Source organism: Bos grunniens, chromosome 3 (genome assembly GCF_055505025.1).
Source record: "Bos grunniens cultivar Pamir isolate PY7600 chromosome 3, Bosgru_T2T1.0, whole genome shotgun sequence".
In the NCBI taxonomy this organism is placed as follows: Eukaryota; Metazoa; Chordata; class Mammalia; order Artiodactyla; family Bovidae; genus Bos; species Bos grunniens.
In genome coordinates, this window is record NC_141167.1 from 21,544,445 (window position 1) to 21,787,986 (window position 243,542).

A 243,542-nucleotide genomic window follows, 5' to 3' on the forward strand; every position below is an offset into this window, starting at 1 on the left:
ATGCTATGTGTATACCCCTTACTAGTGAGTACCTAGGTTGTGCTTGGCATTATATCGAGAAATTTGAGCACATTATCTAATTCTCAGAATTGCCAAAATAGTAACATAATACACAGTTTCGTTATGAAGTAATTGACGTTTTAAGAAACTGAGCCTACAGGAAGACTGCGTGTATAGGATTAGGTCTGACTCCAAAGCCACATTGCCGCCAGCACGGTTTTGCCTAGGAAAGGAAGGTAGCTTTCTTTGAGACACCCCAGATCTAAAAATCAAGTCCCCTGGGAGCTTTCACTGCCTAAGCCGACCACGTGGTAGGGAGTCCAGACGGAAAAACTGCCCCCACCCTCGGCGGCTGGGGATGGGGAAAAGGAGCGACATCTAACTCCAACCCCGACCTCCTCTCCAGCTCTGTCACATACTATGCCCCCTTTCCCAGCCTTCTGCACACAGGTGCAAGTCCTTCGCAGCCCCATCTAAAGTAAACCATCACTTCAGTTGCTTCCCAGGCAGCACAACAGGCCAGTGGACCCGAACGCAAGCCCTGCCCCCAAGCGCAAGCCCTGCCCCCAAGCACAAAAACCTTGCTGGCCCTCTTGCCCCGCCCACCTCGCCTAACCGCTCCCGCCACCGCGGACCCCGCCCTCCCCCCTAAGTCCCACCTCCTCGCTGATCCCCTTAGCCAACTCAGCTCTACTTCCCCGGCCTCTCCGCGACCGCAGGGCTAGGCCCGCCCCCATCCTTGGGGCGCGAGCGCCGAACGCATAGAACGCAGCCAATGGGTGGTGCGGTGGCTGCACCGCGGGAGGTTCGATTGACCGGGCCTGGCGGGTCCCGGGAGTCCTGGCGGCTGTTAACGCGCGCTTTGGGTAGAGGAAGGTTTAGCGGCAGTGCTTGGGATTCAGCTGTGCGGCTCTTTCCAGCCTTGCCTGGGATTCCCCTCCCAAACCCGGGTTTTCTACGTGTCCTGCCTGGACCCCTGCTCGGCCTCCCTCAGGCCCGCATCCGCACTCCGACCTGGGAAATCCCTTCTCCGGACTCGCCCTCCCCAGGCCTCAGATTTTCACCCTTCCTCCCCTCCCCCCACCCCGCTGCTACCCCCTGCCTTCAGGTCCATCTGGGGCCGTTATTCCGACTCCCCTCTGCCCAGTCTGGCAGTCTCTTCCCCTGCCTCTTCCCCCCATCCTAGACCTCTACCCATCTCTGATTGGGTACTTCCTTTTTGCCCTTCTCTCCCGCCTCGGCTACCTGGAGACCGACACTCTTCATACTTCGGGCCCAAAGCTCAGCCCCTGGCTGTATTCCCTCCATTCCTGCTCCTTTAATTAGCCCATGCTCTCAAAAGAGTAGCAGCCCGCTCTTTAGTAGGCTGGTTCTACATTCTCAGCTGCTGTGTGCCTTTGACCTTTGCCTAATGGGTACTTGACATTTTATGTTACTGGGTCCAGGATGGTAAGTATGGGCCTATGGGAGACTGTGGCTAGCACTATGGCTGGGTCTAATGGACTGTTTCCGTCCTCTTCTTACAGAGGAGGAGCTTAGCTCCCAGCCAGCTGGCCAAGAGAAAACCGGAAGACGGACCCTCTGATGATGAAGACTGGCAGCCTGGAGCAGTGGTGAGTACTCTGCCCTCAAGGGGATAGGGAACGTGGGGTTGCAGGGCTGTTTAGGCAGAGAGGAATCCTAGACTTGGTTTCTGGGGTTACATGAAATGTACCCTGTCACCTCCAGAAACCTTTCAGTGTTTACTATGTGTCAGGCATCGAACTGGATAAAAATCTTTGTCCTCAAGGTGCTCACTAAAAGCTAGTATGCCTCAGTTTTCCTGATAGGAAAATTTGCTGTTCCAAAGCAAAGAGCTGATTGGGTTGGACCCTTTGGTTCCCTTGGGAAAAAAGTGGGGAGGAGGCCCCAGCAGCAACTAGCAGCTCTTTTTCTCTTTGTCACCTGCCCGTGTCACAGAACAGTAGGGTGTACTGGGCCTGTGGTAGAATCTGAGCTTCCTTGGGCCTTGATTGGAGGGGTGGTGCTGCCCCTCCTGTCCCTGCAGATAATCAAGGGCACCACGTTTGACTTTGGACTGGGCCCTGCCTTGGAGGCTTTTTGGGACTAGCTGTGGGTAGGACCTATGTAACCTAAATCAGTAGGATGATGATGTAGCATGCACTTCAGAGAAAGCAATTCAGGAAGCAGTGGTTTGAAGAAGGGATTAGCTAAGAAATATCTAGAAGGCAATTTGGGGCGGTTGCAACATGTGAGTAAAAGCCCATAGAGAGAGTGGAAGGGGTCTGGTGTTTGTTTCAGGTGTGCCTTGTAGCTTCGGATACCTTGGCAAGCTGCTACAGGTGGATTCTTGCCTGATGGCTCAGTGGGGCTCGTTCTGTAGCTGCATTGCTGGTGTGCAGGCTGTCTTGGCTGCCCCTTGCCACTTACATGGGTCTCAGACTTGAACTTGGGGCAGCACTTGGTGTTGTCTGCTCCTGGTTGCTCCAGAAAATGCTTTCACCACAGACATGGTGGGGACTGGCGAGAGCGGCCTGGGAGTTGGGAGCAGCTCTACTCTTGCCCCGGAGAAGGCAATGGCACCCCACTCCAGTACTTTTGCCTGGAAAATCCATGGACAGAGGAGCCTGGTAGACTGCAGTCCATGGGGTTGCTAAGAGTCGGACATGACTGAGCGACTTTACTTTCACTTTTTACTTTCATGCGTTGGAGAAGGAAATGGCAACCCACTCCAGTGTTCTTGCCTGCAGAATCCCAGGGATGGGGAAGCCTGGTGGGCTGCCGTCTATGGGGTCGCTGGAGTCGGACACGACTGAAGTGACTAAGCAGCAGCAGCAGCAGCAGCTACTCTTGCCCTCCATTGGTAAACCCTGGGAGGAAAGCAAAGAGTCACTCAGTCATTCCTTGGGGCTTTTGGAGTGAAGATTTGTGGGCAGCTTGACTATGCTACTGATGGACTTGCCCGTCACAGGCTCACTTCATTCGCTTCTTCCATTGCCCCTTGGGGCTTCCCTGATAGCTCAGTTGGAAAGAATCTGCCTGCAGTGCTAGTTCTATTCTTGGGTCGGGAAGATCCCCTGGGGAAGGGAATGGCTACCCACTCCAGTATTCTGGCCTGGAGAATTCCATGGATTGTATAGTCCACGGGCAGGCAGAGTTGGACAGGACTGAGCGACTTTTACTTTTCACTGCTCCTCAAATTAGGCAAGTTCTTTAACTTCACTAAGCTCCAGTGTTCTCACCTGTTACATCAGGATGTAAACATGTATTCTAGGATTACTATGAAGATGATATATGATAACACATGTGAAGAGTTTAGCACGGTGCTTTACGCTTAATGAGATTTTAAATATTAGTTGTCATTGTGGCTAACTCTGTATCATCCAGACTTCACCTTCCCCAATTCTCTCTCCTAGACTTCTAAGAAACCTAAGAAATCCAGCTGTGAGACCCAGAGCCAGGAGTGTTTCCTGTCTCCTTTTCGGAAACCTTTGACTCAACTAACGAATCGACCACCCTGTCTGGACAGCAGTCAACATGTAAGCCTGAGCTATAACCTGTCGGTGTCTGTGTGTGCCCTCTTTTGTTTAGGGAGGCTCCCTGAATCCTCTCACAGTAGCCATCAGATGCTTTAGTGGGAGATTTGGGCCTGGCCACAGCTCCCAGGGCCTGGAAAAGGCCTGACCTCTTTTCTTAGAGATTTCCTTAGTGTACCTGACTTGGAATTCCCCTTGTTATAGCTACTTGGGCACCAACTCTCAGGTGGCTGGGACTGGCTGATGACAAGGTGCAGACAGTGAAGACCTTCCCATTTAGACAGGGTGTTGGAACCCAGCAGAGAACTGTCTGATTCTGCATAATGGCGTCTAAGAAGTACCAGAGCCCTATAGCTTTCACTGTATCCTTTAGTAAAATCAAAAGTAATCATCACCATGGCAGGTTATGTGCATTATCTCATGTAACTCATTTTTTTAAGATAAGGAAGATGAATCCTAGAGGGGTTAAATAATTTGCTTAAAGTTACAAAATTGTCAGATCTGCCTAGCTCCATCCAAAGCTTTTTCCTCTAAACCTTCTGAAGGACACCAAGACACAGCTCCAAAAACCTTTGGAATTTAAATGATAAGAGGGATCAAGATGTCTTCTGTTATTCCTAATGAACCCCTTTCAGCCACACCTGAGTTTGCTAATGAGATGACTTTGGAAAGCACTTAACTTTGGGACTGGTTGCCAGGGGAACCAACCCACCAATGGCCAATGTTTAATCAGTCCTACCTGTGTCAAAAGCCTCCTTAGAAACACAAAAGGTTTGGGAGGGTTTGGAGAACTTCCTGGTTAGTGAGCAGGAAGTCAGGAAGAGGCACACTCGAAGCTCCTCTGGGCCAGAAGCTCCAGTGTTCACCGCTCTTCCAGACCTCCTCCCTCTGTGTGTCTGTTCATCTGGCTATTCATTCATATCTTTTAATATCCTTTGTGATAAACCAGTAATCTAGTAAGTAAACTTTATCTGAGTTCTCTGAACCAGCTAGTGAATTAATCTAAGGAAGGGGTTGTGGTAACATTTGATTTGTAGCTTGGGGTCAGAGCCTTTCAAGACTGCCTGCAATGCAGGAAACTTGGGTTGGATCCCAGGGTTGGGAATATCCCCTGGAGAAGGAAATGGCAATCCCTCCCAGTATTGCCTGGAAAATCCCATGGACAGAGGAGCCTGGCAGGCTACAGTCCATGGGGTTGCAAAGAGCTGATTGAGCGACTTGCACTTTGTGGTTAGAAGCACCTAGACTTGAGATTTGCTTCTGATGCTTTCTCCTGGAAGATAGTGTTGGAATTAAGGTGTAGGGAACCCAAGTGGAACCGAAGATTTGCTTGACGTGTGGAAAACCCACGTCAGGTGTCAGAAATAGTGTAGTATTGAGAATAGAGGAGACGCAAGATTGTTTTTTTAATTAATTTTTATTGGAGTATAGTTGCTTTACAATGTTGTATTAATTTCTGCTGTGTAGCAAAGTGAATCAGCCATACGTGTGTGTGTGTGTGTGTGTATATATGTATATATATCTCCCCTCTTTTTGGATTTCCTTCCCATTTAGGTCACCACAGATCACTGAATAGAGTTCCCTGAGCTATACAGTTGATTCTCATTAGTTATTTATTTTATACATAGTATCAAGAGTGTATATATGTCAATCCCAATTCATCCCACCCTCTCCCTTCCCCTTTGGTGTCCATGCATTTGTTCTCTACTTCTGTGTCTCTCTTTCTGTTTTGCAGATAAGATCATCTATACCATTTTTCTAGATTCCACATATATACGTTAATGCATGATACTTGTTTTTCTCTTTCTGGCTTACTACACTCATTTATAAATAACAATCTCCAGGTCCATCCATGTGTCTACAAATGACCCAATTTCATTCCTTCTTATGGCTAATTCCATTGTGGACACACACACACACACTCTATTCTTTATCCATTCCTCTGTTGGTGAACATTTAGGTTACTTCCATGTTCTGGCTATGAACATTGGGATACATCAGTCTTTTTTTTTTTTTTATAAAATAAGCAACAAGGACATGCAACACAAGGAAGTATAGTCATTATTTTGTAATAACTTTATTTTTTTGCTTTAGAGAGTTGATATTTCATTTTTAAAATTTTTATTGGAGTATAGTTGATTTACAGTGTTGTGTGTTTCAGGTGTGAGCTTCCCAGGTGGCTCAGTGGTAAGCAGTCTGCCTACCAATGCAGGAGATGCGAGTTTGATCTCTGGGTCGGGAAGATCCCCTGGAGAAGGAAATGGCAACCCACTCCAGTATTCTTGGCTGGGAAATCCCATGGACACAGGAGCCTGGCAGGCTATGGTCCATGGGTTCACAAAGAGTCAGACACTGACCACTACATGTGTCTTTTTAAATTATGGTTTTCTCTGAGTATATGTCCAGTAGTGAGATTGCTGTTCATATGCTAGTTCTGAGTTTTTTTAAGAAACCTCCATACTGTTCTCCATAGTGTTTGTACCAGTTTATATTCCCAACAACAGTGCAAGAGGACTTCCTTGTCTTCACTCAGTCTCTAGCATTTATTGTTTGTAGATTTTATTAATGATGGCCATTTTGATGGGTGTGAGTTGATACCTCATTGTAGTTTTGATTTGCATTCCTCTAATAATTAGTTTCAGTCGTGTCCGACTCTGTGCGATCCTGTAGACAGCAGCCCACCAGGCTTCCCCGTCCCTGGGATTCTCCAGACAAGAACACTGGAGTGGGTTGCCATTTCCTTCTCCAATGCATGAAAGTGAAAAGTGAAAGTGAAGTCACTCAGTCGTGTCCGACTCTAGCGACCCCATGGACTGCAGCCCTACCAGGCTCCTCCGTCCATGGGATTTTCCAGGCAAAAGTACTGGAGTGGGGTGCCATTGCCTTCTCCCAATAATTAGTTATGTTGAGCATCTTTTCACGTGTTTGTTTGGCCTTCTGTACGGTTTCTTTGGAGAAATGTCTGTTTACGTCTTCTGTCCATTTTTTGATTTGATATTAAGCTGCATGAGCTGTTTGTATATTTTGGAGATTAATCCTTTTTCAGTTTGTTCATATGAAATATTTCCTCCTATTCTGAGGGTTGTCTTTTTGTTTAGTTTATGGTTTCCTTTACTGTGCAAAAGGTTTTACGTTTAATTAGGTCTCATTTGTTTATTTTTATTTTCATTAGGAGGTGCATGAAAAAGATCTGAGTGTTTTGCCTGTTTTCCTCTAAGAATTTTATTGTGTATAGCCTTACATTCAGGTGTTTAACCCATTTTGAGTTTATTTTTGTGTATGGTGTTAGGAAGTGTTCTAATTTCATTCTTCTACATGTAGCTGTCCAGTTTTCACAGCACCATTTACTGAAGTCTTTTCTCCATTGTATTTTCTTGCTTCTTTTGTCATAGATAAGATGACCATAGGTGCGTGGGTTTATCTCTGGATTGTCTGTCCTTTTCCATTGGTCTATATTTTGTTTTTGAGCCAGTGTCTTGATTACTGTTGCTTTGTAGTATAGTCTGAAGTCAGGGAGCCTGATTCTTCTAGCTTCATTTTTGTTTCTCCAGATTGCTTTGTTTATTCAAGGTCTTTTCTGCTTCCATATAAATTGTAAAATTTTCTTTTCTAGTTCTATGGAAAATACCATTGTTAATTTGATAGGAATTGCATTGAATCTATAGCTTGCTTTGGGTAGTATATTCATTTACATTTACACAATATTGATTCTTCCAATCCAAGAACATGGGATATCTCCATCTGTTTGTATCTTTGATTTCTTTCATCAGTATCTTATACTTTTCTGCATACAGGCCTTTTGCCTCTGTCAGTCAGTTCAGTTGCTCAGTCGTGTCCAACTCTTTGTGACCCCATGGACTGCAGCACTCCAGGCCTCCCTGTCCATCACCAACTCCCAGAGTTTACTCAGACTCATGTTCATCGAGTCGGTGATGCCATCCTGCCATCTCATCCTCTGTTGTCTCCTCCTGCCTTCAATCTTTCCCAGCATTAGGGTCTTTTCTAATGAGTTGCTTCTTTTTATCAGTTGGCCAAAGTATTAGAGCTTCAGCTTTAGCATCAGTCCTTCCAATGAGTATTCCGGACTGATTTCCTTAGAATTGATTGGTTTGATCTCCTTGCAGTCCCAGGGACTCTCAAGAGTCTTCTCCAACGCCACAGTTCAGAAGCATCAATTCTTTAGCACTCAGCTTTCTTTATAGTCTCAACTCTCACATCCATACATGACTACTGGAAAAACCATAGCTTTGACTAGATGGGCCTTTATTGGCAAAGTAATGCCTCTGCTTTTTAATATGCTGCCTAGGTTTGTCATAGCTTTTCTTCTAAGGAGCATGTGTCTTTTAGTTCATGGCTGCAATCACCATCTGCAGTGATTTTGGAGCCCAAGAAAATAAAGTCTGTCACCGTTTCCATTGTTTCCCCATCTATTTTTCATGAAGTGATGGGAGCTGCCATGATCTTAGTTTTCTGAATGTTGAGCTTTAAGCCAACTTTTTCACTCTCCTCTTTCACTTTCATCAAGAGGCTTTTTAGTTCCTCTTCACTTTCTGCCATAAGGGTGGTGTCATCTGCGTATCTGAGGTTATTGCTGTTTCTCCTGGCAATCTTGATTCCAGCTTGTGCTTCATCCAGCCGGGCATTTCGCATGATGTACTTTGCGTATAAGTTAAATAAGCAGGGCCTTAGGGCCTTTGCCTCTGTACGTAGGATTTTTTTTTTTTTTTTTTTTCGCCTGTGCTGGATCTTTGTTGCTGCCCACAGGCTTTCTCTAGTTGTGGTAAGCAGGTGCTGCTCTGTAGTTGCTATGAGTGGGCTTCTCATTGCAGTGGCTTCTCTTGTGGAGCATGGGCTCTAGGGCACAAGGGCTTCAGTAGTTGTGGCGCAGGCTACAAGTACTGATTCTTCAGCGTGTGGAATCTTCCCAGATCAGGGATCAAATCCATGTCCCCTGCATTGGCAGGTGGATTCTTAACCACTGGACCACCAAGGCTGTCCTGTAGCAAGGTTTATTCCTAGGTGTTTTATTGTTCTGTTGCAATGGTAGAGACACAGGATTGTGTTTTTCCTTTATAGGGACATTTTGAAGGAAAAATGGGAATATGATGATAGGAATGTGTAATGGAGGTTACACATGCACGGTTATTTATACATTCAGAAAACATTTTACGTACTATTTGATGAATACAGAAACATATGTATAATGTATATAAGATATAAACCAAAATAACTCCTGTGAACCCACCACCCAGGGCTAGAATATCATCAGTCATAATTCTTTTCCCATTCCCAGAGGTACCACCATCCTAACTATGTTCATCATCCCTTGCTTTTTGTGATAGTTTTACCATATGTATATAATTCACTAAAGTAATATTGTTTGTTTCTTGAGCTTAAAAAAGTAGTATTAGTCCTCTGAAACTGTTTTAATTCAGGATTTATCTTAGGAGATAAGTGTGAGGGTGGTGAGAGTTTGCAAACAGTAGGCCTAACAGTCTGGAGGCTGGTGGAGACTGGAATCTGAGGGACATGCTGATTAGGTCGGGTCCTGAAGACTGTGAGGAGTTTGCCAGGTGAAGAGAGTAGGAAATGTCCAGGTAAAGGGAACAGCCTGTGTGAAAGCTGTGGAGGAAGGATCCCCAAAGGAAAAAAATGCTTTAGGACTACAGAAGTCAGTGCAGCCCTGGGGACAGACTTTAGCCTTAGACACAATGAGTTTAAGTCCTGTAGGTTGTCTAGGTTGGCACATGTGGATGTGGTACCTAGGAGAGTGTTATGGACTGGAAATAGATTTGAGGTGATTGGCATAGAGTTTGATACCTCCAAAAAGTGTATTGGTGTGTCCATGTGAATGTATAGTCAGAAGAACTTAAGGTCAAACCCTGAGAAACACTGACTTTTAAAGGGATTGGGCAGAAGAAGAGGAACCCGTTAGGCGACTGAGTGTAAAGTCCCAGAAAGATAAAATAGTGGGAGAATGGTGTCATGGAAGTCAAAAGCAGAGACTATTTGAGAGGAAAAAGTGACCAGCTTTGTCTAGTAAGATAGGGTAGAAAAATATCTCTTGGAGTTAAGGTCTTATAGGCCATTGGTGACCTTGGGCAGAATCATTTCAGAAGATAGGAGGAGTGGGAGATAAGGGGGAAACAGACTACTTTTTCTAGAAGTTTGAAGGGGAGGAGATATGAGGTCAAAGGACATTTTGTTTTTAAGATAGGGGAGAGTTAAGCATGTCTTAAATCCTGGTGAGAAAGAGCTGGTAGAGGGAGAAGCTTGAGATAGAGAAAGATCAGGCAGGCCTGATACTGTCTGTGAAAGAGGGAAGCTTTGACCTTGGTAGGGAGGAGGAATGTTCTTCTCCCTCTTCTATCATCAGGAGCAAAGGGTGGTGTGGATTTTCAGTAACTAAATGAACTGAGTGAGAGCATGCTTTCTCTCCTGCCTCTGTCAGAGTCCAATGACTATTCCCAGACCAGATTCTTGGAAGCTGCATTGCAAGTCTTGCAGGCTGTGCCCTCAGATGGTTTTAGCCAGGGGTCCTCGCCTCCTTCCACAGTAGTTCCACAAGCCTGAACTTCTACCTGCAGCACTTGTGGCTCCTGGGTTTTACTGAAAGTCTTTTTAAATTTGGAGCATAAATTCTTGGCTACTTAGAGCTTTAATACTAGCCTCTTACATTGATAATCTTGAACATAATACCTCAGTTTTGGAATTATAAGCAAAATTGATGCCAAGTTAGGGAAAAAATTGAGTCCATCTTTGTCCTTTTCCTCTTCTTTGACTTAATGGTAGCTTTTAGCATCTTTCATGTTTAAGTTTCTCATTATCCTTTCTTTGATAATTAAAAATAATCAAAAATTTTTATTCAGCTGCAAAGAAATATGCAAATAAAGAATTGGAGCCTTTGTCCAACCCTGGCCTTGTGTTATTTAAGCATGGTGATGAAGTTCAGTTCTCCACGTTTCTTTTCTATCTTGCCATACATTGCCATATATATTCATTACATTCTTCTTCTTTAAAGTACATTGAGTTTCTAGAATTTAATTTATAATCTATACAGGTGGATCAGAATAAAAATATAAAAATTTCAGGGCAATTGTCCCTCCCCCCCCCATTAAACTGTGTTTTTGCTAGAAGGGAGTATTTTTCATTACTTTCCTACTAATGTATTCCATTAAGACTGCCTTCAACGTTTCTGCTCGTTTTCTCCTTGCTCTCTTGGCTAACTCTTATTTTGTTGAGGTTCACAGGCTATTGTAATTCCCTAGAGGGCTCAGGTGTATATACATGAGAACTTAGATGGGAGTTGTCAGTTAGCTCAGGAGCTGACACTGTGGACTTCTTCTGCCCCAGCCCAGTAGCCCAGTGCTGATTCCAGGCTGAAGTGATGGCACAGAGACTTCCTGTCATCCTTGTCCCTGGCTTTTTTTGGTGATTGGCTTGCCCTCTCTCTCATGTCTTCTTGGCTCATGTTTTCCCTTCTCTTGTACTGTTCCATGCAGGAAGCTGTTGACTCTGGGCTGATCCACATGCTATACTCAAACAGGTTGGGTTAGGGAGCCATATTGCCCATCTATTACAAATAAAGGCCCTGGAATCAGGAAGGTCCTACAGATGTCATGGTTGTGTGACTTGAAACCACTCAGCCTCAATTTGCTCATCTGTAAAATAGGGGTGCCAATATACAGACCTCAAAGAGCTATTAATGAGGATTGGTAACGTGAATGCAAGAACTTAGCACTGCATCTGACATACATTATTAGTCATCATTATTGCTGTCATTTTTGTTGTTATCAACATTATTTTACTTTACTGATACTACTGTTCCTTTTTCTCCTGTGACCACTACTCTTAGAAGGTCTGTTTAGTTCCCAAGGAGGCTGATGTAAAAATTGATATGGGAATTAGATGCAGTAAGCAGGATTGATCAGAGATTACAAAAGAAGTGTGAGCTATGGTTGGAAAGATGGAGCCCTGTAGGACAGTGGTTGAATCTAGACTTGAGAGTTACGTTAGTACTGGGATCAGGTCAGTTTGTGGTGCCTTCTTAAGGCACTGCAGCCTAGGGAATAGTTAGGTATGCTTGCTTGGCATGATCTTTCATGAGCTAAAGGTTCTGAGTCTTGTGGTTGACCAAGGCCAGCTACTTGCTTTGGCACTGTCCTGTCCCTGGAGATTTGTGGAACCTCGTGCAAAGCCTCAAAAATGAAAGCCATTGTACAAAACCTAATAATTTAATATGGAGCACATCTTCTGTTCTAGATGCATCTGAATGAGATGGAGTCAAACTACAGTGCTCTAAATATATTATGATACTTACGTGGGCATTTTTGACTGTGTTTATAAAAATATCCCATAACATCTCCAAGCAGTCCTGAATCCTTGTTTCTTCTCTTTTTAGGAAGCATTTATTCGAAGCATTTTGTCAAAGCCTTTCAAAATCCCCATTCCAAATTATCAAGGTAAAAGTGGAGACTCTTCTGTTTCTTAAATTAGTCATGTGTGAATATGCCCAAATAGATCAAAACACCTACTTTTGTAAGTACAAGCTTACCTTGGAATTAAAGATGCCAATCCAGTGATGACTATGTGTGGGATGACTCTCCCGGGGCCTGCATGAGGTCTGTGTTTGATAAGTTCAGCAAGGGCTACTAAGACTAAGTGCCCCTCATCTTGGTGGGGATGTGCCAGTGTGCAGGAGGTTTCTGGTGGGCCAGGGTGGCTGATGGACCCAGGTTCCGTTCAGTCCAAGTGAGTCCAGTAGCATTTCCTTTATAAGGTTGACTCTGTTGGAGGTCTAGGTTCTGCAGGTTTCCCCCTCTGTACAAAGAACAGAGCATTGTGCTAACTCGGGCTGCCGGGAGGAGGCAAACTCTTGAGCTTGCAGTCTTGAAAGGCCCCGTTAGGGTTTCAGACCTTTCCAGGATTGTTTTGATTTAAGATGAAAGAGACCTGGCCCCGCCAGAAGTTTGTAGTTGAGTGGGAGAAGTAATATCTGAGGCAGACTGGTTAATGGTTAGGCAGAGGTGCCCAAATTGCATCTGGAGAGGTACTGGGGAGAGGGGTCATGTGGAAGCTTAGGAAAGTTATGTGAAGGATAGGCATTTAATCTGGGCAGGCTGGAGCTCCTCAGCTTAGAGGCTTAAGTGACAAATTGTTGGTTTCTAGGTCCTCTGGGCTCTCGGGCATTGGGCCTCAAACGGGCTGGGGTCCGCCGAGCCCTCCATGACCCCCTGGAAGAAGGTGCCTTGGTTTTGTATGAGCCTCCCCCACTGAGCGCCCATGACCAGCTGAAGTTTGACAAGTACGTGCATTGGTGTTTCTGTGTCCTCTGTAAGTGCACAGAGCCTGGAGGGCAGAGAGCATTTTGGTGTGGTTTCACTCTGGGACCTGCATGTGTTTTCAGAGTGCTGTCATGACGATGGTACCATCCAGAGAGTGAGTAGCTGGGGAGGAGAGTGCCTGGGGAAGAGTGTGTAGATATGTCCAGTTGGTGGGTTTCCTCATCCTTTCCCACCAGGCTCACTCAGAGGAGCAGGGGATGTTGAGGTGATGACATAGGAAACCCATCCCCATCTCCTCGCTTTTTCACCCTGGAGAGGAATTTGCTATGGTTTGATTGCATGGGCCAGAGAGGTCCTCTCTTAGGCAACTGCCTCTGGAACAACAGGACAGAGCTTTCTGAGGGTGTGGCCTTGCCGTGTCTGAGCTCTGTTTTCTGTGTTGTGTTTTCTCAGGGAAAAACTTCCTGTCCATGTGGTTGTTGATCCTATTCTGAGTAAGGTCTTGAGGCCTCATCAGAGAGAGGTAAATGGGGGTGAGGGTGAGGTTTGGGCTGGGGCAGTGGCTGGGCCTGAGAGGCTGTCATCCCCAGGGCAGCAGCAGTGGGGTGCCAAAGGGGGCTGAGTGCTGTTACTATTCCACAGGGAGTAAAGTTCCTGTGGGAGTGCGTCACCAGTCGGCGCATCCCTGGGAGCCATGGCTGCATCATGGCTGATGAGATGGGCCTGGGCAAGACGCTACAGTGCATCACACTGATGTGGACGCTTCTGCGCCAGAGTCCAGACTGCAAGCCAGAGATCGACAAGGCAGTGGTGGTGTCGCCCTCCAGCCTAGTGAGGAACTGGTACAATGAAGTTGGGAAATGGCTTGGAGGGAGGATCCAACCTCTGGCCATCGATGGAGGCTCTAAGGACGAGATAGACCAAAAGCTGGGTAGGAGCCTTAACAAACATGACTGCACTCCTCCATACAACCTGCTCCTTTCTTAAGTGTATCCTCACTGTTAACCAGGGAAGGGAGTGGGTAGAAAATAAGAGAATTCGCATGAAAAAGAGTTGAGTTGTTTCCAGGCTAAATTACAGAATCATCAAACTGGTTTTTTCTTTAGCATATTCTCAGACTTGCTCTCCTGACACCTTTTCTGTCATAGAAGGATTTATGAACCAGCGTGGTGCCAGAGTGCCTTCTCCCATCCTCATCATTTCCTATGAGACTTTCCGCCTTCACGTTGGAGTCCTCCAGAAAGGGAGTGTTGGACTGGTCATATGTGATGAGGTACTTGACGTACTGCTGTTTGGGTGGTGGGAGAAAAGTCTGTCAGCGTCTTGTCACTGAAAAGTGCCGTCCAAGGGCTGTGCTAGTTACTGGGAGATGCTGAGGACAGAACATACGCCTCAGAGTCAGCAGATGAGAGGGAGAGCCCAGGGTACCAATCTGCCAAAAGAGGGGTTGAGTAGTGCTTGGGATGCCAAGGAGAGTGCGGTGCTGGGGCTCACCAGTTTTGTTCTACAGTTTTGTTCTCTACAGTTTTCCTAGACCGAAGGACTTTGAAGGCTGGGAGAGAGGTGGATGGGTGGAGAGACACGGCACAGGGTTTAGGGGAACAGGTTCTAGGGTCAGAGAGATCTTTATTCAAATCCTGGCTGTCTGCTGCATACCAGTAATATGACCTTGGACAAATTACTTAACTACCCAAGCCTCTCTGTGTCAGTAAAATGGGGTGATAATATCTGCCTCATGGGATTATTGTGAGGATTAAATGAAGGAAAGCTTTTATCACAGTGCCTGGTATGTCATAACACCTTGGTAAATGTCAGCTCTGATTTTTGTGTAGGCTGAGAGGGCTCCCGTGAACAGGTGCACAGCGATAGGGAAGTCCGATGCGGATAGTCCATACACATTGTGAGCCTGTGTTGACTCTCTGGGACTGAGGGAAATATAGCAGTTGTTGCTTTCTGGCCTTTTCCAGCACTGTGCATGAAGGGTGGTAGGGATGTTACTACTTAGAAAGGAGTGAGGGTGGCTGGGAGCTTCCTGGTATAAAGAATTTTCCAGGTCTTCAGGGGCTTGCCTGCCCTGAGCCTGCTGACCTTGTTTACATCTTGGGGAAAGTCAGAGCATTCCCTGGGGCTTTAGTGGAGGGGTGGCTGGAAGACTTGGCCCCATCTTTCAACTGATGGCAGGCTTGACTGCTTTAGGGACTACAGATTACCCTAGTATCTGAGGGTCTTTTGGGAGGGGATGAAGAAAAGCTTACTTAGGGTAACCATGCTTGCTAGCCCTGAGCTGTTTCCCAGTTGAACTTTTGTTCATATGAAGTCATTATCTGGCATGCCTGCCAACTTCTGATACCCTGATGGGCCATTCCTTGGTAGGAGTAAGGGATTTAGCAGATTGAGGTGGGGTGTGCACGTGACCACTGCACAGCGCCCTGGCATTTGCTTCATCATGGAAAGGGACTGTGCCAGTAGCCTGGTCTAGAGGCCAAGATGTTGGGGAGGGGAAGGGAAGGCAGGCTGATGGCATCTGAGCCCTTGAGGACTGAGGGCATCTAGATTTTCTTTTGCTCTATAGTGTTTCATTTTTTTCCTCATTCTCTCCTGTTTTCTGAGCTGACTGGCACCGGGTTCCAAGCTGCCTCTTTGTTCACTGCAGCATCCTGGCCTTCCCTTATACTCATCTACCTTTTTTTAAAAATTTTATTTATTTGGCTGTGCTGGGTCTTAGTTGCAGCACATGGGATCTTCATTGTGGCTCTTAGTTGGGGGATGTGAAATCTAGTTCCCTGACCAGGGATTCAATCTGGGCCTTCTGCATTGGGAGTGCAGAGTCTTAACCACTAGACCACCTTGGAAGCCCCTCATCTACCTTTTATTTATCAGAGTAAGAGAGTGAAAGTCATGTCCTACTCTTTGTGACCCCATGGACTGTAGCCCACTAGGCTCCTCTGTCCATGAAATTCTCCAAGCAAGAATACTGTAGTGTCTTGCTATTCCCTATTGTGTTGATTGTCAGAGACCTGAGGAAGCCAGCGTCCTGAAGAGGTGGTCAGCCTACTCTAGGAGGAGTTTGTCCTGTTCAGATCCTGGAAAGTCTTTTCCCCAAGCTTTCATGTTCCCAGCTTCCTCCCGGCTGATGCTTTTCTCTGAAACACACAGAAATAATAAAAGATAATAGCATGATAACTGTGTACAAAATCTTGATCCACATAGTAATCTGAGTTAGGCAGAGCAAGTGAGAACACTTGGGATCAGTGTTGGCTTCGCTGCTTATAAGCAGTCTGATGAGACTGCTCTCAGACTATAGAGTAGATGGTACATTGTCTACCTGAAAGGGACATGATCCAGATCAAGAAAGAGGGTATATGGAACCATTTTGTAAGGTGTTATAAATGGGAGGGACTGACATCATCTTCACCTCAGTTTTAGAGGTTAGGAAACTGAAGCTTAGGGGAGTGCTGGGACTGGAATCCAGGTCTGAGATTTTAAGGCCTGGCTCTTCTCCACTCCTGCCTCTTGGCTTGGCTATGGAAGGACTATCTGTCCCTGTACGCTTCACCCAGTTCCATGTACGTTTCTTTACAAGTTCTAGAACACAAAGCCAGTCAGATGCTGGGGAAATGTGTTAAATATAAGAATCTATTCATGGGGCTCATGAGAGAAAAGTGGTGGTATTTAATCTTGGTATCATTTTTTTGCTTTTAAAAGGGTAAGCTGAGAATTCTGCCAGAATAGAAATTCAGCCAGAACTTTGACAACTTTTTATCTAGCAGAATATTTGATTTGCTGAGATTCCGGGGTTTGGGTTTTAAATTTGTGGCCAGTGGTGTCAGGAGCTGGGTCTGGAGTCAGAGTGGCTCCATAGGAACTGGGGTTGGACTTCTCTTCCACAGAGACCCACAAAGGTAGTATATCAGCTCAGTTCATTAAATTGAGTTATTAAGTACCTGTTAGACGGAGTCAGGCCGTGGGGAATCCATGATTGCCTGCCCTCAGGGGGCTTCCGTTTAGAGGGTTCCAGTTGTTGATGTGCATTTCCCCAGGGCCTTTTGGGTAATTTCTTCACAGGTTTAAAGTTTCTTTTCCCTCTTCAGCTCAGAAGTCTCAGCCTTTTGTTTCAGGACTGGTGCTTGAGCTTTCAGTCACTTTAAAACTTAATTTTGTTTAGGATGTCTTTAAGTTTTTTTTGAGATACAATTGACATAAAATGTTTTTGTTTTAGGTATACAACATTCAGTCATTTTGTTAAATAAAATTCTGTGTCTAATTCTTCAATAACAATGTTGGTTATTCATTTCATTCTTCAGCAAACATTCATTGAGTAGAGAACTCTGTCTTGTGCATTAAGTTAAAAAGCAAATCTGACATGGTCTCTGCTTTAAAGTTTCTGCCTTGGTGAGATAAAGTCCCGGACGGGAGGGCTGGGGGTGGTGGCGGTGATATAGGGATTGAGAAGGGATGCAGAGAGAGGCTCTTTCTTTAGATCTGAACTGGATGGCTTCTCAGGAAAGAGGGGAGGAGGAACCTGGACTAAGTTTCCGTACCACTGACAGTCCAGACACAGCCAGGAGTCTAATACAGAAGGCATCTGACTCAGGAGGTTCTAGGATGGTTGGGCTGGTGGGGGAGGGAGAATTCCCTGAAAGCCTGGGTCTCTAACATGTCCAGATGATCCCTGAAGAGGATAGGCAGGCTGCTGTGACTTTGGAGATGGGGGCAGAGGAAGAAACAAGGAATCCTTGTTTTATGGATGTTGCATTGATCTAGAAGCTGAAGGTCTGTCCTTGGGCCTGGCCCGTTTCTCCCCAAGAGAGTAGATAAACTCTCACTCTTGGTGCCCCTGCCCAGTTCCCAAGGCCTCAGGACCTGTAATGCTTTTGATTCCTCTTTTCCTGTCTACACAAGACTTTGCTGCTGTTAGGGAGGCCACCTTGTGCCCAGGCCTCAGTGAGAATTAATTTCCTTGCAGGGACACAGGCTCAAGAACTCTGAGAATCAGACTTATCAGGCCCTGGACAGCTTGAACACCAGCCGACGGGTGCTCATCTCCGGGACCCCCATCCAGAATGATCTCCTTGAGTATTTCAGCTTGGTACACTTTGTCAACTCGGGAATCCTGGGTAAGAATTTGGCCTTTTCTGCTGCGCTGGAGAGGAGCCTTGATTTAACCTTGCGAGTCTAACACTAGCTGAGGAGAGAGGAGACCACGGTTAAATGTGAGTTACTAGACGCTTTTTTAGGAAGACTTCTCTTGTCAAGGACTACCAGAACCGTGGGGAGACCTTGGCTCTGCTGGGCATTTTAGCAGGCCCACCCTGGCCCTTTTTCCCACTGTAGAGGTGGCAGGGGCTGTGCAGGGCATGGTCTCCGTGAGCTAGAGATGGAACTACTACCCCCAGGCATTTTTTGCTCATCACATCCTAGCAGCCTCAGAAGAGCTCTTGCCTCAGAGAAGACTGTCTTGGGCGGTTTTGTTTTTAACCGTTATTTAGTGCACAACTTAGTGTCATTAAATATGTTCACATTGTTGTGCAACCATCACCACCATCTACCTCCAGAACTTTTTCATCTTGCAACACTGGAACTCTTCCCATTAAGCAGCAACTCCTCACTGCCCCCCAGCCCCTAAAAATCATAGGTTGGGCAGTTCTTATACATAGATATCTGTGGAAGGATTTGTTAGTGCCCATTTTTGAGCTTCATGTAAAAAGAATCATATAATATATTTTCCTTTGCATCTGGATTGTTTTGTTCAATATAATGTTTGAGAGTAATTCATGTTGTTGTCTATGGCAGTTTGTTTTTCATTTTAGTATACTATTCCATTTTTTAAAATATACCAGAATTGATCAGTTCTACTGTTGATAGACAATTGAGTTTCCATTTTTTATTATTTTGAATAATCATCCCATGAACATTCTTGTACCTTACCTGAGAATAGTATGCATTTCTCTGTCATAAAAATGGAATTGCTGGGTCATGTGTTATGTATGAGTTTAGCCCTAGTAAATAATCCAGTTTTCCAGAGTGATTGTACCAGCAGTATATGAGAATTTCAGTGTTTCTACATCAGGGGCCAGCAGCTTTTTTCTTAAAAGGCTAGATGGTAAGTATTGCAGGCTCGAAGGCCGTAATGTCTCTGTCACAGGTACTCAGCTCTGCTGCTGTACCGTGAAAGCATCCATAACATGTAAACGCACGAGCACAGACGCGTTCTAATAGAGCTTTACAGAAACAGGTGACTGGTCCATGGCTGTAGTTTGCTGACATCTGCTTTTTTTCACCAGTATTTATCTTTAGAAGACATTAAATTTTTTTTTTTTGTCATTCTGCTGGGTGCTTAGTGATATTTCTTTGCATTTATTTAATTTTGAGTAAAAGTGGAACCCCTTTTTATATACTCATTGGCCATTTGGAGATCCACTTTTGTGAGGTACCTGATCTTTTAAATTCCTGACTAAAACAAAATCCTATACTCATTAACGGTCACTCCCAACCCCACTTACCCCAGCCCCTATCAACTACCAGTCTATTTTCTGTCTCTGTGTACTTGCCTGTTCTGGATATTTCCTGTAAATGGAATCATATGAGACCTTTTGTGTTTGGCTTTTCATACTTAGCATAATGTTTTCGAGGTTCATCAGTATTGTAGCATATATCAATACAGATTTTCCGCAGCTTATGATGGGGTTCTGTGCCACTAAACCCATTAAAAGTTGAAAATGTCTTAAGTCAAAAATGCATTTAAGGGATGTCCTTGGTGGTCCAGTGGTTAAGACTGCATTTCCACTGCAGGGGATGTAGGTTCAACCCCTGGTTGGGGAGCTAAGATCATGCACGCCATGCAGTGCAGCCAAAAAAATAAATAAAAAATAAAATGGTATGCAGCATAAAAAATCATATACCTTAAAAAAATGCATTTAATGCCAACCATTAAAACTTAGCCTAGCCTACCTGCAATGTGCTCAGAACACTTAAGTTAGCCAACAATTAGGTAAAAGCAGTTCACACAGTCTATTTTATAATGAAGTATTGAGTATCTCATGTAATTCATCGAATACTCTACTGAAAGTGAAAACCAGAATGTATGGGCATAGAATGGTTATATCAGTTTTTAACTCTTGTGATCACTGCAGCTCACAGGGCTCTAGGGCATGGGCTCAGTAGTTAAGACCCACAGGCTTAATTGCCCTGCAGCTTGTGGAATCTTCCAGACCAGGGGTTGAACCTGTGTCCCCTGCATTGGGACTGTGGGGTCTTAACCACTGGATGACCAGGGAAGTCCCTGGTCCATTTACATTTAATGTAATTAGGCATGTATTTGAGTTTTGATCTATTTGCTATCTTAATATTTGGCTTTTCAAGTCTTTACTGCTTTGGTAGCTCTCTGATCTATTCAAACAGAAATTGCCTATAATTTGTTCAGCATTGTTGTTCTTGGCGGGAAAGTTGGTCTGTGATAACATAGTCTGCCATTCCTGGCAGTGGAAAAGTCATTACTTTCTGCATTCTTTAATGCCTTTTCTCCTGTGCTTAGGAACCGCCCAGGAGTTCAAGAAGCATTTTGAATTGCCAATTCTGAAGGGTCGAGATGCAGCTGCCAGTGAGGAAGATAGGCGTGTAGGAGAGGAGCGCCTGCGGGAGCTCACCAGCATTGTGAATAGGTAATGAGGGTGGGGGTGGCAGTAGCATCTCTTATGGGGTCCCCCCACTTTAGGTCATCAGAATCGCCTCCTTAGCCATCCAAGGCCAGTCCTTTGGGACCTTGGCCTTTGGGGGTGGGATTCTATGAAGAGAGTGGGATGGTGCCCTGATAATAATAGCCACTGAGTAAATGAAGGGGTCTGGCAGGCTGATTTCCTGCTTTCTTCCTGGCCTTGGCCCCTGTGGTCTGGTTTGGTGCCACTTAGCATCCTGCTGAGGAGGTTTTGGTATCCCTTGGAGCATTGTTAGTACTTTAGAAGCTTCCTTTGTCTGTCTCAGATCTAAAGCACCAAGCTTCTCTTCCTACATCCCATAGCTTTCTGTGACAGGTAGTAGTAGATCTGAAGGATGGGTGGTGGTGCCTCGCCAGCTGATGGGGCTTTTTCGATGGGGGCCACATTGCTCAAGGGGCAGGTATATTCTGCACTCCTCTGTTGTAGTTATATATACTTGATGATTTTTATATCCTGAAGAGTCTTGCTTTTGCCAACTGCCACCTCCCTCTCAGGTTAAGATAACAGGAAAGAGAGTCCATGTGCTCTTAGGAGCTGCTGCTCAGGTGCCTGATCTCTGTCCTTCCTGGTCTGCCAGGTCGTAGGGGCAGAATTTAATTGAACCTCGGGCCATTTGGCAGCAGGCGTTTGGGCAAATACAAGGAGAAACTCCCATGAAGACTCAATGGTTTACAGCTTCATTTCCGTCAGAGCACCAGGCTTAGTAGAAGACCTCTGCCTTCCTTTGAAGATAAGCTAACATTCTGAAGGAGTAGAGAAAGAGTTGTCCGTCAAGCTAGACCCTAAGAAAGCGTCTCTGTTCCCATGGCTGAGACCCTGATATAGACATCTTTGCCATAGAGCTGATTGAGTGTCTGACATTTGATACTACAAAGAGCCTTGGTCCTTCGGGTGTCAGCTTTTATTCCGGTAGTTAGTGTGGCAATTTTATCAGCCTCTTGCCTTTTTATCTTGTTCTTCCAGGTGCCTGATACGGAGGACATCTGATATCCTTTCTAAATATCTGCCTGTGAAGATCGAGCAGGTGGTTTGTTGTAGGTACTGAACAACTGAGGGGTGTGGAGTGAGTGGGTAAAAGCTCAGCCCCTGAGGTATTGTTGGGCTCTCAAGGTGTCCTCAGAAGGCAGAAGTGTGGTCCTGCAATTCCTGCTGACCCAGCTACCCTTCTTTTTGTTGTTTTTTAAAGGCTGACACCCCTTCAGATTGAATTATACAAGAGGTTTTTGAGACAGGCCAAGCCAGCAGAAGAGTTGCGTGAGGGCAAGATGAGTGTGTCTTCTCTTTCTTCCATCACCTCACTGAAGAAACTGTGTAATCGTGAGTTAGATCCATGCCCTGGGGTCCTCTGTCAAAGTGAGCAAGGAAGGTAGTTCAGCCACCTTTACTGAAACTTGTCTGTAGTCTTCACGGAGGCCACATGTGATTCTAACCCTTCCCAAGGCATAAGCTCATGCACTAGATCAGACCCTTTGTTTTGGAAAATTTAGCTTATCCTTGCTTGACCCGTGTTTGATACTTGGAGTATACAAGACTGTGCATGAGAGTGTGTGTGCACAAGTGTGCCTATAGAATGTTGGGTGGGGGAAAAATAACAAACTTTGCCCTCTCTGGTATAACTCCCCTCTTGTTGGGAAAACACAGAACACACTAGTGAGCAGAATTGTCTACTCATGATCCCAGGTGGCACTGCCCACACCCTGGGCTTTGGAAACAAGTCTGGTGCTGAGGAAGGTTAAGTTTCTAGAGGATGTTCTAATGAACACTGAAATGAAACTTCTAAACACAGTGTAGCTGGCATTTTGGAGGTTTTTTTTTTTTTTTTTTTTCTTTCAGATCCAGCTTTAATCTATGACAAGTGTGTGGAAGAGGAAGATGGCTTTGAAGGTACCTTGGACATATTTCCCCCCGGTTATAACTCCAAGGCTCTAGAGCCTCAGCTGTCAGGTGAGTCCTTTCCTGCCAGTCTTTGGGCCCCTCTGGGAAGAGAGACAGGAGGTTGTCTCTTTGTGCTCAATCTATTCCATCTCAAGAGTAAGAATCCTGGCCACTGGGATAGCGCATTGGGGGCTGATAGTTGTTGATCTCCTAGGTAAGATGCTGGTCCTTGATTACATTCTGGCGGTGACCCGAAGCCGCAGCAGTGACAAAGTAGTGCTGGTGTCCAATTACACTCAGACATTGGACCTCTTTGAGAAACTCTGCCGAGCCCGAAGGTAGGGAAGAGCTGTCATAGGGATACCTCACCTACTGTATTCATAGGAAAAACAGGTGTTTGGATTGGTGGATGTGGGCCAAAATGCAGGCACAGGAAGGACTTTCCAGATGTTTGTTCCTTTTTTGCTCCGTGTCCAAACAGAATAGCCCCTGTTCCTTCAGGTACTCCACAGGACGGTCCTCGCCCCTTAGCTCCTTGCCAATCCCTTTGGGAATTTAGGGTTTCAGGTTATATATGAACAACCTTCAAGAGTGGTTGGTTCTATCTCTTCAGTAGCTCTGGCTCCAAGGATACTGTACTTACTTCTTTTTTTTTAATTGGAGGATAACTGTTTTACAATGTCATGTTAGTTTCTGCTGAACAACAATGTGAATCAACCATAAGTATACATTCCCTCTTAAACCTCCCTCTCCCTCATCTCACCCCTTTAGGTCATCATAGCACCGGGCTGAGCTCCCTGTGCTATAGAACAGCTTCCCACTAGCTATGTGTATATATGTCAGTCAGTTTGTCCAACCCTCCCCTTCTCCCACTGTGTTCTGTTTACTTCTTGATTTGATCTTTGGATCCCCCTTTAGGTACTTATATGTTCGCTTAGATGGCACGATGTCCATTAAGAAGCGAGCCAAGGTTGTGGAGCGCTTCAACAACCCATCGGTAAATGCACGACCACTGTCCCCATGCTACCAGTGCAATAACATGAGAACTAAGGGTTGTTAATTTGTAAGGGGCCTCTGCTTTGGGGCCTCTGCTTTTGGGCCTCTCTTTTTTTTTTCTGGTGGATGTGGTAGGGTTAGGCTAATTGGTTTATGAAGGCTGTGCTGGGAACTGAGCTTGCGGGCTAATAAATTGGCTGGTAGGCAGGCAAACTGGCAGTCCACACGTGAGAGAACAGTTGGTTGGTCTGAGTAAGATTCTTAATTTGGGGTATAAGCAGTTCTTTTTCTTCTTTTTCCAGAGTCCTGACTTTGTCTTCATGCTAAGCAGCAAAGCTGGGGGCTGTGGCCTCAATCTCATCGGGGCTAACCGACTGGTCATGTTTGACCCTGACTGGAACCCAGCCAATGATGAACAAGCCATGGCCCGGGTCTGGCGTGATGGTCAAAAGAAGACCTGCTATATCTATCGCCTACTGTCTGTAAGGATAGTGGTAATGTTCAGAGTAGTGGTGGGTCATGGAATAAGACCTTCAGGATCACCTTGGGTGTTTCTCATTGCCTCTGTGGCCCCTCTGCCTGTAGTGGTGAGCAAGGTATGGACGTAGCCTGGAGCCCTTCATTCTTCTGCTCTCTCCCCCCTCTCTACCCTGTTCCTCAGATCCTTTTTGCTGTGCTCTGGATGCCTGTAGATAATAAACTCCCCTATGCCTTCATGATTTTCACAGGACACTTGCTTTCTTTTAAACCTGATTTCTTCTGTGCTGCTTGCCTTGTAGTCTTCTCACATTCCATCTTGTGGGTCTAAGTGGTGGTATTGGCATTCTCCAGGTTCTCAGTGATCACTCAGACCATCTATCCTATAGTACCTCTTTTGAAGCTCATGTTGCCTTAACTACCCTCTTTTCTTCCTTGCTACAGTTATCTACCTTCTGCTGTTTACCTAATTCGTTAATAAGTTTGGACACCAGCTCAGTCTTCATTACTTCAACTCCAGCTATCTTCCTGGTTGACTTCAGGGGCCATGCAGTTTGCCAGCACTCTAGCCTTCATGTTTCCTTGACCTCTACATCTGTTTCAACCTAATGTCCTTAGTTACTACCTGCCCCAGTTCCTCCCAATCAGGCTTGACTTGCCTTACTATTCAGCCCGATCCTCCCTGTGCATCCTTTCTGCCACTCTTCCCCTAATACCTAGTCTTGGATCATTACAGCTGTTTGCAGCTTCTGCACCAGATAAAACCTGGCATTTTTAGATTGGCACTACCATAAGTTCACATTCTCCATTTTGAACTGGATTGTATCTCATTTCCTTCAATAGCCACTTCAAGTTTTTCCCTCAAGTTTCGTCCTAATCCTGTCTTTCCTTCTTTCTGCAGAGACTTTGTCTTCTACCTCACAGAGAAAATGTAGGCTACCAAACTTAAATTCTCTTGCCTACCTTCCTCTGTTCTGTCCGTCTCACATCTTCTCTTTTTTTTCCATTCTCAAACGAGAATCATTTCCTTCCTTTCTACTTGGGACTTACCATTCCAGCTCTGCTCTAGACCCTTTCCCCATTCTTTCCTTTCTTAGTTGATCAGTTTCTCCTTTACTTCCCTGATGTCTATGAGCATGGTCAAGTAGCTCTCACCTTAAAAATGTTTCTCAACCCTCTCTTACATTGTAGTGACTACCTAGGGTTATTTTCCATTCATTCACTGTCAGATTTTCCCAAAGCCTAGAGATTTAATTCATCTCATCTCCTACTCACTAAACTCACCAGTTTTGCCACTGAATCTGCTTTCAGGGTACTGTTGACTTCCTAATTACTAAAACAAGAGACTCTTGATTTTTCTTCTTTGTGTGTCTGACACTGTTTACTGGCTGCAGATTTTAAAATTCTATCATCTACTATATATTTCTACTTGAATGTCTTGAGTATACCCTTCTGAATTTTGTCACTTAATGACTGTTATCCACCCAACCCAAATATGAGTATCATCCTGTGGACCATTCTCTGCTTCCTAACCAGATTCCAATTATCATTGATTTTACTTTCTCAAAATGTCCCCCCCCCTTTTTTTTTTGAAAGGGCATGCATTTTATTTTTAAAAAATTAATTTAATTGGAGGCTAATTACTTTACAATATTGTGGTGGTTTTGCCATACATTGGCATGAATCAATGGCAGTTGATTCCATTGCGTGTACATGTGTCCCACCATCCTGTCCTTACTCTAATCTTCCTCACCATCCCATGCTAAAGTCAGTCATCTCCCACTTGGATTTTGAAGCAGCATCCTAATTCTTTACCTTTGGCCTTATCATAATCCATTCTTCACAACTACTTCCAGAATGAGCCTTCCAAAAATTCTAGTTTTGCTTTGCACTTTCAGGACAAGGCCAAGCTCTTTAGCCTAGCATCCAAGTTTCTACAGTATGGGACTTTCTCAGTCCCAGCTCTTTCCCTGCTCCTACCATTCTCTAGACAGGCCTCCAGTAGGCCAGGCTTATTGATTTTGTTATTATGTCTGGAATGGCTTCTCTTCTTTCTTTGTAAACCATCTATTCATTTTTCAAGATTCAGCTTAAAGATAATTTTTACTTTCAAGCTCTTCAACATTATTTCATGCTACTGTCCCTCCTGTGGGTCGCTGGGTATCCTATAGAATTCTGTCATGTACCAGTTAGTTTATATGTCTGTCTCTCTGACTAGTCTATGAGTTGAAGGATAGGGATCATATTGATTCTTCTTTGTATCTGGTGTTAGCATAGGGCCTGGGATGTCATACCCAAATGATATTTACTTGAGTGAGTGAGACTTGGGCTTGGTGTGGAGGTCAGATAACGCTGCTGCAGATAAACCTCAGCTCATCCTAAAGAAATTTAGCCAGGCCCTGAAACCCTCCATCAGTACAGAAAATATCCTGGGTGGGCAGACATGTCCAAATTATATTCCTAAAAGATAGACTAGGAAAATGGGCTGAGCTGATCAGCCCATTTTGAGCCATATTGAGGCAAGACTCTTCTCATTCATCTCCCCTTCTGCGCAGCTACAGTTTCAACCCCTGGGTTTTCCTGCCCCCTATGTGTGGAGGTGACTTAGCCCTGGGCTCCACCTCTGCCCCCACCCCGCAGGCAGGAACCATCGAGGAGAAGATCTTTCAGCGTCAGAGCCATAAGAAAGCACTGAGCAGCTGTGTGGTGGATGAGGAGCAGGATGTGGAGCGACACTTTTCTCTCGGCGAATTGAAGGAGCTGTTTACCTTGGATGAGGCTAAGCTCAGTGACACACATGACAGGTGGGTGGGGTGCCTCTGCTGGCCATTATCTCTGAACACCCTGCACAGCATGGAGCTGGGACCCACAGTAACCACACTTCTGTCCTCTGCCCCCAGGTTGCGCTGCCGGCGCTGTGTCAACAACCACCAGGTCTGGCCACCCCCTGACGGTTCTGACTGCACCTCAGACCTGGCTCAGTGGAACCACAGCACTGATAAGCGGGGGCTCAAGGATGAGGTACTCCAGGCTGCTTGGGATGCTGCCTCCACTGCCATCACCTTTGTTTTCCACCAGCGTTCCCATGAGGAGCAGCGGGGCCTCCACCTTTAACCAGCTGGTCTGGTGTGTAGCTGTTAGAGGAAAGAGATGGGAAAAGGGGACTCCCTGCCCAATAGGGCACTGTTGGATTTTGTTCTCTGAGAGAAAAATCAAGAAGGGCTGCATGATGTTTGCCCAAAATTTATTTTATAAGAAAAATTTTGGTTAAAAAAAAGAAAGGAATAAAGGTATGAAAGGGACTGAGGCCTGGAAGCAGCATGGTAAGCCCAGCAGAGAGGAGAGGCCTGGTAATGGGCACTCCTATCCTTCACTAAAGCCTGGGTACCTGCTTGAGAAAGGAAAGCAGGAACCCTGGGGCAGGGAAGGGGACGGGGGCTGTCCTCAGTGATTGATGACCACTGAAACCTCCCGGCCCAGTACTGGGTAAGGAACCCAAAGGCTCCAAACCCAGGTGTGGGAATGCCTTTGCTGGGCCCCGTCAAGGCCTCCAGGACCTCAGTGCAAGGGAAAAAGGAAAAAAGAGAAAAAAGGTAGCAGAAAGAGAAAGACAGAATTGGTGCTGGGAGTTCTGGGCAGCCCATGCCTCAGCCCCTGCAAGCTGATGGTACTGAGCATGGGCCTGTGAGGCCTGGGCCCATCACATGGTGCTGACATAATCTGCGAAGGCTTGCGATGAGTCCCACGAGTCGCTAACCACATGGCAGGTGGCCCGGAGCCGCCGGATGGCTTCCCTGGCTGTGACTGCATCCTGGTCCAGCCAGTTCTGGAAGAGGCGCAGGTGACCAAAGGCCCCACGGCCCCAGCGCTCCAGCCGCTTGGCGAACTCCAGAAGCCCATCTGGCTTGATGCAGTTGGAACTGGTAGGGGTGAGGATCAGAAACCCAGGAATCAATCCCTGGTCTGTGTCCCTGCAGCTTTATCCCTTGTCATTCCCCACCCCCACGGGTACCTGATATCCAGCTGACAGAGAGAGGAGGATGAATCTTCCGAGAAAACATCTGCCAGGGCCAGTAGGCCAGCATTCCCTGGGGAGATGGGGAGAAATGCTCATGACCTTTACCCCAGAATAGGAAACAAAGGTATCCCAACCCAATTCTGGCTGGAGAGAAGCCCAGTCTCCTAAAGCCCCAGCACAACTGTATCCCAACCCCTGTCTTCCCAGTGGAGAGGTATGTGCCTTCACCCACTGAGTTTCTAGGTCAGAGGACTGGCTCCTTCCCCCTCTCCCTCCTCAGGGCCCTGTCCCCACCCAGGCGGTTCCCTGGCAGCCGGAGGCCCTTCAATGTGGAGTTGCCCTTCATAGCAGCAACCATCTCGGGCAGAAATTGGGCTGGGCGCTTCTCAAACAGACGGCAGAAGGAGAAGGTAATCTCTGTAAAGAAAAATTGGAACAAGTTCTGGTGGCAGCCTGAGAACTGGTGCTGTCCCACCTGTCCCCAGGGCCTTAAAAAGGGTTATAAGCATTTTATAGAGTCCCAGGAGAAAATAGTTTGTCCAAACCCTCAAGCAAGGTTGCAACTAAGTCAGGATTCAAACCAGAGACTGAGCCTATGTGGAGACTCTCTAGATGGACAGTTCTCCATTCACTTCCTTTTATGCAGGGGTGGACATTAGTGACAAGTCTATGAGGGGGGCCTGATAGCACATTTATCCCTTCCCACCACCATCACTTCTGTCAGCTAGTGGAAGGTAAGAATACTTTCAGGTGAGGTAATTTACAAGTGAATAATTTCCCATGTTTAGTATAGGAATGGTTAGGTTGGGGACTATCTAGAAGGAAGGTGATGCAGGTTCTATAATTTTAGTTATGAGGACGTAAGACTAAGAAAAGAACTATGGCTTGTTGATTCAGTGAGACCGTGGCAGTTCTGCAGTGAGGACCAATGAGTCCCTGGGTTCTAGATGAAGAACTTACCCTGAAGAGTCAGATTCTGTAGCAAAAAGAGCACCTCACTCTGACAGTCAGCCAGATTCATGTCGTGGAAGCTCAGCCTCTTTAGGGTTAGGTTATACTCTGGATTGGGAGAAAGTTCATGGACCTTAGCTTTCCCAAAGAACAAAGTCCCCTTCTATTCTCTTCCCTTTATCATTCTAGCTGGATCATACCTTTGAGTGTCTGCAACACAAGCCCAAAATCTTGGGGAGATGCAAAGGTGGCACTATCCAGGGACAATTGCTGCAGAGAACCTGAGGCCTTCAGTACAGAGCAGAGCAGTGGGGCTGGCTGGGCTCCCCGTGGAAATCCCATCTCCAGCTGTTCCAGGCAGTTTTCTGGATATGGTAGGAAGAGAAGATTCCAACTGGTTATATCTACTTCACTCCCATTGCAGGTCTCATCCTGTACTTAAGGGATTCACTGAAAAATCATTTATTCATCTACTTGTCCTTGAGTGCCTATATGTGCTGGCAGGATGCTAATACACAGTTTAGTCCTTGCCCTTAACGGTGCTTTTAATCCAAGAAGACTACTCAGACACAAGTATAGTAAAAGAGTATGCACAATGGTGGGCTCAAGTGACACCAGTGGTAGAGAACCTGCCTGCCAATACAGGAGACATAAGAGACGTGGGTTTGATCCCAGGATCGGGAAGATGCCCTGGAGAAGGAAATGGCTACCTACTCCAATATTTTTGCCTGGAGAATCCCATGGACACAGGAGCCTGGTGGGCTGCAGTCCATGGGAGTCACAAAGAATCAGACATGACTGAAGCAACTTAGCATATGCAGAATGGTGGGATATGAGACACGTAGGAACTAAGAGAACATATAACATTGGGACTCATCAGTTCGTTTCTTGGTTCAGACTCCTTTCTGGAGTGGATGTGCCAGTGACTCCCTACTAGGCTAGTGTTGGTCTGAGATCTATCCAGCCCATGGTTATCTTGAAAACTGAAGTTCACTCAGTTGTGTCCCAAGTCTTTGTGACCCCATGGACTCTACAGTCCATAGAATTCTCCAGGCCAGAACACTGGAGTGGGTAGCCTTCCCTTCTCCAAGGGATCTTCCCAACCCAGGGATCAAACCCAGGTCTCCCACATTGCAGGAGAATTCTTTACCATCTGAACCACCAGGTAAGCCCATCTTTAAGATTAGCAGGCTCTAAAGGGAACAAATTATAGATAGCCAGGAATGTGGTGGTTTAAGAGACCTGGATTAGAAATCTTTTGCCTGGCCCACACAAATACACCTGCACATTTGTGAGGAAATACACGCACACAATGCTTCACCTGGTATCTCCTCATCCCCAATTACGTTGCTAGGGGGCCCTGCATTCCCAGGCACAGCTGGGTTGTCCCTCTGGCTGGGGTGGTCCACACGGATAGAGAGGACCCGCAGCAGGGGCAGGGCTCGCACAATGGCACGTGTCAGCTCCAGGATGGGCAGTGGTGAGAACAGGTCACTGAGATGCAGGGCACGGAGGCGGCATCCAGCCTGGACTGACAGGGCCCGCAGGCTGTCCAGTAGACGGAAGATATTAGAGCCCAGGCCTATGGCAGGAAAGACATTAGGTCAATCGTGGGAGTTACATCAGGGATAACATTCAGAGACAACTTCAGATATTGATTAAACTACCAAATCTGAGCTCTGGATCAGATTATTTTCAATGATTCTCAATTATTCATCCATTGTCTTGCTTTTTCCTCAGGTAACCAGCCGACTGGTGTCTATTCTACTGGGTCATACCCTCAAGCATCAGTCAGGCCAGAGTCACAAAACATGATAGAATGTGGGGCAGCATGTGGTTGCTAGCTGTATGATGGACCTAAACAGTACAGACCTCTGGACTTTTCCTGTAGGTCATGGGTAACATCTAAAACTAAGCTGGAGAATGACAGTGATCCAACAGGGAATACTTTAAAAGGGTCATTGGGTGGGAATGGGGCAGAAAACCATATCCCACAGAAGGGAGTAGTAGAATCCAGAAAGGTTAGGGTAATTAATGCCACAAAGCAAATAATTCTGTGGAAGCTACACACCTTTATCTCTGGACTGAGCAGGCTCCTGTTGATTCATTTAAACCTTAACCAGCCCTAGTAAATAGTTTTTTTTTTTTCTTTTTTGCTAGATAAGTCATGGGCAGCAGATCTTGTTCCTACCTGATAACAAAAGCATGGGATGAGAACTGGGGAAATAAGAGTATTGTGAAAATAAAAGGATGGCTACTTAGCACCCAGGCTAGCTTACATCAGTAAAGACTTTGCAGGCAGGTCCTAAACAAGCTAAAAGGTGGAAGAAGAGTGGCTGGCAGAGTGAACTTTGCATATATCAAGACCTGAAGGAGAAAGTAGCAGGTTCCAAGAACTGAAAAATTCTCAATTTGGCTGGTGTGTGAAGTATAAGGGAGGGAAGTATTCAACTATAAAGGTGAGCAGGGATAAGAACATGAATGACCCTGTAAGTAAAACTTAAAAGTAGGTGACAAGAAGCCACTGAATTTTTAAATGAATGAGTTACAGATTTGCACTTTGAAATTACTTTGATTGTGGCATAAACAACTATGGTGAGTATGGACAAACTGCTGAAATGATGAATCCAGGTGAGAAGTAATGATAATCTGAATTAAGGATGTGGAGATAAGTGATTCTGAGAGATTGTAAAGATACAATTTGTATCTTTAATATATGTGGAATAAGAGAGATATCTTTAATGTATGTGGAGTAAGAATCCAGGTTTCTTTTGGGCAACTGAATCATCTGTGATGTCACTGAGAACAGAAGGAAGAAAATGAATTCAGCTTGGGGAATGCAGTTTATCAATACTGTGATTCCTAGTTGTCAGATGGAAAAACTGGTCTGGAGTTAAGATAATGTGCTAATGTCAAAATGGGGGTGTCTTGAGCATGGCTGGCCTTTGAAATCAAGGAAATGGACAAAATTGTCCAGGAAATGTAAAGTGGGAGAGCTTTGAGAAACTCTGAATATTAGGGCAAATAATGTCCAGAAAGGGAGAAAAAGTCAGAAATTTTTGAGGTTAGAAGTCAGACTATTACATGAAGAAAATGCAGAATAGTAGATGTCAAGAATATGAGGACTAAGAAGTATATACTGGACTTAGCAACACAGATAGCCTTGGTCACCTCTAGGTCCCCAATGCAGTAGAGGGAGTGTAAGCAAGGCTGAAGTGGCTGTGAGAAGAAGAAAGCACAGATAACTCTTAAGGTTGTCTATGAAGGGCAGGAGAGAATAGGACAGTAGTTCATAAGTAGAATATATGGAGGAGATATGGTGGTAGTTTTGGGTGGATACCTGATCCAGAGAAGAGAGGCAGCATTAAGTAGTTAGTGCTTTAAAAGCATGAGTTCTGGAGCCAGGTCACCTGGGTTTGAATTCTAGGTCTATAATCTATCGACTTATCCTGGGCAAGTCACTTGGCTTCACAATTTTAAGGATTAAACCAGTTTTAAGAATATTTAAAGTATGTCAGACACATAATAGGCAGTATATAAAAGTTCTTATTAAGGCATTTGAAAAACAAGTTTTCCTAGGGAGGTGAGTGTATGGATCCAGAGCACAAGCAGATGAGTTAGCCTTAGACAGGACAGCCATTTATCCCACTGTGATGAAAAGAGTGCAAATGCAGAAGTTTATAGGCTGGTTAACAAATTGAAGGGACTTCATGTGTGATGGCTTCTATTTTCTCTGTGAAGCAGGTGAGATTTACTAGGAAAGGAAAAGAAGAAAGGATTTGGAAGTAGTAGAGTTAGGAATGGACCTGACATTGCAAACAGGGTTCATATGAGATTGATGACCAGGAATGTATACAGTACACTAATCTGCAATTGTGTGACTTTAGCAGCATTCAGCAACATAGGTAGATTCCTGGGTTCAGTCAGAACTGAAGTTTGGCTAGTTGGGCACAACAAGGTGGGCAAGACCTAAGGACTGTTTGGCAGGTTGCTGGTCTGATCTTTTTTTTAAAACAAGTGTCCCACACCTTTTTGTACAGCTCCTTTGATATGATAGGTAAGAGACAACCTCAGCCCTCTCCTTGGGCCTATATACATTATACTCTCCCACCTGCCCTTGGTTAGCCTACCATATCCAAAGTAGACTCTTCAGATTCTCACTGCTCCTCAGGAACCCCTGCTTCCAACTAGATCAAGCCATAGACCATATATCCATCTTCTGTAGCACTGAGTCTGCCACTAAGTCTCTTCCCTGAGGTGGGTAGGGCCACATCTCTGGCTTCCTGATCATATCCCCTATTCCCCCTGACGGGCACAGCTGGTGCTGCTGGGAAACCAAATCTCAGCCCTCCAGGGCACTCACCATTATAGGAGAGTGTGAGGCTCTCCAGAGACACCCAGGAGCTCAGCAGGTGGCACAGTGTCAGAGCCGCCTCTGTGGAGAGTGGAACTGTGAAAAGCTCCAAGGTGGAAATGCTGCGGAATCTTTGGGAGGCTTCCAGTGCTGGAAGCCCCAGGCAGCTGGGATCTGATCCATCCAAAGCTCCACAAGCCACTTCTCCGATCTCCATCTCTTCCCCATCCTCTTTCTCACCCGCCACAATGAAAACAAAGTCATACAGGTCTTCAGATTCTGCGCCACACCCCTGACGGGTGCGAGCACCCTTCTTCCCTGCAGCTCGCTTAAAACGCTTTAGGGGCTTAGGCTGTGGGGCTGAGCTGGCTGGAGCCCGTTTAGATGAGGATGTGGAAGAGGAAGCAGAGGCAGAGGAGGTGGTGGCTGGAGCAGAAGGTGGGCGTTTGGTGCCAGGAGCCTCATGGGAGGTGGCTGGAGGGAGGGGCTCCCTCTTAGAGTCTGTGCCGCCTGCTGTCAGGCTCTCCTGTGTGCTCCGGCGTGTTACCCGAGTGGCAGGTGCAGCTCTGGCCGTCTGCTTGGCTTCACTCTTTCGCCGGGAGGCCATCAGAGCTGCAGCACATCGCTCAGCAGCATCTCTGCGAGGCCGGCGTGAGCCCAGCAAAAGGGACCCTTCATCTCGGGATGGGGCCCGGCCTCGGGAGGCCTCTCCACAGAGGCGACAGGGCGGACCACCAGGGCCTGGCTGCCAGAAGCCAGCACTCATGGTGAGAATAAGAATGAAAAGGGCTGACTCGGGCACAGGCCAGGAGTACAGCGACACCTGGCTGACAGCCCCATGGTGAATAAGCTGATGTAACAGCTGCCGAAGTGACTGCTGAGCAGCCACATCGGAGAACAGCAAGTGGCGGAACTTAAGGGTGTGCAGGGAACTGGCCAGGGTCTCCAGAACCCTGCGGTTGGGCTCGGCCACCAGCTCAGTTGCACCCTGCAGCATGTTGCAGATGGTGAGTTGCCGGACGTGGCGGGAGCTATGCAGGAGAGGTGAGAAGCGCTGGTCACAAAGACGCCTGTCAGAAGACACATCAATGGTCCCACGTAGAACATGGGAAAAAAAGGCCTCCATAAACTTGGCTCGCCAACAGGTCACGCTCTGAAAAGCAGAGAACATTCCAGACAGCTGTGATACTAAGTGCTACCCACGGGATAGTTTCCTTCCAATAGCTAGCTATTTACTAAGCCAGTAAATGTTCTAAATAACATGCAAGTTCATTTAATCCTCATATCTTTGAGGTATATATTACTATTAGATCCAATTTACAGGTAAGAAAAACAAGGCACAAATGTCATTGCCTGTGGTTACATAATTAAGTGGTAGGATTAAGATTTGAAACTCAAGAGGGAATTCCTTGGCAGTCCAGTGGTTAGGACTCTGAGCTTTCACTGCCTATGGCCCAGGTTCAATACCTGGTTGGGGAGTAAGAATTCCACAAGCTGTGTGGTACAGCAAAAAACAAAACCTGAACCCAGGAAATTTGGTTCCAGAGACAATTTTGCCAAAATGTCCCTCAAGTGAAATACTTGTTCTATCACGTTTGTTTTTAGAATCTGATCCTACCTTTTCATTCTTATTGCTGCCACCTTTGTTCAGCCCCTTATTACCTAACACCTGGTACTTCATTAGCTTCCTGACTGCTCTCCTTGTTTCCCTTCCCAAACTTTTACACAAGTCCACTGGGTTTAATCTTTGTATTCAAAAACAACTCTGATTACACTATTCTCCAATACCCCTATTGAGTCCCCACTGCCAAGGGGATCAGGGCAGCAGCACATTTAAAGTTCCTCAGCCTGGCAGGGAAAGCTGTCCACAATATGGGCTCTGCCTTCTGGAGAAGCTGTATCTCCCACTTGCTCAGGAAAGCTCTGCTTTGGCAAAACTGGTCACCTCAGGGACCCAAACCTGCCTTTGTCCCTTCCTACATCTGCCAGAAATGCTCTCCACTGCCCAGACTTCCTGAAAGGACCTATCAACATTTTGCTCTTTGAGGCTGTTCATTTCTCCCTAAAATTGTAGATCTCACTGACTGCCCCCCCCCCAACCTCCTCCTTTTGGAACTCATACTCGACTATTCATGTCTTTAGACAATGGTAAATATGTCTCATGGTATTGTCACTCTCCCTGTGTACATCATGTCTCATCCCAACCAGATAAATTCCTGGAGAGGAGGGACCAAGTCTTAGTTTTCTCCAAGGCCATACTTGGATATGAGGTTTCACCAGTCTACTCTGATACATTCAGGAGAACTCTAAACACAAGTGATTTTTAACCTTTGGAATACATCAAATTTACTGTGGACTTTTTCTCCAAAATTCATATGCCATGTACCCAGACTTGGTGATTACATCTGAGGTAAGATGCAAGCATCTTTATTTTCAAATCTACCCCCAAATGATTCTGATACATATATCAGAGATTAGGAACTACTGCTACCTACCTCAAAAGGACCTGCCTACCTCAAAAGGCAAATACTTCTCTAAATCCCCATTCTCTCCTAAGGTGCACGGAAAGTCTGATGACTGAAAAGTGCCAGCTCTGCGACATACTCAACCTCTTCATTTGTAAAATATGGATAATATCACCTTCACAGGTTTGTTGTAAAGATCGAACTGGAGACTGTAAATGTAAATTCAAGCACTTTATAAACTGTAAAATATAAAATGTAACTTTACTGTTAATGATAATTACCCTACATGGGAAATGGACTTAATGGAGGCAAAGCCTGTTAAGCAGGGTGCTTATTCAGCCTGAAGCAAAGGTAGTAGGGGCCTGAGGTTCCTCAAATCTAAAAATAAGATACTTCTTTTGGCTTCTACCCTACCTCCATGCATTCCTCCTATCAGACTGACCCTCAAAAGAGGTTCTTGTCAGGAGCTAGGCTCCTATTCTCGGGCAAAAGTGTCATTCCCTTTGCTTGAGCTGTTGTTCCCTGAGAACGCTGTAATAATCATGAATGACTTCATGTTTGAGCTAACTGGATGGCACCAATAAGAAAGACCCCTCCAGCAGCAATGTGGGGGCATGAGGGGAGCAGGAAAAAATACCTGGTAACCAAATCTCTACTTAGCCTTAATAGAAGTAAAGAAGGTATTCCTGAATCCTTCAATCCATCCTCACTCAACACATTTTTCACACATTGCTGGCCCACACAATCTTGAAAGATACTTGCAGGTAACCCCAGCAAGGCTTTAACTTCACAAGTGAAGTAGATGGTTACTATGAGATCTGGGGCTAAGATTACAGACAAATGTGAAAATTAAGGTGTAAGTTTCCAACTATAAGGCATGTGGAATATGAACTGTAGATAACTAAATACTTGGGTTTTTCAGACATTTTATTGGTTCATGAAGACAATGGGAGAGAATACTTGAAATTGGAACACCTCAGACCTGTGATAACCAATGAAAGCAACATGACAGTGATTAAGAGCATTTGCTCCAGGGCCAGGCTGCCACAACTGGGTAGGTCTGCCATTCACAAACTGAAACTTAGGCAAATCACTTTTACTCTTTCTGTGTGTTTCATCATATATAAACTGAGGAAGATAACTATATCTACATGACAGAATTATGAGAATCAAATGTGTAAAAAAATTAGCTGACAACTAATGCATAGATAGCAACTCACTGTCACTTTTATTAATGCATAGACAGACAGCAACTCACTGTCACTTTATTCCATCACCAGCTTGTACAAGATTCTGTGCTAAAATTTCAAAGCTGAAAAATAACCTGAGAGATCTAGTAGTCCAAGCCACTCATTTTGTGGACTTGTACACTATAGTTCAGACAATGCAAAGTAATTTGAATATTTTCTTTTGGGAAATGACACACCATCAAAGAGGTGAAGTGGCATTTGCTTACCAACACAACTAATCCTTGGCCCATCCACAATGGGCTGGTAGCTCAGGTACTGGTCAGGAAGAAATGTGTGTACAAACCAGGGAGAGCTAAATATTTTCTTATACTAAACTTTTAGAGCCATACTCAACTATATATTGTCCATTGTTTTTCTGATAACAGGAATAGTTTATGGAAGCAAATCAAAAATCGTGTAAAACTTTCTGGAGGGTATATGTGACAAGCCATAGGTATTTGTGTTTATAACACTGAGACAATTCTGAACAGTTTCAAATTCTGGGCTTAAAAAATAAAAAAGAGTATACCACCACATCATTAAACATTTTTACCACTATTTAAATTTTAGAAATATTTAAGTATTTCTAGAATGACTTTATTAATAATTTTGAAAATATGGATGTGCTATATTTAATAATTTCTATATTATTGAATACTTAAATTGTTTATAACTTTGCTATAATGAACATCTGGAAATAAATCTTCATGAGTATCTCAGTTTTTATATACCATAAAATATAATTTTAGTTGAAGAATTTGAGCATTTTTTAAAGAATCTTGACAGTTATCACCAGATTACCCACCAAGAAAGTTGCAGCATTTCTGCTCCTGCCAACAACATATTAAAATGCAAGTTCTGCCCACCCCTGGAAGTATCTTTTAAAGAGGTAGAATTTTACTTTCCCATTTTCTATTATTAGTGAAATTGAACATTTTAAAAATTTATTGGAAATTTTTGTATACTTTGTGACTTATCCAAATCTTTATTCATTTTACTGTTTGCTTTTTTGTCTTATTCTCTGTATCCTTTTATTTTGCAAATATTGGTGCAAACATTCATAATTTCCTAGTTTATGCACCTTTTAAATCGTGTTTGGGCTTCCCTGGTGGCTCAGACCAATAAAGAATCTGCCTGCAAAGACCTGGGTTCCATCCCCCTGGGTTGGGAAGATCCTCTGGAGAAAGAAATGGCAACCCACTCCAGTATTCTTGGCCTGGAAGAATCTTTCACTAAATTGTATTTATAGTGTTGGCATTTTATGTGGCCAAATGTGTCTGTATATTTTTTTCTTATTGTTCTACCCATTTACTAGTGCTCTCTACTCTGAGACTAGATAACCAGTCACCTTTATTTTTAAAATTGTTTTGTGCTTTTACTTTTTACAAAGTAATCTTTAGTATAAATTTATTTATTATAATTGGAGGCTAATTACAATATTGTATTGGTTTTGCATATAGAAACTGAATATACTGTAAAGTGAAGCTCTTTTTTTAAATTTTACATTTATCTTTTAATTGAAGAACAATTGCTTTACAGAATTGTGTTGGTTTCTGCGAAACAAGACTCTTAACTATTTTTTCCAAATGGTTAACCAATCACTAGAGAACCATTTATTGAATAATCCTTTATTTCCTCATTGCTTTGTTTCCAGAATATCTCTTTTATTCTACAGATCTCTTAATATACACATACATTAGTACTACATAGTTTGAAATATTACTGCTTTATAATAGGGCTATGTCTATCTTGCTCACCACTGTATACTTAGAACCTAGCATAGTGCCTGGAACTGTACAATCACTTAATAACTGTTTAATTATGAATGAAGTGAAGGTTACTATTACGCAAAAGTGGGAAGTGGAAGAAGATACCCTCTGAAATGGATATGTTCCAAGTTAAGACCTTTGTGTAGGTGACTGTGAGGCCATCAGGCCTGGGGCTTCCTAAATATTCTGAAATACTCTGAGACAAGGAAACAGCTAACAAACAGACATTTCTTTCCAGGAAGCTTGAGATAATGGTGGAAAAAGCTTTCTCAAAGAGAAAGATACTACAATCTCCATCACTTCCTAGTCAACCATACTACCTGGGAAACACTGTGACAAAGTGAATCATGTTTCTTTAAAGACTGCAGAAAGCTATTTCCACTTTCTAACATCCTTGTGTCCACTTCTCTTCCTCTTAAGGCCTAAATCCTGTACATAATGCCTGATGATTTCGTTGGGCCTCAGTGTCTGTGCTGAACGGCAGGGATTGCATCTAGATCTGGAAGTGGGAAGCTAAAGGAGCTGAATGTTACTGAACCTAGTGTATACTCACAAAATAAATCTGCAGTTCCTGATAAGAGCTTGTTATCTTGTCATCTGGCCTCATTCACCATGTAACACCCAATTCAAATGATTACTTCCTAGGAAAGACTTGTTCTCTTTTCTTTCAACCTCCTTGCTACACTCAGTCATACGACTTGCCCTGCCATACATGATGTATTTGTTTGCAGATTTCCCCAGTAAACTGATAGTTTTTCAAGACTAGGGATTATGGCTGTACTTAAAATATTTAGCATAATACATGGTATGTGGTAAGCTGGAGTAAATGTTTATTGAAATTAGTCTGTCCTGTCACCTGATTATGCAGCAGCAACAGAGATGAGAGCTCCATTGAGTTATAGCTGAACCAATGAATAATAGAATCTTAGGGCTAAGAGGAGTCCTAAAAGTCATCTTGTCCAACATCTCCAACAATGCTGAATTTCTTTTACAATACCCTTGTGTCAGGTGGTTATCTAGACTCTATAAACACTTAGTGATGGGAAGCTTATTACCTTTGGAATTAGCTTGTTTCATCACCAATAAGCACACAGTTTAAAAATTCTACATTCAGCTTAGCAAAAAGTTATCTTCCTTTAGCTTCCACTCAGAACAAACCTATTAATCCCTCTTTCAGATATTTCAAGACAGTTCATATTGCTCAAGTCTTCTTTTTTTCAGGACAAATATCTCCAGTCTTCCAAATGTGACTCACAAGATGTGGCTTTGACTTCTTTCTCCATACTCCAGGGATAGCCTGACCACTGCAGAGTCAAGCAGGTCTATCATCCCCCATGTCCTTCAGTCTACATTATAGTTACATTAGTTCACACAGTTCAGGATACAGTCATTATATGAGTGGTTTCAGCACACTGCAGACTAAACCCCCTTAATCTTTTTTATACTAGCTGCTGCTAAGCCAGACCCCTCCACCCACTACCCTGAGGTCATGAAATTGGAATTTTTTAGACTCAAGAGTTGGTTTATTCTGTTCAATTTCATCCTGTTAGGTGTGACCATTGTTCCAGCCCTATCAAGACCTGAATCCAGGTTCTGCCATCCAATATCACTATCTTTCCCTGTTTTATGTCACCTGCAAACATGGTGAACAAGTCAGTCAGTGACAAACAGGAAAGAACTTTGTGACAAGCCCTTGCAGCCGTCTTCTCAAATTCATCCCATGCCTGCCCCTGCACTTTACCAGTACCCAGCTTGTGTGTGTGTTCTATTCCTGCTTTCACCATGTAGTGAGGCCAGAGCTCTACCTGGTGCCTTAACTTACTTCCAAACTGGAAGGCCTTGTCTTCATCAGCTCATCCCATAGTCGGCGCCAAATGGCCTGAGTGGAGAGGCCTGTAGAGAGAAATAACACATTTACTTGGCTGCTCCTTGGTCTCCATGACTGAAGTACATCAGCCTTTTAATGTCCTTTTCTAGGTTCACAGGAGCAATATGGCAGACTGGTAAAGAGCACTGGCTCTAAAGACAGACTGTTTAGGTTTAAATACCAGAACAGTCTAGCTGTGTGACTTTGAGCAAGTTACTTAATTTTTCTGTACCTCAGTTTCATTATCTACAAAATGTAGTTAATAGTAGTAATTTTGCAAAATTGATGAAAATATTAAATAAGTTTCTCCAGATAGAGTGCCTAAGACAATGCTTGAGACAAGGATGAATGTTAGCTGTTAACATGTATTTAATGAGGAGCTTAGGAGGTAGTCTGATAAAACAGAAAAACTAAAATTTCAAAAGATCTGGGCTTGGGAACTCCTTGGCGGTGGAGTGGTTAGGACTAGGTGCTTTCACTGCCAGGGGCTGAGTTTAATCTCTTATTGGGAAACTAAGATCCTCAAGCCATGAGGCAAGACCAAAAATGCCCAAAACAAAAGATCTGTGTTCTACCTGGCTTTGCTCTTAATTGTGGTGTGCTTGTGGTTTCATTTTTATTAGTATAATGGGGATTAAATACTTGTTTTGTGTTTCACAGGACATTGAGAAATCAGATAAGAAAATAGGTGTGAGGGTACTTTTTGAAAAGCATGAAGTTCTATGCAGGTATCAAGTGTCATATTTACCTGAAGAACATCATGGTGCCTTGCTTACAATCACTGAGAAAGAGACAGAAAAACACTCACCTTTCTTGAGGGCAGTTTCCTCAATCCTCTCCAAGTAATATATATTGAGCAGAGGTAAGATGCTTTGAAGTATTGGGCCTGGGAGGGCTACAAAAACCAAACACAAAATTTACTTTTTTCTCCCAGGGTTACAAGCATTATTTATTCTACTGGAAAGGAAAACAGAAAGACTTCTCACTTGACAAGTAGAAATCTTTAGACGCTAACCTAAGTCTAATTCAAACTCTGGTCCACTTATCTTCAGACACTTAGTTTGCAGTGGGAATTTCAGAGGCATGCACATCTTCAAGGGTGAGATAATCCCACAAAGCAAGCAGATGGGCTCATTTAGGAGCTGGCAGCTCACTTCTGCCCAAGCATAATGAACCATTCTGCACTTAAAAGGTCCTATTGAATATGTGTGATTAAAAAAAGTCTTTTATAATCTGAGCCCTACTAACTTCTCCAGCTCCCTGCTTTGCCCCCTATACTTCAGTCATACTAAACTACCTTTTTTCATTTACCTACCTCCCTGCTTTCTGCCTCTGCCTTTGTTATGCTGTTCTCTCCATCAGGAATGCTCTTGCCATTTTCAGCATATCAACTACTCATCTTTCATGTATCACATGCCCTTTACTAAGCCTTCTCTGGATTCCCTTCTCACTCTTCCAGACTGGCCACTTCCATCCTTTGGGCTCCCACTGTACCCTGAACTAGTACTTTCCTATGAAGAATAGAAATAATTAGGTTCTATACTCTTAATTCAATATATCTTAAAAACAAAACTCGCTCTTGCTAACTTCCCTAGATCTGAGAGGCATTATAATATTGTGGCTAAATGGTATAGTCTCTAGAGTTGGGACAAAACTGGGTGAAATGCTGATTGTATCACTTAGTTAATTATGAATTCATGGACAAATTAATGTCTTTGAGCCTCAATTTCCTTAATTTTAAAATGGAGATAATAATAACTACCTCTTAAGATTGTTGTGAAAATTAAAGAAGACCATATTTGTAGACTTGAAGAGACCAGACTTGAAGACTGTTGCTGGCCATAATTTCACTAAACTTTAGCTATTATTATTCCTATTCTGTCAAAAGCTTCTCTGTTCTGCCAAGAACAAGTTTTAAGATCTTGATACCTAAGGAAATTCTTTTAAAACTTACATTCCAGGACCTTTTATCCTTACTTGTGCAGTAACTGAATCCTGATATCCAAGAGCTTAGTACAGTTCTTTGTACATAGTAGGTACTCAATGTATCCACTGAAGAAGAGCATTAATTCCGTTTGCTAATATACTAATGAAATCTCTTTACTGCATTCAAGATAAAGTCCAAGTTCCATATCCTGGCATTCAAGGTATAACATACCTGTTCTATTCCTCATTATATCCTTTCCTGCTGGCTCTACTCATTTTCCCCTTCTCTCTCCCTACACAAAGAAATGCTAGTGCACTACTTCCAGGAAGGCTTTCTTGGCTGTTAGCCCACACTGAGACCTTGCTCCAAAATAGCACTGCTAGCAGGCCTCTTACTTGGCCCTTCTAAGAGGCCTAACTTGATTCAGCTCTTTCTGTGTGACTGTCCACCTGGGCAAGGCCCATAGGAGCTCTTCCTCCTCTGTCCCTCCAATATGCTCCTCTCTGTAGAGCCATCCCCTTTCACAGACATTCTCATCCCCTATTATTCACAAACTCTTCTCTACCTTTCCTCAATCTTCTTAAGCCAGGCTCTTCCTCGCTTCTTTTCGTGTGTGTGTGTGTCAGTTGTGTCCAACCCTGCAACCCCATGGACTGTAGCCCGCCAGGGTCCTCTGTCCACGGAATTTTCCAGACAAGAATACTGGAGTCAGTTGCCATTTCCTCCTCCAGGCGATCTTCCTGACCCAGAGATCGAACCGGAGTCTCTTCTTTTTAGCTCATATCTTTAATGCTTTGCTTTCCCAACTTGGGAACTTCACCCTCAGTCCTAGTCCCTCTTAGTTAGGTTTAGCATTCTAGACGCTCCGGGCTGACAAAGCCAGATCCACTGTATCTTCTTCCAAATTCCCCAGGACTTTTCTGAGTCTCCTGCCCAGATTCACTGAGACTTTTCTCCCATTCCCTCTGGGTCAGCTTGACCCTATTCTTTTTAGTTGTTGGTCCAGGGCCTCCACAATCCCCTCCCCCTCACCAGGCCTGAGGACTGCTAACAGCCTTCCCTCACCAGACAAGACACTTGGGCCTCTTCAGGAAGGGTGCCCCACCCCCACTTCACCAAGGGCCTTCCTACATCCTTGGACCTCCTTAACCACTCCACAGCTTTGGGGCTTATTCCTGAAGGTCCAGCTCCCCACATTTCAGGGTCTTTTCTCCACATCGGCCTCCTCAGGGTGTAATCCAAATCCCCCATCCCAGGACCTTAAGCCCCGACTCCTGACCTTACGGGAGGCCTTCCTCAGGCCTTCCTCCAGGCAAAGACACCACCACACTCTCTGAGGCCTACACTAGACCCTCTTACCGCCAGGGCCTAGGGCCTCCTCTCCTGCCATCCGCTCCCCCGTCCCGGGGCCTCCGGCCTGGCCTGGCCTGGCCTGAGATCTCCTCACCCAACTTCAGCCCAGGCCTCCGGCCCCACCCCCTCGCTCCAGCAGTCTGTCAGGCCCAAGGCCTCCTAGGCCCAGGCAGGCAGGCCTACCCCCAGAGCTCTCACTTTCCTCTTTCACACTCACTATCGTGCCCAGGTCGTCCACTCGCGTTTTCCTCCTCAGCCGCCTGGCTGCCACCAGCAGTACCCAATCCATGGCCCGGCCTCCTCGCGCCCATCCGCCTGCAGGCCTCCCTCCGTTACTCCGCTTGCCCCGCCGCCGCTGTACTGCCAGGCCCCCCGACAGGCTAGTCGGCTCACCGTCCCAGGCCCTCATCCCAGTGCCCCCGGCCACCCGCCTTTGCTACTCAGCCTGGGCGCCCTCAACCCAGGCCGGGCCTGGCGGTCCCGGCCGCTTTCAGGCCCCGGGCCTTCTTTCACTCCACCCGGACCCAGTCCTCCAAGCGGCGCCGCGCCCCCTCCCAGTTCGGGTTCCCCAGGCCCTCGCCGCGCCTGGGGCCTCCGTGGCCCTTCCCGCCTGTCCGTCATTCGCGCCTCAGTCGATTGACCCGCTCCGGGCCTCCCTTCACCCGCTCTCTGGCCCTTCCTCGCCGCTCCGGCCAATCCGAGCGGCCTCCGGCGCTCCGAGTCCTGCCCGTCAGTCAGTCGCTCACTCAGTTTGGTACCCGAGGCCCTGGCCGTCAGTCAGTCAGCTCCCTCCAGCCCCGGGCCGTCAGAAAGGCCTCGGCGCCCCGAGCCTTTCGGCCTCTCCCGCAGCCCCATCCCTTCACTCTCCAGTCCACTGGCTGCCCTCGCCCAGCGGCTTGGCCTCCACAGCCCCCACGGTCTGTCAGGCAGACAGCGGAGGCCGCGCGCCGTCAGTCTGGTTACGTTGCCCTGGGCCTGGCCTCCTGGCCTTAGGCCGGGCCTCCAGGCCTCGGCCCCCGCCCCCAAGTAGCAGTGCCATCCCTGCCCGTCCGTTCGACATCCGAGGTTCTGCAGCCCGACCCAGTCCGAGTGTCACTTCGGTGACCAAGGCCCGGCTAGTCACTCCTGCCTCTTGTCGCCCGGGCTCTGCCCGCTTCACCCCAGACTGGGCCTCCTGGCCTCGCCCCCCGAGCCCCCCAGCCAGGCCGCGGTGCGGGTCCACCTGCCAGTTTGGTCTCCGTCTTTACTGTGCACAGTCCTGCCAGTCACAGAATTCTTGCTCCGTCCCGAAGGTCTGACTTCCAGTGCCCAGAGCTGGGCCTTGCCCCAGGCCTCCTGGCCTCGCCCCCCGCGCCCCCCGGCCGCTGGGCCGCCTCCGTTCGTTGCCAGTGGTAGCCCCTCATCCCGCGACTTACCCCACACCCCGCTTTCCAGAACCCCCATATGGGCGCTCACCGCCCGCCCGCACAGCTCGAACAGGGCGGGGGGAGCGCTGGGGCCCGAGGCCGAGCTCTTCGCTGGCGCCGCCTCCCGGGACGTGGCCTCCATGGTCGTTGCTGCCGCTACCTCACAGAACCAGCAACTCCGGGCGCGCCAGGCCTCGGGCGCCGCCATCTTGGGGAGGTGCGCGAGTCCGCGAGTAGCAGTCTCGGGCCGCCATCTTGAAAAGGTCAGCAGTTAGGACGGTTCCATCGACGATGTGGGGAAGACTGGGAACTGCGCTAAAAGAATATCAAGTATTTCTGCATACTTCCCAAGTTTCTTAGAAAGCAATAATTCAAATAACCTCCCAAGTCAACATATTTGGGCCTGGTGTGGCTAAGGGGATATTCCTTAGCAAATCCTTCTCTGGTGCAAATACCAGCTATCCCTGTCCCCTGCCTCTGGACGGTAGTACATGCCAATCGGAGCGTGTGTTCGCCACTACGACTAGTCTGCCGCACTTCCGGCCAGATCGCCGGATATCCGCTGAGTGACCCTTACAAGTCCTTTTTGATCCTGAATTGGAATAGGTGCCGCTGTTGCTGCTTGTGTTGAGTCCAGAGCCGCAGCCGGACATGGGGCTAGAGGACGAGCAAAGGATGCTGACCGGGTCCGGAGATCCCAAGGAGGTAAGAATCTCCGGCGGCTCGACCTCCTTTCACAGCCCTGAGGCTCAGGACCTGACCCAAAGCACTGGACCCTCTGGGCCCCCCTTTCCCACTAGAGTTTGCAGGGTCGGGAGAGCTGGTTCCCCATACTCTTCCCCAGAGTTCGTCGGGTGACCTTGGTCAAGTAGGTGACTAGGCTTTCTCTGGGCTTCGGCTTTCCCAGTCTGTGAATGTGATTAAGGTTTAACGAGAGGGAAAATGCTTTGTGGACTAAATTTTTGTAAAAATGAGGCCTGCTTATGTTTTTAGTCAATTAGCTGTTCAGAGCCTCTAGTTTGACTAATTTGGGGAGCAAGCTGCCTCAGCTAGGGTCAGGGATCCTGGTATATCTTCTGTGGAGATTCCGGGCATCAGGCCTTAGGCTAGTTTCTGGGAAAACGTGATTTAGTTTTCCTTGGGTGGAGGAAAGGGAAAAGTGTCTTTGGGGACAGTGTGGGATGTGCGGTATAATTCTGTGATGAGAGAGGGAGCTCCTTTCCAGACTTAGAATGCCAATTTAATAATAATCATTTATTGGCTGCTTTCGATTCCAAGTGCTTTATATGTACTAATTCATTTAAGCCACACAATAGTCCTGTGAGGTATTAGGTAGTCATAGTATTGCCATTTTACAGATGAGGAAACAAGCATAGAGAGGTTAAATGCCTAATCTGAGGACACACAGCTAATAAATCATGGAGACAGGAATTGAACTCAGGCAGCATGGTTCCAGAGGAGGCTTAGCCACAGTGTTACATGGTTTTACAGAAGCCAGCTAGTTTTTGTTTCCCATCACATTTCCTATCTTTCGTTCTCTGGTCACTTCCCTGCAGTTGTTCTGGGCTTATGGGTTAAGAATAATTGGGAACTAGTTAATCCCATAATTTTTTCTAGTCTTATTTTCAGAAGAAGGACAAGAAAGAAATGGAGCCAGTCTCAGCATGTTCAACTGGAAGTATACCAGAAAGTTCAGTAGGGCTCATCACAGCAGTAGATGAGAAAACAGAAAGTAAACAAGTAGTCTGTTTTAAAATGAAGAAATCTGAGGTTTGTTATGAAGAACCTGTACATCTTGGAGATTGAATCTTTTTATTTAGTATGACCTTGGTTTTTATCATTGATATGAAGTTTACCTGAAATAGTCCATATTCAGATTTGTATTTGGATTTGTTTTCTCAAAATATGCCATGATACTTTTGACACAAAATTATCAAAATGATCAATAAAATAATCAGTGTAGTAACACTGCTAATAGGGAAAGGATATAAAGGTCTTGCTTCTAGGATACTAATTTCTGGTTTCTAACTCAGGCAGAATGGGATTTCAGTTTTTTTGAATAACTGTTTTCAGGATGAATTTTGTTTTCCTAAGAGCAAGGTTAAGAAATCTTGTTTAATGGAAAACTAGAATTGTACATTCTAAGTAATAACTTCACATTTAGAAGACACCTTTGTTAATTTGAGAATAAATAGCCTGGATTACAGTGGAACCTGCCCTGTCCCTCACTCCAGTTTTCATAAGCTTTGGTCCCTTCCTTGAAGATCATACAATGGGGCAGATTGTATGGAGTTTTGAAAACACAGTGAGGGATTGTTGAACTAGTTTTTTTTTTCCTCTCTATATCACCTTTTCCTTCCCTTCCTGCAAACGTGGACATGTACATGCACTGGCGGGTAGATGCTTTACTTTTGACAGGTTGAGTTACTGATCAGGCTCTACTGTGCCACAGTTTTAAGACTCTGCTTTTTCTCCCAAAGAGATTTGTTTCCCCACACCCCTTGGAAGAAAAGAAACTGAGGTTGAAGTAATAGGTCGGAGAAGGCAATGGCACCCCACTCCAGTACTCTTGCCTGGAAAATCCCATGGATGGAGGATCCTGGTAGGCTGCAATCCATGGGGTCACTTAGAGTCGGACACAACTGAGCAACTTCAATTTCACTTTTCATTTTCATGCATTGGAGAAGGAAATGGCAAAGAACTCCAGTGTTCTTGCCTGGAGAATCCCAGGGACGAGGGAGCCTGGTGGGCTGCCGTCTATGGGGTCGCACAGAGTCGGACACGACTGAAGCGACTTAGCAGTAGCAGCAAGTAATAGGTAGGGCCTGATGTTTTTTAAGCTTGTGAGTGGAGTTGTGTAGAGCTTTGGTGCACTTATATTGACAGTGTACTTAGAGTCTTGAAAGTTCAGCAAGCCAAAAGCAGTGACTGAAATTATCTTTAATTCTGGCTAAAGGAGAATTTAGGTTTGGCTATTTTCATATACCCAATTCAAATTCAGAACATAGGAAAAAATGTTAGCTTTCTACCTAATTTGGTTTGGGATGTAAGGATTAAATTTAGCTATTTCTGGCACTACTGGTATGTCTCAGAATTTAGAAGAAAATATATTTAAGTTGGGGACTTTCCTGTAGCTCAGATAGTAAAGAATCTGCCTGCAATGCAAGTGACCCAGGTTCGATCCTTGGGTCAGGAAGATCCCCTGGAAAAGGAAATGGCAACCCACTCCACTATTCTTGGCTGGAGAATTCCCTGGACAGAGGAGCCAGGCAGGCTATAGTCCATGGGATCGCAAAGAGTTGGACACAACTAAGCAGCTAACACACACACACACACACACACACACACACACACACACGTTGATCCCATATGAACAGTTGACAACTTGAATGACTGATTAATTTGGTTGCACTGGGACACACACACACACACACCCCCACATCCCCCACCCCCACACACACACCCCCCATATGAACAGTTGACAACTTGAATGACTGATTAATTTGGTTGCACTGGGTCTTATTTGCCGCACGCTGGGATATTCATTGCATGTGGGTTCCAGAGCACGAAGGTGCAGTAGTTTCAACAGGTGAACAGGTGGGTTTAGTTGACCTTGAGCCACGTGGGATCTTATTTCCTCAATCAGGAGTTGAACCTGGATCCCCTGCATTGCAAGATGTATTCTTAACCACTGGACCACCAGGGAAGTCCCTGAATCTTTTTTTTTTCCCCCCATAATTAAAACATTTAATGAGCATAAATATATGACAGATATTATAGATACGGTTAGGTATTACATATAGTATGGTATTTGCAAAATCTATACATTAAAATTGATACGGCAATTTTACTGTGACAGCTTGAATCTATATCAGAAAATGTTTGATTAGTGCTTGTTATTACTAAACTGGGAGCCCCTTAAGGGTCTATTGTAATTAGTCAAATCATTACAGATATAAAGTGCATAAACTTTTAGAGTGTTGTACACACTTAAGTTTGTTGCTAATGAACATGAGATTGTGTGTCCTTGTTTAAACATACTCAGGACTTGTTTTAATCAGGTAAGGTAAGGTAAGGTTACAAGCATGGAGACAACTTTTTTTAATTTAAACTACTTTATAATTTATTTTAAAATTATTTAAATTGTATAACCTGTAAAGTTGTTTATATCAGTGACCCTGTCTAGTATGATATCAATTACCCTTCTTCAAAGCATAATCAAGATAAGACAACTGTTTTTGAATGAAGTTTATTACTATAGTTTCTGACTATATATATAGCGACTGAGCTGACTGACTATAGTTCCCAAGAGAAGAGGGCAGGCCATACCACCAGGGCCACATGGGGAGGTGCCAAGGCCCTATCAGGAGCAGAAGAAGGACTAGGTGAGGCAGGATAGCCATGTTCTGGCAAGTTTTGTTGTCGTTCAGTCACTCAGTTGTGTCCGACTCTTTACAACCCCATGGACTGCAGCATGCCAGGCTTCCTTGTTCTTCACTGTCTTCCTGAGCTTGTTCAAACTCATGTCCATTGAGTTGGTGATGCCATCTTGTCCTCTGTTGTCCCCTTCTCCTGCCTTCGATCTTTGCCAGTATCAGGGTCTTTTCCAATGGGTCTCTTCTTCCCATCAGATGCGCAAAGTATTGGAACGTCAGCTTCAGCAACGGACCTTCCAATGAATATTCAGGCTTGATTTCCTTTAGGATTGACTGGTTTGATCTTCTTGTAGTCCATTTCCTTGCAGTCCAAGGGACTCTAAAGAGTTTCTCCAACACCACAGTTCAAAAGCAACAATTCTTTGGCTCTCAGCCTTCTTTATGGTCTGACTCTCACATCCATACATGACTATTGGAAAAACTATAGCTTTGACTATATGGACTTAAGTCGGCAAAGTAAGGTCTCTGCTTTTAAATGCGCTGTCTGGGTTTGCCATAGCTTTTCTGCCAAAGACCAAGCGTCTTTTAATTTCATGGCTGCTGTCACCATGTTCAGTGATTTTGGAGCCCAGGAAAATAAAATCTGTCACTGGTTGCATTGTTTCCCCATCTATTTGCCATGAAGTGATGGGACTGGATGCCATGATCTTCCATTTTTGAATGTTGAGTTTTAAGCCAGCTTTCTCACTCTCTTCTTTCACCTTCATCAAGAGGCTTTTTAGTTCCTCTTCACTTTCTGCCATAAGGGTGATGTTATCTGCATATCTGAGATTATTGATATTAATCCTGGTAGTCTTGATTCCAGCTTGTGCTTCATCTAGCCTGGCATTTTGCATGGTGTACTCTGAATATAAGTTAAATAAGCAGGGTGACAATATCCAGCCTGGACATACTGGCAAGTTTAAGACTGGATAATTTAATAGGCTGTTGACTTTGGGCTGGTCCCTTTTTGTTTGGTACTTAGCCCTGATGTGATTAGTACAGGGGCAATAATTGGTTTAGTGTAGGAAAGTTAGATAAAGGTAGATGGTAAGAAGGGTTTTGGATTGGTTTCTTTGAAATTTGTGCCCCCTGGCAAGTTGTTTGCCAACTCTAGAAATTAGGCAGCCCTGGGAGGGGCTGTCTCCAGGATTAACAAGGCCCCTAAAGTGTCAAAACACCATAAAATATAGAAAAATTTAAAACATGATTAATACCGTCTATGCTCAGTAATTACAACATCACTATGATTGTGAATATATATGTCATAAAATTGCTGCTGACATTATTTTTGTTCTTATTTTGTAGGAGGAAGAGGAGGAGGAGGAATTAGTGGTAAGAGCTATCTCAGGTTTGGAACCATCTCAGTAAAAGAAAGTTTTGAGTTTCATGAAACTCTTAAGAGCATTTTAAGGATACTCAACACCTTGGAGAGAATGGGAATGGAAAAATCCTTTAATACTCCTGTTCAGTTTTTCTGGCATGTGGGCCTGGGAGGCTGACACTTTTCTGGGTTTGGGGCTTCTACAATCATGGTATCAGAGAGCAGAGTAGCATCTTGAAGGCCTGGTACTCAACCATGTGCTCTTTGTGGTCTAATAAGGAATTCTAGAAGGAATCTTAAATGATCCTTCTCCATGTTAACATTGCCTTTGTAGGTGGTCAGCTGGGGTGCATAGGCCAGTTGTCTATTGAGGGGAATTAAAATTCACAGACATTATATATCCCCAAATGATGTGATAATAAACAAGGCAGGCCTCCTCTAGATGTCCTTCAAGTTTGGCCAGGTTTCCTTTATCACCTTGTTTTTCAGATAGGACTGAGGCTTTCAGTGCATACTGGCAACTCTGGAAGGCAGGAATGTGAAACTTTCCCCTTCTACTTAGCATCAGAATTAAATGGGAGACCCCATTCTGCTCTTTCTGGCGGCAGTGTGGCTCTGCCAGGTGGCCTTCTGCACGGTAATTCAGAGACAGCACCTTGGTTTGGTGGTTGTATTAAAGCATGTGGTTTGTGGGTCTCCTAAAATCCCCATTTTGTTTTTGTGTGGGTGTGTGTTTCTCTCTTAGGATCCCCTAACAACAGTGAGAGAGCAATGCGAGCAGCTGGAGAAATGTGTAAAGGCTCGGGAGCGGCTCGAGCTCTGTGATGAGCGTGTATCCTCCAGGTCACAGACAGAGGAGGACTGCACAGAGGAGCTCTTGGATTTCTTGCATGCAAGGGACCATTGTGTAAGTCAGCCTAAAGTCCAGAAGGGGAAAGCTTACAGTGGCCAGGGAAGACTTGGTGATGACCACCTTTCTTTCCATCCTAGGGGCAGGACAGTGCTGAGCGTTTTACATACATAATCTTACGTAATCCTCTGATTCACTGAAGATAACTATTCCCATTTTACAGATAAAAAACTGAGGCTCAGAAAAGAGATGTGATGTTCCAGTTTAAACTGCTAAGCAGTAGGGAAACTGGATTCTGTATGTTAAGTACAAAAGGCTATTCTTCAGTATATATCCTCCAGTGTGTCTTGTACATAATAGTTGGTACAAAAATTTTTTTTTTAAACTTGTTTTTGACTCCCTTACATATGTAACAGTAAGGTATTTTAATAAAGTACAGGGTAGGCAAAGTTTGATTTGATTGTTTATGTTAAAACTGATTGGGTGGCTAATAAGCATATGAAAAGATGCCTAACACCATTAGTTCTCAGGGAAATGCAAATCAAAATCACAGTGAGATACCCCTTCACACCTCAAGATGGCTATAATAAAAAAATATGGGGAGAAATGGGTGAAGGGGTCGATAAATAACTCCCCACAAAATAGTTAATGACCTCCACTATCATAATTTATGCTTCAACAATCCCAACTTAGGTTTTTAAATTCTATAACATACAGTGCAAACACAGAAATGCATATGCACACACATTCGTACACAGCTCCTATAAACACATTCTAACAGTTAAAAGAAAATTTGTTTGGCCATGCTGTGTTGCACATTTTGTAGGGTTTCCTGACCAAGGATCGATCCTGTGTGTGCTGTATGGAATTCTAAACAACCATTGGACCCACTGCCAAGGAATTGCCTGGAATTTTTTTTTATATATATAAGAACAAAAATCCAACTGAAGTCATACTATCTAGAGATAAACATGTTTTCTTATATAAACTAACATTTTTAAACAAAATGAAATTATAACAACACATTTACATATAAAATATGAAGGAGCATTATATTCCTTTCCATTGATGTATATTCATATTTTATCCATCCTCTAGTTTATAATTATTCATATAGCTTTTTTCCCATGATTTTAGTGGAAAGAGGGAAAGTTTATAAACAAAACACTTATATATTGCTTTTTATATCTTAAGAAATAAGTGTTGGTGATGTGGAAAAACTAGAAACCTCATACACACTGCCTATGGGAATGTATGTTGGTATAGCCTTATTGAAAGGTCTGGCAGTTCTTCAAAAGGTTAAACTTAGAGTTAACATATGACCCAGCAGTTCTCCTAGGTGTACACCCAAGACAAATGAAAACATCTCTATACAAATTTGTACACAAATATTCATAGAAGCATTATTCATAACAGGCACAGTTGGAAACAATATAAATGTCCATCAGCTGATAAATAAAACTTCATGTATCCACATAAAGGAATATTATTTGGCAAAAAAAAGAAATAAGTACTTTACTCAAAAAACATGTCTGTTGGTGGAGTGGATAAACAAAATGTATGTACATACAATGGAATATTATTGAGCCTTAAAATGGAAGGAAACTGACACATACTACAGCATAGGTGAACCTTGAAAACATGCTAAGTGAAATCAATCAAAAACAAAAGAACAAATATTCCACTTACATGAGGAACCTAGAGTAGTCCGATTTATTGAGGTAGAAAATTGAATGGTAGTTGCCTTTATTTAATGGGTATAGAGTTTTAGTTGGGGAAAATGAAAAAGTTCTGGAGGTTGATGGTTGTAGAACGTGAGTTACTTCAGTTCAGTCACTCAGTCGTGTCCGACTCTTTGCGACCCCATGAATTGCAGCACGCCAGGCCTCCTTGTCCATCACGAACTCCCGGAGTTTACTCAAACTCATGTCCATCGAGTCGGTAATGCCATCCAGTCATCTCATCCTCTGTCGTCCCCTTCTCCTCCTGCCCCCAATCCCTCCCAGTATCAGGGTCTTTTCCAGTGAGTCAACTCTTTGCATGAGGTGGCCAAAGTATTGGAGTTTCAGCTTCAGTATCAGTCCTTCCAATGAACACCCAGGACTGATCTCCTTTACAATGGACTGGTTGGATCTCCTTGCAGTCCAAGGGACCCTCAAGAGTCTTCTCCAACACCATAATTACTTAAGGCTACACAAATGAATTGCTTAAAATTATTAAAATGGTGAATGTTATTTAAATACTTTGAGTCAAAACTGGCTTAAGATTGGGGAATGAGATGGGCGTGGTCCCCTTCACTGAATTATAAGCCAGCACAGGAGACAGAAGTAGAATGGTTAGTAAACTGGTAAATCTCCTGGGTATAACTTCAGGATGCCCTTTACTGAACCTTCTATTTAAAGTTGCTGTTCCTTCCCCCCACCATTTTATTTTTCTCAGCATTTATCACTACCAGAAGTTATATGTATATTTCTCTCATTGTTCTCTTAAGTTCTATAGGACACAGATATTGTCTTGTTTACTGTAGTGACTCAGCATCTAGAACGGTATCTGGCACATAGTAGATGTTTTATAAATATTTGTTGAATTAGTAAGCACTGTGATTGGGAGTCCTAAGTTTCTTTGGGAAAGACAGGAAGGACAGGAGCTTGTTAAAACCTAAATATGTAATGTTAGGTTTTAAAGGAAAATTAAAAGATGAAAAAGTGGGAAAAAGATTCCCAGTTAAGAAGATAGTATTCCGGTAATTGAGGGGAGTTCACTAGGGCTCAAGAAGAGTGTGAGAAGGTGAGTGCTAAGGGAAGAGGCAGTGCTGCTCCAGGTTACGAAAAGCATTGTAATTCATGACATTAAACATGCCAGTTGATGACATTCTTTTCTTTCCCCCATCTAGGTGGCCCACAAACTGTTTAACAGCTTGAAATAAGTGTGCATATTTGTTCACCCCAGCCTTCATCACCTGGGCATTGGGATATTTCCTCAGTTTTGAACATGATGTTTATTTGTGTAACTAAGTTCATGTGAATCTCAAGGATTTTGGCTTAGGCAAGTAATTTCTGTGTAATTATCAGTGATTTCATCTTAATAAAGTCTAGTGATCAGCAGTCTTGCCTTCTGTCTTTTTTTTTTTAATTTAAGAATTTTAAGCATGAGGATAGATAGAAGAATAATCAACTCCCATGTACTTATTACCTAGCAATAATAAGGACTTTTAAAATTTTTACTTTGATGGCATTTGTAACACTAATTGCTTAACATCATTAAATACTCAGTTCATATCAAAGTTTTTTTAATCTCAAAAGTGTCTTGGGAATTCCCTTGGCAGTCCAGTGGTTAGGGCTCTGAGTTTCCCCTGCAGTTGGGCACAGGTTCAGTGTCTGGTCAGGGAACTAAGATCCTGCAAGCCATGCAGCACAGCCAAAAAAATAACAGCAAACAGTTTTTGGTCTCAGTGTCCAACAAGATTGCTTTTCTTTAAAAATACTGTTTTTAAGGGAGAGTGGAGAGGGGTAGTGGAGTCTAAACAGGGTGAGGAAAGAGGATCTGGCCAGGCAGTGCTGGCAATGGGAGATTGGGTACATAGATACAGGGGGAATTGATCCAGTAAGTAGATATATTAAAGATACTGAGATCTAGCAGAGAATGGAGTTACAAATATAGAAGAGGAAAAAACCAGAATGAAGCCTGCAGTGTTCTTATTGGTATGAACTAAATAAACACAAATTTCAATGTAAGTAAATACAGATGCCAATGTGTATATGTAGGGAATATATACATTCTTCACCTTGACCCATAAAGAGGGCTTTATTATCCAGTCAAAGGATCCAGGGCTTCTTGGAGAAATGGGTGATTCCAAGCCTGGGGTGGGGAAAGTATAAGATAAACCTGAACATTTGATTCAGAGAGAAGGAAGTGCTCAAAGAATGATAGGGACATATCAAGAGTACATAAAAACCGCTAGCCAAATCTGGGACAACTTGAGCATCAAAAACATGAAAAGTACTGGATTATAACACTGAATAAAGCAGAAATCCATGAATCATACTAATTATATAAAGCGAATCAACTGAAAGCTTGATGAGAAGGGGATATATAATAATTATTTTATTAGAGAAAGTACACTGGAGAAGTCTAGCAGACGGATGAAAGCTGACATCACCAATAATGGGACAGATAAACGGACCTCTTACAGGCAGCAATGAGAAGAACACAGCATCACAGATTCCTGTAAGATACAGGTAAGATAAATCCAACCAGGTAAATTGAGGAACATTCTATAAAATAGTACATTGTACAAAATAATCCTTACTTGTGTCAAGGGTGTGATAGTCAAGATGGCTGAACCATTTCACACAGGAGACTAGAGAGACAACACATGCAACAAGTGACTCTAACCTGGATCCTTTTGTTAAGGGTATTACTGGGACAGTTGGTAAAACTTAAATGGAGTCTGAATTAGATGTCAGTGACTTAATCAATGTTAAAGCTTAGAATTATTAAAAACAAAAACATTGTAGTAAGTTCCAAGCATGTGGAATAGAGGCCAACTTGTAGTCCTGTGAACCATCCATAAGCCTATGTCTAGAGTTAGAACTTGGCACATTTCCCCATAAAAACAGTAAATTGTGATAAGGCTCCACAGTTACCACTAATAAGCTATGTAGCCTAAGGGATAGGCAAAAATGTTCCCTGTTCCAATTGGGGAGACAGGCTAGGTCAGCACTGTTCAATAGAGCAGTGTGCAGTGACGACAAAGTTCTCTTCTGTATTGTCCAATATGCTAATGTGGCTAATGTGACTGAGGTACTGAGTTTTAAATTTTATTTAATTATAATTAACTTTGAAAAGATCATGTCATCTGGTCCCATCACTTCATGGGAAATAGATGGGGAAACAGTGGAAACAGTGTCAGACTTAATTTTTTGGGCTCCAAAATCACTGCAGATGGTGATTGCAGCCATGAAATTAAAAGACGCTTACTCCTTGGAAGGAAAGTTATGACCAACCTAGATAGCATATTGAAAAGCAGAGACATTACTTTGCCAACAAAGGTCCGTCTAGTCAAGGCTATGGTTTTTCCAGTAGTCATGTATGGATGTGAGAGTTGGACTGTGAAGAAAGCTGAGCACCGAAGAATTGATGCTTTTGAACTGTGGTGTTGGAGAAGACTTGAGAGTCCCTTGGACTGCAAGGAGATCCAACCAGTCCATTCTAAAGGGGATCAGTCCTGGGTGTTCTTTGGAAGGAATGATGCTAAAGCTGAAACTCCAGTACTTTGGCCACCTCATGAGAAGAGCTGACTCATTGGAAAAGACTCTGATCCTGGGAGGGATTGGGGGCAGGAGGAGAAGGGGACGACAGAGGATGAGATGGCTGGATGGCATCACCGACTCAATGGATGTGAGTTTGAGTGAACTCCAGGAGATGGTGATAGACAGGGAGGCCTGGCGTGCTGCGATTCATGGGGTCACAAAGAGTTGGACACGACTGAGTGACTGAACTGAACTGAACTTTGAATTAATTTATATTCAATAGTCGTGTGTGGTTACTATGTTAGACAGCAGAGGACTAGAAGTTGCATCTGAGTGATAAATGAGGGAAACAGGCCCTCCAGGCCCTGGAAAATTGCCTTTATACTGCAGTCAACTGTTGCTTTGTAGAAAGGCACAAGCAGTGTTGCCAGATCACTTGTTTTATGTGAAATCTCTCTGTTGTTAAATGTGAACAACTAACTTTTCAAAGCATTAGGCTAAATAAAACACACCTATGGGCTGGGGCTTTAGCTCACTTGTTTGCAACCTTTAGTTTGCACATGAGAAAGACCTATATAGTAGTAAATAGTCATACACAGAAAGTGAGCCATGCCAGAAATCAGTGCTTTGTGCTTCAGAAATAATCAGCAGACTGATATTCAATATAGCCTGCAAGACTCAGGCTTCACAGGCATACATGGTAATGGAGCTTCTGAGAATCTGAAGGATTGTGTTTGGAAATATGGGGCAAAGGGCTACTTTAATCTAGAAGCTCTTTGAGCCTATTATCCTAGCTACAGGGATGGCCAGCATCTTCCAGCCACTTCTGACTTAGAACCCACTTTAACAGTTATGTATAATCCTCCCAAATACCCATATATAATAAGTTCCGTACATATGAACCTTCAAGTTTTGAACTTTCAAAGATGTAAACATGTGTTTGTATGTAAGTTCACATGTCTGGCACACATTGTCACATGCATGCATCCTCTACAAGTGGTGGTGTTTCTGTGTACTGTATAGTACTGTATAGAGCACAGCAGTACAGAATCTATTTCAAGCACAGGATGTCCAGAAGCAAGTATAAAAGCAGCAGTGATGTAGCTGGTACTGCTAAGAAGCACCAAACAATAACAATGGAAACAAAAGTGAAAATAATTGAGAGTGGGGTGAGATGAAAAGATGGTAGATGTCACTTGTTCTTATAACATGAATTGCACTATTCTAAAGAAAACTGCTACTGCTACTGCTACTGCTAAGTCGCTTCAGTCATGTCTGACTCTGTGCGACCCCATAGACGGCAGCCTACCAGGCTCCCCCGTCCCTGGGATTCTCCAGGCAAGAACACTGGAGTGGGTTGCCATTTCCTTCTCCAATGTATAAAAGTGAAAGTGAAGTCACTCAGTCGTGTCCAACTCTTAGCGACCCCATGGACTGCGGCCCACCAGGATCCTCCGTCCATGGGATTTTCCAGGCAAGAGTACTGGGGTGGGGTGCCATTGCCTTCCCTTCTAAAGAACACAGAACTGTACAAAAAAGATCTTCATGACCAAGATAATCACGATGGTGTGATCACTCATCTAGAGCCAGACATCCTGGAATGTGAAGTCACGTGGGCCTTAGAAAGCATCACTACGAACAAAGTAGTGGAGGTGATGGAATCCCAGTTGAGCTATTTCAAATCCTGAAAGATAATGCTGTGAAAGTGCTGCACTCAATATGCCAGGAAATGTGGAAAACTCAGCAGTGGCCACAGGACTGGAAAAGGTCAGTTTTCATTCCAGTCCCAAAGAAAGGCAATGCCAAAGAATGCTCAAACTACCACACAGTTGCACTCATCTCACACGCTAGTAAAGTAATGCTCAAAATTCTCCAAGCCAGGCTTCAGCAATAAGTGAACCATGAACTTCCAGATGTTCAAGCTGGTTTTAGAAAAGGCAGAGGAACCAGAGATCAAATTGCCAACATCTGCTGGATCATCGAAAAAGCAAGAGAGTTCCAGAAAAACATCTATTTCTGCTTTATTGACTATGCCAAAGCCTTTGACTGTGTGGATCACAATAAACTGTGGAAAATTCTGAAAGAGATGGGAATACCAGACCATCTGATCTGCCTCTTGAGAAATCTGTATGCAGGTCAGGAAGCAACAGTTAGAACTGGACATGGAACAACAGACTGGTTCCAAATAGGAAAAGAAGTACGTCAATGCTGTATATTGTCACCCTGCTTATTTAACTTATGCAGAGTACATCATGAGAAACGCTGGGCTGGAAGAAGCACAAGATGGAATCAAGATTGCTGGGAGAAATATCAATAACCTCCGATATGCAGATGGCACCAGCCTTATGGCAGAAAGTGAAGAGGAACTAAAAAGCCTCTTGATGAAAGTGAAAGAGGAGAGTGGGAAAGTTGACGTAAAGCTCAACATTCAGAAAACTAAGATCATGGCATCCAGTCCCATTACTTCATGGGAAATAGATGGGGAAACAGTGGAAACAGTGTCAGACTTAATTTTTTGGGCTCCAAAATCACTGCAGATGGTGACTGCAGCCATGAAATTAAAAGACGCTTACTCCTTGGAAGGAAAGTTATGTCCAACCTAGATAGCATATTGAAAAGCAGAGACATTACTTTGCCAACAAAGGTTTGTCTAGTCAAAGCTATGGTTTTTCCAGTGGTCATGTATGGATGTGAGTTGGGCTGTGAAGTAGGCTGAGGGCCAAAGAATTGATGCTTTTGAACTGTGGTGTTGGAGAAGACTCTTGAGAGTCCCTTGGACTGCAAGGAGATCCAACCAGTCCATTCTGAAGGAGATCAGTCCTGGGTGTTCTTTGGAAGGACTGATGTTGAAGCTGAAACTCCAATACTTTGGCCCCCTCATGTGAAGAGTTGACTCATTGGAAAAGACTCTGATGCTGGGAGGGATTGGGGGCAGGAGGAGAAGGGGACGACAGAGGATGAGATGGCTGGATGGCATCACTGACTCAATGGACATGAATTTGGGCTAACTCCAGGAGTTGGTGATGGACAAGGAGGCCTGGCGTGCTGCAATTCATGGGGTTGCAAAGAGCTGGACACAACTGAACGACTGAACTGAACTGAAAGAACAAGATCGTGGAACATGTGAAGTCTGCTGTGCTGCTGCTGCTAAGTCGCTTCAGTCGTGTCCGACTCTGTGTGACACCATAGATGGCAGCCCACCAGACTCCCCTGTCCCTGGGATTCTCCAGGCAAGAACACTGGAGTGGGTTGCCATTTCCTTCTCTAATGCATGAAAGTGAAAAGTGAAAGTGAAGTCACTCAGTCGTGTCCGACTCTAGCGACCCCATGGACTGCAGCCCACCAGGCTCCTCCATCCATGGGATTCTCCAGGCAAGAGTACTGGAGTGGGGTGCCATTGCCTTCTCCCTGCTGTTTTAATGATGCCAACAATAATATCAAATAAATGTAGAAAAGTGATACAGAAACTTTTCGGTGTGTGGATGCAGGATCAACAACACTGTCAAGTTCTGCTTAGCTTAATGCTGATTCAAGAGAAAGCTAAAAGCCTTTATAAAGACTTGAAGAAGAAACACAGCGAAGAATCAGAAGGCACATCTTTTAATACTATATGTGGCAGGTTTCATCGGTCCAAGGCTAGAACCAGTCTTTACAATGTAAACGTACGTGGTGAGGCAGCAAGTGCAGATATGGTAGCTGCCTGGGAATTTACTGAAATGCTTCAAGAAATTACTGGTGAAGTCACTTATTTACCTGAGGAGGTTTTTAATGTGGATGAGACAGGACTGTACTGGAAGAGGATTCCAGATCAAAGTTACATCAGTAAGGAGGAAAAGTTGATGCCAGGCTATAAAGCAGCAAAGGACAGGCTAACTCCATTGTTTAGTGGCAATGTTTCCAGTGATTTGAAGCTGAAGCTTCTCGTTTATCATTCAGAGAACCCAAAAGCCCTTAAAAACATGGCCAAAGACTCTCCTTGTGTGAAACAGTAACTCCAAAGCCTGGGTTTCACAGACCATTTTTCAGAACCGATTTTTCCACCACTTTATCCCAGAGGTAGAGAAATCTTGCTTGGAAGGTATGTCCCATTCAATAGTCTTCTGCTGCTTGACAATACCCTGGGTCACCCCATTCATGGATGGCTCTCATCCCAACGTCAAAGCAGTGCACCTGCCACCAAATACTACGTTGCTCATCCAACCCATGGACAAGGGAGTTAGAGTGACTTTCCATCACATTTTTCATCAGATATAAAGGTGAATGATGAATCAGGAACAACCTTGTGTTAATTTTTAAAGGACTATAACATCTACAAGGACGTTAAAAAAAAAAAAAAAACTGACTTGGCTTGGCATGAAGTTACTGCTGTCACCATGAATGGGGTTTGGAAGAACCTTTGCCCACAGTTTGTTCATGATTTTCATGGATTTGAGAAGGTGGATGAAGAGTCCAAAGAGGTCTTCAGCAACTCAGTGACCCTGAGTGAGAAGCTGGAGCTAGATCTGTAAGGGGATGATTTCATTAAGCTCTTGTGCAACACAAGAAGGAAATCTGATAGAATTGGAGGCCCAGAGAAAGGACAAAGACAGGAAAGAGTTAAAAGAACTAAGTGAAGAACTGAAGAGAATTATGACACAGGAAATGGTGGGGGGGGATTTTCTTTGAGGCACTGTTAGTTTTTGAGGTGAATTTTTGACCCAAACATAGAACAGTACATGAAGCCTACAACAGCTGTTCAGAATGCAGTCTAGTGCCACGGTGTCATCTATGATAAGAAAAAAGAGCTACTACCCAGACATTACCGGATCATTTTTTCAAGACGGCAGATAGAATTGAATCCAGCAAAGAACCAGAACTTGTGCCATCAACATCATGCGTGAGTGAAATTGCAGCTTGCCCTCCATTTCCTCCTGTTGCTGATGGTCCTTCAGCTCTGCTATCTCCTCTCCCTCGTCCAGTCAGTAACTTTTTGTCTGTTCACTTGATGCCAGCCCATGTATGCCCCTGTATATATGTACTGTACTACTATACTTTTCAAGGTACTATACTGTAAGATTAAAACTGTTTTATTTTTTGTTTTTTAATATATTATCTGTATATAAACTATTCTAACCCTATTAGTATAGTACTATATAGCCAATTGTGTTAGTTGGTTGCCTAGGCTAACTTTGTTGAACTTACAAATTGGACTTTTGCATGTGCTCATGGAACAGAACTTGTTCATATGTAGGGGACTTACTGTACATGGTAGTACTATATTTTTTGTATGTAATCCAATCATTTTCAAACATTTATTAAGTTTTCAAACAAACAACAAAGCTGAAATTTTACAGTGAACAGCCCTAAACTCATTACTCAGATTTTAGTGAATATTTAGCAGTGTTACTATACTTGTTTTATCATAAAAAGGAAGGAGTTAACCAGAGAGAGAGAGCTCTGAATTCAGCTTCAGATCAGATCAGTCGCTCAGTTGTGTCCGACTCTTTTCGACCCCATGAATCGCAGCACGCCAGGCCTCCCTGTCCATCACCAACTCCCGGAGTTCACTCAGACTCATGTCCATCGAGTCAGTGATGCCATCCAGCCATCTCATCCTCTGTCGTCCCCTTCTCCTCTTGCCCCCAATCCCTCCCAGCATCAGAGTCTTTTCCAATGAGTCAACTCTTTGCATGAGGTGGTCAAAGTACTGGAGTTTCAGCTTTAGCATCATTCCTTCCAAAGAAATCCCAGGGCTGATCTCCTTTAGAATGGACTGGTTAGATCTCCTTGCAGTCCAAGGGACTCTCAAGAGTCTTCTCCAACACCACAGTTCAAAAGCATCAATTCTTTGGCGCTCAGCCTTCTTCACAGTCCAACTCTCACATCCATACATGACCACTGGAAAAACCATAGCCTTGACTAGACAAACCTTTGTTGGCAAAGTAATGTCTCTGCTTTTCAATATGCTATCTAGGTTGGTCATAACTTTCCTTCCAAGGAGTAAGCGTCTTTTAATTTCATGGCTGCAGTCACCATCTGCAGTGATCTTGGAGCCCAGAAAAATAAAGTCTGACACTGTTTCCACTGTTTCCCCATCTATTTCCCATGAAGTAATGGGACTGGATGCCATGATCTTTGTTTTCTGAATGTTGAGCTTTAAGCCAACTTTTTCACTCTCCTCTTTCACCTTCATCAAGAGGCTTTTTAGTTCCTCTTCACTTTCTGCCATAAGGGTGGTGTCATCTGCATATCTGAGGTTATTGATATTTCTCCCAGCAATCTTGATTCCAGCTTGTGTTTCTTCCAGTCCAGCGTTTCTCATGATGTACTCTGCATATAAGTTAAATAAACAGGGTGACAATATACAGCCTTGACATACTCCTTTTCCTATTTGGAACCAGTCTGTTGTTCCATGTCCAGTTCTAACTGTTGCTTCCTGACCTGCATATAGGTTTCTCAAGAGGCAGATCAGGTGGTCTGGTATTCCCATCTCTTTCAGAATTTTCCACAGTTTATTGTGATCCACACAGTCAAAGGCTTTGGCATAGTCAATAAAGCAGAAATAGATGTTTTTCTGGAACTCTCTTGCTTTTTCCATGATCCAGCGGATGTTGGCGATTTGATCTCTGGTTCCTCTGCCTCTGAGGATGCTTAAGTGTGTTGCTGAATACTAAGCTGCAAAAGAGTAGAATGAAACTTCACATACCCAGACAAAGAACTACTGGGTAACTGTAAACTAAGTAATTCCCAAAGCTGTATGCAGAGGGCTAGGAGATGTTTGAGTTTTGACCAGCTATTGTGGAGAATTCCCATTCAACTTGAACTCCAGAAAGGGATACCTCTCCAGGGCTAAAACTAGCCATAGAGAGAAGCTACACAAGATAGGCTATAACAAATCTTTAAAAAAGGAACCTTGAAAGGATCAAGCTGATTCACAAACACACAAAAACCCTGGGTGCCTGCCAGAACAAATTCTAAGACATTTTAAAGAAGACAGCTAAATCCAGCATTCAGCAATGTAAATTTCACAATACCAAGTGCTCAGTAAAAAAAATTAAAAACTGCCAGACAGACATACAAAGAAGCAGGTAAATGTGACCAGGAGAAAAATAGTAAACAGATTCTTGGGCATGTATCTGGAGAAAACTATAATTCAAAAAGATACATATACCTCGATGCCCATTGCAGCACTATTTTCAATACCCAGAACATGGGAGCAACCTAAATGTCCATCTACAGATAAATGGATAAAGATGTGGTATGTATACACAACACAATATTACTCAGCCACAAAACAAAGAATGAAATAATGCCATTTGCAGCAACATCAAGATTGCCGGGAGAAATATCAATAACCTCAGATATGCAGATGACAACACCCTTATGGCAGAAAGTGAAGAAGAACTAAAAACCCTCTTGATGAAAGTGAAAGAGGAGAGTGGGAAAGTTGGCGTAAAGCTCAACATTCAGAACACTAAGATCATGGCATCTGTTCCCATCACTTCATGGGAAATAGATGGGGAAACAGTGGAAACAGTGTCAGACTTTATTTTTTGTGCTCCAAGATCACTGCAGATGGTGATTGCAGCCATGAAATTAAAAGATGCTTACTCCTTGGAAGGAAAGTTATGACCAACCTAGATAGCATATTGAAAAGCAGAGATATTACTTTGCCAACAAAGGTCTGTCTAGTCAAGGCTATGGTTTTTCCAGTGGTCATGTATGGATGTGAGTTGGACTGTGAAGAATGCTGAGCACTGAAGAATTGATGCTTTTGAACTGTGGTGTTGGAGAAGACTCTTGAGAGTCCCTTGGACTGCAAGGAGATCCAACCAGTCCATCTTAAAGGAGATCAGTCTTGGGTGTTCATTGGAAGGACTGATGTTGAAGCTGAAACTCCAATACTTTGGCTACTTGATGCGAAGTGCTGGCTCATTGGAAAAGACCCTGATGCTGGGAAAGATTGAGGGCAGGAGGAGAAGGGGATGACAGAGGATGAGATGGTTGGATGGCATCACCTACCTGGACATGGGTTTGGGTGAACTCTGGGAGTTGGTGATGGACAGGGAGGCGTGGTGTGCTGTGGTTCATGGGGTCACAAAGAGTAAGACACGACTGAGCGACTGAACTGAACTAAACAAATTTTAATGTAACAGACTATGAAAAGTTCGTTGATATGGTTTCAGATTTCACATTGCTACTGACCTTAAAGGAAACTACCACTTGTCAAATTTTGGTATAGTATCAAAGAATATTCATAGTTATCTTGAAAGGCTATAAAAATGTACCTCTCTTTTCTAACTACATATTTGTGTGAGACTGGATTTTTTAATGTATACTTCAACTAAAACAACATATTACAACACACCAAGGAAGAATTTTGGCCACCTGATGTGAAGAGCTGACTCATTTGAAAAGACCCTGATGCTGGGAAAGACTGAAGGTGGGAGAAGAAGGGGACGACAGAGGATGAGATGGTTGGATGGCATCACTGACTCAGTGGGCAGTGAGTTTGAATAAACTCCGGGAGTTGGTGATGGACAGGGAAGCCTGGTATGCTGCAGTCCATGGGGTTGCAGAGAGTCGGACATGACTGAGTGACTGAACTGAACTGAACTGAGGAAGAATATCTAAGAATCCAGCTTTACTAAGCCAGACATTAATTTGCAAGAGATTTGTTTTTTAATATATTTAAAAAATTTATTTGGCTGCACTGGGTCTTAGTTGTAGCATGTGGGATCTAGTTTCCTGACCAAGGATCAAACCTGGGCCCCCTGGACTGCAAATGCAGAGTTTTAGCCACTGGACCACCAGAGAAGTCCCTTTGCAAGAGATTTTTAAAACAATGCCAATATTTTGACTAAATTTCTTTTAGGAAAATATAGTTATTTTTCATATAAATATTTATGTTAGCATGTAATGGGCTTATTATTTTTTTAATGAATAAATATTTTCAAAAATTTGTTTTAATTTCTAAGCTGGCAAATATTGATAGACAAAGTAAACAAAATCTCAATAATGCTCAATACTCATTAACATTTTAAAGGGGTCCCGAGACCAAAATGTTTGAGAATCACTGATCTAGTCCAACCCTCTCCCCTTGTTCCCCCAGTTTCTAGATGGGAAGGAAGACCCTCCCCCAGTTTGGAGTGGGAAGGGTCCCTTCCCAGGGAGATTGTGGCTGTGGTCCTGACACTCCATATTTGGTTTAAGGTATATAGCAAAGTGATTCAGTTACAGATATACATATATCCATTATTTTGCAGATTCTTTTCCCATATAGGGTATTACTATGAGCTTTTTAAAAAAAGGTCTTTCTCTATACACATACCTCCCTCTACTTTATGATTGCTAGGCCCCTGTAACAGACTTCTTGGGGAAATTGTTTACTCTCACATCCCTGTTTCTCATTTTTCACTCACTCATTCAATAAATATTTGAGAGCTAACTATGTACCATATACAGTACTGGGGGCTGATAATTCAACAATGAATTAAACAAAATCCTTGCTTTTAAAAATATACATCCTATTGATGGGAGACATCCATAAAAATTGTCCAGAGCTTGTAAATGGGCTTGCAAATCCCAGAAGAAGATTACTGGGTGATATTTTATTGTAGTGCTGTGGTTTACCTTTGATTAAGGGACTTTCGAGGCGGCGCTAGTGGAAAAGAGCCCACCTGCCAATGCAGGAGACATAAGAGATGTGGGTTCAACCCCTGGCTTGAGATCTGGAGAAGGGCATGGCAAACCACTCCAATATTCTTGCCTGGAGAATCCCACGGACAGAGGAACCTGGCAGGCTACAGGTCCATAGGATCGCAAAGAGTTGGACACAACTGAAGCAACTTAGCATGCATGCATACCTTGATTGATTTCACATTACTAAGTAATCTTACAACTTTGTACTAATAGAGGTTAACTTGTAAAAAACTGATGGCAATGCAAATCTTGTCTGCAAGCAATGCAAATAATTCCTATATGTAGAAATGGAAATGAATTTTTGTCCAGTAGAGATGGAATTTAATTCCCTCTGGTAAAAGAGATAATCTCTAACATTATAGTTTATTGCTTAATAGGAATATTAGTGTTTCTGCAACTATTAGCAAATTCATTTCAGTATTCCTCTGGCTGATAATCCAAATCTCTGAAACTCAAATTCTCATTTGAACAAGTCTTACCATCTCACTGGTTCCCTCATTATTTAAGATAATAATGGTTGAGCAGTTTATGATGATGAATAAAATCTTTGGCATGTGTTCATTTTATATTTTTATAAGTTATGTTTTTAACCTTTTGAAAATTATTTAGCAGACTATAAGAAAATAAATATATATCAGATGACAAGTCATAAGAATAAAACCAGGGTAAGAGGAAGGCTATTAACTGGTGGTGTCATCTGTACTATTTTAGATACGGCCAATCAGTCAATAAGTTCTGTACTTCTCTCTCCACTGTAAGTGGAATTCATCCTCTTCTCTCTATCTTCATAGCCACCACACAATCCAGACCATGGTCTTCTCTCATCTTATCTCTCTACCTTCCTCCCATCTACTCTGAACATTGGCTATCAGATAATCATTTTTAAAAGCAATTATCTGATCATGTCCCTCCTTTTCACTGGTTCCTATGGTGGAGTCAAGTTCTGTGGGGTCTCAGTTCAGTGGCTCAGTCATGTCGGACTCTTTGCGACCCCATGGACTGCAGCATGCCAGGCTTCCCTGTCCATCACCAACTCCCAGAGCTTGCTCAAACTTATGTCCATCAAATTGGTGATGCCATCCAACCATCTCATCCTCTGTTGTCCCCTTCTCCTCCTGCCTTCCATCTTTCCCAGCATCAGGGTCTTTTCCAAGGAGTCAGTTCTTTGCATCAGGTGGCCAAAGTATTGAAGTTTTAGCTTCAGCATCAGCCCTTCCAATGAATATTCAGGACTGATTTCTTTTAGGATGGATTGGTTGGATCTCCTTGCAGTCCAAGGGACTCTCAGAGTCTTCTCCAGCACCACAGTTCAAAAGCATCAATTTTTAGGCGCTCAGCTTTCTTTATAGTCCAACTCTCACATCCATACATGACTACTGGAAAAACCATAGCCTTGACTAGACGGACCTTTGTTGGAAAAGTAATGTGGCCTGAAGCTTACAAAATTCGGGAGACCATCTTTTAAAAAAATACAAAAATTAGGTACGCGCCTTGAATGGGGGAGTACAAATGACATGTCCTGAAGCTTCAGCTTCATTGCAAAACCTCAGTAGCCTCGTTTTTCACTACCTCTGGATCTCTCTCCATACAAGTTCTTCCTAGAAGGCTCTTCTTGCTTCATTTTGCCTACCTAACTCTTTCTGTACTCAACAATCAGTTCGTAGTCCTCCTTTATCCCTCAACTGGGTTAGGGGAATTTACAGAGTCTCTCCTAAAGCTACAAGCATTCAGACGGAGCCACCATTCTCCACAAATGATTGCTCTTTTTTCAGACCCTCAAAAGATCCCTGGAGAAGGAAATGGCAACCAACTCCAGTATTTTGGCCTGGAGATTCCTGTGGACTGAGGTGCCTGGTGAGCTACAGTTTCAGTACAGTAGCTCAGTCATGTACGACTCTTTGTGACCCCATGAATTGCAGCACGCCAGGCCTCCCTGTCCATCACCAACTCCCAGAGTTCACCCAAACCCATGTCCATCGAGTCAGTGATGCCATCCAGCCATCTCATCCTCTGTCGTCCCCTTCTCCTCCTGCCCCCAATCCCTCCCAGCATCAGGGTCTTTTCCAATGAGTCAACTCTTTCCATGAGGTGGCCAAAGTATTGGAGTTTCAGCTTCAGTATCAGTCCTTCCAATGAACACCCAGGACTGATCTCCTTTAGAATGGACTGGTTGGAATCTCCTTGCAGTCCAAGGGACTCTCAAGAGTCTTCTCCAACACCACAGTTCAAAAGCATCAATTCTTCGGTGCTCAGCTTTCTTCACAGTCCAACTCTCACATCCATACATGACCACAGGAAAAACCATAGCCTTGACTAGACAGACCTTTGTTGGCAAAGTAATGTCTCTGCTTTTGAATATGCTATCTAGGTTGGTCATAACTTTCCTTCCAAGAAGTAAGCGTCTTTTAATGTCATGGCTGCAATCACCATCTGCAGTGATTTTGGAGCCCAAAAAATTAAGTCTGACACTGTTTCCACTGTTTCCCCATCTATTTCCCATGAAGTGATGGGAACAGATGCCATGATCTTAGTTTTCAGAATGCTGAGCTTTACGTCAACTTCCCCACTCTCCTCTTTCACTTTCATCAAGAGGCTTTTTAGTTCCTCTTCACTTTCTGCCATAAGGGTGGTGTCATCTGCATATCTGAGGTTATTGATATTTCTCCTGGCAATCTTGATTCCAGCTTGTGCTTCTTCCAGCCCATCTGGAAGATGTACTCTGCATATAAGTTAAATAAGCAGGGTGACAATATACAGCCTTGTAGCTCTATATAGTCAGCAAAAACAAGACCAGGAGCTGACTGTGGCTCAGATCCTGAACTCCTTATTGCCAAATTCAGACTTAAATTGATGAAAGTAGGGAAAAGCACTAGACCATTCAGATATGACCTAAATCAACTCCCTTATGATTATACAGTGGAAGTGAAAAATAGATTTAAGGGACTAGATCTGATAGAGAGAGTGCCTGATGAACTATGGACAGAGGTTCGTGACATTGTACAGGAGACAGGGATCAAGACCATCCCCATGGAAAAGAAATGCAAAAAAGCAAAATGGCTGTCTGAGGAGGCCTTACAAATGGCTGTGAAAAGAAGAGAAGCGAAAAGCAAAGGAAAGATATAAGCATCTGAATGCAGAGTTCCTAAGAATAGCAAGGAGAGATAAGAAAGCCTTCCTCAGCAATCAGTGCAAAGAAATAGAGGAAAACAACAGAATGGGAAAGACTAGGGATCTCTTCAAGAAAAGTAGAGATACCAAGGGAACATTTCATGCAAAGATGGGCTCGATAAAGGACAGAAATGGTAGGGACCTAACAGAAGCAGAAGATATTAAGAAGAGGTGGCAAGAATACACAGAAGAACTGTACAAAAGAGAGCTTCATGACCCAGCTAATCACGATGGTGTGATCACTGACCTAGAGCCAGACATCCTGGAATGTGAAGTCACGTGGGCCTTAGGAAGCATCACTACGAACAAAACTAGTGGAGGTGATGGAATTCCAGTTGAGCTATTTCAAATCCTGAAAGATGATGCTGTGAAAGTGCTGCACTAAATATGCCAGCAAATTTGGAAAACTCAGCAGTGGCCACAGGACTGGAAAAGGTCAGTTTTCATTCCAGTTCCAAAGAAAGGCAATGCCAAAGAATGCTCAAACAAACTACTTAGCACTTAGCACTTAGCACTACTGCCGCTACTGCTGATAAGTTGTGTCAGTCGTTTCCGACTCTGTGCGACCCCATAGATGGCAGCCCACCAGGCTCCTCCATCCCTGGGATTCTCCAGGCAAGAATACTGGAGTGGGTTGCCATTTCCTTCTCCAGTGCATGAAAGTGAAAAGTGAAAGTGAAGTTGCTCAGTTGCATTTGACTCTTCGGGATCCCAGGGACTGTAGCCTACCAGGCACCTCCGTCCGTGGGATATTCCAGGCACGAGTACTGGAGTGGGTTGCCATTGCCTTCTCCCATTCACAAGCTAAGGACGCTCAAGCTACCAGAAGTTAGGAGGGGGCACAGAACAGGTTTTCCCTCAGAGCTGTCAGATGGAACCAACCTTGATTAAGGGTTTCTAGACTCCCCATATGTGAGACTGTAAACTTCTGTTGTTTAAGCCACTAAGTTTATGGAACTTTGTTATGGAAGCCCAAGGGAACTCATACATATGCCAAAGTAAAGACTGTGGCTTTTCCACAGGGAAAAGGAAGTCACTGGAGAGTTTTTTGTGGGAGTTCATATGGCCATTCTCCAATTTAGAAAACAGTTTCATAGTCATACGTGTATATATGGATCAGAGCAGGAAATGCTAGAGGGAGGACTCAAATTTTATGATAAATGGTGGGGGATCTATCTAGTTTGGACTCAATCCAAGGATGCTTTCCGATACACATGCAGGCAGGCTTTAAATGGGGGACACTCAGATGAATTATGGCAGGCTAGATATTTCGGTTAAGGTAATTAATTAAAAATTTATAATTGATTTCAATATCTCTACCTTTGTTCTCTGCATCTCAGGGTTTGAGCAGTCTCTTTTAAGTATACATTGTTTCATTTTTTTTTTCTTTTTTGGCCATGCAGAGACATTACTTTGCCAACAAAGGTCCGTCTAGTCAAGGCTATGGGTGTTCCTGTGGTCATGTATGGATGTGAGAGTTCGACTGTGAAGAAGGCTGAGCACCGAAGAATCGATGCTTTTGAACTGTGGTGTTGGAAAAGACTCTTGAGAGTCCCTTGGACTGCAAGGAGATCCAACCAGTCCATTCTAAAGGAGATCAGCCCTGGGTGTTCTTTGGAAGGAATGATGCTAAAGCTGAAACTCCAGTACTTTGGCCACGTCATGCGAAGAGTTGACTCATTGGAAAAGAATGATGCTGGGAGGGATTGGGGGCAGGAGGGGAAGGGGACGATAGAGTATGAGATGGCTGGATGGTATCACTGACTCGATGGACGTGAGTCTGAGTGAACTCCGGGAGTTGGTGATGGACAGGGAGGCCTGGCGTGCTGCGATTCATGGGGTCGCAAAGAGTTGGACACGACTGAGCAACTGAACTGAACTGAGTGCAGCATGTTGGGAATGTTAGTTCCGAAACCAGGCATCAAACACATATCCCCTGCATTGGCAGCTCGGAGTCTTAATTGTACTCATCTCACACGCTAGTAGAGTAACGCTCAAAATTCTCAAGCCAGGCTTCAGCAATACGTGAACCGTGAACTTCCAGATGTTCAAGCTGGTTTTAGAAAAGGCAGAGGAACCAGAGATCAAATTGCCAACATCTGCTGGATTATGGAAAAAGCAAGAGAGTTCCAGAAAAACATCTATTTCTGCTTTATTGACTATGCCAAAGCCTTTTACTGTGTGGATCACAATAAACTGTGGAAAATTCTGAAAGAGATGGGCATGCCAGACCACCTGACCTGCCTCTTGAGAAACCTGTATACAGGTCAGGAAGCAACAGTTAGAACTGGACATGGAACAACAGACTGGTTCAAATAGGAAAAGGAGTACGTCAAGGGCTACAGTTTAGAGGGTCGCAAAGAGTCGGACATGACTGAGCGACTAAAAACAACAACAGCAAGAACAACAAAAGATCCCTAGCTGGGCGGGGTTTGCACTCGCGTCGTATCGGAGGGCGGAGCCCCAAGAGAGTCAGCCGTAACGCTCTCCCCTTTTCGTCCACAGTGGGGCACACCACCTCTCCGGAACCTGAGCGTCTGCTTTTGAGGTTCCGGTCGGAATTACAAAGCGGCGCACGACGACATGGCTGCGCTGGTAGTGAGAGGTGTTCGGGACATGCTGAAGCGTGCGGACTTCGCGACAGTCCCGCGGAGACAACGACATAAGAAGAAATGGGTAAGGTCCAGTGACGGCAGCCTTTTACCGCCGCCCCTCGGGAAACTTATCCAGCCCTGTCACATCTCGCACCCTCAGTTCGTTCGCTACTCCAGCGCCGCTGGAACGCTTTGGGTCACCTTTCCCCCACCCTTCAGGCGGCGTGACTAGGTGCCTTCTCACCTCTGTAGTCTTCGCCTCTCGCCGCCTTTTTATTTCGTCACAAGTCTTCGGCTGCCCCTCTAGTTAGGTCTGCGGACTCCAGACTCCGCCCCTCTAAGTTACGTCATCACCTCCGCCCTCATTTTTTCAGTTCTGTCACGCCTCTTGTTTCCGGCACTTGGTTACCTTCCCCTGGACCCCCACTAACCTTTCCACCTCCCTTCCTCCCTTTCCCCCTCCCTCCCCTTTTTTCCCACCCTACCTCCCCTTCCCCGTCCCCCCATGACCTCTTCTCTTCCTTTCCTCCTAGACCTTCCTGCCCCGCCGTCCTCTCCGCTAGGAAAGTGACGTAGCGACTTACCCTTCCCTCCCGGGTCTCTGCTGCCCTCCGGGAGAGGATTCAACCCCATTCCTCACCCTCGAGCTGCCTCTGGCTCCCAGGAAAGGTTATAGCGACCACCTCCAGACCTTTCCCCCAAACCAGGCAAAAGGTTCAGCGACTCCTCCCACCTTATGGGCTCTCCCCACTTGTCCAGAGCCCCTTTCTCTGGCCTCACTTGTAGCCCTGAAATTTCTTCCCTAACCGGCCAGCCCTCCTCCCTACCCCGACCGATTCTTTGCCGGCCGCCACCGCCCTCCTCCCCAACCCCGCAGGCTCTTCCGCGCCCAGGGGGATGTTTTGAACCCAGTTCTCCACACCTAGGAAGGCCCTCCTGCCGGGAGCCTATCCTGTCGGGTTCGTCCCCTCCAAGTCCTTGTGTTGAGCGGTTCCGCCTTGTGGGGTCACCTCCTGCCCGTCAGCGGAGCCCTCACTGCAGCTGGATCAGCCCTCCGAGAACACCACGTCCCTGTCCCCGAGGCCCTTACATAGACCAGCACAGTTACCTCTGTTACTATGGTGGATACCCTCCAGCCCTGGTAACCAACCCGGTGACCTCCCCACCCCTTACTCATGTGCCTTTGGAAACTGGCCCCGTGATTTCACCGCCTCTTACTCACAGGTCCTTGGGAACTGGGCTTGTAATTTCACCTCCCCTTGCCCATCGGCACATGGAAACTAGACCTATAATTTCTTCACCTCCTCAGAGGATTTTGGATACTGGGCCCATGACCTCTACTCTGCTTTCTTCCTGGTCCTCAGGGAGAAGTTACAATGATCCTCCTCTTTCCTCAGCATCTTCCCCACCCACTGACAACTTTTACCATGGCCATGTTAAGCGTCCAGACTCTCATGAACCTAAACCACAGCTTGACCCGACTTTTGGGAAAAATTATTGTGGCTCCCCACTTTCCTCTCAACCAGGCACATCTAGTTGTCCCAGCTCACCTCAGGAGGGCTCTTATCACTATTCCCATCTTCTCCCAGAGGCCCACATACCTGCCCCTGGGAACCCTTACTATGCCATCCACCTATCCCCTGGGAGTACTGGCAACCCCCAGTTACAGGATTCCAGTAAGTCTTGCTTTGAGTCCATTTATTCCTGGGAGACTGGTGGGAGCTCTTATCTCCGAATAACCCCAGGTGCTATGATTTCTGGTCCCACCTGTCCCCAGGAACCACCTCTTCCCCTGTCCTCCCACTGTCCTTGTTCTGCCTTCTTCCCTTCACCTCCAGGCAACCAGTTTATGAATCCACCCCAGTCACCCCCCTGCAGAAGCTGTAAGGAATCCCCTCTCCCTGTGCCCATTTGTCCCCAAGCAAAGTCTCCCAAATCCTCAGAGGTAAAACAACCACATTCTCCCCACAGATGTCACTCCCTGGTCACCGAGCACACTCCTGACCAGCCCAGCGCCCCCAAGCCCAGCTCCTCTCCTCCACCTCCCTCCCGCCCTTCTGGCGTCTCTGGTCCTTCTTGTATGGTGACAACCATCACAACTTGCTCAAATTCCTGCCCCAAAGAACTTCCCCAAGGGACTACTGCACCTGCTGTGGTTCCTAGAACCCTCAAAACAGTTATCCCTGCTTCCCTTCCCCTTCGCCTTCCTTGTGATCCTATCTTACCCAGTAGTTATGCTCAGACCAGCCCCCGAGGACCCCCCTGTAGTACCCATGTATATTCCATGGTTCCCCCCACCCTCGATCCTGGCCTACTCTCTGGTCCCCTCAATCAATGCACAGGTCCCCTTCAGTGTCATAACCAGCCTGTGGTGCCCCCTGGTGGCACTTACGGCACTCCCCGGGGCCCACTCCAACCTCATCGCCAGCCTGTGGTGCCTCCTTGTTCTACCCACATCTATTCTTTTATCCCTTTGAGAACACCCTTTGACCCCCAAAATTTACCCATTGCCCCCAGAGCCCGGGGTCACCTTGATGCTATGCCATGTGGCCTCCACGTCTACTCCATGGCTTCTCGAGACTCCCACAAGGAGTCCTCCCAGATTCCCTACAGCTGTCCTGTGCCTTCAACCAAGAGTTCCAGCTGCAGCACTAGTGCCAGCTGTAGTTCACTTTTGGTTATTAGTGAATGCCAAAGTAGTGACAGCAAGAACATCCACCAAAGCGCAAGTGGGAGCCAGAGTGAGAGTGCCCATTGCCCTAGCACAACTTGGACTCAAAGAAAGACTTTCCATCTTAGCAGAAGTCGGAGTGGGAGCAATAGTACCCAAGAAAGCACAAATAAAAACCGGAGAGAGAGTCCTCTACGTTTTGAAGATCAGTGCCAGAGTGAAAGTACCAGACCTAGCAAAAGTCAGGGCCCAATCAAGAGTGCCCTTCGTAACAGAAGTCGGAGCCCAAGCAAGAGTCCTCACCGTAGCAGAAGGCAGGGCCAGAGCAGGAGCCGGAGCAAGACTCGTCCCCACTGTGGCAAAAGTCCGGGGCGGAGCAAGAGTCCCCACCGTAGCAGAGGTCAGGGTCGCAGCAAGAGCCCCCGCCGTAACAAGAAATGAGGGCAGAGAAGGAGTTCCAAGCAACCCAAAAATCTAAGCCAACACAAAACTCATAGACGGTAACAGGGCTCCCGGCCATAGTAAGTATATTCCAGCTGTGGCATCCAGGGCCAACTTGTGGACTCCTCAGCTGAGATCTTTTTCCTCTTTCGACCTATTTCTGTACTCTTCAAGCCTGACTCACGCCCCTCTCTGCGGCCCCCGTAGCAGTCGTTCTGTAAGTCCCCACTTTGATTCACACTTCAAGGTTTCTGTGAGCTCTTCTCATCCCACCTTCCTGGAATCTGGGAACTTTCCCCAGATGACCCTCAGCCCTGTGATACTGAACATTGTGGTGTCAGTCACTGCATGACCTTTAGGTAAGTTACCCTCACCTCTCCACCAAATGTAGAAGGTTGATATTTTTTGTATCCCACTGCACTGTCTCTTGTGGTGCTCATCTAATCTAGGAGATGTGAAAGTGCTTTAGAAAATGGAAGGACTGTTCAGAAAGAAAAAAAATGTCTCCCATCTTTAAATCTGTTCTTTGCCCAGGGCCTCTATAGTTGCTACCAACCTTCTATAGACTCTACTCAAGAGTCCTCTCCTAGGTCTCAAGGAATGCCCTCATTTTTGGTGAACCCCACATGCTATTGTGAGAGCTAAAGTTTACTTTCACAACATGGAGTTAGAAAGGCCGGTTTCCCACTACTTTTCTCATACGCTTTTGCTCTGGCAGGCAGAGGCACGATGCAAAGGCAGGAGTGGGCACTTAGCTGGACCCATGTTTGCCCCAGCACTCTAAGGTGGTGGTGGGCTCAGGCAGTAATGGGATAGTGAGGCCTAGAAGACTTACAGGCCTGTTCTCTTTCTTCCAGGCTTCCACAGAGCCCAAATTTCCTGCTACTCGACTGGCTCTGCAGAATTTTGACATGACCTACAGTGTGCAATTTGGAGATCTCTGGCCATCAATCCGGGTCAGTCTCCTCTCAGAGCAGAAGTATGGTGCACTGGTGAATAACTTCGCTGCTGGGGATCGTGTGAGTGCTGAGCTGGAGCAGCTGAAGGCCAGGGACTTTGTGAATGAAGCTGTCTTCCACAGGGAACCAGAGCCTGAGAATAGCCAAACTGCTGCTCCATCCCCTGCGTCCTGGGCTTGCAGTCCAAATCTTCGTTGTTTTACTTTCACCAGAGGGGATGTCAGCCGTTTCCCTCCTGCCAGGTAGGATCTGGATCGAGGCTGGGGCTGTGCTGAGTGTCTGCCAGAAGTATACAGGAAGAGATGCAGCTCTTGTCCTGTTTAATAGGAATCCTAATATTGCTAATATTTACTAAGTGCTTATACATGTTGGGCCTTACCTCCTTTTGTTCTGTCAGCAGTCCTCTGAGGTGGGTAATATTACTGTTTTTCTTTCATCTTTGAGGAAACTGAGGTGCAGAGAAGTTAAGGTTCTTACTTCTGTAGGTCCTTTAGGTAGTAAGTGGTATAGCTAGTATTTAGACCAAGGCAGTCTGACCCCTGCACTTTGAGGGGTCAAAGTACCTTCACTTTGAGCCTGGTCTGTGCTACTGCCTAAGAAAGGAAAAAAACTTACACTTCTTATATGAGCACTTACTGCACCCTCTCTAGTTAAAATGTGTTATTTACAATTGCTTTCTTATTTTGCCCCCATCAGAGAGAGTAGGACAGGTAACCTCATGATACCAAAGAAGTGGGCCTTGTCTAGGAAATAGGGCTTGCTTAGGAACACAAAGTTAGTCCTAGACTGGGGAAAAGAAAGGAGACCTTCCAGACATCTTATCCAATGCTCAGATGTATATGAATTTGAATGAAAAAAGATTCTGTAATAAAATGCTAAATTGTGTTTTAGAAATTGAGAAAAGGAGAGCTCAGTGGTAGTTGTAGGATGTGGGAGTTGATATTTGAAGGAGTGTTTCTTTCATTCAGCAAATATTGTCTACCAAATGCCAGGCACGCTAAATTGCACAAGTCACCATGGAACTTGCAGTGTAGTGAGGGAGATAACTGTTGACTATTTATGGTTGTGATAAGTGCTACAGAAGAAAAGTACAAGATGCCATGAAGTCTTTTTTTTTTCCCATGAAGTCTTATAGTTAGAAGATCTAGTGCTGAGGAAGTGAAATTTAAGCTAAGACCTGAAAATGAATAGGAATTAATAGGTGGCATGGGGTTGGGGATGGGAGTGTGAGGCTACAGAAGAAGTCTGTGCTCTGCTTAGTCGTTCAGTCATGTCCGGCTCTTTGCGACCCCATTGACTGTAGGTTGCCAGGTTCCTCTATCCATGGGGAGTCTCCAAGCAAGAATACTGGAGTGGGATCTTGCCAACCCAGGGATCAAAGCCAGGTCTCCCACCTTGCAGGCAGGTTCTTTACCATCTGAACCAAATAAGGAAGGTTTTACAGGCTATATGGGATTATGGACTTTTTCTCTAAAAGGAAGAGAGAGGCATGAAAGGGTTTTTTGTTTGTTTGTTTTGTTGTTGTTTTTATTTGGCATCTGGGATCTTAGTTCCTTGACCAGAGATTGAACTCGTGCCCCCTGCAGTGGAAGTACAGAGTCTTAACCACTGGCCACCAGGGAAGTCCCAGCCATAAAGGTTTTAAGCTGGAGAATGATGTAATCAGCTTTGAATTTTAAAAATATCATTCTGGCTGCTGTGTGGAAAATAGGTTGGAGAGAGGCAAGGCAGAAATGGGATTGTAAATTAGGAGTCTTTGCAGTAGTCTTAGCGGCTGGTTTGAAGGAAGGCTGTATGCTTAAGAGAAGTAAGAGATGAGGCTGGAAAAGTACATGGGAAGCCATGTATGGGAATCTTGAATTCCAGGAGCTTGCAGGCTGGGGAAAGGGGAGTTTCTTGGTGGTTGCTTATAAATGACTGGTTGCTTATAAATGGTTGCTTATAAATGACCCAGCTACCAGAGCTGGGTAGCTTTATACCATGTGCCTTTTATTATTTATTGCTGTAAATGGCCAATATGTGTTCTAGAGAACCACTGAAGAGGGGTTCAGAGCAGAGGAAAGGAATAACATAGAGTGATTATAAGCATGGGCTTTGGAGTTAAGAAAACCTAGGTTTGAATCCTGTCTTCACCACTTACTGATATTAGATATACAGGGCTTCGCTGTTGGTCCAATTGTTAAGGCTCCAAGCTTGCATTGCAGGGGCCACCATGTTGATCCTTGGATCCCTGGTTGGAGAAGTTTCTCATGCCACGAAGTGCAACCAAAAAAAAAAAATAAGACATGTGGCATTGGATACCTGAGCCTTGGTTTCCTTATCAGGAAGATAACTTGGAAAGTAATGATAGTAATAGCTGACAAGTATAGCTCACTATGTGCCAGATACTGTAATAAGCATTTGACTTCTGTTAATTATTTCATCCTCACACTAATCCTATCTGGTACATACTCATTACAGATGAGGAAACTGAGGTACAGAGAAGTTGACTGATTTGTTGAAGGTCACACAACTGATGAGCAGGTGGGCTGCATTTGAGATCCAGGTAGTCTGGCTCTAGAATCTGAGTTCTCCTGCCTCATAGGGTTGTGGTAAGAATTAAATCAAATGATGTGTATTAAAAACCAAGTATAGTCCCTGCAATATAACACTTATACATAGTATCTCTTACTATTGATGTTATTGCCATCAAAGTTGTGTTTCAGGAAATTGTTTTAGTCACAGTGAGGAGGGCATAGATTGGAGCAGGGTTAGAGGCCGATTTGAAGGCCCTGGCTTTAGGCAGATCCATGGAGTAAGACCATGTTGTTTTCTAAGTTGCCTGAGGACACTCTGAGAACAGGGGGAAAGCAGATCTCTGTATTTGAATTTTTTCCTTCTTGTCTTGATGGATTCCCTGTAAATCAAGGGGATCTTAACTTCTGGGAAGTTCAAAAATGTATTCATGGAGTCCAGGAACCTCCTGAAATTGAAAAGTTGTTTTGCTTTTCTTTTTAAAATTTTAATTGCAGGATAATCGCTTTACGATGTTGTGTTGGTTGCTGTCATACAACAATGTGAATCAGCCATAAGTATACTGTGCCTTTTTTTTGAAAACAGATATTGTAGCTTTTAACCGATTCTTAAAACTATGAACCACCCCCCCCCCCAAAAAAAAAGGTTGAGTAATGCTTCTTAAAGAAAGGAATTAAAATAAATTAATAAAAGGAAGGAACTTGATAAGAATGGGTTTTGTGAGCCAGTACAGCTATGATAGCAATTCTATATTTTTCTCTGATTTCTTGTCTTTCTCCTTTGTGAGGTACAAGACACACAGTTTCACAGACAATTCAAGTGTGAAAGGATTGTAGCTCTTGTAGCTGATCCTTAGTGGTACTGTCTCGTGTCTTGTCACATCTTTCTCCCAGAGCTTTCCTGTCAGGGCAGCAAGGACCAAGTTTTCTGTCTCCTTGAGACTGTCCCCAAAGGCTGTCCATGCTGAACTGTGTCTCAGGCTGAATGACTGCACCGCAGTTGCCCTTATGACAACTGTGGGTGAGGAGTCCTTCTGTGACTATCATGTTGTTGTCATCCCCTCTACCCTAATGATTGCTGCCTCTATCTGTGTGTCATTAGCTCTCACTTGGACTCTCCTAACAGCCTTCTCACTGGTGTCTCTGTTTCTAATTTGTTCTTTCTAGCCTACCTAGCTTTCTAAAACTCTCACTAGCCGATCGTGTGATTTTCTTTAAAAAACTTTGGTAACTGCCTACAGGTTATAGTCCAAACTTAATATCTGTTACAACCTTGGCCTCTATTTGCTTTCCAACTTCAGTCTCATGTACCTTGTATTTCTCAGTTCAGTTCAGTCGCTCAGTCGTGTCCAACTCTTTGCGACCCCGTGAACCGCAGCACGCCAGGCCTCCCTGTCCATCACCAACTCCCGGAGTTTACCCAAATTCATGTCCATTGAGTTGGTGATGCCATCTAACCATCTCGTCCTCTTCTCCTCCTGCCCTCAATCTTTCCCAGCATCAGGGTCTTTTCCAGTGAGTCAGCTCTTCGCATCAGGTGGCCAAAGTATTGGAGTTTCAGCTTCAACCCCAGTCCTTCCAATGAACACCCAGGACTGATCTCCTTTAGGATGGACTGGTTGGATCTCCTTGCAGTCCAAGGGACTCTCAAGAGTCTTCTCCAACACCACAGTTCAAAAGCATCAGTTCTTCAGCACTCAGCTTTCTTCACAGTCCAACTCTCACATCCATACATGACCACAGGAAAAACCATAGCCTTGACTAGACAGACCTTTGTTGGCAGAGTAATGCCTCTGCTTTTGAATATGCTATCTAGGTTGGTCATAACTTTCCTTCCAAGGAGTAAGCGTCTTTTAATTTCATGGCTGCAGTCATCATCTGCAGTGATTTTGGAGCCCCCAAAAATAAAGTCTGACACTGTTTCCCCAACTATTAGGGGCTGCTATTTTCAGATAGAGTGGTTAGGGCATACCAGTGCTTTTTTGGTGAGGTAACTTTCGCGGAGGACCTGAAAGAAGTGAGGAAGCAAATGAGGTATGTTTGGAGGAAATATGCTGCGTGCAGAAAGCAGAACAACTACAAAACAGGAGTATGCGTAGCTTAATTAAGGAATAGCAAGATGAGTAGTGTGGCTGGAATTGGGTGAGTTGATTTCTGTTTTAAAAGGCTGGCTGCTATGTAGATGAATGAGTGAGTGAGTACACAACTGAGGGTGGGTTGGAGAAATGAGTTTTTGCTGCATAGAGCTCAGTAATCCCTGAGGGTATGGACTTGAGACCTTGACTTCCAGTGGGTCTCCTGACTTGGCCTTTCACTCTAAGGTGGTCTCTTCTCTTCTAGGCTTGGCAGCCTGGGTCTCATGGACTACTACCTGATGGATGCTGCATCCTTGCTGCCTGTCCTAGCCCTTGGCCTGCAGCCTGGTGACACCGTGCTTGACCTGTGTGCAGCCCCTGGGGGGAAGACACTAGCATTGCTTCAGACTGGCTGTTGCCGTAAGTTAGAGGGCTGTGTCTTGAGCAGGGAGGGCTCCCCTCCCCTCCCTCCCCCAGTCAGGGGCTCATTGAATATGATGAGCTCTCTGGTCCAGGTCAGAGGTAGGGGAGTACTTGCTAAGCTGGTTTGTTTTTTCTGTTTGCAGTGACTTCCTCTCTTTCTCTGTCAGGTGGCCAAGGAAGACTGCCAAGCAGAGCAAGGTCTTTGAAAGCAGATTAAAGCAAAGCCCTGATTAATCTACCACATGACACTTTTCACCCCTCTGCATCTTTTCCCTTTGTCTATAAGTTCCATTTTCTTAGCCTGACAACTAAAATGATAAGATCTGGCCACAGCAGTCCTTTAGAGCTTTAATATGTCATTATTCCCCAGGCTTTATGTGCTTCAGCCATATCCTGCTACTCTTTGTTGCCTGAATAAGGCTCTACCTTTGCTCATGTTACAGATTCTCTCTGGAATAGCCCCATCCTATCACCCTCTTAACTCTCAAGCCTCAGCTCAAGTGTGCCACCTCCAGGAAGTCTTCTCTCATGATCTCTGCTGGCCAGCTGCGAAGTGTGTCCTCTGTCTCCTGCGCTCTCACACTCTGGGCATCACCCTTGAAACAGTACATTAGCCTTGCATCAGAGGATAATGGGTATACATGTTCTTTCTCCCCAAGATAAGGAGTTCCTTGAGGACAGGTCTAAGACTTACTCAGTAGTATAGCTCAGCCTGGGCCTTGTTCATTGTAAATGTTCATTTCAGCCATCCATTTGCTGACATCCTGCCTTAATATAAACAGTATTTTTATCTTGAGAAAGATTCACAAGGAGGCTGTGATTTTTATTTATTCATTCATTCATTTCTTGGCTGTGCTGGGTCTTTGTTGCTGTGCATGGACTTTTTCCAGTTGTGGCAGTTGGGGTCTACTGTCTAGCTGCTGTGCTCAAGATTTTCGTTGCCGTGACTTTTCTGGTCACAGAGCATAGGCTCTTGGGTTCATGGGCTCAGTAGTTATGGTACACGGGCATAGTTGCCCCGTGGCATTGGAATCTTCACCCCATGACCCCTGCGTTGGCAGGCACATTCTTAACCACTGGACCACCAGGGAAGCCAGAAGGGAGGGGATGGCTGTGACACTGATCCTGGAGCTCAGCCAGGCTTCTCTTGCCATAGCCTTTTTTATTGGGCCTGGACCCTTCTTTTCCAGTTCTTATCAGCCAACTTGCACAGTTTGAATTAGCTTCCAGCCTCAAGGTAGGCCCTACAGGTGATTCAGAGAGGTACTACATTTGATTTCCACATTCTGGAAGTCCAGAGGGAATGAAGAAATGTTGATATGGCTTAATGGGTCCAATCACCCTAGGCTGGGCTATGCTGATCTGACTGACTGCTGTGAAAATTCATCAGAAGGGGGAATGGATAAGGTGGAGTTTCTTGGATGAGGAGGAACTAGAACTCAGAAGAGGAAGAAGGGCCAAAGAAGTAATTTAGAGTTGTTTTTCTAAAGGAGTTAGAGATAGGCCCAGAACTGGAACCCAGATTTTCTCTTCTCAATTGATATCCTGCTGCAAATTCTTCTTGAGCAGAGAATCCAATTTTGACTTCTTTGAGTGCCCTCAAAAATTAGGACATATTTCTTTGTGGGGAGACTAAAGTGGTTCACTCACTAGATAAAAGTATGTACTCTCTAGTTCTTTACCACAGTACCCACTGCTCTCTTTCATTCCTTGACTCCGAGGCCAGGTATCAATTGCCATTTATTATTAAGCTCACAGTAATATTTTTCTTAGAGCCAAGAGTGAAGTGAAATATTTCTCAAACTCGTGTCTATCACAAAAGGGAAAGTGAAAGGTAGATGGTGAATCATTCAGGTTTAGGCTTGGTTGTATACAATAGAAAACTCAACTAACTGACTTAAAGAAGAAATGTTTATTCTTCTCTTACGTATGAGAGCTGGAATATAGGCAGTCCAGGACTGGCATGGAGGCTCCACAGTTATCAGGGTTTCTTCTTTCTTTTTGCAACCTATTTTATTGCTGTCTTCCATCCTCAGGATTGCCTCATGCCTCCAACATGACTGCTTGACTACTGGAATTCCAATCATTACATTCAAATTCCAGGCAGGAAGAAAAGTCTGGACAAAAGGGGCACATCTCCTGATTGTGTCAGCTTCTTTTTATTTATTTATTTTTAATTTTTTAAATTTAATTTTGACTGTACTGGGTCTTTGTTGCTTGGTGGGTTTTCTCTCATTGCCGCAAGCAGGGGGCTACTCCCTAGTTGTGGTGCACGGGCTTCTTACTGCAGTGGCTTCTCTCGTTGAGCACAGGCTCTGGGGCGTATGAGCTTCGGTAATTGTGGCACATGGGCTTAGTTGCCCCTTGGCATGTGGAATCCTCTCAGATGAGGGATCAAACCCGTGTCCCCTGCATTGGCGGGTAGAATCCTAACTACTGGATCACCAGGAAAGTCCCTGTATCAGCTTGTGTTTTTTATATATAATTTTTATTTATTTTTGGCTGTGCTGGGTCTTTGTTGCTGCGTGGGCTTTTCTCTAATTGCAACGAGCGGGGGCTACTGTCCAGTTGTGGTACGTGGGCTTCTCATTGCGGTGGCTTCTCCTGTTGCACAGCACGGGCTCTAGGGCACACAAGCGTCAGTAGGTGCAACCTGTGGTATTAGTAGTTGCGGCTTCTGGACTCTAGAGCATAGGTTCAGTAGTTGTGGAGCTGGGGCTTAGCTTCTCCATGGCATGTGGGATCTTCCTGGACCAGGGATTAAACCCATGTCTCCTGCATGGCAGGTGGATTCTTTACCACTGAGCCACAAGGGAAGCCCTGTATCAGCTTCTTTTAAACATCTTACCAGAAGTCCCACACAGTAATTCTGCCTACAACTCACTGACCAGAACTTAGTCTTATAGTTTTACTTAGTTGTAAAAGGAGGCTGGGAAATGTAGTCTTTTGGGGGATATTGCTCCCCTCTCTCTCAAATAAAATTGGAGTTCTGAAACTAAGGAATTGTTGTTTAGTTGCTCAGTCATGTCTGACTCTTTTTTTCCTCATGGACTATAGCCCTTCAGGCTCCTCTGTCCATGGAATTTTCGAGGCCAGAATACTGAAGTAGGTTGCCATTTTTTTCTCCAAGGGATCTTCCTGACCCAAGGATTGAACCCATGTCTCTACGTGTCCTGGATTGCAGGTGGATTCTTTACAGCTGAGCCGCTGGGGAAGCCCATACTAAGGAATAAGAGTAGAATTTAAATTGGGGGTAAATAATATGTAGTATCTACCAAAGATGAAGAGAAATGTATATTTCAAGAAAGGTGAGAGAGCATATTTTTTAAAGAAATAAATGTTTTAGCCTAGTCTACTTTGTTTATTTATATAACCTTTCTGGACTAAGTTGGTGTTTGCCTTTGCAGCCCCCACTCCAGAGTGTCTAGTACTGTGCTTTGCATATAATAAATGTTTCTCCTCCACTTGCCCCTGCCTTGGGGGTCTGCGTTGATTGGCTGTGCCTGAGAATTTGTCTGACTCTCCATCGGCACCGTTGCTGGTGGGATGCTTTGTTGTGCAATGGCCTCTGAAGTTTCTTTATACCTGCAGGCATAAGATGTTCCTACTACCCAGAATGTTTATAGATGCAGTGCAATTCCTGTTAAGAGTCCAAGGGCGTTTTTTTACAGAGGTAGAAAAAAACAATCCTAAAATTTATACTCCCACAGGCAATCTCGCTGCCAATGATCTCTCCACGTCACGAACGAGCAGGCTACAGAGGGTCCTTCACAGCTATGTGCCTCAAGATGTCAGGGATAAGAATCGAGTTCGAGTCACATCATGGGATGGCAGGAAATGGGGAGAATTGGAGGGGGACACCTATGACCGGGTGAGTGATTCCTGACCTGGGACATCCAGCTAGCCAAACCTGGCATTCCCTCCTGGTGCTAGGCCCTGATTGGGTAGGATCTAGCCATATGTATTGGAAGATGTAGGGCTGATTGTGGACCTGGCCAACTCTCTCCTTAGGTGATGTGATGAAAACAGCCATCTGCAGAACTGTCAGTTCAGCTTAGATGACTGCCTGCTATCTTGATTAGAGGGAACAAAAAGAGTTTGAACCTGTCTGGCTGGAAAAAAATTAATTAGGCTTATTTTATTTCACTACTCACTTGGCTGCACAGTAACCCTCATTAAAGTAAGTATGATTAAGCTCATTTTATTTAGTTTTGAATATTTATACAGTACATGATGTAAAATGCAGAAGGCTCAATATGGTATCTGGAGAAAACTGTGTTTTCTTCTTAATCCTGTCTCACAGCTGTCTATTTCCTCTCCCTACATATTGTCTGTATTTTCTTCTGTATCCCCTTAAAATATTTTCTTTGTGTATATACAAATATAAATGTGTATATAAAAAATAATAGGAATGGTAGTGTATTATGCTTACTATTCTGAACTTTGTATTTTTTTTTTAGTTAATAATATGCCCTGAAGTCAAACTTTTGGTTTTGTTTTTGGAGTATGATTGCTGGATAACAGTTTATATGTACTTAGGATATTGACAGAGGTTACTGAATCACTCCCTGTGAAGGCTAAATCAGTTTCACTTCTACTGGTAATGAATAAGGGCACTATTTCCTCATATCCTGCCACCCTTGGAGTTATCCAACTTTTTGGTTTTTGCGGAAAGTCATTTTACATCTTTAAGTTATTTATATTTTCTTTTATTTATTATTTTTTAAATTCTTATTTTTATTAGAGTATAGTTGCTTTACAGTGTTGTGTTAGCTTCTGCTTTATAGCATGGTGAATCAATTATAGCATGGTGAATCAGTTATATGTATCCCCTCTTTTTTTAGATTTCCTTCCCATTTAGGTCACCACATACCATTAAGTAGAGTTTCATGTGCTCTACAGCAGGTTCTTATTAGTTATGTGTTTTATACATAGTAGTATATATATGTCAATCCCAGTCTCCCAGTTTATCCCACCCCCTCTTCCCTCCTGGGCCTCCCTGATAGTCAGTTGGTAAAGAATCTGCCTGCAATGCAGGAGACCCCAGTTCGAATCCTGAGTCGGGAAGATCCACTGGAGAAAGGATAGGCTACCCACTTCAGTATTCTTGGGCATCCCTTGTGGCTCAGCTGGTAAAGAGTCTGCCTGCAATGCGGGAGACCTCAGTTCTTTTCTTGGGTTGGGAAGATCTCCTGGAGAAGGGAAAGGCTACCCACTCCAGTATTCTAGCCTAGAGAATTCCATGGACTGTATATGGGGTTGCAAAGAGTCAGACATGACTGAGCAACTTTCCCTTTCCCTTTCCCTTCCCTCCTTGGTATCCGTAAGTTTATTCTCTGCACCTGTGTCTCTCTGCTTTGCAGGTAAGTTCATCCATATAATTTTTCTAGATTCCACATGTAAGTGACATTTTATTTGTTTTTCTCTTTCTGACTTACTACACTCTATATGACAGTCTCTAGGTCTATCCTTGCCTCTGCAAATGGCACAGTTTTGTTCCTTTTTATGGCTGAATGATGTTCCATTGTATGAATATATATATGGGAAGATTCCCCTGGAGAAGGGCATGGCAACCCACTCTAGTTTTCTTGTAGGCTTCCCAGGTGGCTCAGTAGTAAAGAATCTGCCTGCCACTGCAGGAGAGGAGGGTTTGATCCCTGGGTAGGGAAGATCCCCTGGAGAAGGAAATGGCAACCCACTCCAGTAGTGTTGTCTGGGAAATCCCATGGACAGAGGAGCCTGGCAGGCCATAGTCCATGGGGTTGCAAGAGAATCTGACATGACTTAGCAATTAAACAACAATAACAGTATATATGTACAACATCTTTATTCCTTCGTTGATAGACATTTAGGTTGCTTCAGTGTCTTGCCTATTGTAAATAGTGCTAAATGAATATTGGGATGCATGTGTCTTTTGAATTATGGTTTTCTCTGGTTATATGCCCAGGAATGGGATTGCTGGGTCATATGGTAGTTCTGCTTCCCAGGTGGCTCAGTGGTAAATAATCTGCCTGCCAGTGTCGGAGATACAGGAGAGGTGGGTTCAATCCCTGGGTCGGGAAGTTCCCCTGGAGAAGGAAATGGCAACCCACTCCAGTATTCTTGCCTGGAAAATCTCATGGATAGTGGAGCCTGGCAGGCTACAATCCATGGGGTCACAAAGAGTCGGATGCGACTGAGTACACATACACACACACAGAGTAGTTCTGTTTTTAGTTTTTTGATGAACCTCCATACTATCCTCCATAGTGGCTGCACCAATTTACATTCCCACTAACAGTGGAGGAGAGTTCCCTGTATTTTCTAATCGGCACATTCTAAAATTATTTATTTAAAATATATACTTCTAAAAATATAAAATATATGTATACAGCTATTGCCTCTGTGTTGTCATCTGACGCATTTTTCCCTTCTGTTCAGTTCTTATCATCTTGCCTCAGCCACTCTAAGACATGGAAAGAAAGACCAAGGCTTATAGAATCTTGGATAGCTTGAGAGACCTGCTTCCCATCTGTGTAGGAATCCCCTATTCAACCTTTTTGGCATACAGGCAGCAGAGTAGAGGGAGCATGACCTCTGCTGTCGACCTAACTTGTTTTTGTATCACAGAGGTGCCACTTATTGACTTTGAGACAGCTGCTTGATCTCCGTGAACTTCAGCCTCTTTGTTTGTAAAATAGAAAATGATTATTATGAGGATTAATAATGAGCATATCCAGGGAAAGTGCTCAGTACATCAACTGGCTATGAAGATTAAACAGGTAGTAGCCATCATCATTATTCAGCTTGTGTTTGCATACTTTTGGTGACAGGGGCTCACTCAGGTTTTGTGTTGAACACCTCTGCTATTAGAAAAATTCTTTCTCTTACTGAATTAAAATCTCTAGATTTTATGGTATATGGCTGAGTTCAAGGATTCTAGAGTCAGACTGCTTGGTTTGGAATCCTGGCTCCATCACTTACCAGCCAGAGAAGTTAACCTTTCAGTTTAAACTTCAGTTTCTTCCTCTGTAAAGTAAGGATAATATTAATGCCTATCCCATAGGTGGAGATTAAATAGAATGCATGTAGAATGCTCCTGGCATATAGAAAGCATTTAATAATATTGTCATCATCACAGTCCCTTTTATTTTTATTTCCATTCATTAATTCTAGCTATGCCTTCTGTAACAATGCGCTGCCTCCCATTTCATGTGAAATGGAACATTTCAGACAAACATTTCAGATGTTTGTCTGAAGCATTTCAGATGTTTGAAAACAGCTTTAATGTCCTGAAGATGTCTTTGTTAATTTATTCATTGAACAAATAGTTGTGTACCACATACTGTGTTAGGCAAGTGTTAAGCACTTCAGATTCAAAGAAGAATACTATCTCAGGACTCCATACACTCTTGGTAATTTCGTTTCTACCCCAGCTCTACCTGGCCATCAGCTGGAGTGCCAGAGCTCCTTATTTTCATGGCAAGATAGACCTACCTGTCTTCCCACTTAACAGCTTCCCTTTTATATATGCCGCATTTATACCTTTTCCAATCTCTTTATATTTAGCCTTATTAAATAACTACCCTTTAGATATGTCTCTCATATACTCCCTAGAATTGGGTTTTGCTTTTTGAACCAATCTGAAAATTTTTCTCTTTTAAAACAATTAATGTCCCTGATATATTTGGTTTTGGCTCTGTCAAAGTATTTACTGAGTTTGTTTTACTTACTGTTTCTTTCACTGTGTAATCTCTTAAATTTTTTTTTTTATTTAGGAAGGTTTATATTTTAATTCTACATTCAGTTCAGTTCAGTTCAGTTCAGTTGCTCAGTCGTGTCCGACTCTTTGTGACCCCATGAATCGCAGCACGCCAGGCTTCCCTGTCCATCACCAACTCCTGGAGTTCACTCAGACTCACATCCATTGAGTCAGTGATGCCATCCAGCCATCTCATCCTCTGTCGTCCCCTTCTCCTCCTGCCCCCAATCCCTCCCAGCATCAGAGTCTTTTCCAATGAGTCAGCTCTTCGCATGAGGTGGCCAAAGTACTGGAGTTTCAGCTTTAGCATCATTCCTTCCAAAGAAATCCCAGGGCTGATCTCCTTCAGAAGGGACTGGTTGGATCTCCTTGCAGTCCAAGGGACTCTCAAGAGTCTTCTCCAACAGCACACTTCAAAAACATCGATTCATCGGTGCTCAGTCTTCTTCACAGTCCAACTCTCACATCCATACATGACCACAGGAAAAACCATAGCCTTGACTAGACAGACCTTTGTTGGCAAAGTAATGTCTCTGCTTTTGAATATGCTATCTAGGTTGGTCATAACTTTCCTTCCAAGGAGTAAGCGTCTTTTAATTTCATGGCTGCAGTCACCATCTGCAGTGATTTTGGAGCCCAAAAAATTAAGTCTGACACTGTTTCTACTGTTTCCCCATCTATTTCCCATGAAGTGATAGGACCGGATGCCATGATCTTCGTTTTCTGAATGTTGAGCTTTAAGCCAACTTTTTTACTCTCCACTTTCACTTTCATCAAGAGGCTTTTTAGTTCCTTTTCACTTTCTGCCATAAGGGTGGTGTCATCTGCATATCTGAGGTTATTGATATTTCTCCCGGCAATCTTGATTCCAGCTTGTGCTTCATCCAGTCCAGCGTTTCTCATGATGTACGCTGCATATAAGTTAAATTAGCAGGGTGACAATATACAGCCTTGACGTACTCCTTTTCCTATTTGGAACCAGTCTGTTGTTCCCTGTCCAGTTCTAACTGTTGCTTCCTGACCTGCATACAGATTTCTCAAGAGGCAGGTCAGGTGGTCTGGTATTCCCATCTCTTTCAGAATTTCCCACAGTTTATTATGATCCACACAGTCTTTTTAATCCTGCCAACGGGCATGTGAAAAAATGCTCAACATTGCTAATTTTTAGAAAATGCAAATCAAAAATACAGTGTGACTTCACACTGGTCAGAATGGCCATTATCAAAAAGTCTACAAATAATTGAGACTTTCCTGGTGGTCCAGTGGTTAAGACTCCATGCTGCCAATGCACGGAGTGCAGATTTGATCCCTGATCAGGGAACTAAGATCCCACATGCTGTGTGGCATGGCCAAAAAGATTAAAAAAAAAAATTGTCTACAAATAATAAATGCTGGAGAGGTTGTGGAGAAGAGAACCTTCTTACATGGTTGGTGGGAATATAAATTGGTGCAGCCATTATAGAAAACAGTATGGAGGTTCCTTAAAAAACTAAAAGTAGAGTTGCCATGGGATCCAGCTATCCCACTCCTGGACATATGTCCAGACAAAACTATAATTAGCAGCATTATTTACAAGAGCCAAGACTTGGAAGCAACCTAAATGTCCATTGACAGATGAGTGGATAAAGATGATGTGATACATATATTAAATGGAATATGCCTCAGCCATAAAAAAGAATGAAATAGTGCCATTTGCAGCAACATGGATGAATCTAGAGATTATCATACTAAGTGAAGTAACTCAGACAGAGAAAGACAAATCACTTATAAGTAGAATCTTAAAAAAAAGATACAAATGAGCTTATTTACAAGATGGAAACAGATTCACAGGAATAGAAAACAAAGTTATGGTTACCAAAGGAGAAAGAGGGATGGGATAAGTTAGGGGTTTTGGATTAGTGGATGCAAACTACTGTATGTGGAATAGATAAACAGGGTCCTGGGAGTTCCCTGGTGGCCTAACGGTTAGAATTCCGGGCTTTCACTGCTGTGGCCTGGGTTGAATCCCTGGTCAGGGAACTGAGTGCCCACAAGCCACACAGCACAGCCAAAAGAAAAAAGGAACAAGGTCCTACTGCATAGCACAGGGAACTATATTCAATATCTTATAATAGAAAAGAATCTGAAAAATAATATATATGTGTTTGTTTGGTTTTTTTACTGAATCTCTTTGCTGTATACCAGAAACTAACACAACGTCATAGGTCAACTATACTTCAAATTGGAAAAAAAAAAAAAAGAAGCCATCAGCTTCAGCTCTGGAATGCCTCCTTGGATTTGTACTCCTGGTTTTTCTTTGGCTTCTACGGATTTCTCTAATTTTCTTTGAGCTATGCATTTAAAAATATTGACTTTTTAAAATTATTTTATCTATCCTTTTTAGGTATTTTGTATTACAAGGGTTTCAGGAAACAGAGGGTATTGTCATGTGGTTTCTAAACATCCCAGTGACCCTTCTCTGAGCTTTCCTATCCCTTCTCTGAGCATTCTTATTTAATTAACGTCTCTTTTTCTGAACGCTAGTCCCATCACATTTCTTGAGATATGACCTGACCAGAGTACAAGGTAATCATTTATCTTACTCTGTGTGTGCTATATCAATTCATGTAGCCAAAGAATGCATCAGAATATTGAACTCTGGGTCATTACTAATTTACATGGAATTTCTGCTTAACTGAAAATTTACAGATCTTTTCCATAGATGATTTTTACTTTTTTGAAATGTAAATATAGGACTAGTTTTTGGGGGGAGGTCAGGGGCTCTTTTTGTTTTGTTTTGCTGCCCATCAGAGTAGGCTTTTAATAAATAAATGCATGACTTTGTTTATTTTTGGCTGTGCTGTGTGACTTGTGGGGTCTTGGTTCCCTGACTGGGGATCAAACCCAGGCCCTGAGCAGAGAAAGTGGGGAGTCCTAACCACTGGACCGCTGGAGAATTCCCCAATAAGTGAATGACTTTGCATCTCTCACTTTAAAACTTTTCCATGTTGAATATGACATTGTTTTAGAATAAGATAATTTTGAATCCTGATCCTGTTACTCAGTGTATTAGGTACCCTTTGGGCATTATATCATCTGTAAGTTGGATGTTTTTATTCAAATAGCTAGGGACAGAGTTAAGGACAGAGCTCTGAAACATGGAAGACTTCTTTTTAGGTTGATATCAATTATTTAATTACAATTATTTATATGTTGGTTTTGGTTTTTTGACCAGCCATAAGTATACCTAGATGTACTATTTCCCCACTCTTTATTTCAGAGTTGTCCACCAGGTTAAAGTGAGAAGCTTTGTCAGATACTCTGCAGTTGGGGGATGGGCCAGGGGAGCACTCTGCTGAATCCTCCAGGTCAAGGGACTAAACTAGCCCTGACCTAAGGAAGAGGAGCCTGTAAGGAGCTCTAATTGTCGCCCTTTTACACTCCTGGGCAGGTGCTAGTGGATGTGCCCTGTACCACAGACCGCCACTCCCTTCATGAGGAGGAAAACAGCATCTTCCAGCGTTCGAGGAAGAAGGAGCGGCAGATGTTGCCTGTGTTGCAGGTGCAGCTTCTTGCGTGAGTAACAGATTTACAAAAACCCGGAGCTTTGGGAAAGAGTGATCTGGGAGTCTGGGGTGCTGGAAGCTGTTGCCAAGACCATCACCCATAGAAGGGTTTTCTGTTTGGGAATCTGCCTGAAGGAGACAAACATCACAGGATGGTCTTCCTCTGGGACATAAAAACCCTATGTGGTAGAAATACATAGCAGGATGGACTGCACAGATTGACTTTTACCTCCAGGCTAACCCCTAACCCCATGTCAATGATTAACACAATTTTGAAATATGTACTGAGGTCAAGGCTCTGTACAGCTGGGATAAGAACTTGGTTCATAGCCAGTATCAGAGTTTGGTCTATAACTGGAGTCAAAGATCAGGTGACTGTTTGAAGACAGCTTTTGGAGGAGAGCCCATGGAGTAAGGTTAGGTTACTCTCTGCTTTGAGAACAGCTTTTCAGATAATGTCATTGTGGAAGGCACACAGAGGCTAACACAGTCACCCATCCCACAGCTGGCTCCCCATCCTTCCATCTTCCGTTGCCCTTCTGCTTCTGGAAAGCTCATTAGTCACTGCCACTCTCTCTCTCTTTTTTTACAGGGCTGGACTCCTTGCCACCAAACCAGGAGGCCACATTGTCTATTCTACCTGCTCACTTTCACATTTACAGAATGAGTATGTGGTGCAAGGCGCCATCGAGCTCCTGGACAATCAATACAGCATCAAGGTTCAGGTGGAAGACTTGACTCACTTCCGAAAGCTTTTCATGAACACGTTTTCTTTCTTCCCATCCTGCCAGGTTGGGGAGCTGGTAATCCCAAACCTCATGGCCAATTTTGGGCCTATGTACTTTTGCAAAATGTGTAGAATGACTTAGCATCGCCCTGTTCCTGAAGTCCTGGTGTAGGAAGACTGGGTGTACTCTTGTGGAGACCAGTGGTAAATCTCCATCCCATTCAAGTCTTTCTATAGATGGTTTTCAGCAGTAGGAAGTAGGAGTTTTTCTGTCCTGCTGTCCAATTGTGGAGCATCAGCAGGTTTCTAACTCATTTATTACAACCCACTTCCAATCCCTACGCCCCATCTTTGAGCCTGTACTAAAGGTTCCTGCCCCATTAGGGGTTTAGGAGGAGGAACCAGTATGTTGTAAACTTGGGAAGAAGCATTTAGCCAATAAAATTGTTGAAGCTCCATCGAGCTGGGGCTAAAGTTGGGGGAGTCTCATGTCAGTCCAAGTTTTGTTAGTACCTCTTGTACCAGGTGCTGCTACTGAGCACTAGCTCTCAGGTACCCAGAGTCCAGGACCTCAGCCTGGTTATAGGCCTCTGGTTACAGAACCCCTCTCACACTTGAGATGAGTTTTGCATGATAAGTCTTGAGCAGTTGAAGTACCTACACAAGCCTGCCAAGTTTCTCCATATGGCCCATGATCTGATTTCAGGAACAAGTAACTGAAAATGTTAAGCCAGTGCATTATAATCTGCTTACTTAACATCAAGAAGGCTCTCCAGAGCCGAATAATTCAGGCATCCTCCTACTATCAACAGCACTGTTGCCCAAATCTGGCTGGGAAGCTGCTTCTGCCTCAGGCTGTGATACTCTCTTGTGTGTTTCTTTCCTTGTTCACTCCTCTAGTAAGTATTCCTTGAGCTCCTGTATGACAGGTGGCCAGGGAACTGCTGGGGATGTATGCTTGGGACTGTGGGAGAAAATGAGGCCCCTTCATTCTTCAGAATGGCAGCTCTCTGAGCACCTAGGGATTGCCTAATGTCTTATTTTGTTATCTTCAGGTTTTTTTTGCTGTTGTTGTTCCTGGTCCACGACTGAGCTCTGGTGCTAGTTCTCTGGCTAACCCCAAATCCCTCAGAGCTATTCTCCCAGCATCACAGGCTCTCACCTCACACAGTGTGTGTTTGGAGCAATATTACATCATGTAATGCCTGACTGTTAGTTGTGTTGTTTTTGTAACTTTAGCAAAAGAAGGCAGTTCTTTAAAGGTAGGGATATTAAAAATTGCTTATGGTCACTTGCAGATACTACTTTTTTTATTAAATTTTTTTTCTGAAAAACTGATTCTTGCATGGAAGAGGATTCTTCCTACTTTCCTTAACCCTTCTCTTCCTCTTTCTGTCTCTCCTTTTGTTCTTTAAGCCTTTCCTGCTAATCCTTGTTTGGGTATTAGAGGTGTCAGCTGAGAAGGATTTTAGATGAGGTTAAGCCTTCTCCCTTCTTGGAATTTGCATCGTAACCGAGGGCCCTGAAAGATCTTTCAGACTCCGAATCAAGTAAAGCTAGGAAGATGGAGCTCCAGGAAGTAGGACTCTAATTAGCTTCCATGTGTGCTGTTTGGTTCCTGCCTGCTGTTTACTCAACATTCAGTACTTGCTGAGGCTTGGAGGCCTTAGGTGCCTGGGTTTCTTCCCTTGGCCTCCTGGGTAGCCAGTCTGGTGCTAATTAAATGCTAAGCAGTGATAATTCAAGGGGATAGCATCTCCTGCACTTGGGGTCGAAGTCTATTTGGGGACAGAGAGACGCAGATAAGAAAAGCAGAGATCTGCTTTGGAAAATAGTTTATCTCCTATAATTGAATGTTTACCTACAACTCACTTATTCCAATATTAGGGATAAATCCAAGAGAAACTCTTAAATGTACATCAGGAGATACATACAAGAATGTTTTCATAGCAGCCCTGGTTACAAAAGCAAACCCAAATACCATGAGCAAGAGAGTGGACAAATAAACTGGAATGTTCACACAGTGGAATATTATACTGGTTTCGAAACAAGTGAACTACAGTGACACATAACAATATGAATGATTCTTAGCAATAAAATATTAAATGTTTAGTCCCAAAGATTAAATGTAGCATGATACTTAAAAAAAAATTTCTTTTTTGTTATTATTTACACAGAGTATAATTTATCAGTACTAAATGTACCATTTAAATGTGTTTGATAATTCCTTATAATAGTATAACCATCATCACCATAAAAATATAGAAAACAATTCCATCTCCTAAAATGTTTTCTTGTGCTCCTTTGCACTTAATTCCTTTCCCTAATCCCTGGTTCCAGGTAATCACTGATCTGCTTTTTGTCACTGTAGTTTTGCCTATTTTAGAATTTCACATTATGGAAAAGAGTTGATTTACAGCTGGATTGGAAAAGCTCTGTCTATCTATCTGGATGTCTGGTTTTTCACTGTTGGCCCAGATAAAGGCATTGGTATTTCTGTTGTGCTATTTAAATCTGAACTTCCCCTGGTGACTCCTAGGGTTATTTTATTTACTGACTGTTTACAACTGGTATAACTGGTTATATACATGTGACTTGACTACATGACTGGAACTTGACTACAAAACCCTGCTAAGAACTGATTTGAGCTCTCTCACAGCCGAGATTCTTCACATAGATCATGGTGATTCAATCCAAATACAGAGTACTTTGCTTCACAGCCTTGCTAATACTTGGTATTTTAAGTTTTAAATGTCACATACTATCCCAATGCAATATGACTTTGCCATTTCCTTCCCTAAGACACAGTCTGTTTCCTCACCCCTTTAATCTGGGCTAACTGTATGATTTGCTTGGACCAGTTAAGCTTGGTGGAATGAATGCTGTGTAAGTTCTAAGTTTAGGCCTCACGAGACCTTGCAGCTTTCACTGTTACCTTGGCTCTTTTTTACTGCTATGTGAAGAAGCCCAGGCCAGCGGCAGGTGACACGTGATGGACACTAAGCTAAGACCTTCTAACCTCAGCTAAGTGGTTAAATAACCCAAACCGCATGAGTGAACCCAGTCAAGACCAATATAACTTGCTGATGCTTAGAATCATTAGCAAACAAAATGGTTGTTTGTAAACCACTGAGTTTGGGGATGATTTGTTACACAGCAGCAAAGATTGACACGTGGAAAACCCAGATCTGTCGTTTACTTACCTGCTTCTAATTCTTTGTTCTTTCTGCATTGCCTGCAGGGGCAAGTTCAAACTCTGCCCTGGCCCCTGGTTGTTGATGGTGTTTCACCTCCCTATCCCCCAGTGCACCCTTCTCTCACTAGTCATTTGTGTATCCCAAGTGTAACCTATCCCCTATGACCTCTGTGTCATGATACATTGTCTTTTCTGTCTAAATGCCCTTTTCTCTGTTCTTGCTAGCCCAGATTTCCATCTCCTCCAGGAAGCCTTCTCTGATTCCTTTAAAGAAGACTAAGTTGTTCTTTTTCTGTGCTTCCCCTGCCCTTTGTATATGTTATGAATATAACGCTTCCCTTGTGTGGTTTCTCTCCTCACCACAACCCTGAACTGAGAGTTATTCAGGGCAGGAAGCGCGTATTCATTTTTGTATCTCTAATTGCCCAACACCAATATGTTTGGTACATATAAGGTATAAGTACAGACTATCATGTGGTAGACCTAATCCTAGATACTAGAGAGAGGGGTGAACAGAACAGACAAGTCGTTTTTCTCAAGGGATGTACAACCTAGTGGGCAAGATGGAAAAGAAATTGCAAGTGAATTACAAGTAAATTACAAGGGAGCAAAGTATTGAGAGAAGTGTAGAGTGCTTATTACCTGGGAGACCTAATGTAGTGTGGTGGAGTGCGTGCGTGCTCAGTCGTATCCAACTCTGTGACCCCGTGGATTGTAGCCCACCAGGCTTCTCTGTCCATAGAATTTTCCAGGCAAGAATACTGGAGCGGGTTGCCATTTGCTACTCCAGGGGATCTTCCCGACCCAGGGATCAAACGCACGTCTCCTGTGTCTCCCTCACAGGAGGGAGGGTGGCAGATGGATTCTTTTACCACTGAGCCACCTGGGTGGCCGGGAGGAAGATGTGTTCAGACAGACCTGGGGGTGAGGAGGACAGGGATGTGTGTATATGAGAGGTACCTTCCAGCAGAGATAAGGGGCCATGTGACTGAAGCTTCTGAAACAGGAGACTACATTCTGGAACCTGAAAGGTCTAGTGTGTTGCAACATGGAGAGAAGGGGATGCTTGTGAAATATGAGGTTAGAGAACAGGCAGAAGCCAGTGGGCTCTGAAGCAGTGAATACTTGGAGTAATTGAAAGCCATTGTAGGAGTTTTAAGCTGGGAAGTGACCTGATCAGATTTCCAAGGGCCTCCCACTGGGAATATAATTATCAATAGTAGTTGCTGAATGAGGAAGTTAAATAATGACAGAAAATGTTTCTGAAGGTCAGTCCAGTACTTAAGCTTCCTTAGCCCTCCCCTCTGTGAGTAAACAGAGCTGTGGAACTCCCTGCTGCTCGTACTGAAGTTTGAGGTGCCACACCAGGAGGCACGCTGGCAAAGTCAGATGTACCCAGAAGGGTGACCAGGACGGAGAGGCAACTGAAGGTGTCATCCTGGAAAGAACAACTGGAGCATTAAGCCAGGAGATGGCTGTTCTCTTGCTCTTTGTACCTCCCCTGCTTGACCCGTACCTGCTTCACTTGCACCCTACTCACCTGACCTTCCTACATACTTGCCCCAGGCCATATTCTAACTTTAGACCCTGTGACAGCTTATCAAAGGGGTGCTGAGGAGCCTGCCCTTCTGCTAAGTTTCCCTGTAATCAGTGAGCCAGACTCACTTCGATTCTCCTTGAAATGGCAACCCACTCTAGTATTCTTGCCTGGAAAATCCCATGGACAGAGGAGCCTGGCTCCATGCGGTCGCAAAGAGTGAGACATGACTGAGCGGCTGAGCACACACCCCTGGCAGCAAAGACTGCAGTCAAGTCCTGGACGACCGTGGTGGAGTATTGCTCCAGGATCTTGCTTGAGGCGTGTAAACTCCCTCTATCCGTTGAGTCAAGGATGTCTCTGCCACTGGGGGGAAGAAAGTGAAAGTTAAGTAAAATTGCTCAGTCCTTCCCGACTCTGTGACCCCATGGGGTGTAGCCCCCCCCCCCCCCCGGCTCCTCTGTCCATGGAATTTTTCAGGCAAGAATACTGGAGTGGGTTGCCATTTCCTTCTCCAGGGGATCTTCCTGACCCAGGGATCGAACCTGGGTCTCCTGCATTGCAAGCAGATGCTTTACCAGCTGAGCCACCAGTCTCCCTTTAAGCTAGTGCTTTCTGAACTGTGGTTCACAACCATGATTTATTTGTGGTCTTGGAGTTAATTTTGTGGGTATGGGAGGCACGAGGACTTTTCATAAATAGTTACTCCTCTTCCTGAAGGAAAGGTTACTCCTCTTCCTCAGAAGGGTTGCCTCTCCTCTACCTCTGTGGTTAGCTATGTGACTTGGTTTATGAAATATTAGTGGAAGCATTGTCTTCTATATTTCTGGATGGAAGCGTTGGGAGTGAACCTTGGGTTTGCCTTGTCATTCCCACCACAGTGATCATGGAAACATATGTTACGATGGAACCTACATCAACTTGAGTACTTAAGTGACTGTTGAGCAGAACCCCCTGTGGACCTGCATTAGACATGTAGTGAGAGTGAGAAATGCTGTGTTCAGCCTCTGAGAGTTTGTGTGGTTACTGAAGTATAACTTGGTCTCCTTTTTTCTTCTTCTGGCTGTGTAGCTTGCAAGATCTTAGTTCCCTGACTTAGGATTGAACCTGGGCCTTTAACAGTGAAAGCATGGAGTCCTAACCACTGGACCACCAGGGAAGCCCCTAACGTGGTCTTTTTTCACTGATAGAGCAGGCATGGACCAGCTCCTTATTTTCTCACTGATATTTTAAAAATCGAAGTATAGTTGATTTACGATATCATGTTAGATTCAGGTGTGCAGCAAAAAATGATTCAGAAACATATATACACATATATATGATACTTGAAAAAATTATTTTCCATTATAGGTTATTACAAGATACTGAAATATTGAATATAGTTTCCTATAGTATACAGTAAATCTTTGTTACTTATCTATTTTATGTATATTTTTAACAAAAGAATAGAAAATATCAGACACAAGCCAATCTATAGTGACGACAGACAGTGGTTGCCTGGAGAAAGCTAGATTACACAGGATCATGAGGAAACTTGGGGGTGATGGCTATCTTTATAGTGTAAAGATACCAGTTATGGCTCAGAATTTTATTTGGTAAACAAAAGATAGTACACCTCCAAGGCATGAATGCTGGCTAACTCTGAAGGAGTGGCCAGTAGTAATGTATACAAGTCTATACATATGTAAAAAAGTCATAAAACTGTATACTTTAAATATGTGCAGTTTATTGTACACCAATTATATCTCAGTAAAGCTATTAAATATATGCACCCAAAACAAAATTTTAAAAGATCATATACAAACAAAAAATAGGCATTAAATTATAAGAGTTGCTTTATGGGTGGAGGGAAGATAAGATTGGGGAACAAAAAGAGTAAATAGATAAGATATAAGAGGGACTTGGATGCATCAATGATGATATTGTCCTGTGAACAGAAATGAACTCAGCCCTCTGCACCTGATGAGATGAATGGATGAATGAACTATTAGGAAAGTGACTGGTTGTATGCCTTTCTTCCTGAGTTGTGTCATTCTTACCTCCCAGGAGGCTTTTTCCCTGACCCAGAGGGCTGACTGATCAGGAGAGGGAATGTGACCAAGAAGTGGGCAGGTTGACTGAGACTCCTACAAAATCACTGTCCCTTTCCCTTTTTCCCCTGCTTTGTCTGTTCTAGGGGACAGAGTCACTTAGTTCCTCTTTGTTTTGTTCCTCACAAGCCCTGATGCCCTTAGTGGCTGCTCTTCTCAGACAGGGGCACTTCGTTTAGAGAGTATTTCTTCAGACTTGAACCTGGATTGTTTATTTATTGAAGGGGGCAGGGAACATCCCCAAAGTCACAGCAGTCCCAAACAGTACTCTGTATATTCCAAGACTGTCCTCATGGTCCGTTCCTGCTTGGACCTTCCCCAGGTCTTTCTTGGGGGGATGACCCTGGCTCCCTCTGGTGTCTTAGACTGTTTCCTTTTCCTTCAGTTTGATATCACCCGCTTGCTTTCTATCTTTTAAAAATTTTACTTCTTTTTGTTTGCTTACCAGTAATACTTCTGTTATTATTTTAAAAATATGCTTTTCTGTTATTTTAATGAAGAAGGTAAATGCATGTACTTCATCTGCCATCTGGAACCTAAAGGCCCCTAAATTGGGTCTTAAAGAATGAATAGAAGTTTGCCAGGCAGTGTGTGCTGCAGGATGGGGGTGAAAATTATGGGGGAACATCGGTCATTAGAGATCAAAGGAAGGGTGTTCAAAGGAGAAAAACACTGGGGCCTAAAGTGTTTGAGGAAGGCTGAGAAATGAGTACAGTTCTTTGTACCTGTTACCATCCTGACAGCCTGCCAGTCATTGGATACCGAGTTTTAACTCTACCAGTATGTTTACCCAACTCACAGAAGCAGATGAGGGCACCAGCTGGAACTGTGGGCTCTGTCTCTCTTAGGGGACCCCATTTGTGACGGAAGTTGTAAGCAGGTTGTTGCCAGCTTGAGCAGAAGCCAAAGAGCTTGGTAGCTGAATATCCAGACTTTCAGTACAGTGACATCAGAGTCACTGAGGACAACAGCCCCACACCTTCTGGTTTCAAAGGGATTCACCTTGGTAGAGCCAGGAATTGCAAAGATTCCAGCCCAAGAGAACCAAGGGCAAGAGCCCTCTTTGGGTTGTACCAGGGTTTAGTAACAGGCAGCCCTAGAGAGAAAGACCGGAGTCACTTGGGGGAACCTTGGGTGCGCAGGTTTGTTTTAGGCAAAAATTCTGAATGTCCCTCAAAGGTATACTGATTTTATAAAAAGCCATCCTCACTTTGTAGAATGATTCCCCAGGTAAGTTCTTTAAGATAGATTTATGTGTTAAGATTTGATTTATATACAACCTATCAAGAATAAGCCCTCTGTGAAATATGAGGTAAATATATTATGTCCTACTGATGCTTCTCAAGAAGGGAGGCATGTGCTTTTCTCCATGTCTGGTTTTCAAAAATTGGTTTGCCACCCATAAGATGTTTTCTTCCACACTGTCTTGGATACAAACTTAGGGCATACAAGCTGACTCAATACTCATACTGATGTCCCCAGAGCCAAGTGAAAAATATGTAGCTCTCAGGATCAAAATAAAACATTTCTCTAATAAAATTGCTATTGCTATAGCTCATGTTTAGTCACATTATTTTACTCTATTTTATTTTTTAGCCCTTGCTATACTTTGGGCACTGTTCTAAACACTTTACTAAAATGAACTCATTTAATTCTCAATAACCAATGAGGTAGTACAGTACCTCCATTTTACAGATGAAGAAACTCAGGGGCAGAATGGCAAAGAAACTTACCTCCCAGTTTCAAATAAATTTAGGAGGGAGAAAGCATTTTGTGTATATTTGAAGGATGGCATGGGTTAAAACAGGTTGAGGAAAACAGATGAAGGGTAAGACATGGTTGGTGTGTTTCTAGGTTAACGACTAGGAACTTTTGATAACAGATTTTTGTTTTTGTTTTGGCTGCATCGGCTCTTCATTGAAGTTCGTAGGTTTCTCTAGTTGTGGCACATGGGCTTAGTTGCCTGTGGCATGTGGGATCTTAGTTCCCTGACCAGGGATTGAACTCTTGTCCCCTGCACTGAAAGGTGTTTTCTTAACCACTGGACTACCAGGGAAGTCTGATAACAGTTTTGGAGTCTAGGTGTCTGTATCCCTATTACAGAGGCAGCAGTGAGTCTCAAAGATCCAGTTTTGACTTTTCAGTGGGCTCCCACTTACTATGGAGTATTGAGCAAGTCCCTGCTTGTCTGTGGGGCTCAGTTACTCATCTGGGCAATGGAGATTGGAAGGTAGATTAGTTAGCTATTGCTTTGTAATAAACTAATCCCCAAACTGGCAAGTTAAGCAACTATTTATGATTCTGAGTCTGTTGGTTGGCTAGGCTCACTTACATATCTGCATTCAAGTGGCTGGCTGTTTTTATGCTTGGAACCTGTGTAAGGGCCTGAGCAGGAACACTGGGCTGAGCAAGCTCTATGCTACATGGCTTTATCTTCTGGAAGGCAAGCTTGGGCTGCTGCTTATGGCAGTGGTAGGGTTCCAGGAGAGAGAAAGGTAACAGTTCTCTTGCAGCGGCTGGCCTGAAAAATAGCACAATGGGAGATTTTTGTGAGCTAAGTTTTCTTTGGGGCAAAATGAAGATTATAGCCCAGGAAACAGCATTTCAGATAGCTCTGAAAAACTGCTCCAAAGAGGCAGAGGGGGAAGGTCAGTATATATGTGATTTTAGTGAAGGGGGAGTATATGCAATCAGGTACATATTATTTTTGCATAAAGTTTCTGCTAGTCACAGGGAGCAGTCACCGTGAAGAATTTTAGTGCTTTTCTAGATATGAGAAGAAACTGAAGAGGAACTAAAGAGCTTTTTGATGAAGGTGAAAGAGGAGAGTGAAAAAGCTGGCTTGGAACAACATTAAAGAATCTAAGATCATGGCATCTGGTCCCATCACTTCTTGGCAAATAGAAGGGGGAAAAGTGGAAGCAGTGACATCTTTTGTTTTCTTGTGCTCCAAAATCACTGCAGACAGTGACTGCAGCCATGAAATTAGAAGACGCTTGCTCCTTGGAAGGAAAGCTATGACAAACCTAGACAGCATATCAGAAAACAGAGATATCACTTTGCCAACAAAGGTCCATATGGTCACAGCTATGGTTTTTCTAGTAGTCATGTACAGATTTGAAAGTTGGATCATAAAGACAACTGAGTGCCAAAGGATTGATACTTTTGAGGTGATGGAGAAGACTCTTGAGAGTCCCTTGGACAGCAAGGAGATCAAACCAGTCAATCATAAAGGAAATCAGGCCTGAATGTTCATTGGAAGGACTGATGCTGAAACTAGCTCCAATACTTTGGCCACCTGATGCGGAGAGTCAACTCACTGGAAAAGACTCTGATGCTGGGAAAAATTGAGGGCAGGAGATGAAGGGAGTGACAGAGGTTGAGACGGTTGGATGACATCATCGACTCAAGCTTGGCATGCTGTTAATCCATGGGGTCGCAAAGAGTTGGACATGACTTAGTGATTGAAAAAGAACAGATGTGAGGAAATACAAGAATTGGGCTCATAAAGTTGGCTCCTGAAAATAACTATCTGAAGACCTGTTCTGCCAGTTTTCCCCGGAGCACCTCAGTTCTGCTCTCCTCTCTGAATTCCTTTCAAGGGGTGTTGAAAGTCTGCAGCTGCAGTGGCTCACAATTTAATCTTTGTAGAGACAGATGGCAAGTGCCAAAGGCAAGTGCCAATTTGTAGCTGACATAGCCTAGGCTCAGAACTAGCACAACATCCTGTGCACTGCATTCTGTTTGTTAAAACAAGTCACAAAGTTCAGCTCAGATTTGCAGGGGTGGGGAAATAGCTCCCTTCTGAAGGGACGGAGGAGCCCTTTGCACAGAGCAGAGATACAGAAAGGTGTGGGATTGAAGGAATTTACCAGAGAAGACAAACTCTCCCCTACCTCTGAGGAGAGTATAATAGTATAATAGAACCACCTCTGAGGTGGTGAGGGGCTCAGGCAACTGAGGCCAAAGACCTGGCCGTGCTTTAAAAATTATAAAATGCTCCACAGGTAGTGCTTCTGAGTGTGGTAATCTTGTGTCACCTGTGGGCCTGTGAGCTCCTGAGAGCAAGCCGTGCCCTACTCCTGTCTGCCCCTTCTGTATTGAGGAAAGGCTCACAGAAATGAAGGGAAACAAAGCGGAGCAGTTGCTGAGAACCAGACCACACTCCCTCTTCTCACCCTAGAACAAAGACAGGCTTCAAACCCTCTGGAATCTGAGAAGCTTCCTTGCCTTCAGCAAGCTCTCCCCCTCATCCTTTCTGCCCTGCCCCCACCTCGAACTGCACTTGGCAGGATACTCACCTGTCTTCCCACTCAACAACTGAGGATACAGAAGGATGACTTGCTCAAGGTCACCAGTTAGTGGGTGAAGACCCAGATCCTGCTCAGGAAACCCATCAGGGCCTGCTTGAGTGACTGCAAATATGAACACACATCTGAGTGCAGGGACATGCTGTTTTGGCTCCTGGAATGGTGTGGTGTTGAGTTACAGATGCTTTTCTAATAATACAGGTGGAGCCCTGGAAACCTTTCCCTGCTGTGTTCTCAAGTCTCCCCGCTCTCCCATTCCACATCTCTGCCTCCAGCTTGCCTCTCCCAGTCCTCCTCCATATTGCCTTTCCAAAACACTTGCATCATGACTCTGCTTAAAATAACAATGAATCAACATTTATTGAGCCCTTACAACGGGCCAGGTAGTGTTCTAAGCTCTTCTCTTGAATTAACTCATTTAATCTTCACAATTCTATGAAGGAGTCACTATTATTAGCTCCCATTTTGCAGATAAGGAAACTGAGGCACAAGAGGTTAGAGTGACTTACTGAAAGTTCCACAGTGTCAAAGTTAGGATTTAAACTCAGATAGTCTGGTTCCTGAACTTGGGCTTCTCAGGCCAGAAAAACCCTCTCTGTAGGTCTCTGTTTGTTGTTGTTCATTTGCTAAGTAGTGTCCAACTCTTTGCAGGCCCCATGGACTCCAGTGCACTGGGCTCTATTCTAATAATAACAACAACAGTAATAATTAATATGCATGGATTGCTTACTGTAGGCTAGGCCTTGTTCTGGCTGCATTTCAAGTATTAGCTCATTTGAGTCTTACAATAGTACTAGAGAATTGGCCAGTGGAGGGAGTACTATTATCCTCATTTTACAGGTAAGGAAACGGGGATAGTCATGCAACAAGGATGGGTTACCAGACACTCCAGCTCCAGAGGCAAACTTTAAATCACTGTGCTATCTGGCTTTCCCAAAGACTATTCAGTCCAAGGGCCCAGCATTTACTGCTGTTTGGATTCATGTCACATGATTTCTGCATTTCCACTAAAGCATGGCTTTTGTTGTTTCTATGCATGTTTTTTTTCCTTCTCAACCAGATCTTGAGCTCCCTGAGGCCGGACTGAAGATCTGGTACGTCCTCAAGTTCCCCAGTTCACAGCCAGGATCTCACAGACTCCTCCTAACAATCTTACATTATAGGCATTCCTCCTTTTCAAGGAAAAAGCATGGATTCAGAGGTAAAGATAGAACTGGATGAACAGCAGTGTTTTGGCAGACAGCGTTTTCTAGCCACAAAGCACTCTTCCCCACATCCCATTTGATTCCACACATCCTCACTTCCAGGGGCAGTCATGGTAGTACAGCTTGATGGTTAAGAGCAATGGTTTAGGATTAGACCTGAGTTTGAATCTCCACTCAGTCACCTGCATGACCCACAGAGGGGGTAATTTAATCCCTCTTGTCCTCAGTTACCTTATTGGTAAACGAGGATGATAAAAATGCTTTCCTCATCTCTCTGTTGGGAGGACAAATGAAATTGAGCACATAAAGACCTGTGAGAGAGGCCTAGATTGGAGAAGTATTGTGTGTATATAGATAATCCGCTCCCCTCCCCCCACCTCCCTAAAGACACCGGGTCCCAGGACTAGGGAGGGGAGCGGGCAGCAGGTGGGCTCCCTGAGAAACATCCTGTACCCCTCCTTCTCCTGCTGGCACCCCTAAGCCCCACGCAGGGGAGAGGTGAGTGCCCTGCGGTACACAGCCTAAGACAAGCTTCTCCAGGAATGATACTGGTAAACTCTTTGCAGGGTTTATCAGGTCCGCGAGCACAGTCTGTCGCTGCTCTCCATCCTCTTTCCTGAAGTGGCTCGGGCTGGACAGCATCTTCCGTGAGTTGAGGGTCTTGGGTGCACCGGGCTGAGGCCAGGCCAGACGGGGGCGCCGAACGGCTGCTAGGCTCGAGCTTCCGAGGGCACCCACGGGAAGCGGGTGCTCCTCCCTCTCCGCACCGCCCAGAGCCTTAGAACTTGGGGAGCCGTCCCAGCGGAACCGCGGCTCTTCGCCTTGACCGTTGCGCTCCACCTGTCTTCAGCCGGCTGCCAGGCAACAACGCTTGGCCGAGCGGCTCTACCGCCCCTGCCTCCACTCCGGCGCAGGCGGGCGCTGGATCCCGGGCTGATCCAGGCCGGGTTTTGCGGCGGAGTCCGAGATCGCTGATTTCCTCCTTCATCGGTTGCCCGTGGCAGCGGTCGGCGGCGGGAGATCATGGTGCTGGACGAACCATGGGCCGCGCTCTCCGGCGTCTCCGGGGCCGCCCTGGCCTGCTGCTTCGTGGCGGCGGCCTTGGCCCTGCGCTGGTCCAGTCGCCGGACAGCGCGGGCCTCGGCGGTCCGGGCGCGACGGAGGCAGAAAGCGGCCCTGGACACCATGGACAAGGCGGCGCAGCGCTTCCGGCTCCAGGTGACAGCCGGGGTTGGAATCGGTGTGGAAGGGGAGGGTTCGGGGTGGCAGCAGCGCTTTGAGCCGCCTGGGCGCTCGGAGGGATGGGCGGCCGGCAGCTCAGGTGTGTGGGAGGGACGGGCGGCCCGCAGCTCAGGTGTGTGGGCAGCGCAGGTTTTGTAACTTTCTGACACCCCTCTCGCCATCATGCATTCTGTACTCTTTTCTGAACCAAGTGGGACCTAGGGGAGGAATGGAAACGAAAGGGACAGGACAGGTCGTCGAAGGCTGTCGCCTCACTGGGTCAAAGAGGAGCTTTGCTGTGTGCCAGATAATCTCAAGATCATGGACTTACTAGGACGCTTAAACTGCAAGATGAGAACCAATAGGATGCTTGGGTTTAGGACTTTGGAATCATAAAGTGATGGTCAAGGGCCTTCTGAGAGCTTATAGTTCAAATTCATTGAGGATGCTCAGAGGAAGCTGGGGAGGGACTTGAGCAAGTCCACAGGGAGTTACCGGCTGAGGTGGACTCTTGCCACCTGGCTGTGGAGTCAGATGGGTTATAAGTTCCTTTCATGGATAGGTTTAGTTCCAGCCCTTCCCTGGGTGACCTGTCAACAAGCTTCTTTCCCTCTGGATCAGCTCAGTGTGTGTATGGAGGTGAGGGAAGCGGCCTGGAAGAGGAGGCTTTCCTCTAGGTGTATGCCACACTGGACTCAGTTCCAAGTCGAAATACCAAGCTCAGTTCCTATGTGCTGTGAGACAGAAGACTTGCCCCAAGGGGTGTTGGATGGAATTTGGATATGACAGGTAGGAAGGCATTCCAGATGATGGGACAAGATGAGGCAGGAGCTAGAACTAGAACCTAGATGCCTGGTGGAACCATCCAGCCTCATTCCAATGGAGAGGAGCAAGGAAGAAAGATCAGGAAGGGAGACCCAGGCCTTGGATGCCAGGCCCTGGGTATGGCCTTGATTGCTTTGCGGTTTTTGCTGGATGTACTAGTATGAATTTACACCATACCATTCCTGAACCAGGAAAATGTCTTATTTGTTTGTTTAGTGAAATAATAACATATCTGGTTCTAGCCCTCACTCACTGACATGGCACACAATCAGCGAAAGTACACAATCAGTTCATTTTTAGGTATTCAATCCAAATTGGCCACTTTCCCTACCTAGTTGAGCAAAGCTTCATCACTGTCTGATCCTTCTTCTCTGGCAGAGCTCCCTGGTGCCCTGCTCAGGGATCCTTGCAGTGATGCCAGGCCCAGCCTAGAGACCCTCGGCTGCTCCGGAGACTCCAAGTCCTGTGCAGCTAGCTAGCTGAGTTCTCCTGGCTCCAAGGAATGTGTGGGGGCAGCTGCAGGAATCTGCCCACAGTTTCTGCCTACATAACTCTCCTCCTGGTTGCAAGGAACCCACCAGCTGGCAGGGGTGTGGGGTAGTAGAAGGGTGGGTTTTCCCTCACTTCAGCTCCAAGCATCAGCATCTGGATCCAAGCATCCAGTTTCCTTCTGGAGCAACAGCCTTTCCTTATTTTTAAGAACCAGAAAAAAAAAAACAAAACAACAAAATGGCTGTCTGAGGAGGCCTTACAAATAGCTGTGAAAAGAAGGGAAGCGAAAAGCAAAGGAGAAAAGGAAAGATATAAGCATCTGAATGCAAAGTTCCAAAGAATAGCAAGGAGAGATAAGAAAGCCTTCCTCAGCAATCAGTGCAAAGAAATAGAGGAAAACAACAGAATGGGAAAGACTAGAGATCTCTTCAAGAAAAGTAGAGATATCAAGGGAATATTTCATGCAAAGATGGGCTCCATAAAGGACAGAAATGGTAGGGACCTAACAGAAGCAGAAGATATTAAGAAGAGGTGGCAAGAATACACAGAAGAACTGTACAAAAAAGATCTTCATGACCCAGCTAATCACGATGGTGTGATCACTGACCTAGAGCCAGACATCCTGGAATGTGAAGTCAAGTGGGCCTTAGAAAGCATCACTACGAACAAAACTAGTGGAGGTGATGGAATTCCAGTTGAGCTATTTCAAATCCTGAAAGATGATGCTGTGAAAGTGCTGCACTCAATATGCCAGCAAATTTGGAAAACCCAGCAGTGACCACAGGACTGAAAAGGTCAGTTTTCATTCCAATCCCAAAGAAAGGCAATGCCAAAGAATGCTCAAACTACTGCACAATTGCACTCATCTCATACGCTAGTAAAGTAATGCTCAAAATTCTCCAAGCCAGGCTTCAGCAATACGTGAACCATGAACTTCCAGATGTTCAAGCTGGTTTTAGAAAAGGCAGAGGAACCAGAGATCAAATTGCCAACATCTGCTGGATCACGGAAAAAGCAAGAGAGTTCCAGAAAAACATCTATTTCTGCTTTATTGACTATGCCAAAGCCTTTGACTGTGTGGATCACAATAAACTGTGGAAAATTCTGAAAGAGATGGGCATGCCAGACCACCTGACCTGCCTCTTGAGAAACCTGTATGCAGGTCAGGAAGCAACAGTTAGAACTGGACAGGGAACAACAGACTGGTTCCAAATGGGGAAAGGAGTACTTCAAGGCTGTATATTGTCACCCTGCTTATTTAACTTCTATGCAGAGTACATCATGAGAAACGCTGGGCTGGACGAAGCACAAGCTGGAATCAAGATTGCTGGGAGAAATATCAATAACCTCAGATATGCAGATGACACCACCCTTATGGCAGAAAGTGAAGAAGAACTAAAGAGCCTCTTGATGAAAGTGAAAGAAGAGAGTGAAAAAGTTGGTGTAAAACTCAACATTCAGAAAACTAAGATCATGGCATCTGGTCCTATCACTTCATGGGAAATAGATGGGGAAACAGTGCAAACAGTGGCTGACTTTCTTTTTCTGGGCTTCAAAATCACTGCAGATGGTGAGTGCAGCCATGAAATTAAAAGATGCTTGCTCCTTGGAAGGAAAGTTATGACCAACCTAGGCAGCATATTGAAAAGCAGAGACATTACTTTGCCAACAAAGGTCTGTCTAGTCAAGGCTATGGTTTTTCCAGTGGTCATGTATGGATGTGAGAGTTGGACTGTGAAGAAGGCTGAGCGCCAAAGAATTGATGCTTTTGAAGTGTGGTGTTGGAGAAGACTCTTGAGAGTCCCTTGAACTGCAAGGAGACCCAACCAGTCCATCCTAAAGGAGATCAGTCCTGGGTGTTCACTGGAAGGACTGATGTTGAAGCTGAAACTCCAATACTTTGGCCACCTGATGAGAAGAGCTAACCCATCTGAAAAGACCCTGATGCTGGGAAATATTGAGGGCAGGAGGAGAAGGGGACGACAGAGGATGAGATGGCTGGATGGCATCACTGACTCTATGGACATGGGTTTGGGTGGACTCCAGGAGTTGGTGATGGACAGGGAGGCCTGGCGTGCTGTGGTTCATGGGATTGCAAAGAGTCAGACACGACTAAGCGACTGAACTGAACTGAACTGAACTTCCATGGTAGATTTCCTAAAAGAAATCAACCCTGAATGTTCATTGGAAGGACTGATGCTGAAGCTGAAGCTCCAGGACTTTGGCCACCTAATGCAAAGAGCTGACTCATTGGAAAAGACCTTGATGCTGGGAAAGATTGAAGGCAAAAGGAGAATGGGGTGGGGATCAGAGGATGAGATGGTTAGACAGCATCATGGACTCAATGGATATGAATTTAAGCAAACTCCAGGAGATAGTGAAGGACACAGGAACCTGGCGTGCTGCAGTCTATGAGGTTGCAAGGAGCAGGACATGACTTAGTGATGGAACAACAATACAACAATAACTTCCAGTGCAGGTTTTGGCCTTGAAATACCAAAAAGTGTTTAAACACCCTCTGTGGGTCAGAGCCTGGCCTCAGAACACCAAAACTTGGCTCTTCCAGATGAGTAAGTAGGGAAATTCCCTTTTGGTTTTCCGGTGACTGGCAGAAGAAAGGGATAACTAGTTCAGCAGTCTTGTTTTGAGCAGTCAGCACAGGGGTTGAGGTCTTGAAGACAGTAGCTCTGGGATCAGTAAGAGGTGGGCAGTTTGTGTGCTTAGTTGCTCAGTCGTGTCCAACTCTTTTTTGGCCCATGGTCTGTATACCCACCAGAATCCCCTCTCCGTGGATTCTTCAGGCAAGAACACTGGAGTGGGTCACCATTTCCTCCTCCAGGGCATCTTCCCAACCCAGGGATCGAACCCTGCGTCTCCTGCACTGCAGGCAGATTCTTAACCCACTGAGCCGTTGGGGAAGGTGGGCAGTTTAGCTGAGCTCACACATAACCTTAGGGAGAAGCCCCTCCTCTATCCCACCCCTAAGGCTCTTTCTGCTTGGTGCTGGAGCTGCTGGGGGTTTTGAGGCTGTTTCAATAGTCTTTCTTCTGGGTCTTTCTCAGCCCAGCCCCACACTGAGAAGGGGGCCTTGAGGTCAGGGGGCCCCTGGGTGAATACAGCAGCCTATGGTACAGCTCCTGCCTGATAGATTGCAGAGAAGTGAGTTGGGACCCAGCTACGTCCTGTGTCCCAAGGTGCTGCTGGAGGAGGGGAGGTCCCAAGCGCCTCCTGAACATCACAAAATGGTTTATCTCTTTTGGGACTCTCAAGCAACTTTAGAGTGAGGCATGCTTTTCATACACTCTGTTGACCATGTGAGGCTTAATTTGAAATATGCGTTTGCCCATTTGCTTCCACCTTACTGCCTGAATGAGTTGTTTTATTTTTGACTGTGCTGGGTTGTCGTTGCTGTGCGGGCTTTTCTTTAGTTGTGTGAGCTGGGGCTACTCTCTCCTTTCGGCATGCGGGCTTCTCATTGCTGTGCCTCCTCTTGTTGACGAACATAAGCTCTAGGGTGCGTGGACTTCTATAGTTATGGTTCCTGGGCTCTAGAGCACAGGCTCAGTAGTTGTGGCACATGGGCTTAGTTGCTCCATGGCGTGTGGGATCTTCCCGGATCAGGGATTGAACTTATCTCCTGCACTGGCAGGTGGATTCTTTACCACTGAGCCACCTGGGAAGCCCCCTAAGTAAGTTTTAATATCCTTTCTAGACTGAAGTGAGGGACTGCCATTGATAGACTATGACGACTCGGAGAGCCATCCCACTTGCCCACACCTCGGTGCCTCTGCACCTCTGGTTTTAACCAGAATGCCCTTCCCGCACAGACCTTCCAAGCCCCTTTGTCAAAATCCCACTGGATTACAAATGCCTCTCCCTTCAACTGGATCTGACCTGTAGTTCCATCTCCTGGCATCTCCAAGACCAACTTGAAGCTGATTTTAAAACAAGTCAGTAAATGAATGGGAGAACAGTATGGTTTTTGTTTCAGTCAATGTCCATGGTCACATGATAGAATGGAATGTATATCTTGAAATAGAACAGATGTGATTAAAAAAATAACAACAATAAACCATGAATAAAATTAAAAAAAAAAAAAAACAACTTGGAGGACCATCTAGGGTATCTGAAATTAGGACAGTAGGTGGTTCAGGAGAAAAACAGGTTAAGGAGGGGCAGTGATTCAATGACAGCTGTAATATCCTATGCTTGGAAAAAAAGGCATACAGATGGGCACATGCTTGGTGAGATCTTATTTGTATACTTCCCTGCATTCTCCATATAAATTTTAATTTCCTCCATGTTCTTAGATTGGCCTCCTGGACATGCAGACTTACTCTGGTGTCTTGTGAAAGAGAAAATGTCTCAGCTGCCTGATAACTAGTTGAAGACTTAAAAATAGCTGTTAACAACAGTGTCATCAACTGTCAACACAGAAGAGCAGAGGAAAGAATGAACATTTGTGCTGAGAATTGAGAGGAGCTCACTGACAGCTTCTAGCTGAGATGCACAGGGCCTCTGTGGACACCCTGGGTGAGGTGGGGAATGGTGGTGATCAGGCTCCTGCTGGTCATTACCCCAGTGTGGTGGGCTCTCTGGTGATATTTACTTTCTTCCACAAACTGGTAGGCACTTTTTCGTTTTTTACAATGAGCACATATGTATATAATTGGAAAAAAATCTTGCTATTTTCATTGTGAGGGGAGAAACGCAAGGCATAGAACTGTGTGTATACTATGATCCCTCTGTCCAAAAATAGAATATATATAAACAACTATATACATTGTGGATTCTTCACAAACATTTTTTTTTTCTCCTATGAGGTTTCATCAGAAACTGTAAACTATGGTTTCCTTTTCAGAAGAGGAATTTGTCAAGGGGGTCCTAGAGGTGGGGGGAGTGTTTCCTTTCCATTTCGCATATCTTAAAAAAAAAAAAAAGTCATCAGGGGTTGTCTGGGCTTCCCTGATGGCTCAGATTATAAAGAATCTGCCTGCAGTGCAGATACCTGGATTCAATCCCTGGGTCGGGAAGATCCCCTAGAGAAGGGCATGACTACCCAGTCCAGTATTCTTGCCTGGAGAATCCCAAGGACAGAGGAGCCTGGCGGGCTACAGTCCATGGGGTCACAGTCAGACACGACTGAAGCAATTTAGCACACAGGGGTTATCTAGTATGTTGGGGGTAGATCATGGATCCATTTTTTCTCCTTGTAGCTCCTTGTGTCATTAAAAAAAGAAAAAAGAAAAGAAAAAAATCCCAAGTAAATGTTGTATCCCTTTAACAAATTTGGGGAAGAATATTCCTGATATTGAGGCTGGATTTCAAAGGCTGTGTGGTGGGTGTGTGCGATGGGTGTTCAGCTTTGGGTGTGAGGTGGGAGTGAGTGGGCTGTGTCACATTGAGGGGGCAGAGGGGGCTCTGACAGGACCTCAGCCTAGAAACATCTCCTGGACCTTGTGGTGGGAGGCAACCTGAAGGGGACAGGCAAGGTGAGGTCGTTGTTGTGCTGTGTGGTCTGGTGACAAAGCTTTGGCAGAGAAGCCAGCTAGGTGGCCTCTGTGTGACCCAGTAGAGAAAGGGTCGGCAGTGGCAAGTGTCTCAGTAGAGGAGACAGAGAGGTGGCCATTTTCCAGAGCTACTTAGGGGCGTGGTGACCGATTAGATGTGGGTGGAAGAAGGGGGAGCTGAGGACAGATGGCAGCGTCCTTCCTTGCGTGAAGAGGAGCCGGTGGAAAGGAGATAGGAGGCAGTGAGCTCAGGGGAAGGACACAGGAACAGAGGGAACAAAAGGAATAGCCCAGCGAGCGGGTCTGAGCTCAGTTGGGTCAGGCGAAGGATGATTTGGAGGCGGAAGGACCATCTAGAGGCCATGTGATAGGTGTAGGGCCTGGAGGGAAGCCAAGAGGCGGCATGACTTCTAGCATCAGAGAGGGAAGAGCAGGTGCCCAGAGGAACCTCCGGGAGCCTTTGACTCTTCCTATGTCTGGCTCCTTTTTGTGCTTCAGGTCATAGCTGAAACAATGTCTCCACCTGCCCAGTGCATCTGAGTCAATCCCCTGTTCTTTCTGTCACAGATTCTGTTTACTTCCTTTCTCACACTTATCGTGATCTGCCATCATTTATTAACTTTCTTTCTTTTTTTTAATTTAAAAATTTATTTTATTTTAAAAAACTTTGGCTGTGCTGGGTCTCTGTTGCGGCACGCCAGCTTTCTCTAGTTGCTTTGTGTGGGCTTATCTTGTTGTGGAGCACAGGTTCTAGAGGAGGGGTCCCCAGCCCCTACCAGCCGGTAGCAGTCCATGGCGGGTTGGGAACCAGCTGCACAGCAGGAGGTGAGCTCTGGGGCAGGTGACTGAAACTTCATGTGCCACTCCCCATTGCTCGAATTATTGATGAACATCCCCCCACCCCCATACCTCCTTCCCACCCCTCCTTCCTGTGGAAAAATTGTCTTCCTTGAAACCAGTCCCTGGTGCCAAATAGGCTGGGGACTGCTACTGCAGAGCCTGGAGGCTCAGTAGTTGCCCTGCCGCATGTGGGATCTTAGTTCCCCAACTAGGGATCGAACCTCCATCTCCTGCACTGGAAGGCAGATTCTTAACCACTGGACCAGGGATGTCCCTTGTGTTATTAAAATTTCTTTTCTTCTTTTTCAAATTCTTTTTCTCAATTACTTTGTTTTCTTGAAGGTAAGCTCTAAGATCAGGGACTTGTCTGTCTCGGCTAACTCTAAATTCATAGCCCTAACATAGTGCTCGACACAGAGTAGGTGCTCAGAACATGTGTGTTGACTGGCTGAACGAGTGGATGACAGTAGCAGCGTAGAGGAGGGAGGGAACCCCGGGAAAGGGGTATGCCTGTGCCCAGGAGGAGTCTGAAGTCAGCCCTGTGAACGCCTCCATGAGACTTGGAGCAGAATGAAGAGTTGAGTGTTTGTTGTGTTGGGCAACGAGGAAGTCCCTGGTGAGTTTGGCAAGAGCAGAGGAGGGTAGAGATGAGATGTGGTGGCTGAACTCAGATGCTCTCCTAATTAGCCCAAAGCCCTTGAGGGGGAAGCCAGTGAGGTATGCAGGCAGGGGCTGATCCCAGAGACTCTGGAGGCCTCTGAGACCTGGCAGTGAGTGTCTGACCAACATCCCTCCTCCGTCGGAGAGCTCTTCCCTGACCACCCTCTACCTGTGTGCTGCCCACTCAATACATCCATGTTATTTTCTTTATTTCTGGCTATCTAAAATTCTTATTTGTTTACTTATAAATGATCTCTGTGTGTTAGTTGCTCAGTTGTGTCCAACTCTTTGTAACTCTATGGACTGTAGCCCCCCAGGCTCTGTCCATGGGATTCTCCAAGCAAGAGTACTGTAGTGGGTTGCCATTTCCTTCTCCAGGGGATCTTCCTGACCCAGGGATTAAACTCGGGTCTCCTGCATCGCAGGCAGATTCTTTATCACCGAGCCACCAAATTATCTCCTCACTCCCAACTCTACACCTTGTTGAAGCTCCCCCAAAGCCTGGAGGTGACTTTCTTGTTCACTGCTGTATCCCCATGTCTAGCATGGTCCTTGGTACAGAGTAGATGCCTAATATATGTATTTATGGAATGAATGGAAAAAACCTCTCTCTTTGATGTGGCTCTAGCTTCAACCCCAGCCACCTTAGACAGGGTTTTCTTCTTTCTGCCCTCCCCTGCCAAAGGGTTGAGTAGTTAAGTGCAGGTGGATAGCCAGTGGGCAGCTTGTGCTGAATGGGCAGAGAACTATAGTTTATCTGTAAGTCCTAATCAAAGCACTTTCCCTCTGTGAACGTCAGTTTCTTTAAGCTGTGCAATGGGAATGGTGGTAACATTTAATCCAAACACAGAGCATATCAACAAGGTGTGTGGCCACACTCAGCAACCACTGTGCTAAGCTGCTTCAGTCTTGTCCAACTCTCTGCAATGCTATGGACTGTAGCCCGCCAGGCTCCTCTGTCCATGGGATTCCCCAGACAAGAATACTGAAGTGGGTTGCCATACCCTTCTCCAGAGACTCTTCCCCACCCAGGGGCTGAACCCTTGTCTCCTACGTCTCCTGCATTGGCAGGTGGGTTCTTTACCACTAGCGCCACCTGGCAAGTTTTTTCATAATGGTCTAATACTCAGCCTGGGCGTGGCCTCTCCCTGGGCCCCCCTCAAGTGAGCTTCTGGAAGAGATAGATCTGTACTGTCCACAGGTGGCAAGGGCCTGCCCAGCTGGAGCACATTTGTGATGTCAGAGACGCGGGTGGGCATGTCTGTTATGGCCTGGCATGTGACAGTGAGCACATGCTTGGTAGATGTTGGGATGTGGGGGCATGGGCCATAGGTGTCTGCTGCAGGCACCTGGGGCCTGGGGGGAGTAGGGGACTGATCCGAGGTGTCTCCCCAGAACCCTGACCTGGACTCAGAGGCGCTGCTGGCCCTGCCCCTGCCTCAACTGGTACAGAAGTTACACAGTGGGGACCTGTATCCCGAGGCTGTGCTCTTCACCTACATAGGAAAGGTAAGGCCAGGGAGTGACCCCACTCCTTCCTCCCCTCTCTGTACAAGGCTGTGGGAAAACCTGGCTGGAGGGCCATGGTGGGACCACAGTGCCAAGGGCTGCCAGGGAGAGAGGGAGGGAGCCAGAGCTGTGTGTGTGTATGAGAGAGAGAGAGAGAAGGCTCTGTGTGTGTGCATGTGCTGGGGACACTGAGCATGTTGTCCTACCTAGAAACCTGGCTTTTAGCCCAGACTTCCCACCCCATTCCGCCCCCACGCCATCAGTCACTGAGTCTGGTCTGTTCCCTTTTAGAGCTCCCCCTAGACCATCCCCTTGTCTCCCCCGCTACCCTGGTCTTCCACCAGTCTCTGTCCAGGACCAAGCACCAGTCTCCTGGCCAGCTGCCCGCTCAGCATTCCAGCATCCTCTCTGGTCAAGGATTCCGGGGCTTGGGGCATCGGCAGCTCAGCTGCTGGCAGTTACCTGGCCCCCATAGCCTGCTGTGCTCTGGGGTTGCCTTTACCTGCAAGGCTCTTCTCCCTCCTCTTGCCCTGCTCAGTGCAACAGGCTCTCCTGAGTCTTCAGGGCCCAGAGAGGAGTCACGTCTTCCAGGAAGCCTCCCATAACCCTCCTCCCCTCCCAGTCTGGGTTAGGGTTTCCTCTTCAGTGGTCACTTACTAACAGCACATTTCTCATCACATTTTGGGGCTTGTCTTGTCTTTCTCTTTCCCAAGGCACATGGGTGGGCTTTTGGTGGACAGAGTCTTATTTGTCTTTGTACCTTAGGGCCTACCACGATGTCCTTTATATGTTGATAGTGAGTGCTCAAGAAATGTGTTTGAAACGAAATGAAGGAAGAAATTGTGCTTTATGAAAATGACTTGTATGTGATATGATCTCTCGGAAGAGAGTACGTGGCAGTGACTGTGACCCCTAAGCAGGTGGACATGAGTGCCAGGCATGTGAGAGTGGTGTGAGTGACTGCAGCTGAGAAGGGACAGAGAGGGACTGTGGAGAAAGGACTGGACACCCCTGGGTCGGGCGCATTGAAAGGACACAGTCTGAACAGATGGGGTTGCTTCTTTCAAATCCATGTCCCTGAAAAAGCTCCAGCCCTTCAGAGGGAGCATCCACAGAGAGCATTCTGGCTACAGATTGGCCTCCTCTTTTCCTGCCCTGGTCAGCAGACAGATTTCACATACCTGAGTTGGCAATAGGGCCACAGTCATGTTCTTAACAGCTGGTATCAGTCAGCCATTCCTCAGATTCAGGTGTTCCTTTCACCTGGGCAGGTGTGGGCCGGGCCTGGGGCAGAGGAGCGTGCTGCATGCCAGGAAGCAGAAGCCTGGGTCTAGCCCTGCTCTGCACTGACTCCTGGTGCGACTCAACATGGGGATCTAGCCTCACTGGGCACCGGTGTGGCTTGAAGGAGGAGGTGAGTGGGGTGGCCAAGGGTCACCCTCCCCTTAGGTCGGCCTCTGGAGGGCATCTGAGGTCAGTCAGTATCTTGTTCCTTTGAGTGTCATGGTCCTCGGAGCACACACATACTCTCTATTCATCTCTGGAGGACACCTGAGGTCAGTATCTTGTTCCTTTGAGTGTCCTGGTCCTCAGAGCACTCCCTCTGTCTGTCTTGGAGTTGAAGGTCAGAGACAGCCTGGGTAAGGCTGGGCCGCATGTCCGCAATGAGGCCAGTGCTGGGCCTGCTTACCCTCTGTGCTCCTGGCCCTGGGTCAGGTTAATGGTTACCCTGTCACTGGGTGGTATATTTGAAAAGGCCAATCTTACGCTATGTTGATTTTGCCACAGTCGAAAAAACAAAAGAAACCAGCCTCACCGCACTCTGTCGTATGTCCATTTCTCCCTACCCCAGGCCTGGGAAGTCAACAAAGGGACTAACTGTGTGACCACCTACCTGGCAGACTGTGAGACTCAGCTGTGCAAGGTCCCAAGACAGGGCCTGCTCTATGGTGTCCCCGTGAGCCTCAAGGAGTGCTTCAGCTATAAGGTGCGCCCTGCCCCAGTCCCTGCCAGCCAGCTCTGGGTCCTGGGTCACCCTGGGCCCTCAGAGGAAGTCCTAGGGCCAAAGGCCTTGAGAGGGCACTGCAGGTGTGTCCTGCCTTGGCCTGTGGGGCGGTGGTGGGAGCAGACCCTGTGTGTTGAAGCCCCCCTGGCTCATCAACCATGTCCCTCTCACCCATCCGTCCTTCTAGGGCCAGGACTCGACACTGGGCTTGAGCCTGAACCAGGGGGTGCCAGCGGAGGGTGACTGTGTGGTGGTGCAGGTGCTGAAGTTGCAGGGCGCTTTGCCCTTCGTGCACACCAATGTCCCCCAGTCCATGTTCAGGTTGGGTCCCAGGGGTGCAGGGTGGGGGGCAGGGGCACCGGTACCAACATGACAGGGGCTGACCCCTTCCCACTTCCTCCAGCTTTGACTGCAGTAACCCCCTCTTTGGCCCGACCATGAACCCATGGAATTCTTCCAAGAGCCCAGGTGGCTCCTCAGGGGGCGAGGGGGCCCTCATTGCCGCTGGGGGCTCCCCACTGGGCTTAGGCACCGACATTGGAGGCAGCATCCGCTTTCCCTCAGCCTTCTGTGGCATCTGCGGCCTCAAACCCACAGGGAACCGCCTCAGGTAGGATGTAGGTGGTGGGTGGAGGGAGCCCCTGAGTCCTGCTGTGTGACCTTGGCCTAGCTTCCCACCTCTCCGGGCTCCAGGCAGGGATTCCCTGACTGGGGTTTTGCTAGGAGGTAATGTCACAGTACCACCAGCCCCTGGTTCCTTGTTTCCAAAGTGGTGAGAGAGTTGGGGGCTGCTGACTGGATGTGGGGCCGGGCAGCGGGTGGCCATTTCCCATTTCCAACATCTTGTGTTTCTTATCCAGCAAGAGTGGTCTGAAGGGCTGTGTCTATGGACAGGTAGCAGGTGAGGTCTGTGGTTCCCTCTGTGCCCTGGAGGAGGGGGGTCTGCCCCTTTGCCCCTGCCTCTCCTCGGGGCAGTGTTGGGCCCCAAGGCCACTCTAGGTCTGCCTTTCTACCTCCTATCTGCTCACACTCCAGGGCTCCAGCCCAACCCTTGTTTGGACCCAGCCCCGGAACCCCCCGGGGCTGGGTGATCTCTCTCTCCTCCCCTCCCTGCCCCACAGTACAGCTCGCGGTTGGCCCCATGGCCCGGGACGTGGAGAGCCTGGCACTGTGCATGCGAGCGCTGCTGTGTGAGGACATGTTCCGCTTGGACCCCACCGTGCCCCCCTTGCCCTTCAGGGAGGAGGTGAGCAGTGGTGGGGGTGGGCATGGGGATGGATTCGGGGCTCACTGGTGCTCCTGAGCCCTTGCAGGCAGGCCTGGGAGGCCCTGTCTCTTGAAAACCAGCCCCCGGGGGTCTAGGGCCAGCACTAGCACCTCTGCTGGTGGTGGCACAGTGGTAAAGAAACCGCCGGCCAATGCAGGAGATACAGGAGGCATGGGTTCAATCCCTGGGTCGGGAAGATTCCCTGGAGAAGGAAATGGCAACCCACTCCAGTATCCTTGCCAGGATAATCCCATGGACAGAGGAGTCTAGCGGGCTACAGTCCATGGGGTTGCAAAGAGTCAAACGTGACTGAGTGACTGAGCACAGCAGCACCTCTGCAAACAGCCACCAGATGGTGCCCTTTCCTGCATTTGGAAATCCCAAGTCTTTCAAATTGGCTGGCTGGGAGCCAGAGCCTTGGAGCTGTCGCTGTGGAACAGGAGGGACTTGAGGCTAAGAACAGCTTGAGGGAGAACTCCTGAACCTCTTCTGTGTTTGACAAGCCAGTAAACAGGAGCCTTTCTTACAGCATTCATTTCTCTATCCCCAGCCTCCGGCAGAATGCTTGGCACGGAGGCTGAGTGAGTTAAGAACAGTTAAAAGCGGAGCGTTCTCTCTCCCAGAGAAAGCTGGGATTTGTGGGCAGGGATCTATCAGATACTGGCTTCCTCCAAGTATCACCAGCCTGTAGATCAGATAAGGCTGGGTGTATTAACTGTCTGTGGTGAGGGAGGGCGCTGCCCACACAGAGCCTTAGTAGCATGGGGGAGGAGCACAAAGTTAGAATATTGACGTTAGTTTGTCGGTGGATATGTCAATGATAGCTCATTTGGTAAAGAATCCGCCCGCAATGTGGGAGACTTGGGTTCGATCCCTGTGTTGGGACGATCCCCTGGAGAAGGGAAAAGCTACCCACTCCAGTATTCTGGCCTGGAGAATTCCATGGAGTGTATAGTCTATGGGGTCGCAAAGAGTCATTTCATGTCAGTGTAGGGGGTTGGTTAGGATTGAGTCATACTGTAATTAGTTAGGACTGGTGGGTACAGCGAGGTGAGGATTCTGAGGAGAGCAATTCAAGAAGTCTTGGAGGATAAACTGTCATTTGGTGATCCTATTGAAGAGCTGATGGGTCTTTTAAGAATGACTAATAAAGTTATCTGTACTTTACGAGCAACAGATTTCAGGAGTACTCAAGTTAGAGATGTGAGCAGTGCTATAGTGTGTGCTTAGTCACTCAATCGTGTCCGACTCTGCAACCCCATTGATTGTAGCCCTTGGGGCTCCTCCGTCCATGGGAATTCTCCAGGCAAGAATACTGGAGTGAGTTGCCATGCCCTCCTCCAGGAGGTATAGTAAAGCTATGTTTATGTAGACTGTGTAAGCTGTGTGGTGTAAGTGCCGTTTCTCAGCGATCTGGCATTACTCCCTACAGACCTCTTGCCTGGGAAGGGGTGAGGGCCCCTGGGCAGCATGAGATCTGGGCTGGGGTGAGGGAGGGCAAGCTCCCACTCCTCAGCTGAGGAGATGTTCTAACTCTACCCAAGGGCCCCCTTCCCCAGAGGGAGGAGAGGCAATGAGGTCCCTGTCCCAGGGTCTGGAACAATCTATTATGGGAGCCAGGACTTACATCCTTGAAACAGGCTGTGGACGCCTGGGTTTCTGCCCTGATGTTGCTACTCTACCCTGACGAGTGGCCTGGGGCAAGTCCCGGCCCTGCTCAGGGCCTGTCTCCCTGTCTAGACCTGAAGCCTGTGGAATCCTCCTTCTTGCTCTGTCCACCTGCAGAGTCACTGGGAAGGTGTTTTGTGAAGGGGTCAGATACAACAGGGGCTGGCCTCCCTGGAGGTCAGTTTTTGGGGATCTAGGCAGCAGCCTCAAAGCTGTGTCTGGGGCTGAGTAATGGCTCTGAGCTCTGGGAGCCCTGCTTCGGGCCACCGTCTCCTGACCTGACTCTGACTCGTGCATGCTGCCCCCAGATCTACAGGAGCTCTCAGCCCCTGCGTGTAGGGTATTATGAGACTGACAACTATACCATGCCCACGCCGGCCATGAAGCGGGCCCTGCTGGAGACCAAGCAGAGACTCGAGGTTGCTGGCCACACGGTATGCTGGGCGGGGCGAGGGGGGGAACCCAAAGGTCCTGGCATTGCCCCTCCTTCAGGGAAGCCTTCTAGGTACCCATGGCTGCCACCCATCCCTGGCACCCTTGCACCCTGATTGTTCTGAGATTGGGGCCGCAAATTCGATCCCTGGGGGACCAGTAAAAAGGGGCTGATCAGAAGTATTGGGGTACATGCTTGATGGTGACCTCACCTCTGAGCTGGGATGTGGGAGCTGCATGGAGTGGTCCTTCCTCGTCAACCACAAACAGTGGTGCACAGCTGTCCAGGGGTTCTCAGCGCCCTGAGATGGCAGGCTTGGGGTCGTTCACCTGAGACAGGCTTATATGTGGTTCCAGGCTCCTCTCAGGATACACATCTTATGGGGAGTTATCACAGGCCAACAAGGGTGCCTTTGTGGCTCCAGTGAGGGCACCGTGAGGGCTGAGGGCTGCCTTGACAGTGTGTTTTTGGGGGTGGGACCCAAGGGTTTCTAGGTCTGGGAACCTTACATGCCTCCATCTCTGCAGCTGGTTCCCTTCCTGCCGAGCAACATACCTCATGCTCTGGAGACCCTGGGCACAGGTGGACTGTTCAGTGACGGTGGCACGACCTTCCTACAGAACTTGTGAGTGACTGGGTTTGGGGGTGGGTGGTGGGATCAGGACATGGGTAGATGCAGGGAGAGCAGCTGAGTGCTGTGTTCCTCTCTGGGACAGGCCACTGGGGAAGATGGAGGACAGGCCTTGGCAGAACCTGAAGAAGGCCTGGAGCTTCCTGGGCAGGGACCTTACCATCCCTCCAGCTTCAAGCTGAGCCTAGAGCTGCCTTGTCAGGGAGACCTTGGAAAGGTGCCAGTGTGGGGAGAGGCAGGATTGAGCAGCCCTGGCCTGGCACCGGGCTGAGTTGTGAAGGACGTTGCTTATCTATTGGGGAAAGATTGAGAAATAAGGGTGGAATCAAGCAGGAGGGCAAGGGTGTACACCTGCCATTACTCCACACTCCTTGGATTTGTGCCACATCTTCCGCCTTTGAGCAGGATCTGTTTTCTTGTCTGAAAAGTCAGAAGATTGGACCACACCACCTTTACGAGGCTTTGCAGAGCTCATATTTGAGAAGCTGGTCCCACAGGGATGTTTTCAGTTCTAAAGGCTGATGGGGGCAGGGCAGGTCTGTGAAGATGCTTCCTGGGGACATGCCCAGATTGAATGGACTTCTGCCAGTAGCCAAGTATGATCTGGGAGGCTTCCCTGGTAACTCAGCTGGTAAAGAATATGCCTGCAATGCAGGAGACCCCGGTTCGATTCCTGGGTCGGGAAGATCGGCTGGAGAAGGGATACCCACTCCAGTATTCTTGGGCTTCTCTGGTGGCTCAACTGGTAAAGAATCCACCTGCAATGCGGGAGAGCTGGGTTCGATCCCTGGGTTGAGAAGATCCCCTGGAGAACGGAACGGCTACCCACTCCAGTATTCTGGCCTGGAGAATTCCATGGACTATTCCATGGGGTTGCAAAGAGTTGGACACGACTGAGCAACTTTCACTTCAGTGGAAAGAGCCACCCCTCAGTTTGGCCCTCAGGGTGAGACTTCAGAATCAGCTGCCTGAGACCTTTCCCTGAGATTGAGAGCAGAGATAGCCTCAGAGGCAAGGAATACTGTACCCACTCGGGATTAAACCACTTGTGCCTCCAGGCTGGCATCAGCATCTGTGGGGGGATGCCCTCGGCAGTATCTTTGGGCCAGGGAGATGCTTCCCACAGTTCTTATTGCTCTGAGCTGAGTTTGCAATGGAGGGAGACAGGGAGCCCTGCCTTAGGGAGCTCCAGTGGATATGGGTAGAGCCTAAGCATCCCAAAGGGTCTGCAGACACATGTCGCATATTGGAAAGCAGAGGCTGGGATGAAGGGGCTGGAGGCTGTGGTTACTGGAGTCTGGTGAGGAGGGAGGTAGAGTCACTGAGTGGAGACTGGGGGATGCCGCAGGTGGGGGTGAGCCAGGAGGGACGCCTTGGGTAGATGTGCCTGGACTGGACCCTTTGTCTCCCAGCAAAGGTGATTTCGTGGATTCCTGCCTGGGGGACTTGATCTCAATTCTGAGGCTGCCCGGATGGCTTAAAGGACTGCTGGCTTTCATGATGAAGCCTCTGGTGAGGGCACAAGGAAGGGAAGGGTGGGCACCACTGGGCTCTTTCCCCCTTCCCTTAGCCTCCTTTTCTTCTCAGCCCCTACCCTATCTCTTTTCCTCCCCTCATGCTCTTCAATCTTCAGCCAACCTGCTTGCTGAGAGGAGTGCTGACCTGGGGCCTGCGGGGAGGGACAGAAGGAGGAGGCCTAGGTGGCTTGGCCTGAAGATTATTGCCATACCTGGCCTAAAGTCTAGTCACTGACAGTGTCTGTTCTATTGCAGCTCCCAAGGTTATCAGCCTTTCTCAACAATATGAAATCTCGGTAAGAGTTTTTCCCACGCCCAGATGCCTGCACAACTGTCCCCCTGACCTGGGTCCAAGTGCTTTCCAATGGGAAACGATGAGAAAAGTAGCTTCTGAGGCTGGAAGTGGTCTAAGCAGGGTGGCAACCTCTGTGGCCTTGGGCGGGGGGGCAGTCTTGAATATGTCTTAGCAAGATACAGGAAAGGCTGGAGAGTAAGGTCCTGAAGGAGAGCAAGGTTGGGAGAAGATGAAGAGGAGGAGATTGCCCTGCCTGGACATGGGTGGAAAGGCCCAGAAAGGAGCTAGTGGGTGGCAAGGAGCGGGGGATATTGGGGACCCGTGAGAGGTGCTGGTTTTAGAGACCAAACTGCACTGCGCCTGCTCCTGCCTGCCCCTCGGGGCCTCAAGCCAGAGAAGATGGGAGTAAATTGCCTGATTCTCAGGCCCTTACAGCTTGTGGACTTGCCTTTTCTTTCATGTGTGTGTGCTAAGTCACTTCAGTTGTGTCCAGCTCTTTTTGACTCAATGGACTGGAGCCCGCCAGGCTCCTCTGTCCAGGGGCTTCTCCAGGCAAGAATACTGGAGTGGGTTGCATGCCCTCCTCCAGGGGATCTTCCCCACCCAGTGATTGAACCTATGTCTCCTGTGGCTCCTGCATTGCAGGTGGCTTCTTTACCGCTGAGCCATGGGGGAAGCCCATTCCTCTCTCACTACCAGGCATTGAGGACCTTGGGTGGCTCTGTGTCCTAAGAATAGCTGGGGGTCTGGCCTAAGTCCCTCTTGGGGACTCCATGGGATATGAACTTAGGGATTAGAACTTCTGCCCCGCACTGCTTTCTTCTCAGAGTGCCCTGGAATTGAGAAGGGTCTGAGAAGGAAGGGAATCTGGGAGATTTTGAGAGTAGGGGCCTGATGTTGCTAATCCCCATGGCTGTGATCATCATGGTCGGTGACTCCACTCCCTCTGTCCAGGTCAGCCAGAAAGCTCTGGGAACTACATCATGAGACTGAGGTGAGGCCAGAGCCCCTGGACTAGAGTAGGGCGGGTGGGGGTGGGGCCGGACAGGGCATATGCCTTGGGGTCTCTTGGAAACTGGTCCCTCTGGTCCCCTGGAGTGGCCCATCATCCCCTGCTCCCACTCCCTGGATTGGACCGTTTGGGGCCTGCTCTGTGACCCTCACTTGCCTGGAGGCCCATTGTAGGGGCCTGGGTCAGCCTGGGTGGGACTCCTGCCCTGGACACCTCTTTGCCACTCTGGTGCTGCCTGTAACCAGCACTCCGTGGCCCCACCCTGGCAGGAAGAGTGGTCTCTGTGGTTCCGTGGAGCATTTGATGCCCCCTGAAAGCATCCCTGTCTGAATATCCCAAGGTCCTCCATGCTATCGTGGCTCAGTTCAGATCTGGGGCAGGCATGGGGCCAGTCACCCCGCCTCAGTGCCTGTGCTGCAGAGTCCATGTAATGGGTTGGGTCTGAGAGCTTCACTGGGTGTGCGGGTGTCCTCCACAGGTATACCGGCACTCTGTGATGGCCCAGTGGAGAGCCCTGGAGCTGGATGTGCTGCTCACCCCCATGATGGGCCCTGCTCTGGACCTGAACGGCCCAGGCAAGGCCACAGGTGAGGCTGGCAGCCCCATCACATCCCTCTCAGCTGTCTCTTCTCTTCTGAGTTCCACCCTGTGCCTGGTGAGGTTGCTGGGAAGCAGGAGGAGAGGACCCCTGGGGGAGGACTCCACTCCTGATAGGCTCACGGTCTGGTTGGCTGGAGAGAAGGGAGTCGGGTGGTATGCCTTGGGAGGGAATGAGCTCCTCGTCCTCAGCGATATTCAAGTTGGAGGTCTTGTTACAGAGTCTATGGTTTTGGGAGGTGGTGTTTGAAGTCCAGGTGGGATTTAGATAAACCAAGAAAACAGCAATGAAGCTGCAGAGGGGGAGGCACAGGGCAAGCACTAGCAGGCTCTCCAGCCTGCCCTGAATCCAGGTTCCTGGGCTTTGTCACTCCCACTCAAGTCTCAGCCCTAGGAGAGAACCTCTCCCTGCTGGTGGAGGCCAGTGCCATCTCTTAGGGTGGAAGATGGGGGCTCGGAGCGGACAGTCATCACGGAAGGTTGGCTGACCTGCTCCACCCCTTGTGCTGTGTCTCAGGGGCTGTCAGCTATACTCTGCTCTACAACTGCCTGGACTTCCCCGCGGGAGTGGTACCCGTCACCATGGTGACCGCTGAGGACGAGGCCCAGCTGCAGTTTTACAAGGGCTACTTTGGGGATATCTGGGACAAGACGCTGCAGAAGGCGAGTCTCTTCCCCTTGCCTCCCCGCCGGGACCCCTTCCTCTAGTGGAGAGGACAGTATAACCAGGCACAGGCCTTGTCGGCCTTTCTTAATGCAGGACCCCTAGAGACTGCGGGCGGGCCCTGCTGTGCTGCCTCTCCTCCCCAGCTGGGGCGCTTCCCGGGTCTGGGTGGGGCCCTGCCTTGAGACCTCGGGTCCTGATGCCTGTGTGCCCTCAGGTTGTAAGGAAGAGCGTGGGGCTGCCCGTGGCTGTGCAGTGCGTGGCTCTGCCCTGGCAGGAAGAGCTATGTCTGCGGTTCATGCGGGAGGTGGAGCAGCTGATGAACCCGGACAAGCAGCTATCCTGACTGCGGCCCACCCGGCCCTGGAGGACCCGAGACCCGCCTGGAGCTGCGTCCAGCCTGGTCAGGGCACAGCTGCTGCCCCACCAGGAAGTGTTCAGCCTGGGCTGAGGCTTCCGAGTCCCCCCTCCGTCACCCTCTACAAGAAGCCCAGACCCATGGACTCTGGACCTCACTTCCTCCCCAGGTCCGCTCTCTGTCCTGACCACCCGCCTTGCTGTGGCAGCCAGCGGGCATGACATGATGACTAACAGTCAAGAACTGGTGTCTAGTGTGTGTGTGCTTTCTGGCGGTCACTGTTAGGGCCCCGGGGTTGGACACCTGCCCTTCTAGAACCCGACTTCAGCCATGTCCATCTCCTGCTCCCAAACCTCCTGTAGTTCCCGTCACTCACAGCATGGACACAGGTTTTTCAGGGTGGCTCTTGCAGCCCCAGCTCTTCACCCTCACCCACTGTCTCCCCGTCCCCACCTTCCAACCCTCAGACTAAGCCCTACTTAGTTAGACATTGTCTTCTCTCTCTGTTCTCCCTTTGCTCCTTCCCTCTGCTGAGGAGGCCCTTTCTGCTCCTCTACCATTAAATCCTTTGAGGCCCAGCTCAGATCCCTCTTTCTCCCTCTGAACCCTGGAGTAGGGGGGCTGTTTCTGTCCAATCAGCCCTGTGTGGTGGGCATCTGCAGGTGGGTTGCCTCAGCACACTGGCTCTCCTTGATGCAGGGGCACTATTTTTACATCTTTGTCCTCAGCGGGCAGCACAGGGCTGGGTACAGGGCAGCAGGGAGCCTGGAATGCTGTTGGGGAGAGCAGCCCACAGGCCTGGGGAGGCAAGCCCAAGACAAGACGATCTGGCAGAGAGTGCTTGCAGGACCAGTCAAGGACTGGATATTATGGGAAGGCCTCCTGAAGGAGGAGAACCTGTGTTGCGTAGAGACTGAGTTTCCCAGAGGCTGAGGGAGGGGACGAGGACATCTCAGGGAGAGGGAAAAGTATGCCCGAAAACTAGGACGAGTTTGGTAGATGGAAGCACTGTGCTTCCAGGAGGAGCAGCAGAGAGGTAGGTGGGGGTCAGATCAAGGCGTTTGGGGGGCCAGTTCAGGTACTTGAATCCAGTCTCCAGGGCAGTGGGGTGCTCTTGAAAGATCACCCAGGTGTGCTGAGGAGAGTAGACTAGAATGGCAGAGCCTGGAGAGCGTAACCAGGCTGTTCCATGATCCTAGTGTGAGGAAGGGGGCCTGAGGCCTGAGCTAGGGCAGTGGTTTGGGGTGCAGGTGAGCTGTCTGGGCCTGTGTTGCTTGGTGGGCGGCGGGTAGCTCATTTGGGCTGTTCTGGGGGCTGCTTGGGCCCACAAGCAGAGCTTCCTCATGCCTCCCTGGCTCCAGCCCTAACTCTCCTGCTTGCTGTTGAAGATGTGTCTGGCCTGAGCCCTCGAGCTCAGGTGGGCCCCTGGCTCCCACTTGACTAACATCAGATTCTTTCCAGGACAACTGCTTTCCCAAGGCTTCCTTCTCTGCCCAGATTTTCCTGCTTCTCCAGAGGTGTCTTCCCCTCCACATCACGTGCCCAGTGGCACCTATACTTTCTGTCAATAGTAACCCAGCCTCAGTTGGGGCAAGTCTCAGGGCAGATATGAGCCTCCCTGGGAGCTGACTAGAGGGCCTAATCTGCACAGACACCTAGGTTGGGATGACCAAGAAGCTGCTGCACTTTGCCCTGGTTTCTTATCTGCTGCTACTGTCATTTTGGCTCATATATTTCCATGAAATCACTCAGCATCTGCCTCAGCTTCCTGCCCATTTCTGTCTTTGGTTAATGATAGCCTTGTGCTTTCAGACCTCACTTCCATTCTTTCCAGTCAATAATTCCAATCAATAACTGGGTTACTGATTCCCCTCTTGAATCCCAGCATGCCCATGCCCAGCTCTGTTTTTAGTGGTGCTGAAGCTCCTCCAAACCTGTCTGTCATCTCTCAGAGGCTCTGGGGCCTGTGTGGGTGGCAGATTTTGGTACAAACATGTTGGCTCGATCATAATCAGGGATGAGGGAAAGGTTAGACAAAGGGGCCAAGTGCTGCCAAGGGCAGAGGAGGTGGTCAGTGAGGAAGCAAGTGCCCATTGCATTCCACCCCCACAGCTACACCCTGGTCCAAGCCTCCTGCCTCTCATCTGGACACCAATAACCCAACTGGGGTCCCTGCTTCCTTCCCCACCTGTCCAATCAATCCATTTTCCGTACAGCAGCCAGAGTGATCCCATGAAAGTGTATATCAGATTGAGTCACCTCTCTCCCTAAGACCTTGCAATGGCTTCCCAATCAACCGAGATGAAAATCTGGTCTCTTCAAGTCCTTTGAGGTCCTAAGTGACATGGCCCTTGCCCACCTCCCCTGCCTCATCTTGGATGTCTCTTCCTCTCATTCCCTGTGCTCCAGCCACATGAGCACGTTATGGTCTCTTTCTCATCTCAAGCTGGTCCCTGCTCCAGAGCCTTTGTGTTAGCTGTCCCTCTGCTCGGAACTCTTGACACCAATGTCACCCTCCCTGATCACCTACTTGGAGAACAGCTTCCTCTGACGTCTTCTAACATGTCACCCCTTGGACTTAATACCATTGTCACTATCTAGGATCATATGGGTTTTTTTTTTTTTTTTTTTGTCTCCACTCAAGTAAGCTTCCTGAGAACTGCACTTTGTCATGCTCATCACAGATTCAGCATGTGGAATGGTTCCTATAGGGTGTTTAGTTAATTCAGTGAACACCAAGTGAGCATCTACTAGGGACCAGGAGCTGTATTTGATGCTGGGACTGCAGTGATATATGGGGCAGACTAGGGTTTTGTCCTCTTGGATCTGCATTCTGGAGTATATTTTTTGAATGAAAGGCAGGCAGGTGTGCTATTAAAGACCTACATCTTTAATGTGCATGCTCAGTCTCTTCAGTCATATCTGACTCTTTGTGACGCTATGGACTGTAGCCTGCCAAGCTCCTCTGTCCATTGAGATTCTCCAGGCAATAATTCTGGAGTGGGTTGCCGTACTCTCCTCCACATATTTAATACTTAATACATGGAGTGATAAGATTATTTTTAATCAGGGCAAGTGAGAAGGACATTCTGAATATGAGCCAACTAATATTTAGGCCCTTCACAGTCATCATGTCATTTTATCCTACTAACCATGTTATGTGTATTTGTGTTCTCACTTTGCAGAAAGGCCCCACAGCTAGAAGCACATAATTTCTGTATGTGCAAAAGCTGGGAGGATCCACCAAAGCTGGTTGGGACATTCAGGACTTGATGAGACTTGACTATGTGCCTATCTCTCACGCCCAGGCTTTCTGGGCAGGACAACCCCAGGGCTCTTTCCTTGGCTCTGATCTGACTGAGTACTTACTGGTGACTTGGATAAGGCCACATAATACACGTCTCATCAAGTCCTGAATGTCCCAGCCTGCCTTGGTGGATCCTCCCAGTTTTACACATATAGAAATGAGGTGGGGAATTAGAATCAAGATCTGATTTATTCTATGTCAGAACCTCTGCCTGATGTCCCAAGATGCGGAGGCCCAGAGGAGTGATAACATAATCCAGCCACTGCCTCTTCCTGTCTGACCACCAGTCTTGTGGCCTCAAGGCCCTCTAAGTCACGTGGCTACTGCCTGGTCTCAGCCTTTCCTTTACTCCCTAGTACACTTCAAGAGCTTCTTGCCTGACCTCCCCACTCCAGACTGGTCGTCTCCAACTGTCTTTCATCTGGCATTTGAGTTGTTGTTGTTCAGTTGGTCAATCGTGTCTGACTCTGTGACCCCATGGACTGCAGCAGGTCAAACCGTCCTTCACTATCTCCTGGAGATTGCTCAAACTCATGTTCATTGAGTTGATGATGCCATCCAACCACCTCCTCTTCTGTTGCTCCCTTCTCCTGCCCTCAATCCTTACCCACGTCAGGGTCTTTTCCAGTGAGTTGGCTCTTTCCTTCAGGTGGCCAAAGGACTGGAGCTTCAGCTTCAGCATCAGTCCTTTCAATGAATATTCAGGGTTGATTTACTTTAAGATTGACTGGTTTGACCTCCTTGCTGTCCAAGGGACCCTCAAGAGTCTTCTGCAACACCACACTTCTAAAGCATCAGTTCTTCAATGCTCAACCTTCTTTATAGTCCAACTCTCACATCCATATATGACTACAGGAAAAACCATAGCTTTGACTATATGGACCTTTGTTGGCAAAGTGATGTTTCTGCTTTTTAATATGCTGTCTAGGTTTGTCATAGCTTTTCTTTCAAGGAGCAAATGTCTTTTAATATCATGGCTGAAGTCACTGTCCAGTCATTTTGGAGCCCAAGAAAATAGTTTCCATTTTTTCCATTGTTTCCATTTTTTCCCTATCTATTTACCATGAAGTGATGGGACCACATGCCATGATCTTAGTTTTTTTGAATGTTGAGCTTCAAGCCAGCCTTTTCACTCTCCTCTTTCATTTTCATCAAGAGGTTCTTCAGTTCCTTTTCACTTTCTGCCATAAGGGTGGTGTCATCTGCCTATCTGAGGTTGTTGATATTTCTCTCAACAATCTTGATTCCAGCTTGGGATTCATCCAGCCCAGCATTTTGTATGAGGTACTCTGCATGTAAGTTAAATAAGCAAGGTGACAATATAAAGCCTTGACATACTCCTTTCCCAATTTTGAACCAGTCCGTTGTTTCATGTCTGGTTCTAACTGTTGCTTATTGACCTGAATACAGGTTTCTCAGAATGCAGGTAAGGTGGTCTGGTATTCCCATCTCTTTCAGAATTTTCCACAGTTTGTTGTGATCCACACAGTCAAAGGCCTTAGTGTAGTCAATGAAGCAGAAGTAGATGTTTTTCTGGAATTCTCTTGCTTTTTCTATGATCCAGTAGATGTTGGCAATTTGATCTCTGGTTCTTCTGCCTTTTCTGAATTCAGCTTGTACATCTGGAAGTCCTTGGTTCACATACTGTTGAAGTATAGCTTGAAATATTTTGAACATTACCTTGCTAGCATGTGAAATGAGTGCAATTGTGTGGTAGTTTGAACATTCTTTGGATTTGCCCTTCTTTGGGGTTGGAATGAAAACTGACCTTTTCCAGTCCTGTGGCCAGGACTCGTATGGCAGTTAAGTGACCTCTCTAAAAGCAAATCTCATCACGCCTAAGGGCTTGTACTCAGTCCAGACTCCTGGCTCTGACCCACAAGGCCATGCTTCACCTGATTGTGCAACTGACCAATCTGGATTCCTCCCCTTCCTTGGGGCCTGAGGGAATTCTAGCTCCCATTTCCATGCCCTTTGCTCATTGTACTTGCTCTGCCTGGAATTCATGTTTCTACCTAAGGAGCTCCCTGTCCCACCAATCCAAGGTAAGAGTGGTCATCCTCTTACAATAGTCAGGCTGTGTTGAAAGGGCTTCTTGGTGCTTCTGTTCATGCCTGAAAGCATGAAAGCAGGGTCTGCATCTTAATAATAGAATCCAACATCAATTAGGCTGTGGAGTTGATAATCCATTATCTCATTGGAAAAAATGGACACTATTGCTTCCATTTTGTATATGAGAAAACTGAAGTTCAGAAAGGGTTACTAACAGGGACTTCACTGACAAGCCAATGGTTAAGACCCAGTGATTCCAATGCAGGCTGCGTGAGTTCAATCCCTGGTCAGAGCTAAGATCCCACACACTGGGTAGATCGGCCAGTTTGCTACATACCCAACTCTGAACTTAGTGTACTTTCTTTGTTTGCACAATCAGCCCAAGAACAGGCAGTATACCCTCTCTGAGTGCCAAATTCTGTGCTAAGGGCCCACAACCCTGGAGACAGAAGCTGTGTCCAAGCACTGTGCTCCTCTGCTGGTATCTGGTTACAGGTGTTTACAGAAAGGTTTCAGTATTGTACCTGCCACTTGTCCCTAAGAGGCACCATCTTGTAGGGTTATCCCAGAACCCCAGCTCACTGAGAGCCTTTGGGATCCTGGCTCTGTTGCTCACTCTTTCTGTTCAGCCTCCCAGCTTTGTCTATCTACAAATCTGAACACTGAACCTCTCCAACCTCATTCAAGTTACCAATCAGATCAGAACCAAAGAAAGAGCCTTTATACCCTGGATAACCTAGGCATAAGAGACAGCCACATAATCAGGTCTCATCATGTCCTGAACATCCCATCCAGTCTTGGTGGGTCCTGCCAGTTTCCCCACACGTAGACTGGGAGTGGTGGTACTCTTTATATGTGGCATCTGATGGCACAGGTGGCATGTGTCCCTGAGTACTGAGGCAAACGAGATGACCTGGTGTCAGGATTGTGTGGGGTTTGCCCTTGTAGGTCCAGCACCCAGCAAGGTGCCTGGTACTCAGTGGGTACCCAACAAAGGCTTGTTGAATGGAGGAGTGGTTGACTTGTTATTAGTGAACCCATCGGCACCTCCTGTTCCTTCTCTCATCCTAAACAGGAGTGTCCTGGTCAGCCCTGGCCCTCGGCCCTTTTTGCATTTATCCTACTACAGCTGTGACCTTGACTTGTGCCCATAAGGACAAATAGCTCCCAGTCTATATTCAACCTGTGACTTTCTCCTAGTCTGCAAGTCCTCATCCATCCCCTTCCCCATCTCTAGGATACCCCCTTCATCACCATCCATCCAATAAATATATTGAACTCCTCCCCCAGGTATCACCTCTGGGTAACCCATCAGAAATGGTCCCTGCCTGAAGGAAGCTTTCCCCACTCTTCTAGCAAACAGACCCCAAATGCACAATCACATAAAGACACTTGTTAGAAGTGCCATAAAGCTGAAGCACTATTGTGTGTTATGAAAGTAAACTAAATGGTACCTGGTTCATCCTGGTGTGTGTGTGTGTGTGTGGGAACTTTTCCTGAAGGAAGGGACATTTAAGCCAGGAACAGCACTTCACAAAAGCCAGGAAATGAATGTATTTTAAGAAGGGTGGAGGGACTTCCCTGGAGGTCCAGTGGTTGAGACTCCACCTGCCAAGGCATGAGGGCACAGTTTCAATCCCTTGTCAAGGAACTAGCATCTCACATGCTGCATGGTGTAGCTAATAAACAAATACAATTGAAAAAAAGAAGGATGGAGTGATAACCCTGGTGTTCCAGTGGTTAAGAATCTGCTTGCCAATGCAGGGGACACTAGTTCGATCCTTGGTCTAGAAGGATCCCACATGCAGCAGAGCCACTAAGCCTGTGCGCCACAACTACTGAGCCCATGCTCTGCAACAAGAGAAGCCACCCAAATAAGAAGCCCCTGCATCACAAGGAAAAGTAGCCCTACTCACCGCAACTAGAGAAAGCCCACATGTAGCAATGAAGACCCAGCGCAACCACAAATAAATTAATAAAGGAAGAAGGTGGAGGAAAAACTTCCAATAACTGCTGAGTTAACTTTGGGAAGATTGTCAGAATAACTTGGCATAAATCAGACTGGATTGGGTGGAGGAGTGAATGAAAGATGAGCAAATAAAGGCAGCAAGTGCAGATAACTGGAGAAGCTTAACTGAAGAAGATAACTGGAGAAGATAACTGGGAGTAGAAGAAACATGTCAATGTGGTAGCTATGTAGGATGCAGATCTGAATAGGTCTTCAAGAATTTGTTTTTATTATTATTTTTTTAAGATGGGAGAGACATAAGGTGTTAAATGCTGCTAGAAAGGAGCCATAAAGGTAATAAAGGCAGAAATAAAGGGCTCGACCTATTTGTTATTCCTCCATTTAAGAAGTATCATTGAGCAACTGCCATGTGCCAGGAACTTTGCAAAAGATTGATGAGGTACTTGCTTTTAAGAAACTTATTTTTCAGGGAGGGAGGCAAGAAATAAGTAACAATGATTTCAGTGAATAGTAAGTGTGATGCGGAGATAAAATGAGGTGATGAAATGGAGGGGTGTGTTTCTGTAAAGGGTGATGTAACAAGCCCCAGGGCACAGCAGGGGCATTTCTGCTAATTGATGTCTGGGGGACCTGAGCTGTCAGGGTAAGTCAGGGTTCAGTGACAGTGCATGGAAGTGGGGAAAGGAACGGTGGGAGAACAGGAGGAAGTCACAGGGAGTTTGCAAATGTCAAGGAAGGCTAATTCCAGAGGCCTCTTAGAGATGGTGAAGAGTAGTAGAGGGAGATGACCTTGGGGTTACCCTTTAGGACATGATAGGTAGGTCAACTGCTGACTCCAATCCACTCTGGGTGCTCAGACTCAACATTACGAACCACAAACTCATCTCTTTCCCGGCAAATCTGCTGCTGACTTTCCAGTATTGAGGATGGAGCCACCATTTTCCAGGTTGCCAGTGACTGGCAGCCTCAGATGTTTCCGACTGCTCCCTTCTCCCTCTCTGATACAGAGGATCAGGCCCAAACAGACAGGCGTAGAAGGACTCCAAGATCAAGTTCCTCCTGTTCTGCTGCTGCACATCCTCTTGGTCTTTCCTGCAGGAAGTCACGTCCACCTCCTCACCCTACCCCATCCCACCTCACCCTGAAGATGCCTGCTTTCCTTGGTGGTAGGGAGTCCCTAGTCCAGTGAGGAAATGGGAGATGGGTCTGGAAGGGTGAAGCAGTCGACTAGGGTGAAGCAGTCCCAGGGGCAGCAGTGGCCTTGCCTGGGGAATCAGGAACAGAAGTTCATCTGGGCTGGCAGGGGAAGGGGCGAGGACTATGCCTGCCTGCCTTGGTCCTCACTTTCTGACATCATGTCTCCTGGGACGGATGCCTTCTGAACTTTGCCTGCATCCCCAGGTGTCCCTTCCTTTCTTCCCTGCCTGGGCCTCAGATACCCCCAGAGTGAGCTGCTAATTCTGGGCAGATGGGCTGTTCAGTCCACCTCCCTGTGGCCTGAGAGTCATGTTAAGGGGGTTGGTGATTATCCTGCAGACCACAGGAAACCATAGGAGCAACCCACTGAGAACTGGAGAGGGTCAGGTTGGGGTGCTGGTGGGGTGTCTGAGGGGTGGGTGGGATGAGGGAGGAGAATGTAAAGAAAGTGGGATCAGAGCCTAGTCACCTGCCCACCTGGTGTCCTGGGCTCCTCTTCAGGCTAGTTTCTGCCACAGCCCCTTCATCTGCCTGGCCCGAGGAACGGAGGACTTTATTTGCATAAGGACATGTCCAGATGGCTGTAAGGGCTAGATGGGATGAGGTTAGGTTCTGCCAACACCTGGGGCTCCTGCCTCTTTGGGAAACAGGCGTGGGAGGGTGGAGCTGATAAATAAAAAGGCAGCCTTCCTGAGGAAGCAGCTGGTGCATCTGCACGGGTCCCACAATGCCTGGGGTGATCTGGCTATCTCACTCGCTGGTGGTGTTACTCCCGGTGGCCCTGCTAGGGGTTGTCTTGCTGGGGGCCACCATGCTCTTCTGGTGGCAGGCTCCAGCATGGAGCAAGATCCCCAGGGCGCAGAAGCGTAGGGAGGAGGCTCTGAGGCGGATGGCAGCCCTGGCAGAACGTCTCCGGCAGCAGGTGAGTGGACATTGACCCTTAATCCCAATAGTGGGTCCCACCTCAGGACAGAGCTCCTCCCATGACCTCATCTCCTTCAGAAGACAGGGAGCAGCAACCCCCCACCCCCCGCCAGCTCCCTAAGCTGGCTTCTTGTGTCCCCATCAGTTCCTCCTTCATCTGTGTCCTTTGAGCCCCTTGAGGTCAGGGGCAGTGTGTTTTCTCTTTCTTCCAGTGCCTGTCACAGGGCTCGGCTGCATGGTGGGTATTTACCTGGGCTATTTGTTGAACTAAAACTGATGGAGGCAACTGGAGGTAGGAGGCCAGGCTTCTTTCAGCCCCTGAGCACCCTTAGACCCCACTGGGACAGGACCCTGGTCTTCAAATTCTGCCTCTCATCCCCTTCATCCCCCACATGGGGGTTCTGCAAATTTTTGCTGAGCACACGACAGATGCAAAACACTGGGGATCACTGAAGGTGGGGTCTTCACAGGAAGCTTTGTTTCTTTCCTTTAATTGTTAAGAGCACAGGCTCTGAAGTGAATCTGAGTTTACTAATTTTTTTGTCCTTTAAACTTCTAATTTTACATTGGGGTATAGCTATGGTAGTTTCAGGTGGACTTCAGAGTGACTCAGCCATGTATATGCATGTCTCCGTGTGTCCATTCTCCGCTCAACTCCCCTTCCATACAGCCCGCCGTATAACATTGAGCTGAGTTTCCCGTGCTATACAGTAGATCCTTGTTGGTTATCCATTTAAAATATAGCAGTGCGAACGTGTCGATCCCAAACTCCCTAACTATCCTTTCCCTGCATCCTTCCCCCTGGCAACCTTAAGTTTGTTTTCTAAATCTGTGAGTCTGCCCGGAAGCTATGTTTCTCACCCAGGGGCTTGGACAGTTTGACGGCCAATGGTGCAAGACAATGAGGCACTCACTGTGGCTGGCAGTTGAGATGTGGGTGTGTCTGTCGAGAGCGGAGCCTGTCGAGAGCGGCAAAGAGTGGGGAGGGAGAGGCATGGAGACAACTCTACACCGCGACTGTGGTTTGTTGGGTAGCCTGCACAATGTGACCATCCTTTTCCTGGGCCTTGTATTCCCCATCTGCCCAAGGAGAGGTGGGCTCGTGGTATCTTGGGTGACTGTGGTGGACTCCTTCTGGGAGTGGGGGTTGGGGTAGTGCCTGAGGTGCTATCCCCATGCTCCAGAGTTCCTGAGTGTCCTTTGCCATCTCCCCGGATGGTGATTGATGGCCCCGGTGGACAGTTCCTCTGCCCTAGCTGCTGCAGTTTCTGAGACTGTGTATTAATATTAATTGGGGCTAATTAGTTGGATAAATCAATCTGCCCCCAGAGAGCAGCTGCCCCTCCCTGGTTGATGAGGAGGAAATCTGGGCTAATGGGGTTGCTGCAGCGATGCCGCGTGATGGAGAGGATTCCTGTGTGTGCGGGGAGGCCCCATCTGTGCAAAGTGGCGGCTTTAGGTTCCTTCACTGCAAACACCAGGGTCTGCTTGTGTGTCCCTCCTGTGTGCTGGCTGGGTGTGTATCTGGCTGTGAGCTGTTTGTGTTTGGTTATTTGCCTTGGTGTGGGCCTGGTTGAGTGTACATGTGTTATTCATTGGGGTATATTCATCTGGATATGTGTAGCTGGTTTGGGTCTGTATGTTTGGTTGAGTATGTATCCATGTGATTGTGTCTGGTGTTTGAGGATGTCTGGTTTTGGGTGTGTCTTGGACTTCCCTGGTGGCTTAGACAGTAAAGCATCTGCCTACAATGCGGGAGACCCAGGTTCGATTCCTGGGTCAGGAAGATCCTCTGGAGAAGGAAATGGCAACGCATTCCAGTATTCTTGCCTGGAAAATCCCATGGATGGAGGAGCGTGGTAGGCTACAGTCCATGGAGTCGCAAAGAGTCGGACATGACTGAGTGAATTCACTGTCACTGGGCATCTGGTTGGTGTACGTGTGGATATTTGGGATAAGTAGTTATTAGGCTGGGTCCCTGGAAAGGGGTATCTGGGTGGCTGGAAGACTGTAAAGGGTTTGGAGTGAGATCACCCATGGTGCCTCCAACCAAAGTCTCTTGGCTCTCAGCACCTTATTCTCTTCCCAACAAAGTTATACAGGTCTGTCCTGGACACCTTTCCAATCAGATCACTCCTCTGCCAGGGTTACCCTCAAGGTCAGTTGACCAGCTTTCTGATCCAGGCAGATGGGAGGCTGAAACATAGGTCAAACCCTCACAGGGTTCAAACAAATCCAATTCAGTTCCATTTAGGAACATTTTACAAAGGATTCTCCTGGGTCTTTCTCTGCTGGACCCTGAGGACAGATTCATTATTCAGGTAATCTGACATTTGACATCTGACCCAAGCTTGCCTTAAAGAGGCTCCTAGTCTGGGTGGGGTGTGATGGAAGCAGAGCTGCGAGAACCATGAAGGGAGGCAGGCAGTTCAGCTGAGAGTGGCAAAGGTCACTTCACTTCACTTCAGTCGCTCAGTCGTGTCCGACTCTTTGCGACCCCATGAATCGCAGCACGCCAGGCCTCCCTGTCCATCACCAACTCCCGGAGTTCACTCAGACTCACGTCCATCGAGTCAGTGATGCCATCCAGCCATCTCATCCTCTGTTGTCCCCTTCTCCTCCTGCCCCCAATCCCTCCCAGCATCAGAGTCTTTTCCAATGAGTCAACTCTTCGCATGAGGTGGCCAAAGTACTGGAGTTTCAGCTTTAGCATCATTCCTTCCAAAGAACACCCAGGGCTGATCTCCTTTAGAATGGACTGGTTGGATCTCCTTGCAGTCCAAGGGACTCTCAAGAGTCTTCTCCAACACCACAGTTCAAAAGCATCAATTCTTCGGTGCTCAGCTTTCTTCACAGTCCAACTCTTACATCCATACATGACTACTGGAAAAACCATAGCCTTGACTAGACGGACCTTTGCTGGCAAAGTAATGTCTCTGCTTTTGAATATGCTATCTAGGTTGGTCATAACTTTCCTTTCAAGGACTAAGCGTATTTTAATTGCATGGCTGCAATCACCATCTGCAGTAATTTTGGAGCCCCCCAAAATAAAGTCTGACACTGTTTCCACTGTTTCCCCATCTATTTCCCATGAAGTGATGGGACCGGATGCCATGATCTTCGTTTTCTGAATGTTGAGCTTTAAGCCAATTTTTCACTCTCCACTTTCACTTTCATCAAGAGGCTTTTTAGTTCCTTTTCACTTTCTGCCATAAGGGTGGTGTCATCTGCATATCTGAGGTTATTGATATTTCTCCCGGCAATCTTGATTCCAGCTTGTGCTTCTTCCAGTCCAGCATTTCTCATGATGTACTCTGCATATAAGTTAAATAAGCAGGGTGACAATATACAGCCTTGACGTACTCCTTTTCCTATTTGGAACCAGTCTGTTGTTCCATGTCCAGTTCTAACTGTTGCTTCCTGACCTGCATACAGATTTCTCAAGAGGCAGGTCAGGTGGTCTGGTATTCCCATCTCTTTCAGAATTTTCCACAGTTTATTGTGATCCACACAGTCAAAGGCTTTGGCATACTCAATAAAGCAGAAATAGATGTTTTTCTGGAACTCTCTTGGTTTTTCGATGATCCAGCGGATGGTGGCAAAGGTCAGATGCCCTCAAAGCTGTGGGACTTGGCAGGAGAGGTGATCTGCTACCCGGAGACGGTTGTGTGGGGAAGGTTTCACAAGAAAGTGGTTTTGGAACTAAGCCTTGAAGGATATGTAGGAGCTGTTTCAAAAGGAGGAGGGAACAAGAAAGGCAGTACCAGAGAGAGAAAAGCCTGAGGTAAGGCACTGTTTCTACAAAGTGGTGGAGAGGCGGGGAGTGTCCCCAACCCCTGGAACCTCACTGCAGGAGGTGAGTGGCAGCTGAGTGAGCGAAGCCTCATCTGTATTTACAGCTTCTGCCCATTGCTTGCAACACCCAAACCCATGGGAAAATTGTCTTCCATGAAACCAGTCCCTGGTGCCAAAAAGTCTGGGGACTGCTGCTATAGAACACTTAGAAAATAATATTTGTAGGATCTACTGATTGACGGCTGTTGGCTAGGAGGCTCTGATCACTTCAGGTGGAAACTACCACCCTGAAGGTTGAGGGATTTTTTGATATTAAACATATGTAATGACCACTTTGGAAAGATTAATAACCAATTTACTAAAAACTTTGAAGTATATTTTCTTTGATTTTCAAACCACACATGGAGGCGGCCCTAGTGGAGTGTGCAGAAGGCCGGCTGTCCTGGGAGCTGTGGGGCTTGGCTGGAGGGGTGATTTGTTCTAAACTGTATACTAAAATGGCTTAAAAGTGATATAAGTTGAAGTTCAATTCTTTCATCAAATTATTGTAATAATTTCCAAATAATTTGTTGATCTTTTGAGAATTTGTGGGGCTTTTCTGATGTGATGATCATCTTTTGAAGATGTCCCTATCTTTCGAGCTTTATTAAAAGCTTTATTAAGCTCTCTCAATAAGCTGGGTCATTAGGTGACCTGCAGTCTCATTAAGTAGAAACTTTCAACACTAATGTATCATTTCTTAGGCTGAGTTTTGTTCAGCTTCTGCTGAACCAGTAGCAGTGACACTCAGAATTCCTGGCTCTTCTGATACCTTTTGAGATTTTATATAGTCTTCAGGGATCTCTGTTTTCAACAATAAACATTGTTATTAGAATCTCATATAAATTTCATTGACCCTAATCTTACAAGCCTTGGGAGAAGCTGTGTAACCTGTGGGCTAAGAGTGTGGTGGTTAAGACAGTGCTGGACTGACTGTGTTTGAATCCTGACTCTAACGCTCACATTTTAAATGATTCCTCTGTGCCTGCACCTACTCACCTCTATGATGGAATGATCATTATAATTATAGTCCACAAGTTAATAATTTTGACAGTGGTGCCTGGGTACACAGCATGCATTTTCTAAATGATATTCTCATTTCAGCAATAATGTTGTCCTTGCTGAGTGGGTTTCTAGTGAGTTTCAGTGAATTTGTTCTAGTAGATTTGTTCCATTCATCAGGGTTGGTAAAAAGCTTTCTTGGACCCTTGAAAGCCTCACACCCCATGTCACTGGAGTGCTGGCATAGGGGCAGTACCAGCAGAGGCCTGCAGGGCCACCATTCTCACCACCCTGGCCTTCTCTCCCCACCTCTACCCAGTTCCTGGCAGGCTGTCATTTTCACCAGTGGCCACATAAGGACAACTGCCAGGGAGCAATGGCTTCAGGGGTCTATATGGATGGTGGGCACTTGTTCACATGGTGCCACCAGGGGAGCCCTCAGAATAAAGTTGCAACAACATTCTCTTTCTACAAGGGTCACCATAAACATCTAATGTGTTCACATATAGATACACCAATATTCTCAGTTACCCAGTACTTACTGCACTAGGAACATGTCGTGGGTTTTATGTAAATAGTTATGGCTCAGGCGGTAAAGAACTAGCCTGCAATGCAGGAAACACAGTTTCGATCCCTGGGTCAGGAAGATCTCTTGGACAAAGAAATGGCTATCCACACAGTATTCTTGAGCTTTCCCAATAGCTCAGCAGATAAAGAATCTGCCTGCCAGAGCGGGAAATGCAAGAGATTCAGGTTCCACTCCTGGGTGGGGAAAATCCCTGATGGAGGAAATGGCAACTCACTCCAATATTCTTGCCTGGAAAATTCCATGAATGGAGGAGCCTGGTGGACTGCAATACAAAGGGTAACAAAGAGTCAGACATGACTGAGGACTGAGTACAACAACTACAAGTATCACCCTGGCCGTAGTGAAGAGGCTGGGTTGGTAGGGAAGACTAGAGGCAGGGAGGCCAGTGAGGAGGCTGTAAGAAGACTGAGAGAGAGAGAAGGTTCTAGGCAGGAAGGAGTCTGAGAAGTCAGAAGTGAGAGATTTGAAGGAGGCAGAGCCACCTGTCAGCACTGAGTGTGGATAAGAGAATGGTGGCTGGGACTGCACTGCCCAGTGAACCCAGATCCTTGGGTAAACAGCTCTCTGTGCCTCAGCACCTTCTTCTGCTGTAAAATGAGAAAATCACACGGCTTACCTCCTAGAGTTGTTGCAAGGAGTAATATAAATTATTATCTGTAAAATTCTTGGAAGGTGGCCCGACATATATTTAAATGTTGTAACACATTTTATGTGTAATTGTGGTGGTATTTATCTAGCCATGATCAGAACTTGGGTGAGGGGATCTGAGATTCACTGTGTTGATGACACAAGTGTCATCGGTTGGGAATCTCATGAAGAGGAACAGGTTTGACAGAAAAATGATGAGTCCTGGATGTCTGTGTGTCCATGGGTGGGTAAATGGGCCTGAGGCCTGATGGGAAGTAGGTCTGGACTGGAGAAATGGGGAGAACTGGCCACTGAGTTCACCAGAGAAGGTAGACAGGTAGGGAGAGAGGTGGCCAACATTTACTGGAGGAAGAGGGTCAGAAGAGACGGAGCAGGAATTGCTGGAAGGGAGAGGGAAGTCAGGAGAGTCGAAGGCATGGAGCACTTCCAGAAGGGAAGTTTCTTAACAGTCAGATGCTACAGAGGAGAATAAGATGAGGACTGGAAGAATCCAAGAAGCCTTGAAGCCCCAACCTCCCAGGAAAATCCCTCTGTCTCCCTATGTCCCCTCCAGGACTGAGAAAGGCCCACCCAACCCACATTCCAACTTGAAGGCGTCGGGGGCTCAGCTGGGACCATGGAGGACAAAAAGAGGCAACTTCATCTTCTTGAATGCCCACTGTGTGCTGGGTCCTTGATTAGGAGTCCTCAGGGTGATTCAGGCTTCTGGGCTCAGGGCAGCTGGGGGGCTTGTCTGTGCTCCGCTGCATGGCTGACTCATGACTGTATTCTGATACTTTCCTCTCTGAGGAGACCTAGGCCATGGGAGGGGGAGGGGTTCACCTGCGTTACCCCACTGACCAGGGCTAGGCTGACCAGGTGGTCAGGGCTGGCTCCCAGCTCTCCTGCCACCCTGACCTTTCCACAAGGTCAGATTGGCAGGTGTGGGAGGACTGGAGAAGAAGGAAAGGTGGGATGCTGGGGGAGGGGGTGACTCCTAAAGGCAAACCTCACAGAACTGAGCCTCACTTTTCATAAGCCCTGCATCCCAAGATGTGCATGTAGAGTCCCTCCCACTCCATGGGGGGCCCTGTTGGATAGCTGCATGAGGAGGGGGCTGGCCTTCTCTGCGCTGGGCCCTGGGGTAGGACTCTGGGGAGGCTGACACAGAGGAGGACACTTGTGCCCCTGGAGGGCTCTTATGCCAACCTGGAGACTGATTGGGAGATGTCTTTAAAGCTAAGGATGGGCCCAGGAACATGTGATGGGTACTCTGTGCCCACCTGGGCATGATGTTCATGGTGGGAGGGCCCTGGGTGGAGCAGTGTGATATCCCCCATCTCTGCAGGAGCCAGAGCTGGACCCCAAGCCCATTCTGGAGCTGCCGCTGGAGAAGCTGGTCCAGAAGCTGCTTGCTGATGAGCTGAGTTTGGAGAGTGTCCTCTGCAGTTACCTAGAGGAGGTGCGGTTCTGGTCAGAGCCCAATCTTGGGGCTCTGGGTGGAATAGTTGGGGGACAGGTGTGACCCTGTGGCACTGCAGCCAGCTTGGGAGGGAGCTTGTGCCACAGTCATCTGTCACTTCTGCTCTGAGTCAGGATGGGCAGAGGGGCTGGGGTGACTCAGTATCCTGCGCCTGGTCACGCCCTGAGCCCCTCTCTGGTTTCCCTCAATGATGCTCAGGCAATGAAGGTACACCAGGAGGTGAATTGCCTGACAGATTTCCTAGATGAATGTGAGGAACAATTGCAGGCATTGAAGAAACTCAAGAAGAGTGAGCGAGGACTCCTCTATGGGGTCCCCATCAGCCTCAAGGACGTCTATGACTGCATGGTGAGCCCTGGGGATACACGTGCATGTGTACATGTGAGCACCTGAGTGTGTGACATTGGGCAAGTTACTTGCCCAATCTAGGCCCCATGGTTAGAAAGTGGCCAGCTGGAAACCAAACCAGCAGTCAGGCTCCCAAACCCAATCTCTTCACCATTGATCTCTCCTGTCACTCATGAATCCTAAGGGTGTAGCACCTGCAACTCAGCAGGAGAGAGAATGCTTGGGAGTGGAGTGGAGCGCCGGAGATAATCTGTTTGGTGGCTGGTTCCACTCTGACCCCCAGGGGCTGGAGCTTGTGTCACTTCCCTGCAGGGCCATGACTCTACGTGTGGCCTGGCCCAGTTCCTGGAGAAGCCGGCAGCCAAGGATGGAGTCATCGTGAAAGTGTTAAAGGCTCAGGGAGCTATTCCCTTTGTTAAGACCAACATCTCCCAGACGCTGCTCAGGTCTCTGCAACAGGCAGGCCAACCCGGGCTGGGGCAGGGGCCGGGGCTGGGACTGGGGTTGGGTCCAAGGCTGGGCCCAGGATGAAGCTGCCGCTGAAGGGCTGAGGGTGAGGTGGGGGCTGGTCACGTAGACTTTGGGACGGAGGCTCTTGGGCAAGTCTCTTCTGCCCTCTGAGCCTCAGTGTCCTTATCTGACAACATGTGTGTGGACTCCATGGTCTTTAAGGGCCCTCAGGCCCAGATGTACTGAAAAGTTACATCTTTGTTTCTACTCCAGCTCTTTAATTGTTCTCATAACCTATTCTCCTCCCACCCCACTCAGCCGGTAGGGTATCCATTTCTATCTGTTCTTGTAACCTGTTCCCCACTATCCAGCAGAACTGCTGGCTCCTTGATCCTCCTTTTAGGAGTCCTGGTTGGTCTCCCCTGCAGCAGCAGCCTCTCACCTCAACTGAAGGGACACCAGGAGGTTCCTGGCCCGTGGCAGGAGCTCACCAGTCCTGGGGCTGACTCTGAGGGAGGTTGGCCTCTCTATGGGCAGAGCAGTCTTCTCCAGTTATACCTTCCCCTCCCAGCCGCATTTCTTCTGCTTCCCTCAGCTTTGATTGCAGCAACCCCATCTATGGACAGACTCTGAACCCTCAGAACTTAAAGAAGACATCTGGGGGCTCCTCGGGGGGTGAAGGAGCTCTCCTGGCAAAAGGGGGTTCCATCCTGGGCATGGGTACCGACACCGGAGGCAGTATCCGTATTCCAGCCAGCTTTTGTGGTGCCTGTGGTATCCGGGTCACAGGATACCGCCTCAGGTACTTGGTGGTGGGGGGCCTGGGTAGGCTCAGCCCAGCCTGGAGAAACTAGGGGTCTTATCCATATAATGATTCTCATTAGCTCAGTAGTAGGGGAAGTGGACAAGGTAGGAGGGCTTCCAGTAACTCCTGCCTCAGCCCCGCAGCTAAACACACCGTGTTTGGTACAAGAGGGAGTGGGATAGACTGTCCACTCATTCATTATTTCACTAATTCATTCATCCATCCATCTGCTCAGCTACCCCCCTTTTCCTTCCTCATACATCAATCCATCCATTTATCCATCTATATCAATTTCTCATCCATTCATGCATCCATGCAGTCGCCATCCCAGTTTCTATCCATCAAACAATTTCACCATTCATCTGCCATTTAATTTATTTGACAAATATTTATTGAGTGTTTACTCTGTGCCAGACACTGAACTTGGGATGCATCAGTGAACAAAATGGACAATATCCAAGCCTTTGAAGAACTTACATCCTGCCTTCCATTCATTTATTCATTCAGTCGGACATTTATCTCTCCATCCACCTACTCAACTAGCCATCCATCAATCCACGTTTGCCTCCATTCATCCATCCAGCCACCAGTCCATCCATATTTCCATTAATTTTTCCATCTGTTTTGCACTCACTCATACATCTATCCACCCATCCACCCATATTTCAACCCCACTCCGACTACCTACACTGTGTGGCCCTATGCAGGGACACAGAACACTCTCAGACCCAGCCCCGAGCCCTGTTGTGCTCTTTAACATCCAACTGGCTTATACCTGGTGCAAAGAGCTGACTCATTTGAAAAGACCCTGATGCTGGGCAAGATTGAAGGCAGGAAGAGAAGGGGATGACAGAGGATGAGATGGTTGGATGGCATCACCGACTCAATGGACATGAGTTTGGGTAAACTCCAGGAGTTGTTGATGGACAGGGAGGCCTGGTGTGCTGCCGTCCATGGGGTCGCAGAGTCGGACATGACTGAGCGACTGAACTGAACTGAATCCAGGCTTAAGAGAGGGTCACAGAGAGGGATGAAGTTGACATTTTCTTCAATAGAATTTATTAAAGGCCAAGATTTTACACTTTTAGAAGCAGGTCAAAGGCAGGGAAGGCTTCCTGGAAGATGCAGCATTTGAGCTTGGTTTTGAAGGATGGACATGCAGAGTTGGAGAAGCATCTTCAGTTCAGTTGCTCAGCTGTGTCCGACTCTTTGTTACCCCATGGACTGCAGCATGCCAGGCTTCCCTGTCCATCACCAACTCCTGGAGCTTGCTCAAACTCATGTCCATCAAGTAGCATCTAGAAGGCTGTAATTCTATAAGCAGCCTATTTTGCCTGGAGCAATGTGTGAGTATGTGTGGAAGGGCTAGAAAGGGAAGTTATGGAAAGAGTTGATAATTTAGAGCCTTGAAGGGCAGTAAAAGGGCTCATATTTATTCAGTAAAGAGTCATGGGAGGGTTGAGGCAGCTCTTATTCTTGTGTTCTGGGCCCTGGGGGAGTGCACTGGCTGGGTGTTCAAGCCTCTTTGGCACCTAAGTCCTTCCCTTCAGGTGCTGAGCTGGGCTCTGGGTGGGTGGGGTTTTGCAGCAACTCCGGAGTTGCCTCAGCTGTCAAGGGCAGGAAAGCAGGTAAGCTCTTGTCTGTGTTGGCCATATCCATTCAAAGGCGCTTGCTTTTCTCCCAAGGACATTTCACTGTATCTCAGACAGACCAGCCCCACCAGTGACCAAGGAATATGGGGGAAGGTTCTGCTTGGCTTTCTAGTCTAGTGACTCTTGCCCCTTGGAGAGGTGCTTCCTGTTCTTTAGCTTTCACCTCACTTGCTGGTCTCCTAGTGTTCTGCCCCAGAGGAAAATCTCCCTTCAGGCTGGAAGTTTGTTTGAGCTAGTCTGCCAACTCCACTCATTCTCAACCCCTGACCCAAGACAGCCCCAGGGCCTCTTCACTTTGCCCTGATCATGGCCCTGGGTCCCACCCTCTGAGGCCAGGCAGTGTGGGTCCCCAAAGCAGAAAGGATGCAGCATGTCTGCCTCTTTCCACCCCCTCTGTACAGTGGTCACAGTGGCTGGCCCCTTGGCCTGGGACGTGGAGAGCCTGGCACTGTGCCTGCGAGCGCTGCTGAGTGAACACATGCACCGATTGGACCCCACCGTGCCCTTCCTGCCCTTCAGGGAGGAGGTGAGCTGGGTAGGGAGCAGGCCTGGAGGGCTCCCTCTCCTCTCCCTTCAGTCCTCAACAGCCAGCCACTAGGACCATTCCCTGTGAAGCCCTCCTTTTCCAGCCCAAGTGCAGTGAGCGGGAAGCCCACATGCTCAGTCAGTTCATTCCCCAACCCGACCAGATGCCAGCTGCTTTGGCTTCTGTGCCACCTGGAGCCATAGATGATATTACCCCAGAGAGGGACTCCATCATCATTTGCCCAACACACAGGGGCAGTAAACTCAGCAAGTGTGGTGTAGAGAGCCTGGTATCAAGGGAAGCTGGGCTGTTAGGCCTCTAGGTAACCCTGACCAAGTCACATCTCTTCTCTAGGCCTCAGCCTCCACATTGGTACAATGAAGATGTTGAACCAGAATTTTGCTGCAGACCCTTCTAACTCTGACTCTTCATTTTTGCATTAACTCACTCAGGAAAATTTATTGGTACCTACTATGTGGTGGCTGTTTGTAGTTCATCCTAACACTCACTCTATAGAATGAGCATCACTCCTCCCGTTTACAAGTGAGGAAGCTGAAGGGAAATGAAATGACTTTCTGATGATCACATAGTGGCTTGGAACCCAGCCCTATCTGACTCCAGGATCTGCTGCATAGGGAGAGCCTCTGTCTACTGATCAGCCAGTATCTATTCATCTGATTCCCTACACATATTGTAGTACAATCAGCCTGTGGTCACTGTCTGTTATTTGTTATTCGCCTCTATTGGTCTCTTCATCCTCTTCCTCTCCTGACCCTTCTTTGGCTTTAAGATATTTGTGTCTATTCATGTACTTACTTGCCTGCCTGCCCACTCACCTCCATCCATTCATTTATCCACCCACCCATTTATCTGTTTAACCCTTGCCCACTCACCCATTCACTATCTCATACACCCACCCATTCATTCGTGAATCTGTTTAACTATCCACTTCAGCTACCCAATCAGTCATGTCCCCATCCATTTCTTCCTCTTCTGGAGAGTTCTTCAGAGGACCTAAACCCTTGAGAGTATATAGGGAGGCTTCAAGGGGCCCTTGGAATGAGGCCACCTTGTCTTCTGGCCAATCTCCCCTAACCCAGCCCCTCTTTCCCCAAGGTGTACTCCAGTAACCGTCCCCTTCGAATTGGCTACTACGAATCAGATGGCTTCACCCAGCCATCACCTAGTATGGCCAGGGCTGTGAAGCTCACATCCAGGCTGCTCCGGGATGCAGGACACCAGGTAGGCTTACTTGGCCCTTGGGAGGGAGACCAGATCAGTGAGAATGCTGGGTTGGTCCATTCTTGGAGAGGAAGGTTACATCTGAGTTTGTGCTAGTGAGATCATCGTGTTTCCCCTAGGCTTCCTGGAGACTGATGGAGTGGAGGTTGGGGCAGGGTGGGTCCCATCCTGTGAGGAAGGCATCCCCCTTCAGTAGCGGGAACTCTGAGACTCACTCCTATAATTCCTAGAGCTTGGGTTTCTGTTGTCTCCATCAAATGGCTGTAAGGAGCCTCTTGTCCTCAGAGTGCCCCTCTTCTTCCCCTACTTCCCATGCCCCAGTGGCTTGTCCCTGCCCCGCCACCCCTTTGAGAATTGCTGAGCCAGTCTCTTTGTCTCTATGAGCCTCAGGTTGCTACCGCACTGGGTGGCCGTGATGATTGAATGAGCTCCCAATAAAGCACTTGGCAAGGGGCTGGATCACAGTTAAGCAAGCAGCTCAAATTCTGCCTCATCACTGTGTGGGGGTGAGGGAGTGGGCAGAGCACAAAGGCTTCCCAATGTGGTATTCTCTCTTTAAATCCTGAGGGATGCAGAGAGAATATGGGGCAGAGCAGGAGGAGCTCCAGGCCCTGACTCAGCCTCTCTCTCCCCAGGTCATCCCCTTCTCTGTCCCCCGAACAGAGTATGCCTTCTTTCACCTGTACATAGGGAGTCTGTTGGCTGATGGAGGGGCCAGCCTTCTGGAGAAACTGTATGTCTGCTGGGACTCAGATGTGGGGTGTGATGGAAATGGGGTTGAGGAAGGGGCTGTGGCAGCCTGAGCCCTAGGTGGGGAGCTGCAGGCCTGGGCTGCTTTGGTGCCTCTGGCTCCTTGTGTGACGGTAAGCAGCAAGTCACCCAACCAAGCCCTGCCTTCAGGACGCACATGTTCTGGGGTGGTGCTGCTGGGAACAGAGTATTTCTTTGGGTCAAACCTCTCTCTGTAGCTTATCTAGGGAGGGGAAGCTGATGGCTGGGTGATGGCCAGCTGAAGGCCATAACTGACCAGCTGTGTGTCTGTGGTTCCTCAGTAAGGGGGACATTGTGGACCCCTCCATGAAGAACACAGTCACCTCTCTCAGGTTGCCAAACTCACTCAAACGTTTCTTGGCCTGGATCTGGAAGTATTTCGTGAGTGTGGGTTCAGAGTGGGAGGGGCTGGAGGGGGGAGGGGCCCAGAGAGGACATGGGGCTCAGAAAGGGGAGGGGGCTCCCTTGGGGGTGAAGGGTGGGGTGGGGGTGGGGGTCAGGTCAGAGAGGAAGATGAGGCCCAGAGAATGTGGTGGTTCAGAGAAAGGCTCAATGGGAGAGGAACTGAAAGACGGGAGATGGGGGCCAAAAGAGCAATGCTGTCAGAGAGGGAGGGGGGCTTCAGAGAAGCTCAAAGAGATGGGGCTTCAGCGAGAGGGAAGGGGATTTAGAGAGGGGGATCAGGGTTTGGTGCTGTGGTCAGGGGCTCGGCGGGGAGCGGGGCGGAGTTTCTCTTCCCAGACCCCTGTCCCGGGCAGGTAGCATTGCCCTATGGTTTCTGAAAGTGCCCTCCCCCTCTGTCCCCACCTCCAGGAGCCCCGGGCTAGCCAGAGTTTAGAAAGGTTGTGTGGAGTAGGGTAAGTGATCAAGCCTCCTCAGGTCCAATTCACAAGGGGTTTCCTTGGGAGCTGGGTGAGGGTCATGTGGCTGGGGGCCTTGTCCACTGTGAGCAGGGCTGTTTAAGGTTTTGGAATCTAATTAGGGCTTTAGAATCATGCCCGACATGGGGTTAAATTTAGACTTTTGGGTGGGACTGGGGTTTTATTTGGACTTGAACTCTGAGTACACACTAGAACTGAGTTAGATTGGGACAAAAGTTGGGCCTGAGTTGAAGTTAGCTTTGGGTCAGGGTTGGGGTTAAGATTGGAGTTGGGGTGGGGATATGATTGGGAGAGGAGTCTGGTTTGGGTTTGCTGTTGGACTTGGCCTGGTGGGCTTGGAATTAAGGGGCTGGTTAGAACTGGGGCTGGAGCAGCCTGAGGGTTGACTCGGGGCCTCACAGTTTAGGGGAAAGGACCTGGGGTTTCGAGGGAGCCTGTGGGTCCCTGTCACAGGTGTTGGGGCTTTGACCAGGGGATGGGTCCTCTTAGGAACATTGGACAGGTAATGGATATTGGCCAGGGGACAAGATACAGGGTGATTCCCAGTCCACCAGCTGATTTGCAGCCTGCATAGAGTCCAGAACTTGCCTCCTGGGTATCATGTCCCCGTTTGTATAAAAAGCAGTCCTCCCATGCTGACCTTTGGACTTCTCCTTCTTCCTCATTCCCCAGGACACCCAAGAAACTGTGGGAGCAGCACACAGCAGTGGAGGTAATACATGCCTGGGGAGACCTTGAGGTACTGCCAGAACTGGGGCAGCAGACCCCTGGGTGGCAACAGGAGTAGCCCAGTAGATGGTAGATCTCTGTGTTGGCCTTCAGGGGAGGCTCAGCTGCACCCGGGTGATGACCAGGAGGTTAATGTAGTCTGTCTCCTTGGGGCCAGGATGATACATTGTCCCCAGATCACTGTGGCTTGAGACTGTCCTTCTCATCCCTCCTCCTTGGCCCCTGGGAAGACCCTGACTTCCCCCTGCCCCACCCCCATCTCAGTCTGCACCTCACAGCCTGGGAATTCTTTCTGGTGTTTGACCTGACTCAGCCTGGCAGCATCTGATTTTGTCCTGCAAACAGTGACCTCTGCCAGTCTCACCTTTCCCGCCTGCCACTATTCCTGCAGGAATATCAGCAAGAGTTCATAGCCAAGTGGAGGTCCCTGGACCTGGATGTGCTGCTGTCTCCAGCTCTGGACCCCGCCTTCTATGTTGGCTATCCTGCCAAGGTGCAAGGTGAGCGAACACCGGGTCCTTGGCAGGGAGCAGGGTGGGGATGGGGCTGTGATGTCCAGGACTTCTGAGCCCTCCCACAGCCTCTGGCCTTTACCTCTGATGTTAGTTACTATTTAAAAATTTTGTCTTAAATGGAGATAAAATTCAGGTAACATAAATTCGCCATTTAAAGCGTACAACTCAGTGGTTTTTAGTATATTCAGAATGTCATGCAACCACCACCACTGTCTGGTTCCAGAACATTTTAATCATCCTGAAAAGAAACCCCGTACCTGTTACCAGTCCCTACCAATTTTCATTCCCTTTGTTTGTTTGTACGTTTGTTTTGGCTTTATTGTGAAGTTTCTGGGATCTTATCAGAGATCCCTGATCTCTGACCAGGGACCGCACCTGTGCCCCCTGCAGTGGAAGCATGGAGTCCTAACCACTGGACCACCAGGGGATTTCCTCCATTCACTTAAAAAAATTTTTTTTTTAATTTATTTCACTGCACTGGATCTTAGTCGCATCATGCAGGACCTAGTTTCCTGACCGGGGATCGAACCTGGGCCTTTTGCCCTGGGAGCACAGAGTCTTAGCCACTGGATCACCAGGGAAGTCCCTCCATTCACATTTTAAATGAACTTTATTGAAGTATAATTTACATGAGATAAAACTCACTAGTTTTAAGTAACTTGGTGAATTTTAACATATGTATGTATACATGTATCAGTTCAGTCGCTCAATCATGTCCAACTCTGCAACCCCATGGACTGCAGCACGCCAGGCTTCCCTGTCCATCAAACTCCCAGAGCTTGTTCAAATTCATGTCCATCAAGTTGGTAATGCCATCCAACAATCTCATCCTCTGTCTTCCCTTTCTCCTCCACCACCTAATCACAATAGAGACTATTTCCATCATTAGCCAAATTTCCCTCATATTTTGTTGCGTTTCATGCCACCACTCGTCTGCTTTCTGTCACTATAGTTTTGCCTCATCTAGGATTTCACGTAAGTAAAATCAAAAGGTATGAGGCGCAGGGGTCTGACTTCTTTCTCATAGCATATCCATTCACTCTTAACATGCTTTCTGCAGCCTCACTTCCAGAGGTGCCCTCAGCCCAGCAGCCCACCTGCAGATGCCAGCAAGCCTCAACACAGGGCAGCCACCCATGTGTAGCGCAGGTGCAGGTCTCAGAGGCGATGCCACGCAGAATGCAAACCCCCGTCAAGCCTGGGCTCCTCTCCTCTGGGTCCCCCTACAGTGGTTGCCCAAGGCATAACCCACACTTGGCTCTGCTCTAGCGTCTTCTGTCCACCTCCCTGACACTCTGAGTCTCACTCCCTGCACACAGGTGGCTGCTGGGAGGAGCTACCTTTTCAACTCAGGATTGCACTCCAGCCCTCTTGGAGCCCTGAGTACTGGAGGGCATGGCTGCATCCTCTGCCAGCCACTAGCTGTGTATCTGTCTGCCTCCTTGGTTTCCCATTTGTACACGGGGACTAGTAATCCTCATCTCACAGAGGAGGGGAGGAGTCAAGGACTCAGCAGTGTAGAGAGGGGAGTGCAGTGCCTGGCACTGAGTAAGGCTTTGCAGTGTGGATTCTTTTTATTAAAAAAAAATTATTGGCATATAGTGATTTACAAAGCTGCCTTAGTTTCAGGTGTATAGCAAAGTAAATATATATGTATACCCTGTGAGCCACAACTGACTCAAATTTTTAAAAAATTTAAAAAAAACCAAAACAATGTAATGAGGCCAGGGGGGCTTCCCTGGTGGCACAGATGGTAAAGAATCTGCCTTCAATGCAAGAGACCCAGGTTTGACCCCTGGAGAAGAGTGGCAACCCACTCCAGTTCTCTTGCCTGGAGAAACCCATGGACTGAGGAGCCTAGCCGGCTACAGTCCATGGGGTCTCAAAGATATGGACACGACTGAACAACTAACACACATACATATACCCACTCTGTTTTTTTAGATTCTTTTCCCACATAGGCCATTACAGAGTACTGAGTAGAGTTCCCTGTGCTATGCAGCCGGTTCTTATTTGTTATATATTTTACATACAGTAGTGTGCATCGGTTAAGTCATGTCTGACTCTTTGCGACCCATGGACTGCAGCATGTCAGGCTTCCCTGTCCATCATCAACTCCCGGAGCTTGCTCAAACTCACGTCTACAGAGTCGGTGAAGCCACCCAACCTTCTTTTCCTCTGTCATCCCCTTCTCTTGCCTTCAATCTTTCCTAGCATCAGGGTCTTTTCCAGTGAGCCAGTTCTTCACATCAGGTGGCCAAATTATTGGAACTTCAGCTTCAGCATCAGTCCTTCCAATGAATATTCAGGCCTGATTTCCTTTGTATTGACTGGTTAGATCTCCTCGCAGTCCAAGGGACTCTCAAGAGTCTTCTCCAACACCACAGTTTAAAAGCATCAATTCTTTGGCACTCAGCTTTCTTCACAGTCCAATTCTCACATCCATACATGAGTACTGGAAAAACCATAGCTTTGACTAGATGGACCTTTGTTGGCAAAGTAATGCCTCTGCTTTTTAATATGCTGTCTAGGTTTGTCATAGCTTTTCTTCTAAGGAGCAAGCATCTTTTAATTCATGGCTGCAATCACCATCTGCAGTGATTTTGGAGCCCCCAAAAATAAAGTCTGTCACTGTTTCCATTGTTTCCCCATCTATTTCCCATGAAGTGATGGGAACAGATGCCATGATCTTAGTTTTATGAGTGTTGAGTTTTAAGGCATCTTTTTCACTCTCCTCTTTCACGTTCATCAAGAAGCTTTTTAGTTCCTCTTCGCTCTCTGCCATAAAGGTGGTGTCATCTGCATATGTGAAGTTATTGATATTTCTCCCGGCAGTCTTAATTCCAGCTTGTGCTTCATCCAGCCCAGTATTTCACATGATGTACTCTGTATATAAGTTAAATAAGCAGGGTGACAATATACAGCCCTTTCCTAATTTGGAACAATATCTTTGTTCCATGACTGGTTCTAACTATTGCTTTTTGACCTGCATAGATTTCTCAGGAGGCAGGTAAGGTGGTCTGGTATTCCTGTCTATTTAAGAATTGTCCAGTTTGTTGTGATCCACACAGTCAAAGGCTTTGGTGTAGTCAATGAAGCAGAAGTAGAAGTTTTTTTGGAATTATCTTGCTTTTTCTGTGATCCAACAGATATTTGCAATTTAATCTCTGGCTTTTCTGCCTTTTCTAAATCCAGTGTGAACATCTGGAGGTTCTCAGTTCACATACTGCTGAAGCCTTGCTTGGAGAATTTTGAGCATTACTTTGCTAGCATGTGAGATGAGTGTAATTATGTGGTAGTTTGAGCATTCTTTGGCATTGCCTTTCTTTGGGATTGGGATGAAAACTGACCTTTTCCAGTCCTTGGCCACTGCTGAGTTTTCCAAATTTGCTGGCATATTGAGTGCAGCACTTTCACAGCATCATCTTTCAGGATTTGAAATAGCTCAGCTGAAATTCCATCACCTCCACTAGCTTTGTTTGTAGTGATACTTTCTAAGGCCTGCTTGACTTCACACTCCAAGGTGTCTGGCTCTAGGTGAGTGATCACACCATTGTGGTTATCTGGATCATTAAGATCTTTTTTGTATAGTTCTTCTGTGTATTCTTGCCACTTCTTCTTAATACCTTCTGCTTCTGTTAGGTCCATACCTTTTCTATCCTTTATTGAGCCCATCTTTGCATGAAATGTTCCCTTGGTATCTCTAATTTTCTTGAAGAAATCTCTAGTCTTTCCCATTCTATTGTTTTCCTCTATTTCTTTGCATTGATCTCTGAGGAAGGCTTTCTTATCTCTCTTTGCTATTCTTCGGAATTCTGCATTCACATGGATATATCCTTCTCTCCTTTGCCTTTTGCTTTTCCTCTTTTCTCAGCTATTTGTAAGGTCTCCTCCGACAACCATTTTGCCTTTTTGCATTTCTTTTTCTTGGGGCTGGTTTGGTCACTGCCTCCTGTACAGTGTCACAAACCTCCATCCGTAGTTCTTCAGGCACTCCTCAGATCTAATCCCGTGAATCTATTTGTCACTTCCACTGTATAAGTCAATCCAAATCTCCCAATTTATCCCTTCCCCACCCTTTTGATGACCATAAGTTTGTTTTCTGTATTCATGACTCCATTTCTGTTTCACAAATAAGTTCTTTTGTATTATTTGTTTTAGAATCCACATATAAGCAATATCATATGGTATTTGTCCTTCTGTGTCTGACTTACTTCACTCAGTATGACAATCTCTAGGTCCATCCATGTAGCAAATGACATAATTTTGTTCTTTTATGGCTGAGTAATATTCCATTGTATGTACATATCACATCTTCTTTATCCATTCCTCCGTCAATAGACATTTAGACTTGTCCATATCTTGGCTACTCTAAATAGTGCTGTGATGAACACTGAGGTGCATGCATCTTTTTGAATTATGGATTTCTCTGCATATATGCCCAGGAGTGGGATTGCTGGATCATAGAATAGCTCTATTTTAACTTTTTAAGGAACCTCCATACTGTTCTCCATTGTGGTTGCACCGATTTACATTCATACCAACAGTGTAGATAGGAGGGTCCCCTTTTCTCCGTATCCTCTCCAGCATTTATTTTTTGTAGAGTTTTTGGTGATGGCCATTCTGACCTGTGTGTGGTGATACCTCATTGTAGTTTTGATTTGCCTTTCCCTAGTAATTAGTGATGTCGAGTATCTTTTCATGTGCTTTTTCATCTGCACAGAGCAGATTCTGACTCTCTCCTTCCCTCCACTGTGGGGAGCAGTAGGCAGCTGTTAGACCGACTCCCTGCATTGAAACAGCTATTGCAAGCAGAAGGCTGCAGTTCTAAGAAAGATCCCAAGGAGGGACCCACCCACATTCTGTCCCTCCTGTCTTAATCAATTATTTATTTGGCTGCCTCCGGTCTTGGTTGCAGCACTCGGAGTTCTCATGTGTCATGTGCGATCTTTCGTTGCAGCACACAGCCTCTCTGGTTGTAGTGCTTGGGCTCAGTTGCTCCGAGGGATAGGGGCTTTTAGTTCTCTGACCAGGGATCGAACCCACATCCCCTGCATTGCAAGGAGGATTCTTAACTACTGGGCCATTAGGGAAGTCCCCTGAGTCTTTTCTGAGCTGATCATTTTCCTGAGCTTACCTGGATCTTCTTACAGCAAGCAGTTTCTACTTGGGCCTTTACAACCTCCTGAACTTCCCTGCCGGCGTGGTGCCCGTCACCACCGTGACGCCACAGGACGAGAAGGAACTGGCCTTCTACAGAGGCTACTACAGAGATCACGTCGACAAAAGTTTCCAGGAGGTCAGTTTCCCTCTCTGCCTCTCCTGCTGTTGGGGTAGGGTGGGGCTGGTCCCTCTTAGTGTTTCTCTTTACCACCTCAGTTACAGTTTCACCCCATCACTGAAGACACACTATTTTGACCTCCAGGTCAGCCTCTGTCCTTGTGAGGGGAGAACCACTGTGCAAAAGCAGTGGCTTCCTCGACACTTCTGTAGGGAAGGTTGATCCCAGAGACAGGGGTGGTGAAGAAAGGTGAAGGCTAGGAGGTTACTGTGAAGGTTACAAGGTGAAGGTACTTGTTAGCAGGTCACTATGTAACTGAACTGGACACAGTTTTTTTCTCTAGGAAGACAGGATTTGGGCTTCCCTGGTGGCTCAGTTGGTAAAGAATCCGCCTGCAATGTGGGAGACCTGGGTTCGATCCCTGGATTGGGAAGATCCCCTGAAGAAGGGAAAGACTACCCACTCCAGTATTCTGGCCTGGAGAATTCCATGGACTCTATATACAGTCCATGGGGTCGCAAAGAGTCTGACATGACCGAGCGACTTTCACTTTCACTTTCACTTTTCATTCTACTTTTACTTTGTGGGGTTGTGTTAAAGGTTAAATCGAAAAAAAGTGAAGCAATTAGCATAATGCCCTGTATGTAGGAACTGTTGAATAAATGCTATTACTAATTCAAAGAGGGCTTCACAAAGGAAATATTTCTGTGGACCTATTGAATTCATGGTCTAAAATAACAGCCCTGACTAGGGTGAGAGAGGGGAAGAGAGAGAGGGAAAGAGAGAAACTGGCTCTGAAAAGTATGCATGTATCTGAGTCAGACATTAAGTAACTTATTTTTCCTGGAAATTGATTTTAGTGCTAGAGTTACCCAGTGGAACTGCTGACCTGAATTCTGTGAAAATAACAATAACGATACTATCTAATGTGTCTTGAGCTCTTACTCTGTTCCAAGAGCTGTTTAAAAGTGCTGTATATATATTAAATCATTAAATCCCATAACTGTCCCATGAGGTTTTCCAAATGAGGAAATGAAAGAACAGATAGGTTAAGGGACTTGACCAAAGCCATATAGCCAGCTGAACTGAAGGAGCCAGGACTCGAAGCCATGGGACCTGGCTCCAGAGACAAAGGCAAGTAAGGGCTTATATGGTATCATCTTGAAGCAATGAAAACATGTTTGAATGCCTACAAGTATGTTTGATTTTCATGGCAGGGACTCAGGCTCAACTCCCATGTTCCTGGAGCTGTGTTTTGGAGTCAAGGCACCCCTTTCCTTGCAGAAGTGCCATCAGGCCCTGGGTCAGGGATTTGGACATTCTCTTTTCCTTTGCTGAGAACACGGGGTGAATACTCAGTTTTATATTTCATCCTTAGAGTCAGCTGTCTACACAGGGAGCAAGTTTTCCATCCTAACCCTGGAGAATTGTAGCCAAAGCAGAACAGTTTTTCCAGGTTTTGCTGAGAGCTGAGGAAGCCTGGAACTCTGAGATCCAGGACATGTCTTCTTTAATATAGACTGGGAGTGAGATATTTGGATTAATACACACCTATGGGTGGTGAGGATGGATGGGCAAGGGGCCTGTGAGCAGGAAGCAGGCTCTGAGTCCATAGGCCCTCTCTCCCTGCAGGCGGTGAGAGGATCTGTGGGGCTTTCAGTGGCTGTGCAGTGCATTGCTTTGCCATGGGAAGAGGAACTGTGTCTCCGGTTCATGAAGGAGGTGGAGACCTTGGTCAAGAGCAAGATGGAACCCAAGTGAAAAGACACTCCTTCTCCTGGAGGTCTTTCTACATCTTCATCCAAGTCTGCTCTCAATGTTCCTTCCTTCTCATGAATACCAGATCCGCCTTATTTCTCCTCCTCCTGGAAGCCCACCACAAGTTTTCTTTGTTGTCCCTCTGTGTGGCTGCTCAGTACACTGACTTCCCAGATTATCCCAGCATGGGGAGCAGGGTGATGTGTTCAATAAACATTTTGACTGGCTGGCTTCGGGATCTCTGGTCTAGATGGGGACGTAGGGCTGTAGACTTCCCATGGCCTTCTACTTCCAGCTGCTCTCCTCCAGTTCAGTCTCTGAGATGCTATTCTAGACTGCAGCAGAGGGGAGAGGGCCCCAAACTGAGAGCTTGGAGAGCTGGTCCAAATCCTGGCTCTGCCACTGGTTTGGTGTGTGATGCTAGGCAAGTTATTTCCCCTCTCTGGACCTCAGTCTTATCATCCACACATTGAGGGGGTTAGATTTGATGTAGTCTGTCCTACCTGCCAGTACTCGACTATTATGGGAGAGGTGATTCCTAGGCACTTTTCTGATCGAGAACTTGCCATGGCTCCCACTTTCTAAAGTTCCATAGAGCAAGGCCATGGGAGTGAAACCAAGTCAGAACAGAGCCTGTGTTGGGAGTTAATCCCCCACTCACCGTCCAGTGCTTTGCCCACAAGCTGCTAAATTTTTTGACCTGACACCCAGCACCTCCTGAGGACCTGTACAGCCTCTTTTGGTGTGGCTCCACCACAGCGTAACCTGCCTCCATTCTCTCAAACTGGAGCCTTCTTGCCAGTACAAGGTGTGCCTGTGCCTCTGTTCATACTGTTCTCTTCAACTAAACGCCATCACTGTCTTCGCTGCCCTTCAAGTCCTATGTCAAATGTTACTTCCTCCAGGAAGCCTTCTTTGAGCCCTCAGTCTCCTCCATGATTTTACGTGCACCTAAACTCTCTTGAGGTTCTCCCCCAACAAAACTTCCCCTTCCTGTATCCCATTCTTCTTTGTAGCCCTACTTCCAATCAACTAGGCAAACTTATGAACTCATTCCTCCCTGTGCTTGATAGCCCAGACCTCCTGGAGATAATATCCCAGTGCAAATAAATGGAATTCATCCATCCATTCATTCATTCTACATTTGTTGAGTACCTCCTCAGGAACAAATATGATGGAATTTTAGGCAGAAAAAGGCCCGAGTTGAACTAAGATGGAGACCCCAGGAATCATACCAAAAAGGCTGCCCTGACTCTACTTACAATAGAAACAACCATCTGGGGTGTCCAGGTGCAGACTGGACAGGGCTACTGCTGACCTCACCTTGGCCTCCACCTCTCTTCAGGCTCTAGCACAGAGTCTGAGTTCTCTGGAGGAGAAGAATCCTCATTGTACCTTCTCAGTCAGGGTTAGTATGGCTCCTTCTCTGTCCTTCCTCTCCCATAAGAGGGAGGTCTAAGAGGCTCAGGCCTTCCCAGATGGCTCAGCAGGTAAGGAACCTGCCTGCAAAGCAGGAGACTCGGTTTGATGTTTGGGTCAGGAAAATCCCCTGGAGAAGGAAATGGCAACCCACTCAAGTATTCTTGCCTGAAAGAAACCCATGGACAGAGGAGCCTGGTGGGCTGCAGCCCAAAGGGTCGCAAAGAGTTGGACACGACTGAGCAGCTGAGGATGCACGCATAGCAAGCACTCAAGTCTTTGGCTTCCGTGGTGGCTCAGCTGGTAAAGAACCCATCTGCCAATACTGGAGACTCAGGAGACACAGGTTCAATCCCTGGGTTGGCAAGATCCCTTGGAGAAGGAGATGGCAACCCACTCCAGTATTCTTGCCTGGGAAATCCCATGGACAGAGAAGCCTGGCTGGCTACAGTCCATGGGGTCATAAAAGAGTACCACACGACTGTCCACCAACACACACACCTTGTCAAGAGGCTCAGAGAAGTGGAGGTTTTCTGTCTCAAATGCCTCCTGCTTCCCTTTCCCTACACCCCGCTGGCCGCACAAGTCTGGGCACCAGGGGGCAGCATTGAGCTTCACATAGTTCATACATTACCTGGCCTTCTCCCTTGTCATCAGGTCTTTTCCAGTCTTAGCTCCATTGCCAAGAAAACTAGTGGGTGGAGATGTAGTGAGATAGGAGGACCAGGAATAAACCAGGTGTATTTGCAGATTTTAGGAGATGGGGGAAGAATCCTATTTTTGGCTAAAATTAGCTTGGGGAAAGGGAGTCGCAGATACCTGCTCAAGGATCATAGTTAAATGGGAACCCTCGCCCTGAGCCAGACTTCCCTACAGGCTGGACTGCTCTCATTTCTCCTGAGCTGAAGTTTGGGGTCAACAACTGCCTTCCTCCCCAGCCCCAGCTCCAGCTCCAGCGCTGACTTCAGCCTCTCACTTCTTGCCAGCACCGTCTTCAGCTGAAGCCACTCCCCCCGCTCCCACCCCCGGTCTGCCTGACCTTAGCACGTCACTGGCTTTCTCAGAGCCTTTCTTCCTAGGGGCTTCTTCGAGGTGCCAGAGACACCTCTGGCATCCCCTCCCCCTCCTCTTCCCACTCCTGTTACTTCCAGTCGTGGGGAGCTTCATCTGGGTGCCCACAGGTCCAGGTTTGGCTCTGCTTCCTCCAAGGCCTTGGGCAAGTCTCCCAGCTTCTTCAAGCCTCAGTTTCTTCTGTAAGATGGAAATAATGATCGCATCTGAAGCCCAGTCACGGCCTCAGGATAAGACCTCCACAGAAGGTGAAGGCCAGGTGGGAGAGGACGAGGGCTGCCCCTCTTCATCCTGGGGGTCACTATGGGATGAGAAGTCGGTTCAGGTCTCCGAGTCTGTGTCCAGAATCCCCAGCTCCTCCTGGGGAGGCCACTCTGAGAGCTTTAGCGTGGTTCGCTCACGGAGAAGGGTTGAGCTCAGAGACAGGAAATCTCCCCAGGGGCGTGGTTGGTTCTATGGAGGTTGGGACTGAGGCCCCAGACTAGGACCCTTTAGGAAGCAGGACCTGGGATTCCGGTCCTGTTTCTGCGCTGTGGGAGGCAGATAAGACCTAAATCCTTTCTGGGCCTCAGTCTCCCCTTCGGCTGCAAGGGGAAGGGGTGTCCTTCTCCTCCCCATCCATCTCGAAGGCTCTGACGGTCCGCCTCGCTTCGCTGCCCAGGGCGCTGTCTGGGCCTCTGCGCCCCACTCCCCGCACTCAGATTTCATCCCCCCGCGCTGGGTCTCGCGTGGGCCAGACAGACGGATCCGGCGGAGGCGGCCTTCCCCGCCCTCGCACGGCGGGACAGACGGCCGGACGCCAAGCGCCTGAGTCCGGCCGGCTCCCCAGCCGCTCCGCTGCTCGCAGCTCCGCGCACGGGCCGCCCCGCCCGCCGCCCTCCCCCGGCGCCCGCATTAAAGCGCATATGCAAGCCATGAATTATCAACTGAAAGGAGTCAATTACCGGCTCTAAAAACGAGTGTCTGCGCCCGGAGCGCCCGGGGCCATCCGCCTATTTACGGAGCGATTCCCCCCGCCCGGCCTCGGGAGGCAGAGGCGGGAGAGACGCAGCCTGAGTCCGGGAGGGAGAGAGCGACGACGGGGAAGAGAGGCTGGAAGGAAGAGAGCCAGAGACCCGCAGAGACAGGGGGGGCGAGACCGAGAGACAGAGATCTGGAGAAACGCGCCGAGAAGCGGACAGGCAGAGCTGGCTTGATTCCTTCTCCGCAGAGTGGGGGCAGTAGAGGTGGAGCAGCTCCTCCTCCCCACGTCCTGGTGGAGACCCGGTCCTCCTGGGCTAAGGAAGGCTGGACTGCTGGCTGGGGCCCTGGGGGTAGATGTGGGGCTCCGATAGGGTGGGGAGCATAGTTTGCAGAAGAGCCTGTCCTGGCAGGAAACTAGGGAGCAGGTTGCCTTGCATTCAGGTGACCGGGAGCACTCGGTGAAGATCAGGGACGAAGCGAGGACAGAGCCTGATGCGGAGGTCTCTGTGCAGCCTCAGCACGGAAAGAGGAGAGGTGAAACCAGCCAGCCCCAGGGGCTCAGAAAGTCTTGTCTGCCTCCCAGGCTCCCCTCTCGGAAAACGTTTTTTCCTACTGGGCTCCTGCTCATTCTTTGACTCTGGGCCTCCCCAGCTGCTCTGCCTGCCTTAGCCTAAGCACAGACTCCATTCTGTTCTATAATCCAGGTGTGACTTTTCCATGAGGTTTCAGTCAAGTACCATAAGGTCAGAGCCTTGGTGAGTATTATGCCCTGTGGAGGGAGCAACATACATCTGAATGGATGAAGGAGTGAGCTGGGCTAGAGGGGCCCTTGGCCAGGTCTGAGGCTGTGACCAAGACCAAGAGTTTGGGTGGGAAAAGCCAAGTACAAACCACTCTGTGCAGATCACTTGAAAGGCTTCCAGCAACCCTGGTGCTGAGCTGAGTTCACAGTTACTGAGTCTAGCACTTGCTCTGCAAAGGGTGAGGGCAGGAGCAGTGCACGGAGGGGAGGGGTTGGAGGCCAAGGAGCTTAGGCCTGGATCACCAGCACCAGCAAGTTGCTGCCCTGGCTCCCAGGGCTTTGCCTTTAGGGTTTCAGGGCCCCTTCTTCTGCAGTGGGTAGGGACAGGCAACCCCCAGGAAGGAGGAAGGAGTAGAGCTTAAAGGGCAGAGGGTAAAGTCTAGGCTTGGAAATCAAGCAGAGCCCCTTCTTTCTAGCTGTGTGGCTTCTGATAGCCTTTTAACTTCTGAGCCTCAGGTTCCTTCCTGATAAAATGGGGACAGTGCAATCCACTTTTACACGGGTGTTCTCATGTGTGCATAGCACTTTGCCTCAGAGGGGAAGACCCTGCCTAAAGTAAGACTAAGAATAGCTGCCACCTATTGAGGCTTGCGGGTGTCAAGCACTGTGACGAGTGAGTTATCTTTCTCTTCTTCCCAACAGCTTTCTGAGGTTGTGAAGTCACTTTGCAGACAAGAAAATTCAAAGAAGGGCAGGGATTGGGAACTGGCAGCGTCAAGGTTTGAAGTCAGGTCTGACTCCAGATCCTCCTTCATCCCCATGCCCCAGGGCCTCCCAGACTTGGAACATCCCATCCACCCCCATCCTGTCCCTTCAGCCCTTCCAGTCTGACTGAGCCCAGGTCTATTGAGGGGGCCATGGAAAGGTGAACAGGTCAGCTCAGGTCTGGCAGAGGTGGCCCCTAGGGTCTTGTTCCCACCACGGTAGTGGGGTGGGGGCCAGCTTCTTGCCTGATGAGTCTGCAGCCTCGCCACCCCATTAGCGGGCAGCCAGAGGGGGTGTCTGCAAGCGCCAATACAGGGGTTCTTGCAGCCACTCGCCTATTAATGGCTGGTGGCTTTACAGTGATTTATTAGGGCTTCCTCATTTCCCCTTGGTCTGCTATAAACATATTTATACCACCAGAGTGACCGATAAATTTCCCTTATGAATCCCGTTATCTCCCCCATTAACCATCCGTCACCTTTTATGCGGCCACAATGGGCTAGGCCAGGGCACGGGGGGCTGGGTGGGAGGCCCTCGGCCTGCAGCCTGTGGGCCTAGTGAACTCTTCACCTCCCCCACTGCTCCCCAGACAGAGCAACCACTGCTGCCTTGGAGCTGCCTCCAGAATGAGGGCAAGGGCCTCAGAACACCCTGGACAAGGCAGCTTCCTCCTGGGTCTCAAAATGGGGAGGTCCCTCTTGGGGCTACCCTGTAGCCTGGCTCCATCTCTTCCAAGTGAGCAAGAGTCCTCTGGAGGTGCTACCACTGCTCTTCCTTCTCTCCCACCCTCAGCTCTCACCCTCATCCCTCTAAGTGCCCCAGAAAGCTAAGACACAGTTGTGGTGGTACCTGGGGCCAGATGCCAACTGGCATTTACCAAGCACCTCCTCTGTGCTAGTCACTTTACATCCATGATTTCCTGTGATCATGTCCTGGGGCCAGACATTTGTAGCTTTGTTTGCCAGATAAGGAAATGAGGACTTCCCTTGTGCCTCAGACAGTAAAGCGTCTGCCTACAATGCGGGAGACCCGGGTTTGATCCCTGGGTCGGGAAGGTCCTCTGGAGAAGGAAATGGCAATCCACTCCAGTACTCTTGCCTTGAAAATCCCATGGATGGAGGAGCATGGTAGGCTACAGTCCATGGGGTCGCAGAGTCGGACATGATTGAGCGACTTCACTTGGTCTTGCCAGATAAGGAAATGAGGCTCAGAGACATTAAATAAAGAGCCCAAGGTCATCCAACCCAAGGGCAGAACTGTAATGTGGGGCCTTTCTGGCCCTAAAGCTTATGCTTTCAATTACTGCATTTCAGGTGCCCTGGTCCAGGAGGGGTTAATCCAAGGAAGTTTTCCAGCAGAGAGGGCTACAGAGCAGGGAAGGAAGAAGAGAGGAGAGAGGAAGGGGCCTCAGTGTAAGGCTGGCAGGGAGTTGGGGGCAGGGCTGTGAAGTGGGAAATGATCTACACTTTGGGGAAATCTGGACACCTGTTCAGAATTGGGCTCCAAGCTGCTGGAGATGGTGGGCAAGGTCTCTCAGAGCCCTAATGCACCTGTCTTGCCCACATTTGGCAGGACAAGGGGCCAGGTGCATGGCCTGGGCAGGTAGACCAGGGCTTGGCTTAGACTTTCTCAGCTGTGTGATTTCAGCCTTCTGTTGATACCAAGGCATGGAAGATTCTGCCCTTGGAGTACCTGATACATTGGCTTCCTTGGAAGACAGCTGTGTGTTGGGTGAGGGGGGTGCGGGGGGAATGCCTAGGAGTTCTGTCTCCTCCACCTTCACCCATAAAGTCAGCCAGAACTGCTGAGAGCACCTTTAGAGCTAGGATGACCCACACTTTCCAAGGGAGAAGAGTCTCTAGACTTAGGTAGACCAGAGTCTACCCTGAGCCTTGGCACTGCTTCTCTGGCCCAAGGGGGATGGGTATAGGCATTTTACAGATGAGGCATCTTCAGCCCAGAGAAGAAAGGAATCTGAGCAAAGAGCTGCACCCAGGGTTAAGGTCTCCTGCTGGGAAGAGACTCAGCAGCATTAGAACCAGGAGGTAATAGAATGAAGCCAAGGATGGGACTGGAGTGTAGCCTGTTGGGTCTGGGTGGCTGTGGGGTGGGGGCTTAGTTCTCTGAAGGCTGTCTAATTACTCCTGTCTCCAGCAGTGCCGTTTGTGGGGAGGAGTGCTCTAGGAGTGGCTAGGGCAGAAGGGATTAGGGGCTTAACACCCCTAAAGAAACAGATTCTCCTGTGACTTCAAGAGGATATGGGCAGGTCATTCTGGCCTGCCTCCCATGGTCAGAGGGAGGAGCTGAGCGGTCTCCAGGGCTAGTCCATCCATTTCCTGCCCCCTCACCCAGCTGGGGAGTTGGGGAGACAGCCATGCTAAGAGGACAGAGGCCTTCTGTGCAGCCTGCAGCAGATTCTGGCCCTTTCTGAGACTCAGCCCTAAATAATCTCCAGCTCTAGCTCAGGCCCCAGACTCCTTGCTGCCATATGCCATGGGGACACCCCTGCCCTCAGATAAGAGCTCCTGAAGTGGGGACCACGACAGGGACAAGCAGACACAACGGGCGAACACTGCTTGTCTCTGCCCCAGAGGTCCCCAGTCTCGCTGTCTCCTGGTTTCCCTGCTGTTCTCCCCCCTCCTTCCCTTTGCCCAATCTGTCCTACCCCTACCCACTGTCTGCCTGCCTGCCTGCCTGCCTGCCTCTGTCTGCACTGGCAGCCCTCTCCCCACGTCCTCTCCTGTCTGCAAGGTTGGAGGGGAGAGGAGGGGAGGGCGGGAGTGTGAGCCCGTGAGTGTGTGTGTTTGAGAGAGTGCGAGCACTCCCTCTCTGTCCCTTCCCGCCCACCCCACGCTCTCCTCCCACTCTCTCACACACACACTCTCTCTCTCAGTCATTTTCAATGTCATAAATTTCCACGTCTCTCTCCTCCACTCGGCTATTACCTGCGCCTCCGTCAGCAGCCGCGCTTTCGCTCCCAGATGGACTAGGCCATCTCCGCTCTGCAAATGACTCAGGGAGAGAGAGGCAGGGAAGGAGGGAGAGAAAGCAGCAGAGAGACACCGGGAGAGATTGAGAGCTTGAGAGAGAAAGCGAGTGAGCAGGAGACGGAGGCTGGAGCAGAGCAGGGGGAGAGACGCAGCCCAGAGACCTCAGCCCCCTGTTACCGCCTCCTCCAAAAAAAGTCCTGGCCTGCAGGGAGCCTTTGGGGGGGCCCGGTGTGGGTGGAGGGGGTTGTCTCCTCCCCAGGCAAGGGGGTGGTGCTGGCTCTAGGGTGGGGTCAGGTCACCTAGCTCTGCTCCCTGTCCGAACCCTGGGACTTGATGCCAGTCCTTCCCTTCCACTCACATTCCTGTGGGCCTCTACATGCCAGTGGTGGGCTTGGAGGGAACCAGACACCTGGTATTCCTCCCTCCAGCAGCTCACACACTCGGAGGCAGACAGACTGGGATGTTCCCTGCGTAGTACCACTCTGCTAGGACCCCGTGAGGACACGTGTGGATGGCGGTGGTTTTCAGAGTTCCCACAGTTGAGAGGGGGCTGCCAAGGAGCTGTGCCTCACCCTTCAGAATTGGAGGCTTCTGTAGATCTGGGCTTCTCACGGTTAGTGGGAGGCCCCCTCCTCCCCTCCTGCTGTCTTCACACTAGCTTTTGGATTTCCCAGGACTGGTCTTTGGAAGAGAGCAGAGCCAGGAAGACTCAGGTGGTTTTGGGGAGACAGCGTTTCCAGGAGATCCTATAGGATGAAGAGTGAGGCAGAGGGGGTCCAGGTAGGGGTGTCCTGGCAGGACTGGGGAGACTGTGGGGACCCAAGGCCCCAGGATGCTGCTGGGAGGGCCTCAGTGAAGCACCAGCTGGTAGTATTTAGTATTAATGATGGTGAATGTGGGAGCTTCTGGCAGGACTGGGACGATATAGGTCCTGGGCCTGATGCTGAGACCAGAACCTCCTGGAAGGTTTCCTGCTTGTCCTCTCAACACCTCCAATTTCTTTTAAAAAGCAAATATGATCTTACCGCTTTCTTGGTTCACCCCTCCAGTGGCCCCACATCCCACTGAAAACAAAACCTAAACTCCTCACCCTGGTTTCCTAGGCGCAATCTGTCCTGGCCTCACTCTCCCCTCCTGTGTCTCCCCTGACTTCTCTCTCCTTACAGGGGCTAGAATGTGCCCAGGGCCTTTGCACTCACTGTTCTCTTTGCCCAGGGCTGGCTTCTCATCCCTCAGCTCAAGTGTCACCTGCGTGGAGGAGCCCATCCTGACCACTTCCTCTACTGGGGTCGGTCACTCCATTAACTCTATCGTGGCTTTCTGAATATTTATTTTGTGAAACTTTTTACACTGTCATTATCTGTTTGCTTGTTTAGTGTCTTCCAATGGATTGTACCTTCCATGAAGTCAGAAACAGGTTTGTCCTGTTCATCAAAGACAGTAACTGCCACATTACAAACCCTCAGGAAGTACTGAGTTGGCCAAAAATTTCATTAGGGTTTTTCCATAACACTGTACAGAAACCCCGAATGAAATTTTTGGCCAGCCCAGTACTTACTTACTGAATGGATGATGTTGACGTAGGTGAATCCTCCTCACCTTGGTGTGTGGGGACTGATGTTGAGATGGACATTGAGGTGGGCTGATAATCTCAGGTTGCTGTCCATCTGGCAGATTTAGAATCCCGGTGGAATAGCTGCCATTCCAATAGAGAAAGGCATTTCACCCTAATGATGGGAATTTAACCTGTGATTAGGATCAGGCCTCAAACAAGAATTTTCCTTGACTGAAGCCCACATACCAGAGTCCCTCCATCTGTGGGTAAGCATATACACACAGGCACACATAGACACATACACACATACATACTTACCACAGACATATTCAGACCCTTGCACAGAGTGGCCTAAGATAAGGCACAAGCATGCACAGAATCCCCATAGATGCCTGTGCACACCAAGGCACACAGAAGGATATGCTCAGCACCTGCATTCCTACACATGCCAGACACAAGCCTACAGGTATATTTGTGAACACATAAACAGGTTTCCCAGGTGGCTCGGTGGTGAAGAGCAGGTGCATCATCTGCTAATGCAGGAGATGCAAGAGACATGGGTTCGATCCCTGGGTCGGGAAGATCCTCTGGAGGAGGAAATGGCAACCCACTCCAGTATTCTTGCCTGGAAAATACCATGGACTGCGGAGCCTGGTGGGCCCCAGTCCATGGGGTCACAAAGAGCTGGACACAGCTGAGTGACTGAGCACACACAAACACAAACACACACTTACCTATGTGTGTGCAGACACAGTCATAAAAGCAACATAATTAAACATTAAAAATAGCATAAACAGACAAGACATCTGTTCCCTGGCTTACTGACTCAGGAGTCCTCACCATGAAGGGCCTGACTGGGCCCTGACTGCCCTCCAGCAGGGGATACACTACACCGAGGGGTCCACGCTCTCCTGCCTCATCCCTGCACTGCCCCCTCTCCACTGCTCAGCCCCTGTGGTCTGGTAGGAGGCTCAGGCTCCTGCAGACTCAGCCAGGGGCCAGAGGCAGGGCTCAGCTGGAGCCAGAGTCGGGGCTTCTTCAGTGTCCAAGGTCAAGATTCACTGGGTGACTGGGGTCCGCTGGGACCAAGATCAAAGGTCAGTCAGAGGTGGAGTTTTCCCTGATACCCCCTCTCTCTGCTTATAGGTGTACCCCCATAAGTGCCAGCCCAAGGAGCTGCTGGTGGGAAGAGATGCAGTGTCCTCATGGTGCATGGGCCTCTGAAGCTGGTAGAGGGTGGGGGGCAGGTGGGGGCCAGGCCGGGCAGATAGCTGTGAGGTACGTTTCCATCTCCGCGGGTCGGGCGGGCGAAGCCATTTCCAATCTGCTCTCTATCATTTTCAATATCATTAATCCCAGACACTCTATTTTCCATGCCTGCGCAGCCAGGCCCCCGAGTGTGCGCCGTGTAAAGTGACACATATTCATCACCGGCTCGTGGTGCCGGCGCCGACGCTGATACAATATTAGTGTTGCCCCCCCGCTTGGGGCCCGCTCCGCCTGGCTCCCCGATGGCACGAATCCATCACCTGGAGCCCGTGTCACTTTCCCCAGCAGCCACATTTGTTTGGGCACTTAGGAGGTAATTGTGGCACATTAGCCAGGGTGGGGAAGGGCGCTGGGCCCCGGGAGGAGGGGTGGCTGAAGCATCTTCTTCTACAGTCTGAGCCCACCCTGGCCTGGTGCCTCTCCTGGGCTCCTGCGAGGGTCCCAGAAACCTGGGGTCTTGTTCAGCCTTGGAGGGGGTGGCTCGAGGAAGTCAGGCACCATCAGGAAGTCTTAGAAGGGTTCCCCAGCCCCCCGTGAGCCCCAATATTGAGGCTTGGTCTAGATGGGGCCCCAAGATTAGAAACCATTCCAGCCACATTCCAGTGCTAAAATTTGAGATGTGGCAATGCCAGCTCCTCCCACCCTCACCGCCCTGGCTCCATTTCAAGTTCCATGTGGGAGGGGGAGGTGGAAGGGACACTGCCCAGACCTTGGAAGCCCAACACTGAGGGATAAGATGGCCTTGCCCTGGGAACCTGAGTCTGAGAGGGGAGGCCCATGGTCTGAGACGCATCATATGGCCCAGCCCTCAGGAGCCCTGAGTCCAGGTGGAGGGGATGTCAACCCACCTGAGCAGTAGCACAGTGTCTTTAGGAAGACTGCTTGGAGGTGGTGAGCCAGACACAGGGACAGCCTCTGGCCACTGGGAGGCCCAGGGTGGCTGCAGTGGAGGGAGGAGCAGCAGTCAGGGTCATTGATCTGGGCAGAGGCCAGGCTGGGCTGGGGCAGGGGTTCTCCTGCCTCAGTCCGCAGGGCTAACACCCATTAACCTCGTCAGCAGACAAATTGCCCGTCTTGTCAAATTCCCATTTAAAATGCAAACTCGATTTGACAGAGTAAACCGAGCGGAGGTGGGAGCAGATAATCCAGTGCAAGCTCATTATCGGGGCCCAATGAGAGGGGCCTGCTGGGGTGGCCTAATGAACCCACCGTGATGAACCTCCCGCCTTGTAACATCCCACTGCCCGCTCGATACTCCGTGGCCCTACTGCCCGCCCACCCTCAAGGAGCCTGGGGACCCCAACTGCCTGACAACCCCTTCGGACCGGTACATCTGAGAGCTCTGGAAGCAGACAGAGTGGGGGACCAGCCTCTGCCTCTGCCTGTCCGCTCAGGGTCCTGCGGTAGCGAGAACAGCAATTGTGTGTCTCTCTGCCCTCCGCTGGGGTTCCCGCTGCGACCCTGTGTGTCTGTTCACAGAATGGGGCCTGTGAGTCAGCGTTATCAACTCATTTATAAATGAGAAACTTGGAACCCAGCTAGAAATTGGCAGACAGACCTTGGATTTGGACCCCAACCCATCAGACTGTAACAGTCACACTTGTAACCACTGCACTGCTCTGTCTTCCCGCATTGTGGGTGGCTGTCCCCTCCGCTTCCCTGGTTTCTATGCTGTCATTAGCTGTGTGGGTCTAGGAAAAGTGACTGCCTTTTGAGCCTCGCTTTTCCCATCTGTAAAAAGTGGGCAAACAGCCATCTCCCGGCCCGAGGGATATGGTAAGGAGAATTTCAGTAAGTACTTTGTTTAATGAATACTAATAACAAGAAGCATCTACAGACGAGTTAACCCAGGATGGGGGCTGGGAGGTGGAGAGGGAGAAGCTGGGTTTTGCCAGGAAGCAGCTCCTGAGCAGACATGGGCCCTCCCGGCTTCCAGGACCCGGGCACTCCCAGCCTTACACCCTCTCCCGCCTTCTCAGCTCCCTACCTGGGGCCCCACTCAGAGGAAAGTAGCCTGTGTGTGGTCGCTCTGACGAACCTAGGAGTGGGGTTGATGGAGGGAGGTGTCGTGGGGCAGGTGAAGGTCACTTCTTCTGTCCCTGGACTGTGGCCTGGTTGCTGCACTCTGTTTTGAATAATTGGAATAATGAACAACGAAGAGGCCTGGTAGGACAGCTGCCAACAGTTAATGGGCTGTTGTTCCATCTCGCCTCTCCAGGGCACCCCAGGGTGTTCCTTCACAGTTCCACAGGGAGCCCCTGAGCAGGCTGGGGCTGCAACCGCCCCTGCCACCACTGGGGGTGCTGTGCTGTCCCACCGCACTGGGAGATGGTGCTGGGTGACCTTGGGCGAGTGTCCTTGTAGGGTCTCATTGCCTGCCTCGGGTGAGAAGAACCTGCTCACCCCCAGTCTCTGCCCCTCTCCCGAGTGCTTCACAGGCACCAAAGCAGCTGCTCTAAATATTACCGCTTTCCCACCAAGGAGCCTTTCTATTCCCAAAGGGAAGTCCAAATTCCTCAGCAGGGGCATCTCAAGGCCCTACACAACCTGGCCTAAGTTTGGCCTTCTGGGCTCTCACGTGGCACAGCGTGTCCTGAACTCTCCTCTCTGCCTTTGCCAAGCTATGGTTACCCTCATCTCCACGTCTGCACCACCCCTAGACTTCACACACAGCTGAGGGGATCCCCTTCCTCTTTAGCCCCTCTCTGCACCCCCTCCTTGCCTGGCTTTAGCTGGAAGAGACCCCATGAGACCCAGGACCCTGTCTGGGGTGGGGTGGCCTGCAGAGGAGGAGAGGTGGGGTGGGTGGGGGTGCTTCTCAGCCTCCCTCCAGTTGTCTGCAGAGCCGTCCTCTGAGGCTGGCCTAATTCCCTTCAGAGCCTGGCTCCCATCTTCAGGGTGGTGCTTAGGGAGCTGAGAGCCCAACGTTAATGCCTAAGAAAGTCGTGGATGGATTAGAAAGCGAGGGGGATTAGGGCCAGAGCTGGTGGCTGATGCAGGAGCCGAGCCCCTCCTCCTGAGGAAGAGGAGGCTAATCCTGCTTATCGACTGAGGAGCTGGCAGTGCTGAGGGGGGCCTTCCTCCCAACCACTCGGGCTGCTCAGACCTGCCGGGCCCACCAGGCCCTGGCCTGGACCCAGGCTGGAGCAGAAGGCAGAAGACTGCCCCTTGCCCCCACCCTCTCCTCCAAACTTTTGGTCCACTGGTGTCTCCTAACTCTCTCTGCCTTGTCCCCAACATTGTGCCTGCCCTTCATGTGGCCCCCAAACTTACCCTGCTGTGCTTACTGGAACTGTCTGGCCGGCCGTGCTCATCAACTTTCAAAGCTACCTGCATGTCCATGAACTGAGCCACCCCACGGAGGCTCCAGGTGCCCCATTCATCCATGCTACCCAGAGCCCACAGTGGATGCTTCAGTGCCGCCCGGAACCTCCTTGAGGGCCGAGGCACTTGTTCCTGCAGCTGCCAGAGTGTTGTCTTCTGAGGGCTCATGGTCAAGTTCCTCCCTGGAATATTGCCCTTGGCTGCCTCCCCCAGGGTTATGCCCTCTCCCTGGAGGCAGTCCACAGGGTGACTGGTCAACGCAGGAGTACAAAGCTCTGGCCTCTTCACCTCCATCTGGGGTGACTCTGAAAGAACATTCCAGCGCCAGAGCTTCCTGCGGGATTGGCCGAGGCTGCTGTGGCAACTGCATCACAGTGCGACCTCTCCCTCTGCCCAGCCCTGTCCCCCACTTTTTCATGGGTATTGTTCCCCAGAGCACTCCCCATGAGCCCCCCTGCACAATCCCTCCCACATCTCTGTGAGAAGTCTCACCCTTCCCTTTCCTTTTTAAGTCTCAAGTTCAGGGAGAGAAGATTAGGTTGATCAGTGACGGGTCTGGATACAGGAGCTCCTGACCTAGATGCCTGCAGCCCAGAAGCGCAGCTGTCCTTCCCCTGGGATTAATCCTTGCCCCCTTTTTTCAGTGGTATAGGCTGAACAGCGGACTGAGCGTGGAGAGAGACCCAGTCTGGAGATCCTGGCCTGAGAGGGGAGGCAGATTCTGTCTAGAGGGGATTGATTGAGGAGAGAGAAAGCACCTGGTCTGAGAGCTTCATCTGAGCAGGTAGCAGGTCGCTTCCTGTGAGAAGGAGAGCAGAATTCTGCTTTGAGAGCCTAGTCTGTGGGGAAGCTGAGTCTGAGGAAGCAGGCCAGGCTCTGAAACAAGAGAAGAGGCACCCCCAGCTCAGACTGTCTGCGCCCCGGCCCTCCACCCCACTGCCCACCCAGGTCCTCTACCGCCAGCTTTGCTTGCTGTCCGAGGGATCAGCCTGGGACTGTGATGCATGAATGTGGGAGGGCCGGCTTTCTAAGTTAATGATGGGGTGTGTGTGGGAAGAAAAGGAGGGATGCCCACTCTCTGGGTCCTTCTCACATTAGGCTAGAAGCTGTGGCTCGCGGGGACAGAGAATGGCCTGGATACCAGCAAGGTCTCAGAAATCCTGGTCCTTGGGCAACTTGAGAACAGGGCTAGGGGACTGGATTGATTGACCTTTGAGAGTCAGTTTGGGATATGGGGGTGTGTTGAGGGGGACCATTCCCCTCTATTCCATACCTTTGATGGACAAATGCTAATGACATTACCAGCGATTGACCAGAAACGAATAAATAATTCAGTCTGGCTTGAAAACAGGAGAAAAGTACTTAAATGCTATTGACAAGCCAGTCCCTGGCCTCATTACCCATGCAGACGCAGGCCTCCACATCGACCATGCCCCCCGATTCCTTCAAACCCCACTGTGGGCAGCCTCTGGCCTCCCTCCCATCAAGCTGGCCTGGGCTGAGTGTGGAGGGTGACCTGAGGAGACCAGGCAAAGGGTTGGGCCGTGTGGCTAGAGGTACCCCACAAAGGGACAGCAGTCCCCGTGTCCTTCCCCTTTTCTCAGACACTCATGGTGGCCTCTGTTCACGGGAAGGGTGTCCCGGGCCAGGCCCTCTCGGGCCCAGCCCCAGGTGTGCATGCACACGCACACACAGAGCCCAGCAGCTGCTGCATCGCCTTCTAGGACAAGAAGAGTGGTGACCCCTGGGGCGGCTGTCAGTCACTGTGCTCTTGGGGAATACAAACTCATTAAACGTTTCCCTGCCTTGTTACAGGGACCCGAGTCCCCGAGTCAGGCCTGAGGAGGAGGAGGAGGAGGAGGAGGGAACAAATGTGCAGCTGATCCTTTAAAAGCACATCCTGTATCCCTGACCCCTGGAGAAGAGAGGGGATTATCGAGGGTGGGGATTACCCGCAGAAGGGCCTCCTCATGGGTTCCTGGGAGTCAGGAGTCAGGATTTCCATCTCCTGGAGCACACGGAGCTCCCCGGGGCAGCTACTCTGCAAGACAAAACCTTTCCATGCTAAGAGTCTCCCTCTCTCTTCTTTAGCTGCCTGGGTCTGACTCCCCTTCACGGAGTCTCCTGCATCAGCCGATTTCTTCAGGGAGAACTAGAGATGCGGTGCTTCCTCCAGCACCTTCCCCACTTCCACCGCCTTTACATCAGCGTCACGGTGCCTCCCTAAGCTTCCACAGTCATAAGCCAACAATGCCCACTGGTTAGAGAAGGGCAAGCTTCTGAGATTCTCCAGCCCAGTGGGCAAGCTGCCTCTTGGCTGGACAGCTCCTGGGCTGGACTCAGTGGTGGGGAATTTGGGAGGGAGGGCTGTAGTGTGGGCCTGGAGGTACAGGATACTCTGGTGGGTGTGAAGGGTCCACTGCAGCTCAGCCCAGGGAATAGTTCTAAAAAGGGGCCCATCCCTTTGTGAGCCAAACAACCCGCTCCTGAGTGTGGGCAGAGGCCCCAGTGGCACCTCCGGTGGCCAGCCTTCTCACTTCACTGCGTTTGGAGAGCAGACCTGCAGTCTGTGGGCTTTGGGCTGGGCTCATCAGCCCTGCTCTGGCTCCCAGTGTCCTCTCTGCCGCCTGCCTGAACACTGACCCACTATTGCTCGGCCCCAGAACCGGCCTTTCCCTTCCACTTTCCCTCCCCCGCAAAAGTCCGAGGACTCATCCACTTTCCCTTGCTCACCCCTTTCCCCTCAGGGTGGGCTAAAAAACCCTGCGCCCCTGCTCATCATCCATAAGGCCCTTCCTCCTCTGTGTCTCTTCCCACCCTGGAGTCCCACGGGGAGTCATTTATCCGGATCGACTGGCTCTCCTCACTGCAAACATTCGCAGGAGCATTACAAGCCTAAAACCCAATTAGCCTTCAATTACTCAGGCCTCAGCCAGATTTTCTGTAATGGGGACAGGGGTGAGGAATGTGTTTGGGCACTCTGGGGCACTGCCTGGTGGTAGCCCCCCTCCCTTCCCACCCCACAAGCCCTGCTCCTCCTGCCCTCTTGTCTGTTCTCTGCCTCCAGCTCTCTCCTGCTTTTGCCTCCATCCTTCCCAGTCTTTACTCCCACCCTCCCCTCCTTCCACATCCCTCTTTAAAAATGTAGTATTCTTAAATATTACTGCTGCTGCTGCTAAGTCGCTTCAGTCGTGTCCAACTCTGTGCGACCCCATTGACAGCAGCTCACCAGACTCCCCCGTCCCTGGGATTCTCCAGGCAAGAACACCGGAGTGGGTCGCCATTTCCTTCTCCAGTGCATGAAAGTGAAAAGTGAAAGTGAAGTCGCTCAGTCCTGTCCGACTCTTAGCGACCCCATGGACCGTAGCCTACCAGGCTCCTCTGTCCTAGTACATAACTAATACATGGTTTGGGAAAAAAAAAAAAAAAAAAAACCTCATTGTGAAAACATAATGCAAAAGAATACAAGGTGAAAAGCTAAGTCCACACCCTGCCTCCTGCCCCATAAATCCCACAGTCAGTAATCAGGGATTCTCTTTCCTTTCAGATATTTGATTCTGTACATTTACATATATACACCACATGTAGTTTTAAGTGTTTCTTTTTAACATTTAAGATTGGAACCCTACTATGCATATTGTTTAATGACCTACTCTATTCACTGAACAATTCATCAGCTACTTCTCTCCACATCGGCAGACAGAGTTCTTCCTTCTTCCTGGCTGCATAGTAATCCACAGTGTGGCTGCTCCATAATGTACTTGGTCAGTCCTTTCTCGATGGACGTTGAGTTGTTTCTGAGGTCTGCGATGACGACCATTGCAGCAGCCCCTCTGTCCCTCCAGGGCTGTGCACAGCGGCCAGCACTACTGTGGGGTAGACACCCACAGATGGAACTGTTTGGCCCCAGGATGCATATTTAAAACTCTGATAATTACTGCCAAAATGCTCTCCACTTCCAGAACCTCCAAGATTGTGCCAATTTGTACTCAATTCTGCATTTCCTCTGCTCTTATCAATAGTGGGTATTATCTTTAAAAAATTATCTTTCAACCAAATAGGCAAAATGACATCTTGTGATTTAATTTGTACTTCTTCTCTTCCCATCTACTATTTCCCTCGCCTCTCCTTTACTTTCACGTCTCACTCTTTCCTCTTCCTCAGTCCCATCCCTCCTGCCTTTCCTCTCTTTCTCTCTCTGTCCCCCACTCCCATCAGGTCCTCTTTTTCCTTCACCTCCTACTTCCCTTCCCCTCCTTTCCTCTCTCTTCCCCATGATCTTCTCATCCCTTCGCCTTCTCCCTCTCCTTCTCCCTCCTCCTCTGGGTACCACAGTCCTTGGGGGGAGGAGTATCCAGAGAAGCTATTAACTCTGCCCCCCTAATACTCTGAGTCCCACTTGCCTCTTAACACCTCCCTGAGCTCAGGCCTCTAAGCCCCATCTCACTCGCGTCTCCCTCTAATCACTAAGGCTTATTTCTGATTTCCTGAAGTGACAAGGAGCTGGGTTTGGGGGAGGGAGGGCTGTCAGCCAGCATCCTCCAGGATTGAGGGAGGGAAGATGAAGGGAGGGAAGCCTGGCTCATGGGATGTCGCCGTGGAGACTCCAGCTAGGCCCTCCTCACTCTAGAGGCCCAGATTCTCCTTGGCTTACATGGTGGATATACTTCCACCCTCAGGGTGTTCTTTTAGGCTATTTTCTCTAGTTTCTCTTGTGAAAAGGAAAGTGACTCCCGCTTTGCTCCAAGTGAGCTCTGTGGACAGTCTCAGTCCTCCGTGGTGCCCCTCTTCCCCCTACCATGCTGCCATCCTGCAGCAACCATCTCCCTCTGCCCCGCCCCCTGATCCTGAAGGTGGGAAATGCCTCCATAGATAACACCCCTCATCTCCATCTCCTGCTTCCTTGGAAATCCGGGTCTCCCCTCTCCTGCCCCAAATCCACCCTTCCAAGAGCTCAGTGAATTGGCATAAATTTAATTAAGGACAGCAAGCAAATCTCTTGTCATTATAAAGACATTTAAGGTTTAAAATATGTGCTGAGAGTAGAGGTCTCAAGAGAGGTGGGACGAGGGAGCCAGAACTGATGTGGGGGAGTTACACTTGCGCCCTCATTCTAGCCCCACTATGTGACCCTGATATCTCTGAGCCTTTCCTTATCAGTCTCCTAGAATATCTAAGAGGCCCAGCAGGAGTACTTTGCTCCTGCCTGGGAGTGTTCTCCCTGCACTAATTTAATTACGTGGCCTAACTGGGCCCAGGCTGGGGAGGTGGTTAATGGCAGCTGCAGAGACAGTGGGTAATCAAGAATTAATTAAGCGTTTCTGGGGATTCCCATGTCTGGGCCAGGGATTCCTGGGAGCTTGGCTAAGGCTGGGCAGGGTGCAGGAAACCCCTCCAGCTTCCCTCATGCCTTTGCCCCTGCCTCCTCAGGAGAGGGGGAAGCAGCAGACCCAAGCTCCAAAAAGTCTCTGGGTTCAGGACTGCCCACTTAGGCAGTCTCTGATCAGTGAGATAGAAAAGTACTCAGGGGTCAGCTCAAATCAGCAAGTCCAGGAGCCAGCAGCGGGGTGGGCTGGATGGAACTGGACAGCTGCCTGAGCAAGAGAGTCTAGGCATTCCTGTTAAGGGCTCAGCCTGTGTAGAGGTTGGGGCTTAGTCTAGGCTGGGCAGGTGGAAAAGGAAAGGGGAGACTTCAGTCTCTGGGCGCTGGAGTCAGGTAGCCTGAGTTGCAGGCATAGCTTTACTATTTGGTAAGGGCTGGTGCTCTGCCCCATGGCCTGTCCCCCAGCTCTTCACAGAGCAGCTTCCTCCCTAACATTCAGGTTCCAGAACACACATCAACAGCTCAAGAAGCCTTCCTTGACAGCTCAGGCTAATTTGCCTGCCCAGGCCCCAGTTACTATCACACCACTTTGCCTTATTTTCTGTGCATGTTATTTCCTGACTTATTTCTTATGTGCCCACCTGCCTTCTTCACTGGAATAGGGCGCATGTGCCTGAGAGCCGGGTCGGTGAGGTTCACAGCTGGGTCCCAGCATCTAGCACAGCACGGCCCCTAGAAGGTGTTCCCAGACGGAAGCGATCTCTCTGAACCTGTGTCCTCACCTGCGTTTGGGGGAGGGGGGTGGCTGTTCACACTCTGCAGGCTTTCAGGTCATGAGCGGGGGTTTAAAGCCCGGACTCGGGGAGCGCTGAGCACCGAGCCGGCCCAGACCTCACCGCCGGCCGCCGAGGGCAGTCACGACGTGATCAACCTCGTCGGCGTCGCCGCCGCCACCCTCGTCCTCACGAGCGGATTTCCTGCCCCGCCTCCCGGCTCCGGGCCCGGCCGGCCGCGGGGAGGACAGCGCCGGCCGGGGCAGGGGCCTCGCCGGGCCAGGCCGGCCGACCCGCCGCGGGCCCCGCTCCTTCCCAGGCGCCCCTGCGCCGCCGGCGCTTTGAAGTCCCCAATCCGGCAAATAGAGTCAATCAATTATGAAGGGAACAATCTGGCGGCCCCTCGGGGAGCGGCGGCCGAGCGATCCCGGGGGATTAGGCCGCAAATCGCGCTGAGCCTCCCTAAGTGACAGCGAGAGAATCGCGCGCGGCGGCGGCGGCGGCGGGAGCGGGAGGGAGCGCGGCCGCTAACCCGATTATGCAGATCCGCGGGGGGCGCGGATTAGGCCGTGGGGGCGGCTTCGCCCTAAGCGGCTCGGGGATTTGGGAAAAGTTTACTCGGGAGGAGGGGGCGGGGGCGGGGCCTCCCCGGGGCGGGAGGGCTGCCCACAGCTCCCAGCTGGGTGACAGAGGCCGCCGGCCGCAGAGGAGCCCGAGGTGGGGCCGCGCCCGAGACGCGGCACCTTTCCAGGCACACGCTCACACACAATCACACACACAAAGAGTTACACACGATAATCCTACGTACACAAGCCCACAAACACACACGCACACACTGTGTATGTTTCCCAAGCTGCAAAACACATGAGAACACACAGAGGCGTGTATACAGGCACATCCAGGCTCGGCATCACGTGTAAGCCAAGCCTACGATCGTTCACACACTGAGGCAACACTGGCTCAGTCACACGAGCGTTCACATGCACACTTGCAGACACAGGCAGCCCCTTTACCGTTTAGAGACACACCATCCTGCATTCAGACTTGGTGCCTCGCAGCCGCTCCAGCAGAAACCCCCCTGGCATAGGTGGAGATGCGGCTGCACACTGGGCTCTGCAGACGTGTGGTCCGGCTGCACAGCTCCTGCCTGCACGCTCACAGACCTCCCTGCCTTCCTCCCTGGAAGGACCCCAGGGACAAGTGTGTGCCAGTGTCTGTGAGCGTGTGTGTGTTGTTGAGTATGAACCTGCCAGCGTGGCCCATATCTCTAAATATCTCTCCTCTTGGGCTTCTGCGATAGGGTGGAAGGGACTGAGGCATGAAGCTGGGCTGGGAAATAAGCTGAGACCTCTTGGTGACTGGCTGGGGGTCCTCTCTGCGGGGCTGGGAGTCACTTTCCTCACCAGGTCTCTGGGCCTGCTGCTTCCCTTAGGTGTGGTCAGGGAGGAGGCTGAGGAAAGAGGGCTAGGGTTACTGCTAACCCTCCGGGAAAAGGGCACAGAGTCTAGCTCCAAGACAAGCAAGCTGTCAGGAATGCCTTGGCCACTTTTCATCTGTAAAATGTTCACTGTGTACGACTGGCGTGTGTCCAGGGAGTGCACATGCTTTCATACTCAGTGTATGCCCGTGGTAACATGTATGCTTTTGTGGTTGCTGATATGTGTATCCCTAGCCTCACACCCCTCACACGAATGTCACAGCCATACACAACTGAGGGACACAAACAGGCACTCATCCTGGACATACAAAACGACCACGGACATCACACACATGCACACCACGCCTGAGAGAGGCCAGTCCCGTGCATTGGCAGACAGTGAATACTGCCAAGGTGGCAGAGGGCAATTGCTGTGGCACTGAGGATATCTTACTCTGTGCCCTAGGCAGTGATAGAGTGAGCCTGTGGCTGACTCGATCAATGGGGAAGTGGGGTCAGGGTTAATGAGTCTTTAGCAAACATTTAGCTGCTGCCTCCAGCCCCTGTGCTGTGTGCATATGTGTGCCTGTGTCCATCACACACACCATTGTTGTCACTGACAAGAGGATATGTGTGAGTGTGTGTGTGTGTGAGAGAGAGAAAGAGAGAGAGAATTACTTTCAAAATCTGGGATCCACCTTAGGTGGTCTGGGCTGACCCCTGGATCCTGGGCAATGGAGGAAGGGGGGTTCTATGGTGGGGTGAAGATATGCTCTGGTATCTCAGGCTGCTGCGCACGGTAGAGGAGAGTCCCTTCCTTGTACAACCATAGCCACATGCTGATGCTGTCTAGGCTTGGCTCTCTCGTTGACCTTCCCAGCTCCAGCCCCTCTGGTCCGGAACCCCTGGAGGTAAAGCTGGAGGAATCAAACCATCAAGAAGAAATTCTCTTGGGTATTCCCAACCTACCAGATAGGACCCTCCAGTTGGCTGGGCCCCTCACACCCATAGAGGTGTGAGGGTCTTGAGTTCATGCTCAGGGAGGATTCCTCTGGCTGCCAATGGAGCAGATCTGATTAGCTGGCTACAGGGAGGGCTGAGTCACAGTTAATCAGCAGCCAGGCTATGGGGAAGGAAATGGCAACCCACTCCAGTATTCTTGCCTGGAGAATCCCATGAACAGAAGAGCCTGGTGGGCTACAGTTCAAGGGGTCGCAAAGAGTCGGACATGACTGAGCACACAGCACAGGCTACGGGGAGAGGCCACCTCAGGGGTACACCCTGGGGAGGGGAGGAGGCCTGCAGGATTAAAGGGAATGAAGATGGGAAAAGCACCCACCTGACACATCCAGGGGTCCTCCAGATTTGGGCTCAGTGGCATCTCAGTGGTCCTTGGCTGGGTCAGGCCCTCCTTATCCCCAGCCTGCCCTGATCCAAATTCTGTTGCACCACTCAACAGATACATATCCTTGGGGGAGGCACTTCACCTCTGTATGCCTCAGGCCCCATCTTTAAAATGGAGATAGAGTGACCCTTCCTCCTAGGATCTATATAAAAGAGATGTAAAGCATGTGGCAGAGTGGCTAGCAGAGTGTAGGTGCTCAAGCTGTGGGAACTTCTACTACTGTTATTATTATAATTAGTTTAGAAGAGGCAGACCACCGAAAAATTCAGCAGCCAATGAAATCTCACATCCCTCCTCCAAAGGAGGGAGGCTGGGGAGAAGGGGAACCCCTTGGGACCCACTACAATTTCCCTCCCCCATTCATGTTTATTACCTAGGAGAGCACAGAGAGGATGGGGAGCCAGTCTGGGCAGTCTGCCCTTAGGGGAGGGGAGCCCAAACCCCCTCCCTCCAGCCCCCAAGTACATGTATATGAGTGAGTGGGGAGAGGGAGACCGACCTGAAGTGGCTCAGTGGCTCAGTTGTTTCAGGCCAGAAGCCATTACCTTCCTGGAGAGAGAAGCCCATGGCCCATCTGAGGCTGGGGGCAGGGGCGAGTGGAATAAAGACTGGAATGAGACCCCACGTCTGCCTGGGGCCTCCTAGATATCTTTTCTCTGATCAGGTGAAGAGATGAAGTCCAACTCAGTCTTCTCCAGTTTAGGCATGTTCCATGCTGGCCCTGGGGGTGAAGGTGGGGACAGACCAGCAAAGAGGAAGGGGTCCCTGCCCACAGTGCCTTGATAACTGATTGCACCTACTGTGTGCAAGTCCCCCAAGCATCTCATGTTTACTTTGTACCCTCGACACAGCTGGAAACCAGCAGGGATCTTTTCAAGAAAGGCATCCAATTATCTAGCCTGGGGGGCAAGACTTGGCAGCAGGAATCAGAGGATTTCCATATGGGGATAGCAGGGGCGGCCAACCAGAGGGAAAGGGATCACTCAGGACACTGCCTGCTGAGTCTCCACTGCAAGTGTGCTGTTTTGGGAAGATTGCTTGCCTGTGTGGGGTGACTCGGTGCGGATGATTGAGGAGAGCGCTGAAACATCAAGCTCAGGGAAAGCGTTCATTTACCAGATTCCATGCCTGGAGCCCACTTGAGCTCAATGTGCCAATCTCTTGATCACCCACAAGGTGGTAAAGGGGGACAAAGATAGGCATAAACCATGGGCTTGGGCTATGTGCCCAAGGAATGGGGTAGTGTCCAGCAGATTCTTTCATTCCTGTATCCAGAGCATCCTGGGAAGGCCTATTTAATAGGAGCCTCCCCCACCTTTTCCAGGTGCTATGGACCCTCTGAGTGGGGCCTGAAGAGGTGCTCCTGCAGACTGATGCCCTGAGCCCTGCCCCATGTCATGCCCTCCCAGCTCCTACCCACTGTCTCTGCCACTCCTGGGCTCTCTGTTTCTCAGGAGTCTCCCCGTGTCTGACTTTGTCTATCTGTCTCTGTGACTCTGTCTCTGACTTGTCTATCTCTCTGAATCTTGATGGTTCTCATTCTGTGTCTCTCTGTCTCCAGGGCTTGTCTCTCACCCTGGACAAGCCTCTCTGTGGCTCTCTGATGTCTTCATGCTCAGATTTGAAGGCCATGGGAGCTTCAGACCTGGGTGGAGAGAGGAAACCGGCCTGTGCCAAGGTGGGGAGACAGGATGTCCTAGATGCTCAGTGGACTGCTCGGTCCCTCTTGGACTCAGTCTGCATCAGGCTAGGGGCACGCAAAGGAAAGCTTTCAAAGGCCTACCTCCCCCTTATGACTGTTTCAAACGCAGGGCATTGTCTATTTTTCAAACAGGTAGCCGGCCTCCCTGGACCCTCTCACCACCTTTTCCCTCCATTTTACCCCATGAAAAGCAGGAGAGATGGTTTTTAGAGACAAACAAATCCAGGTTCAAGTTCCAGGCCTATTAACAAATTCTATGATGATGGGTAAGTTATTTAATGCCTCCTAGCCAGGTACATCCTCCTTATCTCTCTGGACTATAGTTAAGATAAAATGAGATCATGACTATATATCACTTAACACAGAGCCTGACTCCAGGACAATTGTATCATGCCATTTATTTGTTTACAGAGCCCAACACAGACCTAGGCCCACAGGAGTGTTGTTAAATTAATACAGATTTCTCTGTTGTTCTTTTCCTTTCTTTCCTTCTGACTCCCTTTCCTTCTGTCTTTCTCTGACTCTACACTTGGGGAGGATGGATCATAAGAGCTGCTTGAGCACCCTGTGTATACTCTGCCTTGACCTTGGCTCTGCAGATGGTGACAGGTCTGTAAACCATGAGATCTAAATGTGGGGTCTGGCTCAACAAATAAGGATGTTGTTGTTCAGTTGCTCAGCTGCATCCAACTCTCTGTGACCCCATGGACTGCAGCACGCCAGGCTTCCCTGCCCTTCACTATGTCCTGGAGTTTGCTCAAATTATTGTGCATTGAGTCAGTAATGCTATCTATCACACTGTCTGCTGTCCCCTTCTTTTGCCTTCAATCTTTCCCAGCATCAGTGTCTTTTCCAATGAGTCAGTTCTTTGCAACAGGTGGCCAATGTATCGGAGCTTCAACTTCATCCATCAGTCCCAATGAATATTCAAGGTTAATTTTCTTTAGGATGGACTGCTTTGATCTCCTTGCAGTCCATGGGACTCTCAAGAGCCTTCTCTAGCACCGCAATTCAAAAGCATCAATTCTTTAGTACTCAGCCTTCTTTATGGTCCAACTCTCACATCACATGACTACTGGAAAAACTATAGCTTTGACTATATGGACCTTTGTCAGCAAAGTGATGTCTTTGCTTTTTAAAATGCTGTCTAGGTTTGTCACAGCTTTCCTTCCAAGGAGCAAGCTTCTTTTAATTTCATGGCTGCAGGCACTGTCCATATCAATTTTGGAGCCCAAGAAAATAAAATCTGTCACTGCTTCCACTTTTTACGCTTCTATTTGGCATGAAATGATGGGACCAGAAGGGGCTTCCCAGATGGCACTATCAGTAAAGAACTTGCCTGCCAATGCAGGAGAGACAAGAAACATGGGTTCAATCCCTGGGTTGGGAAGATCCCCTGAAGGAGGGCATGGCAACCCACCCCAGTATTCTTGCCTGGAGAATCCCATGGACAGAGGAGCCTGGCAAACTGCAGTCCATGGAGTCACAAGAGTTGGACATGATGGAAGCAACTTAACATGCATGCACAATGGGACCAGATGCCATGATCTTAGTTTTTTGAATGCTGAATTTTAAGCCAGCTTTTTCACTCTCCTCTTTCACCTTCATCAAGAGGCTCTTTAGTTCCTCTTCACTTTCTGCCATTAGACTGGTATCATCTGCATATCTGAAATCATTGATATTTCTTCCTGCTATCTTGATTCTGGCTTGTGGTTCATCCACCCTGGCATTTCCATATGATGTACTCTGCATATAAGTTAAATAAACAGAGTGACAATATACAGCTTTGTCATACTTTCCCAATTTGGAACCAGTTAGTTGTTCTATGTAAGGTTCTAACTGTTGCTTTTTGACCCACATACAAGTTTCTCAGAAGACAGGTAAGATGGTCTGGTATTCCCATCTCTTGAGCAATTTTCCACAGTCTGTTGTGATCCACACAGTCAAAGGCTTTAGTGTACTCAATGAAACAGAAGTAGATATTTTTTATGGAATTCCCTGCTTTCTTTATGATCCAACAAATGTTGGCAATTTTATCATGGTTCCTCTGTCTTTGAAAGTTCTCCATTCACATACTGCTGAAGCCTGTCTTAAAGGCTACCTTTAAGGCTACCTTAGCACTACCTTGCTAGCATGTGAAGTGAGAGCAACCGTGCGGTAGTTTGAGCATTCTTTGGCATTGCTTTTCTTTGAGATTGGAATGAACACTGACCTTTTCCAGTTCTGTGGCCACTGCTGAGTTTTCCAAATTTGCTGACATACTGAGTGCAGCACTTCAACAGCATTATCTTTTAGGATTTTAAGTAGCTCAGCTGGAATTCCATCACCTCCACTATCTTTGTAGTAATGCTTCCAAAACCCCACTTGACTTCACGCTCCAGGATGTCTGGCTCTAGGTGAGTGACCATACCATCATGGTTATCCTGGTTATTAAGACCTTTTTTGTATAGTTCTTCTGTGTATTCTTATATTTTTAATCTCTTCTGCTTCTGTTAGGTCCTTACATTTCTGTCCTTTATTGTGCCCATCCTTGCATGAAATATTCCCTATTATCTCCAATTTTCTTGAAAAGATCTCTAGTCTTTCCCACTCTGCTGTTTTCCTCTACTTCTTTGCATTGTTCATTTAAGAAAGCTTTCTGATCTCTCCTTGCTGTTCTCTGAAATTCTGGATTCAGTTGGGTATATCTTTCCCTTTATCTCTTGCTTTTCACTTCTATTCTTTCCTCAACTATTTGTAAAGCCTCCTCAGACAACCATTCTGCCTTCTTGCATTTCTTCTTCTTTGAGATGGTTTTGGTCACTGCCTCCTGTACAGTGTTATGAACCTTTGCTCATAGTTCTTCAGGCACTCTGTCTACCAGATCTAATCCCTTGAATCTATTCCTCACCTCTACTGTATAATCATAAAGGATTTGATTTAGGTCATACCTGAATGGGCTAGTGGTTTTCCCTACTTTCTTCAATTTAGTCTGAATTTCGCAATAAGGAGCCCATAATGTGAGCCACAGTCAACTCCAGGTCTTGTTTTTGCTGACTGTACAAAACTTTTCCATCTTCAGCTGCAAACAATATAATCAATCTGGTTTTGGTATTGACCATTTGGTGATATCCATGTGTACAGCTGTCTCTTGGGTTATTGGAAAACGGTGTTTGCTATGACCAATGTTTTCTCTTGACAAAACTCTGTTAGCCTTTGCCCTGCTTCATTTTGTTCTCCAAGACCAAACTTGTCTGTTACTCTGGGTATCTCTTGACTTGCTACTTTTGCATTCCAATCCCCTATGATGAAAAGTAAGTAATTTTTTTTTTTTTTTTGGTGTTAGTTCTAAAAGATCTTGTAGGTATTCATAGAACTGGTCAACTTCAGCTTCTTCAGCATCAATGGTTTGGCATAGACTTGGATTACTGTGATGCTGAATGGTTTGCCTTGGAAATGAAGAGATCCTTCTATCGTTTTTGAGACTGCACTCCAGTACTACATTTCAGACTCTTTTGTTAAATATGAGGGCTACTCCATTTCTTCCAAAGGATTCTTGTCCACAGTAGTAGATACAATGGTCATCTGAATTAAATTCACCCATTCCCATCCACTTTAGTTCACTGATTCCTAAGACATCTATGTTCACTCTTGTCATCCCCTGCTTGATAACATCCAATTTACCTTGATTCATAAACCTAACATTCCAGGTTCCTATGCAATATTGTTTTTTACAGCATTGGACTTTACTTTCACCACCAGACACATCCACAACGGAACGTCGTTCCTGCTTTGGCCCAGCTGCTTCATTCTTTCTGGTGCTATTAGTAATTGCCCTCTGCTCTTCCCCATAGGAGCATATTGGACACCTTCTGACCTTGGGGTTTCATCGTCTGGTGTCATATCTTTTTGCCTTTTCATACTGTTCATGGGGTTCTTGTGGCAAGAATGATGGAGTGGTTTGCCATTCCCTCCTCCAGTGGACCATGTTTTGTCAGAACTCTCCTGACCCATCTGTCTTGCAGGGTGGCCCTGTAAGGCATGACTCATAGCTTCATTGAGTTGTGCAAGCCCCTTCTCCACGACAAGGCTCTGATCCATGAAGGGGAAATAGGATGGTCTTTGTGAATTCTTGAACTCTAAAACCAATAACATACCTTGCAAATTATGATGGGATCTGTAACAGTGACACTCTCAGGAATCAGTGATGGGATGTGCTCTGCAGATGGTGATGAGCTCTGCAAACACTGATGAACTTGGCACATAATTAAGGCTCTGCAAATAGTGATAGGCTCAGCAAATAATAATAATGGGCCTTGTAAATAGGGATAGGCTCAGGGAATGGTGGTGGGAGTGGCAACTTGTGACGGGCCCTGGAAAAATGACAGACTGGTTTTTATCTGTAAAGGATAAGAGGGAACTTGTGTGTCCCTAAGGGCTTCCCTGTTAGCTCAGTGGTAAATAATCTGCCTGTAATGCAGGAGACACAGGAGACATGGGTTTGATCCCTGGGTCAGGAAGATCCCCTGTAGGAGGGAATGGCAACCCACTCCAGTATTTTTCTGGAAAAGTCCCATGGACAGAGGAACCTGGCAGGCTGCAGTCAATGGAGTGGAGAGTTGGGTACGACTGAGCACACATGCATGCCCCTGTATCCCTAAAGAGCAAGGCTGTCTCAGGACCATGGACAGCAAGATCTTTCCTCCCCTTCCAGCCCCAAAGGGAGCTCCTCTGTCCATTTATTCACGGGCACTGGGTGTGTGTTGTGGAGTGGAGGTGGGAGGTGAAGGATGTACTGGAGAAGAAATGGGACAAGCAGAGGAATGCGGCTGTGCCCCACCCCGCTCACTTCCAGAGTTTCAGTAGGTTGAGAAGACAGACTTCTAAGTAGTCTAATGGGGTGGGGGTTGTGTCTGTGTAGATAAATCTGTTCTCAGCCCACCTATTTGTGAGGTAGAAGGTGTCTTTTAACATCAGAGGCTCTCAGAATGCTAAAAGGGTGTTTAAACCATACTGGGCCTCCTGGGGGGAACTGAGAAGTCAGCATTGCAAAACGCATCTTGCAGGCTCCAGCCAACCTTAAATTCTAGCTGGCACCTGAATAGCTCTGTAGCAATTTAAATTTCTTTGTCCTTTCCAGATCTGACCACATGAACAGGTCTGTATCACTGGGAACATTCATACCTTTTAGGGCACGGAGCCTGGGGAGGACAGAAGCAAGACTGGATTCTGGGTAGGCTGTGCGTAACAGGGCTGAGAAGCTGGTGGTGGTTCAGATTGGCATAGAGTTGATGATCATGGAGATGGAAACGGTCATGGAGGGAGTGGCGGTGGTGGTACTAAGGAAAGAGCTAGGGTGCTGATAATGAGGGAGGTGGTAGGGAAGCATTGGCAGCAGTCAAAAGGTGGCAATCCCATAGGTAAAGAAGCAGGCCCTAGTGGGAGACAGGTTGGCATAGCAGATCAGACCTCGGCCTGGATTTGACTTCTGCTTCTGACATTTGTGAACCATGTGGACTTAGGCAAGTTATTTTATAACTTTTCTGTGGTTCAGTTTCCTCATCTGATAATAATAGTGTCTACCTCATAGAGTTGTCATAAGGATGAAATGAGTTAATATATGTAAAGTACTTAGAACAGTGTCTGGAACCTGGTGAATACTATGTACCTGATAGCTGCTGCTACTATTAAAGCAGGCAGTGGAGGTGGGGACGATGAGCATGGAGATGGCGGTAATAAAATTGATCATGGTGAGAACAGGAATTATAATAACAACAACACAGAGTATTATGTGCCCTGTGCTAGTCTAAGCTCTTTGTATGTAGTAACTTGTTTAATCATTTTAACCCAATGAACCAGCTAATATTATGCCCATTTTAAAGATGATGAAGGTAACGCAGCTAGTAATTGGAGGAGCTCCAGAGTCTGTGCACTTAACCACTTGCTGAGCGGCAACAGTGATGGCGTTGGGGACAGAGAGTGAGGCTGTGTGCTGTGGGGGATGGTAATGGAGGGGGCTGGGCAGTGGTAGTGCCAGAGGAGTGCAGGGGCAGCGATGTCCTCTACAAGAACATCCACTAGCCAAGCTCCCAGCAGGGCTTTAGCTCCTGAGCGAGGCTCTGGCAGGTTTCCTTGGTGCTGAGTGTGTATGTGTATATGTGCGTGGGTGGGTGTGTGGGTATGTTCTTAGCCTTTTGTATGGTTCCGCTCTGAAGCAGGTAGCATAGCAAGGACCCCTCTTCCCTTCCCTTCCCTTCAGCATCAGAGGCTTTGGGTCCCAGGCAGTGAAACGGGATGGGAGTAGGCTGACTCTCCAGGCACCATGCGACAAAGCGGTGGGCTGGGCTTCCCGTTTGTCCTCCACCCCCTTCCCTGGACTGGCGTCCTCTGACCCCATCAATGCCCAGACCTGAAGCTGCCTGCCAAGGGCCCGGCCTGCGCTAATGGAGCAGACAGCGGCAGAGGCAAGCTGCCCAGCCCATCACCGGACTCTCTCTGGCCTGCCTCCCACACTCGCTGCCTGCGCTGAGGGGGGAAGCCTTAATAGAGAATCCGCCTCTGCGCCGCCGCTCCCGCCCGCCAGCCGGTCCCTATTATCAGCACCATCAACGGCGGCAAATGACACTCTCGGAATCTTGACTCCAATCTGATGCCTGGTCCCTGGGGCCGCGGAGAGGCGCAGGCCAGCCAGGCTGGGGGGCTGAGGAGGGGCTGCTCGGTAATAGGATGTGGCCGAGGATGGTCTATTAGCAGCCCCGCGACTGCTGATGAGCCCCCCTCCCCAGCCCCTTGGCACACCCATCCCCCACCTAGTCAGGCAGAGCAGGAGGCTTGTTGGAGGTGGGGGAGCTCGTGGAGGGGGTGGCTGCAGGGGTTGGGTTGGGCCATTTTAAACCTCGGACTCCAGGCTCCCTGGGTGAACCTGGGGGTCGGGGGAGGGAAGTTGGAGAAATGAGGCCACTCAGACTCTTCTGACTATGGGCTGGGGATTGGGGAGCAAGAGGTCCCTACTTAGGGTGGGTGACTTCCCATTCCTACCCAGAATGTCGGGAGCTCCAGGACTGGAAGGACTTTTCAAGAGCATCCCATCCAGCCTCCTTCTCCAGCCTCTTCTTGAACTCTCTGAGACACGGGAAGCTCAGCACCATCCTGGCCATCTCATTGCTTTGTGCTTCCTCATCTGGGGTCCTGAGTAGCCATTCTTGGTACCAGAGCCCTGAGACCCCTTAGGGGCATTCACCTTATGACTAAGACAACCTCACAGGACTTGGGGAGGGGGGTGGGTCTCAAGTCTGCTTCCCCAGGACCTTATCCCTCCTTATGGCCACAGATCTTTTGGCTTCTGTGAAATACGTGTCTGGAAAGGTTCCAAGAGGCTGGGGAGCAGATGGATGAACCCACCACAGGGCCCCGGATAGGGCAGGACACCCAGGTCCTAGTCCAGCGCATCTGCTGGGTGGCGATAGGAGAGCTACCCACTGCCCACCCTAGCCTGCCTCCCTCCTGCTCCCCAAAGGCCTTTGCTGAGAAAGGGAGATAATGAAGCTGGCTTTTCTCCTTCAGGGGACAGACTGGGTAAGTGCTTTGGGAGGCAGAAATCATGGATTTGGGGTGGGACAATCTGTATGTATGGTCTCCTTAACAACACCCCCCCACACACACACACACACAAAACAGCAAGGGTGTGGAGGAAGATGGAGCTGAGAGTAGAGCAGGAGCTTGCCCCTTCCCCTCTTTGGGCCTGGCTGTCCCAGGTGGGACACTGTGGGGGGGGGGGCGGGGGGAGGAGGTGGTGGTGGTGGTGGTCAGAACACAGGGCTCTGTCCTTTCCTGAAGGGGGCCCAGCAGACTGGAAGCCTGAGCACTCTGGACCCCAGCCCAGCGGGACAGGCCTCCCCTCCAGGCTTTTAACAGGAGAGAGGGGCTGGGCCTGCCTGTGTGAGGACCCCTGGGGCTTGGCTCACAACCATGGTCCCCTAAACCACCCCCAGCTCTGAATTCAATCTGTTCTGCCCACTGCCCCCACTGTGCCCCACAGTCCAGAGGCTACAGACATCCAAGCTGCTTGCCTTTCCTGAGTGCCTGCCCTCAGTGCCCCAGCGGGGGCCTGGCCATCAGTCACAGGGCTGGCTGGACACAAGGGCCGGGTGTACACCAGCGGAAGGCAGGCGGAGGGGGGCACCGACTCCAGCCCGTGGACTCCCTGGTGGCCTCATTCACTCTATGCCCTCCCTGCCCCCTTCAGTCTTGCCAAGATCACTGGCGCCCTCACCTGTGCAGGCCTTTTGTCCTTCCTTCACCTGTGCCTACCTCACCTGTCCTGCCCACTATGTCCTCTCACCTGTGCCCTTCTGCTCTGTTGCTGTCCCCCCATCAGGTTCCTCTTCCCTGTTCCCCTCCCCTGGGTCACAGCCTTCCTCTTTTTAAGCCAATTTCCTGTGTTAGTCTCTCCACCCACTTGGCCCCATAGGAGATTAAAAAAAAGCTAAGACAGCCTGTGAAACTCCATCTCCCCACCAACTGCTCCTACTTCAGCCGGGCCATCCCCTTTTCCAATCAGCTGCCAGTGGGGAATCCTGACCCCAAGACGGGACAGGTTCTCTGCTCCAACCAAGGGCATCTGGAGGTGGGGGTGGAAGGAGGAGGCCTTGTGTGATTGGGGGTTGGGGTGGGGTCGCTTGGCCAGGGAGCACCATGGGGAGAGGGCGCAGTTCTGAAGGCCTGACAGCAGGGGGCGCCCAATCCTTTCTCTACTCAGGCCCCACAGCTGTACCTGCCCATAGGGGTGAGTGCTGAGTACACTGAGGGTTGGACCCCTACCGGGCCCTCAGCAGAGAGTGAGCTTTGTCCCAGACTGCATTTGGTCTTGTACTGTTTGCATTTTAAAGAAACACTTACCTGTGTCCCAGAGTAACCTCTCTATTTGAACTTCTGGAGGGATGAATGAGCTTGGCCTCGACCTCTGGGGAACAGGGAGGTGGGAGGGTTGCTGTCGTTCCTCTTCTGGGGGGTGGCCACCTCCACTGTCCTCAGCCCGCATGGATACTGGCATTCTACCTTGTAAACCGTCCCACTTGGGGGAGGCAAGGATTAACGGGTCTCCCCTCGGCCCCCTTAAGAGCTCTCCCTTCCCACCCACAGGCAGTGTTCTCCCTCCACTGGACTCCCCTGAATCAGCGGAGGAGGACACACACCCAAGCCAAGCCCGAGGGACCAGGCCGGACCGTCCACGGAGGAGGGGAAGGTTGGGCCTTCCCTGTGTGATGGTGTGACCATGTCTGTGACACACTAATAAAAAGTGAATGCGTGTGTGTGCACAGGTGTGTGTATGTGAGAGAGAGGGAGAGAAAAGAGAGAAGGTGAAAAAAAGGCTTGTTCTGTTCTTTTCTCAGTAAATCTGAGACAGGTGCTACCGGGCACCCCCCGCTGCCCCAACACACACACAAACACACACACACACTTCGGGAAGGGGTTGAGCCTGGGTGTGAGGTCAGAGCGAGTATGTGACATTGACTCCAATTAGGCGGAGCAGCCCCGTGGGGCCTGCCACCACCCTCCTAGTCCTCAGTGCCCAAAAGCTCACCACTCAAGTTTCTACCTTTAGGAAGGAAGGCACTGCCCCAGGATTGCATAGCGTCACAGTAGTCATGGTTCTGGGATGGAACAGCATGAAGGACCCAGAAGTGACTTGGAGACAGACAGTGGCAAGGGGACACTTGCTGAAGAAGGTTAAACTTGACGGGGAGGGGGATCTCAGATAGCACTGTGACCTCAGGCAGGCAGGAGGGAGGGCCTGGTATAGTCATTGCAGGCCCACTAACACCTTTCTGGGCCTCCCATTTTGCTGGGAACTGGAACTGAGATCCTCAGTGTAACACCCCCCCACCCCCAGCTTGGCCCCAAGCAGGCCATGGGAGGTTGGTAAATATCGTAATCAGATTAGTGAGTGGAGACAGCAGAGGCTATGGTGGGAAAATGCTCTGGGCTAGCCTGGCCCCCACCCCTCTCCTGGGAATCCAACCTTCGTGCCCTGCCCAAGCCTTCCCCTGTGGGCCCCAAAGCCATCTTGGCTCTGCAGTGGCCTCTGCTGGCCTGAGCGATCCCACCTTTCACCTGGCTTTCTGCAGTCTGGTGGAGATTTCTGTATCCTGGGTCTCCTTACCCTGGGGGGTGGAGATGGGACAGCAGAAAGCCCAGCTGTGCTAACACCCCTTCCCCTCCTCTGGGCTTCTTTTCTCAGACAAGTGAGCCCAGCAGGACTCCGGCCCCTTCCTCTGGACGTGATGTGCTTACCTGTGAGGCTGGGATGAAGCATCGGATTCCAGGGTGATCACAGCTGGTGGGAGGCATGGGTTTAATCAGGGTTGAGTCAGAATCACTCCCCTCCTCAGTCTTCTTCATGAGGAGCTGAGTACAGGTCTGGGCACAAGGGGTGCAGGATGCCTGGCCAGGTGGGAGGGAAAGGGACAATGATAGCCAGGTATACCCCAGGAACAGTAGGAATATCAGGTCAGACGTGGAGGGGAGGGGCTGGGAGAACAGGAGTTGGTGTGCTACGGAGGTTGGAGGCAGGACAGGATATGAGAGCTGGAGGGCTAGGAGATTGGAGAATTAAGGACTGGAGGCTGAGAATCTAGAAGACAGGAGATTGGGAAGCTGAGAGGCTGGGTGTCAGGTGTTGGAACTGGGGTTGAGAAATGAGGAGACAGGAGCCTGAGAGCTAAAGGATTGGGGGTCTGAGATACTGAGGATCAGGGTATTGAGGGGCTGAGGACTTGAGTTATTGGAGAATTTAGGGACTAAGGGTTAAGAGCTGGGGTGTTGGGGGGACTAGAGAATCAGAGTCTCAAAGACTTTGAGATGTTCAGGGCAGAGGCACCAGGGGGCCGTGGAGACAAAGGCAGTAGAGAAACATCCTCTCTTAGGCAGGGAGAGGGCTCCGTGGCTGGGTGGGAGGACATGCTGAAGGTCCCAGGCCAGGCCCCTCAGCCTCTAAGTCCGAGCTGGGGCCACTGGGGCGGGCAGCGGGCCTCTCCTTTTCGGGCTGTCAGAGCGGGTTAGGCTCCAGGAATTGGTTCTCTGGATCATCTCCTGGGAGCCAGCCCCTCCTGGCAGCTTTGTTTGGCGAAAGCGCGCAGGGATTAGTGGGGCTGCCCCCACACCACCTCCCGGCCGCCAGCTCCTGGCTCTTTCATCCCTGAAGGTCGCTAAAGCCGCAGTGCTTTGAGATTAGGCCCCACAAAGGGGCCCCTTGTGCTCCAGCCAAGCCTTGGGGGCAGGGACAGGAGGGGGTCCCGAGAACTCAGCACAAACCAAGCCCCTGAGACAAATCCTTCTCTCCCTCCCTGGCGCATCACGATCTCCCTGGCCAAAGGCCGAAGACCCCTCCCATCTCCCTGCCCCCAGCTCAGAGAATGAGTCTCCAGTGGACCCGGTGAAGGGCATTTCAGGGCAGTTAGAGGTGACTTCCAGGACTTGCCTGCCGCCCCCAGTACACCAGCATCCACCTGTGGTTGTCTCAGGGTGAGGAGGGCTGGGGTGTGCAGGGTAGAGTCCAGAGCTGGTCTAGACCACCTGTCCAACGGACTCATTGAATGGGTGGGGAGACCAACTGGGGCTGGAGAGAGGAAGGGCCGTGTCCTGGGTCACACCGCTTTGCTGGTCTAGCTGGGTCAGGAATGTGGAGAGCGCCCCCTTTCACCCAGGCTAGTGGTCAGCAGGCCTTCTTGATGAGGCAGGAGACAGTTTTGTGCTTCCTGCAGGGAAGACAGAAACATTTGAAAAATGGAGGTTCTAGCATAAAGTTGCCAGCTATTAATTTGCCCATATAAGGACACTGAGAAAAACTACCAACTGCTGTCAGAATCATTTCATAAAAGAAAGGATACTTTAGTGTCAAAGTTGAAAAGATATAATCCCAAATAGAGAGGTTAGAGCCTCCTATTGAATAGATGTAGCTTTAGGAACAATGTCCTCCAAAATCCTTATTTTCTCTCTTCTTGATGTTTGCGTGAAATGTCTTGGGATTCCTAGACCAGGTGACCCTGTGGGGAGTGCCTGCCACAAGAGGCTGAGATCTTATGTATCCAGGTCCCCAGGATCTGGGTCTTCCCACCCCTCATGCCAGGGGTTGGGGGGGGGGCATAGTTTGCTTCAGGTCTGGCCCTGGGGTGACTGGGGGAAGAGGCCCTGAGGTTGGGCTGCTCCTCAGGGGCTCTGCTGAAAGGGCCATCTTTGCCTTGTCCCCCTCATTGCCAAGGAGATGCATGAAGAGGAGGGGGAGGGAGCAGGCCTGACTGTGGGTCGATAGAGGGAAATTTCTTCCTGTCCTCTCGCTCATAAACTGTTTGTGGCCAACATATTGCACAACATTCCCAGAGAGGCCACAAAAGGCAGTGCTGGGCTGGCGGGGTCAAATGGCGCTCACGGAGCCCAGCGACCTGCCCAGCCTCCTTCTGGGCCAGCCTGTGGGGCTGGGGCTACAGAGGGGCCCAGGGTAATTGGGGTCATGATGGGCGGGTGTACGGCGTCAGTCTGAGGAACACTCAAGGTGCTCGATAAATCCCTTGTGAGAAAGAACCCACAGGCTGCCAGGGAGGTAGGAACTGACAGTATTAGCCAATGCTTATGTGTTATTTACCACTTGTTAGGTTCTACACTAAATGTTAACTCATTTAATCCTCACAACAGTCCTAGGGGTAAGGACTAGTAATTTCCTCATTTTATAAGTAAGAAGAAGAAGCATGGGGTTAAGTGACTTGCTCAAGGTCACAGAGCTTGTCAGTGGCTGAGGCTGGATTTGAACCCAGATGGCCTGGCTTCAGGGTCCGTGCATTTCATTACTGCTCTACTGTGGTCCTGAGCAAGGATTACCTCTGAGTCCCTACCACCATCTGGCCATGCCCTCCCCATATCAGAATGCCCCACTGCTTTTCTAGGATTTGGAGCTGTCAAGAGGTGTTTGTCATTTTGCAGATGCTGGGTAGAATGCAAGTGTCCCCTGGCCTAGTCATGGTAATTTAAAAAATGCGTCCACAAATTCTTCGATAACTTCCTCCTTTGAGTGCATGTTGCCTGCTTAGTCTTTCAGTTGTGTCTGATCCTTTGACTCCCCAAGGACTGTAACCTGCCAGGCTCTTCAGTCCATGGAATTTTTCAGGAAAGAGTACTGGAGTGGGTTGCCATTTCCTACTCCAGGGGGATCTTTCCAACCCGGGATTGAATCCATGTCTCTTGCATCTCCTGCATTGGCAGGCAAATTCTTTACCACTGCCACCTGAGAAGTGGTGGAGCTTAATTCTACTCTCTTTGAGTACAGGTTGGACACAGTGATGTGCTTATAATGACTAGAATTTAGCAGAAGTGATGAGATGTCACTTTTAAGGTTAGGTTACAAAAGACTACAGCTTCTATTAATACTCTGACCCTTCTCTCTCTCTTTCTTTTGGATACCAGCCACCATATAAAGAAGTCCAGGCTATGCTGCTGAAGAGACCACAGGGAGGAGAACTGAGACATCCTAGTGGACAGCCAACACCAACCGCCAGCCCTGTGAATGAGCCATTTTGGAAGAGGACCCTTCAGCCCTAATAAGACTTCAGATGATGCAGCCCTAATAAGACTTCAGATGATGTAGCCCTAACCAGTGTAACTGCAACCCATGAGACATCCCAGGCCAGATCCCACCCAGCTAAGCTGCTCTTGGATTCCTGATGCTTAGAAACTATGATATAATCAACATCTGTTTTAAGCCACTTAAGTTTAGTGTAATATGTTTCTCTTCCTTTTCTTTTTTTTGCCATGCTATTCGGTTCATGGGATCTTAATTCCCTGATCAAGGATTGAATCTGGGCCCTGGCAATGAAAGCGCTGAGTCGTAACCTCAGACTGCCAGGAAATTCCCAAGGGGTAATTAGTTATGCAGCCAAAGATAACTGATACACTTGGGCATCCTCATGGTCTGGAATCTCATCATCAGAGCTTCACCTATGGATAGGTTAAGTCACTGTCTCCTCCATGTCTCTCCCCAACCCTGGGATGAATAATAACTGGCTGATGCCGAGGTAACAAGCTAAAGGACACATTCAGTCTGGTTAGGGGGATGCCATTTTGGGAATGGTATGTGGCCACTTCATCGTTCTGAACCCACCCAGGCCAGGGGTGGTTACCAATGAGCAGTTTTGATACGACTGATTGACTTCACAGCTTTCCTATATAGGGCTTCCAGAAAAACCACCCCCTGCTTTGTGTGTGTGTGTGTGTGTGTGTGTGTGTATGAGTTGCTTAGTCATGTCCAGCTTTTTGTGATCCCAAGGACTGTAGCCTGCCAGGCTCCTCTGTCCATGGGATTCTCCAGGCAAGAATACTGGAGTGGGTTGCCATTTCCTTCTCTGGGGGATCTTCCCAACAGAGGGATCAAACTCAGGTCTCCTGCATTGGCAGGCAGATTCTTTACCAGCTGAGCTGCCAGGGAAGCCCACCCCATGCTTTAATTGACAACAGAGGCGCTGGGCTGTCATGGGGATGAGGACTTGAGGACAGCTGGGCTCTGTCAGGATAAGGCCCTGGTTCCACAGATCCCTGACATTCCTGGGCTGTCTCCATCCCTTGCTCAGGAGTTCCCAGAGCTGCATTCATGAGGCTCTGCCTGAGCATCTTCCAACCCCTGTTTCAGAATCTCCACCCTTGTCTGGCCACTGGTCAGAAGTTAGCACAATGCGACTGCACATCTTAGTGTCATGGTGTGTACGTGTGAGTGTGTGCTGGTGACTTTCTTGCAGCAGGCATTTGTGCATGTGTGCATTTGATTTGTGGGTTTCTGGGTAGGAAGGTGTGTGTATACTGCTATATTTTTGTGTGTACCTGGGAGACTTTTTGTAAACATGTGTAAGAATCAGTGTATCTGCAAGACAGATACCCTGGGAGTGGGGGCCTATGTACTTCAGTCTGTGTGCCTGTGTTTGCTACAATTGGGATGCGTGTCTGTGTCTGGCTTTCCACAGGCAGGTACCAGCGCTAGGAGCGCCTAGGCTGCGGACCTTCAAGGGTTAAGAGAAACAGGCGCCGCCATAACTCTTAATCATAGCTTTGCAAGCTTAGCCAGTGCCCCTGTTGAAAAATGTTGCAAAAAGCAAAATAAATGATCTTTTAGTTACAGAAGTATTGATTTTGCCCACATCTAGTAATAAAGAGCAAGTCACCTGTAGCTAAAACTCTTGTAAAATATATTTTATACTCTAATAGTCTGCAGATAGAGTCACCCGCTGAGCACAGATGACAAATCTCCCCAGCGCGGCCTGCGCCCCCCATATTTCACATCAGGGACGCAGTGGTGGCGCAGGCAGCGACAGAGCTGGGCCTCCCTGCGGGTGAAGGCCTGGCAGCCTGGTTGGCCAAAGAAAAAGAAAAAAGCCAGGTTCCGGGTACAGGGTCCATTCCCCTGCCCCCACTTACACCCTAAGCACCAACCTGGCTCATGGTGGAGGTTCCTGACTACCTGCCCTAAAGAAAGAGCACCCCTCCTAGATCCAGGACCTGCAGAGGCAGCTCCTCCAGACTCGTAAAACACGGCTCTGTCTCTCCTCACTGCCCAGCTGCAGAGGCTGACAGTTTGGGAGCACTGAGGCTGGATCTAAGAGAAGAGGGAGCAAGGGGCTGGGGGCACCTTCCTGGTTTGAAGTCCAGTTACCCTAATTGTGCACAGACACATTGGTACATTCACACAGCTGCCACACACTGGCCTCTCCCAGACCCCCATGTACATACAAAGGGACATACTTAGCCCCCAGTGTACCCATACACAGAGACACCCTCCATACATTCAGAGAGACACACTTAACAGATCCCCACCTGTGCAAGCAGGTGGATGCTTGGTTTTATCCATGTACCCAGACGCACACCCAGGAGCTCATCCAGTGTACATCCAGTCTCCCCACGCAAATCTACCATGTATCTAAAGAACCAGGCTGCTTCCACTCTACCTAGAGAATTCTTTTAAGAAATAGGCTTGTCTGAAATGACCACATAGTTACTTCACTTTGGAGATCTGAATGTATGATTCGGTCCTCTCCCATGTTATCTATGTTATCCACTGATAATTCTGGCCCAACACACACCCACTCACATATATAGCTTTCCTTACCCCTCTCTGCAAGTGGGAGGTGGGTTGCTTAGTGAGGGCACCCTGGTCTCTTGGCCTCTATTACTTCCCAGAGCTGTGCAGCCAGGAATGCAGCCCAGGCTTGGGAGGCCACACACTTTGGTTCCAGTCCCTCTTCTGCTCTGACCTGCTGTGTGACTCTCAGCAAGTTTCTGCATCTCTCTGAGCCTCTGTTTGGATGGGGCCCAAACTGTTTCCCCCAGCATTCGTGGCCTCCCCTCAGAGGAAGTCCACCAGACTTATCCCTGGTCCGGGGACCTTTGGAGAAGCCCCAGTGTCCTCCCTCCTCCATAGCCACCCAGCCGGTCTTGGGCCACCTCACCCCCACAGCAAGGTTACCTAGGGGCAAAAGTGGTCAGAGGAGACTCAAAGGCATGGTAGGAGAACTGCTCCCTGAAAAGCTGGGAATAAATAGGGTTTTCCACTCCCTGAAGGCAATGGGATGGGTAGAGGAGGTGAGGAGGGTGGAGAGAAGAGGGAGCCTCAGGGAGTGAGAAAGTGAGGAGGAGCTAAGTCAGTGCAGGGGGAAAGGCTGAGAGATGGTGGGAAGGGGCCAGGAGCTTGTAGGGGATTTGGGGAGCGGTTGGAGGCAGGAACTGGTGGGAGGAAGGGGGCCCCCAACAGGTAGCGACTCCAGCTAGGGGGAAGGACCCGGGCGCACGGCAGCTAAGTGGGTGTGGGGGGGGGCACTTTGGGGTGGTCGGGGATGGCCAGGAATCCACAAGGGTATCTTAAGCCGAGAGGGGGCAGTAGTCGGTCGTAGGGAGGGAGCAGAGCAGGTAGCTGCCCCGCGCTGGGGTAGGGGCGGGGAGTAGGGCTCTTTAGGCGGCGGCCGCGCTAATAACCTGTCCAGGAGATGGCTCGTGGCAAATTGCTTTGTTAGTCTTGTCAGCGCGGCCGGGGCCGCCGTCAGCGCGCGCCATGGATCAAGATGATGAATCGCCGCGGACCGCGCAGATGCGGGCGGCCCGCGGCCCTGCCCGGGGCTGGGGGTGGGAGTGGGAGGGCGATAGAGGGGGCCGCGGGGGGCCGGGCCGCAGCCATTAGCTCTCGCATTAGCTCTAAGCCGCCCACCACCTAGCCACTGCCCCCGGGGAGAGCCAGCCGTGGGGGCGGGAGCGGGCCAGGACGGGGAGTGGCACCGGCGCCCCCACTCTTCCTCCCCAACGCCAAACCGGGATCAGGCCTCCGACTCTCGGCAGGTCCGGAATGTAGACAGTGAACCTCCGGGAACGAGCGCGAGGCGGCTGGGTCTCCAGTCTCTGGGCCGAGCCTCCGACATCCCGGTCGGGTGTTACCGAAATTCAAGGGTCTCCTCTGCCTGTCTGGGGAGCCCAGAGGGTGGCCGCACCCGGCATCTGCCCCCCCCCCTCTGGTGCTGTGAGTGGGGCTTCTCTTTCAGAATGTGTACACTTGCGGGGGTGGGGGAGTTGGGGGGTTGGGTTTGGCATCGCTACTCTAAACGGAGCCCAGAAAAGGCAGGGCTGGGGTATGACCTGGAACTTCAGGGGAACCTCGGATCCAGATCTTTGTCCACAGACGTCTGGCACCCCGGGGGTGTTGGAGTTTCCAGGCCTCCCAGAAGCCCTGTGAGCACCCGCTTTTCCAAAGTTCTCAAGTTAACCCATCCCTGGTCCACCCATCACCATTGTCCAATTTAGGAACATCTCCCAGAACACCCATGCTCATGGCTCACAAAGGCGCAGTCTGCATCCATGTATTACATATTAATATTTAAAAGTGTACACACATATGTTACACACACATATAGGATTATGTAATGTAACCACAACATACATGTAACTCACAGGATAATGAACACACAGAAACATACAAGCCTATCCCGAAATGCCCCTGCTGCCTCCTCTCTCAAGCCCCTGCACCCCAGGAAAGTCTATTAGGGGCGGGTCCCCAGTCAGTCTTTTGAAGGTGTCAGCCACAGCCCTAGGGCGGTGGGTGGGGAGGCTCCAGGAACAGGCTAGAAAGGGAGGCCTTGAATCATTTCCACTTCTTAGCTCCTGTCTAGACGGTAGCACCTTAGGAATCATTTTGGTAAATCAGTAAAACCCACCCACACTGTGGCATGCTGAGCTCTCCATTGCCCCAGGCCTCCCCAGGGACACCTTCCCTTTAGCCCTCCTATCCTGTTTTCCTCTCTGATTTTCTGTCCCGGCACAGGCCAGCTATTTTTGTGCTCCCCCTCCCCATAAGAATCCACCATCATCTCAGAGCCCAGCACTGAGTCACAGTGTCTCTGGAAGTGCACAGGGGTGGAGTGTGATTGAGTAGCCCACCCATGTGTGGAGGCCCAGAGTGTGCCAGGAGACTCCAGGCATACTGGCCACCCCACCACCACCTCCAGACCTCAAGGACTGGGAGAACTGATACTGGCGAGGGTCTGGGATAGGAGGCAAGCAAGGGATCCCCCCCACTGGGCTCAGAGTCTGTGTGGCAGACAAGTCCCTTCAAAGAGCAGGCACCTAGGTGAGCCTTGTGACCCACCGGCTGGAGCCTTCCATAGCCCTCAGCTCACTAGCAGAACCTGTGCTATCCTCAAAGTCTGCTCCAGGAGTCTGGGCCCAGCCCCCCTTCAGGCCCAGGCAGGGGTGGGGTTCTCAGCCCCAACCCAGTCTGCCCACCAAGCCCTCTCCAGTCTGGGGAGGGGACAAGGGAAGGATGGGTTGGAGTTGGGTCCCTGGGCAAAGAAAGATGATGCTCCCTCCTGCTGGAAGGGGAGCCCCAACTGAAACCAGGATTCCTTGGAGGGGAGTGAGCTCAGCAACTCCCACCCGCCCTTGGGACTACCAAGTAGGAATGACTAGGGGCAGGGAGGGACTCCACATCTGGGTTACCGCTGGAGAGACTTTGGTGATCCCCTCACCTTCATTTGTGTGTCTTTAAATGTGACTCTCTATGTGGGCACCTGTATCCAGGTCTGTGAGTGTAACTGACTGGTGTGCGTTGAGGTTGATCTGTGTGTGTGTCTGTGTGTGGAGGGCAGCCAGGTGGGGGCATGGTGTCCTTCCCACCACTTCTCCAGCCTGAGAAGCATGCCCCTGGCTGCTGTCCCAATTCCTTAAGCCAAAAAGTCAGCCTGTGGTACCCTTCCTTTCCCTTCCCTTCCCTCGTTTCTCCTCTCCCTCACAGGGCCAGATCCCTGAAGGGAAATTAAAAGGTTATTTAAAGCCCCTGCCTCCACCTCTCTTGTCCCTTTAAATGGAGCCTAAACGGTTTTGCTTTGGCAGAAGAAATCTTTTCTGGAGCTTGGGGGTGGGGGTGGGGGATCCTGGTGGGAGAGAAGGGTCTAAGCGGCCTAATCCTCTTACCGCCCCCTCCTCTCCCCTCCCTTCTGAGGCCCACTGCTCCCCGCCCCCCTCTGAGGCGCTCAGTCCCTAACTCTGCCTGGGGATCGACCCTCAAATCAGTCTGTGCCCCATTCTGGCCCACCCAGGCCAAAATTCCTGACCTCTTCCACCCAGGCCACAACTCTAAAATCTACTGGCAGCATCGGCTAGTCAATACCTCCTGCATCTCCATGCCTTTGCCCCCAAGGAAGCAACCAGCTCCCAGGAGCTAGACCCAGAATTGTCACTCACAGACCAGAGGGAATGCCAGAGTCAGGGTCCAGCTGCCCTGCCCTGAGTGTCAGACCCTGGGCCTGCCCTGTGTCCATCCTGCACTCAGCCACCTGGATTCACAACCATGCTTGAACTCACATCTGCACGAGGATTGGTGATACCCACACAAGGATTTAGAGCTGTATGAGGCTCCACGGTTACTCCACGGTGGACTTGTGGTCACAAGGCACAGGTCATAAGGACACAGTCCACGGGTGACTCACAGTCGCTGCCACTGTGCCCAAAGGCAGGCCACACAGAATTCACTATACAATAGGGGCACATGCAGCATACCCTCCCCCCCACCCTACCCACCCTTGGCCAAGCACTCGACAGTCACCTCCACATAGAGCAGCCACACACACAGTCTTAGTGCAGGCCCTTGCCACTCCAACAGCACCAGCAGTGTGGGCGTTAACCTGCCCCTCTGGCACCTTTCAGGAGGCTGGCCTTGCTCACTGCCAGGCCAGAACATGTCTTCCTGTGAACTGGTCCTGCTTGGAGGGAGTGAGGCGCTAGTAGGCACGGGAGGATCCCAGGCCCAAGGCGTTCCCCATGTAGGCCAGGCACTGGGTGTCCCTTGCCCTTGAGACAGGTGGGTGAGCTTCGTGTGAAGCTGAGTCTCAGGCCAGCAGCCTCTCTAAAAGGCCTCCAACTGACAGGTGACCAGCTGCTAGGAACGCAGTCCTGTGTATGGGCTGAGAGTGTGGGCGGTGAGCTCTGATCTCTGTTGTGGGGTGGCGTGGTGGCATGGCGGCACGGTGGTGACAAGGCTGCGGGTAGTGCGAGGCTGATAGGGGGAGAGAGAAGTGTGTGTGGTGTGTGCGCATGCATAGCTCGGGACCGATCCTGGAGAGATGGTGAGCGTGTGAGTCAGTCAGGGCACCCCCAGGCCATCACTTGCTGACCCTGTCTGGTGCTAAGCGTCCAGCCGCGGGTTAGGCTTTTAAAGGGGAAGGTTACTCAAGACCCCTCCTCGCCCTAGGGATTGGCCTACGGCTTCTGAAGACCCGAGAGAGGCAGAGATCTGGGGACCGGGAGACGGAGATTCGGAGATTCGAAGGAGGTGACCGACGCGGCTGGAGCCCACCGACCCACGGACGGTCGGACCCCGGCAGTCTAGGCCGAGAGCCGCTCTGCAGCACCAGCGGGGCGGGGCGGGGGCGGGGGCGGGAGCGGCGCGTGATTGGCAGCCACCCGGGCCATTGGGGAGCGCGTGGGCCCGCGCGGGGCGCCCGGGAAACGCCGTTTAAAACTCCAGCCCCGGCCGAGGCGCGCGTAGATGGCAGCGGCGACAGCGGCGCGGGCCTGGGAGACCAGGTGCGAGCGGGTACGGCCGGCTGGGCCGAGCTGGGCGGGGGCGCCGGGACGGGGAGGACGCGGGAGAACTCTGGGGACCGCCACCCCTCTAGTGGTCCTGCAGTTCCCGATCCTCCGGGAGGACCGGAAAGTTTGCTTGGGGCCAGGGACTTGGAGACGGACAAACAGACTGCGAAGGGACAGAGAGGAAGGAGGGACAGGCCAGGGAGACAGAGGCAGGGAGAGATCGGGAGACGCGTAGGGTGAGACGGAGGGAGTGATACCTAGGCAGAGAGAGGGAACAGCCCAAGGAGCCGGACCGAAAGCAGAATTCGAAATTCCGAGGCAGAAAGAGGGAAAAGAGAGAGCCGTGGGCAGAAACGCGCGGAGGCCCAGACGGAAGCCTCGGCCCGCGGAGACGCAGGCACCCGCAGAGAACGCTTCGGATCGGTCACGGTTTTGCCTCATTTGGAAGATATTACTTCGCCCCTGAAAAAAAATAAATACAAAAAAGGTTTGGATATTAAGCGGAGACAAATCCTTCTCAGTTTGGAGGGGGGCGGGGAGGAGGTGGCCGGGGGTAATGCGGAGCAGATGCGGCCTCGGGGCGTCGCGGAGCCTGGGGCCGGGACTGGGGAGGGGGCACGGCCCGCAGCCCAGGTCCCCGCCGGGGTAGCCCAGGTCCCCGCCGGGGTAGCACAGGAGTCGCCCCCACGCCTCCCCAGCTTCCGCATCCACGCCGCCCTGCGAACCGCCCGATGCCCTGGGCATTGCCCGGGATCCTGCATCGGTCCGGGCTGCGCGTCTCCGGTTCACACTCCACCAGCGGCGAGTGAGCCTTTTCTCTCCGGACTGCGATTCTGCGAGAATTCTCCGGTTGGGGGTGGTTCAGCGCTCAGCCAGCTTCTGTCCTCGTAAATGCAGCCTAGGGCTGGAGTCCCCAGGTGGGTGTTTGGGGCGCAGCGGGCCTAGTCCCCTGGAATTCGTTTTGCCTCCGCGGCCTCGACTGGCGTGCGTCGGGTGAGCTACGTGTGGAACGGTAAGCTGGGGCCAGCACCGGAGCCTTTCGTGGTGCTTCGGGTGAAGCGGTCAAGAGGCAGGGGGCATTGCCATGGACTCTCCTCCTTGGGCCTCCCATGGCGGGTAGCTGTGACCCAGTTCTGGACGGGGACAGGCGGTGTCCCGGACTCTGCCAGCTGAACTTTCTCGTCCGTCAGGAGTTTCCGGGCTCTCCGCAGGGGCCGCTGCGGCCCTGGTGGTGCGCTTAGGGGCCGAGCGGAACCTCTCCTCCTCTAAATTCGCCCCGGATCTGGGGCCTGAACTTGCCCTGATTCTGGTGGTGGTGGTGGTGGTGGTGGTGGTGGTGTGTGTGTGTTCCTCAGGTTCGTTGTTTGTCCGATGAGGGAGTCCCGCATTGGGGAGTGGGAGAAGGCGGGAATCTGCGCCCTTTCCACCCTTTGCTCCTGTTTCGAATCCCCCAAAGTAGTGAACCCGTGGAGCCTCGAGCGCCGGTCCGCCCAGGGCATGGGACTATCTTTTTCGTTTTAGAAAATTCTGCAAAGGCACGGAGTCGATCGGGCTAGGGCTGGTTTTCTGAGGCGGCCCTGGGTTAAGGACGTCGGGGAGAGCAGAGGGCTTTACTGCCTGGATCGGCCTTGCGAGCTGGCCGGAGGAGTGGCCCGGTTGGCATCCTGGAGGCTGTTTGCGCCGCAGCTGCGAAATTGCATAGGTTCCCGGTTTGCAGTCCCGACGGCTGGGTGGCCCGGTGTCTTTCTTATGGGAGCTCTGGAACCCATGCACTGCAGGCGGGTTGGCCGGACCCAGCATCTTCCTAGGAGGTCTTGTTGCCTATTAGTTTTAGGTGGAGTGGGCTGAAGAGTTGTTTTTAATTTTGCAGGGATTTGCGTTTCACTTCTCTTCATCCTCAGTCTTCTCCCAAAAGAGAAGACAGTCTGACCAAAGGGTCGGTGAATTTGGTTCCTACATCCTCTCTCTGCAAACCAGCTGTGCTCATGTGCGTGTAGGAGGTCAGAAAAAAAATAATAAATTTGTTGCCCAGTGAGAGCAAATTATCTGAATAATTGGTTCAAATCTCCGTGGCTGGGGCAGATACAGTCTCTGGACAAGAGGCAGGGATTCACTACTCAGGATGGGGGTAAACACCTTCCGCCACCCCCTCAGATGTTATGGGCATGAGTCCTGCTGGGAAGCGGGAACCATGCAGCCACACAGACTCTGCGGAGAAAGTGGAACAGAGAGCAAAAGTGCATAGGAAAGGAAACCCGCCCTGGGCGAAGGTGGCTTCAAAGGTGAGCACCCGGGCCTCCACATGGGCCCCACCGGACCTCGGGCTGGCCAGTCAGCTTCAAGGGTGAAGGGTGAGTTTTGGGAGAATCCCTGCACTGGTGCCCACCACTTTCACATGCAGAATCCTGTGTAGTCTTGAAACTGGAGCCGTTTCTCTGATCCGATGCGAAGAGAACTGGCTCTGGAGATCTGGCCCCATACATCCAGTCACAAGCCGCTTAGTGAATCTTTCAGAAACAGAAGCTTCCAGAGGACTCTGAACTGACAGTACTCTGGCCCTGTCAGGTCTGGAATGGAGGATGAGCCTACCACCCTTAAACCTGGGTTCCGAAAAAATACCCAATTGAGTTTGGTGGTTAGAGCACTCGGACGTGCCTATAGGTTGCAGAATCTGAAGGAGGGGAAGAAACTCCCCCTCAATCTCTGAGCTAGTCCTGTACACACACATTTTGTAGCCATCCAGATGGACAGACACACAGGGACACAGACACATGTACAGCTGACCACCACCCATAGTCAAAGGCATGGGTTAGTGTTACCTGAATTACGGGTGGCTAACAAGGACACACCCAGGTGAGAAGTCACATAGGTAGAGCACCATATACATAGGGACACACAGGTAAATCTGCTGGACACACACTCACAAAACTCCTTAGACAGACACTGCTGTACGTATACAGGTTGAACTCATACGAACACTCAGGCATATCACACAAGACACTCCCAGGGCACCCATCTGAGGCCCAACAGCTCCACTTCTCTCCTCAACCATTTCAGCCCATGGGCTTCAGTCCATAACTCCTGCCCTCGTTTCTGCTCCCCCCCACCCCCATTCCCACCGCTAGCCTGGGGAATCGCCACTCACTCGGCCTCTCACCCCTTCCAGGAAGTCTCTGGTCTTGGTGGAGCCAACCCCCACTTCCCCCAAGTTCCCAGTCCTCTCCCCCTCCTTTCCCCTCCCCTTCTCACAGTCCCGCTCGGCCGCCCTGCGGTGCCCATGTAAATGACAGCAATAAATATCTAATCAAGGCCCCGGGCGATGCCGCCCGCCAAAGCCCATTACTGAGTAGGCAGGCGGGTTAGGGAGGGGTACTGGGGGGACGGTGAGTGGCGAACTAAGCGTGTGGTCTGGTCTGGACCTTCGTCCTGCAGTGAGTACCCTAATCTCTGACCTCAGGCGGGTCATTGCTCCTCCCTCCGCCTCAGTTTCCCCTTGGGTAAGATGGGTGAGCTGGGCTCTCCGTTATCCTGTTCTGCCCTCCACCCCCCGCCGCCATCCAGCAAGCTGTCCTTCCACTTAATCACCCCTCTGCTCTTCCAACAACTTATTTGACTCGGCCCAGTGCTGCCGGATGGGTGGACATCCCAGCTCACACAGACCCAGGATCACAGCTCTGGCCCGTCTGTTCTTCCAATTTAAGCTAGGTTTCTGGCAGCGGCAGGGAAGAGTCCCCTGGATCTGCAGTCACTTGGCCAGAGTGCATTTTCCCAGACGGAGTTACTACTTGTAAATGGTTTACCGCTGCCGCAGGCGCTGCTTCGGTGTGTCCCTAGGTCATTGGAGCCCACGGGGTCTGGAGGCCCCTTCCAGCTCCCACAGCTCTATGCATCAGGGTTGTCTGAGTCCCTGTGGCTGCTTGGCCCTTTACCTACCTATCCATAGGTCTGTCTGTGCACAGAGTAGGATCCGGGGTCTCCAAGTCAGCAAGACACCCCACCAGCTGCCGGAGGCCCAGACCTGACCCTGGAGCTGTGGCTCTGCAGAGACTCTGCAGACTCTGTTTCCGGGCTGGCCAGGCCTGGGTCTCGATGATCCTGGAGCAGCCCAACTCGTCCCTGCGGGCCTCCGGACCCGGGGCAAACCAGGCGAGTAGGGCCGGCTCCTCCAGGCAGGTGAGACGCGGAAACGTGCTGGCGGCCGACTGGTGCGCCGCTCCACTCCGGGTCCGTCCAGGTCTCCTGCGTCTTCTCTGGCTTTCCAGCTGCATCTTTGCTGGAAAGGAAGCGGAGAATCAAGCGATTATCCTGCCAGTTCGATTCCCAGGGCCTGCGGTCAGACCTCCCCTGAGCCAGCCTGTGCTCCAGAGCACACGCTGGATGGGATTCGAGGAGAAACAAAAATCGGCCCTTTTCATCTTCCAGTTCTTCCCCTGATGCATTTTGCTGCCTTAAAAAAAAAAAAAAAAAAAAACCCCAGCCGCCTGATTTCTTTGCGCCGCACCCCACCCCCAACATTAAGCTCCTCGGAAAATCCGAGAATGGTAGGTGGAGGGGCCTCCCTCAGTCTCGGCCCATTAGCCTGCAGGGGGCTAATTACCCCAATTAGCGGCTGATTTATAATTAATGGCTCGGACCGAGGGATAATTGGATGTTAATGGATAACAGTTTGTGTAGGGAACTAAGCGCCTGGGCTCTTCCAGAGGGCCCCGGGGTGGGGTCTGCCCTGAGACCCACCCAGAACTCTGGGGCTCTCCCTGATGGTGTTCTTTCCCTCCCCTCTCTGTCAACATCCCAAACCCAGAGGCTAGGTGAGCATCTCCTTTGAGAAACTGAAGGGCTCTAGGGCTTGGAGATCTGACTCTGGCAAAGCCACACAGCCTGAAGCTCACCGTCTGAGGTCCTTGGCTCTAACTTTGGGGCCACTTTGGGGTCCCTCAGCTGAACTGGAAGGAGGATGCTGGAGATTTTGGACCCCAACAGCCTGTTCCCTCAGCACATGGATCAAGCAGTGTGGGTTAATGGTAGCAGTGTGCAAGTCATGGTGTTGGTATCAAATGCCACTCGGGGAAGGGGGCCATGGTCAGGATGGGAGCAATGGCCAGGGCTTGGTGTGGGACAGGATCAGGGCTCAGTCTGTGGCAAAATCAGGGCTGAAGCTATGGCCAGGAGGTGGCTTGGCTTCTGGTGGGGTCATGAGGTCGTCCATGGGAGTAGGGCAGTGCAGGCAGGTGAGGAGGAGACTGGGGGCCTTGGCTCACTCAGTTCTGCATTCTGCTGGCCTTCTCACATCTCCCAGAGCTGTTCTCCCCTCACCCAGGACTTTAGACCATCTGACCATTACGCTAGAACTGGAGCCTCTGGAGCTGGTGCTCCTTATATTACCCCAGAGTTTATACCCGACAAAGAGTGGCTCTATCTTTACTTGTGGGATGAATGCCTAACATTTTCCTTGCTGGGTACCGAGTCTTGGCTCTGGATCCAGACCCTACTTTGCAGGAGCCCCAGAGTGGTGAGGTTAAGGGCTGTTGGTGAGCATGGAGTTCATGCTTTGGAGTTAGACTCCCTGGATTCCATCTTGGCTAAGCTGATTAGCTGTGTGGCTTTGGGCAAGTGACTTTATCTCTCTGGGTTCCTTGTCAGTCAAATGGGATGAGATTGTTGTGAGAAATAAATGAGATGCTGCCTGTCAGGTCTCTCTCAGGAAGGCTGGTGAAAAATAGTCATTATTATATCTTGGGTGAAGGACAGGCAAATGGGCAACTACATTTTGATGAGGTAATGCTACCATGGGAGTTCCAAGAAGTCACCTGCCCCAACCTGGCCCATCAAAGGTGTCCTGGAGAAGATGGTGAATATGAGGGATCAAGCCTAGTATGAGGGATCAGGAATTCTCCAGGTAATGCTGGTGGAGGGACAGTGTTCCCAGAGGGGAAGGCAGTCACATGGTGACTTTGGGGGTGACTTTGTGTCTCAGCGGGTGAGAGGGTGCTGGTACAGTGGGTTAGGAGGAAGCAAGAGTGGGGGATTGGAAATGACGAATATGTGTCTAGACTGTGTCCTTGACTGTTTTCTGTGGTCTTGCTTTCAGTATCGAATCACTGAATTGTTGGTGCCCAGGCTTACCCTCCTGGGAAGGGTGGGGCATAGCTGGGGAGAATCTGCTGCCTGGCAAGGGGAGAGAGGCTGGTTCCTGGACTTTCTGCACCTTTGTGTGCCTGATACTGACAGTGGAGATTCGAGAGGTTGGGGGTTTTGACAGTGACCTGAGAATGGATCTGAAAAGTAAATAGCATCTAAGAGGGAGCAACTGGGGGTATCCTCATCTCGGGTCTGCCCTTAGCCCTGGCACCTGCAGAGTCCCTGGTCAGAGTAAGGCCAGGGTCTCGATGCTCTCTTACAGGATATGCTCCCGTTGCTGGTTCCTGGCAACTCAGAAGAGGTGTGGGAATAGGGGTGCTTACTGGGATGGCAGCTCATCCTTTCCAGTTCCCAAACAGATAAACCAAGGGTGACTTGGCTTCTTAGAGCTTCAATTCCTCATCTGTAAAGTGGGAATAATCATAGTGCTTCCCTCACAGAATTGGGATAAGAGATTCATGAGATTACCAGTCTTGAGTATCTGGCATGTTCTGGGCAGAGAGTTTCTCTTAAAATCCTGTAAACTAACGTAGTATTGTAAAGCAACTGTAATTAATTAGTTTTTTGGCTGTGGGGTGGCTTGCAGGAACATCTTAGTTCCCTGAACAAGTATTGAACCAGACCCTGGCAGTGAAAGCGTTGAGTCCTGACCACTGGACCACCAGGGAATTCCCAACTATATTTTAAAAACCCTTAAAAAAATTATGTATGTATTTGCTGCATGGGTTTTAGTTGCAGCACACAGAATCTTCGTCACGGAGCATGGACTCTCTAGTTGAGGCGTGCAGGCTTAGTTGCTCCTTGGCATGTGGGATCTTAGTTCCCTGACCAGGGATCGAACCCACGTCCCCTGCATTGCCAGGCAGGTTCTTAACCTCTGGACCATCAAGGAAGTCCCTAAAAAAATGTTTTGAATAAAAAAATAATCCTGGACCCATCAGCTCAGAGCTGGACAACTTCTAGGTCATCCTGGTCAGCTACCCCCACCCCAACACATACACATTCATGTATGTGCGCGTGCACACACACACAAAGGACTCTCTCCTCCTCAGTGTCCTCAGGTGGCTGGATGGCCTTGAACTACACACTTCACCTGACCAAGATTTTGGTCAGTGTTGTGTCAGAAGAGGTCAGAGATGGCAGGTTCCTAGCCAAGGTTGCACAGCAGCCTGGGGTTGGGGCAGGAGCCCTGGTCTGGACCTCCTGAGCTTATGTATTTATGTTCTTTTACCCGCCAAACCAGAGTCCTTTTGGTTTCCCAACTACTCGGCAAGGGGGCGGCTGCAGGGGCCTCTTCCCCAGAGGGTCTTGGGAAAGCCTCTGGTGGTGAAGGGGAGGCAGCATTTCTCAGGGCAGAAAGTCCAGGGCAGCAGGCCCCCTGCAGCCCCTCCCACTGCCTTTGGCACCAGGGCTAGTCCTCACCAGGGCCCAGGTCTTGGCTACACTCTGGAAATCAGTACAGGTAGATCCTCTGCCACCTGGGGTTCCCGTCCTGTCTCTATCCCGTTAGTCACTATAGAGCCTCAGGCAGGTGATTTTACCTCCCTCAGTCTCAGTTTTCCCATTCATACAGTGGTGATAGTAAGTCCTATCTGGTAGGGTTGTGCTGAAGCTTGTTAATGTGAGCAGAAGAGGGTTTAGCTCAAGGTGAATGTTCAGTAAAAGGTAGCTGTCATGGGTAGTGAGATAATGTGTCTGACCACACTTGGAACAGAGGAGACAAGTCACTCAGAGTGTTGGTTCCTCCCCTCCTGCTTTCTTCCTTTTCCTTTAAAGACAGTTGTTCTGCTTGGTTCTTCACTGTGTGTGGGAATGAGAAGAAATGGAGAGGGAGTGAAAAGTTCAGAAAAAGAGAGGAAAGGTGAAAAGAGAAGGGACAGGCCTGTGGAGTGGCTGAGCCAGGTGCAGCTGAAGGGAGAGTCCACTCTGCTTTTAATCAAAGACGCCTTACGTGTGGTTTTTTAGCAGTGCTGCTGTTAATTTATAAAAAAATGCCCCCTAATAAAATTCTGCTTGATTCTTCGATTGGCTGGGCATTAGGCCGCAGCCAGCAGCGACGCGGGGACATAACGGATGCATTTGCAGATTTGGAAAATTAAAGCCATCTATATGGCGCCTGTGGCGGGAGATCCGCCGATCTGCTTGCTTAATGAAATATAAAGATTCTTTTAACCAATGTAAGCACAATTCGACAGCTTGTGAAACACGGCCGCGCCATGATGGATGGCTCTCTTGGCTCGCCAGGAATTGCGGGGCGGCACCTTTTAAATATATAATTGATTCTGTTTGGAGTGTGCAGTGGGCTGAGCCCACGCAGGGCCTGGCCTGGGGCCAGAGGTGCTGGGCCCCCTTTCGAGGCTCCAGCTGGCCCTGCCGGACTCCAGCCTAGGCGGCTCTTGGCTTCCCTTTAGGACCCACAGCTCTCAGAACTGGGTGTGGATGGAGCTCCAGTTGCCGGGTCTGGCTGAGGACCCCAGGGGGGGCAGGTCTGGGCTGCCCTATTGCTGGAAAAGTGCCTGCTGCACAGGGCTCCTCCAGTCCCAGACTCAGAGTCCTGGGGAGAGAGGAGGTGGTGGTACCATGACCCCGAGGACCATACTGGGCTGTGCGGGCCCTGCCTCCCCTACCGTCTCGTAGGCTGTGTGTGTTTCTCCTCCATGCAAGATTTATTCTTTACTAAGCATTGACTGTTTACCAGGCTCTGTGCTAAGTGCTGCGGAAACCCAAAATGGGTAAGGGAGATCTGCTTATTTTCTCTGTGTTGATCTGTCTTGCCATCTGCATCAATTCCATCTCTGCTTTTATTTCTTTCTCTTTTCTCTCATTCAGACCCTGTCCAGGGCCACATGACTTCTGAGAGTACCATTTAGTGTATGTTCTTCTGGTCACACACACACGTTCACACACGCCGGCCCACAGATGTGCACACCCGTACGAACATGTACATAACCACAGATGCCCACCTAAACACAGACGCCTGCGGTCACATGCCCGGTCACAGCCAGGCTATGTACAAGCATGATCAGTGCGATGAGCTGTAAGCATGTGGCCGGGTGGTCCCACGTGTGTGCAGCTCGGATGGTAAGCAGCATCATGTGGCCTCAGAGGAGACCTGGGGCTCTGATGTCCACCTGGAGAAGGAAGAGAGCATGAAGGTGGGGAGAGAGGAACTCAGCTGGGAGGATTCAGGCTGGCCTATCTTACAACATATACGCACGCTTATGGGTGCACACACGTGTGTGTATGAGAAACACCAGGGGAGGTGCTTTTTCTCTGCTGTTGTCCTATTGCCATGGACCAAACCAGAGATGCTAGAAGTCAGGGAATGGAACATGCTGGAGTAAGAGCCTGTGACTGGGGTTAGGAAATACTAGCTGGTGGGAAGAGCCTCACCTCACCTGTGGAAACCTGTTCCACCACCTCCTAGCTGCATGGTCTTTAACAAATTATCCAGTCATTCTCACCTTCCATTTCCACATCTGTGAGATGGGGGTAATAACATTCCTTACCTCCTAGGGCATTGGGAGGATTGATGGGGATGTCTGATGTATCTGAGGCACTTAATAAATAGTCGTTATTATTAATTCATTCATCGGATCCTTGTCTCCTGACCTCTGCCTCTGTGCCAGACCCTGTGAGTGGGCTGAGGTGGGGAATCTAGCAAGGCATGAGTTACACTTTCTGCCTTCAAGGAGCTCAGCCTTGTGGGGGAAATAGAAGTGTCACCACACTACTCTGGTGCAGGGCTAGAACTGAGAAAATCCACATAAAGGCTTTGTGTGGTGCCTGCTCAGTGCGTCCAGTAAACGACAGCTGCTGCTGTTTCTGTTACTGTTCTTTCTAGGATCGGAGAGTAGTTATGTGGAACCTGAAGAGGAGAGAGATACCTTCTCAGGGGCAGGTGGGGAAGGCCCGGTTTCTGAAGAGTAGGTGTCACTGGGGCTTTATCAGGTCCAGGGGCAAGAAGGGCAGTGCCATCTCAGGTGGAGGCCCAGTGGGAGCAAAGGCACGGAGGTGACAAGCGGGGGAAGGGGAGGGCATCAGGCTGGAGGGAGAGGGAGGGTAGATGTCAGACTGGGAAGCTTCTGGAGGCCTTCAGAGGGCCAGCGGTTGAGGTTGGAGAGAGGCAGTGCTCCTGGGTTCTATTAATAAAGACTTGTCGTCCATCAAAAAATGTGAGATCAGCAATAATTAAGTCAATTAAAATGTCACTTACCACATTAACAGCAGCTAGTTTTAAGGCAACATAGCTCCTGAGTTTGATTGCGGAGGCGGGGGGGGGGGGGGGGCATTCCAGCCCAGCAAGGGGATGGGGGATGAATAAAATCACTTCTAAACCCTTCTTCCTCTTTCCCACCTGGCCCTTGTGACACCTTTTGGAGACTGGCTCTGTTTCCACATCCCTAGAAACACAAAGATAACCCTCCCCCATCCCCACTCTCAAAAAAAAGAAAGAAAGGGGACTTCCCTGGGATCCAGTGGTTAAGAATCCACCTTGGAATGCAGGGGACTTGGCTTCTATCCCTGGTTGGGGAACTGACATCCCACAGGCTATGGGGCAGCTAAGTCTGAGAGCCACAGCCAACGCAGTCAAATAAATAATTTTTTTTTTTTAAAGAAAGAAGGAAAGAATTTGAGTGTGAAGATCACCTGTAATCCCATCTGCTGACTCCCAGAGATAACCTCTGTTAGTTCTGTGTTACTTCCATATTTCTTTCCTCTGCATATTTATACATACATACATTACAGAAATGGGATCACCTCATGCATACTGTTACCTGTTTCTTTCAGTCACCAGTATACTGTGAGCATCAGCATATACAGATACACATCATTGTTTTAAACCGTGGCACTGTCTTCCATGGCGCTTGTGACTGTTTCCTCATTTACTGAACTAATCCTCTCTCTATGGACAGTGAGGATTCCAGTTGTTTGCCATCATAAGCAGAACCATCATAAATATTCTTATATCCATATCTCTGTGTAGTTGAAGGATAAATTTCTGGAAATGGAATTGTTGAGTCCAGAGATGCTCTCTCTAAAGACTTTTGATGCAAGGATGAAAGAGCTCTTTTGCCAGTGAGGTAGGAAAAGGACCATTTCTCGCTCCCCTCAGTAACCCTGCGTAATCGTTTTTCTTCGTATTTGCTAAACTGGTAAAAATTCTTATTTTATTGTTTCTGTTTTTATTTCTTTGGTTACAAGGAAGGCTGAGCTTTTTTGGTCATATATCAGACAGCTATTTTTCTCCCTTAATAAGTTGTCTCCTCATTTACTTAGCCCGTGTTTTATTTTTATTTTGGTCATGCTGGGTCTTTGTTGTGGTGTGTGGGCTTCTCTTATTTCAGAGCGTGGGCTCCAGAGTGTGTAGGCTCTGTAACTGTGGTGTAATTGAGGTGTGTGAGTTTAGTTTCCCCAAAGCATATGGGATCTTAGTTCCCCAACCAGGGATGGAACCTGAGTCCCCTACATCGGCAGGTGGATTCTTAACCACTGGACCACAAGGGAAGGTCTTAGCTCATCTTTTATTAAGGTGACCATCTTTTTGTTTCTATATAAGAGCTCTTTATATCTTATGGGCATTCTGTTTTGTTTTTATTTGTGCTATTTATTTTTTGGTCAGTTTTGCTATGTCACGTACAGCAAGTTCTCGCCCAGGTTTGTTGTTTGCCTTTTGGCTTTGTTTACGGTATATTCTGTTACACAAATGGTTAAACATTTTATTCTGTCCCATCATTCTCTTCTCCTATATGTCTGCCTTTGGGGTCATGTTTATGGTGCATGGAGTGGGATTCTGTGAGTAAGTGTTGTTGGTAGGTATCTTGGGTGAGTGTCCACTCAGAACCCTGTAAACCCAAACCTCAGCTCCCGATCTTACATCCAGCTACCGGTTTAACATTCTTTTTTCTTTTCTAGTGGTGCTACGTGGTTTGTGAGATCTTAGTTCCCCAACTAGGGGTTGAACCATGCCCCCTGCAATGGAAGCAACAGTCCTAACCACTGGACCACTAGGGAACTGCCCCCAACTTAACATTCTTACTTGGAAGTCAGCCATATTTTATACCTATCATGTCCCCAGAAGGCTTCCCAGGTGGCTCAGTGGTAAAGAATCCACCTGCCAATGCAGGAGACGTGCATTCTATCCCTGGGTTGGGAAGATTCCCCTGGAGAAGGAAACGTCAACTCACTAAAGTACTCTTGCCTGGGAAACCCCATGGACAGAGGGGCCTGGCATGCTACAGGCTATGGGGTCACAAAAGAGTCGGACATGACTTGGCGACTAAACAGCAGCAACAACAATGTCCCCCCAAAGCCTGGTTTCATTCTCCTCCACTCCTTCCCAGGCCTGCTTCTCTCCAAGAGCTTGCAATTCGGGAAAAGATCCATCTTCACTCAGTTGTTCAGTTGCTCAGACGTGTCCGACTCTTTGCCACCCCATGGACTGCAGTACATCAGGCTTCCCTGTCCTTCACCAACTCCCAGAGCTTGCTCAAACTCATGTCCATTGAGTCGGTGATGTCATCCAACCATCCCATCCTCTGTTATCCCCCTGTTCTCCTGCCTTCAATCTTTCCCAGTATCAGGATCTTTTCTAGAGAGTTGGCTGTTTGCATCAGGTGGCCAAAGTATTGGAGTTTCAGCTTCAGCATCAGTCCTTCCAATGAATATTCAGGGATGATTTCCTTTAGGATGGACTGGTTTGATCTTCTTGCAGTCCAAGGGACTCTCAGGAGTCTTCTCTAACACCACAGTTCAAAAGCTTCAATTCTTCGGTGCTCAGCCTTCTTTATGGTCCAACTCTCATATCCATACATGACTACTGGAAAAACCATAGTTTTGACTATTCAGACCTTTGTTGGCAAATTAATGCCTCTGCTTTTTAATATGTTGTCTGGGTTTGTCATAGCTTTTCCAAGGAGCAAGTGTCTTAATTTCATCTTCACTCAATAGCCCAGTCCACTTGTCATCTTTTTTGCCCTCTTTTCCTCACATCTTAAAACTAACCTATCAGCAGTCATGTCAATTCTGCCTTCATACCATGTCCTGACTCTGACCACTTCTCCCCACCTCCACCCATCCTGCCTGAGTGGAAAGCCCTTTGGCCCCTGGGCTGGATTCTTCAGTGAATCCAGTCCAGGGATTCTTGACCCTCTGCAGTCTGATCTCTTCTTGACCCTCTGCAGTCTGACCTCCATACAACAGCAAAGTGAGGTTTTAACAACAAATCATGTTATTCAAGGCCATCCAGGAGCTTCCCATCACAGTCAGGATAAAATTCAAACTCTTTACATGGGCCGTGAAGCCCTCTGGGATCTGGCCCCTTCTCTCCCTCCCACCTCGTCTCATCCACTTGCCCCTCTCCCGCTCTGAGCTCCAGCTACCCTGGTTTCCTTGCCGTTCCGCACACGTACCAAGTTGTTCATGCCTCAGGGACTTTGTCCTTGCTGTCCCTTTTACCTGGAAAGTCTCCCCCCACCCCAGTAAAATTCACATGGCTTATTTTGAATATCAGAGAGCCCTTTCCTGACCATATGTTCTAGAACAGCCTCACCTTTCCTCTTGATATGCTCTTCCTCTGCTCTATTTTTCTTCAGAGTACTTATTCCTGTCTGACTTTATTTATATAGGTTTATCGGTTTTATAGCCTTCCCTGCTTGGGAGGTAAATTCCATGAAGGTGGGACTTCCTTGGTGATCCAGTGTTAAGACTCTGCAATTCCACTGCAGAGGGCATGGGTTCAATCCCTGGTCGGGGAACTAAGATACTGTATGCCTCTCAGTGTGGCCAAAAAAATTCCACAAAGGCAAGGACTTTGGTACTTAGTAGGCGGGTGCTTAATGAGTCTCTGCTGAATGAATATGTGTAATATATGAAAGTGTATGAGCGTCAGGTTTGTGTGTAGATACATCTGCTGTGTGGATAGGTATCTGTGAGAATGTGTATGTGTGCAACTGTGGGAATAATGACATTGCATTTGTGATTGTTGATGAATTTGTGTGTATGTGAAGAGTGTCTGCATATGTGTCTGTGCATGAAGTATGTGCGTGCATGTGTGCGTGTGTGTGTGCTATGGATGTTTGGTGATATGTCCACTTCAGTGAGGGTAGGGAGCCAAGACACCTGGACATGGTCTTTCTCTTGTCAAATGGTCCACATTCCAAAACTGACATTTCAGGGCAACACTTGGTGGGCAGAAGGACTGGGAGGTCCGGAGGAGCCCTGGGGCTGGTGGGGCCCCGGCAGCCTTGTGCTGATCCGAGCCACCTCAGCAGAAGGGATGTGCTCTCCGATGCATTGGCCGCCAAAGAATGAGGCTGAAGTGCTATGGGGTGAAGGAGGCCCTGCATGGGCTGTGTGGCCTCAACGTGTCACTGCTCTTTCTCCAAGCCTCAGTAGACTCATCTGTAAATGGAGTTCATTTGCTCTTGGCCTGCTTGCTTCTTGGACACACGGTGAGAATAGAGGGAGGCAATGGCAGTCTGTGTATGGCAGTCATAGTAACAGTGTTCTTAAAGCTGTGTGGTGCATGAGGGTTGTAGTCCACTATCTCACCAGAGCAAATGCCTCAGTGTTCCCAGTCCAGCTCTGGACTTGGTCCCGTGAGCCTCCTTGGCTTTTTGTTGAACAAATAATATGTGTGTGAGGTGCAAATGAACAGGTGCCTGGGTGATTAATGAAGAGATGACCGAATGAAGCAGCAAACAGATTGTTGAATCCCAATGACTAACGTGTTCGAGCATACCCTACATACCAGACCCTATTTATTGTAAAGGTTTCTCTTAATCCTTGCAATAACCCCATGAAATAAGTACTGTCACCCCATTTTGCAGATGGAGAAACTGAAGGTCAGGGAAGTTAAGTGACTTATAAAAGCCAGAAAGCCTGCAGGTGGTTGAGAGTCCAGCTCAGGCAATCTGACTCCAGGGCCCAGAGCATTAAGCCCTACACAAGTCCTGCTGTGTGAATCAATGAATGAGAGGCTGATTGAATAAATAAATAGAGGCAGGAGCCCTTTGGCTCTTAGCTATGGGCAAGGCGGGCCTCTTTTCCATGAGATGGCAGAAGCTCAGGGATGAGGTGGGCATCCAAGGTCTGGGCCAGGGGTGGTGTCTTCCCCAGGGTAGAGTGTGACCGCATGGCCTCATGTCCCTTCCCTTTCGCCCGTCTGCAGGCACATGCCACAATGCAGCACTACGGGGTGAATGGCTACTCACTGCATGCCATGAACTCGCTCAGCGCCATGTACAACCTGCACCAGCAGGCGGCCCAGCAGGCCCAGCACGCCCCCGACTACCGGCCCTCAGTGCATGCACTCACACTGGCCGAGCGCCTGGCTGGTAAGGGCCGTTTGTGGGGATGGCGGCTGCAGGGTGGAGGAGAGATCTGGGGGACAAGGCTCTGTCTGGAAGGTGAAGGCAGGAGGGAGCACTGGGAATGAAACTCAGGAAGACCCAGGTCACTTATGGCACAGGGAGATGTCAATTCAAAATCTGTGTGTGTATCCGGACTACCCATGTTTGCCTGGGCCCTGAACCCTGGAGCTGCCCTGTGCCTTCCTTCACATTTCCTTAACAGCCCTCGGGGGGAGGGGCCCAGTAGCCTCTCACAGGTGGAGAGACTGAGGTAGGAGGTAAGGGACTAGCCCAGAGCCTTCCAGCTGGGAAATGCCAGAATGCCCCAGGAGCCACTTCTGTAACAGCGCCCACATTTTGATCACTGATTGTGTGGCCAGGCACGGAGTGAGTTGCTCTTTGTCTCTCTGTGCATCAAACCATTCAACTCCAGTAAAGGGAGGTTATTATCTCCATTGTATGGATAAGGAAACGGAGGCTCAGTGAGGCTAAATTTAGGCAGGGCTGGGGTGGGAGATTAGAATGGGATCTTATGGCTAAAGATCTGAGCTTTGAAGTTGCAGACTTGCCATCATTGTAGGGTCTGCCCACTCTCCTCTCTTCTCTGAACCTCAGCTTCCCCTTTATAAACAGGGAACATGGTAGGGCCCATTCCATAGGATGGTGGGGACATTACTTGAGATAACACATGTAGGGTATTCAGCAGGGACTAGTGGGTGCTCAGAGGAAATTATTATCCAGGTCCTGTGGGAAGCACCCATGAGGGAGCTCCAGCCTGGTCCCCACTACTCCTGTTCACCCATGGTTGCTCTGCCGTGAGAGTCCCTCAGTGAACATGGGAAGGATTTGATGGCTTGGGTGGGGAACCTAAGTTCCTGAGAGGTGAAGCCACCCACCCCATCCTGTCCCAGGCCAAACCTCAAGCAGCAGATGAACTGCTTTGGGCCTGTGCCAGATGGTCCTGGGAGGGCTTTAGGGTACTTCCAGGGAGGCCAGGTGCCCATATACCCATGAGAGGGCACAGCAGAAAGAATGTGGCCAGGATCAAGTGGTGGGGCAGACCAGAGAAGCATGATCAGCTGGGAGGGCTTCCTGGAGGGCATGCGGCAGGAGCCCAGCCTTAAAAGGGTAAGGAAGGGGGACTAGCATGAGAAAGGCACAGAACTAGGATGAGCTGTGAGGCCTGGGCAGGGGATCTGGCCTGACAAGGAGGGTGGGGCAGCCACCCTGCAAGGCTCTGGGAAGGGCTCAGAGGATGAAACCGAGCCCCTGGTCACCTTCTGTGGATGAGCATCAGTCTCCAGTGTAGGAATGTGTGTGCAGGCCTGCCCGGCTATGGCTGCTTCTCTGGTTTGGAGTGAGTTCCCTGTGCCTGGCCTGGTGGTGACATTATAGATCCTGACCATGTTCCAGAGCTCAGAGAGGAAAGGTCAGGGACAGAGGAAGTGGAGTATTCAGTGCTCCCACCACAACTCTAATCTTAAATTAGGAGGAGGCACACGAGCTCCAGGCGGGCCCTCGTATGGAGGCCTTGCTTTCCAGCAGGAGGTTTTGCTGATGGTGCAGACAGCCTGGTCTCCCAGGTGGCAACCCCCTGCCCTCACCTACAGCTCCTGGAGCCAGCAGCAGGATGCTGAGCTGTTGCTCCTGCACCCAGGGTTCCATTGAGAGGGGTTCTCTCCTTCCCCTTCCCCAGTGTAACCAGCATGAGCTTGGGGCTCAGTCCAGGTTGGGATTAGTGCTGGTTTGTGTGGAGTTCAGGGCTCCCTCTTTACACTGAAGAAGGAGCAGCCCAAAGTCTGAGGCTTTCTGGAGACCCAGCTACCTCCTTCCTCATTTAGAGTGTTGTGTTGACTTCCCAGTCCCTGAAGTGCAGGCAGCCCTGTGCAAAGGCTGATGCAGCTTGGGTTCCCTTCAGCATAGATAGTCCAGGGCCCACTTATGAGTGATGGGAGGCCGGGAAAGAGAAGTTGACTGTCCATCATCCCAGGACTAGTCAAGCAGAAGAGCAGGAGTGTGAAAGTGAAAGTCACTCAGTCATGTCCGACTCTTTGTGACCCCATGGACCGTAGCCCACCAGCCTCCTCTGTCCATGGGATTCTCCAGGCAAGAATACTGGAGTGGGTTGCCATTCCCTTCTCCAGGGGATCTTCCCTACCTAGGGATTGAACCCAGGTCTCCTGCACTACAGGCAGATACTTTACCAACTGAGCTATCAGGGAAGAGCAGGAGGGTAGATAGCAACCCCAGGCAGATATATATGCTGGGAGATTCACGTTCTCAGCACATGGGCAGGACTGTGGAATCTGTGGTCTACCAGGCCTGTCTCCTCTCCTAGCCTGTGGTGGTGGTTAGTACCTGCTCTCTTTGTCCTTACCTCTTGGAGAAAGCAGCTAGAAGGGCCAAGACTGCACGCAACTAGCCTTTCTGAGGTTGCCAGCCCTGCCAGAGCCAGCCTTTCTGTTGAGGAGATATAAAACCAAGGCCTCAGGTCCTACCATCAGAGATTCATAGGCTGGGATGATGAAGTTCATAGCCAGAGGACACAGGATCAAGAGCCAGTGAATTCCATCTACTTAGTCAGACTCCTCCTAACAAGACCTTGCAGATAGGTCCCAAGCTCACGGCCTGGCTTCTCATGGTCAGTGTGATATTCTGTTGGTATCCAGAATCTAAGGGTCATTGGCTCTTAGAACCTTTGTGACATGGACTTCCAAATTGCCAGCATCTTGTACTCTCAGAATGTTATATCTTATTATCTTAGGAATTTATGGATTTTAGGGTAAAGCCAACCCACCCACCTACCCACCTCAAACCAAATAAGGAAGATCCCCCTCAGGCATATTCCTAACAGCCATTCTTAGAGATGAATTAAAGCTCATTGGGCCTGATAGTAACTTCCTACCAAATGGCTCAGACGGTAAATTTAGCGTCTGCCTGCAGTGTGGGAGACCCGGGTTCGATCCCTGGGTTGGGAAGATCCTCTGGAGAAGGGAATGGCAACCCACTCCAGTACCTTTGCCTGGAAAATCCCACGGACAGAGGAGCCTGGTATGCTACAGTCCATGGGGTCGAAAAGAGTCAGACACGACTGAGTGGCCTGATAGTGAATGATAGTATGGAGTGATCTTGAAAATCCAGCTACATGGAGAGGAAATGGGTGATTTCCATGGGGAAGAGACCAGGGTCTAGCTCTGGCAGGACCACAGTGGGTCAGAGCAGGGTAAGATTTAAAACCTATTTCCCATAATTAAATGGGCCCCCTCTCCTTGCCCTCCAACGGCTGTACATTTCAAGACATCATCTTGGAGGCCCGCTATGGCTCACAGCACCGCAAACAGCGTCGCAGCCGCACAGCGTTCACAGCTCAGCAGCTCGAGGCCCTGGAAAAGACCTTCCAGAAGACTCACTACCCGGACGTGGTGATGCGTGAGAGGCTGGCCATGTGCACCAACCTGCCTGAGGCTCGGGTGCAGGTAAGGCCCAGCTAGACCTTGCAGACAAGCACCAGCCCACTGGCTGGTTTCTCACTGCCCAGGAGCCAGCATTTCAAACTGCACCCGGTGTCTCCATGAATGGCTGCGGTGACAGGAGGGGAGGGAAGGGATTGTGGGTGCGTGTTTCCCAGAGGGCGGGCGACCTTATCCTGCACATCCTCCCTTGGGGAGTACCCTGCTCCATGATTCCGCTGCATCCCCTCCCATTCCTGCGGCCCCTCTCCCGGTTCCCAGGTGTGGTTCAAGAACCGCAGGGCCAAGTTCCGGAAGAAGCAGCGCAGCCTGCAGAAAGAGCAGCTCCAGAAGCAGAAGGAGGCTGAGGGCTCCCATGGGGAAGGCAAGACTGAGGCCCCGACCCCAGACACCCAGCTGGAGACTGACCAGCCCCCCAACCTGCCCAGTGGCGACCCCCCTGCTGAGCTTCACCTGAGCCTGTCTGAGCAGTCAGCCAGTGAGTCGGCCCCTGAAGACCAGCCTGACCGCGAGGAAGACCCCCAGGCAGGGGCTGAGGATCCCAAGACTGAGAAGAGCCCTGGGGCTGAGAGCAAGGGGCTGGGCTGCAAGAGGGGCAGCCCCAAGGCAGGTGAGGCTTGGCAGGGGCTATGGGTGGTCTGGGACCCCGCCTAGGGAGAATGGCCAGGTCTAGCTGCCCAGGGGCCTGGCTCTGCCAGAGGTGTCAGAGCAGAGATAGAGTTAACTCTGGACACGTGGCACTGGCCCTGACCCAGAGAAAGGACACGGCCAAGCAGGTCCATGCCAGGTGATCCCCCTTTAGTCGCTGAATCATGGCAAGGTCAAGGGAATTTTGGGGGGAGGGGCTGTGTGGCAGGGGAGGGATACTTGAGGAGCTCAGGGTAGAAGCTATTTATCAGTGCAGTACGTTAACAATAGCACAGATGTACCAGTGCATACTGAGTGAGTGCTATACGAGTACCAGAGATCCCCACATGTAGCAGAGGCTCTGGGCTGTGTTTTTTGAAGGAGCAGAGCCCTGGCAGGAAGCATTACCTCAGTCACAAACCCTGCATCCAGGCAGGGAGGGGACGGGGCTGTGAGCTGAGAGCTGGAGGGGAAGGGGCACCACAGACAGGCGAGGGAAAGGGGAGGCACAGCCTTGGAAAGAACAAGAATCTTGGGGTGGAACACTTCAGTACCACCCAATTTGCTTATGGCTCAGCCATTCCCTTTGTCAGTCTGATTCTGTTGTAGCGATTTTGAGAGTCAATAGAACTCTTTTGTCCCACCAAACCCAACAAACAGCAAAAACCAAAACAAGAAAAGGAGACTCCCTAAGATGTCAGACATGAGGGCCCTGGCAGAGTCCATGCCGTCAGGAAGCTTGGGTTCCTCCCTCCCAGGATTCTGGGGACACCCGGGCTGAGATGGGTGGATATGATTTCAGCCACAGCCCATCTTGTCTACAGTGCCAAGTGGGAGGCGAGGCCGGGGGAGCCCCTCCTGGCAGACCAGCACCCTTGTCCTGAGTCCCCGGTTCTTGATTCTCTGCTTGCAGACTCCCCGGGCAGCCTGGCCCTGACGCCTGCAGCCCCGGGGGCCGGCCTGCTGGGCCCCTCCCACTCCTACTCCTCCTCCCCGCTGAGCCTCTTCCGTCTGCAGGAGCAGTTCCGCCAGCACATGGCCGCCACCAGCAACCTGGTGCACTACTCGTCCTTCGAAGTGGGGGGCCCGGCCCCCACCGCCGCGGCCGCCGTGCCCTACCTGGGCGTCAACGTGGCCCCGCTGGGCTCACTGCACTGCCAGTCGTACTACCAGTCGCTGTCCGCGGCCGCCGCTGCCCACCAGGGCGTGTGGGGGTCCCCGCTGCTGCCTGCGCCCCCCGCAGGCCTGGCGCCTGCCTCAGCTGCCCTGAACAGTAAAACCACAAGCATTGAGAACCTGCGGCTGCGGGCCAAGCAGCACGCAGCATCCCTGGGACTTGATACGCTGCCTAACTGACTGCTGGCCGCCCCCTGCAGCCAGGGCTCTTGGGCTCCCCCAGCCCAGCCCCAGGGTCATCCCAACATGGCTCTCAAGGAGCTACCTCATGAGCCCAGGGATCCTGGGGCCTTGGAGTCCTGCCTCCTGCCCCCCCATCTCCCCAAGCTCCAGCCCTCGGTGAAGCCCACACCTGCACCCTCTGCATGGCCCTGCTTGGATCCCACGGAGGCCGAATGGGGAGGAGGTGAGAGGCCAGTGCCCCCAGCTTTCCCCAGTGAGAGGTTCTCGCTGGCCAGACCCCTGCCTCAGGGTCGCCTCCTCCCATCCCCTGCTTCCTCCCCTAGTAAGTTGCTGTGTGGAATGTGAAATATAAATATAAATATATAAAGCTATATTTTCAGGCATCTGCCTGCCCCAGGCCCCCTGCCCCGCTCCAGCTCCATCGCTTCTCCACTGCCTTCCCCCAGCTCTGCCTACAGCTTCTGCTCTCCCTCTGGCCTTCCCTCCTCTCTCTCTGTCTCCGCTTTCCTCCTCCTCCTTTCCCCAGCCTCTGTCTTCCCCTCTCTGGATCTCCCCACCGTGTCTCTTCTTCCTGCCCCTGCTTTCTTTCTTCCGTGCTGGCTGTGTTGATGTAGACCGGTCCCAAATTATGTTTTGTTTGGGGTTATGGCTTTTCAGTTTTAGTCATTTGGCTTCTTCCTGTTCCTCTCCTTTTGCTTCTTCTCAGCCTCCTGGCTCCTCCCCGCCTGCACCCTCTTGAGGCAGCTTCTCTTTCCAGTAGAGGTGGTACGGCCCTTGCTGGAGACCCCATAGCCACTGGAGCGGCAGGCAGGAGGGGGCCCTAGTTCCCACCCCTGACCTGGGCCTGCGTCCAGAAAGGCATGTTCTCTGTCTTTTTTAGCTTTGAGATGCCCCCTCCCCATCCCCAGCCCAGATTGAGAAGGAGGGGAGTGAAGGCAGGAGTCAGGCTGGAGCAGACAGTAGAAGGACAGCATCTCTGGCTGTAAAACCTCCAGAACAGGAGCCTGGGGCCAGCATTCATCCAGGGCTGACCACAGGGTTCTAGACCTCTCTCTCTGGTGCGACTTCCCTAGTTGGAGGGAGGCAGTAGGGCACGGGTGCTTTCAGAGAAGTGTCTTCGAGGAATAAGGTCTTCTGCCCCTGAGCCTGAGGTTCTGCAGTTAGTGTCCGTGGCAGGGTGTGACTGAGCCAGGAGGGAGGGTCCTCCACCTCCGGATCACACCATGCGGCAATGCAGAGTCTCAGGGCTTCAGCTGGCATCCTGTCTCAGAGCCCACTGTCGAAGTAAGGGCTTCTGTCCAGTGAGTCGCTGGCATGGAAAGGTGTGTTCCTATTTGTGGCCAGGAACCCAGCTCAGCAAACTCCCTTTCAAAGCAGTATGACCTTGAGTCAGCCCATAGCCTCTGTGCCCACTCCCCACCTGGATTAGAGGGCCTGTAACATCCTATCCTGGAGAAGGCAATGGCAGCCCACTCCAGTACTCTTGCCTGGCAAATCCCATGGACCGAGGAGCCTGGTAGGCTGCAGTCCATGGGGTCGCTAAGAGTCGAACACGACTGAGCGATTTCACTTTTACTTTTCACTTTCATGCATTGGAGAAGGAAATGGCAACCCACTCCAGTGTTCTTGCCTGGAGAATCCCAGGGACAGCGGAGCCTGGTGGGCTGCCATCTATGGGGTTGCACAGAGTCAGACACGACTGAAGTGATGCAGCAGCAGCAGCAGCAGCAGCAGCAACATCCTATCCAGCTCTAACATTCCACACATCTGTGCTTTCAGCCTTGCAGGGCAGAGGTTTTTAGTTAAACTAACAAACACCACAAAAAGGCTCTCACAAAGCACAGTGTTTAAATTAGAAAATGACTGTTGTACTGCTGTGTAGCAGAAGGTATTGCAGGCACAAGCCTCTCCCTGGGCATGGCCACAGTCTCTGGGCCTCGGTTTTCCCAGTAAGTGTAATGGGTCCCTTTGAGTTGAGACAATCTGGATTTGATCCTGCTTTTCTTGAGTGTTAGTCCAGCCTCTGTGGGCACCCCATCTCCAAACCTTCATGTAGGCTCAGGGCTCAGGCGAAGAGGAGAGAAATGGCTTGCACAGATTCTGGGTCATGATCCCCAGACCCAGCACTTTGTGGCTCACCACTAAGCTTCCTCCCCCTGCTTAGAGAAGCTGCATCTGAAAACCAGGGTAAAGATACCTAAGGCTTGACTCCTCTCCCAGTGGGAGGAGGGGGGGGGTCTACGAGTAGGACTGGTTTGCAGAGTAGTCGATACCCATGATCCGTGGGGAGTTCTGGGCCAAGGCAAATGGAGAAGGCTTTGGATGGGGAAAAAGTGAGGGGGATGGTAGCTTGGGCCAGGAAAGCTATTTCAACAAAGCAATGGAGTGAGACTACATGGATGATGGGGAAATGGTGGCTGGCTTCATGAGAGGTGGGGCCAAGGTTCTTGAATCCAGGTTAAAGTCCTCACCTTGATGTGGCAGGGACCAAGGCAGGCAGGTGAAGGTTTCTGAACAGAGGGTTAATTGAACCAGGATTGGGTATCTGGGATTTGGAAGGTAAATCCAGCAGCCACTGGAGATCAGAGGAGAGACCTGGTCAGGGAGACAGGAAGGCAGAGAGAGCAACTCTAGGGACAGGAGAGATTTCTGTTTTATCCTCTGGGATCAGGAAGTTCTATTTCTGAAATGAAAGAGATCTCACCTAGCCCAGGCCTGGGGACTGAAGCTTTTTTCCTGTCCCTGGAGGCAAATGACTATCACTGCACCTTGGAATCCAGTAGCTCTAGACATGCCCACTTCCCCCAAGAAGCCTCCCCAGATTTCCCAAGGAGCAAGTCCACCCCGGAGTCATGTTCTGGCTCAGCCTCGCTTCCCTCAGCGCTTTTTCAAGGCGTCCTCATTCAATCCCGCCAGCCCAGAGAAGGCAAAGAAAGTGTATGTGGTCCCCTTCCCCGGGCAGATCTCAACCTAGTTTAGGGGACGAGCCTCAGTGAACGAAAGCAGTTAGAGAGCAAGAGGGGAGCTTATGTGTAAGCAGCACCTGTACCTCCTATGAGCTTGGGACTGTCCCACCTCACCGGAGACTGAGGCCGAAGCCTCTCCCAGGGCGGCCTGGTCACCTGCAGGCTGAGAGTCAGGCTCTGACTGTCCTTCCCAGGAAGGTCTCGTTCCTCTCCTCTCCCTCCCACTTGAGGCCTCTGTGTTCCGCCTCCTCACCTCCCCAGAGCATGGTCCATGGGCCTGGGTCCCCCACCCCAACTCCGCAGTAGCGGGCTGTACAGACTGCTTTCCAAACCAGCTGTTTTGTGACCTTTTGTGCTTAGAGGTCGTGCCAGCCCGTGGCAAAACCACTGTGTACCATATTTATTTATTCTGTTAGTTGAGAAAACAAGACTCAAGTGCCCCCTCCCCTGCTCCACCCCCTGCGTAGTGCGGCATGACACTCTGTCCCGTGTACCCCTCCGTTTGTCTGTCTGACTTCCTGTGACGTTGTGACCTGTTCTTTGTCCTACTTGGCTAATAAACAAGAATCTGGCAGCACAGCCCTCAGTCCAGTTCATTTCCAGAGGGGCCCGCGGTGGACTGAGCAGGTGGTTCTGGGCTGTGGCCCGCAGGGGAGGGAGGCAGACCTGCCTCATGATTAGCCACTTCCTCCAGGGCCCTCACCTACCTGGGGCTAGAGTGCCCTCTGGGGAGATCTCAGGGAGCAGAGGGACAGGGGCAGGGAAGGATTCCATCTCCTCTGCATTGTTGATCCTCATCCAAGCACCTGTGGTAGGGCAGCGGCGGGTGGGGGGCCAGGGCCACTAGGAGGGTTTCGGGGTGGTCTGGGGAATGGGTCTGTAGGACGGAGCGGACAGAGGTTCTATGGGAACTACAGGAAGGCACACTAGATCTAAAGCCAGGCTGTTCTCCAATGAGATGGGCAGCCTGTGCAGGTAGGGAGCTCTTTAGTCCTTGGAGGTGAGCAAGCAGAGGAGGAAGAAGGATCTGCTGTGGTGGCTGGATGGACTGGAGATTTGTGAAGGTCCTTCTTTTCAAGAAAAAAAACGACTAGCAATTCCCCTACTCAGCCTTCACGGCCCTTCCCCGGAGTGTCGGCACAGGGACCCTGAGCCAGAAGCAGTGTTGCAAGCTCAGGGTTGGGTTTGGGGGTGAGAGTCCCCTCTGGTAGTTTCCTAGGAGGAGAACCCCAGGAAGCCTGAATGGTGTGCAGGAAGCTGCTTGCTGGGCTCTGTGGGGGTGGGGGTGGGGGTGTAGGCGCTTCAGGCCACAGGGACCCACGGGCCCCTGGCCAGCCCCACCCCCCATTTCCCAGGTCACTGCTGGACCCTAGGAGGCACATTCCTCTCTCCCCAGTAGGGCTGAGGATTAGGGCGGGGATCACCCCCTTCACCTTGTCTTCCTACCTCCCTGGGAGGGGCTGGTGGATCAAATGTCTGCCCCAAATCTCCCACGGCCCCTCCCAGGCCCGAGCCTTGCCTGCCCCTACATATCTCCACCCCAGGTACACACCTTCCCTGGAGGGGAGGGTGCCCCTGGACCTCTGCAGTTCAAATCATTCATGCCTCAGCATTTACTGAGCACCTGCTGTATGCCTGGCCCTGTGCTGGGTATATAGAAACAAGTAAGGAAAAGTCCTCTCTCTCAAGACAGTACAAAAGAGGGCGATTTGGGCTTCAAAAAATAGAAAGCTATGGGAGCACAGGGCTCCAGGAAGCAGGGTTCCTGGCTTACTTAGCCCAGGGAGACAGGAAGGCCCCTTGGGAGGGAGACTTTTGGGCTGAGTCCCATAGGTCCAGTGTTCACCAGGAGAGCAAGAGAGAAGAGAGTCCTGGGAGGCATAGCACCCACAGAGCTGCAGGACCTGTGGCTGGTGAGTCCCAAATTCTAGGGGATCAAGGGCAAGGATGGGGTGGGTGGTGTCAGGAGCTGAGGAGGGAAAGGGAAGCTGGGAGCTTGAACTCAAGCTCCAGGTAGATTAGAAGCTGGGGGAGTGGGGGGGTGGGGATCAGACTTGCATTTAAGGAAATTCTACCCTCCCATACCTTTGCTGAATGGTGGTTCTGGAGGAGGCAGGGAGACCAGAGAGGAGGCCATTGTCACATCGTGATGAGAGGAGGGTGGCATCGGTATGGACTAGGGGAGGAGGGGTGGGAGAAGGGGTCAGACTGATGAGAGATTTAGGAAGTAGAATTACCATGGGGACTACAGGCTTGGGAGGGGTCAGGGGTGCTCGGAGTCTCTGGTTTGGTGCAGGGGGAAACTTGGGCTGGGTTGAGGGGAATGAGCCTGAGCTCAGGCTGGTCTTTGGGGTGTCTTTAATTTGTTCAAGGGAAGATATTGGAATGTACTGGATCAAGGTGCAAGAGAGGGGCCTGTCTATACTGTTTTAGATTTTAATCTATTTAATAAGTACTCACATGGCACTTTCTCTGTGACTGGCACCTCACAGATATTAAGTCACTTAATCCTTATATAACGCTATGTGGTAGGTATTACAGTTATCCCCATTTAATAGATAAAGAAACTGAAGCACAGAGAGGTTAAATAATTTGCCCTTGCCCACACAGCTAGTAATGGGCCAACCAAGGTGTGAAAACCCGGCTAATCTCAGAATCCATGCGCTCCACCTTGGCGGTTGTCAACAGAGATGGAGAACAAAGCCACGTCACTAAGTGAGCTCACACAGGGGACACCGAGCCGAGGATGGGGCCTCAGGGAAACTGACTACAGAGCCAAAAAGCTTCTGTTACGGAGCTGGGACAAGCTGCTCTCAGCTGCTGTTGCCTTTGGTCTTCTATTGACTGGGTATCATTAACCGCGTCCGGCCTGCTTCCCAGGAGGCTTGGATGAGACGAAGGGAAGATGAAGAGAGGGTCTGGAGGAGGTTGGGGGGCTGAGTGATCTGTGCCCGGCATGCAGTATGTGCTCAGCAGCCCCACAGCGGGCAAGATGGGAAAGGCAGGGGACTCCCTGGAGCGTCTCCCTGAATCCTTATTTCCTTAGACCTTGGCCGTCTCCCTTCAGTCCAGGGCTCCCCCGGGGGCCTGTGGAAGGGGCACCATCTGAGAGGGTCCCAGAGGATGGACTCTTTAGGGTTGGGCCCACCCACCCCTCCCCCATTTCCCACAGAGCTGCCGGACCTGGAGCCTCCCCCCACCCATCCCTCATTCCCCTCTCCCTTCTGGGAAAGCCGATTAGGAGGCGGCCTCCTGCCCGCCCCCCTGACAAGTTTGTCTGAACTTCCAACAAAGGCCCTCAGAGGGCTGCGGAGGGAGGGCCCGCCACCAGGAACCTGACACCACTGGCCCAGCAACACCCCGGCAGCCTGGGAGGCGGCTGTGTGACTCTGCACAACCCCCCTACCCCCATGCAGGCAGGAATGTCTCCAGAGAGGACCCGGCTTCTCCAAGGCCTGGGGACTGGGGAACATCGCCACCTGGGATCCCCTCACAACAGGGATAGGGCCAACCCCAGGAGGGCAGGTGGGGCTCTTGCGCACATTCTCACCCACAGTCCCACACTCCCCATGACACATGTACCCCCCCACTCCCCGCCATAACCACACACATGGGATGTGCTGACTTCTGCATTGCATCAATCTCAGGGTATCTGTCTGTCTCTCCACCCCATACAAGTCCTCAGCCTAGCCAGGAGGCTGTACACCTGCCCTGCCCTGAAACGTGCATGCTTCCTGGCTCACTCACACTCCAGACGGCATCCCCCCCACACTGGGACAGCGGCTCCAACTCCACCCACCAACACACAGGCCTCCCAGCTACGCTGCCAGCTTGGTGCCCGAGAATCTCCATGACCTCTGGCCCAGACCTGCTGAAGACACGAGAGTCTGGGCATCAGCTGCCCAGATGCCCACACGAGAGTCAGATCAGGGCCAGAGCTGCCATTCAACACCCACTTTCCCTGATCCCATACACCCATCCTCACACAACATCTCCTCTCTGGGGGACACTTTGGGGGACACACAGGTCCCTGAGTTCAAGCCCTGTATTGTTCTGATGTCTCCATTTCAAAATCTTTAACTTTTAAACAAAGGACTCTGAATTTTCATTTTGCCCTGGACTCAGTCCACGGAGTCACAAAGAGCCGGACACGGCTGAGCACGCACACACACCACCAGCCGTGTAGCTGCTCTCACGCCCTCATCGCAATCTCCCTGAGTTCTGACTCACCCGGCCCTTCTGTGGCTTTGGAAACTCGAGAGTCTCTGGAAAGATCTCAACTTCTCCCACCTGCCTGAATGCATCCACTTGGGCTTACAGCCGAGTCTTCCGTGTCCACCCCATCCTGCATCAGGCAGCTGGGTGTGATGAGTGAAGGGAACTGCTGGGAGCATACTATGCTTCTATGCGCCTCTTCCTAGTGCCATCTCGGGGGTCAGTGTCCTCGTCTGTAAATGGCCTAATGAGAACAGTGACTTCAAAAGACTTAAAAGAAACAGCGTCTGTGAAACACTGAGCACAAAGCCTGCTGCTGCTGCTGCTGAGTCACTTCAGTCGTGTCTGACTCTGTGCAACTCCATAGACGGCAGCCCATCTGGCTCCCCCGTCCCTGGGATTCTCCAGGCAAGAACACTGGAGTGGGTTGCCATTTCCTTCTCCAATGCATGAAAGTGAAAAGTGAAAGTGAAATCGCTCAGTCTTGTCCGACTCCTAGTGATCCCATGGACTGCAGCCCACCAGGCTCCTCTGTCCATGGGATTTTCCAGGCAAGAGTACTGGAGTGGGCTGCCATTGCCTTCTCCATTATTATTGCTAAGATTACACTATTATAAGTGCTGGTGAACAAAACTAGATCCAGCCTCCCTGGGCCTCTGAGGGTCTAGTGGGTAAAATAGAGATTACTTGAATAATCACACATACACAAAGGTGAAGTGGACAAGGAGCACAGGTCTCTAGTCTCATGGGGCTTACAGCTAAAAGGAGAGGCAATCTGAGGCAAGAATCAGGACTTGGTTTGGAACAAGGCCAGGAGTCTGAGGTTAGAATCAGGGATCAGCCTGAGGCACTTCAATTAGGAGCCAGAGCTAAGGCTCAGAATGGGGCCAGGCTCAAAGCTTTGTGTTTGGCTGGGGTCAGGGACCATTCAGGGCAAGGGGTAGGGCTTGGTCCAGGGCAAGACACAGCTCAATTAGAGGTCAGAGTTGGGGCTCAGATTGGGGCCAGGGTAGAGCTTAATTTGGGGCAGGGCTGAGTAGAGACTGGGACTGGTACCAAGTCAGACAGATACTTCTAGCGGTCAGTCACTGTGGGGCTGTTTAATGAGCTGCTAGGCTTCTGTGAACCTTTGTTTTATCATCTGTAAAATGGGGAGATCTCTGTCTGCCCCCTGGCTCGTGGGAATTGAGTGAGCTCATAATGGAAGCCAAGGATTACACCGATGCCATGGCTGCTGATGACTCTAAGCCTGCTCCCCTGGGGCGCTCCTCCCCCTGCCAGGCTGGGGAGGCTGTGCCACCCTCACCCATGTCCCCAGCTGTGGGGAAACCAGCACCCCAGCCTGGGATCCTTTCCAAGGAGTCTGGATATTTCATAAAGCCCTTTGAACAACAAAGGCCACAGGAGCGATATTTCCTCCTGGGGGCTGACCACCCAATGCCTCCTTTATCTTGGCAACCAGGCTTGAAGAGCTGTTCTTGGAAAGAGTTCGTGTGGGGCGTGTGCGAGTGCGTGTGAGTGTGAGCCTGTGCTCACAAAGCTGCTCTTTGTTGCCGTCCCCACCTGAGCGGCTGCAGACCTGGAAGCCTGGGTCCTTCAGAGGTCAACCTGTCCATCCCTCGCCTCCACACAGATGTGCTGGATAGCCAGGTGGGCGGGAACACTTTCTTTTTCGCCTTAAGATTCTCCTGGAGGTGAGAACTCCAGGAAACAGGAGCCCTAGTGCCTCAGGAAGAAGGCAGGTTAGGGTGGGATGGATGCTTGACAACATGGGAGAGGTGAACGGGAGTTTTGGTTCTTTTATCAGGTCCAGTGCTTCCTTTGCCCTGTGGTCCGTGCCCAGAATGCACAGCCCCTCTGGAGGCAGGGCCAAGAAGACGCCCGGGAGGCCTGCCTAATTCAGACTTATCTTCAGTAGGCTCTTGGTAAGCCACCTAGAGAAAGACTGTCAGCCAGCAAGCCCCGACCTGCCTCTCAGACTGTGGGGTATGAGAGAAGTCCCTCTCTGGGCCTCAGTCCCTATGATGGCTTGGACTGCAGCCCCTGGCCAGACAGGGTAGAAGCTCCAGGTATACAGGCAGGATCTGGAGTAGCCGGATCTGCAAAAGGAGTCTGTCTATCATCTCCTCTCCCTCTCTGCCGTTCCAGCTGCTAGGATCCTGCCAAGCCCAAGCGAATGGATAAGGATAGGGTGGGGGTTGCTTACTGCAGGACCTGCTGTGTGAATGGTCTGGGGATTCCTGCTACAGGTTCTCAGAAGAGACATCCTCAGGGTCCCTCCAATCTAGTCCCCATTCGGGCAGGAGTCGCTAACACCCAGCCCCTGCCCACAAACCTGCAGGGACAAGGAGCTCATTACCTTGCAGGGCAGCCTGCTCCAGGTCTGACTGGGAAGTTCATCCTCATTTGAGCTGAAGCCTGCTTCCTCCTCCTCAGGCCTGGCCTGGGGGAGGGTGGGAGTGGGGCACACAGAACACGTCTGTTCACAGTGTTCTGGGACGTCTGACCAAATGGGACTGTGTAGTAGTACCTCACACACTCATGGGGCCCTTTCCCACCTGTCTGCTCTTGCTGTGAAAGTCTACTCACTCTTCAGAACCCACCACATGCACCCTCTCTGGGAAGGCTTGTGGGGTCACTCCTTGCCCCCTCCCTCTCTTGACCTCTCTGGAGCACCAGGTAAATCCAGATGGAGCTCCCTGAGCAGGACCCGGGGGCATGGTCAGAACCAGACGCAGAGTTGTTGTGGAACCAATACTGCACTGGAGGGGCAGCCAGAGGGGTGGGCTCTGCCTGGGATTGCGGGGGCCCGGTTCCTGTCTGGACTTGCTCTGGGGCCCTGGGCAAGCCCTGGCTTTTTCTGGGCCTCTGTTTCCTGTGCAGAGGTTGGAGGGTAGTCTCTTCAGGCCACCTGCCTGCCTTGGAAGGCCTTGCTTTCTGAATGTCCTGCTGAGTGATATTCACAGCCCAGTTTCCTCAGCTGTTCCATCCAGGGCCTCTTCCCAGCCTGGACCACATACCCACCTGTGGGTGCAGATGGTGTGTCAAGGCACTCATTCGGCAAAGGCCCAGCAGATGCCCAAGGAAGTGGGATGTGTCCAGGGATGGCACCCAAGGAGGAGTAAGCACCCTTGGCCCATGCAGGACCTCAAACTTCTCCATTTTTAAAAAAATACATCTTTCTTTTCTTTCTTTATTTTTGACTGCACTGGGCCTTTGTTGCTGCGTGCTGGCTTTCTCTAGTTGCGGAGAGCAGGGGTTACTCTTCATTGCGGTGGCTTCTCTTGTTGCAGGGCACAGGCTCCACCCACACGGATTTCAGTAGTTGCGGCTCGCGGGTTCTAGAGTGTGGGCTCCGTAGTTGTGGCACATGGGCTTAGTGGCTCCGCAGCATGTGGGATCTTCCTGGACCAGGACTGAACCCATGTCCCCGGCATTGGCAGGCAGATTTTTAACCACTGGACCACCAGGGACATTCCTTTCCTTCTTTAGAGATGAGACTGGCCCTGAGGCTGAGGCCATAGCCGAGCCTGGTCTCTTCCCGAGGATGTGGCTCTTGTCTTGGCACAAGCTTTAGCTCTCTCCTCTCAGTCTTGAGCCCCAGTGTCCAGACTTTAGGGGCTATCCACCCCCTAGTCTTTGTGAGGAGGATGGGAGGATCTTCAGTCAACTAATGTTTATTGAGCACCATCTATGTGCCAGACATAGCTTTGGGAACCTGGAAATGCAGTGCTGAACAAGACAGTCCCTGCTCCCAAGGCACTCAGTGCTGGAGACAGACAACAAATAGATAAGCACTGCAACAAATATGCTTGGGGTGCTGATGAAAGGTCAAGAAGGACTCAGATGGGAGTGGGATCAGGGTGCAATGGAGGAGACAGATGGAAGGATCAGACCACGGGTGAGGCCAGAGAGGACCAGACATGTCAGATCAACATCCAGGTGGACAGCCGGTGAGGAAAGAGGCTGGCGCAGGCCTGGAGGCTCCAGTGAAGGCTCTGGGGGAGAAGGGGTGGGAGTGGGGTGGGATCTATTAAATAGCTGATGACTCCAGGCCCTAATCCTATGCCAGGCCTAGGCGGGTAGTGTGTGTTGGGGGAGGGGAGCACCCCCGCTGGGGTGTAATTTCACGCTGAAGGGCCTGATGGGGCGTCCCAGGGACTGATCCTTTCTGGATCAGAAAACTCACTTCCCTTTGTCGCACGCAGGGCGATTAATGCCTTAACCCTTTGTGGGCTGGCACCAGGGCCAGCCCCGCCCCATGGCACCTCCAGCCCCTGGGGACCTACCTAGCCCAGAGCCCTTGCCTCTCTCCCTGCCAGCACTGGGACCTGGTCCTGTCTGCGGGGAGCGAGACGCTGTGACTGAGGAAAGCCAGGGGACAGATTCCCAAGCAGCTTGTCCACATCCCTGTTCCTTCCAGGGCAGCTCACCAGGCCCAGCGCCCCCAGAGAAGTGAACTCTCCACCTCTATCTGCAGGTTATCTTATAGCTCAGTTCCAGTCCAGTCTCCCTCAGGAACCCAGGGTCTAGTCCACCCACCACCACAACCGTTGCACGTGTCACAAACAGGGGCGCTCACTGTCTCCAAGGGGGCCTCCCCACTGGCAATAGGCAATACAGCCATAACTGCCTAGTACCACAGATCTCTGAGTGAGGCATGAAGACCCCCACCCCCGCTCCGCACCCCCTGACCCTGAGGTTCCCTGACCCTCACAGTCCATGACTCCAGTAGCACCTCAGACATAACCCTGGCCAGGTCGCCACGGTCAGCCCCTGCCTTTCTGCCCTCTCTAGGCCCTCTTTTAACCTCATCTGGGTTCAAAGACCCACCAAGGAAGCTGTTGCACCTTCTTAGGCCCCTCCCCTCGCTCCTCCCAGCCTAACTGCCCCGCCTCCCATCTCGGGCCGCTCTGGCAGGTGGCCCCTCCCAAGCTCCCCTGGAGTGGGCGAGAGGGCCAGGGACCCGGGCTAGGCCTCCCCTAAGCTCCTGGGGTCTCTAAAACCCCAGCCCCATTAAAAGAAAGACCCTAAATGTTATTTACACTTCGGAGTCTTAAAAACCATTAACAAAAGCCACTTAATTCAATTATCTTCCTGGCTGGCTCGGTTCTCAGCGCTGAGCCCGGGCCTCCCCTGGCCGCCCCCTCCTTCGCCCTCCCCCTCACTGTCATTGTGTCGGGCTAATGAGGTAAACTGAAGCGAGCCCTGTCCCCCCTGACAGGTTTATGAGAATTTAATAAAGCGTGGCCGGGACCAAATGAGTTGCCTCAGCCTCGGAGAGCTCATTGTCTTCGGCGTCAGCGTTTTTTGACTCGAGCCGCCCCCTCCCCCGCCCCCGCTCCTGCCTGGCTCGGCCCCCAGCGCCCCCCATCCCTCCCCGCCCCAGTGCCTCCCCAGGTGAGCCGGGGGAGGGCCTGGCTGATGCCAGCTCGGCCTGCCCCGGGGCCCAGCCCTGACCTGGGCAGTGTGCCCAGGGGAGGACCTGCCTCCCCTCACACCACCGGGCCCCCAGAGTGCACAGGGATCGCTGGGACTCCTACTTCCTGCCTCCCTGCGCTTGTCTGACTGCCACCGCCCACCTGAGGCTGAGGCCTGGCGAGTGCCATGGTGAGCACAATTCACTTTTTCTTGCTTGTCTGCAGGGATTGACCAGAGTAAGGGGGCTTCTCTTCCTGCCAGGGCACATGATAGGGACACGGACCCTCAGGCATGACCTGGTCACCTTCTCCCCTTTGTCCCTGAAAGGTAACCAGGGGTGGAGCACAGCCCAGTGAGTGGAAGGGACTTGCCCAGTGTTCTGCAGGAATCAGAAGTACAGATGGAAGGGGCTCCCAGGCTGGAGGTCCCCAGACACACAGGCAGGCAGGCAGGCCCCACATGGAGCTCCAGGGGTACCTGGAGAAGGCCCAGCTGTCCTTACCCCCTCACGTCCCCGACAGCCTAGAGCCAGCCTTTCTCTGGCCTCTCAGGGATGCAATGTCTAGGAGTTTCTGGACCACTCAGAGACCCAGAATTTCTTCTCTCACCCTCAAAAGTGTTTCCAGAAATTACTGCCTTCTGGGGCTAAAGCCTGGTCTGAGAGCCTCATCTGGAAAGTCCTGAAGTCCATTGGGTATTTGGGAGCAAGTCCTAGAGATCAAGGCTCAGTCTGTGACCACGACGAAAGCTCAGTCTTAGTTCAGGGTCAGCGTTCAGTTTGGGACCAGATTCAGGACTCTGTGACTAGCATCAGGTTCAGCTTGATACTAGAATTGGGCTTAGTGCATAGATCAAGGTCAGGGCTCAGTCTGTGACCGAATAAGAGCTTACTGTTTGTCCACGATTAAGGCTTAGTCTGTACCCAGGTCAGGGTGCAATCTTTGATACAGGTCAGCATTGATTAGGATCGGTGTTCACTGTATGGATCAGTCAGGATCAAGGCTCACAATGTGATCAGGATCAAGTTCAGGTCAGGACCTCATATGGACCTGGGCAGGGGCTCAGTCGAAGGTCAGAGTGAGGACTCAGTCTAAGACCAGACCCAGGACTTAACCTGTGTCCTTGATAAAGCATAAGTCTGTGTCCAGTATCAGGCCTCCCTCTGTGATAAGGGCAGAATCCAGAGTTGGAGATGTCACTTAGTAAATTTGGGTGACTTTATCATCCACTTCTTCATGCACTCCCAACTCCCTGCTCTCCATCTCCTCAGGCCTGGCCCCTCAGAAAAGGAAATGGGGGAAGTTGTGCAGTCTGGCGGGACTGTCACCTCTATCCCCTGTCATGTGCCCAGGGTGCCCTCTGGTGGCACTCCCTAGCAGTGCTTGTTTCCTCAGTCAGCCCACCTATCTGGCCGCCTCCTACTTAAGGGAGCCTGGCCCTCAGGTGCATCCATCAGTGTCTATCTGCTGCTGCTGCTGCTAAGTCACTTCAGTCGTGTCCGACTCTGTGAGACCCCATAGACGGCAGCCCACCAGGCTCCCCTGTCCCTGGGATTCTCCAGGCAAGAACACTGGAGTGGGTTGCCATTTCCTTCTCCAATGCTTGAAAGTGAAAAGTGAAAAGTGAAAGTGAAGTCACTCAGGTGTGTCCAACTCTTCGAGACCCCATGGACTGCAGCCTACCAGGCTCCTCCGTCCATGGGCTTTTCCAGGCAAGAGTACTGGAGTGGGGTGCCATTGCCTTCTCCGCAGTGTATCTAGCCAGCTCTATATTCCAGCCTCACTCCACCTCCTCACAATGCAGAAAACAGGAATTGGCCAGGGGAATCCCCACACACATAAGAACTTTTCTCCTTTCCTGTTCAGAATTGGGTATCTTGATAATTCACTATTGCGGGAGGCCCAGAATCTTAGCTGTGTAATAACATTCACACCTTTTTACTCATTCAGCTGTTTGACAAATATTTATCAGGCACCTGCCTCATGCCAGGTGGGCACTGAGGGCATAGCTGTGAACAAGCCAGGAGTCCCAGCCTCTTGAAGCTCACCTTCTACTCCCTTCTCCCTAATTCCCAACTCCTAGTACACAGACCTCATTGGAAAGGCACTGGCAGAAGGTGAGATTCAGAACTAGGCAACTTCAAGTCCCTACTCTGCCCTAGAGTCAGAGGTCGGACTACTCTGGGTTCTGGTCCTGTCTTCATCTCCCCTCACCCACCTCATCGGGATGCATGGCTTCACCAGCACCCACACGTTAACAGCTTCTTCATCTGCATCACTAGGGCTCTCCATCTGGAACTCAGGGGTGTGGCTCCAGCTCCTATGGGACAGCTCCACTGGGTTAGCTGACCTTTCATCTGACCATAGCCCTTGCTTTGTCCTCCACCATAGGCCCAGCTGTGCAAACCAAAATTCTAGAACTTCCTTCCAGATTCCTCTCTCTTACTCCCTTAAAGACTGATAGGGAGACCTCAAAAATGGGTGTAGGATCTGCCCAGCTCACAGCCACCACTCTGGTCCCCATCCCCAGCATTTACCACTGCAGTGAGCTTCTAACCCAGCCCCTCTTTTCCCTCATGTCCCTCAACACTCTGTTTTCCACACAGCAGGCAGACTGAGTGGTGCAGTCATAAATCAGATCATGTCATGTCCCTGTTTAAAACCCACCTGTGGTTCCCATCTCACAGAGATTAAAATCCCAGCTCCTCACCTTGGCCTACTAGCTTTATAGGAGCAGAGCAATAACCCACTCCCCACCTTCTCCAGCTTCATCTCCCACCCTTGTCTCCACATCCCTTCTTTCTTGGTCTGACACACGGACACAAATAAACACAAGTTTATTCTCACCTTAGGGTTGCACTGGCCACTTCTTGAGCTTGAAATGGTCTTGCTCTAGACTTCTGTGTGGCTTTCAGAGCTTAACTTAAATGTTACCTCTCAGAGGAGTCCTCTCCAGCCATCCAAGTCCCTCTGTCACTTCTTCCTATTGTGATTTGCTGCACAGCACTATTCACTAGCTAACGTTTTTGGTCTTGTGTGCTTATGTATTTAATTCTTTAATTCCCCCCTAAGTAGAACGTGAGCTCCCCCAGAGCTTGTTCACCAAGCTATGGGTCCATAGGGTGTACGTGCTAAGTCACTTCAGTCACGTCCAACTCTATGACCCTGTGGACTGTAGCCCACCAGGCTCCTCTGTCTATGGGATTCTCCAGGCAAGAATGCTGGAGTGGGTTGCCATACACTTCTCCAGGGGATCTTCCCGACCCAGGGGAGATGTAAGATGTACGATGTCTCTACATCTCCTGCATTGGCAGGCAGATTCTTTACCACTAGCGCCAACTGGGAAGCCCGTAGGTCCATAGTAAGACTCAGGAATTATTTGTTGAATTAATTAGTGAAAAAAAAAAATGGTCCTAAGTGGCTGCCTTCATTTCTTCTAGTGGGAGGAGAGGGAGAGGATCTGAGTTTTCAGCCCTTAGTAGGCTCCTCTGGCTTGGCCAGCAGTGGTTCTCTCTGTGGGCGGGAGGGGGGCAGTGCCTTCATCCTAGGACCCCTGGGCAGCGTCCCTTTGGGAGATGCCAGTCCCTGCTCAGATTCCTCAAGGTCAGGGAGCTTGCTGCCTCCGTACTGTCAGAATCGCCTTCTCTCCTTCCGCAGAAACATGCCCCCTACTGCCCTTCCCCTGGAGCCCCTCTCTGCCTTCAGGGCCTGGAACCTGACCCTTCTAAGGGTCCTGCAGGGGTGTGGCTCCTTGGTGGACATTCTGCCCCAGAGGGCCCTAAAGAGATATCAGGGGAGGAGTCCCAGGGTGCAGCAGGCCTGGAGAGACACTGGGGGGTTTTGGTGTAGGGCTGGCTGATTGGAGAATGGGTCCTGGGGTGTGCAGATATCTCCTGGTGTGCCTGGGGAAGGGGAGGAGGCGCAGATGGGACAAAGCATGACCTTCAGGTGGGTGTGGCAATGGAAGGGAGACTCTCCAGGAGCCAGAGCCCTTCTCTGAGGCCACCCTCCTCCTGCTCTGTTATCATAGACCTGTGGCCCGCTGCTCTGAAACTTAGCCCGTGAACCTTACCTGCTCTGAACCTTAACCTCACCCTCCTCCCCAGCAGCCAGGCTCCCAGACAGGATCAGGAAGTCTTCCTGTAGAAGAGGAAGAAGCCCTGATGGTGTAACTCCAGGCCTCCACCAGCAGGAGGGAGAGGGGTTTGGGCAGGGCCCGGCGTTCCAGGGCCAGAATCTTGGGTGCCTCTTCCTAAGAAGGGGGCAGGAGAAGGGTGGGCCAAACCACACCCGAAGGTGTCATCGGCAGTGGCCCCACTCATCGCCCACTCTTCCAAGGCAGCAGGTGGAGTCTGAGACTGCCAGTGGACCAGAAGAGACAGGCCTGGAGCTGGGGAGGTGGTCTTCCTCACACACACACACACACACACACTTAGGTAGGAGGAAGTGCTCTGAGAAGGGTTATCAGTTCCAGGGGTAGATGATTCAAAGGTTAGGGGCATCAGCCCACGCTAATGAACAGAGATGATCTGCTCAGCATCCACTGAGAGGGGTTCTTCTCTCTTCTCTGGGTTTGTGGGAGGGGAGTCAGCAGGAGAGGCTGAGGCAGCAAGGAGGTCAGAGAAAGAGAACAAAGCCCCAGGGCTGATGAGAAGTGCCTAGGTGGGGGCAGAAGAGCAGCAGACCCCAGTCTGGAAAGAGAAAGGGAAGCTGATGAGGCCGAGGGTGGCTGGGCAGGGAGTCATGGCCAGCCAGAGATGGTGGGCCACTGTGTGCCACCATCACTGGGCACTGCTTGCCTGGATCCCTG

The 243,542-nt window shown here is 49.0% G+C and overlaps 8 protein-coding genes, 1 long non-coding RNA gene and 1 other non-coding gene across 35 annotated transcripts; 7 read left to right on the forward strand and 3 right to left on the reverse strand.

Moving 5' to 3' along the window:
- The first annotated feature begins 657 nt into the window (after window positions 1-657).
- Window positions 658-27,185, forward strand: RAD54L (RAD54 like). 6 transcript variants are annotated; one of them, XM_086386502.1, is made up of 18 exons: window positions 658-1,449; window positions 1,527-1,613; window positions 3,417-3,539; window positions 11,938-11,998; window positions 12,705-12,840; window positions 13,274-13,343; window positions 13,463-13,751; window positions 13,969-14,093; window positions 17,787-17,937; window positions 20,355-20,481; window positions 21,499-21,573; window positions 21,722-21,852; window positions 22,369-22,479; window positions 22,625-22,748; window positions 23,329-23,407; window positions 23,709-24,002; window positions 26,524-26,687; window positions 26,784-27,185. In XM_086386502.1, exons 1-18 carry the CDS (start codon window positions 1,447-1,449, stop codon window positions 26,995-26,997), a joined length of 2,364 nt encoding a protein of 787 aa, XP_086242628.1. In that variant the 5' UTR covers window positions 658-1,446; the 3' UTR covers window positions 26,998-27,185. The 6 variants fall into 6 exon arrangements, with proteins under 6 accessions (XP_086242628.1, XP_086242635.1, XP_086242669.1 ...); XM_086386509.1 differs by having other exon boundaries at window positions 23,709-23,888; XM_086386515.1 differs by lacking the exons at window positions 658-1,449; window positions 1,527-1,613; window positions 3,417-3,539 and adding an exon at window positions 4,356-4,492.
- On the reverse strand, window positions 27,111-45,488 carry LRRC41 (leucine rich repeat containing 41). Of its 2 annotated transcripts, none has more exons than XM_086386461.1 (10): window positions 45,232-45,488; window positions 41,345-41,431; window positions 40,492-40,562; window positions 33,216-34,359; window positions 30,174-30,434; window positions 29,053-29,217; window positions 28,862-28,960; window positions 28,196-28,318; window positions 27,896-27,971; window positions 27,111-27,803 (listed from the first exon to the last, which is right to left on the reverse strand). In XM_086386461.1, the coding sequence occupies exons 1-10, from the start codon at window positions 45,428-45,430 to the stop codon at window positions 27,584-27,586; spliced, it is 2,445 nt and encodes an 814-aa protein (XP_086242587.1). In that variant the 5' UTR covers window positions 45,431-45,488; the 3' UTR covers window positions 27,111-27,583. The 2 variants fall into 2 exon arrangements, with proteins under 2 accessions (XP_086242587.1, XP_086242598.1); XM_086386472.1 differs by having other exon boundaries at window positions 45,039-45,298.
- A 339-nt stretch (window positions 45,489-45,827) lies between these two features.
- On the forward strand, window positions 45,828-54,915 carry UQCRH (ubiquinol-cytochrome c reductase hinge protein). Of its 3 annotated transcripts, none has more exons than XM_086386640.1 (5): window positions 45,828-45,927; window positions 50,946-50,972; window positions 51,451-51,598; window positions 51,707-51,868; window positions 54,705-54,915. In XM_086386640.1, exons 3-5 carry the CDS (start codon window positions 51,536-51,538, stop codon window positions 54,735-54,737), a joined length of 258 nt encoding a protein of 85 aa, XP_086242766.1. In that variant the 5' UTR covers window positions 45,828-45,927; window positions 50,946-50,972; window positions 51,451-51,535; the 3' UTR covers window positions 54,738-54,915. The 3 variants fall into 3 exon arrangements, with proteins under 3 accessions (XP_086242766.1, XP_086242775.1, XP_086242756.1); XM_086386649.1 differs by having other exon boundaries at window positions 51,524-51,598; XM_086386630.1 differs by lacking the exon at window positions 51,451-51,598.
- Window positions 54,916-55,900: 985 nt separating this feature from the next.
- LOC147375256 (uncharacterized) lies at window positions 55,901-72,915 on the reverse strand. Of its 3 annotated transcripts, none has more exons than XR_015158456.1 (3): window positions 72,751-72,915; window positions 63,230-63,372; window positions 55,901-56,036 (listed from the first exon to the last, which is right to left on the reverse strand). It is a non-coding gene; the product is annotated as an uncharacterized LOC147375256 (long non-coding RNA). The 3 variants fall into 3 exon arrangements; XR_015158454.1 differs by having other exon boundaries at window positions 63,230-63,717; window positions 72,751-72,884; XR_015158453.1 differs by lacking the exon at window positions 55,901-56,036 and having other exon boundaries at window positions 62,407-63,717; window positions 72,751-72,884.
- NSUN4 (NOP2/Sun RNA methyltransferase 4) lies at window positions 72,483-95,888 on the forward strand. Of its 4 annotated transcripts, XM_086386591.1 has the most exons (6): window positions 72,483-72,588; window positions 76,476-76,819; window positions 81,431-81,585; window positions 85,299-85,459; window positions 92,760-92,884; window positions 93,467-95,888. In XM_086386591.1, exons 1-6 carry the CDS (start codon window positions 72,496-72,498, stop codon window positions 93,741-93,743), a joined length of 1,155 nt encoding a protein of 384 aa, XP_086242717.1. In that variant the 5' UTR covers window positions 72,483-72,495; the 3' UTR covers window positions 93,744-95,888. The 4 variants fall into 4 exon arrangements, 3 of the variants coding, with proteins under 3 accessions (XP_086242717.1, XP_086242736.1, XP_086242728.1); XR_015158450.1 differs by lacking the exon at window positions 85,299-85,459; XM_086386610.1 differs by lacking the exon at window positions 81,431-81,585.
- On the forward strand, window positions 72,863-75,806 carry LOC147375258 (sperm head and tail associated protein-like). Its single transcript, XM_086386488.1, has 2 exons — window positions 72,863-74,182; window positions 75,309-75,806. The coding sequence occupies exons 1-2, from the start codon at window positions 73,243-73,245 to the stop codon at window positions 75,653-75,655; spliced, it is 1,287 nt and encodes a 428-aa protein (XP_086242614.1). The 5' UTR covers window positions 72,863-73,242; the 3' UTR covers window positions 75,656-75,806.
- Window positions 95,889-106,719: 10,831 nt separating the features above from the next.
- Window positions 106,720-127,683, forward strand: FAAH (fatty acid amide hydrolase). 5 transcript variants are annotated; one of them, XR_015158418.1, is made up of 15 exons: window positions 106,720-107,157; window positions 116,883-116,996; window positions 118,849-118,983; window positions 119,189-119,322; window positions 119,405-119,611; window positions 119,862-119,902; window positions 120,123-120,247; window positions 122,245-122,370; window positions 122,897-122,994; window positions 124,413-124,512; window positions 124,773-124,813; window positions 125,640-125,806; window positions 126,303-126,411; window positions 126,939-127,084; window positions 127,303-127,683. XR_015158418.1 is itself a non-coding variant. In XM_086386558.1 (15 exons), the coding sequence occupies exons 1-15, from the start codon at window positions 106,963-106,965 to the stop codon at window positions 127,429-127,431; spliced, it is 1,740 nt and encodes a 579-aa protein (XP_086242684.1). In that variant the 5' UTR covers window positions 106,720-106,962; the 3' UTR covers window positions 127,432-127,683. The 5 variants fall into 5 exon arrangements, 3 of the variants coding, with proteins under 3 accessions (XP_086242684.1, XP_086242707.1, XP_086242705.1); XM_086386558.1 differs by having other exon boundaries at window positions 125,767-125,806; XM_086386579.1 differs by lacking the exon at window positions 106,720-107,157 and adding an exon at window positions 115,913-116,558 and having other exon boundaries at window positions 125,767-125,806.
- An 8,989-nt stretch (window positions 127,684-136,672) lies between these two features.
- LOC147375260 (vitamin D3 hydroxylase-associated protein-like) lies at window positions 136,673-160,517 on the forward strand. 8 transcript variants are annotated; one of them, XM_086386679.1, is made up of 16 exons: window positions 136,673-136,890; window positions 144,293-144,406; window positions 144,626-144,775; window positions 145,088-145,221; window positions 145,821-146,027; window positions 147,618-147,658; window positions 148,084-148,208; window positions 149,325-149,450; window positions 150,086-150,183; window positions 150,503-150,602; window positions 151,035-151,078; window positions 151,775-151,814; window positions 152,223-152,331; window positions 157,500-157,645; window positions 158,845-158,974; window positions 159,260-159,997. In XM_086386679.1, the coding sequence occupies exons 1-16, from the start codon at window positions 136,696-136,698 to the stop codon at window positions 159,856-159,858; spliced, it is 2,358 nt and encodes a 785-aa protein (XP_086242805.1). In that variant the 5' UTR covers window positions 136,673-136,695; the 3' UTR covers window positions 159,859-159,997. The 8 variants fall into 8 exon arrangements, with proteins under 8 accessions (XP_086242805.1, XP_086242835.1, XP_086242838.1 ...); XM_086386709.1 differs by lacking the exon at window positions 158,845-158,974 and having other exon boundaries at window positions 159,260-159,612; XM_086386712.1 differs by lacking the exon at window positions 151,035-151,078 and having other exon boundaries at window positions 159,260-159,612.
- A 59,980-nt stretch (window positions 160,518-220,497) lies between these two features.
- Window positions 220,498-229,671, forward strand: DMBX1 (diencephalon/mesencephalon homeobox 1). 2 transcript variants are annotated; one of them, XM_086386745.1, is made up of 4 exons: window positions 220,498-220,660; window positions 223,973-224,151; window positions 224,407-224,755; window positions 225,686-229,671. In XM_086386745.1, the coding sequence occupies exons 1-4, from the start codon at window positions 220,507-220,509 to the stop codon at window positions 226,126-226,128; spliced, it is 1,125 nt and encodes a 374-aa protein (XP_086242871.1). In that variant the 5' UTR covers window positions 220,498-220,506; the 3' UTR covers window positions 226,129-229,671. The 2 variants fall into 2 exon arrangements, with proteins under 2 accessions (XP_086242871.1, XP_086242860.1); XM_086386734.1 differs by having other exon boundaries at window positions 220,507-220,658; window positions 223,956-224,151.
- Window positions 222,826-222,897, reverse strand: TRNAY-GUA (transfer RNA tyrosine (anticodon GUA)). The gene has a single exon. It is a non-coding gene; the product is annotated as a tRNA-Tyr (tRNA).
- Window positions 229,672-243,542: the final 13,871 nt, after the last annotated feature.

Excerpts from the sequence above, each read along its gene's own strand:
- FAAH (XM_086386581.1), top strand. The coding sequence starts at position 106,963 with ATGGTGCTGGACGAACCATGGGCCGCGCTCTCCGGCGTCTCCGGGGCC. Across the intron at positions 119,323-119,404 it reads GTCCCCCAGTCCATGTTCAG|CTTTGACTGCAGTAACCCCC; the intron begins GTTGGGTCCCAG and ends CACTTCCTCCAG. Across the intron at positions 125,807-126,302 it reads AACTACATCATGAGACTGAG|GTATACCGGCACTCTGTGAT; the intron begins GTGAGGCCAGAG and ends TGTCCTCCACAG.
- LOC147375260 (XM_086386679.1), top strand. The coding sequence starts at position 136,696 with ATGCCTGGGGTGATCTGGCTATCTCACTCGCTGGTGGTGTTACTCCCG. Across the intron at positions 136,891-144,292 it reads CAGAACGTCTCCGGCAGCAG|GAGCCAGAGCTGGACCCCAA; the intron begins GTGAGTGGACAT and ends CCATCTCTGCAG. Across the intron at positions 147,659-148,083 it reads TGTCAAGGGCAGGAAAGCAG|TGGTCACAGTGGCTGGCCCC; the intron begins GTAAGCTCTTGT and ends CCCTCTGTACAG.
- DMBX1 (XM_086386734.1), top strand. The coding sequence starts at position 220,507 with ATGCAGCACTACGGGGTGAATGGCTACTCACTGCATGCCATGAACTCG. Across the intron at positions 220,659-223,955 it reads ACACTGGCCGAGCGCCTGGC|CGGCTGTACATTTCAAGACA; the intron begins TGGTAAGGGCCG and ends CTTGCCCTCCAA. Across the intron at positions 224,152-224,406 it reads TGCCTGAGGCTCGGGTGCAG|GTGTGGTTCAAGAACCGCAG; the intron begins GTAAGGCCCAGC and ends CCCGGTTCCCAG.
- LOC147375258 (XM_086386488.1), top strand. The coding sequence starts at position 73,243 with ATGGGCTCTCCCCACTTGTCCAGAGCCCCTTTCTCTGGCCTCACTTGT. Across the intron at positions 74,183-75,308 it reads CCCCCAGTTACAGGATTCCA|AAGTCGGAGTGGGAGCAATA; the intron begins GTAAGTCTTGCT and ends CCATCTTAGCAG.
- RAD54L (XM_086386502.1), top strand. Across the intron at positions 22,749-23,328 it reads AAACTCTGCCGAGCCCGAAG|GTACTTATATGTTCGCTTAG; the intron begins GTAGGGAAGAGC and ends ATCCCCCTTTAG. Across the intron at positions 24,003-26,523 it reads TGCCTGTAGTGGTGAGCAAG|GCAGGAACCATCGAGGAGAA; the intron begins GTATGGACGTAG and ends CCCACCCCGCAG.
- LRRC41 (XM_086386461.1), bottom strand. The coding sequence starts at position 45,430 with ATGGCGGCGCCCGAGGCCTGGCGCGCCCGGAGTTGCTGGTTCTGTGAG. Across the intron at positions 29,218-30,173 it reads TGGGGATGAGGAGATACCAG|AAAACTGCCTGGAACAGCTG; the intron begins GTGAAGCATTGT and ends TACCATATCCAG. Across the intron at positions 27,804-27,895 it reads CTCTGTCAGCTGGATATCAG|TTCCAACTGCATCAAGCCAG; the intron begins GTACCCGTGGGG and ends CACCCCTACCAG.
- NSUN4 (XM_086386591.1), top strand. The coding sequence starts at position 72,496 with ATGGCTGCGCTGGTAGTGAGAGGTGTTCGGGACATGCTGAAGCGTGCG. Across the intron at positions 76,820-81,430 it reads AGCCGTTTCCCTCCTGCCAG|GCTTGGCAGCCTGGGTCTCA; the intron begins GTAGGATCTGGA and ends CTTCTCTTCTAG. Across the intron at positions 85,460-92,759 it reads AGGGGGACACCTATGACCGG|GTGCTAGTGGATGTGCCCTG; the intron begins GTGAGTGATTCC and ends ACTCCTGGGCAG.
- UQCRH (XM_086386630.1), top strand. The coding sequence starts at position 45,874 with ATGGGGCTAGAGGACGAGCAAAGGATGCTGACCGGGTCCGGAGATCCC. Across the intron at positions 45,928-50,945 it reads GGTCCGGAGATCCCAAGGAG|GAGGAAGAGGAGGAGGAGGA; the intron begins GTAAGAATCTCC and ends CTTATTTTGTAG. Across the intron at positions 50,973-51,706 it reads AGGAGGAGGAGGAATTAGTG|GATCCCCTAACAACAGTGAG; the intron begins GTAAGAGCTATC and ends TTTCTCTCTTAG.